The sequence below is a fragment of the Prionailurus viverrinus genome, chromosome C1, assembly GCF_022837055.1.
Source record: "Prionailurus viverrinus isolate Anna chromosome C1, UM_Priviv_1.0, whole genome shotgun sequence".
Taxonomy (NCBI): domain Eukaryota; kingdom Metazoa; phylum Chordata; class Mammalia; order Carnivora; family Felidae; genus Prionailurus; species Prionailurus viverrinus.
This window is the reverse complement of record NC_062568.1, coordinates 168,424,501-168,699,157: the sequence shown is the minus strand read 5'-3', so window position 1 is coordinate 168,699,157 and position 274,657 is coordinate 168,424,501. Positions and strand designations below refer to the sequence as shown.

The 274,657-nt window shown below is 41.3% G+C and overlaps 2 protein-coding genes across 3 annotated transcripts; one reads left to right on the top strand and one right to left on the bottom strand.

The window, feature by feature from the left end:
• Nucleotides 1-45,158: 45,158 nt before the first annotated feature.
• Nucleotides 45,159-133,568, top strand: PRKAA2 (protein kinase AMP-activated catalytic subunit alpha 2). 2 transcript variants are annotated; one of them, XM_047870742.1, is made up of 9 exons: nt 45,159-45,330; nt 79,789-79,930; nt 94,116-94,209; nt 94,904-95,048; nt 104,262-104,349; nt 106,354-106,578; nt 118,428-118,932; nt 120,614-120,740; nt 122,220-133,568. In XM_047870742.1, the coding sequence occupies exons 1-9, from the start codon at nt 45,237-45,239 to the stop codon at nt 122,456-122,458; spliced, it is 1,659 nt and encodes a 552-aa protein (XP_047726698.1). In that variant the 5' UTR covers nt 45,159-45,236; the 3' UTR covers nt 122,459-133,568. The 2 variants fall into 2 exon arrangements, with proteins under 2 accessions (XP_047726698.1, XP_047726699.1); XM_047870743.1 differs by lacking the exon at nt 79,789-79,930 and having other exon boundaries at nt 45,226-45,330.
• A 249-nt stretch (nt 133,569-133,817) lies between these two features.
• FYB2 (FYN binding protein 2) lies at nt 133,818-262,924 on the bottom strand. The gene is made up of 20 exons (XM_047870744.1): nt 262,592-262,924; nt 228,503-229,244; nt 224,979-225,140; nt 221,756-221,789; nt 190,030-190,130; nt 180,088-180,122; nt 176,637-176,668; nt 172,462-172,564; nt 169,597-169,759; nt 160,631-160,745; nt 160,500-160,540; nt 159,127-159,190; nt 158,001-158,099; nt 153,072-153,100; nt 151,564-151,624; nt 139,662-139,748; nt 137,316-137,397; nt 134,347-134,503; nt 134,208-134,241; nt 133,818-133,963 (listed from the first exon to the last, which is right to left on the bottom strand). Exons 1-20 carry the CDS (start codon nt 262,922-262,924, stop codon nt 133,942-133,944), a joined length of 2,496 nt encoding a protein of 831 aa, XP_047726700.1. The 3' UTR covers nt 133,818-133,941.
• Between the last annotated feature and the right edge of the window lie 11,733 nt (nt 262,925-274,657).

Genomic DNA, 274,657 nt, shown 5'->3' with positions numbered 1-274,657 from the left:
GCAGTATAAAATAGAGCCCTTTACAGTTTATAAATGTATTTACATTCACTGATCTCATTTCAAGTAGGTAAGGCAGACATTATTATCTTTGTTTTAGAAATAGAGGTACTGAATTTGGGAAAGATAGGAACTTTGTTTAACGTTTATTTATTTTTGAGACAGAGAGAGACAAAGCATGAACAGGGGAAGGGCAGAGAGAGAGGGAGACACAGAATCTGAAACAGGCTCCAGGCTCTGAGCTGTCAGCACAGAGCCCGACGCGGGGCTCGAACTCACAGACCGCAAGATCATGACCTGAGCTGAAGTTGGACGCCCAACCGACTGAGCCACCCAGGCGCCCCAGGAACTTTGTTTAAAGTTGGAGATAAGGAGATTCCTGAAGCACCACTAGAATCCCAGGTCTCTTAATTTCTAAACTAGGATTCTTTTTTTTACACCACAAGGTCTCACCTTCAAAGGTACCCGGAAATTTCTGCTTCTGCGCAGTGGTTTCACAGAATTAATTTAGAAGGACTGCAGAATCAGCCACATGTCTTTATTTAGAAAGCCGAGAACATTTGCTTTTGTTTTGTTTTTTCTTACAGACTTGAAAAGGAACAACATTGTTGCACCTTGTGTAGCAGAAAGGAAGGCTTGGGTTCATGATTTGTCAAGCAGTTATTTGTTACGGAAATGGACCTTTAGGAACAAAACAGTTACTGTAAAGCGGCCTGGATGATGTCAGTACTTCTTCATCTTTTTACCAGCGGTAATCTTTTCTTTAGCTAGAAATTAGGGCAGTTAAGAGCTCACCTTACAGTAATTCAAATAGTTAATGTTATTCAAAACAACAGAATCTAGAATGGATGGAGGAACTTGCGCATAAAGAGGCTGCGGGATTTCTCTCTAGAATAGTGAAACTAGTGCGGTTGGTCGCTCAAAAGGAGACTGATGCTGCCACCTTGTGTCACTGGTGAAAAATGCTATGATTCCCAAAGAGTGAAATTGTCATCATTGGGGACTGGGGGGTGGGGAACGGCTGCAACTGGAATTCAGCGCTTTTCTATCATGTATGAAATAATCACAGCCAACAATCATCGGGATTTTCCTGATCCACGTATTTCTCATTCACGCAACAGATGTGATTATCGAGTGTCTACAGCGTACCGGTCTCCTAGGAGCTAGGGATACAGCAATGAAGAAAGCAGACAAAAATTCCTGTCCTCATTGAGCTTTTAAGGTCTCTGGTCGTTTCATATGTATGCACTCATTTAATATTCTAAACAACCCTATGAGAGAGGTCTTCCCATTTTATGGATGAGGTTACTGGGGCACAGAAAGATTTAGCAACTGGTCTAAAATTACGCAGCCACTAGGTGTTAGAGCCTGGATTTGAATGGAGGCGGTCTGATACAGGAGCCACCAGGACTTTGATCATGAGGCTATACCACGTAAACTTTGTCCTCTGACCAAGGTACACAAAGGTTAGTTGCACAAGAGGTACTTTAGCTTGTGTGTCTGGGAGGAAGAGGTAGAAGGCTGTGTGTGTGTGTGTGTGTGTGTGTGTGTGTACATATTCACTGAAATCTTATATGTACATATGCACTGTATACACATATGTGCATATAATCACTGTGTATGTATGGGTATTTATCCACTCATTTACTCACGAAATTTTCACGAGCACCTCTTTTCTACCAGAATTCATGCAAAGTGCTAGAGATAATCGAATTAAAGCTTTTGCCCCTTTCTTCAAACGACTAATTTTTAGTAGGAGAAAAACATAAACAAATACCTGCAATACAATCATGGCACTTATCACATTTTATTGTAGAGACTTCGTTGTTATCTTCAAAAGGCTATAATCGCCTTGAGACTAAAGCCAAACCTTTGCGTCTAGCATGGTGCATAAAAAGCCTTTAAAAAGTAGTCGTTGGATGAATGATGAGCTGACAGTTGTAAGCTCCACATTCGGCCATCAGGGAATGTTTCAGGGCTGGTAAGTCACAGCTGCATAGGAGAGTTGGAAAAGGTGTATGATAATTTGAGTACATAGAAACAAAAGTGTAAAACCTCTGCTTTGCACCATACACAAAACTGAATCCTAGACGGGTCATTGACAAACGTTGAGTGATAAAATACAGCTTTTGGGGATAAAACAAAGGAGAACATATTCAAGAACCGTGATAGGCAAAGATTTCTTATATAGGAATAAAAAGCATTAATGACCAAAGAAGAGACATACATTGGAACTCATGAAAATTAAGACCTTCTGTGTATAAAATACATGTCGGGTCCACCAAACTATGGCCAATGTACTAAATTCATCCTGCTATATGTCTTTGTACAGCCTGTGAGCTCAAAATGGTTTTTATATTTTCACGTGGTTGAAAAAAGTCAGGGGAAGAATAATATGTAATGATATGTGAAATGCACATGAAATTCAAAATATCAGTGTCCATAAATAAAGTTTTATTGGAATACAGCCATGCTTATTCATTTAATGTATGGCTGTCTACAGCTGCTTTTTTTCTACAGTGGCAGAGTTGAGTAGCAGCAACAGAGATCACATGGCTTACAAAGTCTAAAATAATTACCATCTGGCCCTTTATAGAAAAAGTTTGCTGATGGCAAAAATACACAAGTGAGAAAATGAAAAGGCAATTAGGGCAGATCAGGAAAAGACATATATATACAAAGAGGATTCATATCCAGATTATATAAAGAACCAAAAATCAGTTGGAAAAATACAGACAACCCCAATTTTTTGGGGGGGGGGGGACAGAAAAAACCTTCAACAAGCACTTTGCAAGAGGATATACAAGTGGCCAGTAAGCATAGGACAAAGTACTCAACATCATAAGTCATTAGGGAAATGCGAATTAAGACCCAATTAAATCCCACTATATACCTATCAGAATAACTACAATGAAAAATCCTGACACTATCAAGTGTTGGTGAGGATGTGGGCCAACTGGAGTGAAAATTGGTATAGCTACTTTGGAAAAGTCTTTGGCAATATCTACTAACACTAACCATATGCCTATCCTATGGCCCAGCAGTTCCACTCCTGGGGATGTGCCCAACGAAGATAAGGGCATATGTCCACCAAAAGACCTGTGCAAGATGATTCATAGCAGCTTTATTCATGATAGCTCACAAATGGAAGCAACACAAGCACCCATCAAAACAGAATGACTATATAATACACAATGGAATACTATGGAGTGGTGAAAAAGAATGGACTCCATCTACACAGAGGAGCATGGATGAATCCCTCATACATAATGTCTAAACAAAGAAAGCGACACAAGAACGCATACTACATTACTTTATAAGAAGTGTGAAAACAGTTAACTAGTCTATGGTGATAGAACTCAGAATAGTGGTCGCTTTGGGAGGAGGGGTTATTAACTGGGCACAGGTATGTGAAAGCTTCCTGGGTGCTTGATTTAAATGGTGCTTACATAGATATACACATATGTAAAATTTAATAGTATGAAATCAATACGTGGGCATAAAGTTTTATGCTTCATTGCTTGTATGTTATACCACAAGTTTAAGAGATTTAAACTATAAAAAGGTAGCCAAAGTAGAAGTGAAATATGAATAAGGAAGGGAACAGTTCTGTATGGTATGGCTGGGAAAAGGGAGAAATGGAGGAATTTCTTCAATATGCCAGATTGTTATCATTGGATTACATTTATCTACTTGATGTTTGGCCAACAGGGAGTTAATAATTCTTCTGAAAATTTAACCTACCTAGTCATCCCAACTCCAAAACAGATGCCAGCCCCACCTTGCACTTGGACCACATTAACGGCCATGGCCATATGAACATCTCTTTCTCAGATAATTCGTGGTCGTCCACCTCGCCTAGTTCTGCATAGGCACTGCCTTCCCAAAAAGCATGTCTACAAGGCAACCTTTCAACCTGAAGAAAAAAAGATGGGGAATGTGAGGAAGTCCAGAGTGAGGGCAAAGTAAAACTAAGACAGCTTCACTGACTATAGTGGACTCACCCCCTTTGGAGGGGTAATTCACCCCTTTGGTGGGAGTGAATCCACTCACACCTTGGCATGGTCACCCCTCCAAAGATATGTTTATGTCCTAATTGTCAGAACCTGTGATTGTGACCTTATTTGGAAAAAGCGTCTTTGTAGATGTAATTAAGGTTCTTGAGATCATCCTGCATTACGAAGTTGGGACCGGAATCCAAAGACAAGTGTCCTTTTAAGACACAGAAGAGAAGACATGGGCACACACAAGAGAAGACCCTGTGACGGTGGAGAAAGAGGGGACCACGAAGCAGCCAGAAAACTCTGCGGCGGCCGCTGGGAGCTGGAAGAGGCAAGGAATGGGTTTTCTCCAAAAGCCCCCACAGAGAGCACGGTTCTGCTGGATTTTGGCTTTCTGGTCTCCAGAGCTGTGAGAGAACACATTTTTGTTGTTTTAAACCCCCGGTTAGTAGTAATTTGTTGAAGTAGCCCTTACAAAGTCATACATGGAGTTATCGAGTACATTATCTTCTTCAGTCCAAAAGAAACTTTTCACTTTTCTCTTTCAATGTTAGAAGTGGAGAAATGGGACACAACATGGCAGGCACAGACAGGATGATGCAGGGCCTTTGCACTGAACGCTCCCACTGTTGGGAAGTTCCCCTCCTCAGGCCTTTACTGTATTCGCCATATCCACGTCTCTCCTGACGCCACTGCTTGCTTTGTCCCCATAGAATTTACATATGTTTCTTGTTTCTTCCCTGTAGTCCTTGACCAGACTTCAAACTCCATCAGGATAAGAATTTTTGTCTTGATTTCCCTTCGGTTTCCTTAGTGCAAATATCTGTTGCCTAAATCAGTAAATAAATGAATGAATGAGCAGGTGAATGGATGAATACCTAGCTGGGATGGCAGACACAAAGGCCGCAGGAAGAGTTCATGATAATTTTAGGTATTGTCAAATCACTTGAAGAAGCCTGCTTCCCTGTTATTCATTAGAAAAGAGACATGATGTGGGGTTTCATCTCTTAGCAGCCAGTGTTTCAAGCCAACTCGACCTTTCCATATTACCGCATCTGCTTCACTAAGCTGGATTCCATATTTGCTGAGTGCATTCTGTCTCCTCAACCTGGATTGTGCCTCCTCTTTTCGAGATTCCTTTCTCCATTTTCCCCTCTTTGGTCACTGTTAACTGGCCTTTATCTCCCATCCTAAACTGTTGGGCAGGTAAGTAGGCTTTCCTATATTGAGTGCCTCAGGTTAATCCAGTCTGGATAAGGGTAAGCAGTTCTATTGAGGCAAAATTCAGGTGGAAAAATAAGGAAGGAAACTTTAGTAACACTCTTCGAACACCTACTACATACTGGTTCCCTTCATTTGTATCATCTCCTCTCTTCATGTTAACCCCGTGAGTTAATAATAATAGCAACTACCTACATCATGCTTGTCCACCAAGCCCAAAGCATTGTGTGTGTAATATCTAATGCATATATTATTTGATAACCCTATGGGATAGGTGCTTTATTATCCGTATTTGGGGGTGAAGAAAATGGGATTTGAAGAGGTAACTTGTCCCACGTGACACTGCTGTGGTCATGGATCCAAGTCAGGCAGTTGAGGCTCAACGTCTGTGTTCTTAACCAAAAAGCTGTGATAATCCAGTGGGTTATCATTTGGCTATTAAAGGGTATTGTAATCTTCACTACCAGATGAAGGAATCAGGGAAAAAAATAACTTTTCGCAGTGTCACATAGCTTGCAAATGGCGGAGCCAACATTGGAACCCAATCTGAACTGTATATCAAGCTACCTATGTACATCTCTACCTGGTGGTTCTCAAATGTAGCATATCCAGAACTCCCGGACCCCAAACCACTCTTCTTGTAGGGGTCTCCATCTAATGGAATGGAATCCTCCTCTACCCCTTGCCTTCATGCCCTACGTCAGTCTGTCACCAACTTTATCTACTTATCCCTCCAAAGTAGATCCTAAGATCCATATGTCGTCTCTGCCTCTACTTTGACAATCCTTTCTTCTGCATCTACTGCAATAACCTTTTAATTGCTCTATTTCTACATTTGTCCTGTTCTAATTCTCCCAGCCAGAATGTTTGTTTTTTTTTTAATGGAAATTTGATTATGTCACTTACCTGCTTGAAGCTCTTTAAAACTTCTTTCAGGCTTGTGATAAAATTTAAAATTCTCCATGATATAGTCTTTATCTAACACTCCAGCTTATTTCCCACTTTGCTCATACACTGGGGATTTTGGCTTTCCCCAAAATCTTTTAGATACTAAGTTCCTTTCTAATCTGGAGTCTTTACATATTCTGCTCCCATTTTATTATGTTCTGTCCTTCCCTCCTATTACCTTCTGTTGTGTTTATGTTTGTTTAGAGAGAGAAAGAGATGTAATTCGCCTATCATAAAACATACCCATTTATAGTGTACAATTCAGAGACACCTGGGTGGCTCAGTTGGTTCAGCGTCTGACTTCGGCTCAGGGCATGATCTCACAGTTCGAGAGTTCGAGTCCTGTGTCGGGCTCTGCACTATTAGCGGAGGATTGGGATTCTCTTGGGATTTGCTTGGGATTCTCTCTCTCCCTCTGTATCTGCCCCTCACCTACTCACACTTTCTCTCTCTCTCAAAATAAATAAATCAACTTAAAAAAAAATAAAGTGTTCGATTCAGTGGTTTTGGTATACTTACAGAGATGCGCAAATATAACCACAAGTCAATTTTAGAACATTTTTTTGTCATCCCCAAAAGAAACCTGTGCCCACTAGCAGTCACTTCCTGTCTCTTCCATCCCCTCCAGTCCTGGGTAGCCACTAGTCCATTTTTCCATCTCTATGGGTGTGCTTACTCTGGACATTTCATATAAATGGAGTCAATACAATATGCAACCTTGTGGCTGATTTCTTTCACTTAGGATAATACTTTCGAAGCTCATCTAAGCTGTCGCATATATTCGTACGTCACTTTTTTTTTTCTTACCAAGGATTTTGCATTCTGGACTCTACCACATTGTTGTTGATGTATCCATTTGGTGACATTTGGGCCGTTTCCACTTCTTGGTTTATTAGGAACGATGCTGCTATAAACATCTGTGCCATCGAAGGGACTGTAGCCGTTAGAAGACGCGAAATGAAAGTCTGTTTTAGAGCTAGGGTCAGAAAGAATCATTCTGGCTGGTTTTTTTGTTTTTTTTTTGTTTGTTTGTTTTGTTTTGTTTTTTTAGAGTAGACTGGTGTGGACAAAGGGAGAAGCAGAGTCTGGTTAGAAGACCATTGCAGTCACCCAAGAGAGAGATGGTTATGGACTGGTTTAAGGTGCTAGCAGTAGAGAATGTGGCAAGAGACGTCAGATTCTGGAGATGTTTGGAAGGTAGAACCAGTTGGATTTGTTGACAAAATGGTATGTGGCAGGAAAAAAAGAGAGACATCAGTAATGACTCCAAGGTTTTTAGCCTAAATAACTAGAAGGATAAAGTTGCCATCAATAGAGAGAAGGAAGACTGAGTAAAGCCTACCTGGGGTGGGGGGTGTAGAGCAGGAGCTCAGCGGGACATGAAAAATTCGAAATATCGATTAGTGATTCAGGATGTTAAGTAGACAGATAAGCATGTATTGTAAGTTTATTTGTCCTTATTACATTAAATAATATAGTACTAATTTAATTTTTTTTAATGTTTATTTATTATTGAGAGACAGAGAGAGACAGAGCATGAGCAGGAGAGGGGCAGAGAGAGGAGGAGACACAGAATCCGAAGTGGGCTCCAGGCTCCGAGCTGTCAGCACAGAGCCCGACGTGGGGCTCGAACCCACAAACCATGAGATAGTGACCTGAGCCGAAGTCACACGCTTAACTGACTGAGCCACCCAGGCGCCCCACTAATTTAATTTTTTTAATATATTCAGTAAATAATTAGTGAATGCCTATTATGTGTAAGGCACCACTGCGGATAGCCAATGAAGATAATCTGACTCTGTTTACGTCTCAGACAGTATTCTACATATTGCCAGTCATCAGTGAAAGCAGTGTGGAGTCTGGAGACACGAATATTAGTTCTGTCTCTATTCCAACTGGTTACCTGATCTTGGGCAACTATCTTCACTTATCTGTGCCTCAGTTTCTTCAACTTTAAAAAGGGGGGTCATGCAAGAAGATAGTCAAGATGCCCCCACCTGGCCCTAAAAATTCTTCAGTTTGCATATCTGAATTGAAGTCGATTTTTCCTCAGGTGATATCATTCCCTTGGAACTTAACCAGGGAAGACAGCTACTTTTCCTTCTCCCAGTAATTCATTGGACAAAGAAAAAGTTGTTCTATACACAGACAGTCCCGACCCACAATGGTTCAACTTACGACTTTGCAACTTTACGGTGGTGTGAAAGTGATACGCATTCGTTGGAAACCATGCTTCGGATTTTGAATTTTGATCTTCCCTCGGGCCAGCTGTACATGGTATGAGGTTCTCTTGTGCTGCTAAGCAGGAAGAGTGAGTCACAGCTCCTAATCAGCCCCATGATCACGAGGATGAATATCCAATACGCTTACAACCGATCTGTACCCGTACAACCATGCCGTGTTTTCTGTCTGTACAGTATTCAGTAAATTACATGATATTCAACAGTTTATTATAAACACTTTATAAAATACACTTTATGTTGGGTGATTCTGTTCAACCGTAGGCTACTGTAAGTGTCTGAGCATGTTTAAGGCAGGTCAGGCTAAGCTGTGATGTTTGATAGGTTCCGTGCATTTTTGACTTGCGATATTTTCATTTTACAATGAGTTAGCAGGGTGTAACCCCACCGTAGATTGTGGCAGACCTGTATCTGTGACTTTCCGTGGCCACTTCCATATTTGTGCTTCTCTTCCATAAACTTAATGATCTCTCTTCATTAAAAACTAGGGGCGCCTGGGTGGCTCAGTCAGTTGGGCGTCCAACTTCATCTCAGGTCACGATCTCGCAGTCCGTGAGTTCGAGCCCCGCATCGGGCTCTGGGCTGACAGCTCAGAGCCTGGAGCCTGCTTCTGATTCTGTGTCTCCCTCTCTCTCTGCCCCTCTCCCGTTCATGCTCTGTCTCTCTCTGTCTCAAAAATAAATAAACGTTAAAAAATATTAAAAAAAAAAACTAAATGAATCTTGGGGTGCCTGGGTGGCTTAGTTGGTTGAATGTCCGACCTTTCACTTTGGCTCAGGTCGTGATCTCAGTCATGAAATCGAGCCCCCTCTCAGGCTCCACACTGAGCGTGGAGCCTGCTTGGGATTCCCTCTCTCCCTCTCTTTCTCTGCCCCTCCCCTGCTCATGCACATTCTCTCTCTCAATAAATAAATAAACTTAAAAAAATATATAAATAAAAAATAAATGAATCTTTTAAAATTGGTATTCTAAGAGTAATATGTATTTAATGTAGACAAAATGAAAATTATGCTGCCTCTGCCAATTTCTCATAACCCTACACTCACATGGCTGCTATGGCATTTGTAACATTTTGCCCGTTATTACAGTTATTTGTGTGCTTAGAGATAATACATTTCATGAGGTCAGTAATTGTGTCCCATTCGTTTTTACAGCTCCCATAGTGTTCAGTTCAGGGCCTTGTCAATAACAGACATCCCCCAAATGTATACTGAATTAATGAGCAAGCCAACAGGCCATGTATGATAAATTTTTAAAATTCTAATATACAATAAAATAAAATTTCCCCTCTGATGTCTGTGGGTATTTTTCTGCTCTTTTGAGCTCCTATGTAATATTGTGATAGTTCTTTTGATTTTATACACAGCTATGAGGTCACTGAAGGGAGAGAGAAGAAGAGAGAGGAAGGAAGGAAGGAAGGAAGGAAGGAAGCTCATCCCTAATTTCATGGAGTAAAATCATCTTCAAGTAGGAAAGAATTAAGACACATGAGTCAATTTGGGGCTTAAGCTGATAGTCCCATAGTAACAAGAGGAAAAGGTTACATAAAGGAACTTTGTTGTCCCTCAATCTCTTACAAGAATGATAAGCCTATTTATCCTTAGCAAAATAAAAAGGCTTCCTTTCTTTATGATATTATTTAAAGTCGGTTTTTCCATTTTTTTTTACCCAGTTGGTATGATAATAATAAAGAAGGCATTATTTTGTGGTTGAATCTGGGCAAAGTATTTTGTCTGATACCCTAAACTGTGGGTTGGAGTGGAGATAACCGCCCCAAGGTAATCGCACATAAAAGTTTATGCATGCCCTTGAGCATTCTTTCTAGGTCATTCTCCTAGAATAGTTAGTAGTTATTCAGGTTCCAGGATTTGGAATAGATACCCTCTCTTAAAATAGGGAAAGAAACACAGGATAAAATAGCAGGGCTAATGTCTGTGGAAATTTTCTTAACCCTTAAGGGGCATGTCTCTGAATTTTTAATTTGGGATGTCTGCCTAAAAGACTCAGTTGAGTAAATTTGATATTGTGAGTGTGGAGTCAGATAGGCCATACTGCTTACTAGTGTGTGTGATCATGGACAGTTACCTCAGCTCCTTGTCCTTGAGTTTCCTGATCTGTAAAATAAGAGAGTTAGGTCTGCTTTGTAGTGTTCTGGAACAGATGAAGTAAAGAACATACACTTAAATAAACTCTTCCATCCATGGTAACTCTTATAATTCAGTGACAGAATAAGATTACTCCTTATAAACCACATTCTGTTATGGAAGATTAATGCTTCATGTTTGGTAACTAACTGAAATGCTCAAATTTCTAAAATTTGTAGACAAATGAGGAAAAGAAGTTTATTATTCTATATCAGGCAAATACATACACCGAAAGAGAAAGAGTGAAAGGCAAAAACACAAGACTGAGCGCTCATGGAAGCCAATAAAAACCTTTGCCTTAAAAAGCCTGCAAGGTCGTCTAAATTCTTCAGAGACTTTGTCATCAGACCTCTAGATCACTTGAGGGCATCTAGACAGGAGGAAGGGTGATAGAGTCTAAACTACTTCCCTCTGTAACGTATGCAAAACTGGTCTGAAGCCTGGGATTGGGAGGCCACAAATACAAGGACACTGGAATTGGCTATTTGCTATGAAATTGTATCTTACAGATCCTCTGTCTTACAGATGATAATGAAAAGCTGAGGGCAATTAACAACAGAAAATGAACTATGAAGCCCAGAGAGCCTCTTTGGTATCCTACAGGCCCCTTTTCTCTTGTAGTGAGAGGCAGAAGAAGCTAAAAACCAAACTCAGAATTAAATAGAGTTCCTAGCTTCAAAGACAATTGAATATATAACCCAAGAACGTCTATTATGCCAATGTCAGGGCCCTGCTTGGGAAGCCCAGGAATCTCGACACACAGGATAAGGACATCTGCGTATTTCTTGAAGATTTATGCACCACAGACTTATATAAATCCTCAGAGCCTGCAAAGATGACCTACCTCTCTTCGACAGTGCAACTGGGCCCAAACTACAAAGTTAATAGGTATGTGGAGTGACAGCCAGGTCCATGTTCAGCCTGATGAGGGAGGACAGAGTACTCCACAAGAGCCACGAGAGTTAGTCGGCATTTTCCACACGGAACCGAGGGTACCTGAGCACTGGATCTTGTGAAATTTTCTCAAAGGGCCTGGCACATAAGACTGAACGTGGTAGAGTTTCTTGAGTTGGGGTAACTCTCTTGAGATACTGGGTTTAGCATCCTTCCAAGAAACTCAGGTGACAATACAAACCCAATGCAAGGGAGGCCGAAGAAAGCAATGGTTTACGCTGAGCTAAGTTGAAATGCTTGAGTCTCTGTAACGTATGGTGAACAGGAAGAATATAAAAAGCTCAGGCAATGGGCACACTTGAGTAGATATACCACGGGAGGCTGAAGAACCCACCGGAGGGTTGTGTTCCACGAGGTTCCATAAGTCAGGCAATTTGCCAAGGCCATCAGGTTTATGCCAGTGAGAGAAGCATTGGCATCACGAACAAGTTTAGCGGTGGCTCCCGTCTGACAGTAGGGGAGGTAGGAGAACTTGGCTCATCGATGGCAGGGGACGAAGACACGTGGTAGTGCTTAACCGCCAATGCTTCACAATGGTTCACGATGATTGTAATGATGGACAAAGTTGATGTGGCATCCAAGAGAATGTGACCTGCAGGGCTGTAGAGATTATTAGCAGAACACAGTGTCCCTCAGGACAAAATAGAAGGGGCGGGGCGGGGGGGGGGGGGGGAGGGAAACTCTGTGCTGGTTTATGCCTCCAGCCAAAAGAAAGCAAGAATGGGATAAACAGGGGCGCCTGGGTGGCGCAGTCGGTTAAGTCCGACTTCAGCCAGGTCACGATCTCGCAGTCCGTGAGTTCGAGCCCCGCGTCGGGCTCTGGGCTGATGGCTCGGAGCCTGGAGCCTGTTTCCGATTCTGTGTCTCCCTCTCTCTCTGCCCCTCCCCCGTTCATGCTCTGTCTCTCTCTGTCCCAAAAATAAATAAACGTTGAAAAAAAAAAAAAAAGAATGGGATAAACAGACGGCTGCAGAAAGCTGTCTTAATAAAAGTTCACCATCCCTCGCTCAGTTTCTGGACCTGTGCCGGATACCAAACCTGGAGTCCATTTCAGTACAGGTCCAGTCAGAAGACAGAAACTACACTGTGATGTTTTAAATTAAAATTTTTTTAACGTTTATTTATTTTTGCAAGAGAGAGGGAGAGACAGAGCGCGAGCAGGGGAGGGGCAGAGAGAGAGGGAGACACAGAATCCCAAGCGGGCTCCAGGCTCGGAGCTGCCGGCACAGAGCCCAACGGAGGGCTCAGACTCACCAACTGTGAGATCATGACCTGAGCTGAAGTCAGATGCTTACCTGATTGAGCCACCCAGGCGCTGCTACACTGTGATTTAAACAAGGGAAGTTCAGTGCAAAGAATGATCAAGCTATGATAAAAGAGTCACTGTAAGATAACAAATAGATCTTGGGGCTGAGGGAGAGTAACCAAGGCAGGACAAACGTGTACAGGACTTTAGACCTCACTGGAGACAGTAGAGTTGCAGTCCACTGGGTGGTGAAACATTCTCCAACATCCCAGATCAGAGATGGCCCACAGTCATTGGGCAAGCAGGAAGCAGTCCTTGGGGTCACAGACAAGCCACAACCAGTGGACATGCACAGGGTACAGGAGAAAGCTACTTCCATAAGGGAGCTACACGTTACTGGGCTTCAGAGCGTCTTTTTGAATTTTTTTCCCGTAAGTTCTGAAGTGCTTTCAAAAGGGTCCATCTGTGGACTCTACCACAGTCCTTACGGACTGCCATAATGGTCAAACGCCGTAGCCACTTAAGTTTCTAAGGCACTTGCTTCATCTGGCACTCCATCACAATCCACGACAGTGATGCCATCACATGCACTGAGTTACTAGCATCCCGCTTCCCGTTAGCAATGGGTTCAGCGCTGCACTCAAGACCAGGGGATGACCCATCTGATTCCCAAATCCTAACTCTCTGGAGCCATTCCCAGTGTGTAGCAGTCTGGGTCCAATCGAGAGACAGCAACCACACCATGATTTTAAAAGGGCAGTTTCAAGAGTAAGAATAATTAGGCTATGATCAAAGAGTAAGTATAAGATGTAAGGGTACTCTAGGGCTGAGGGAAAAATACCCAGGACGGACAGACTTCTATGGAGGGAGTTCTCTGAAGGCTGGGGTTCAGATCTTGATGGCGAAGGTATGGTTGCAACCCATTAAATGACAGGGAAGTCTGCTGGTTTTCCTAGGCCAGAGCTGGTTAGTTTCCGGGCAAGCAGGGAGAGAATCACTGTGGGGGAAGGTTGGCCACAGTGGCCGGTGCAAATGGGATGCCTGGAGAGCACAGTGTCTATGTCAGGAAGGTCACACCATTGTCAGGGATACTCTATCTCTGGGGGAGAAGTAGAGGCCAGCAGAAGGAGGTGCTGGTGCAGGCAAGAGCCTTGGAGGGCACGGTATCTGTATTGAGAGGGCCATGGGAAGATTATCAGGCTAGGCTGGGCTGTGTATTCTGGGAGCAAGGCTGGATCGGCACCACTGACCATGTCACTGACAGCACAGCAGCCAGAATGAGTGGAAAAAGCTCCTTCCTTCTTCCTGTATTCTTCTAGCACCCGCCACCGAGAAAGTTTAGCATTTTGCTCACTGCAAAGGACAAATCCTTAAAAACATTTCATCCATGATCATAGAGTATGCACTGACGTGTAAATTTGGAGCTGAGAGGTAATCAATTGATAATTAGGACACCAGTGAATAACGAAGTCGTTTGTCTCCAGGAAGAAGGACCCTGAAGTACCACAGCAAAATACTCAAATTCTCTTTGTTCTTTCCCAAAGGATGAATGGCTGTTTGCTTGGGTGACTATACATTGGGGAGAGAGAAATACCAATACCTTTGGAAAATTATTGGAACAGGTTCTGCTATTTGATATTGATAGCACGATGGTTAATTTTATGTGTCAACTTGGCTAGGCTCTGATGCCCAGATGTTTGTCATAATACCAGACTAGATGTTACTGTGTAGGTATTTTTCAGGCGTGGCTAACATTTAAAATTAATAGACTTTGAGTAAAGCAGATTATTCGCCATCATTCCGAGTGGGCCTCATCCAATTGGTCGAAGGGGTTAAGAATGAAGACCGAGGTCCTCTTTAGGGAAAAGGAATTCTGCATCCAGACTGCCTCTGGACTTAAGCTACCATATCAACTCTTCCCTGGGTCTCCACACTGCCAGCCTTCCTTGCAGATATGCCTGTCCCTATAATCACACGAGCCAGTTCCTTAAAATCTCTTTCTTTACACAACACACACACACACACACACACACACACACACTTTTGATTTTGTTTCCCTGAAAAACCTTGACTAATACAGATACCTAGAAACCAGGTGTCATTATAACCCTCTGCAGAGTGGATGCAAAAGTGAACCAGGAATTAAGTGGATCCATGGCCACAAGATAGCTTAAAATCAATATACTATGTCTGTGCACTGACCCTGTGGTTATTTCCCCAATTCTTGAATATATCATGGAGACCGAATTACTTGGCATTTGAAGTAACGCTTGGCTTGTGGGGATAAGAAATACGATAGTAGGTCAAGTAAAAACCTCTGAAACTGCCCCATCCTCACCCCTAATCAAGGTAGAAACAGCATTGTATCCCAGGGAGGATGGAATGGATTAGTATCAGCCTTACGTATCTCAAGGATGCAGTGATGGTGGCCACCACCTTGTCTCCATGTGACCAGCCAGTCTTGCCTCTGCAGAAACCAGATGCTAGATTCTGGAGAACAACAGTAGGCCACTGCAGGCCCAACCAAGTAACATCCCCAATTGCAGCTAATATGCTAACCATGGTATCTTAACTACAGCAGATCAATTACGGCCTTAGGTACATGGTATCTGGCCATTAATATGAAAGATGAATTCTTTTCTATCCTGATCAAGAAAAAGGACCAGAATCGGTCCCTATGAAGTGGAGAACTATACACGTTCACGGTTTTGCCATTGTGCTATGTTAACTCTTCTGCTATCTGACATTAACACAGTCCAAAGAGATCTGAACTTTCCGGATGTCCCACAAAACATCACATTCATTCATTACAGTGACGACATCACTCTGATTTGACAGGGTGAGCAAGAATTGGCTAGCGCGCTGGAAGCCTTGATAAAGTACGTGCATGTACTCCAGCAGGTGGACCATACATCCTCGGATAATTCAGGGACCTGCCATTTCAGTGAAGTTCTTAAAACCCCAGTGGTCAGGCGGATCCCAGAACGTCTCCTCCAAAGCAAAAGACAAATTGAGGCATCTTGCACGTTTCCATAAAGAGGAAAGCACAAGGTCTGGTAGGCTTCTTTGGGTTCTGAAGGCGATAAATGCCGCATCTAGAAATACTGCCCTTTTACCGGTGTCCATCGTGAAAATTTGTCAGCTTTGCACGGGGTCTAGAATAGGGACGGACTCTGCAGCTGATCCAGGCAGTGGTACAAACAGCTATTCCACTTGGGCCATGTAATTTGGCAGATGCTATGGTGCTGGAACTATCAGCAGCGGGGACATTGTAGCATAGAGTCTGTGACAAGCTCTAGTGAAAGGGTCACCATGCAGGCCCTTGGGCTTCTAGAGCAAAGACCCTGATCCACAGTGAAGAATTATACACTTTCTGGAATACTGCTCCTGGTATGCTGCTGGGTCCTGGTAGATTAGAACGATGACCATAGGGTACTAAGTGACCAGGCATTCAGAACTGCCCATAATGACCTCGGAGCTCTGATAGACCCACCGGGTTATAAAGTTGGACAGTCTCAGTAACAATCCATCCTAAGATGAAAGTGTTACACCGGGGGTCAAACATAAACCGAACCGAAGGGCACAAGTACCTTGCATAATCAGGTATCTCAACCCCACCCCCACCCCCGCCGCAAAAAACCCGGCGGGAGATACTCCCAGGGCGGAAGTGGACAGCAGTGGCCACAGAGATGTACCGCTTAGCTCTCCCTTCAAGAGAGAACAGCTACAGTTGCAAAGATTAAAGTCATTTGACAGCTTCCATTTCAGTGCCTTCAGGATACACTTTGGTTTAACTGAAACCTTACTCTTCTTAGGCAACCCAAGCCAATGACTAAGCACAATGGAGATATGTTATGGACTGAGTGTTTGTGTCCCCCTCTCACTAATTTATATATTGAAGACCTAACCCCTAAGGTGATGGTGCTGTGATATGAGTCTCTGTGTTCCTACCAAATTCATATGTTAAAATAATAATGCCCAATGTGATGGCAGTAGGTGGGGCCTTTGGGCAGTGCTTACGTCACAAAGGGGAGGTCCTTTGGTCATGAGGGTGGAGCTCTCACGAATGGAATTAGTGTTCTTAGAGCACACACAGTTCCCTAGCCCTTTCTGCCACATGAGGACACAGCATGAAGCCTGTGACCCAGAAGAGAACCCCCCACCCGACCACGCTGGCATCCTGATCTCAGGCTTCCAGTCTCCAGAACTGTGAGAAAAAATAAATTTTTGTTGTTTATAAGCTATCCAGTCTGTGGCATTTTGTTATAGCAGCCAGAACAGCCTAAGACAGGAGGTATTTGGAGATGGGGACTTTGACGTTAATTAGGGTTAGATCAGGTCATGACCATGGGGCCCTGGTAATGTGATTAGTGGCCTTATAGAAGAGGAAGAGAGAGAGCTCTCTCTTTGTCCTCATGAACATGGAGGAAAGCCCACATGAGGACACAGACAGAAGGCAGCTATTTGCAAGCCAGGAAGGAGTTCTTACGAGGAAATGAACCCCGTCTAACTTTGATCTTGGACTCCTCAGCCTCTGGAACTATGAGAAAATAAATGTCTGTTTAAGCCCCCTCGTCTATGACAGTGTGTTAATGCAGCCCAAGCAGATGGAATCGGCATATGGCCATCAAGACCCAACCAGGACTCTTAGTCTTTGCTCCAGAGCTCCTCATCAGGCTGATTCAGACTTCGGCAGGTCTGCACTACAGTCCTCCCCTTACTGGTAACTCAAAGGATCTGGTAAGTCAAGGGATCTGTGGTTTGACTTTTTTTTAAATACAAGCAAACTAGCTTATATATTTGAATCTTCTCCTCCTTTTCCTGGATAAATGATAATGTTCTACGTATGCTTTCTCCTCCTCGCTGTTTACACTTAATATATTCTAAAGATAACTCTATTGTAATATATAGACAGTTTTATTCCTTTTTGTACATCTGCTTCATACTCTATTATATGAAGTTGTTATAGCTTGTTCATTGAATCCCCCATTGAGACTTCTGATTTGTTTTCAGTGTTTCGTTGTCACTTCACCTTTAGGAGGGAGCCTGAGAAGTGGGGCTGCTAAGTCAAAGAGCAAATAATATGTATTTTGCTAGATATTTATTTTTGTAATTTTTTTAACGTTTATTTATTTTTGAAAGAGAGAGACAGAGTGCGAGCAGGGGAAGGGCAGAGAGAGGCAGAGAGAGAGAGGGAGAGAGAGAAAGAATCCCAAGCAGGCTCCACGCTGCCAGCACAGATCCCAATGTTGGGCTTGAACCCACGAACTGTAAGGTTATGACCTGAGTCAAAACCAAGAGAGGGATGCTCGACTGACTGAGCCACCCAGGCGCCCCAGGTTCTGACTTCTAATCCCAAAATCCATGGCTTTAATTCAAACTCTTGTGACCTCCTTGGACATGCGCTCTTACACATCATATCAGGGTATGTTGAGGCACATGTACCTGGAGACTGAACAGACATTGACTAGAGAAAGGGCTTTCTAGGCAGAGCTAAAGCATATCCTAAGGTACTGTGGCAGGGAAAGCATTTCCTAAGAGTAGGAACTGAAAGAAAGCTAATAAATTAGAAGCACAAAGAGGAAAAGAAAATAAACTGGAGAGATAGGAGCCAGAACATGCAAGGTATGTAGACTACATTAAAAATATTTTTTTATTATTTAAAAAAAAAAGGATTCCCTACTTTATGTAAACAGGACGGGACCCGTGGGCAGTAAACGCTGCCAGAGGTTCATTTGAAATTCTAAGATAAGATAGTAAGCACTAAGTGGGAAATAAAATTCAGTGGGAAGGACTGGTTGATGGCGTACGTTTCTGAGTCATCTGCTAATGACATAATTTGGAATCACAGGTCTATAGGAGAATGTCCCAGTATTGTAATGAGGAGGGGACAGGACTAGATAAAGTCCTAAGGTCCGGTGACATTCACTGCCAGAAAGAGGAAGAGCAGCACACAAATGTATAATCAAGAAACAGCAGCACGTTGTGGGCATTAAAAGGAAGCCAGGAAAGGAATAGTTAAAGAAGAGAATGCTTGGTTGTGTTGATTGCTGCTTGAGGTTGGGTTTAATGAAGCCACAAAAAAATACGATCATTAGACTGAGCAACAGAGCCCTTAGTAACTTCTATAAGGTCACTGCCTGTGCAAGTGGAAGCCTCACTACAGTTTGTCGAGGAGAGAATAGAAGGTAAGAGAGTGGCGGGGCACCTGGGTGGCTCAGTCAGTTGAGCATCCCCTCAGCTCAGGTCATGATCTCGAAGTTTGTGAGTTTGAGACCCGCCTCCGGTTCACTGCTGTCAGCACAGAGCCCGCTTCACATCCTCTGTCTCCCTCTCTCTCTGCCCCTCCCCTACTTGTTCTCTCTCTTTCTCTCTCTCAAAAAAATGAACAAATGTTAAAAAAAAATAATAAGGTAAGAAAATTGAGACAGCCTTTGTTTTGCTTCAGCGAAGTTTGACTGGGAAAACAAATACAGAAGTGTAGAAATAGCTGGAGGCCTGGATGCAGTAAAAGGAGGTCTTTTAAAGGTGGGAAAAGTACAGTGAACGCAGATGGGAATAGAGGAAGAGGGGTTATGGCCACAAGAAGGAGGGGAATGAGGAATCAAGGCCCCGAGAAGGCCAGGGGCAATCAGATCCATACTGAGGAATTGGCTGGCCATAGGAGAAGAGACACTCCACCAGATGGAATAGGAGGAAAGGAGAGGAGGGCAGGCGCAGATGGGCTTATTGACCTAGCGATAAGATGACCCAAGAGTGCCCATCTGATGGTGTCTATTTTCCCAATTAAATGCGAAGAGAGGTTGTCAGATGAAGGCGATAGTGATGGGGATAGAAGTTTGAGGCTAGAGGGTCTACGAAGCAGACACCCGAGAATTTGAAAGCGAGCTTTTAAGAGGAATATGGCATGACGGTTGCCCAATGTGGACAGCTCATTTTAACTTGTCAGTTGGCATTACCATTCTCCTGTATTTAACATCCTGACTTGTAAATTAATCCAAATTGATCTCTGCAAGAGTTTGGTCTGAATTAACCAGATGATGGTTTCAATTCTCCCCTTACGTCTTAGTCTGGATCTCCCCAAAGCAGAGCCTGACGCAGAAGGTGTGTGTGCTCTTACTTTATTAAGGAGTACAATCCCAGGGAAGGAGCGTGAAGGGCTAAGAGAGCCAAGCAGGGAAGGTGAGAAAGCCCAAGTGCCGATGGTATATACCAGTTGCTGCAAAGTGCTATTGATTGCTGGATTCAAAGACTAGGCTCTTAAGAATCCGGACATGCTGTTTGTCAGGGCTTCCCACTTGGCAGGGAAGGGGGTAGAAAGGAGGAAGATTTTATCCATTGGCTGTGATCTATGAGATCGTAGTTTCATCCCCTACGCTTCCAGGTTGCATCTGTCCGGGTGCATGTGGACCCCCAGTAGGGATGTGCTGGGGTGGGAGGCAGGGCTGGAGGTGAAGTGCTTTCATCTTTGGCCTGTGTGAACTTTGTCAGAGCTCATACAGAGCTGGCCTGCCCATCTATGCCTAACGAGCTGGACTAAGAGATAGAAACATCCAAAGAAGTATCTCATATTACTTACACTTCACAATATGGCTTACTGATTTGACTCAAGTCAAGTAACGCTTTAGAAATCCAGACAACGATGGAAATGAACTAGCTGATTTTCGTTTTCGTTTTTTTTTTTTTTTTTTAATTTTTTTCAACGTTAATTTATTTGTGGGACAGAGAGAGACAGAGCACGAACGGGGGAGGGGCAGAGAGAGGGAGACACAGAATCGGAAACTGGCTCCAGGCTCCGAGCCATCAGCCCAGAGCCTGACGTGGGGCTCGAACTCCCGGACCGCGAGATCATGACCTGGCTGAAGTCGGACGCTTAACCGACTGCGCCACCCAGGCGCCCCTCGTTTTTGTTTTTTTTAATGCTTATTTATTTTTGAGAGAGACAGAGACAGAATGCGAGTGGGTTAGGGGCAGAGAGAGAGAGGGAGACACAGAAGCTGAAGCAGGCTCCAGGCTCTGAGCTGTCAGCACAGAGCCCCCCGCGGGGCTCGAACTCACGAGCTGTGAGATCATGACCTGAGCCAAAGAGGGACACTCAACCGACTGAGCCGCCCGGGCGCCCCTGAGCCAGCTGTTTTTAAAGTCATTAATAGAAGTCCTCTAACCTGGGTGGTAGGCTGATCTGAGATTTTAAGATGCTTTGTACATAGCAGGAGAAGTTCAGATTTGCTTTGGGCAGACTTACACAGGAAGCGATGTTAAAATTATTATTTCAACAGGGCAGAAGAATCTCATGGATTTTGAATGCTGACCTCCCCTACCCTTAATCAGAACGCTTCACTGTCCTGCCATCCAGTGTCCATCTCAGAGGGACGTTTGTAAGGAGTTGCTTTATCTGGTCCTCAGGGGCAGCCCTACCGACGTTTTGTGGCAGGGCAATTTCTAGTTATGGGGGACTACTCCCTGGCATTTGGGGATATTTATGTCCCCGTCCCCCACCTGCCTCCCTCCAGCCCTTGTGAGGACTGAAAACACTTGCACATTTTCAAATATGCTCCAGCACCCCAACCTTTGAAAACCAGTCCTGGAGGGGTTGATGGTGAGCCCCTACCTTATAGATGAGGGAACCAGGGCTTAGAGAAGCTGGATAGCAAGGTCACGCTAGACATGAGCAGGGGATTTGGTACTCCATAAACGTAAGTGCTTTCCTAACTTCCCTCTGCAGAGGGTGTTTAAGTGAGTAGCAAGTTATTTAAGTTAGTGCATGTATGATAGGACATAATTTATTAAATATTTTCACAGAGCTGCGTTTCACAGTGAGGTTCTCTTGTCAGATGGTCATGCTAACAAAGATAGAGTAAATGATAGAGAAGTCGATAGAAGAAACGATAGAGAAGTCACAAAGCACAAAGACCATGAGGCGTTTGAGGAAAGATTATAGGAAGAAATTATAAATAAACTGGGCGATTCAGCCTAGAAATTGGAATGAGGATTTGCTAGTGGCCTTCGAGCATATGAAAGATTTTTGCACAGAGAATGGTGTGAATATGTTGACATGCTATAAGGTCAGAGATGCTGTGAGTGAATGGTGTTTGCATCGGGATAGTGTTTGTAAAGAGCTTGAAAGCTTACCAAGCACTTTCATATACATTATCTCATCTAAATAATTTTTCTAGCATTGAGTTGAGTTTAAGGTGGTAGTGTTATATGTACTTGTTATGTACATGCATAAAAATGAGAGAAAACAAACATTACTGATAAAAACCAGAGAAATATAAATATAATATATATAAATATATATAAGTATATAAAAATATATATTTATATATATAAACATATATTTATTTATATATTATATATTTATTTATATATTATATATATAAATATAAAATATATAAATATAAAAATCAGAGAAATACTGAATATAAACATATATGATGATTTGGTTTTAATTAGATAGGAAGATGGGAGTTCATATAGGCAGGCCCGTGTCTGACCATCAGACCCTAGGAAATTCAGGCAACTGGCTAATTTTAATGGAAGGTCTATGCATGCATTACAAGACCTGCCTAACCGAACGCACCAACAGACAGACCATCAATCAAGGTGAAATCAAATTCAAAGAGAAAATACGTATCCGTGACATATTGCAGATGGTCACTGAAAACAAACCCCAAATTAGAAGGAGGTGGGAACCAGGATTATCAGGAACGCACGAGGCACAATGCAAAGACAGGATAAAAAAGATGATGTAAGAGAAAACTCTGGAAAAAAAAGAATTCTGAGAAGAACTCCTTATGTGAAAAAAAATTGCATGCAAGCCAGAACCATCTAATTCATTGTACCTGTGTGTGTAACCCCAAATAACCAAAAATGACATAAGACGTAAGAATAATTGACTATGTATACTGCATGAATATGTGTTTTCATAGTCACATTATCTGACTGAGTTTTAAATCCAAGAATTCTCTCCTGTGATGGCGCTTTTATCCCTTCCTCTTTGACATTATTTATTCAATAAATAGCATTCCCACTGTGTGCCAAGCCTTCTTTAGGCACTGGTGAGACAGTAGAGAACAGAATAAACATATTTTTGCTCTCATGGAGATCACTTTCTTGAATGTGTGTAGGGGGTGGGGAGGGGAGGAACAACAGGTGAACAAAATAAAGAAGTAACATTTGACATTGCAGCGTGTCAAGGGAGGTAGGTGTTACAGGGATGGTAAAACAGGCAAGGAGGGTAGGCACTGTTGGGGCATCCATAAAAAAATAGTATTTGTTGCTCAAGATAAAATATTCAGTGAAAAGAACAGGTCTGAAATTGCATATAAGTGTATTGCCCATTTTTATGTAAAAATACATTTAATACAATATGCACACAAAAGAGAATCCAAGGGAATATTCCTAAAATTAAAGCGATTATCTTTTCAGTTGGTGAAACCAGGAGTGATTTTTAAAGGGTTTTTCTTTGTATTTTACCATTTTGCTAGTTTTCTATGTTAGCACATATTACTTTTATAAATCAGAAGCAGTACAAAGTTATAATTATTTTTTAAATATGGTTTTCATTTCCACTACATAGAATGGCTCATACCCAGCATAATAGATTTGTGTTACACGTATGGAAGAATCATTTTTCTAGAGAAATAAAATAAAATCTTCTTGAAACCCCAATAATATCTCTTATCATTATCCAATGTTCTCTCTACTAAAGTGTTATCAATTTTTATGGGGCGCCTGGGTGGCGCAGTCGGTTAAGCGTCCGACTTCAGCCAGGTCACGATCTCGCGGTCCGTGAGTTCGAGCCCCGCGTCAGGCTCTGGGCTGATGGCTCAGAGCCTGGAGCCTGTTTCCGATTCTGTGTCTCCCTCTCTCTCTGCCCCTCCCCCGTTCATGCTCTGTCTCTCTCTGTCCCAAAAATAAATAAACGTTAAAAAAAAAATTAAAGTGTTATCAATTTTTAAAGATCTTGACCCTTTGCCCTGATTTCTCTCCCCTCATTCACTTACGGCTTAGACTACTCATAAGATGTTTACCAAATATTGTTTTGTATTAGTAACCTCCCTTCAAGAAGGAGTGGCTAAGACTCTGGAAAACAGGATGGAGGTTCCTCAAAAAATTAAAAAATAGAACTACCCTACAACCCTTTGGAAAGAGCCCAAATGTCCATCGACGGATGAATGGATAAAGAAGATGTGGTGTATATATACAATGGAGTATTATTCAGCAATCAAAAAGAATGGAATCTTGCCCTTTCCAACTAAGTGGTTGGAACTAGAGGGTATTATGCTAAGCGAAATTAGAGAAACACAAATATCATATGACTTCACTCATAAGAGGACTTTAAGATACAAAACAGCTGAACTTAAGGGAAGGGAACCAAAAATAATATAAAAACAGGGAAGGGGAGAAAACATAAGAGACTCTTAAATACAGAGAACAACCTGAGGGTTGCTGGAGGGGTTGTGGGTTGGGGCATGGGCTAAATGGTTAAGGGGCATTAGGGAGGACACTTGTTGGGATAGCACTGGGTGTTACATGTAGGGGATGAATCACTGGAATCTACTCCTGAAATCATTATAGCACTATATGCTAACTAACTTGGATGTAAACTAAAGAATAAAAAAATAAATTAAAAAGGAAAAAAGAGGCAGTGGCTAAGAACACAGATTCCAGAGACAGGCTGCTTGGGATTGAATTCCACCTTGCTACTCACTAGTTGTGTTACTATGGCCAAGTGGCCTAATCTTCCCTTGCTTCCTCACAGAAAACAGGATGTAGGGGCCCTGGGCTCAGTCGATTAAGGTTAAGCGTCTGACTCTTGGTTTTGGCTCAGGTCATGATCTCACGGTTGGTGAGTTCGAGCCCCTCGTGGGGCTGTGCACTGACAGCACAAAGCCTGCTTGGGATTCTTCTCTCTCTCTCTCTCTCTCTCTCTCTCTCTCTTTCTCCCTGCCCTTGCCCTGCTCTCTCTCTCTCTCCCAGAAGAAATAAAGTTAAAAAAAAAAAAAAAGACAGGATGTGCATAATTCCTATCTCATAGGTTGGTATGAAGAAGAGTGAGTTTATCCATCTAATGGTACTTAGGACAATGGTTGGTATATATTAAATGTTGCTCATTGTTATTTAATTTTCCAGGAGACGAGGACCACATTTGATAGTTCTCTATATCAGCTCCAACTAAGCACAGTGCTTAGGAAATGCGTCCTATCCATCTTGTATCCCTAGGGCCTAACATGTGGGGAACAGGTGAGCTTTGGCGTGGGGTAGGAGAAAATAAAATGTCAAGCAGTTTTATCTGTTATGTTTGTAATCCACTCTGTCATTCTTCAAGGTAAACAGCAGGTATGAAAGCTGAGGCTCTGAGAATTTAAACAACTTGCCCGAGATCACCCTGCTGTTAAGTGCAAATTAAATCCATGTTTGTTTGACTCTATTCGTTGCACTGTGTGTTGGAAATAAACGTGAATAAATGGATGAGTGAATCTGAGAAGGATCTGGAATTGTCTTTTGAGCTCCTCCTGTGTTTATTTATTTACCGCTGTATTCCCAGAACTTCGCACAGCACCTACTTCACAGGAAGCGCTCAATAAATATTTATTGTTAAGTGAATGAATAAATAAATGAAGAGAAGGACAAAGGAACAAATCAAGGAATGAATAGGCAAAACGCCCTTTCAAAATATTATTTTCAGCCTTCATATCCAGTCTCCTACATTCAGTATATGACAGGTTCATGATAAATGCATCTATTCAGCACCTAGAGAAAGTGGAGGAAGTAATTCATTACCTATTTGCTACATGCACAAATTCAGACCAACTGGTACACAATCACCCGTGGTTTTATTTTTATTAAATGAAGAAGTAATAAGTCTCCAGCTGTGCAACCATAAGCTTCATTTTTTTGGCTGTGGGTTCACATGGAATAGGCAAAGGGATTCTAGTAAATTTATATGGTGCATCCCCAACATATTTTCTCTTTCGATTCAAAGAACTTTGGGGAAACATTTTTGTTTATATTTTAGATTATTGTATTTCTTCCCCCCCCCCCCTAAAAAAATCAGTCTCAAGCTGGCAAAAATCTACAGGGACTCCTAGAGGGACTATTACAGATATTTCTTTCGATTCACACTAGTCCCCCACTTCCTCTTAATATAAGCATGGGAGAAACACCATAAGTTTAAGATAAAATGATTTATTTATAATAACATGTCAACATGATAAAAACACATTAATATAGCTGCAGGGTACAATGAAAACCTGCTCTAAAAATCAACTGTAAAAATAACTTTCATTTCGATGAATAATAGTAGATAGTTCTGGAATGAGCCAGTACGTGTTTTTGCGAAGAAAGTTTATATCCCACTGGTGCTTATAAAACATTTCTCAATTTATAAAAATATGCTTTTTTGCATGATTTTAGAGTTTATAAAAAAAGTCACGCTGGAAATGGCATAGTATCGTTATGTTTTATACATGTACATTCTCTCCATTCACACATACAAATCTTCAACATTAGAATTAATTTTGGAACAGGGAGGTTGCTTTCAGATAGTCAAATAACTATAATATGCAAATACTGCAGAGCATAAATATAAACAAGATGAGTGTTAGTCATAGATGACTTTAAAATTTTGAGAGCTACTCCTAATGCACAATATTGAACAAGAAATCTTTCTCAGTGGTCAAACTAGAACCCTCCAATAAATGAGAAAATACTAATGTTTGGTATTATTATTTCTATTACCATATGCATCTGGGTGTATAGTTATACAAAACACAGTTACAATCTTACAACGCAGTTTCTTTCCTTTATTTTGCTTCCCGTGGCCATTAGTGGAGAGTGAAAACTGTCTGAAGCATTTCGTAAGCCTAAAGTCCTATTTCATTAGGACAAAACTCGTCTTCATCATGTCATTTTCTTTACTGAATTAGATTGGTGGCAATGGATTTTATTGTGAAAATGATTTCTTTTCAATTTTATAATAAAAGGGGAATCATGACAGATACATTATTATTAATTATTCATACAAACACAGAGGCACGCAGGCATACCTGTAGGCTATCATATGGCAAGTATTTGCATCCTTTGCACGCACTTTGGTACAAAAAGGCAGACATTGTGTTAAGAGTGACACACGGCACATATTTGACAATCTATGTGTAACATTTGCTTCTTTGTTTTTAAAGTCACTTCAAAGTCCCCCCTTTTGTTTATATTGCTTATGGTTTTTCTCACAAGTACGCTATGATCAAAAAGTTAATTCTTTTTGGCTATAGTACCAGGCGACCCTAACACTCCAGTGGCTTACATTAATATAGATTTATTTCATGCTCATAGGCCTCTGAGCATCGCCTACAGCTTTGATGGGCTCTATATGGTTTTGTTTTTTTTTTTTTTCGGCTCAGGACTATCCGAGAAAGGCTATTCTTTTGGCAGAGATCAGAAGCTTAAGAGGACAGAGCAAACCATGCAAGCATGTTAGTACCTGTTCAAGGATGGGGTGTATGTCACATCCGCTCACATTCCATTGGTCAAAGCAAGTCACATGGCCAAGCCCCTCATCAATGTGGTGGGGAAGTATATGCCTCTCCTACACGGGAGGTGGGGGAGGAAAAATTGGGGGTTAAACGTAAAGTAGTATCATCTGTCTTGACTGCAGATTAAAGAGCCAAGTCATACCCCTGAGTTACAAAAACGAGTTAAATTCTAAAATATCCTTTCAGATTTAAGTAACATTTTAGTATTTCGTTGGAAAACCACTTACAAAGGACGTGATTGTTTGGAAGCCAGACTAGTAGTTTAGAGAAAGCGATCTGATACATTAATTAAATCTAAGAAAGTACAGAACAAAACATATCAATTTCTTTCTGGGGCTTCCGTAGCACCTGTGCTTATCTCTATCATTTTACATATTATTATGCCTTCTGATCGTTCATTTCTGAAGACAGAAGCAGTACGTATTATCTTTGCATACCCAAGTCCTAGTCAAAGCCCTGGCATCAAAAAAGCACTTAATAAATGTCTTTTGAATGACTAAATGAATCCATGCACACAGAAACCAGAATATGTTGTTCTTAATCTTTTTCAATTCTAAAATCATGGGAGAATTAATGTAGTTATTTTTCTCTCCCCTGTTTCCTATGTGGGACTTCTCACTTTTCCTTCTCTCGGTGAGGTGATTTTATTTTAAATAAAATAAGTTAAGCATGCTTCGTTTAATATACCTCAAGTATTTTCCTGCAGATAAGCTGTGTGCACATGAACATCTGTGCATGTGTGTGTGTGTGTGTGTGTGTGTGTGTGTGAGAGAGAGAGAGAGAGAGAGAAATCTGTACAAACAGATTGTATACATTTACCAAATATCTTTAGGGTATTCACTATTCATTTACTATACTATTGATAAAAATCAGTTCTTGAACCGACTTCTTTCCACATTTATTTCTTTTATGATTTGCTTACTGGGAAAACCTTCAGAGAGTCACATTATGTAGTTATGAGCCTGTCAGGAGGTCTATCACCATAACAACACAGTTAAAAAGATTTCAAATAGGTTGTATAATGCAGTCCCTTCACAGTAAACAGCAGACAACAATATACAGGAATGAGAAAGTGATGATAATTTGAAAAAAAAAATGAAAATGGAAACAGTAGAATGCAAACTGTTTCTATTACCATTCAGCACATAAAATAAACCTTTCAATTTCTATAAAATTATTGTTAGACTCACTTGGCTCAGTTGTATATTTTCCTGATGTAAACCTCACACTGAAGTCATGAAGTACTTTAAAAAATTTTTTTTTTTCAACGTTTATTTATTTTTTTTGGGACAGAGAGAGACAGAGCATGAATGGGGGAGGGGCAGAGAGAGAGGGAGACACAGAATCGGAAGCAGGCTCCAGGCTCTGAGCCATCATCCCAGAGCCCGACGCGGGGCTCGAACTCACGGACCGCAAGATCGTGACCTGGCTGAAGTCGGACGCTTAACCGACTGTGCCACCCAGGCGCCCCTAAATGAAGTTCATATGAAATTGCATCTTTGCAAGTTATTCAGAAATAATGGAGAGATACCATCTCTGCAATTCCCCCTGCTTCTCCACACCATGACTTTCCAATTCTGTAGCTGATATTAGAGAGATGAAGTATGTGACAAGAGTAGACAGTATTATTTTTATGTTGCTACACAAAAGGAAACAGAATTTGCTCGTGGTTTTTTTTTTCACATATGCATATCCTCTTCCTGCGGGAAACTTAATTGTTCCTGACAAAACTTTTGAGGACGCGAATGGGTGTGATTTCTTAGTACAAGTCACCTTGGCTTCTTTTTTTCTTATAGGTAAAAATGTGATGACAATTTATTTTATTTTATTTTATTTCATTTCATTTTATTTAACATTTATTTATTTTTCGAGACACAGAGAGAGAGCATGAATGGGGGAGGAGCAGAGAGAGGGAGACACAGAATCTGAAACAGGCTCCAGGCTCTGAGCTGTCAGCACAGAGCCCGACGCGGGGCCCGAACTCATGGACTGTGAGATCATGACCTGATCCAAAGTTGGCCGCTTAACCACCTGAGCCACCCAGGCACCCCATGTGATGACAATTTAAAGACTAAATGAGGGGTGCCTGGGTGGCTCAGTCTGTTAAGCGTCAGACTTCGGCTCAGGTCATGATCTCACGGTCCGTGAGTTCGAGCCCCACGTCGGGCTCTGTGCTGACAGCTCAGAGCCTGGAGCCTGCTTCAGATTCTGTGTCTCCCTCTCTCTGCCCCTCCCCTGTTCACGCTCTGTCTCTCTCTGTCTCAAAAATAAATAAACGTTAAAAAAAATTAAAAAAAAAAGACTAAATGAATTATCCAAAAATCACAACTTCATGAAATCTCAGATTTGTAATGAATATTCAGAAGATTTTCATTTAGAAACTCACACATATCAGGGCAGAAATAGCAAAGTGATTCAAAATAGTTAACACCCAAAATCTGAAGATTCTTGGCTTAATGCTGAGAAATATTTGGAATATAATAAGATCAAGCTGTTTTTATCTGATGCTTGACTCCATGCTAAGGATTCTATCAGATACAAATTCAGCTGAGACTTAATGACACGAAGCTATGACATAAAGCTCCCAGCAGCAAAGGAGTGAGAACATAAAATTCTTGTAGGGATTTATTTTTTAATGTACGTTTGAAAAATGTTCCTAACAGATGAGAAAAAGTAAGGAGCTATTCATAAAACCTTTGGCTTCTTTCCATGAAAATGTTCCATTTATTGAACAGGAAATAAGGTGTAGAATGTACTTTTAACCAAACTAAGAATTCATTTCTCCAATTTATAAAAGCTGTTCATTCCTTCTACTACCAATCCAAACATTTCCTCCTCTGTACCTCTCAAGAGGCTTGTGACTCTTTAAAAGAAGTTCAAGAATAAGTGTTTATGGCACCCTCTTTCCTGAAGAGGAGGAAAAAACAATTCCTTTTCAATGTTGCTAAACTCTGGTGGGTGACAAAGCTGGGGGTTACTTGGTGTGATGAGAAACTTGCCAGAGGGGCATGTTCCCAGTTTATTCGTTAACAAGGCAACCTTTTTTAGGGGGAAAGCCTAGAGTTTGCTAGGGTGCATCCATATTTTGTAGAATGAATTTTGCCCTGATGGGGGAGGAGCAGGATGTTGTTAAGACTGTCAGACTTTGGATGCAGCAGTCGTAGAAAAACAGGTAAATATAAAAATGCAGAGCAGACTCGGGGTGCCTGGGTGGCTCAGTCAGTTGAGCGGCCGACTTCCGCTCAGGTCTATAATCTCACAGCGCATGAGTTCGAGCCCCGCGTCGGGCTCTGTGCTGACAGCTCAGAGCCTGGAGCCTGTCTCTGTCTCTCTCAAAAATAAATAAACATTAAAAAATGCAGAGCAGACTTAACCAACAAACTGGTTACAGAGGCAAAAGACGCAAAGTATGGAACAACTGGTGAGAGTTAACCACAGACAGGTGTCTTTACAACTAATGCGGAAAGACTTTGCAGCAGGAATTCAGGGCTGAGGCCAAGTTTTGGATTCAAGAAACATAGTCAGTGCTGGTACTTAGAAATATGGGACTTATCAAAGACAGTTTTGATTCATTATCTCTCTAAAAAAATCTTCCTTGCCTTCAGGTTATTTTTTTTTAATGTGTATTTATTGATTTTTGTGTGAGAGGAAAGGGAGGGGCAGAGAGAGAGAGAGGGAGACAGAGAATCCCAAGCAGGCTCCGTGCTGTCAGCACAGAGACCCACACCAGACTCAAACCCACAAACCGTGAGATCATGACGTGAGCCAAAATCAAGAGTTGGACCTTTGACTGAGCCACCCACGTGCCCCCCAGGTTGTTTATTTTAAGCTATCACCACTTGATTCAGTGTTTTCTCTCTAGGCATCATAAAGATACATTAGATTTTCGAGTGAGGGAGTAAAGAAAAGGGCAGGAAGAGTGTATAATCAGACTGTTTTTTTACAAGCCCATGTTTCTGAGAGTATTTATGTCACAGGCAATGAAAAGTAACAAAAGTCCAGTGATTTCTTTCCTATGCAACTAAAGAGAGTTCGGCGGAAAAAAATAAGAGGTGCCATTTTAATTCATGAGTTAAAAAGGAATAAGTCAAAAAATAATGACTTACTTTTAAATTGTTTCATGGCGGGGCACCTGAGGGGCTCAGCTGGTTAAGCATTTGCCTCTTGATGTCAGCTCAGGTCATGATTTCACAGTTTGTGGGATTGAGCCCCGAGACAGGCTCTGCACTGACAGCATGAAGCCTGCTTGGGATTCTCTTTCTCCCTCTCTCTCTGCCCTCCCCCACTCTCTCTCTCTCTCAAAATAAATAAATAAACATGGAAAAAACAAATTGTTTCATTAGTACAAGTCTTCTTGAGAAGGTGAGCTTCAGGGCATTGTTCACGGGATACTTATTTTGTATGTAGCATGGTAGGCACTAGAAAATTCTTGAGGCTTGAATGACATTCTGAAAGATTAGCATTTAGCTTACCAAAAGAATTCCTCCAATGATTCACCTTTACAATAGACCTGATAACAGTTACCTGAAAAAAAGCTACATTAAAAATGATTGTACAGCAGCCAAATTATGCAAAGAGCCCAAAAGTCCATCAACTGCTGAATGGATAAAGATGTGGTCTACACATCCATTCACAAGGGAATATTACTAGGCGATCAAAAAGAATGAAATGTTGACATTTGCAACAACGTGGATGGAACTAGAGTGCATTATGCTAAGTGAAAGACAAATAACATATGACTTCACTCATATACAGAATTTAAGAAATAAAACAGATGAATATAGGGGAAGAGAAGGAAAAATAAAATAAGATAAAAACAGAGAGGGAGGTAAACCACAAGAGACTCTTAAATACAGAGAGCAAACTGAGAGTTGCTAGAGGGGAGGCAGGTGGGGGGATGGGTTAAATAGGTGATGGGCAATAAGGAGGGCACTTGTTGGGATGATCATTGGGTGTTGCGTGTAAATGATAAATCACTAAATTCTACTGAAACCCAACACTGCACTGTATGTTAACTAACTTGAATCTAAAAAAAAATGGTTGTAAGTTTTATTAAAGAGAATTAGAATCAGATTTAAAGCAAAACAAAAAGAATGCCTTCAAATTTATTTTTACTTTTTTCTTTGTTGTTCCCGAAACAAGACTTGAAAAAGATTATAAAAGGCTGGAAATATACATCTTAAAAAATAGAGGATGATACTTAAGGTGGTTTCTTTTTTTTCCTCCTGAGGAAAAATTTAAAGACCTATTTATTTCCAGGAATATAGTTGAAGATTGCTTTGAATTCTTTTTTTTTTTTTTTCCTGGAAAAACTCATGAGAGATGCTGTGATAAGTTTCTCATTATGCATTACGATTTTTAGCATATCCCTAATCTCTGTCTGCAGCCAAGTAAGCCCGACATTCCACACACTTTGTTACATGATCTATGTGAGATATCAAGAGGATCAAATCAGGAAAGCGCATGAGAGCAGGATCACGGTGGGGATGCCAACCACAGGCTCACTTTCTAAATTCTGGCAAGGGAACCCAAATGTCAACTTTGCACAGAGACGTCCTCCCTACGTGCCTTCTCCCTTTCTCCCAGCGTCAGGAGCAGCTTTCTGGGGCACTTGGATGATCAGACAAAGGGGAAAAACAAAGTGGGGGGAAATAAAAGCTGCCTCCAGTCTTTGAAAAAGTGCAGGTGTTCCCTGAGAAGGGGAGAATTACCCACGCAGGTGGAAGGAGCAGAGAGACAGGTGCTCCAGGGCTGGGCTACTATGGTTTGCAGGGATAACGGGTTGGGGCTGAGCGTGCATGATAACATCCTCCCGGTGCTCAGTCCTCCTGAGACATTTGTTTCAAGTTCTGCGTTGTATAATGGGGTCTAAACCAAAAGAACAAAATCGCCTTTCATTTTTTTTTTAACTTTTTAAAGTTTATGTATTTATTTTGAGAGAGAGCCCACGCATGTGTGAGAGGGGCAGAAAGAGAGGAGAGAATCCCAAGCAGCCTCCGTGTACTGTCAGTGCAAAGCCCGATGTGGGGCTCCAACTCACCAACTGTGAGATCATGACCTGAGCTGAAATTCAATGACCTGAGCTGAAATCAAGAGTCAGATGCTTAACTGAGCCACCCAGGCACCCCCAAGATCACCTTTTCAATTGTTAAAGAGTTGTAATCACTGGGAGGAAAAAAAAATCCCTCCTCCTCAATTTTGGGGATCAAGAAAGCAGCAGTGGGCGCCAGATGGAAAAGCAAGTGCTGGGGAACATGGGAAATGGGAAAGAGTAGCGGTTATTTGGGTTACACAGAGAATAGAGAGGTCAGAACATACTAACACCTCAGGGAAAACTCAGTTCCTGTAAACATTTCTATTTGGTTCCAAGGTTAGTATGGCCTGGAAAAAAGAAGCGTATTTCTTTTAAGTGAAACTATTATTTTATTTCAAATTTGGCTTATAAAGGACAATACTAACTTCCTCTAGCCCATACAAATAAATTATTTTTGGCTCTAAGCAGTGATAGATAAAATGAGCAGACTAATTTTGGACAAAAAGCAAAGTCTGAAATCCCTCTGAAGTTGGTAATGGAAATAGTATTCCTTCCTTCTTTTATTCATTCATCAAACATTCAAAGAAAGCCTTCTGGGGAGACAAGAGATTGGCATAACTAGTTATCAATAATAGTGTAAATGCAGTAGTTTATGATTGCTTATTTTAACAAAATAAATCATATCAGATTCAGAAGCATTGTTTTTACAGCTCTCTCCCATGGGAAGGGTAGAATTATGACAAGGGCTCTAGGAACTCGTGTGCTATTCAAGTATAAAAAAAGAAGAGAATTACAGCTGTATGGGAATATAATGAAAAATAAGATTTTTCTTGTTCTTAGGCTTTTGTAGTCACTCTGTACCAATTACTGTCCTAGAAAGTGGTAATTACACAAAAGAGATATAGGTACAGGTCAATAGAACGCTGAGCGAAAGATTCTGGGGGAGTTCTAGCCCAGAGTCATTAGAGAATCCTTAGTGAAGGTGGAAAAACATGGGCATGATTATGTGATATAAGACTTTAAAAGGCAAGATAGCTCTTTATTAAACAATACATTTTTATTTTATTTAAAAAATTTTTTTAAGTTTATTCATTTTTGAAAGAGAGAGACAAGAGTGTGAGCAGGGGAGGGGTAGAGAGAGAGGGAGACACAGAATCCGAAGTAGGCTCCAGGCTCCGAGCTGTCAGCACAGAGCCTGACGCGGGGCTCGAACTCACAAACTGTGAGATCATGACCTGAGCTGAAGTCGGACGCTCAACTGACTGCGCCACCCAGGCGCCCCATTAAACAATACATTTTTAAAGCATGTATTAAGAACCTAGGTGATTGGGATACAGAGATTAACAGGATAAAATCCTTGCACTTGAACACTGCAGGGAAGGGATATAAGCACCAAAAGAGGCAGAAGAAACAATGCTATAGAGGAAAACATGACATTAGAGCACAGTATGGTGCTAGAACAGAAGTGATACAGGACCTTACAGGAGTAAACAGGAAGAACCCTTTAGGGCTGCCTGGGAGGGGAGAGGTGAATCCAGATAACATTATGCCTGAAGTGAGATTTCATCTGTTACTCATTCATTCCACTGATATGTATTAAGTACATGTATCAACATATATTAAGTACCATTACCATGTACTGTGTATACAGCTTGCCCTCAAGGGATTAATAGTCAAACGGTAAACGAGACCTATAAATAGGTAAGTACAGTGAGGGATTTAATTGTATAAAGCACACGACATTATTAAAGACAGCATGGTCAACTGTATCTGGGACGTTGCAGAACGGCGGGACCGAGGAGGCGAATTTTGAAACCCGTGGAAGTATTTGTTAGGCAGACCGTGGTCAGGAGTACCAACGGCTAAAGGAGTTCTAGACAATGAGAACAAGGAACTTGTCTGCTATAGCTTCATGTGTACACAGAATGGAAAAGACCTACAGGTAAGAAAGATGAGAGAAAAAAATGCGATTAGTAAGGAGATTAGAGAGGGCCTTGAATGCAGACTGAAAGAGTTTGAATTTTACTCTTTAGACGAGTACTTTTCAAAGTAGAATTCACTAAGTCCTGGAGTTCCAACGAAGTCTCTAAGAAAGGTACTGGGCATGCCAAAAAAGCGGATTTCAGGGGTCCATGAATTCCAGACTATGGAGCTTTAAACATTAATCATTAGGCAATGTAAAGTCTTTGCACGTTTTTATTTTATGTATTTATTCAATTTTAATTTTTTTAAAAATTTGAGACAGAGAGTGCATGAGCAGGAAAGAGAGAGAGAGAGAGAGAGAGAGAGAGAGAGAGAGAGAATATTAAGCAGGCTCCATAGCTCAGCATGGAACCCAACGCAGGGCTCAATCCCACAGCCATTAGATCATGACCAGAGCTGAAATCAAGAGTTGGATGCTTAGTCGACTGAGCCCCGCAGGTGCCCTGTCTTTGAACATTTTTTAAAAATATTTTTTTATGTTTATTTATTGTTGAGAGAGAGAGAGACAGAGACAGAGAGACAGAGTGAGAGCAGGGGAGGGGCAGAGAGAGAGGGAGACACAGAGTCCGAAGCAGGCTCCAGGCCCTGAGCTGTCAGGACAGAGTCTGGCGTGGGGCTCGAACTCACAAACCGCGAGATCATGACCTGAGCCGAAGTCAGACGCTTAACCGACTGAGCCACCCAGGCACCCCTTTTTAAATATTTTTTTATGTTTATTTATTTTTGAGAGAGAGAGAGAGTGTGAGGAAAGAGCAGAGAGAGAGGGAGCCATCTTTGAACATTTTTAAGGAAGAAAGCGATAGGCTAAGAATTGTTTAAGGAAGATTCATCCACCTAGAGGTCATCCAAAATTGTTCCATTTCTCTCCTAATTCATAAATAAGCAGTCACTAAATCCTATTCATTCTTCCTCTTCAATATGACTCGAATCCACCCTTTCCTCTCCTTCCCTGTGGGAACTGCCAGTGGTTCGAGTCCTTAACCTTTTTTCCCCTGGTCAAATACAAGAGCCTTCTAGCCTACGGTTCCTTACTCTTCAGGCACTTCTATCCATGATTTTGTCCTACCCCTTCTCGCACCATTTTTGCAATCTATTAAAGTGTATATGATTTCCATTAGAGTGTAAGTCCAGGTATGAGAGGTCCTGCAGGACTGTCGAATCAGGATTCACTGCGAAACGTTCCACGGGTATTCATTCTGTCTTACACCATCATTCCCCGCCCCCCCCCCCCCCCCCCCGCTTCTACGGGTTCATACCAATCAGCACGCAAGCATGTGGCATTTTTCCTCATCCTAAACCATTCCCTCTTGTCTCCACATTCCCCAATTGCTACTTCCCCCTGCAAAGCAAACTTCATAAATGTCTCTGCTCCCTTTCGTAGCTGAGAATTGGAGGGAATCATCTTCTCCTAGGTCTTCGCTTCAATTTTCTCTTCAACTCACTCCATTCACACCACCATCATCATACCACTATCAAGTCCGTGATCAAATCCAATAGTCAACTCTTCAACTCCAACTCGCTTAACCTCTTGGTAGCATTAGGCGAGGCTGCCAATAGGGTCTTGAAACAGTTGATAATACTTTCTTACACTTCCTCCTACCTTAGTGGATATTCCTTCTTAGTATCTTTTTTTTTTTCCCCTAACTCCTCTTCCTTTTATAGTTCTCTAAGTCTGACCTACCTCAGTGTGAGAATTTCTTCCTTTTGCTCTTTCTATTGATTTCCCAAGGGATCGCCAGTCCCAGGGTATATAAACTGACGGTTTTGAAACTTGAATTTACTGTCTGGACCTGTCCCCTGAGGTTCCCATTCTTCTGGTTGACTACTTACTGGACGAATCCTTTTGAATTTGGTTAAACTTCTCACACTCACCATGGTCAAGACAGAATTGTGTCCCTCGTCCTTCCCTTCGTCCCAAATGATTTCTCATGAAGTCTTTTGCATGTCAGTCCGTGGCACCCCCGTCCATCTGGTTGTATGGGCCAAAAGAAATCAAAGTGTTTCATTCCTTTTTGTGATTCTTCTCACATCACTCATCCGACCACTGGCGAATCCTCTTGGATAAAGATTGTATCAAAATATATGCCGAATTTGGATGGTTGTCCCCATCCTCACTGCTATCACCCTAGTGTAAGCGCCTATTGGCCCTCAGCTGTTTCTACTACACAATGGCCTCTCAGTTTCTCTGCTTCAACTCTTGTCCCTTTCGACTCTTTTCCACACGGCCATCCAGAGAGGTCTTTAAGTTTATGATTCATATCATGCCAGTCTCCTGTTCCAAAATCCTCCAAAAACTGTGATCACACTGTTTAAAAAGTCCGGAGTTTTTACTATAGCCTAACGAATATGATCTGGCTGTAAACATTCTTTTCTTTTCTTTTTTTTTTTAAGTTTATTTATTTTGAGAGAGAGAACCAGTGGGGGAAGGGCAGAGAGAGAGGGGGGGACAGAGGATCTGAAGCTGGCTCTGCAGTGACAGCAGCGAGCCCAATGTGGGGCTCAAAACCCTTGAACGATGAGATCATGACGTGAGCCACATATGGACGCTTAACCAACTGAGCCACCCAGGTGTCCCTGGCTCTAAGCATTCTAATTGCAACGCCATCTATTCTCATTCTTGTACTCACCACTCTGGGCACGTTGGTTTTCTTGCTGTATCTTCTGTATGCTCTTTGTACTATCTCAGGGTCTTTGCTCTTGCCTCTGCGTGCAATGCTCTGATCTCAGACATTTCAATGGTTCCTTCCTTCATATAATTCTCAGCTGTCTGCTCAAATGCTACATTCTCAGAGAGACTTTCTCTGACAACCCGTATAAAATGCCTGTTCAACCCTTCCCCCTTCCCCACTTTCATCTGTGCATCCATTTACTCTGCTCGTTTTTCTTTACTGCACTTGTCTTACATTAGATTATATATTTGATTGCTTGTTTATTGTCTGGCTTTCCCCCTAGAATGCGACAAAGACCCTCTCCTTGACAGGATTGTTGTCAGACTCCTCTGAGCCCAATTAGGCCCCACCCTTGGGCACCCTTAGGCTCTCCCCTTGGGCATCCACCCTTGGGCAAGAATACTACTAAGTTAGGGGCGCCTGGGTGGCCCAGTCTGTTAAGCGTCCGACTTCGGCTCAGGTCATGATCTCACGGTCTGTGAGTTCGAGCCCCGCGTCGGGCTCTGTGCTGACAGCTCGGAGCCTGGAGCCTGCTTCAGATTCTGTGTCTCCCTCTCTCTCTCTGCCCCTCTCCTGCTCATGCTCTGTCTCTCTCTGTCTCAAAAATAAAAAAAATAAAAAGAATACTACTGAGTTAGTTCAGCCAGACTAATAACCCTCACTACTCAACAAAGTTCTTCATCTTTACCATCACCTTGTCCTGTTAAGTCACTTTAGCAAAGAATTACTTTTTTTTTTTTTTACTATTTTTTAAAAGTAATCTGTATGCTCAACATGGGGTTCACATTCACGAACCCATGATCAAGAGTCACATGCCCTAGCCTTTTAGTAATTTCCTACCCAATGACCCTCCCATCTTGCTCCTTGTCTATAAATCCCTACTTTTCATTATTGTATTTGGAATTGAGCCAAATCTCTCTCCTACTGTAAAACCCCAATGCAATAGCCCTTATCCTATAGGGATGGAGACACAGACACACACACAAATATATCAATAATATAAATAATATTATAATAATATAAATAATAAAATATACCTTACCTTCCTTAAAATTATATCCTAGAAGAGTGGGTGGCTCTCAGTAGGCATTCAAAACATCTTTGTTCAATAAATGAATATATTTAGAACAAGGAATGATATACTCAGAGAAGTTGGGAATCTTTAATAGATAAAGCTAATTTTATACCACTTCTAAAACATTTCAATATTTTAAGAACAAAGGGTGAAAGGTTTATTAATAAATACTTTAAAAGGTATTAATACGTTTAATTTCATAGAATCACAACTTCAGAGTTAAGAACGCTTCAAGGGCACCTACTGCCCCACATTCTAATTAAAAAAAAGAAAGAAAGAAAGAAAAGAAACTGAATTCTTTGGTTATTTTTTAAAGGTCTGTATTCTTAGAGGGTGAATTATTTTGTCATTTACAGACCATTTGGAAATTTTGAAATTACATAATTGATCTTAAGTTTGCACTAACTAATCATGTCAAAGCTTTGTAGTTAATGCTAACAGGATTGAGCCAACAAGCCAAAGCATTAACACCCACTTGAGGTCATTAAAAGTGGATTACAAAAGACTTCAAATAATATATATACTATATTGTTTTGTCAAGGGTTGTTTGAATTCCAAAGCACGGCCATAACAAAGTTGATAATCAATTCAAGGTGACATTGATATCTCATTCAACCTCACCAATTTAAAAGTATTTAGTATAGATAGGCACTGAATTCATGCCAGGAGGGAAATAATTGATTTAGCTGATCTAAAAGTGTGTTTGAGCTTTTTTCAGGCAAGCTGTCAACACACACATGAAAGCAAGATTCTAAAAATGCCGTCAGATCCATAATGTTTATACAGCAAAGCAAACAACCTTTGTTATTCCAATTAATGCATCTGCTCTTAGAAGAAATTTGATCCAAAATGTTTTATTTTTCTCAGCTACACTGAAAATTACAATGTTGACTCACATTGAAGCAATTTAGAAATGTACTCAGCCACAAAATGGAAATGGATTACATTAAGTTTAATATCTGTGACTAGGGTACCTGCTAAAAATTACATCTCAAAGTTACATATTATATTTCCTTGAAAGGGTTTCAAGTATTGTCACACATATTGCATCTACTTATCCTTTTGGAGAAGGTTGGGCCCAGTAATATTATTCTCTCAACCTTACAAACCAGTAATAACAAATGTCAAGAGGTAAATGTGTATAGGGAAAATAATATACCAAGAGCAGTTTGTTGATACCTTGGGCTATAGCCTACAGTACTTTCTTGTAATCTTATCTTTTTCCTTTGATAGTTTCATTTTAAAATGGGGAGTGGGGACTGGGAGTTGAATTTCCTAACAATTGAAAAGAACTTTCAGTATCATCTATTTCAACTCTACTAGTTTTACCAATGAGATATGAAATGATCTTTTTTTTTTTTTTTAAGTGTATTTATTTTGAGTGAGAGAGCTCATGTGCAGGGAAGGGACAGAGAGAGAGGGAGAGAGACCTAATCCCAGCAAGCTCCATGCCATCAGCACAGAACTTCACATGGGACTCGATCCCATCAACTGTGAGATCATGACCTGAGCTGAAATAAAGAGTTGGGCATTCAACTGACTGAGCCAGCCAGATGCCCCTAAAGTACCTTTTTTATCAGTGAAATATTTTATCTGGTTATTTGCTTTCAAATACCTTAGGAAACAAATTAAAAAGTGCCAAGATAGACTGGGAAATGTTAACACTGTTGATAATCATCAAGGGTAGGGGTTATTTCTACTACCTAATTTGGTGTATGTTTGGAATTTTTCATAATAAAAATTAGATGATTATTGGTCTTGTAATACATAAAACATACCATCAACGCAGTTCATTAATCACTGAATGTCCAACTCTTCTTATTTTATATATGTTTTAAGTTTATTTATTTAGAGAGAGAGAGAGAGAGAGCACATGCGAGTGTGTGCAGAAAAGGGGCAGAAAGTAATGGAGAGAGAGAATCCCAAGCAGGCTCCAGGCTACCAGCGCAGAACCTGATGCGGGGCTCAATCTCACGAACCGTGAGAACCATGAGATCATGACCCAAGCCAAAATCAAGAGTTGGACGCTTAACCAAGCGAGCCACCCAGGGGGCCCATCAACCCTTCTTATTTTAAACTTCAGGGCAATAACAGAAATGCCTTAGGATGAATCTATAAGGTCCTACATGTTCTCCCGTATGCCTATTTCCAATCTCACTAATAACTACTGCACTAAAGATAGAAAATTATGCTTTGTAGTCAATATGCATTTGCATAAAATAAAACTATTAATTTTGACTTTTTAATTTTATTATTTTTTATTAAACGTTTTCATTTAAGTAATCTCCACACTCTACATGGGGTTCGAACTCACGACCCCAAGATCAGGAGTCACATGCTTTTCGAACCGAGCCAGCTAGACACCCAACTTCTTTTTTTAAAGTGCTCTTCCCTATATTCTTGTTCCTTGATTCTATGGTTTAGTAACTATTTTGCTTATTTCAATTCAGCAAATATTTCTGGAATGATGTACCACTTTGTGTTAGGCCCTAGGAACAGCAGATGGGGTATGTAATTTTTATATGTATCTATCTATGAAATATTCACTTATATATAAGTATATATGAAAAATACATGAGATATTAATATATAATAGAATTGATAGATGCTCTATTAGCTGTATGAAGAAAGTCCTATGGGGACCCCAAAGAGAAATGTGTGATCAAAACTTGATGAATAATGTCAGAGGAAGGACAGAATTATCTTTCTATGTGCTCTATAAAGAATATTAGGGGCACCTGGGTGGCTTAGTTGGTTGAGGGTCTGACTCTTGATTTTGGCTCAGGCCACGATCCCAGGATTGTGGGATTGAGCCCTGCGCTGGGCTCAGTGCTGAGCATGGAGTCTGCTTGGGATTCTCTCTCCCTCTTCCTCGCTCCTCTACCTTGCTCACATGCCCCCCCCTTCTCTCCCTAAAAGAAAATAAAAAATGATAAAACATGAAGAGACAATCAAAGAATATGCTTCCAAAAACGTACACAAGTATTATAGAGGTGTGTGGGACAATTAATTTATAAAAATGTTATTTTTCTGGATTTAGGAATGTTTGTGTTGTCAGCTTCAAAGGATGTGTACCTAGTTGTGTTCTCTCTTTCAAATAAATACTCACTTTCATACACAAGTTTGTATTTTTTTTCCTTAAAGAGGTCCTGCACATTATATAAACTTCAGGTGCCACACAACGTGAATCCACTTGAGTGCCTGTAATTTGCTAGGCACTATTCTGTGAGCCAAGGATCCATCAGTGAACAAAATAGAGAGAAAAAAAAAACAAACCCTCTCTCTTTGAAGCTTACATTCTAGTTAGGAGTGACAAGCAAAATGAAAACATAACAAACGAGGAAATGAAATAGTATGTCAGAAAGTAAGTGCCATGGGGGAAAAAGAAACAGTTGAGAAGAGTAGGGGGAAGGAGAGCGCGCAGGGCAGAGAGTATGGGTGGGCTGGTACTTCCCATGTTAAAATAAGGTGGTCAAAGCAGGTAAGCCTCATGGGGAAGGTGACTGAGCAAAGACTTGAAGGAACTGGTTGTTGAGAATACCAGTGGAATCTAGTGTAGTATATTTGGCTAGTGGTAGTCCATTATTCTCTTATTCAGGCTCTGAGTATTTGAAGTAAAATAACCCCAAAGACCCAGTATCAGTGGGTAAAGCAGTTAATAGCTGGAGCAGGGTTGAGAACTGAATGGCTGTCTGGGGCACCAATCTAGAGATAGGTACTAAAGAACATAGGGACGCTATAGCACCACTGGAAAATAATCAAATGGGGAATATTGTTATTTACCAGAACATCTCTGTTGGTGGTGGGGGCTCAGTGGTGGTGAGACCTCCAAGGGGCATGGCACTTAAGGAGATTTGTTCTGATGAACAGTCAGGTTTGTTTGTACTCCTGGGGAGGGTGAGGCAGTTGGGAACCACATCCGAAATGCCCCAGGGCAACAGGAGGCTGCTCCCTGCCAATGAGAGAGTGGTGCTTTCCCAGCCTTCTCAGCTCTTAGGGTTCAATCTTGCTGCCAAACTGAGGTCAGGAAGACAGCTAAACGTATAAGCTTGAAGTATACATTGTTGGCCTGCCCTAGACATAACTATGAGAATGGGACTCCAATCGTGAACATTTTAAATGTTCTCAGAACAGCACATTTGGTTTTCTCTGGCAGCTGTGGTATGGTAGAGAGACCAAAGGACAAGTCGGAAGTGCATAGGGGTTCTGATGCGTCTGCCACTTAGCCGATTTAAGTTTTACTATCTACAAAATGGGGGAATAATAAGTTTCTTTTATGGCAGTCAAATGAGATCATTGTGTTCAAATGAACGTTTTAATCAGCGAAGTATATACTTGTCGGCATAATAATAAAGCTACAAGGTCGTTCACAGTTGCTGGGTAAGGATCATAGTTATGAAGTATATAATAACAAGTTGTAATTATCGAGGAGTAAAGATGGTGTGTAAAATGCTTTAAAATCTCCATTTATAATCTGCCTTCGTGGCGAATCAAGAAAACAATCTAACAGACTTTTCAATGTCTTTTACTGGTATATCAGAAGAAGAGACATACATCATCTGTCTCAAAAGCAAAATTAAGTATTCTGTTTTCTTACTTATTTGAACGAATACCCAAATGAAGGTTCAGCATTAAAAATAACTGGCTGTTTTCTCCCAATTGCCAGCTAGGTAGAGTGATTCTTAAATGATACTTCTTGTCAGCAAGAAAGATGATCCCAAGAATGAACGAAAATAGCCTCTGTTCAACAGCTGTGATATTTATAATTTATAAGCTGTGATCATCTCTCATTAGATTGCCTTGGTGTCTGAACAAGAAAGGATGCATGTTTGCCATTTGTGTATCTATCACTTCTCAGAAAATAAACTTTTATTACATTTTATTCCTTCTGATCAATACATTTCTCTCTTTACACATAAACAGTGTGATAAGAGGCTTCCTGTTTGAGGAGCATGACCTTGAAACTCTAGTGTTATGCACAATGTTAAGTATGTTCAACTACTCCGTAAACATTCCGTTCCAATCATCAAATCATTTTTAAGCACTAAAAGGCAACCCTGAAGACTCGGACCACATGGAAGGAAGAAAGGGAGGGAGGATGGGAGAGATCAATTCATAACGAAATTCTTGTCAGTCTTTAATACTGTGCCTGCGTGTCACGCTTCCAGTTTCCTCTCACCCTTCTCCCCTACTTCGATCTCTTATTTTTCTTTATGTCCTTATATCGCCCTTGCTCTTCACAATTCTCTAGGTCCTTTATGTATTTTACTTGCTTTGCTCATTACATTGTTTCCCTTTTCATTTCACTATTGCCCCCTTTGGGCAACTCTACGACCAGCTAAATCTACACTTTATATAAGCATGTGCTAAATTACAATCGAGCAAAAATCGTGACTGTGCGTTCCTGGAGAACTAAATGCAAATCAGAACTGAGAGCTCTTGGGGAGAGAGCTCTTGCACCACAGGGCAAGAGAACGGAGAATTACAAAACGCACAGTGGAGAACAACTGAAGAGAGCACAAGTATTGTGTCCTCTGTGTGCCAAGACCTGCATCAGAAACACCCCGCCCATGACTCGAAAAACTTCCCCCTAGCGCTCCGCAGACTGACCTTCGATCGAGGCCCTTCCCCACCGCCGCCTCCCCCTGACGTCCCTTACACCCGCACTTTAGACTTCACGTCCCTCTCTCCCCACACCTCAGGCCTGCCTCTCTTCAAATTCGATTCCCACGTCGCCGCACGCCGACGCTCGGCCCCTCTCGGCTCACACGTTAGCTCCCCTCGGTTTCTCCCACGGCGGGTTCCGAAGCCGGCTCCCGCGCTAGGCGCCCCCCACAGGTGGAGGGGTCACCCCCCCTCCCTGCCTCGCTCCCTCCCCCGCACACCTGGCTGCCCCCAGGCCCGCCCCGCCCCCCTCCGGCGCCCCGCCCAGCCCCCAGCCGCCGCCGCCGCCGCCGCTCGCGCCCGGACGCTCCCACGCTGCCGCCGCCGCCGCCGCCGCCGCCGCCGCCGCCTCCCGCGCGCCGCGCCCGCCCCGCGCCCCTCGGCGACTCGGGCCTCCCCCCACCCCCCCGCCGCGGGCCCGCTGCACTGTGGGTAGGCGGCGGCCACACTGAGGAGCCCGCGGCGGCGGCCGCACTCGCACGGAGGAGCCGGCGGCGGAGCGAGGCTGCGCGCGCCGAAGATGGCTGAGAAGCAGAAGCACGACGGGCGGGTGAAGATCGGACACTACGTGCTGGGTGACACGCTGGGCGTCGGCACCTTCGGCAAAGTGAAGAGTTGAGTACGCGCCGGAGGCCGCCGCGCGGGGCTGTCCGCTCGCAGGAGGCCGGGCCGGGCGGCGGGAGCCCGGCGCGCCCAGGGCCGCGGGCGGGCGCGGGCCTGGCGGCAGGTGGAGCGGGCCCGGGAGCCCCGCGAGGGCGGGCGTGGGGGCGGCGGCGGGGACGACGGCGGGCCCGGGGTGTGACCGGCGGTCCGTGCCCGGGTGGGTGACGCCGGAGGTCGGGCTGGGGGGCAGGGTGCCTTGCAGCGGAGTCGGTGTGGGCGGCGCCGGGGAGTAAGACCCGGTGCCGGTGAGCGAGTTTCCAGCGCCTCAGGTGCCTTGCTGGGTGCTTCGCGTGTGAGCTCATTTCATCCTTGCGGCGACTCGGCGCAGGTGTTGTCCTCACCTTGAAGGTGGGAAAACGGGGACCCCTAGAGGTTTGGGAACGAGCCCAAGGTCACACCGAAATTGGCAGAAGCAGGATGAGGTGCAAAATGTCTTCCAGTACTGGCCAGGCCGGGAGGTGCCTGCCGTCCGACGCTCGTGCTCCGGGACTCGGGTTGGTGGGGCGGACGCTTTCGGGCAGGTTCCCAGGGCCTGCAGGTGGGGGCGTGAACGCAGGGAGGCCGCTGCAGCGGGTCTGGGCCCGGTTAGATCTGGGGGTCTCAAGGGTGCTTGGCGTGTGGAAAGAAGTCTAGGAAGGCTTCTGGAATGGGGACAGATTAAAGGTTCCTTGGTGTTGGCCCTCGGAGCGTGCCGGGCTCAGGAGGCCAGAACTGCTAAGACCTGTCCAGCTGAGGTCTGTTTTCTTGGTGATGGGATCCCATTTTGGGTGTAGAAAAACAGGCTGCTTTTGAACGTCATTTTATTTTTTTTTTTACTTGTTACTAGTTAAGTATTGAACCTTTTTTTTTTTTTGATGTTAAGAGGAGTCACATGGGGTTTTATTAATCTGTCCTGTCTTCAGAATTAGAGCCAGCTTATTAGAAATACTTTCCGTTGGATTGTTGTAAATCCAGAATTACAAGTCAAACGTCAGCTTTTTTCTTTTGCTGTAGGCAGTCTGAGATTTTACTCTCAGGCCTTTAGTTCCCTGTAAACTTCATATTTTAAGCCTCCAGTCAAAGGTGTTAAATAGGTAGAAGGAACTCGTTCATTCCCGTGGCATAGATCATCTTATTTACTTGCACGTGTCTGATGCTGTTTTATTCGGAAGGCACTTGCCGAGCACCTGCTGTGTGCTAGGCATCATTCTAGGCGGTGGGGATACAATAAGGAACACAGCCACATTAAAATCTCTCCTTTGGGGCGCCTGGGTGGCTCAGTTGGTTAAGCGTCTGACTTCAGCTCAGGTCATGATCTCGCGGTCTGTGAGTTTGAGCCCCGCATCGGGCTCTGTGCTGACAGCTCAGACCCTGGAGCCTACTTTGGATTCTCTGTCTCCCCCTCTCTCTACCCCTCCCCTGCTCACGCTCTGTGTCTCTCTGTCTCTGGATGATAAATAAACGTTAAAAAAAATTAAATAAAATCTCTCCTTTTGTGGAGCTTATGTTCTAGTAGGAGGAGACAAAAGATCAGAATATATGTGTAAAATATGTAGTCAGTTTAGTGCTACTGAGAAAAATGAATCAGGGAGGAGAGAGTGAGTTTTGTGAGGTTAGCAGTTTTCAATAAGGTGGTCAGGCCAAGTCTCACAGGCAAGGTGGTATTTGTGTAAAGACCTGAAAAGTTTGTAAAAATCTTTGCAGTACTATGTGCGCCATAAAGTCCTGGGGTATTATAAAAGGCTTCCTAGAGCGGCTAGCCAAGAGGATATATTTAGGATGAAAATAGGAAGATCCAAGCATTAGATTCATGCCTGTAAGGTTACTTGCCATTCAGTGTCATTACGGAGGGCTACCATGTCATGACATGATCCATTTACTCAGGCAAGCTGTGCCTCTGCCATCTGGGCATGTATACCCTCAAAGTTATATAACTTACCCTGTATCCTTTCAAACTGTGTTAAAATGTTTGTCGTTTTGAATTCTTACATAATTTGAATGTAGACGAAAACACCCATCAGATCAACTGGCCCATTGTCAAAGGACAACTTAAATCTCTTTTGTATATACTCTTGAGCAGCTTCCAGGCACTGGCTTCTTAAAATATAAACCAGTGGAAGGTACGCTGATTTATGAGAAATCCTTTTCCTGGAGGGCCCAGTCTAATGAACAATCGGAGGAGTGTTTTTAACACCATGTTGGAGCCTCTCTAAAGTTAGACTCTGATTTCCCATCCCGGATTAGAAGTAGTACAGTTGCTCAATAAAAATGGTAGAAATTGCTGTAGTCAGTCTTATTTAATTCTTCAGGGGACCACAAACAAAAGTACACGTATTTTTAAAAACTTGTATTTTTGGGGGCGTCTGGGTTCAGTGTCCAGCTCAGTCAGTTCAGTGTCCAGCTCAGGTCATGATCTCACAGTTTGTGAGTTCAAAGCCCACATGAGGCTCTCTGCTGTCATCGTGGAGCCTGCTTGGGATCCTCTGTCTCCCTCTCCCCCTCCCCCACTCTCTCTCTCAAAAACAAACATTTAAAAAATGTATTTTTTAAAAAGAAAAATATACCTTTATTGAGGCATGTTTACGTATCATAAAATTCACCCATTTAAAATATATGATTCATTAATTTTTAGTAACTTTATTGATGATGCAGCCATCATCATAGATGGAACCAACATCAACTTTAAAACATTTTTATCGCCACAGTAAGATCCCTCATGTTCATTTACAGTTCATCTTTGTTCCCACCAGCAGCCTCAGGAAACCCCTAATCTGTTTTCTGTCTGAATAAACTTTATTTCTCTGGACACTTCTGATAAATAGGATCATTCAATATGGAGTCTTTCATATTTCCTTTAACGATGTGTTTAGGCTTATGCATGCGGTAACGTGTCAATAGTTTATTCCTTTTTATTGCTAAATAACGTTCCATTGTGTGGACCTGCCACTTTCTGCCTGTACATTGACCAGTTGATGGACACTGTTTTCAGTTTGGGGCTATTACAAATAATGCTACCACAGGGATGCCTCGGTGACTCAGTCAGTTAAGCGTCTGACTTCGGCTCAGGTCATGATCTCACGGTCTGTGAGTTCGAGCCCCACGTCAGGCTCTGTGCTGACAGCTCAGAGCCTGGAGCCTGCTTTGGATTCTGTGTCTCTCTCTCTCTCTGCCCCTCCCCTGTTTGCGCTCTCTGTCTCAAAGATAAAAATGTTAAAAAAAAAAATTTACGAATAATGCTACCACAAATAATTGGATGCAAATCTTTGGGCACATGTTTTCATATATCTTGGTCAGGTACCTAGGAGAAGAATTGTTGGGACATACCATAGTTTGTATGTTTAGCTTTTTGAAAAACTGCAAACTTTTCAAAAGTGGTTGTACCATTTTACTATCCTACCCACAATGTATGAAGGTTCTCCTTTCTCTACATCCTTACCAACATTTGTTGTTGTGTGTTTTAAAGGCATTTTGATGGGTGGAAATGGTGTCCATTGTGGCTTTAATTTGCATTTGTTAATGATTAATGATACTATCTTCAGATACTCATTAGCCATATATTTATTGTCTTGGGTGAGATATCTCTTCATATCTTTTGCTCATCTCATGAGCTGAATTAGAAGAATTCTTTACAAATTTTGGGTCCAAGTCCCTTATTGGATGCAGTCTGTAAATATTTTCTCCTAATCTGTTTGACTTTTCATTTTCTTAACGGTGTCTTTTGAAGTTTAAAAGTTTTGAATTTTCATGAGGTCCAATTTATTGATTCTTGTTTTTATGGACCTTGCTTTTGATGCTATATCCAAGAAATCTTTGCTTTAGATCTCAAGGATTTTCTCTTACGTTGTCTTCTAAATATTTTGTTTTAGCCCTCACATTTAAGTGTATGACCCATTTTGAGTTAATTTTTGAGTATAAGAGGAGGTTCTAAGATCAGCTTTTTGAATGAATACCCAGTTGTTCCAGTACAATTGAAATGTATTGAAAACATATTTTTAATTGTTATATAGATTTAGACCTTGTAAAGTTAATTTCTACTAAATAACTTAATGATAGATGATTTAGTTTTTTTTTTAAGTTTTTTATTTGAGAGAGACAGGTAGAGAATCTCAAGCAGGCTCCATGCCATCAGCACAGAGCCCGACGTGGGGTTCACCTCAGTAACTGTGAAATCATGACCTAAGCCCAAATCAAGAGTTGGACACTTAACTGACTGAGCCATTTAGGCGCCCCGGTGATTTGGTTTTACATGGTTTTAAAAACATGGAAATGGAAGAGTAAGTAGCATTATTTTTGTGTGTGCCTTTTCTCTTTAACTGTTAGGCTAATTACAGATTTTTAAGATTTAACTTGGTGTATCAACTTATAGGCCAACGTTAGGTACGATAAGCAAAAATTGAAAGTGGCATAATTTTCATTTGATAGCACTTGTTTCAAGTCATTTTTTAAAAGTATAAAGAACTTCTTTTTGCTGTTAAATAATGGAAGGTTTATTTAAAAAGTTCTAAACTGATTTTCTCCATTGTTTTGTTAGATTACCAGAGAAGTGCTATGGAAACAAGTGATGTAGGCTGACAGAATTTAAAAGTAATGCTTTTTATCTACTTAAATTTTTTCTCCACATTGATTTAGTTCATATTCTTTCCAGGGTAGGGTAGAACTGCTTGAGAACTGTTGAAGAGCTCTTGGATTTGGACTCGTTCAGCTCTTATCTCAATAGTAAAGATGATAGAAATACAAGAATAGATTTGTTGTTTGTGTTATACAAAGACTGAGTCAAGAATATATGTAATACAATGCTAATTATTTATTTGAAAAGCAGCCTGCGTTTTCAAGGTGAGTACTGATAGATTTGGTTTATGAAATATTTACTCTTTGTCCGAAGACACCACTGGATACTTTGCAATCACATTAGCCTTTTTCTAGCTAGTAGTTTCATCAAGGAATTACCTTCTCTGTTTTTCAGATAGTTCTGTGAATGGCCCACAGACTTGGCTTTCAGGATATTGTACTAATTCCCCACTTATTTATTTACTGTTTCCTCACTTAACAGGAAAGATAAGCAGATGGAATTTTTATTATATTTTTTAAGTAGGCTTCATGCCCAGTGTGGAGCTGAATGTGGGGCTTGAACTCATGACCCTGAGATCGAGACCTGAGCTGAGATCAAGAGTCCGAGGCTTAAGTGAGCTCTCCAGGTGCTCCTTCTTATTACATTTTTAAAAACAAGCAGTGTTACATTTTTTGAAATGTAACGAGTTCTAAATGATAAGTTGAATATTGGACAACTACCTGGTCAGTTGGTGGACCAGAATGTTGTACCTGTGGCATACTGGCCCCTGCTGGGATTGTTTTTGACTTCCTGGGCCTTGTTTTCTTTTTCTCCTAAAGGAGAGCGCTAGAACATGTAATCTATTGGATCCTTTCCAACTTTAAACTGATTTTTAAAAAGATTTAATTCCTCCAAATGGGTATTTTTAATTGTTCCTCCTCGATTAATGGAAATTTGAGTTACTGAAGACCAGAGCTGAAATGTAGATGTAATGGAGAACAAAAGAAAAGGGAAACACATCTGTAACAATTTAGTGATAAAAGCTACAACTCAAGGGGCACCTGGGTGGTTCAGTTGGTTAAGCCTCTGACTTCAGCTCAGGTCATGATCTCTCTGCTCATGAGTTTGAGCCTCATCCTGGGCTCTGTGCTGACAGCTTGAAGCTCGAAGCCGGGAGCCTGCTTCAGATTTTGTCTCCCTCTCTCTGTCCCTCCCCTGCTCAAGCTCTTGTCTGTCAGTCTGTCTGTCTGTCTGTCTGTCTCTCTCTCTCAAATATAAACATTTAAAAAAAAAAAGCTACAACTAGACTCAGTTTTTTAATATTTTAAGTACTATAAAATGCACTTGATTGTATTTATTCCCCAGAATAATCTTGAGTTTGTTATTATCTCCATTTTACAAATGACGAAATTGAGAATCCTATACCTTAAGTGACTTGCTCAAGGTCACAGTGCTAGGTAAGTGGCAGAATTGGCAATCATAAGCCAGATTTTCTGACTCCAGAGTCTGTGTTCCATGCAGTGTAAAGTCAAGATGCATAGTGTGTTGTTTTGAGTTTTAAATCTATAAGAATGTAATTTCACATATCTGTAGGTATTCATCAAGTATTAAAAAAGATTGATGTTTCATTTTAGTTCGCATTTAGAATAAAATTGTTCTTTGAAAATCCATCATATGCATGATTAAAATTTATTTTTTCATATTCCTAACTTTAATGCCTTAATCCATTCCTTATATGGATGAACATGCTGAATTCTGACAGTTTTAAACCAAATTTCTTGTAAATACCAGGTATTTCAGTTTTTTCTTATTATGAAAGTAACCCTGACTAAATATTACCAGTAACCTTTAGTAACCAAAGTAAAGAGAACTTACAAAAACGATTTGATGTCCTAGAAGGAACATAGGTCTAAGAAGGCTTTAGCCCTGGATTTTAATTCCATTTTACCACTAGTTATGTGGCTTTGGGAAAACTAGTAACCTTCTTTGAGCCTGTTTCCTCCTTTGTAAAATGGCAATAACAGCATTCGGCCTACTGCCTTCTAGAATTTTTATGAGGATTAAATGAGGTACATAAAATGGCTTTAAAGAATGATAAAGTGGCAGTGTTGAGAAGATGCCTGGGTGCATGGGTGTTGTGAATCAATTCTGCAGTCTCTGTGAAGTGTTAGTAAGTGTTTGCTGTGTTCAAATATGCCTTCAGTTCTGATAGAGACATGGAGACAGAGCTGTAACAATTTGCCCCTGTTTTTTGGATGCCTACATTGAAGGAAGTTCTAAATGACTAAATTGCTTGTGTTATGTGATAATTACTAATTTTTTTTTTATTGAAATGCAGTTGTTTTTGGGTAAGTCATGTAATTTTTTCCCCACAAACATGAAAAATGACTAAAATAAGAAAAAGGCAAGTAATAGTGGATGTTCATATAACTTACTAGCTGAACTGATTTTACTTTTAAAATTATTCAGATTCTAAGCAAGTGTTAAACAGTAGTTCCAAATAATAAAGATATATTTCTACTCAAGTACTAGAAGGTTAGTGTTTAGGGGCTCCTGGGTAGCTCAAGTCAGTTAAAACATCCAGCCTCAGCTCAGGTCATGATCTCATGGTTTGTGAGTTCGAGCCCCACGTCTGACTCTGTGTTGACAGCGTGGAGCCTGGTTGGGATTCTGTGTCTCCCTCTCTCTCTGCCCCTCCCCTGCTCTCTCTGTCTCTCTCTCAAAAATAAATAAATGTTAGAAGAAATTTTTTAGGAGGTTAGTGTTTGAATCAAAATCAATTCAGTGGTATCTCTCAAAAATTGGATAAAGGATGTGGTGTTTAGACTTTTTTTTCCCCCTGACTTCTGTATGGGGTAGATGATTTCAGCATTGATAATTTGGTCCTAAATTTCTGAATGGATTTTGTTCCTTTTGTGTAATCAGTTCATGGGACTCTCAGAAGATGTTTTTTTCCCCTTAAGAAACAATGTTAAAAATGGTGGATAGGTTCAAAGTAAGTGCACAAAGGCAACATGGTATATAGTACAAAGACCATTGGATTTGGAAGACCTAGGGTGGAACGTTTGCTATGTTGTAAGTCCGCTGCGTGGCCTTAAAGTCACTTGATCTGTAAAAAAAGGGAATAATACCACATGTTCTCTTACATTGTTGTGAGAAGAACATAGAAAAAATGTAGGTGAAGAGACCCTCATAAGTCCTTAACTCTTATGTAATTTTATGTAAGTAGGTCTTATGTATATAAACCCCATAATTAGTTGAATTCTGAGAATAACCTGTGATCTGGTTCTGAGACCAGAAGTTTATTTAATGAGGGGGAGGAAGACTTTACGATCTTCTGTTTAGTGTTTCCCAGCTCTCTTCTGATATTTTTTTCTGATGTGTTCAGAAAACTCTGAGTCTCTAGATGCTGCTCACTATCACCCTCTCCTATATACTACTCCCCGTGCATAGGTGTGAACGTGTAACTGACTTATATTCCAGATCCTGTGGCTGCAATCACAGATCTCTTGAGAAAAGGAGACAGAAGTTAGGAGAAGGAAAAGAATGTAAGCAGCAGCTGGCATCTTTTATTTATAAAGGGTCATTTTTAAGGCTCTACTTAGAGTAGAACCAAAATTAATACAGTTCATTTTTTTAAACTACAGAAAATGCACTTTGTGTTCAAAATGTCTTTGTACCAAACTTTCTCTCAGTATATGTGTGTAAATTCAGAGAGGATTTTGGAAGTTTGATCATAGACTGAAATAATTACTTCAGTTCTGTGGACTTTATCCCTTTCCCATGCTGACACAGCACTGCTTATAGTGTTTCTTTGTTTGTTTGTTTTGGTAAAAACATGACAAAATATTAATTTATCTTGTCATCCATGTTAGTTTTCCTTAAAACATTTGGTAGTATTTGTAATGGTGACACCCATTTATTCTTCTGGGATTCTTGTACTTTCCTTGATGATAGGGAAAATATTTTATAGAGAAAGTGATTTTTTTGAGTCAGGCTGATAATTTGACCTAGCAGAAGATCTAATCTCACATCCTTTAAGAGATAACGAGTAAGTGGGTAGCACAAGATTCCTAAAATACTCAATGTGTTATAAGTAGAGCAAATCTATCTAGTATATGTATCCGATAAAAACATAAGAGTACCTTGAATCAGGTTGAATGGGTTTTTATCTGTTAAATGGCTGAAATGCATATACAAAGCAATGTGTTTATTTTGAAATGTAGTGAGCCATTTTATTTTTAGTATAGTGTATTAAGGAAAGAATTTCAGGCAGCTCTTATCTCTGCTAATAATAGAAACCTTTTTCACCCCTTCAAGGGAACAGTATTCTTGCTTAAGTGCTGTCTTACGTTTAACCATGTTTGCCTCTGATAAATTTTACCATATTTTTTTAGGTGGTGCCTTTGTTTTTAAAGTGGTAATCTTTTTAAACCTGCCATTAGGTTTTTTTTTTTAAACAACTTTTTATATGGTTAAGGAAAATGGTCAAATCTTGCAATAAACATGTCTCAGTCTGAATGCCCGTGTATTAACTTACTAAGATACTTCTTTTCAGAAAATTTTCTTCATATTATTTATACAGTCTTATATAGTGTTAAATACATGACCAGTAGTATTAAATATATGTTCACATTTAACGTCTCTTAACTCCTAAATTATGAATTGGTTATAAGGTAGTTTATCTAGCTGTCATAAATGAAAATCATGGAATTAAAAAATTTGAATATACCATAATTTTTTTCCAAATTCTCATTTTACTTGATAAATACTATAAATATCAGTTAATTTCATTTTTCTTTTTAAAGGTGTTTGAATATAGATTGGCACTATATGGTATTCCATACTTCACTTCTCCCAGGCTTAGTTAATGAGATAATAAAACTGATATGTATTTAGCATTTACTGTGCTTAGTCATTTTGGATTTTACGCAGAATATTTTTACCCGTATTAAAAATGTGGCAATGATGCTGCTACAGCTGATTTACTAATTTAAAACAAAGTGGGAAATATTCATTGGGAATTTACCTAAATGAATCTTGTCTCACATTTGAATTCTAAGTCAAATATATGATGAATCCACCTTTTACTCAGATTGATATCAGCTTCTACCTAGTGCTCTACTAATTCACCGTTAGACAGTGTAACAGTTATACTATATGTTGTAAACTTGATTTCAGCAAGAATTTGACTTTGTGTCTTACAGTAACTTTGTGGATAAGATGAAGAAATGTGCTGTATGTGGTTTATTGCTGCTGAATAACTATTCCCGAAGAAACCAGGTGTCATCCTAAGGGGAAATCTTGGACCTTGACTCTATTTAATTAGTAATATTTCCTATTTGGGATGGTACAAAGCTAGATGAGGCGATTAATAGACAAATTACAAAAGCAGAATTTAAATTTATATTAACACTTAGACTGCTGTGCAAAAACCAAGAAGGTGAAATTGAATAGGGGCAAGTGTAAAATCTAGCACTTAAGTTAAAAACAAAGAAGAGGTGCATAAAAGACTAGAACAGTTTGACACTCGTTCTTGAAATGTTGGAGTTTTAGCTGACTATAACCTGAGGAAGTGTATGTTTTGAATGCTTTAAATGTAAAAATTGTTACCACATGGAAAATAGATGTATAGAGACCATATTAGCTGGTAGTTTTAGAGGGAGTGTAGTTCTGTACTTGGGCTTAATCTAAATTTTGAATATTGAATTCATTTTTTGGCACTACAATTTGCAAAACTTAGCCAATCATATTTCAGAGAATGACCCTTATAATTAGGAAGCCCCAAAAGAATGCCATGTGAAATACAGTAAAGGAAACATTTTTTATACTATAGAAAATGTATTTTCAGTGTGATAGATGTTCTTGAATAGCTGAAGTACCATCATCTAGCAAAAGGAGTCACCATGTTCAGTGATGTTTTGAAGGATATAGCTAGTACTATTGGGTGAATATTTTAAGAGGCAAATTATAATCCGGAATAATGAGGATCTTTCTATCAAGGAGCTTGTTTAGGAATGGTACAACTTATACTCTAAATCAGTTAGGTTTCTTTTTTTAAAAAATTTTTTTCTTAATGTTTATTTTTGAGAGAGAAAGCACAAGCGGGGGATAGGTAGAGAAAGAGGGAGACACAGAATCCGAGGCAGGCTCCAGGCTCTGAGTTGTCAGCACAGAGCCCGATGTGGGACTTGAACCCACAAAGTGCCAGTTCATGACCTGAGCTGAAGTCAGGCACTCAACCGACTGAGCCACCCACATGTCCCCAGATCAGTTAGATTTCTGTCATTGACACATTTACTTAGATCCTGTATGGTTAGCTATCAAAATTGTTGCCACAAAATTCCTATTTTGAATGGAAGGTTGGCATAAATAATTTATAAAGTTCTTTTTAACTTCAATATTCTATTAGTGCATGAACATTTTTTCTAATGTGATTAACTTCCACACCTGCTGTGACTTTAAACTTGTATCAAATCAACCTCCTCGTCAAGAACAATTAGAAAATTTGGAGGAAATGAAAAAAATCTGTTTGAAGTCAGCCAAGACTTGGGTGGTCAGTGTCCCAGTGAGAAGAAAAATGTATTGGAGTGAGTCTGATACTTTGGCTTTTCTCTTGGTCATTTGCTAATTTGTAATTATGGTACATGTGAAAAGCCAAACAGATAGCAGTGGCTAAAAGGCAGAAAAGATGAGCAGAACTTGAGTCTTGGTGAGAAGGCAGTTGACAACTTATCAAGAAGGAGAGCCCCTCGTAAACAGTTGGGTTTCTGGTTGCAGCTCTCTGAGGACCGAAATCCTTTTTAGAATCAGCTTAATTTCACACTTATTAAGATGATCTCCTTCCTATCTTTATTCTTTGGCGGAAATAAAATCATCTGGAGCTTGTACAGTTTTTTCATGTACGGTGTTCAACATTCTAGGAGACAAGGCCAAGATAACAGGAACAGACTCATGGGTGATTCAGATATTAAAGTTATCAGACATGGACTTTAAAATAACTTATATGTTAAAGGTGGAGAATTTTAGCAGAGATCTAGAATCTATAAAAATAGGGAATTCTGTAACTGGAAAATATAATAATTGAGTTAGGACTCCATGGATGCTTTAAAGCAAATTAGATTGTGTTGCAGAGAGAATTGTGAACTGCAAGAAAAGTCAGAAGAAACATCCAGACTGAACCATAGGGAGACAAAGTGATAGAAAGTGAAAGAGACCTATAGAAATAACAGTGAAAAGTCTAACATGTGTTAATGGAACCTGTAGAGAAAAAAGTCATTGTAGGCTTTTTTTTCCCCCTTGTAGAAAGGTGACCTCAGACGTACTTTCTTCTTCTTTTTTTTAATTTATTTTTTTTTAATGTTTATTTATTTTTGATGGGGAGTGAGACAGAATGTGAGGTGAGGGGGGGGGGGCAGAGAGAGAGGGAGACAAAGAAACCAAAACAGGCTCCAGGCTCCCAGCTGTCAGCACAGAACCCGACGTGGGGCTCAAACTCACAAACTGTGTGATCATGACCTGAGCTGAAATCAAGAGTTGGACACTGAACCAGTTGAGCCACCCAAGTGCTCCTACCTTCTTTTAATGTAGTTTCTTTTAACATATACCAAGATACCAAGATGTGATTTCTCAGTTCTGTTACCACACACCAGTATTTACTTTGAAAATGACCTGTGATTGTTGAATTACATGTGGACTGGGAGGTCTCTGAAGGGACGTGTAATACTCCAAGGAACTATATTACTACCTCACTGTTTCACCAGCATTAAACTTGTGTAGAAAAAGATACTCCAGCTCCCCTTTATGATGTCTCTCCTAATTCAATGCATCCCCTGTGGGAGGCTTAGAAGCTGCTTGAGGGGACAGTTATTTGATGTGGTTACTGTTTGAGGCTTACAAATGCTGGAGTAGATTTTATCCATTCATGTGAGTGTCATCCCCCACAACCTCTTCTGTCTGTGTGATATGGGCTCTGGGAAGCAGGGATTAGATATTTTAACTCCTGATGAAGATGTGTTTGTTTCTACCATACTGATAGGCTGTTTCTAGTCCTAATTCTTTCTAAAAAACTAAAACTGGTATTAGATTACTACCAGTTGTGTCCTGTGAGCATGGATGTTATTTTGAACATAAGACCACTGATGATCGTAAGACTGGGGCACTGTGCAGGTCCAGAAGGAGGGAGACAGGGAATTGGGGAAGTAGCAGTATTTGAAGAGACAATGGCAGACAGTTTTCCAAGTCTGATAAACACATCAAACCACAGATTCAAAGCTTATGAACCTCAAGCAGAATAAATGTAGGAAAATAATGCCTAGCTACATCATTGAAAAACTGCTTAAAACTGGTTCCCTTTGCTTCAGGCTTTCCTGTAATGGAGTGGACTGCATCTGTTTGTACAGAAATGGGAGAAAGTGTTGAGAAAAAATCTTAAAAGTAGTCAGGAGATACTGTCTTCAAAGGAACAATAAGCTAATTTTCTGAACAAAGCAAGGACACAGTAGAATAATATTCTGTTCCACCTATAATTTAAAAAAAATTTTTAATGTTTATTTTTGAGAGAGACAGCATGAACAGGGGAGGGACAGAGAGAGAGGCAGACACAGAATCTGAAGCAGGCTTCAGGCTCTAGGCTCTGAGCTGTCAGCACACAGCCCGACGCGGGGCTCCAACCCATGAGCTGTGAGATCATGACCTGAGCTGAAGTCGGACGCTTAACTGACTGAGCCACCCAGGCGCCCCCTGTTCAACCTATAATTTTGTAATACTTTGTAATATTTTATAATATTTTTCAAAATTGTAAAATTTTGTGATGTAATTTTGTAACATCTGTTCAGCCTATAATTTTGTACCCGACAAAAATATCCTTCAAAAATAAAGATGAGCATACATTTCAGATGAGCATAGTTTGAGGGAATTCACCTGCAGACCCATAGTAAAGGGAATACCAAAGGGAATTCTTTCAGGCAGAAAGAAAATGATACTTTCCCAAATGGAAGCAGGAGGAAATGAAGAGCATTGCAAAGGGTAAATATGTGGGTAACTAAACAGATAACTGATGATACAAAATAATAACATCTTTTGAGATTTAAAATATATGCAGGAATTAAATACACCAACAGCAAAAGTGGGAGAGGAAGCATAGAGCTAATGTGTTCTGAAATTCTTGATTGTCTAGGAAATGGTAAAGATATTAATACTAATTTATATTAGACTCTGGTAAGTCAGGGATGCATGTTATAATCTCTGGGGTAGCCACTGAAATGAAAACCTAAAGGCCTTAGGGGTAAAAAGTAGTTTGGTTCTCATTTTGTTTTGGAGAGAATGCTAAGTCATTCCACAGTTTTACTTTATTTTTTAAGTAAGCTCTACTTTCAGCGTGGGGCTTGAACTCCAGATCCCGAGATCAAGAGTCACCTGCTTTACTGACTGAGCCAGCCAGGCCACCCCCACAGTTTTACTTTAAAGAGAAATTTTATGGAACAGAAAGTTATGTTCAGTAAATATGTTAAACAAAAAACTATTCAGTTAGGGCCAGTTGATGGGCATAGAAAGGGAAGTGTTTGAAGATAGGAAAAGAAAGGAGGATAAATGAGGAGAAGAAAAAGCATGTAGAATAAGAGAAACACAGAGAGAAAATAGACACATTAAAGACCAGAGTTGGGGGGGGGGCACCTGGGTGGCTCAGTCAGTTGAGTGTCCAGCTTCGGCTCAGGTCATGATATCACGGTCCATGGGTTCCAGCCCCACATCCGGCTCTGTGCTGACAGCTCAGAGCCTGGAGCCTGCAGCCTGCTTCGGATTCTGTGTCTCTCGGTCTCTCCCCCTCTTCCATTCGCTCTCTCTCTTTCTCTCTCTCTCAAAAATAAGTAAACATTAAAAAAAAAAAAAAAAAGAAAGAAAAAAAGACCAGAGTTGGAAAGACAGAAGAGAGGGCATGGTTTAAGAAGCTTTGGGAGTGTTTCTGGAAGATTCTACTGTTCACATGGCATGAGGACATCTGTGCATGTTTTTATCTTTTCTCTGACCCGAATGTTAATACTCTCTCCAGCAGTTTTAAATATATACTGGAGAAATGTTTTTTTCTGACTCTGTAAATGATTCATCTTACATGATTATGTAAAAAGTAATTTGACTCTTGTGTGGAATTCTTGATTGACTTAAGTTTTAATGAAATACATTAAGGCATTTAGAGTGTAAAGCCAGTATAAACATAAGTTTTAAAAATGAAGCTGAACACAGCATATCACGTAATCACTTTCAAAGAAATTAGCTGAAGAACAAGTCTGCCAAATGTTCTCATCTCCAGGCTTTCCTGATCTGTTTAAAATAGCACGTTTTCCCACCTCTACCCTGTCACTCATAACTCTGCTTTATTTTCATTGTACTTCATTATAGTACCATTGCATGTTTATTGTTTATGTTCTCCACCTGAATGCAAGTTCCATTTGTACCTGTATTCTCAGCATTTGGAGCAATGCCTAGTACACATTAGACACTCAGAAAATATTTGTCAAATGAATGAATAAATGGATGCTAAGACCAACGGAGGGTAAAAACAACTAGGAGGAAAAGGTCTTCAAGGATATACGAGTTTGTTCTCTGAAATAAAATGGAGTGCATGTTACATATTGTATTATGGGACTGTGTTGTATTTTCTTGACATTTGGAGCTCTTGATGAATACCTTTAGTTTGATCCACAGCAAAGGCTACAGCCCTACCCCAGCCTGCATTTTAACAGCAATTTTTCTTACTTGATTATTCTCGTCCTTTGTCTCTCCTTTCTTAGCTTATCACCTACAATGAGGCTCCATCCCTTCATCACCCTAGTTTCTCAACTCAAGGGCTAGAGATAAAAGGATTAACATGTAGTAAGTGCTCTTGTTATGTTACAATCAAGAGACCCTGGTTACTGGGAGGTAAAATAGTGTGAATTTGGGGCTTGGGCAGATGTACCATCTTGCCGCTCACTGTTGTCTCATTCCTAATTGCTTCGTCTGTAAGCTGGGTGTAGTCATATTTACTTTATGGAATTCTGGGGATTAAATAAGACTTGTATATAAAGTGTTTAATAATTCTTGCTTAATCAGTGGTAGATAAAGAGGAATAAAGTTTTTTGCTTCCTGTTCAGAACTATCCTTGAGAGAACTGTAAAGGGCTTTCAGGGAAAGGAAATGTAGAGAAAAGCAGTGAGTGAGTCTGTGTTTTGTTTCACCAGGGGTGAGGAAGAAAGGAGCCTTGTGTTATTTTGGCAAAAGTCTGGTGATGGTAGGGGTCAGAACACATGTGCCTCAGATGACTTTCCTGACTCCCGGAGCGAAAGCTCTTGATACAGATGAGTAAGGGTGGCTGATGCCTGTCAGGGCCCCGCTTGCGAACACATACAGTGTCTCTCAGATCTGTCATAGCCTAAGTACGGATAGAGTGTCATCCAAACATTCCTTCTTAACTTTTTATTAGGCTGCACCGCATGTACAAAGAGGTACATGCATTGTAAGTGTTTTTTAACTAAATCCTCAGTGAATATTCACAAACTAAACGTATCCATATCACGGCTACTTAAACACACACAAAATAACCAGTATCCCACAAGCCCCCACTTTGTGTCCCATTTTGGTTACTGTTTCCATCGTCCACCCCCACCAAGGGTAACCACTATCCAGGGATTAGTTTCACCTATTTTTAAACTTTGTAGAAACAGTTCCATTTGCACCTGGCTTCTTTCACTTGAGATTATGTCTGTGAGATTCTCCATGTTGCTGCATGTAGTTGTAATTTGTTAATTCTCATTGCTGTATGCTGTTACGTTAAGACTACACCATTATTTATCCGTTCTGATACTGATGGGCATGTATGTGGCTGGTTTTTATATTTTGGTTATTATGAATAATGCTGCTTTAAACATTCTTCTAAGTCTTTTTTTCTATTTATAATATATTACTATATACATATGCATATTTAAAATCATCATATAAATGTTTTAGAAATGCCATTTTTTTCCTACTTTACATTTCAGAGTTTTGTCATTCCTGGGGCTACTTTTTGAATCATCTGCCGTAGTTTTCTAGAGTAACTATTCACTTTTGTTTAAGTTATTTTGAATTTGTGAACAATAGTATAACAAGTGGCCACTAATAAAACAAGAGAGCTTTGGGTTTTTTCATTTTCTTGTAGAGTTATGCTTAGGAACTTCACAATGTTGTAACCACACAGCATACTGCTTTTTAAAAAATCTTTTATCTTTAGAAGGATGATTTTATTTAGGATGATATTCTACATTTGTAAGTATGAAATCATTGTGCAGGAATAATGTCATATTACCAAATCATGACAGATATCTTTTTTGTTGTTGTGTACTGATTTGGTCAAATGTTTTTTCTCAGCTAGTGGTTGATACATATTTAGGCAAATGTGTCGTTTGTACAGAGTCTTTCATTCAAGATAATTTAGAAATAACCTTTGTAAATATGAAAGGTTTATGAGACCTTGAATTTGAAAAGACTCTCTTTTCTGGAGTATAACTTTTGGTTAAAAAAATCAGGTTATATTTGGAATATATGGTATATCTTTGAGAAAAGGATTTTGTTGTTGTTGTTTAGTTTAGTTTTTAGTCCAAGTGCTGTTTCCAGTCATTTTGCCAGTGGCCACAGAACTCTGTAGGGCTCAAAATATGAGAAAGGAGCAAACTCTGCCCTCCCCCTCCCCCCCCCCCCCCCCCCCGAGAATATCTTTGGAGATAGCAAGATCCTGGAATCACAGTTCTAGCATTAATTTCTTACATGAATTTTGAGTGTCTTAAGTTCTATGAGCCTCAGTTTTCTGCGCAAAAATCCGTGTAGCATTTAAATAGGAACATGTGTATAAAGTACTTAATATACATAGACACACACACACATAAGTACAAAGTGCCCAGTATGTTGTTGCAAGCACTTATTATTATTATTACATGCCTTTGAGAAATTCCTTTCTTCCTATTGATACCATAGCCACCTATCTCCAAATTGCTTTCCTTCCTGAGCCCCAGAATTGTCTGCTCCTTTCACCCTGCTTTTGGAGACCCACTCTGGTTCCTTTTCTACAGCACTCTGTACTTTTTCTTTTATTTCTTAGATCTTTGCTACTGAAAATGTAAATCCATGGACCAGCAGAATAGAGAACTCTTTTTTTTTTTTTTTTTTTTTTTTTTTTTTTTTTTTTTTTGAGAGAGTGTGCACGCTTGCACATGCAGGTGAGGGGAGGGGAGAAACCCCAAACAAGCTTGTTGCTGACTGTGTAGAGATCTACCTGGGGAGTGGGGCTCAGTCTCAAACTGGGAGATCATCACCTGAGCAAAATCAAAAGTCAGATACTTGACCAACTAAGCTACCCAGGGCCCCTTATATCGTGGTTTTAATTTACATTTCCCTGGTGAGTAAAAATATTGAGCACCTTTTCATGTATTTATTATCTACACCTTCTCTTTTCCAAATTTAGTTTCCTGGAAGACATTTGATTTCTTCTGGAATGCCTAGACTTTAAGTAAATTGCAGTCTTGTAGTTGATGGTTATTCTTTCTTCTATCAATACTTTTCCATATTTAGAAGCTCCTGGAATGTAATACCACAAGAGATTCCTTGGGATGTAGAATGTATAGATAATATTTTTTCTCTGACAGATAGTTGTTGTTTTTTCTCATATATGAGAGATTAGCACACCCAATTTGAATTCCCCTCTCAAATTCTAAAGCTGCAATAGTAGGAGTATATGAAACCTAAATTATATGTTCAAACAACCAAATATTAATGTCAGTCAGGCATTCAGTCCATACAGAAAATAGTTACTGAAGGCCAGTTATATGTCAGGCACTGTGCCAGATTCTGAGGATACAAAGATAAATGAGACACAGTCCCTGCTTTGAAGGATCTGATTGGTTTAAAGAAGAAGATCAATAACAGCAACAAAATAGGTAATTATAGCACTCGATGTTCAGTGCCATCATGGAGAGGAGCTATGGTTGTACACTGGAGGGTCATTTAATCCAGACTTTGAGTTGCTGGAATGAGTGAGGGAATAAGGATGGTGTTTAGGGAATGTTTGCTGGAATAGTACTTGAAGTGAACCTTAAAGACAAATGAAACTTGGACAGGTGAAACATTGGAGATTGGTGACTGGGGACACAAAGGGTTCACATGTTTCACTGCATTCATTTATTATACTCAATAAGATTCCACTGAAATTTACTAAATGCTTATCATGAGCTAAACATATGTTAGCCCTGGAAATGAGAGAAAGCACAGCTTGATGGGGAATTCAAAATAGCTCTAAATGACTAATTTATAACATTTGAGGTGAGGGAATGGTGAAAGATGATACTGGAAAGGTAGGTATATGCCAAAATATGTATGACATAAATACTGTATGGGTATCTATGAAACTAAGTGAAGCCTCTGCCATTATATAAGTCATTCAGATTGTCTCCTCATTCCAGTTTTCCAACTAAGTACAGATAGGTTCTAGCTTCCTAGTATCAGTGGAATGTTCATTTTGTGTGGTACCGTAATTTGATCTGTCTCCCAGAACTTCTGTCCAACACCATTGTTAAAAGTTCTTGAATCTTCCCTTTGCTTTTTATTTAAGTCATCTTGCTTTGTTTGCAACTGGAGAGTGTTCATAACTAATCTTTCTTGCTACGGAAGTATTTAATAATGTATTCCCAACTTTCCACCCTTGCTCCTTAAACCTAGGTCCAATTTCAAGGTCTCACCATGAATAATATTTGTTCTTCTGATCCATGAGCATGGGACATTTTCCATTTTTTTGTGTCGTCTTCAATTTCTTTAATAAGCTTTCTATAGTTTCATTGAATAGACTTTTCACCTCTTTGGTTAGGTTTATTCATAGGTTTTTGGTGTAATCGTAAATGGGATTGATTCCTTGATTTCTCTTTCTGCTGCTCCATTATTGGTGTACAGAAATGCAACCAGATTCTGTACGTTGATTTTATATCCTGTGACTTTGTTGAATTCATGTATTCGTTCTAGCAGCTTTTTGGTAGAGTCCTTTGGGTTTTACACATAGAGTGTCATGTCATCTGCGAAGAGTGAAATTTTGACTTTCTCCTTGCTGATTTGGATGCCTTTGTTTCTTTGTGCCTGATTGCTGAGGGTAGGACTTCTAACACTATGCTGAATAACAGTGGTGAGAGTGGACATCCCTGTTGTGTTCCTGACCTTAGGGGGCAAGCTCTCAGTTTTCCCCATTGAGGGTGATTTTAGCGGTGGGTCTTTCATATATGGCTTTTATGATCTTGAGGTATGGTCCTTTTGTCCCCACTTTCTTGAGGATCTTTATAAAAAAGGATGTTGTATTTTGTCAAATGCTCTCTCTGCATGTATTGAGAGGACCATATGGTTCTTATCCTTTCTTTTATTAATGTGATGTAACATTGATTGATTTGCAGATATTGAACCAGCCCTGTATCCCAAGAATAAATTCCACTTGATTGTGGTGAATAATTCTTTTAACGTAGTTGGATCTGGTTTGCTGGTATTTTGTTGAGAATTTTTGCATCCGTGTTCATCAGGGAAATTGGTCTATAGTTTTCCATTTTAGTGGGGTCTTTGGTTTTGGAATGAAGGTAATGCTGACCTTGTAGAATGAAAAATTGACAAAAATAAAATGTAAAAAATAAAAAATTGACAAAAGATTTCAACAGGCAAATTATTCAATAAGATACAGATGTCTGATAAACACATGAAAAGATGCTCAACATCACTAATCATTAGGGAAATGCAAATTAGGAGATGTCACTACATATCTAGTGAAATGGGTGAAATTAAAAAAGAAAATGCTGACAAACCAAATGCTGTAAAGAATGAACTAGAACTCTTTTTTAGTGAAAGAGAGAGTGTGAGCAGGGGGGTGATGGAGAGAAAGAAAAAAAAAATCTTAAAAAAAATTTTTTTAAGGTTGTTATTTTTGACAGAGCACGTGAGCACGCACAGGAGTAGCAGAGAGAGAGAGAGAAAGAGAGAGTGAGAGAGAGAGAGAATCAGAAGCAGGCTCTAGGTTCTGAGCTGTTAGCACAGAACCCATTGTGGGGCTCAAACTCAGGAGCCAAGAGATCATGACCTGAGCTGAAATTGGATGCTTAACCAACTGAGCCACCCAGCCACCCCAAGAGAGAAGATCTTAAGTAGGTTCAATGATCAGTGCAGAACCTGATAAAGGGCTTAATACCACGATCCTGGGATCGTGACCTGAGCCAAAATCAAGAGTCAGTGCTCATCCAGCTGAGTGAGGCACCTTATATACTACTGGTGAGAATACAAAATGGTATATAATGCTGGGAAACAGTTTAAATAAAATCTTACCATACAGCCCAGCAATCCAGTACCTAGAAATCTACCCCAAAGAAATGAAGACACATTGGCCCCACCCACCCATCCTCACCACAAACACACAAATAGCTGACTTATTTCATAATCTCCCCAAACTGGAAACTACCCATATGGCCATCACCTGGTGAATGGATAAACAAATTGTACAATATACATACAATGGAATATCACTCAACAATAAAATGGAATAAACTACTGGTATATGCAAAAGAAAAAATTTAAAAAAATGGATGAATCTCAAAAGCATTAGAGCATAAGAAGCCAGAGTTGAAAGACTACATACTGTATGGTTTTATTTATAGAATAGTGTGAAAAGTACTGTTGTAACAGAAAACAGATCAATAGTTAGGAGAGATCGGCGTGGAGAGAGGGACTGACTGCAAAAGGTTGTAGTGGAATTTTTACATGATGGTAGAAATGAGCTACATTTGATTTTAGTGATAGTTACATGACCATGTATGTGTAACTCGTAGTACTATAATGTATTTAAAATTCGTAGTACTATCTATAATTAAGAGGAGTAAATTTTAAACTTCAATAAAATGACTTTAAAAAGGAGATAAAGGTATACTTAGGGTATAGTTATATTAAATGGGAAATTTTCAGTATAGACTGGAGTGGTGAAAAAGGGAGGTGTGGAGAGGATTCCTAAAGCAGGTGACTGTTCATTGAAAGAATTTCTATCAGTTATTCCCAGTTCTGCTTCTCAAATGATATAAATCAGTTTCATTCTTCTGTATAACAGCTCTTCACCTTATCAAACGTAAAATCCTAGAAAGCATAGATAGTGTAAGTATGGTTTTTTTTCTCATAAAATTCCATAGCTTTACAAAATATTTTGTGTAGTTTGGCGATAATTTAGAAAAAGCAAAATAGAACACTAACGAGTGGTAAGTTTGTTGAACTCTTTAATCCGAGAAATTTTATGGGCTATAAAATAATTTATTTCCATTAGTTCATTGGTGGTAGTTTGGCAGAATTGGAAATTTGAAGTAATAGTGAAATAATAGTGAATTAAGTAGATTCACCTGTGAATGGCAGACATTTTCAAACCAAGAGTGACTTAAGATAGTATTTTGCTCTCTTGTAACAGTCTGAGCAGGTGGTTCAGACTGTTGTTGTGCCCAGTAGCATCAAAAGCATGAGCTTCTCTTTTCTGTTGCTCCCACCCGCCTAACTAACCCTGTCTTCAAGGTACAAGATGGTGACTTTGGAATTCCAGGCTTTATGACGGAGGAAGGGATGAAGAAGCTTGTTCGGGAGATTTCTTCTAATGCGTTGTTGATCAGAACGTAGTGATATGACCACATCTAGTAACAAAAGAGGCTAAGATGTGGTCTGTACTCTGGGTATCCATGTGCTCAAGTGTAATTTGGGAGTCTTTCTGTCTGGGATGGAAGGGTGGAATAAATACTGGGAGAGCTAGCGAGCTGTATGACAGAACTAGTTTGTTCACCGCTTACGTCTCAAGTGTTTAGTGCTTACCATAGTAGGGATTCATTGCATGGATAGACATCCCTTGCTTGTATTGATCTTGATATTTACTTTGTATACATGATACATTATGGCAAATCGTCCATCCCTGATGTTTTTTGATGTTTTTTCTTATCTGTGCTCTCCATTTACAAAGAAGGTATCCCTAACAGTCTGCAGACAGGTTTAATACCCTACAGAATTTATTTTAGCTCCTTTATTGCTGTTTTTTCCCTCTACTAAAATTGGAAGTCTTGTTACTCCTCTCTTTTCATGTCTCCTTTGATCAACATAGTCCTCGCATGTGGGAAGTAGTACATGTTTTTGGATTGAATAAATGCATGGAAATAAAACTGATGAACTCAATCTTTTCCTTTCAATTACTCCATAGCCCTAACACAGAAGAAATTCTTGGTCTTAAATCTGTTTTTCTTAAAAGATTTTTAGGAATATTCATTTGGCTTTCAGATGGAATATGATTATGAGATAACTTGGATTTAATTAGTTATTACTAAGTACTAATTCACTTGAGTTATTAGGCAATAGGGGCTGATTTAGTTCAGGAAAAAGAAGAGGCAATCTCAATGCATTTGCCTTTTTTTTTTTTTTTAGATTTTATTTTTAGCAATCTCCACACCCAAAGTGGGGCTTGAACTCATAACCCCAAGATCAAGAGTCTCATGCTCCACTGACTGAGCCTGCCAGGCACCCTCGATGAACTTGACTCTTTTTTCTTTTCTCTCTTTTTTTTATTATGAAATTTATTGTCAAATTGGTTTCTATACAACACCCAGTGCTCATCACAACAGGTGCCCTCAATACCCATCATCCCCCCCTCACCCCCCATAAACCCTCAGTTCTCAGTTTTTAGGAGTCTCTTATGGTTTGGCTCCCTCCCTCTCTAACCATTTTTTTTCTTCCCCTCCCCCATGGTCTTCTGTTAAGTTTCTCAGGATCCACACAGGGGTGAAAACATATGGAACCTGTCCTTCTCTGTATGACTTATTTCACTCAGCATAACACTCTCCAGTTCCATCCATGTTGCTACAAAAGGCCGTATTTCATTCTTTCTCATTGCCACGTAGTATTCCATTGTGTATATAAACCACAATTTCTTTATCCATTCATCAGTTGATGGACATTTAGGCTCTTTCCATAATTTAGCTATTGTTGAGAGTGCTGCTATAAACGTTGGGGTACAAGTGCCCCTATGCACCAATACTCCTGTATCCCTTGGGTAAATTCCTAGCAGTGCTATTGCTGGGTCATAGGGTAGGTCTATTTTTAATTTTTTGAGAAACCTCCACACTCTTTTCCAGAGCGGCAACACCAGTTTGCATTCCCACCAACAGTGCAAGAGGGTTCCCATTTCTCCACATCCTCTCCAGCATCTATAGTCTCCTGTTTTGTTCATTTTAGCCACTCTGACTGGTGTGAGGTGATATCTGAGTGTGGTTTTGATTTGTATTTCCCTGATGAGGAGCGACATTGAGCATCTTTTCATGTGCCTGTTGGCCATCTGGATGTCTCCTTTAGAGAAGTGTCTATTCATGTTTTCTGCCCATTTCTTCACTGGATTATTTGTTTCTCGGGTGTGGAGTTTGGTGAGCTCTTTATAGATTTTGGATACTAGCCCTTTGTCCGATATGTCATTTGCAGATGTCTTTTCCCATTGCTTTGGTTGCCTTTTAGTTTTGTTGATTGTTTCCTTTGATGTGCAGAAGGCTTTTATCTTCATGAGGTCCCAGTAGTTCATTTTTGCTTTTAATTCCTTTGCCTTTGGGGATGTGTCAAGTAAGAAATTGCTGTGGCCGAGGTCAGAGAGGTTTTTCCCTGCTTTCTCCTCTATGGTTTTGATGGTTTCCTGTCTCATATTCAGGTCCTTTATCCACTTTGAGTTTGTTTTTGTGAATGGTGTAAGAAAGTGGTCTAGTTTCATCCTTCTTCATGTTTCTGTCCACTTCTCCCAGCACCATTTGTTAAAGAGACTGTCTTTTTTCCATTGGATATTCTTTTCTGCTTTGTCAAAGATTAGTTGGTCATACTTTTGTGGGTCTAGTTCTGGGGTTTCTATTCTATTCCATTGGTCTATGTGTCTGTTTTTGTGCCAATACCATGCTGTCTTGATTACAGCTTTGTAGTAGAGGCTAAAGTCTGGGATTGTGATGCCTCCTGCTTTGGTCTTCTTCAAAATTACTTTGGCTATTCGGGGCCTTTTGTGGTTCCGTACAATTTTAGGATTGCTTGTTATAGCTTCAAGAAGAATGCTGGTGCAATTTTGATTGGGATTGCATTGAATGTGTAGATAGCTTTGGGTAGTATTTACATTTTAACAATATTTATTCTTCCAGTCCATGAGCATGGAATGTTTTTCCATTTCTTTATATCTTCTTCAATTTCCTTCATAAGCTTTCTATAGTTTTCAGCATACAGATTTTTTACATCTTTGGTCAGGTTTGTTCCTAGGTATTTTATGCTTTTTGGTGCAACTGTGAATGGGATCAGTTTCTTTAGTTGTCTTTCTGTTGCTTCATTTTTAGTGTATAAGAATGCAACTGATTTCTGTACATTGATTTTGTATCCTGCGACGTTGCAGAATTCATGGTGGAGTCTATTGGGTTTTCCATGTATAATATCGTGTCATCTGCAAAAAGTGAAAGCTTAACTTCGTCTTTGCCAATTTTGATGCCTTTGATTTCCTTTTGTTGTCTGATTGCTGATGCTAGGACCTCCAACGCTACGTTAAACAACAGCGGTGAGAGTGGACATCCCTGTCGTGTTCCTGATCTCAGGGAGAAAGCTCTCAGTTTTTCCCCATTGAGGATAATATTAGCTTGGGCTTTTCATAAATGGCTTTTATGATGTGTAAGTATGTTGTTTCTATCCCAACTTTCTCAAGGGTTTTTATTAAGAAAGGATGCTGAATTTTGTCAAATGCTTTTTCTGCATCGATTGACAGGATCATATGGTTCTTATCTTTTATTAATGTGATGTATCACATTGATTGATTTGCGAATGTTGAACCAGCCCTGCATTCCAGGAATGAATCCCACTTGAGCATGGTGAATAATTCTTTTTATATGCTTTTGAATTCGATTTGCTAGTATCTCATTGAGAATTTTTGCATCCATATTCATCAGGGATATTGGCCTGTAGTTCTCTTTTTTTACTGGGTCTCTGTCTGGTTTAGGAATCAAAGTAATGCTGGCTTCATAGAATGAGTCTGGAAGTTTTCCTTCCCTATTTTTTGGAATAGCTTGAGAAGGATAGGTATTATCTCTGCTTTAAATGTCTGGTAGAATTCCCCTGGGAAGCCATCTGGTCCTGGACTCTTATTTGTTGGGAGATTTTTGATAACTGATTCAATTTCTTCGCTGGTTGTGGGTCTGTTCAAGCTTTCTATTTCTTCCTGTTTGAGTTTTGGAAGTATGTGGGTGTTTAGGAATTTGTCCATTTCTTCCGGGTTGTCCAGTTTGTTGGCATATAATTTTTCATAGTATTCCCTGATAATTGCTTGTATTTCTGAGGTACTGGTTGTAATAATTCCGTTTTCATTCATGATTTTATCTATTTGGGTAATCTCCCTTTTCTTTTTGAGAAGCCTTGCTAGAGGTTTTTCAATTTTGTTTATTTTTTCAAAAAACCAACTCTTGGTTTCATTGATCTGCTCTACAGTTTTTTAGGTTCTATATTGTTTATTTCTGCTCTGATCTTTATTATTTCTCTTCTTCTGCTGGGTTTAGGCTGTCTTTGCTGTTCTGCTTCTAGTTCCTTTAGGTGTGCTGTTAGATTTTGTATTGGGGATTTTTCCTGTTTCTTGAGATAGGCCTGGATTGCAATGTATTTTCCTCTCAGGACTGCCTTCGCTGCATCCCAAAGCGTTTGGATTGTTGTATTTTCATTTTCGTTTGTTTCCATATATTTTTTAATTTCTTCTCTAATTGCCTGGTGACCCATTCATTCTTTAGTAGGGTGTTCTTTAACCTCCATGCTTTTGGAGGTTTTCCAGACTTTTTCCTGTGGTTGATTTCAAGCTTCATAGCATTGTGGTCTGAAAGTATGCATGGTATGATTTCAATTCTTGTATACTTATGAAGGGCTGTTTTATGACCCAGTATGTGATCTGTCTTGGAGAATGTTCCATGTGCACTTGAGAAGAAAGTATATTCTGTTGCTTTGGGATGCAGAGTTCTAAATGTATCTATCAAGTCCATCTGATCCAGTGTATCATTCAGGGCCCTTGTTTCTTTATTGATCCTGTGTCTAGATGATCTATCCAATGTTGTAAGTGGAGTATTAAAGTCCCCTGCAATTACCACATTCTTATCAATAAGGTTGCTTATGTTTGTGATTAATTGTTTTATATATTTGGGGGCGCCCGTATTCGGTGCATAGACATTTATAATTGTTAGCTCCTCCTGATGGATAGACCCTGTAATGATTATATAATGCCCTTCTTCATCTCTTGTTACAGCCTTTAATTTGAAATCTAGTTTGCCTGATATAAGTATGGCTACTCCAGCTTTCTTTTGACTTCCAGTAGCATGATAGATAGTTCTCCATTCCCTCCCTTTTAATCTGAAGGTGTCCTCAGGTCTAAAATGAGTCTCTTGTAGACAGCAAATAGATGGGTCTTGTTTTTTTATCCATTCTGATACCTTGTGTCTTTTGGTTGGGGCTTTCAGTCCATTTACATTCAGTGTTATTATTGAAAGATATGGGTTTAGAGTCATTGTGATGTCTGTAGATTTCATGCTTGCAGTGATGTCTCTGGTACTTTGTCTCACAGGATCTCCCTTAGGATCTCTTGTAGGGCTGGTTTAGTGGTGATGAATTCCTTCAGTTTTTGTATGTTTGGGAAGACCTTTATCTCTCCTCCTATTCTAAATGACAGATTTGCTGGATAAAGGATTCTCGGCTGCATATTTTTTCTGTTCATCACATTGAAGATTTCCTGCCATTCCTTTCTGGCCTGCCAAGTTTCAGTAGAGAGATCCGTCACGAGTCTTATCGGTCTCCCTTTATATGTTAGAGCATGTTTATCCCTAGCTGCTTTCAGAATTCTCTTTATCCTTGTATTTTTCCAGTTTCACTGGCACGATATGTCATGCAGAAGATCGATTCAAGTTACGTCTGAAGGGAGTTCTCTGTGCCTCCTGGATTTCAATGCCTTTTTCCTTCCCCAGTTCAGGAAGTTCTCAGCTATCATTTCTTCAAGTACACCCTCAGCACCTTTCCCTCTCTCTTCCTCCTCTGGAATCCCAATTATGCATATGTTATTGCATTTTATCGCATCACTTAGTTCTCTAATTCTCCCCTCATGCTCCTGGATTTTTTTCTCTCTCTTTTACTCAGCTTCCTCTTTTTCCATAATTTTATCTTCTAGTTCACCTATTCTCTCCTCTGCCTCTTCAGTCTGAGTTGTGTTAACCTCCCTTTTATTTTGCAGCTCATTTGTAACATTTTTTTGCTCCTCCTGACTGTTTCTTTGTCCCTTGATCTCTGTAGCAATAGATTCTCTGTTGTCCTCTATAGTTTTTTTCAAGCCCAGCAGTTATTTTATGACTACTATTCTAAATTCATTTTCTGTTATATTTAAATTGTTTTTGATCAGATCGTTAGCTGTCGCTAATTCCTGGAGTTTCCTTTGAGGAGAATTCCTCCTTTTTGTCATTTTGTATAGTCCCTGGAGTGGCGGGGAACTGCAGGGCTCTTCCTCTGTGCTGTCTGGAGTAACTTGCGTTGGTGGGGGGGGGGGGGCGCAGTCAGACCTAATGTCTGCCCCCAGCCCACCCTGGGACTACAGTCAGACTGGTGTGTACCTTATCTTCCCCTCTCCCAGGGGCAGGACTAACTGTGGAGTGGTGGCTGGGCAAGAGCCTGGGCTACTTGCACACTGCCAGGCTTGTGGTCCTGCTTCGATTGGATCTGGCGTATTATCGAGGGTGGATCCGCAAGGTGCACAGGGGCGGGAGGGGCAGACTCAGCTGGCTTTGGCTTCGGTGGTCTGCTTCGGGAGGGGCCCTACGCACCGGGAGGGAGGCAGACCCGTCGGAGGGATGGATCCACAGAAGCACAGCGTTGGGTGTTTGTGGGGTACAAACAAGTTCCGTGAGGGGAACTGGCTCCCTTTGGGATTTTGGCTGGGGGATGGGCGAGGGAGACGGCGCTTCCCAGAGCCTTTGTTCCCCGCCAAGCTGAGCTCTGTCCTCTGGGGCTCAACAACTCTCCCTCCCACTCTCCGAGTAGAGCTGTTGACTTAAAACGTTCCAGATGTTAAGTCCCACTGGCTGTCAGAACATGCTCTGTCTGGCCCCTCCGCTTTTGCAAGGCAGACTCGGGGACTCTGCCTTGCCAGGTGGGCTGGCTGCCCCTCCACTGCCCCGGCTCCCTCCTGCCAGTCCGTGTAGCACGCATCACCTCTCTGCCCTTCCTACCCTGTTCTGTGGGCCTCTCGTCTACACTTGGCTCCAGAGTCTGTTCTGCTAGTCTTCTGGTGGTTATCGGGGTAAATTAGGCAGATGTGGGTGGAATCTAAGTGCTCAGCAGGACGCGGTGAGCCCATCGTCCTCCTTCGCTGCCATCTTCCTCCCCACAATCTCAGACTCTTTTTTCTTTAAAGTTTATTTATTTTGAGAGTGAGTGAGAGAGAGCCTGGGCACAAGTGGGGGGAGGGGCAGAGAGAGAATCCCAAGCAGACTGGCACTATCAGTGCACAGCCGGATGTGGGGCTCGAACTCATGAACCAGGAGATCATGACTTGAGTCAAAAATCAAGAGTTGGACACTCAACTGACTGAACCACCCATGCACCTTTGTATTCATCTCGTAGGTGAAAGTTTGTACACTTTTATTAAGCTCTGTCTCCCAGCCCTTGGCAACCACTTTTCTACAAGTTTGACCTTTTTTTTTTTTTTTAGATTCTACAGATAAGTGATACAGTGCAATATTTGTCTTTAACTGGCCTAATTTACTTAGCATAATGCCTCAAAGTCCATCTATGTCACAAACAGGATTTACTTCTTTCTCATGGCTGAATGACTCATGTATGTGTGTATGTATCATCTTTATTCATTTGTTGAGAGATACCTAGGTGGTTTCCATGTCTTGGCTGTTGTGAATAATGCTGCAGTGAATGTGGAAGTGCAGATACATCTATAAATAAATAAATAAATAAATAAATAAATAAATAAATAAATAAATTTATATATTTTAGTATATATATAAATATATATACATCAATAAATAAATATATATATACGTCTATAAGTAAATAAATAAATATATATATTTTTTTTACTATATACTCAGAAATGGGATTGCTGGATCATATGGTAGTTCTATGAATTTTTTAAGGAAGCTACATACTGTTTTTTATAATAGCTGCACCAATTTATATTCCACCAACAGTGCACAGGGTTCCCTCTTTTCCCACATCCTTGGCAACATTTAACTCTTGTGTTTGTGGTGACAGCAGTTCAAGCAGGTGTGAGGTGATACACATGGTGTTTTTGATTTGCATTTCCCTGATGATTATTGATGTTGAGCACTTTTTCATGGATTTGTTGGCCATTTGTATGTCGTCTTTGGGAAAATGTTTATTCAGTTCTTCTGTCCACTTTTTAATCAAGTGTTTTTTGTTTTTGCCATTGAATTGAGTTCTTTATATATTTTGAATATCAATCCCTTGTCAGATGTATGATTTGTGGATATTTTCTCCCATTCTGTAGGTTGTCTTTTCATTTTGTTTCCTTTTCTGTTGAAAACCTTTTTAGTTTGATGTAGTCCCACTTGTTCATTTTTGTTTTTGTTGTCTTTGCTTTTTTTGTCAAATCCAAAAAATCATTATCAAGACTTATGTCGAGGAGCTTACCACCTGTGTTTTCTTCTAGAAGTTTTATGGTTTCAGGTATTAAATTTAAGTCTTTAATCTATTTTTAGTTGATTTGTACATAATGCGTAAGATAGGGTTCTAGTTTCATTCTTTTATATGTGGCTATCCAGTTTTCCTAGCACCATTTATTGAAGACACTATCCTTTCTCCATTGTATATTCTTGACTCCTGTGTTGTAAACTAATTGACCATATAAGCAAAGGTTTATTTCTGGGTTCTATATCCTATTCTATTGATCTATATGTTTGTTTTTATGCCAATATTAGACTGTTTTGATTACTGCAGCTTTGTAATATAGTTGGAATTGGGAAGTGTGATTTTTTAAGCTTTGTTCTTTCTCAAGATTGCTTTGGCTTTTTGGGGTCGTTTGTGGTTCCATATAAACTTTAGGATTGTTTTTTCTATTTCTGTGAAAAATGCCATTAGAGTTTTGATAGGGATTGCATTGAATCTGTAGGTTGCTTTGAGTAGTATAGACTTATTAACATTATCAGTTCTTCTAATCTGTGAGTGTGGTATATCTATTGTGTCTTCTTCCATTTCTTTTAATCAGTGTCTTAAAATTTTCAGTGTATAGATCTTTCTACCTCCTTGTCAAATTTATTCCTAGGTATTTTATTCTTTTGATGCAGTTGTACGTGGGCTTGTTTTCTTCTTTTCTCTTTCTGATAATTCATTGTTAGTATAGAAACACAAGTGATTTTTGTATATTGATTTTGTATACTGCAGCTTTATTGAATTCGTTGGCGAAGTAATACTTCATCATTAAATTGTTTTTTGAGTGATTTCACTCACTTTCTGGTTTCCTTGTTTTTCAGTTTAAGCATATGGTATTAAAAAACAAAAAACCCATCTGTTTGGCTGTTAGAGTCTTTGGTCTTACTTCTTTGATCTGGTAAGAGCCCATATGTTCTCAGTAGTCAGTAGTTTCAATTATCAAATGGGGAAGGAGTAATTGAACTCCTTTTTTCAATTGTATTGGCAAGGGATGCAGCTTTGGTTACTCTCACTGAGACTATCTGGGATGTGAGGGGAGAAACATATTTTTTAGGCCATGCAAGCAGATGTTTAGGTATCATGAAATTCTCAAAAGTGAATAATACTACCCTACCGAGGCATTAAGAAACCATTTAAGTTATTTTAATTGAGTAGAAGAAGCTCCCTGAAATTGACTTCACCATAAAGAAGAATGAAATCTTGCCCTTTGCAACAATAGGGATGGCTCTAGAGCACATAATGCTAAGTGAAGTCAGTCAGAGAAAGACAAATACCGTATGATTTCACTCATTTGTGGAATTTAAGAAACAAAACAAAGAAAACAAGACAAAAATGAACAAAGAAAAAAAAAGACAAAAAACTCTTAAATACAGAGAACAAACTGGTGGTTACCAGAGGAGAGACCCCGGGGGAATGAGTGAAATAGGTGAAGGGGATTAAGAGCACTGAGGAATCTATAGAATTGTTGAATCACTGTATTGTACACCTGAAATTAATGTAACATTATATGTTAATTATACTGGAATTTAAAAAATTAATAAAAGAAAGTCCCTGAAATTGATAATATTTTTCTGGGGTCCTGGAAGCAAATTTTAGAATGTTATATTAGGTTAGATTGCTTGAACTTGATTTGCTGTCTCCCAGTTTGTTTTATATGCCGGCACAGCATTTGAGATGATAATTTACTACCTGAGAAAGTTATAAAGGTAAAAATAATCTCCAGTGACAGGAAACTCAGTTCTTCCTAGGTCAGCCCATTTCATGTTTGGATTCTTCTGACTGGGGGCACTATGTGTAGTTAAACATGCTTCCTGTGAACTGAAGGGAGATGATGACCTGAGATGACATGTGCCACCTCACACTGCATCACTTTGGACGAGTTGTTTAACTTCTCTGTGCCTCAGGTTTCTCATCTCTACTCTGGAGGATATTGATACTTCATAGAGTTGTAGGGTTGAGTGAGCAGGTTAGTTAGCACTTAGAATAATGCTTAGTATATAATAAGGAGTAAATGTCATGGTTACTTTTACCATCATTATTAACGTATTTGTTTTAATGATTTGACTTGACTCCAAGAAATTCTTGGGAGATATTGTCGCCTGACTGTTTGATTTCTAGCATATAGTCTGTGTGCCATCAAGTGAAATAGAGGACATAGGTTTGGTAGAGGAAGTGGAGGAGAATGCTGAGTTTACTTCTGAACATGCTGAATTTGAGATGTTTGTGGAATACTAGTGTTGAGATACGGAAATTTGAAGAAGAGGGCAGAGTCCTTGGCGTATGGCTGGTAATTAAAATTATGAGAGATGGGTGAAATAACTTAAGGATCTACTTTGGTTATAGATGAGAAACCTGGGGACCCTAAACCTTAAAGAATAGGTGAGGCCATAAAGGAGACAATCTGAGAGTTAGAGATGGTCTGAGAACCAGGAGAGAGAAGTGACACCAAAAAAGGGAAAGGTATCAATGTTGTCTAATGCAACAGAGAGTACAGTAACCTGTGAACTGGAAAGTATACATGGCTTGATAGTTAACAGGTCTTTTGTGACTCTCTTGTATCAGTAGAGGAATAGAGGTAGAAGCCAGATAGCAGTGACTCCTGAAGGGTTAAAAGGGAGGAAGAACAGACAATAAATGTAGACTACTGTTTTGAGAAATTTTGATGAGGCAGATGTTAAAAACTAAAGGAAGATCCAGGGTAAATGGAAGATTTGGGGGCAGGATGGAATATTGATGGGCTAAGGAGAAGGGCTGTTAGAAAAGAAAAAGGCTGAGTGGGCCTGGGTGATCAGTTGGTTAAGGATCCGACTCTTGATTTCAGCTCAGGTCATGATGATCTCATGGTTTGTGAGTTTGAGCCCCACATCGGGTTCTGCGCTGACAATGGGGAGCCTGCTTGGAATTCTCTGTCTCCCTCCCTCTCTGCCCCTCCCCTCACTATCTCTCTCTCTCTCAAAAATGAATAAATAAGCATTAAAAATATATAAAAAAAAAAAAAAAGAAAAGAGAAAGGTTGAGTATAAGGAGAATGGAGAAAAGATGGGTTCAAGACCACAAGTTGATGATACTAGTCTTAAACAGGAGGAAGGTGAAAACATCTGAGACTGGAACAAAGAAAGATGTGGATATAATCAAGCCTTGAAGATAGAGGAAATTCTCCTAAAGACTTCATTTTCCCCAAAGAAAAGAAAGGGGAATTTGTTGGAAGGAGTCAAGGGTTGACTAAGTGTTTGGAGGAGAATGGTCAGTATTTAGAATAGTAATTGAAAGAAAAAGAGGGCAGGCAGATTTGTTCTCCAATGAAGGGATTTTTCATCTGAGCAGTATTTGGGTACTATGAATGTGTTATATGAAAGGGGAAGGATTATTGTTTAATTTAATGGAAGATGTATTTATTTAGCATGTATTTTGTACAAAATACTGTGTTATTTCTTCTGGGAGACTTGGATCAATTCTGACCGCCTTACTCAAGATGGGGGTGGGTGTGAACTATAATAGCTCATGTCATATGATATGTCAGAACCACAAATGTTTATAATAGCCTAAAATGATGATACATGAATTTTATAAACATACTGTGAGAGTTTGAAAGAAGAAGAGATCCCACTAAATATGGGGAAATAGGAAGGTTTTATGGAAAAGACAAAAAAATATATAAAATAAGGGCTACATGTGTATTTTCTGATGAAATAGTAATGAAATCAGTTGTAAGTTTTTCATCTATTACAGCAATTATTTATTCTTCTATAATACAATGACTGGCACTAACCAGAAATGAAGAAATAAAGAGATTAACAAAACATAATTCTGCTTTATCCAAAAGATGTTCCAAATTTGGCTTTTTTTTTTTTTTTTTTTTGGTAGGAATGTAGAATTCAGTAATCCTTTCCACAAATATTTAAAGGACATCTCCATGTTAGGTACTGAGGATACAAAGAAGACTAAGATACAGTTTCTTTCTTCAAGGAGTGCATACTCTAGTAGAAGAAATAGAAGTAAAGGAAACTGAAGATCTATGCAATAAAAGATATAAAAGTCGTATATATGAGTAAAGAAATTTGGGGTTACAGTGGAAGGAAACATGAATAAATGATTATGTTGCTATGACAGCAAGTTTTTCCCTTTTTCTTTTCTTTAGTTGGAGAACATCAATTGACAGGCCATAAAGTGGCAGTTAAAATCTTAAATAGACAGAAGATTCGCAGTTTAGATGTTGTTGGAAAAATAAAACGAGAAATTCAAAATCTAAAACTCTTTCGCCATCCTCATATTATCAAACTGTAAGTATTTTTGTACCTGATAATGCAAAAGAAACTGTCCTGAAATAATTCCTATGAATTTATAAATAATTGTTTATCTTTAGTTAACTTTTTATAAAAGTATAATTCTTTTTTTAATCTGTATTCAGCAAATATTAATTCATTTAACCTCTATTCTTTTTTTGTATACTTTTAGTTTATAATTAAGAGTCACTTTTCAAAATTGCTACTGTTTTCGGGTGGTGAATGCAGCCTTAGAAGTTGACTCTTCCCTAGTATTCACTTTAAAGGGCATTTAGGACTTTGGTATTCCTAGAGTCGTTTCATAATTTTTTTTCTAGTCTATTTTCGTTAACATAACAGTATTTTCTTTTTGGAAAAGGTAGAAAGTAACTGGTAGAGATTATGCACCCTAGTATATTATTTGCAAAACTGCAGTTATTACTGTGATTACTGATACCAAAGCTCTTGGGGAGGCAAATGGATTTTTTTTGATAGGATAAGTTACAAATTTAAAAGATAAGTAAGTATGAAGAGATTGATAAACCTGATTAATTATATTGAAAGATAAATAATTTAAAATTGATTATACTCATAGAAAATGTAGATAGTGAGTATGGAACAGTATTCTTTTAAATCATTTAAAGTTGCAGTTTTATATTAACTGAGAAAATTAATATAAACACTGATAATTGTCTCTATTTTTTATCTTAAAAAATTGTTTTAAAGTTTATTTTGAGAGAGAGAGGCGCAGAGGGAGTGGGGGAGGGGCAGAGAGAGAGGGAGACAGAATCTCAAGCAGACTAAGTAAGCACTGCCAGTGCAGAGCCTGACATGGGGCTTGATCCCATGAACTGTGAAATCATGCCCTGAGCTGAATCCAAGAGTCAGGTGCTTAACTGACCACCTAGGCACCCCTCTTTATTTTTTATCTTAAAGTTTGGATAGAGTTTTATAAAATAAATATTAATCTTGTTGAGTACCTGATAATGGCTAGGAACTATATTGAGAATTTTACATATATAATTTCACTGTATCCTCTTGATGAGCCTATAGGATAGGTATTCTTGTCTTCAGTTTATAAATAGGGAAATTACATATCTGAAGAGTATCATCAGTGTGTCCAAGGTCAAATAGCCAGTAAATTGCAGAGCTGATAGTTGATGCCATGCTGTTAATGCTTTACTCCAGTTTTTCTCAAAACAAAATGATATAAATCCCTTTTAAGGGAAAAATAAATTTGTGGATCCCTGGTCTTGACTTAATTATTTTTAGTGTATTGTTTTTTAAGTATATAGAAACAAAGAATTAAGTATAATAAACTCCATATGCCTATAGCTTCAACACAACTATGAAACTAAAATAAATTCACAATTTAAATATAAGACAATGAATGAAGTCATTGAAATTCATAGTATCTATAGTATAACGTGACAAATAATGGTGGTTTTCAAAAAACAAATCATTGTTAGTTTAATTGTAGAATTAATAGAATGAGGTCCAAGGCCATGTATATTTTTTCCTTCAAATAATATTGCAGAGAATGCCTGTTGATATGACTATACCATAAAAAATCATTTTTAATATCTTTGAGATTTTATTTGCTAGTTCATTATAATCAGGCATTATATTTAGCCTAAACTTTGTTAGTGAGTCATCTTTGGGTGTCAGTGTTAATGAGAAACATCTCACTAATCTATAGAGATATATTATTTGCCTGTGACAAAGCTAGCATAGTAGCTGTGGTAGGCTGAATAATCCCCCTGCCCCAGATATCCTATTTCCTAGATTCTTTGACTATGTTACATTACATGGCAAACGGGAATTAAAGTTAGAGATAGATTTAAGGTTGCTGATCAGCTGACTATCGGGAGGTTTTCCTTTATTTTCTGGGTGTGCCCATAGTAATCACAATGGCCTTTAAAAGTGAAAGAGGGGGGCGCCTGGGTGGCTCAGTCGGTTAAATGGCCGACTTCGGCTCAGGTCATGATCTCGTGGTCCGTGAGTTCGAGCCCTCGTTGGGCTCAGTGCTGACAGCTCAGAGCCTGGAGCCTGTTTCAGATTCTGTGTCTCCCTCTCTCTGACCCTCCCCCGTTCATGCTCTGTCTCTCTCTGTCTCAAAAATAAATAAACGTTAAAAAAAATTAAAAAAAAAATAAAAGTGAAAGAGGGAATCAGAAGACTAAGAGAAAGAGGTTTGAGGATGAAGCAAGGTCAGAGTGTTAAATGTGAGAAGGACTTAATTGGCTGTTGCTGACTTTGAAGATGGAGGAAGAGGGCCATGAACCAAGGAATGTAGGCAGGCTCTGAAAGTTAGAAAATAGAAAAGTTTCCCCCTAGAGCCTTCAGAAGGCAATACAGCCTTGCTGACAACCTTGATTTTAGCCCAGTGAGGTGTATTAGACTTATATAAAACTACAAGATAATACATTTTTGTTGTTGTAAGCCACCAAATTTGAAGTATGGCAGCAATAGGAAACTAATACAGTAGCATTCTTGAAATCCTTAAATGAGTGGCTAATCCACTTATTGCTAGGATTTGGAACATGTGTACATTTATTGTTGGTGAACTGTTGCAAATTGGTATGTTCCGTTCATCTTACTAACAACATGAATATGCAACTGTTTAGAGAAGGCTTTTTTTGGAGGGGCTTGGTGTGCTATTGGGTGACTGTGATGACTCAGTTCTCTCTCAAACCACTACCATGAAAACTTCCTTCATAACAGTAAGCTTCAGTGTCATTTGATCTTGACTTGAAGATCACTTGATCATACACATAAACAACAAATAAGGTCACTGAATTTGCACAGCAGTACATGATTGATTATAAGGTTATCATCTAAGACCTATATTCTAGAAGATCCAGAGTACATTTATACTGATTTTTTAAGATTATCTTAAGAATTAAAATACTACCTACTAGCTTGGTGACTCACCTCTCCTATTCTTTGTTTCCTTAACTTTAAAATGAGGATGTGTTTGCACTGGTATAATGCCTAGTATTTGATAAACATTGGTCTAAAGCAGGAATTGGCAACCCACATGCTGATTCCAGTCCACTTTCATGATTAACTGTTTTTGAAACAGTTCATAGCTGACTTCAACTCCATGTTAATAATGACTTTATTCTAGTTACTGAGTGACTTCTAAGCTAAATCTCTTTGCTCTTCCTTACTGAGTGGCCACCTTCTGTGAGAGGAGAAAGCTGAGAAGTCAGACTAAAAGTATCACATGCCAGAATGAGAGTGAAGGGAGATACCTCTGTATTTGCCTTGTTCCTTAACCTCATCCCTTTTAGAATGCCAACCCTGAAACAACCCAAGGAAACTTTGCCCATTTAAAGTATGACTCCTAGTTCCTGTTCTGTTCCTACAAACACAGATCGGATTTTGTCAGTAAGCAGTTGCAACTGTCATGAGGATTTAAAAGCTTATTATTGTTAATTTTTTACTGTTTATTTATTTTTGAGAGAGACAGTGTGAGCAAGGGAGGGGCAGAGAAAGACGGGGACAGAGGATCCGAAGTGGGCCCTACGCTGATAGCAGCGAGCTTGATGTGGGACTTGAATTCAGGAACCGTGAAATCATGACCTGAGCCGAGGACGGATGCTCAGTTGACTCAGACACCCAGCCTCCCTTAATTGTTTATTTTTGTTGTCCTATGTACCAGTGTTTTCTTGCCTTCATTTCTATAATTATTTGTAATTTTAAATTTACTTTGGCTAATTATCTCATTCTGGTTTAGGATTATTTAATTATTTGCTTATAATTATAATTATTTAATTATTTGTTTTGTGTAGGAGATATAGAATGTTCTTAGGGTTGATCGGAAAGTAATTAGTGGAGGTAAATTTAATGTTTAAAGCTCTGCTTTCTAGCCTTGGGCTTAATCCATTCAGCTTGATTGCCTCTTTAATTGTGGACTGAAATAAAAAAAGAAAAAGCACTCATGTATCCTTGGTTTAGAACAAGCTTATTGACATAGCCTCTAACAGTGTTAGTGATTTAAATAGAGAGAGAGACCTGATCCTTTCAGTGGTTTTGTTTGTTTTGTGTAGTCTTGGACTAGCTGCCAAGAATAGTTCCCTTGTTACAGAATGGGCCTCTAGTTTCTCTAGCAAGAAAGCTTGAAAACCAAAAACCAAGAATGGAGGGTATTTATTGGATGATATCTCTATTAACTCAAATTGAAAAAATATCACTGGGAGAAAACTGAAAGGAGTAAACAGGATTCAAAGGAAACTCCAGACTTACCCATGAACTAGAATTTGTTGATTTGATTTTTGTCTCCCCCCCGCCCCCCACCATAGTTCTTGGGGAACTTCATTTTACTAATCAAAAGATGAATACTTCCTAATTTGGTAGAGCTGGTTTCGCCTATTTTTTAATTTTTTAAATCTTATTCAGCCTATAGGCAGCTCTTTAACATTGTTCATCACCTTGAAATGTTGCAGTCCCTAGGTTTCTGTGACATCAAAGTCTTCTGATTTTCTTTCTTTTTTGCCACTTCTTAAGACTTTTCTTTATGGGCCTCTTTCTCTGCATGGCCATTAAATAATGATGCATTTCAGCAGTGTGAGCTACTGTAATCTTAGTGAACCGCCTTTGGGTGCCCCCAACTATTATGTTGGTTGTCATTTGTCATCTTTGTGCTCAAGACTTCTAGACCTGTATTTCTGGGCAGGTATTTCTCCTGAATTCTGAACACATGTACTCTTTATTGGATGATTCCATTCTGAAGTCCTAGAATCATCTGAAACTAAGTTGAACTTTTCTTTCTTTTCCACACTTCTCCGTTTTTTGTTTATTTAGTAAAAGTACCATTCATGCAATTTTCTGAGCCTAAAACTTGGACATAGTCTTTAATTCCTTTCCATCACATATAATTAATTGTTGAGTTCTGAAGCTACTTTTTCCTAAGTATCTCCTGAGTCTGTCCACTTTTTTTTTGTTTTTATTGTCACTAGGTCTTTTACTTGTCTTTTGTCTGTTGCTCCTGCTTAGAAAAGTTTTCCCACACCTCCCTTCCCCTAGGCTTCCAATTCCAACCTGCCATTTAGTTCTGAGGCTTTACTTGTGATTACCTCTAGAAAACCTGCTTTACTCCCTAAGACTGAGTTAGGTATCACCCTGTCTGTACCATAGCAGTCAGCTTTTCTGAAGTCCTGGGCATTGCATTGTACTCACTCTTTTTTTTTTTTTTTTTTTTTTTTTTTTTTTTTTTAGTTTCCCCCCACAAGACCGAGTTCTTTAGAAGCAGAAATTATGTTTTTTTCTTTAATTTAACAAATTTTTATTGAGCACCTGCTATATAATAGGAACTGTCCTATCATTGGGGATACGGTGGTGAAAGACATGGTTTCTGCCCTTGTGGAGTTTATGTTCTAGAGGTATCTAGCAGTTCTAGATAGGGAGTAATCAAATTAACAAGATTACTTTAGGCAGTGCTACGTGCTTTGAGGAGAATGAAACCATATGGTTCTGTTCCAGGGTGTGATTAGTGAGGCAGAAGTGTTAATTCAGATTAGGTTGTGGGGAAGACCTCCCTGAAGAGGTAAAGTTTGAACTAAGACCTGAAAGATTATTGGGGCACCTGGGTGGCTCAGTTGTTTGAGCATCTGACTTTGGCTCAGGTCATGATCTCACGGTTCGTGAGTTCGAGCCCTGTATTGGGCTCTCTGCTGTCGTCACAGAGCCTGCTTCGGATCCTCTGTCATCCTCTCTCTCTGCCTCTCCCCTGTTTGGTCTCTCTCTCAAAAATAAGGAAACATTAAAAAAATAAGTAAAAGATAAAGATCTAGCCATCTAGTGACATGATATGACTATAGTGTAGAATGGGTGTGGGGACAGAAGTGGAAGCAGACCAGGTAGGAAGCTGTTGCTATAGTCCAGCTGAGACATTGTGATTATGGTGACTTTACCCAAAGTGATAGTCTAGATTTGTGCTGTCTGGTATACTAGCCACTAGCCACATGTAGCATAAATTTAAATTAATTAAAATATTTAGTTCTCTGGTCACAGAAGCTGTTTTTCAGGTGTTTAATAGCAACATGTGGTTAGTGGCTATTGTATCGGACAGAGACTGCATAAAACATTTCTGTCAATGCAGAAAGTTCTATTTGACAATACTGGTCTAGGTAGGGAGAATTGATGGATTCAGTATGTAGTTTGGAGATAAAACGAATGAATTACTGAGGACAAGAGAGTGAATAAGAAATATTGTGTGTGTGTGTGTGTGCCTGAGCAACTGAGATTTTGGATTTCGGTTTGAGCAGCTAAGTGGTGATAATGATGCTGTTTTTCAAGATAGGAAGAATGGAGGAGAATCATGTTGGGGTACAGGTGAGCATTAAGGATAGTTGTTTTGGCCATGTTAAGTTGAGAATCCCATTGGACATCTAAATGGAGATGTTAGATACCATGTTTATCTCCCTAGCACCTCGCACAGTAGCAGGTGACATTTTGAATAAGGTCCTGATGGTTCTGGGAGGACAACAAGAGTCAAAGAATGAAAGTGTAAAGAACATGGTATACTGGGAACAACAGTCTTGCTCAGTCTGGTGCACAGAGTATGTGTAGGGAAATGGAGGAAAACAAGGCCAGAAAGTTAGTTTGTTCATCCATTCATTCAGCAAATGGCACCATTTAGGCCACTTGGAATGCGTCAGCAAACAAAAAGTTGGTAATAGCATCTCTGCTCATATGGGGCTTCTATTTGTGTGTGTACGTGTGTAGTGGGGGTTGGTGGGAAGATAGTAAACTTTATATTAGAAAACTATATTGTAAGATAGTGGAGAGGTGAGGTAATATACCATGCAGATTATCTGGGGAGGAAGATAACTGATGGAGGGAACAGTAAATACAAAGGCTCTGAGGTGGAAATACAGTCCAGAGATCAAGGGAGCAGAGTCATTCAGTCCTCTAGGCAGTGTGATTCAGGGGGAATTGGAGTAAGAGGTGAGGACAGAGACCTAAAGGGGAGCCAAACTGTGTAGGCCATTGTAAGGACTTTGGCTTTTACTCTGAGTGGGATGGGAAGCCATTAGAAAGTTTTCATCAGAGGTATGATATGACCTGACTTACGTTGAAGCAGGGAAGCTAGTTAGGAGTCCATTGCGGTATTCTTGGTGGCTTGGAATAGAGCATAGTTTGGAAGGTGTTGAGAAGTAAGCATCTTCTGTATATGCTTTCAAGGTAGGGTAAAGAGCATCTGCTGAGAGAGATTAGATGTGGATTGTGAGAGGAGAGAAGTCAGTGATTGACTCCAAGGTTATTTGGCTTTGGCAAATAAAAGAGTGAAATAGTTGCCAGTAAGTGAAATGGAGAAGATTGTAGGAGGAACAAGTTAGAGGTGGAGGGTGGAATCAAGAATTTGATTTTGGTTTTACGTTTGTTTTTTTTTTTTTTAAAGTTTTTTATTTTGAGAGTGCGAGTGAGCACGAGTGGGGAAGGGTCAGAGAGAGGAGGAGAGAGAATCTCTGCACTGTCAGTGCTGAGCCTGATGCAGGGCTCAAACCCACAAACCATGAACTCATGACCTGAGTCTAAACCAAGAGTTGGACCCTTAATTGACTGAGCCAACCAGTCATCCCTCGTTTTATGATATTGAGATGCTTATTAAGCATGTAAGTAGAGATAAAAGTAGGCTGCTGAATATGTGATTCTGGAGTTAAGGAACCGTGTAAGATAGAAATTTGGAAGTCCTCACCATATAACTAGTAGTTAAGATATTTAAAGCCCTAAGACTTGATGAGATCACCAAGGATGTGAGTACAGATAAACAAGAAGTTCATGAATTCATCTCTAGGGCACTATGATGTTAAGATGTCCAAGATGAGGAGGAACCAGCAGAAGAGAATGAAAATGAACAGTTACGAGGTTGGAGGAAAACGAGGAGAATCTGGTATCTTGAAGCCTAGTGAAGAACGTATTTGTGAGAGAGGTTATTAACTATTCCTTTCACTGCTAAATATTGAGTAAGATGGTGCTGAGAATTGATCATTAGATTTGGCAAGGTGGAGATTGCTGGTGTCTTCAAAAAGGACCTATTAATTGTAATGAGGGCATAACATAAATCCTGTTAGGAGGGGCTTAGGAGAGCATTTGAGATGAAGGAGGAGTTATTAACAATATACAACTCAGGAATTTTATTAAAAGGTAAGGAGATAAATAGGAGTGGTAACTAGAGGGGAATGTGGGGTCTACTTTTAAGATGGAAGATATTAATGCTTGTATATCAAAGGGGATGGTTCAGTCCAGGTGGAGAGAGTGATACAGGAGAAAGAAGAGCTAGTTGCAGAAAGCAAGCCCTTTAGTAGGTGGGAGGAAGGAATCCAGTGAGTAATTGAAGAGTTAGTCTTTGATAGTAAATGACCATGGAGAGCATGGCCGTGTGTGGTGGAGGATGAGGGGGTCCAGGAAATTAGAGGCCATGTATTGATTGGACAGATCTTCCATGTACACCCTAAATGATGACAACAGTAGCAGTGGGGAAAAAGACATTAAGGCAGAATGAAAGGGAGTGGGCAAGGAGATAGGTTGATGACTATAACAAGAAAAAGTATTGGGTATGTAATCTGATGATGGCCTGTACTTCAGAGACAATGGGGTTTTTGAGTAAGAAGGTTTTGAGTGAGGGTTTACTTAATTTTTTTTTATTAAAAAAATTGTTTTTAAGGTTTATTTATTTTTGAGAGAGAGAACGTGAGCAGGGGAGGAGACAGAGAGGGAGACACTGTTATTTGAAGCAGCCAGCACAGAGCCTGATGCGGAGCTTGAACTCACAAACCCCAAGATCATGACCTGAGCCAAAGCTGGACACTTAACCAACTGAGCCACCCAGGTGCCCTGAGTGAGGGTTCCCTTTAGATCATAATATATTATTAGATTGTGCAAATTGGCTAGCTTTTAAAATTTCCGTGTGAATTAATCTAGGATCTGATCAGCAATGGCTGCTAATTTCTCAAAAAAGAAAGACATACATTGTATGCCTTTGCCTGGAGGTACACAGCACCATCTAGTCCTTCAAAGGAAAATAAAAATCAAAATGAAATCTGATCTAGGGGCGCCTGGGTGGTTCAGTCAGTGAAGTGGTTAAGCGTCCGATTTTGGTTCAGGTCATGATCTTACGGTTCATGAGTTTGAGCCCCGTGTCTGGCTCTCTGCTGACAGCTCAGAGGCTGGAGCCTTCTTTGGATTCTGTGTCTCCCTGTGTCTCTGCCCCTCCCTGCTCACACTCTGTCTGTCTCTGTCTCTCAAAGTTAAACATTAAAAAATTTTTAAAAAATGCAATCTGATGCAATCTCTAGATCTAACAGGGTGCTATAGATTGTTCATTATGTTGCCATAAAGGATGGATCAGCCAAATAAGACCATGGAATCCTCTACAGGACAAGCCACTGGTTTCTTCAACAAAAGAATGCAAAAGAAAACAGAGGTAGAGGAGCGTATATAAATTAAAAGAAACATGAGAGACATTATTAATCATTTGCAGTGTACTGATTATATTTGGATCCTTAATTAAAATATTAAAACAAAAAGCAAAAAGATATTATAAGCTAATCAGGAAACCTATTTGGGTATTTAATGACATTTGTGATTTGTTAAATTATGCATTGATAACAGTATTGCATGGGTATATACACGTACATTTTTTACGGCTGTTAGTTTTTAGAAATACATATAGGTCTATTTACAGAGAAAAATGAGAGCCAAATCCAGTGGGAAATTATTAAAAATGTCTACTTTTATCAAGTTAATAACCAAGACATTAATAATCTTTTAGAATGTTAGAGAAGATACTGATTTTTTTCTGTATATCCATGTATAAATAAAGAAAGTATGATCAACCTAATAAAAATGGGCACAGGACAGGAGTGAGCATTTCATAAGAAATGTGTATGGTGTTTTCCAAGGTTGGAGAATATCTAAATCCACAGATTTTCTAAACATTTTAGTATTGCCAAGATGTTTTTGGAAAACAGTTGGCATTATTTCCTATAATTGGACATTCACATAAACTATGACTCAGCAATTTCATTCATAGGTGTATATGAAAGAGAAAATCTTGCCATATATAAGAATGTTCACAGCAGCGCAATTGATGGTAGCAAAATTGTGGAAAAAATTTACTCTCCAGTGGTAGATTGGATGAATAAATAGCTTCTCCATTAACAGGAGAGTAGATCAATAAATACAATGAAATATTATATAATGGTCACATCAAATAAGTATAGCAAACACAGCATTGTGGATGGATCAATAAAACAGGTCCCAAAATACTACATATAGCCTGATACCCTTTTTTTAAAGCTGAGAGCAATTAAAATAAAAATATATGTAAAAGTATGAATTTTACATATATATGAAGATAAAGGGGGACACACACACACACACACACACACACACACACACAAATGTATAAAAGAGAAAGCAAGGGAAGCAGGAATGGGATTCAGGATGATGGCTAACTTGTTTGGGGAGAAGCAGTAGGAGGGGGAAGAGAGAGGACTGCATTGTATAGTTAGCTGGAAGGTATTGTCCAGGTCCTAGGTTTTTGTTTGGGTGATGGGTTTGTAGGTGTTTATATTAAAAATAGTAATTAAAAGTAGGCCATTCATGGACCAATAAATGAACTAAGAATAATGATTACTAATTTCTTTAATAACTGACTTCTAAATAAAGAAAAATACGCTATATATGCAGCTATATAAATAATTTTAAATCTCTATGGATGTAACCATCAAGGAGGTTTACTCATGAATATTGATTTTTGTCTAACTTTAGACAGATTTTTTCCTGAGTTCTGTATGCTATTTAAATGGATAGTGCTTAAAAATGCATATAACTTGGTCAGCTGGAGAATGCTTGAGGTTTTGGGGGATACTGGAATTTTTTTGCCTAATTATACTTTTTCTGAAAAATGTTTCTAAAGCATGTTAGTTTACTTTTCTGTTGTATTAAGAAAATGATGATATGAATGAGTTTCATGATTGAATTTCTTATAATGCTTCAATGTGGTATTATTTTGGAAGGCACAAAAATTTAGCTTACTCTGGCTAGGTTTACGAACATAATCCTGGAATTTGCCTTTTTCCCTAAGTCCCACTATGAAACTGTTTTCTTAGGGGCACCTGGGTGGCTCAGTCAAGCGTCTGACTTTGGCTCAGGTCATGATCTCACGGTCCGTGAGGTCAAGCCCCGCGTCAGGCTCTGTGCTGACAGCTCAGAGCCTGGAGCCCGTTTCAGATTCTGTGTCTCCCTCTCTCTTTACCCCTCCCCTGTTCATGCTCTGTCTCTGTCTCAAAAATAAATAAACGTTAAAAAAAATTAAGGAAAAAAAAAGAAACTGTTTTCTTAGGATTTCTTTCTTTTAAAAATCATGTTTCTTCTTGTCTTGACTTCATTCTAGTTAACTGAAATTTTATTCATTGAATTTTTGTTGTAATGTTGCCCTAATTATTCTGGTTTTGGCTCCGAGCTGGTCACAATTATTATTATAAAAGTGCTAATTTATTTATTCACTTATTTAAATGACTGCTTTGTTACAGATACTTCACTAGGTGCACACTCAATCACATTATAGATCACCAGCTGAGGTACAAGCCCTGAAGGGAAGGGAGTGCTCTGTGAGAGCAGAAAGGGTGATCTGGGCTTACGGAGTGACCTTCTCTGCTTAAGCGGAGATATAAAGGCTGACTGGTGGCCAGTTACAGGTCCGGGTACAGGTCATGGTACAGGACTCACGTTAGTAGGCACTGCTTAGACAGATGCTGAGGCAGGAGCAAGTGCAGCACGAATGAACGAATGGAAGAAATAGTGCCCTCTAGTGGTGGGAATCAAAGATGAGACAGTGTAGACACAGGCGGGGGCCTGATTCACTCAGCACCTAAGAGCACTGGGAACTCCCTGAAGATTTTAATTAGGGGGCTACTGAAGAACAGATTCATGTTTTGAAAAGAGTACTTGTCTGATGTCTGTCTTCCTCAGTGAGTGTAGGCTCCACAACTAGAGACAGGAGTCGTTGATCTCACCGAGTGCAATACATGTAGATTTGTAACAAATAGTAAATGTCACAATTTAATAGCTCAGTGTCTGGCACACGGTATAAGTGCTTATTAGTAATGTTGGCCGTGGTTTCCATCGCTCTAGATTGGCCTTTAATGTGCACCATGGCTACTTTGCAGTTAGAGGTTTCATGAAATAGTTCAATCCAACAGTATCCACTGAAGACCTGTGATATACGTGGAAGAATCAGCAGCTAAGTTTATTAGAATTTCATCACTTTTTTTTCTGTTATGCCCCAAGGATGTAACAGAGCAGAAAAGTGATAGAGAATTCTGTTAATAAACCAGATTAACCGGCAATGAGTTGACTAGGTGCTCCTGCTTCACACTATTCATTTTATTCAATTAGAGTTTGGTGCCTGGTAAGATTGCTCTTACAGAACCATTTCTTCTGGAGTTCTCAGGTAAAATTCTCTTTTCATAGTTCATTTGAAGTAATCTTAACTTTATTCTTCAGTGGTGTTAGTTTATTTTATATAAAGTGGTTACTGTGTCATTTTTCATCCAAAAGACTAAAGATTGCTATTAGGAATATTTTTTTGAAGATCTATAATCATTTTTATACTGTAGCTTTAATATTTTACTTTTTTCAAATGTTTAATTTACACATGATGTATCTTTTCTTAAAATACATAGTATGTGGTTACATGACCAACTACCGGGCCATTTTCCTTTCCTTTTTAATGGAGAATAATAACCAGAACCACCATGTAGCACATACTTGCTTTCATGCACATTAGTAAAAAGTACTCTATCTGGGTGGATGAATTTACCGAAGGGGTCTCCTGCTTCTGACACATTGAACAGGGTAGCATCTGGGCTACTTTTCAACTCCTACTTGTGTCTTCTTTGGGTGCCTGGAAGCCATGCAAAAACTACACAGCTATACTTAGTGGCCCTAAATAGTAACTCAGTAGAAATCACATATTGCTCACAATCAGATTATAGATAATCCTTTATAAACAAAGTTAAAACTTTAATAATTGTATTTAACTTGTTTTCAAAACTTTGTTAAAATTGTGTATATGGGGAGAAGTCTTTCATGAAATTTTTTTCAAGTAGAGCTAAGGTTCTTATTTTTTTAATGTTCTCAGCTTTGCCAAGAAGTCAATTTAAGAAATATATATATAAACACACATTCATATATATGTCTATTTAATTTTTTACTATGGAACGTTTTTGGTGTATACAAAAGTAAAGTGATAAAGCCTCATGTAGCCATCATTTGGCTTCAGTGATTGCCAGTGTACTGTTTTATCTGCTTCTTTCCACTTCTCCCACCCCAAATTATTTTGAAGTAAATCCCAAAATATTATGTTTTTTAATCTCTAAACTTTTCACTATCTGCTCTGGAATATAGACTATTTAAAAAACACAAGCATAGATCATTATAACACCTAAAAAATTAAAGTGATTAACAATATTATCAACCACCCAGTCAGTATTCAGACTTTGTTTCATAAATTTTTTTTTAAAGTTTATTTATTTTGAGAGAGAGAGACGGAGGGAGGGAGATCAGGGCAGGGTGGGCAGAAAGAGAGAAAGAGAATTCCAAGCAGCCTCCGCTCTCTAAGTGCGGACCCAGTGTGGGGCTCAATCTCATGAACCGTGATAGATCATGACCTGAGCCGAAATCAGGAGTCAGATGCTTAACTGACTGAGCCGCTCAGGCGCCCCTTGATTTACTTTTAACCTATAGCTCCCCCCTCCCTTTTTCTTTTCTCACATTTTATTTGTTGAAGAAATGGTTATTTGTCCACTTTCTGCATTTTGCTGATTAAATCTCTTGTATCATTTAACCTTAACAAGAGTATTTTTAATTTATGTTTCAATATGATACTTGATCTCCAGACTATAAAAAAAATTGTTTAAATGGAGAAATTAATGCTTACTTTTTCAAGAATGACGGATTTCAAAGAATTTGTAAACACGAAAGGGAGGATCTGAAGAAAAGTCCTTAAGCCTCAGAAAGGAGAGAATTTTGTAAAGCTATGTTTATAGCTCTGTGATTGTTTTGATAATTTGTTGCCATCTTAAAATATTGTAAAGCACTGGAATATAAAATTGTAGCAATAATATACTAGCTTGATTTTTTAAATTAAACTAACATTTTTTTATGATTCTTTTTATTTACAAAAAAGATACCAGGTGATCAGCACTCCAACAGATTTTTTTATGGTAATGGAATATGTGTCTGGCGGTGAATTATTTGACTACATCTGTAAACATGGACGGGTGAGTAACTTATTATCTAGTACGATAAACCCCTAAGCTAAGAAAGAGGATAGTAGGAAATAGTAAACCACAAAGATACCTACAAAGTCAGGGTTGCTTCTGTAATAAAGCCCAGCTAAAGATACAGAATAGTAGACATATTTTCTTTCTTAAAAATATATATTTCAAGGGGCTCCTTCCTGGCTCAGTGAGTGCAGCATGTGACTTTTGATCTTGGGGTTGTACGTTCAAGCTCCACATTGGATGTAGAGATTACTTAAAAATAAGATCTTAAAAAAATACACCTTTTGAAATACTGATTTTGGGGAACATGTTCCACCTAGTTGCCAACATGATATTTGTGTTTTCAGAATGAAAAATCTGTTGTATAACATGTTGAAGCTTCAATTATTTTCTTTTCGGAGCACTTTCATAGAAGTTCTGTTTTACATTATGTTTGTTGATTGCCTAAAACATTGTGCACATTTAGTGATATTAATTGAAAATCAAATCTTCCTAGCAGCACAGAAAAACCTTGTTGATTAACACGTTGACCTTTAATGCAAGTTTTTGGTTTGTTTATCTGATTTGTTGAAAATTCTGACCCAGTTCTAATTAGCTTACACAGTTAACGTTTGGGTTGATTATAAAACTGAAACTCTTGCTATGAAGATGTCCTAAATATTCTTAGTGCAGCTTCTGTTATACTTGCTAGGTTGAAGAGGTGGAAGCAAGGCGCCTCTTTCAGCAGATTCTGTCAGCTGTGGATTACTGTCATAGGCATATGGTAGTTCATCGAGACCTGAAACCAGAGAATGTGCTGTTGGATGCTCACATGAATGCCAAGATAGCGGATTTTGGTATGTAACTCCAAGGTTGTTCAGACATGTACCGGTTGCCTTTTAAAAATGTGTCAGTAGCAAGTGTTAAGGTACGAATTTGCAGGTTCAACTTTGCAAATCCTGTACCATGAAAAGGGATTAGTTGCGCAGTCTCCAGGCTACCTTATTGTATTCATCTAAACAGTTTTTTAAAATGCAAATACTTCCAGAGAAGTTAGGGCTAGCTTCAAGGTAAATCCATTTAATCTGCATTTCCTTCTAAAGGAATTCTTAACTGCTATTTTTGTGGGGGTCACAAACTCCTTTGAAAATCTAATGAAAATATGGAAACTTCCTTTGATGAATGTACTTCAAGAGGGGTAGTGAAAATTTACATGCAGCTTTGGAGACGTAAAGTCTTTCTGAATTGATCAAGGGTAAAATCTAACAACTTGCTAAAAGAATAGGAGTTTTGGTCAAGAGTAAACAAAAAGGTGAAATGTAAATTTAAGGCACCGAACACTTTCTGGGGTAAACAAACCTGGGAAGAGTACCATAGTAGAGAGTTTGGCAAAAATATTAGGAGGTGAGAGATTATAGAAAGATAGAAAGGTACCAGAGTTCAGCAGTGCTTATTTATAATTTTTGTAATAATTTTGTATATATTTAATAGTAATAATTGTTATATAATAATTATTATATTATATATTAATGTATAATTATATTAATATATAATAATAACAATATTGTATAATCTTGTATAATCTTTAAAAACTAGGAAACTTGGGCAGGCCCCTTTTGGGGCACCTGAGTGGCTCAATTGGTTAAGTGTCCTACTTCAGTTCAGGTCATGATCTCACAGTTCATGAGTTCAAACCCCACGTCAGGCTGTGTGCTGTTGGCCCAGAGCTCATTTCAGATCCTCTGTCCCCCGCCCCTCTCTCTGCCCCTCCCCCCCAGAAATAAACAAACATTAAAAAATTTTTTTAAACAAGGAAACTAGTTTCCCTGTTTCACTTTCTTTTCTTTTTAAAATCAAAAAAATTTATTTCTTCATAATTTATTGTCAAGTTAGCTAACATACGGTGTATACAGTGTGCTCTTGGCTTCAGGAGTAGATTCCCGTGATTCATCGCTTACATACAACACCCAGTGCTCATCCCAACAGGTGCCCTCCTCAGTTTTCTTCACTCATTTTTCCCTCTCCTCCACCCCCCCCCCCCAGCAACCCCCAGTTTGTTCTCTGTATTTAGGGTCTCTTATAGTTTGCCTTTCTCTCTGTTTGAAACTTATTTTTTCCCCTTCCCCACGGTCCTCCGTTAAGCTTCTCAAATTCTACATATGAGTGAAAATATATGATACCTGTCTTTCTCTGACTGACTTATTTCACTTAGCATAATACCCTCTAGTTCCATTCATGTTGTTGCAAATGGAAAGATTTAATTCTTTCTCATTGCCAAGTAGTAGTCCATCTTCTTTATCCATTCATCAGTTAATGGACATGTGGGTTCTTTCTGTAATTTGTCTATTGTTCAAAACGCTGCTATAAACGTTCGGGTACATGTGCCCCTATGAATCAGCACTCCTGTATCCCTTGGCTAAATTCCTAGCAGTGCTATTGCTGGGTCATAGGGTAGATCTATTTTTAATTTTTTGAGGAACCTCCACACTGTTTTCCAGAGTGGCTGCACCAATTTGCATTCCCACCAACAGTGCAAGAGGGTTCCCATTTCTCCACATCCTTGCCAACATCTGTTGTTGATGGAGTTGTTAAGTTTAGTCACTCTGACCAGTGTGAGGTGGTATCTCAGTGTGGTTTTGATATGTATTTCCCCGATGGTGAGTGACATTGAGCATCTTTTCATGTGTCTGTTGTCCATCTGAGTGTCTTCTTTGGAAAATATCCATTCATGACTTCTGCCTGTTTCTTCACTGGATTATTTGTTTTTTGGGTGTTAAGTTTTGTAAGTTCTTTATAGGTTTTGGATACTAACCCTTTATCTGATATCTGATAAGTCATTTGCAAATAACTTTTCCCATTCCGTCAGTTGCCTTTTAGTTTTGTTGATTATTTCCTTTGCAGTGCAGAAGGTTTTTATCTTGATGAGGTCCCAGTAGTTCATTTTTGCTTTTATTTCCCTTGCCTTCAGAGACATGTTGAGTAAGAATTTGCTGCGGCTGAGGTCAAAGAGGTTGTTGCCTGTTTTCTCCTGTAGGGTTTGATGGTTTCCTGTCTCACATTTAGGTCTTTCGTTCATTTTGAGTTTATTTTTGTGCATAGTGTAAGAACGTGGTGCAGTTTCATTCTTCTGCATGTTGCTCTCTAGTTCTTCCACCACTGTTTGCTGGAGACGGTCTTTTTTCCATTGGATACTCTTCCCTGCTTTGTCAAAGATTAGTTGGCCATACGTTTGTGGGTCCACTTCTGGGTTCTCTATTCCATTGGTCTGTGTATCTGTTTTTGTGCCAAAACCATACTGTCTTGATGATTACAGCTTTGTGTTAGCGCTAGAGGCTAAAGTCTGGGATTGTGATGCTTCCTGCTTTGGTTTTCTTTTTCCACGTTACTTTGGCCATTCAGGGTCTTTTGTGGTTCTATACAAATTTTAGGATTATTTGTTCTAGTTCTGAGAAGAAATACCAGTGTAATTTTGATTAGGATTGCATTGAATGTGTAGATTGCTTTGGGTAGTATTGACATTTTAACAGTATTTGTTCTTCTATTTCGTGAGCATGGAATGTTTTTCCATTTCTTTGTGTCTTCTCGAATTTCTTTTGTAAGTTTTATATAGTTTTTAACATACAGATCTTTTACATCTTTGGTTAGATTTATTCCCAAGTATTTTATGGTTCTTGGTGCAATTGTAAATGGGATCAACTTCTTGATTTCTCTTTCTGTTATTTCATTATTGGTGTATAGAAATGCAACTGATTTCTGTACATTGATTTTGTATCCTGTGACTTTGCTGAATTCATGTATCAATTCTAGCAGCTTTTTGATGGAGTCTTCTGGATTTTCCATGTAGAGTATCATGTCATCTGTGAAAAGTGAAAGTTTGACTTCTTTGCCAATTCAGATGCCTTTTATTTCATTTTGTTGTCTGATTGCTAAGGCTAGGACTTCCAACACTATGTTAAATAACAGCGGTGAGAGTGGACATCCCTGTCATGTTTCTGATCTCAGGGGGAAAGCTCTCAGTTTTTCCCCCTTGAGGATACTAGCTGTGGACTTTTCATATATGGCTTTTATGATGTTAACGTATGTTACTTTTATCCTGACTTTCTTGAGAGTTTTTGGTATGAAAGGATGCTGTATTTTGTCAAATGTTTTTTCTGCATCTATTGAGATCATGTGGTTCTTCTCCTTTCTTCTATTAATGTGATGTATCACACTGATTTGCAAATATTGAACTAGCCCTGCAGCCCAGAAATGAATTCCACTTGATCATGGCAAATAATTCTTTTAATAGACTATTGAATTCGATTTGCTAGTATCTTGTTGAGAATTTTTACATCCATGTTCATCAGGGATATTGGCCTGTAATTCTCCTTTTTTGTGGGGTCTCTCTCTGGTTCGGGAATCAAAGTAATGCTGGCTTCGTAGAATGAGTCCAGAAGTTTTCCTTTTATTTCTATTTTTTGGAACAGCTTGAGAAGGATAGGTATTAACTCTGCTTTAAATGTCTGGTGGAATTCCCCAGGAAAGACATCTGGTCCAGGACTCTTATTTGTTGGGAGATTTTTTTTTTTTTTAAATGCTTTATTTGGTTTTGAGAGAGAGAAGCGCGCACAAGTGGGAGAGGGGCAGAAAGAGAGACACACACACACACACAGAATCTGAAACAGGCTCTAGGCTCTGAGCTGTCAGCACAGAGCCCAACCTGGGGCTCAAACTTGGGAACAACGAGATCATGACCTAGGCTGAAGTCAGATGCTTAACCAACTGAGCCACCCAGGCACCCCTGTTGGGAAATTTTTGATAACTGATTCAATTTCTTTGCGGATTTGGGTTTGTTCAAATTTTCTGTTTATTCACGTTTGAATTTTGGTAGTGTGGGGGTGTCTAGAAATTTGTCCATTTTTCCAGGTTGTCCAATTTGTTGGCATATAATTTTTAATAGTATTCTCTAATAATTGTATGTATTTCTGTGGTGTTGGTTGTGATCTGTCCTTTTTCATTCGTGATTTTATCTATTTGGGTCTTCTCTCTTTTTAAGAAGTCTGGCTAGGGGTTTATCAATTTGGTTTCTTTTTTCAAAAAACCAACTCTTAGATTCATTTATCTGTTCCCTTTTTTTTTGGATTCTGTATTGTTTATTTCTGCTCTAATCTTTATTATTTCTCTTCTTCTACTGGCTTTGGGGTATCTTTGCTCTTCTGCTTCTAGTTCCTTTAGGTGAGCGATTAGGTGTTTGTATTTGGAATTTTCTTGTTTCTTGAGATAGGCCAAATTGCAGTGTATTTTCCTCTTAATGACTGCCTTTGCTGCATCTCAGAAGGTTTGGACTGTTGTGTTTTCATTTTCATTTGCTTCCATATATTTTTTAATTTCTTCTTTAATTGTCTGGTCAACCCATTTATTCTTTTTTTTTTCCTATTACTTAAATTTTATTTTTTTAAATTTACATCCAAATTAGTTTATAGTGCAACAATGATCTCAGGAGTAGATTCCTTAATGCCCCTTACCCATTTAGCTCATCCCCCCTCCCACAACCCCTCCAGTAACCCTCTGTTTGTTCTCCATATTTAAGAGTCTCATGTTTTGTCCCCCTCCTTGCTTTTATATTATTTTTGCTTCCCTTCCCTTATGTTCATCTGTGTCTTAAAGTCCTCATATGAATGAGTCATATTATATTTGTCTTTCTCTGACTAATTTCACTTAGCATAATACCCTCCAGTTCCATCCACATAGTTGCAAATGGCAAGATTTCATTCTTTTTGATTACCGAGTAATACTCCATTATATATATACATATACATATACATATACATATACATATACATATACATATACATATACTGCATCTTCTTTATCCATTCATCCATCGATGGACATTTGGGCTCTTTCCATACTTTGGCTATTGTTGATAGTGTTGCTATAAACATTGGGGTGCATGTGTTCCTTTGAAACAGCACACTTGTATCCCTTGGATAAATATCTAGTGGTGCAATTGCTAGGTCATAGGGTAGTTCTATTTTTAATTTTTTGAGGGGCCTCCAAACTGTTTTCCAGAGTGGCTGCACCAGCTTGCATTCCCAGACCCATTTATTCTTCAGTAGGATGTTCTTTAACCTCCATGCCTTTGGAGGCTTTCCAAACTTTTTCTTGTTGTTGATTTCAAGTTTCATAGTGTTGTGATCTGAAAATATGCATGGTATGATCTCAGTTCTTTTATGTTTATTGAGGGCTGTTTTGTGACCCGGTAACTGTTCTGTCTTGGAGAGTTCCATGTGCACTTGAGAAGAATGTGTATTCTGCTGCTTTTGGATGAAAAATTCTGAATATATCTGTCAAGTCCATCTGGTCCAGTGTATCATTCAAGGCCATTGTTCATTTATTGATTTTCTGCCTTGATGATCTGTCCATTCCTATAAATGAAGTATTAAAGTCTCCTGCAATCACCATATTCTTACCAATAAGGTTGCTTACGTTTGTGATTAATTGATTGATATATTTGGGAACCTGTGTGTTGGGGGCATAACCATTTATAATTGTTAGCTCTTCTTGATGGATAGACCCCGTAATTACAATACAGTTTCCTTCTTCATCTCGTTACAGCTTTTAGTTTAAAATCTAGTTTGTTTGATGTAAGTATGACTACTGCAGCTTTCTTTTGACTTCCAGTAGCATGATAGAGGTTCTCCATTCCCTCACTTTCAATCTGAAGGTGTCTTCAGGTCTAAAATGAGTCTCTTTTAGACGGCATATAGATGGATCTTGTTTTTAATCCATTCTGATATCCTCTGTCTTTTGACTGGGGCATGTAGTCCATTTACATTCAGAGTTCTTACTGAAAGATATGAATTTAGTATCATTGTGTTATCTGTAGGTTTTATGCTTGTGGTGATATCTCTCTGCTTTCCACTCACAGTGTCCTCCTTAGGATCTCTTGCAGGGCTGGTTTAGTGGTTATGAACTCCTTCAGCTTTTGTCTGTCTGGGAAAACCTTTATCTCTCCTTCTATTCTGAATGACAGTCTTGCTGGATAAAGGATTCTTGGCTGCATATTTTTCCTGTTCAGCACATTGATTATTTCCTGCCATTCTCTTCTGGCCTGCCAAGTTTCAGGGAACAGGTCTGCCTCTACTGTTATGTGTCTACTCTTACAGGTTAAGGCCCATTTGTCCCTAGCCGCTTTCAGAATTCCCTCTTTATCTTTCTTTTTTGCCAGTTTCATTATGATATGCCATGGTGAAGACCTATTCTTGTTGAGTCTGAAGGGAGTTCTCTTTGCCTCTTGGATTTGGATGTCCACTTCCTTTCCCAGATTAGGGAAGTTCTCCACTATAATTTGTTCAAGTAAACCTTCTGCCCCTTTCTCTCTTCTTCTGCTAGAACTCCTAGGATACAGATATTATTATGTTTCATTGAATGACATAGTTCTCTAATTCTCCCCTCATGATCTAGCATTTTCTCATCTCTCTTTTTCTTGGCTTCATCGTTTTCCCTAATTTTATCTTCTATTGCTGTCACTGCATCTCGTTTAGTTTGCACCTCATTTGCAGCATTTCTTAATTCGTCGTGACTATTTCTTAGTTCTTTGGTCTCTAGCAGTAGATTCTCTGCTGTCTTCTATGCTGTTTTCAAGTCTAGCTATTAATCTTATGACTGTTATTCAAAATGCTTGATCAGATATATTGTTTATATCTGTTTTGATCAATTCTCTAGCTGTCATTTCTTCCTGGAATTTCTTTTGAGGAGAATTCTTCCATTTCATCATTTTGGCTAGTTTTCTGTCCTTTATGTGTTTTAATAGCTTGTTATATGACCTGCACCTGCAAGCACAATTATATTAAAAAGTGGTCGTACGCTGTCCAGAACCTGGCCCTTCAGGTGGTGTTTTTGGAGTGTGTTGCATGCTCTCTGTTGTGACTCTAGTTGCTTTATCTCGCTACCTGTAATTGTAGTTTGGACCTTCTACTAGGCGTGCCTTGATTTGTTCATTGAAGTAACTCTGAAAAAAATTTAAAAATGGGTGTGGTGGTGGAAGAAGCCTTATCCCATACAAAGAGAGAAATGACGGGTGGTTAAAAAGAAAAGAACAGCAACCAAAAAATTGACCAGGCAGAGAATCAGAGAAACTATATTGCTTAATCCAGAGAGAGAGAGAGGGAGAGAGAGAGAGGAAAATAGAGAAGGCGATACAGGGGCACCTGGGTGGCTCAATTGGTTAAGCGTCTGCCTTAGGCTCAGGTCATGATCTCACGGTTCATGGGTTTGAGCCCCACATTGGGCTCTGTGCTGACAGCTGTGGAGCCTACTTGGGATTCGCTGTCTCCCTCTCTCTCTCTGCCCCTCCCCTGCTCTTTTTCTGTCTCTCAGAATAAGTAAATAAATAAACATTTAAAAAAAAAAGAAAAAGGAGATACAGAAGAGATGTAAAAAGAATGGATTAAAAATTATCTGCTTAAATAAACCAATCAGAATTAGAAGTAATAAAAGGAATGAAGAAAAAAAAATTATATAAAATAAGAACTGACCAAGAGTCAAATCAGAAAATGCAAAACCACTGTACCGATACCTGATGGTGCCTTGGAACCTGTGACTGCGGTGCTGATCTGGAACACTGCTTCAGTGTCAGTCTCGTTTCCGTAGATATGCATTTACCAGGTACGAAGGGGCATGGTTTGGTGTAGGCAGGTCCTGCCTGCACTGTGGGTCCCTTGTCCCTTCCCTGAAGCCCAACCTTGTTGGTGATGGGGAGAAAAATGGGGCCACCCCTGTCTCTCCTCCCCAGACCAGATGTCTCCCACTGCTCCGTTCAGGCTGTCCACACAGTGCCGTGCAGACACAAGAGGGCCAGTTTGTCCCACTCCACCATCTCCTGCACCTCCCAGGCACTTGGCTAAATTCAGTGCCTGATGTCATAAAGGATCCTGCTCCATGCGCCCCAGTTCTGGGGTAGTGCCGCTCCGGGCCTGGGTGGCAGGTGTCCGCAGGGTCTTTTGTCTTTAGAGTGGATATATACCTTCTTCCCACAGCACTCAAGGGAGGGGGCTACTCTCTCCGACTGCACCCCTGAGCTCGCTACCAAGCCTGGGTCTGGCTCCCCTCCTCCCCAGGCGTGCATACAGGGCGGCAGGCTCCAGTCTGGAGAAAGACCTGCAACCCTGGATCGTGTTAGATATTGGTTCTTCCTCTATTTTTTCTATTCCCCGGTCTGTGGTTTTTCTCTTGTCCAAATACAGCCCTACACTTCCACAGCCTCTCTTTCTCTTCCTTTTGTCTCTCCAGAGAAAGGGATCCCTCTCCTCTGTGCCTATGCCACCCATTTTCTCTCTCCAAATTGACAGTCACACACCTATGGACCACCAAGTTGTCCCTGGGTGCCCCTAGAGATATTTCTGTCACTCTGTAGCCTGGGTTCTTGGAATTCCGTCTTCTGGCCTCAGTATTGCTGTGTTTGAAGGACGAGGGAACTTTGGGTCCCCCTACTTATAGCTCTGCTATGTTGACTCCTTCCCCCTACAAAAAAACTTTAAAAGGTGCCCCTTCTCTTTTGTAAATCAAAAAAACTCTTTAATATTATAGTCCAGTTAGATTTTTGGTTCAGTAGATTATTTTTTCTATGTTGAATATAAGCTTTCCAAATTAAAAGCTTTTGGAACATAATCTTTATAAATAAGAACCTGTCTGATTTCTACTTAGAGATTTTATTTTTAAAGGCTTTGAAAGCATAGGACAAAAAGTAATAGGCTCCATTTCATTCTTTCAACTGTGGAAATGGGCAAATAATATTTTGTTGCTTTTATGTTTAGAAGAGTTCATAGAATTTAGAACAACCTCATATTTGTCAGGTGAATCAAGATTTTTATTTAGAAAAAGGAATTCGAATCATACATGATGTGCTTTATCGTTTAGAGCTTAAGCATGCTGCAATGTTTTTTTCTAGTCTAACAAATACTTTCCACTACTTTTTTTCTAATAATTAAAAAATATGTATAGGACATTAAAGACTTGATATTTTCCCTCGTACTTATATCTACTTTTAAAAATATCTAGCATGAAGTAAACATTACTCTTATTTTCAGGATTGTCTAATATGATGTCGGATGGTGAGTTTCTGCGAACTAGTTGTGGATCTCCCAATTATGCAGCACCTGAAGTCATCTCAGGCAGGTAATAATAGATGGGTGGAGAGTAAACTTTTCATAATCTTTTGTTCATCTTAATAACATTTAATTATGATATATTCTGTTTAGAGGGTAAGATTAACACAGTAGGAACAAATTGTCCTTTTCATTTTTCCATTCTTTAAGAGAGAATAGTTTTATTAAACAATTTTTTAAACAGTTTAGATTTTGTTATGAGTATATTTAATGATTTTTTCTTTTTTCCAGGTGTAATTATTTTTATTCCTAATTATTTTTGATAGTATTACTGATATAGTAATAACAGAGAATAAGTGTTGTGTTTTTTGGAAACATTTACAAAAGAATTCAAGCATTAAGTTCTTGATAGGACAATATTAGTGTCCCTGGTCCTATATATGCTGGCAATATGTAAAACACCTAGGTTCCTGGTGCAGAGTGCAGAGGTGTAAAGTAAGTCACTGAGACATTGCAAGGAAAAGAAGAGAGTATAAAATAAAGATGTAAGCAAAGAGTAAAGTGTTGAAGGAACAGATAAGAAGTATATCGATGATCATAAAACCCTTAGGTGAGCTTTTGTTCTGTCTGTTCTCAAAGTTCCATGAGTCTGTGATGATGCTAAATTATTGAAAAAAATTTTAAGGGAGTTTTCCCATTAAAAAAATGACTGAAAGAAATATTGATTTTATTTTGATAAAGTACAGATAAGAGCATTTGCTATATTCAAGCATTCCTATCAGACAGTCCTTAAATAATAATTAACATATTTTTAATAAGGTACTATATAGACCATTATTTTATGTTTTGTTTTTAGAACAATGAGGTTTTGGGGGGACAGTATTGTCACTTCATGAAATTAAACTGTACAAGTAGAGATTGGAGCTTACCCATTGGTATATAGAAAAAATGTTCATACAGATTGCAGTGATAAACTGAAGACTTTCTACAGTGACCAGTGTCTGTTTAAAAACTTAACAGAATTCTCTGAGAGAAAATACAGAAAAGTTATTATTGCAAGGAACAGATATAGGAGTTTTGGACAGTACAGAAAATGATATACATGATGGGCAGCACCATTTTGAAGTGGATTATATTCTTTTAATTGGAATAACACAGATTTACTTTGTTACCTCACACCCAGCTTTGAGTTTGTCAGTGTGCTATCAGGAGCATTTTAATATTTTTTTATGTAGGTAAGAGAAGAAAGGACTAATATTCCAGGCATAGGTTATGTGTAACAAAGCTAACCTTAGTCCTGTGAGCTAACCTAACAAGTGATTGGAATGGAAGTCATACTCAGGATAATGTTATACAGGACAAGTACTGTCAAAGAGATGGCTGTAGGACTAGTTAGGCATTGTAATGTTTCAAATATTCTGTAAAATATGCATGTCAGGGATAAAAATTCTGTTATATATGCATTTTCTTTATTGTAGTTTTATGATAAAAGGATTTAACGTACACATTATAGTATTGTTCTTTTCAAGTTTATGGTTATCTACTTTGATGTTTCCATAAAAATTCAACCATAGTATGTTTTATTTAAAAAAAAAATTTTTTTTAATGTTTATTTATTTCTGAGACAGAGACAGAGCATGAGTGGAGGAGGGGCAGAGAGAGAGGGAGACACAGAATCAGAAGCAGGCTCCAGGCTCTGAGCTGTCAGCACAAAGCCCGACGTGGGGCTCGAACTCACAAACCGTGAGATCATGACCTGAGCCGAAGTTGGTCGCTCCACTGACTGAGCCACCCAGGCGCCCCTGTTTTATTTTTTTTTAATTAGTCAATTAGTAAGTTGAGTTTGTGACAAAGAAAAATATTGCTTTCTTTTGGAAAACTTGAATAGTAATTGCATAGACCAATTCTCTATGGGAACAAGTATTGACTGTTGGGAGTGTGGCCATGGTCCTCATTGAAGGCCTGCAAATCAGTATAGACTGAGTCTGTAATATGTATATGAAGAAACAGGGTATACATGCGGATGAGAAAAAGTGGTACTTGTATTTCAGGTTTTTGTCATCCTTTTTCTTAGATTGTATGCAGGTCCTGAAGTTGATATCTGGAGCTGTGGTGTTATCTTGTATGCTCTCCTTTGTGGCACCCTCCCATTTGACGATGAGCATGTACCTACGTTATTTAAGAAGATCCGAGGGGGTGTTTTTTATATCCCAGAATATCTCAATCGTTCTGTTGCCACTCTGTTGATGCATATGCTGCAGGTTGACCCCCTGAAACGGGCAACTATCAAAGATATAAGGTGATTATTCTTTTTGTGACTGTTACGTGCATTTTGTAGTATTAATAATAATAACAACACTAATTGAGTGCCTGCTTTATGTTAGTCTCTGTAACACTTAATAGCATAGGCATTTTGCTTTCCTTTTTACACAAACCTGATCAGGTCACTGATCTTTTTAAATATTTCAGATTGTTTTCTAAACTTTTTAGCTTAAGCAGCAAATCCTCAAAGGCCCTTCCTAATAAGGCTCCATTTCCTTCTCCTGAAGCCTCACTCCTGCACTTACCACTACACACTGGTAGCAGTGCCTCAGCTACCTTCAGCTTCTCCTTGTTCTTCAAAAAACATATTTTATGCCTTCATGTTTTAATTTATATTATTGTCTCTGATTTGTCTTCTGCCTTTTTTGACCCTGTAGATTTCCATCCATCCTTTATAATTCTTACTTATCATCTCCCTTGTGAAATTACTTCTGATTCCTCCAGGCAGTGTTAGTTGCTTCCACTTCTGTGATTTCCACATTTTGTTCATGGTTTTATTTTTTCCTTATCGCTTCGTATCTAGCTATTACTCAGTGCATCTTCCTCCAGTCCTAAATTATAACTCCATAAGGGTAGAGAGAGTGTTTTACTCATCTTAGTACACACAATGCTAGAAGGCCCACGAATGTAGTATATGTTGAGAAACTATTTGAATAAATTTCAGGAGTGCCTGGGTGGCTCAGTCGGTTAAGTGTCCAGCGCTTGCTTTGGGCCCAGGTCATGATCTCACTCACAGTTGTGGGATTTGAGCCCTGCTTCAGGCTCTGTGCTGACATTGTGGAGCCTGCTTGAGATTCTCTCTCTCTCCCTCTCTCTTTGCCCCTCCCCTGTGTACACATGCATATGTTCTCTCTCTCTTTCTGAAAATAAATAAACTTAAAAAAAAAAAGTGAATAAATTTCAAATGGAATACAGGGTGAGATTTATGTATTTTACATATGGTTGATGAAATAAAGCATTAAAAGTTTTGCTAAGATTTTGAATAAAAAAATAAGCTAGGGCTGTGAAGGATTTCTTGTCACGTGAGAAACTTTGGAACTTGCAGTGTTACTGTGAATAGGACCTTTATCTAGCATACACAAGCCATGGTAATTCTTTACCTTGTACTTTTTACTTACTGTGTTACATTTCCTAGGGGTTTTTTTTGTTTTTACCTAACATTTCATCAGTTATTTATTTACAAACACATTCTGTTACTGTCTCTCCAGAATCTCTCCTCTTACAAGCCAGAATGGCTGTGTAGAGACCTGTGACTCTTGGAATGTTTAAATGGAGTAGTTTTTTACGTGGTAGCTGCTGATCTCTTCTGCAAGCAGGGACTGATTGCTTTTCCATTTGTATACTGTTTTTTTCCCCTAGCCTTTCTTCAGTGTTCCAGGCCTCATACATAAAATAAACGTGTGATTGTAAATTAGCACCCACTTTAGTTATGGAAATGAAGTTAGTAGGAAAAAAACCTTTTGTGTTTACAGTTTTTGTTTTGTTTTGTTTTGTTTTTTAACATTAAGCTCTATGCCCAGCTTGGGGCTTAAACTCACAACCCTGAGATCAAGAGTCAACATGCTGTGTGGACTGAGCCAGCGAAGCACCTTGGTCACTTAATTGTCTTTTCCTTAGAAAGAAAATTAGAGACGCTGATACATATATTTGTACCTGTTTCTGTCAGCACATACATTTAGAATAGGAAAAGTACTGATTCCACTTGTGTTAAAACCGATACTTGTATAAGACGAAAAATGTAAATAAAAGTCTTAGGATGAAGTAATTTATGCATATGTAGTTGACATAAAATAGTATTCAGTACAAGTACAAACTCCCAGTTATAAAAAAATAATGGCGTTCATTTCTGTTCTCAAACTAATAACTTGAATTTATAGTTTCTATCATTTTTTATTTATCCAAATTCAGTTTTTTAATGTATGGGAATTCTTTTTTTTTGTTTTTGGTTTTTTTTTTAACGTTTATTTATTTTTGACAGAAAGCGTGAACGGGGTAGAGGCAGAGAGAGAGAAGGAGGGAGAGGGAAAGAGGGGGGGGGAGAGAGAGAGAGAGAATGAATGAATGAATGAATATGAAGCAGGCTCCAGGCTCTGAGCTGTCAGCACAGAGCCTGATGCGGGGCTCGAACTCACAAACCATGAGATCATGACTTAGCCAAAGTCGTATGCTTAACTGACTGAGGTGCCCCTGTTATGCTAGTGCATTCTTTTTTTTTTTTTTTTTTAAGGAAAGGAACTTTATTTCATGGAAAAAAAATCTGGGAGGGATTTTTCTGAACCAAAATCCACTGGAGAACAGCAAGAGATCAGAGTGATGACAGTTTCTCACTGGCTGCATCACAGTCGTGATCAGTACCCCGATGGGCTCTGTAAATGATACTGAGTGGTAGGGCTCCCCCTTCTAGTGTCCCTGCTCTCTTTTAGCTATGTTTCCCTTTATTCTCACACTTACTAGTGGTTTTGTGGCCCAGCTGAACTTAACACAAGCTCAGAGGTGCTTTATCTGATACTGTGGAAGGTATGGGGTGTGGATTGACCCACCAGGGTTTCAAATCTGACTGCACACAGGAGTTACCTGCCAACCTCCAAGAGCCAGGTTGTGCCCCTCTGTGGCATTCATTGTGGAGTTGGGCTGGCTGCAAAGAGGAGGTGTCCCACAGGGTCTCCCCTCCACAGTGCACCTTGGTCCCTGCGACACAGATGCATCTCCCAGGCTGATAGGTGGTGGGGGACCAGAAACACCCACACGTGGATGACTTAGCCCACCAGCTTATTGAGCACTTAGAGAAGAACTTCCCTCCTGCTGTGGTCCTGGTGGTGTGGGCCTTGGGGTTGGGGTGCCTGTGTCCCTGCACCCCGAGTTGTTATGCTACTATATTCTTATGGTTATTCCATGTAGGTTTTATTTTTCTTATAAGGTGGTAAGCGATTGGAGGTTAGAAAATGTATCTCAGTATTTATTCATTCATTTAATCATTTTTGCTTTTATTTATTCAGTAACTATTTATTTAGTATTTATTCTGTTCAAGGCCCTAGGCTAAGTTCTGGGAATATAGTGATAGACAAGACAGACATCGTCTTCATGAAATAACATTTTTGTATTCTCCCAAGTGCCTTAAGCTTAGTATTACTCTTATTACTAATAATTAATAATAACAGTTAATACAGCGTGATTAAAAGTGAAGGGTCTGAAGTTCAACTGTTTTAGTATTAATCCTAATTATTCTGGTTACTAACTACCAGCATACTACTTATTCTTTCTGTGCTTTTGTTACATCATATATAGTGGATTTGGTGGGAGGAAAGTCTTAGGTTGAGCCATGTGAATTTTTTCCATAGGTCTAAAAATAGCTGAATATCAGAAACTGCAGACATTCAACCCAATATAATTAAAGCTCTTAGAATGATGTCCAGCACACGGTCTTAATATGTAGGAACCTTTTAGCTGCAGTTGAAGAAATTTGGACACATTGTGAAATTTCTAAAATTTGATATTCTTTACAACTCATTTGGTCTCCTTTTAAAAAATGTTTTTGAGTATGGTTGACACACACTGTTACATTAGTCTTAGGTAAACAACATACTGATTCAGCTTCTCTATATGTTATGCTATGCTCACCACAAGCGTAGCTGCCGTATGTTATCACAGAATGCTATTACAGCATCATTGACTATATTCCCTGTGCTGTGCCTTTTATTGCTGTGATGTGTTCATTCCTTAACTGGAAGCCTGCGTCCCCCTCTTGCCTTTTCACTTTGCCCATACCCCCTACCACCACCCCCCCTTCCCTGGCAGCTGTCTCTTCTCTATTTATCAGTCTGATTCTGCTTTTTAAAATTTGTTTATTCATTTCCTTTTTTAGATTCCTCTTATGAGTGAAATCATGTATTTATTTTTCTCAGATTTATTTCACTTAGTCCATTCATTTTGCTGCAAATGGCACAATATCATCCTTTTTTAAGGCTGTGTAATACTCCATTGTACATGTATACCCCATGTTCTTTATCCATTTGTCTGTGATACTAGGATGGTTCCATATCTTGGCTATTGTAAATAATGCTGCAGTAAACATAGGAGTGCTTATATATTTTTTGAATTAGTGGTTTTGTTTTCTCTAGGCAAATACCCAGTACTGAAATTATTGGATCTTATGGTATTTCTATTTTAACTTTCTTTTAAAGTTTATTTGAGATAATAACCTCACATGCATGCGGGGAAAGAGAGAGACAGAAGAATCCCAAACAGGCTACACACTGACAGTGCAGAGCCCAATGTGGGGCTCAAACCCATGAACCATGAGATCATGACTTGAGCCAAAACCAAGAGTTGGACACTTAACTGACTAAGCCTCCCAGGTGCCCCTGTATTTTAAATTTTTTGAAGAACCTCTGTTCTGTTTTTCACAGTGGCTATACCAGTTTATATTCCCAGCAGCAGTGTATAAGGGTTCTTTTTTCTCTGAAGCCTTGCCAACATTTACTGTTTCTTATCTTTTGATTTTTGCTACTCTGTTGTAAGGTGATATCTCGTTGTGGTTTTGATTGTGGTTTTCCTGATTACAGAGGTTGAGCATCTTTTCATGTGTCTATTGGCCATCTCTATGTCTTCTTTGGTAAAATGTCTATTCAGGTCCTCTGCCTATTTTTTAATTGATTGGTTTTTGTTTTGTTTTGTTTTTGTTTTTTTTGTTTTGTTTTTCATTTTTTGTTTTTTGGTGTTGTGTAAGTTCTTTATAAAGTTTGAATATTAACCCTTTATTGGATATATAATTTGCAAGTATCTTCTCCCATTTGATAGGTTGCCTTCGTGTTTTGTTGATGGTTTCAACACTGTGCAAAAGCTTTTTATTTGATGTAGTCCCAATAGTTTATTTTTGCTTTTGTTTCCCTTGCCTTAGGAAACATATCTAGAAAAATGTTGTTTTGGCCAGTGCCAGAGACATTATTGCCTGTGTTTGCCTCTAGGAATTTCATGGTTTCAGATCTCACATTTAGGTTTTTAATCCATTCTGAGTTTATTTTTGTATATGGTGTTAGAAAGTGGTCCAGTTCCATTCTTTTACATGTAGGTGTCCAGTTTTCCCAGCACCATTTATTGAAGAGAATGTCTTTTCCTTGTTATATATTCTTGCCTCCTTTGTTATAGAGTAATAGACCATGTAAGCATAGGTTTGTTTCTGGGCTCTCTATTCTGTTCCATTGATATGTGTGCCTCTTTTTGTGCCAGTACCATACTGTTTTGATCACTCTTGCTTTATAGTATATCTTGAAATCTGGGATTGTGATACTTCCAGCTTTATTTTTCTTTCTCAATGTTGCTTTGGCTCTTTGAGGTCTTTTATAGTTGCACACAAATTTTAAGATTGTTCTAGTTCTGTGAGAAATGCTGTTGGTATTTTAATCTGTAGATTGCTTTGGGTAGTATGGACATTTTAACAATATTCATTCTGGGGCATCTGGGTGACTCAGGTAAGCATCTGACTCTTGATCTTGATTCAGGTCATGATCTCATGGATCATGAGATCTGCTGACAGTGCAGAGCCTGCTTGGGATTCTCTCTCTCTCCCTCTCTTTCTGCCCTTTCCTGCTCATGGGTGTGTGCACACGTTCTCTCTCTCTCTCAAAGCAAATAAATAAAAAAAAAAAATTTTTTTTCATTCTTCCAGTCTGTGAGCATGGTCTTTCACTTCCTTGCTTAAATTTATTCATAGGTATTTTATTATTTCTGGTGCAGTTGTAAATGGAATTGTTTTCTTAATTTATCTTTCTAGTACTTTATTATTAGTGTGTAGAAATGTGACTGATTTCTAGGTATCTGCAGTTTCACTGATTTATTCTAGTAGTTTTTTGTTGGAGTCTTTAGGATTTTTTAATGTTACTCCCATGTCATCTGCAAATAGTGACAGTTTGATATCTTCTTTACCATTATGGATCCCTTTTATTTCCATTTCTTGTCTGATTGCTATAGTTAGGATGTCCAGTACTATGTTGAATAAAAGTGGTAAGAGTAGACATCCTTGTCTTGTTCCTAATCTTAGGGGGGAAGCTCTTGGTTTTTCACCATGGAGTATGATGTTAGCAGTGGGTTTTTCATATATGGCTTTTTATCATGTTGAGATCTATTCCTTTTGAACCCACTTTGTTGGTTTTTGTTTTTTTTTCTTTAATCATGAACAGATACTGAATTTTGTCAAATGAGATGATCATTTGATTTTTATTCTTTGTTTTGTTGATGTCATGTATTTGGGTGATTGATTTACAAATAATGAAACATCCTTGCATCCCCCAGAATAAATCCCACTTGATTGTGATGAGTGATCCTTTTAATGTGTTGTTAAATGTGTTTATTAAGATTTATATGTCTGTGTTCATCAGGGATATTGGCTGGTAGTTTTCTGTTTTTGTAATGTCTGTGTGGTTTTGGTATCAGGGTAATGCTGGCCTTGTAGAATGTATTTGGAAGCTTTCCTTCCTCTTCTATTTTTTGGAATAGTTTGAAGAGAATAGGTATTAACTCTTCTTTAAATGTTTTATAGAATCCATCTGATACTGGACTTTTATTTTTTGGTAGTTTTTGATTATGAATTCAGTCTTATATATTTGTTTGGTTTGTTTAGGTTTTCTATTTCATCCTGATTTAGTTTTGGAAGATTGTATCTTTCTAGGAATTTATCCATTTTTTCTAGGTTATCCAATTTGTTGGCATATAAGTTGGTGTAATATTCTCTTATAATTCCTTATATTTCTGTGGTGTCAGTTGGTAGTCCTTCTCTTTTGTTTCTGATTTTATTTGGGCCTTTTCTTTTTTTTTTTCCTTATGAGTCTGGCTAAGGGTTTATCAATTTTATTTATCATTTCAAAGAACCAGCTCTTGATTTCATTTATTTTTTTTCTATTGTTTTGTAGTCCTTATGTCATTTATTTTTAATCTTATCTTTATTATATGCTCTGACTCACCTTAGACTTTGTTCTTCTTTTTCTGGTTCCTTTAGGAGGAACGTTAGATTGTTTATCTGAGTGTGTATTTATTTATTTATTTTCTTAGTTACTGAGGTAGGCCTGTGTTGCTATATATTTCCCTCTTAGAATTGCTTTCACTGCATCTCAGAGATTTTAGATGGTTGTGTTTTCATTTTCATGTGTCTCCATAACTCATTTAGTGTTAAGTCATGTATCAAAATTGGGTATCAGATAGTAGTGATAGAAAGACTTAATTTCTGATGGCTGTGCAGTAGTAACCCATGGGAAATGAACTGATTTTGTCTCCGGCGAACCCTCATAAACATTCTGGTTACTGGTTCCATTGATAGAGTTAATTCAGGAATTGACTCCTGAAAATCAAAAACTGGGAGTATGACTTTTTAACTGGCAGTTTTCTTATGGTAAAGAATTATGGTCCTTTGTCTAAATGAATGAATTAAAAAAAATGTGGGGACACCTGGGTGGCTCAGTCAGTTAAGCGTCTGACTTTAGCTGAGGTCATGATGTTGTGGTCCGTGGGTTTGAGCCCCGTGTCGGGCTCTGTGCTGACCACTCAGAGCCTAGAGCCTGCTTTGGATTCTGTGTCTCCCTCCCTCTCTCTGCCCCTCCCTGACCCATGATCTGTCTCTCAAAAATAAATGTGTCAAAAAAAATTAAAAATGTACATTATTTCTCTAGTTATTATTTTTAAGCATTTATTTTATTAGTGTAATTCATATAGCATAAGTTTGCTCCTTTAAATTCTGTAATTCAGTGGTTCTCAGTGTTTTTGCCAAGTTGTAGAGTCATCACCATTTTCTAATTCCCTAAAAGAAACTCTATACCCTTTAACAGTCATTACATGTTTTCCCCTCCTTTTATCCCTTGGAAGCCAGTAATCTACTTTCTGCCTTTATTTGCCTATTTTGGAAGTTTCATATACATAGAATCATAGAGCATGTAGCCTTTTGAGTCTTGCTACATTCACATAGCATAATGTTTTCAAGGTTCATTCATGATGTAGCATCTATCAGTTCTTCATTCCTTTTGTTCCTTGAACAATACTCCATTGTATAGATATACTACATTTTGTTTATCCATCCCTCAGTTAGTGGATACTTGAATTGTTTCCACTTTTTGGCTCTTAAGAATAACGTTGCCATGCACATCTGTGTACAAGTGTTTTATGGTCACACGTTTCCATTTCTTGTGGGTGTATGCCTAGAGTTTGTAATTCTTGTATGTTGTTGCACTTCTTCTTGAGTGATTTTATTGAACTAATTCCATAAATTTTTTATTCTTTGTCATGGTTGACCCCTGAAATCTCTGCTTGGTTAGCTTAATGGTCAGCTAATTATTAGAGCTTCCGTTGAATGTCTTGATCTAATAAGTCTCCCAGCCTTTGCTGAGAGACTCCATGTGCATGTCTTCATTGCTCCAACGAGAAGCTCGTTAACCCGGCTTTAGGCTTTACTCTCTGTCAGCATCGAGGCTCCAAGTGAGCCACTAATTAGAAATTAGGGTCTTTCTTGGGCATGCGTACAGCCCTGCATATGTACGTGGCCGTTAGTCCCAGGAATGTATTAAGAGTATTTCAAAGATCCCAGTGGAACCCTTACTCCTGAAGTTTTCATTTTAAGGTTTTTGGTTAGCTTCTTACTTGCTCCAACTCTTATTGCCTCTTTAGGCAGCAGGGATGTGAGACAGTTGCCATTGGTTGTTTTTGACAAGTGTCCTGGGGAGAAGGCTGTTTGCAGTGAGGGAGCTCTGAATCAGGTCGGATCAAGACAAGGCTTGCAAAGTGGAGATTTTCAGGGAACTGCACGACATGTCAAATAGTGACAGTTCTGTGGGGCTAGGACTTTGGAGAATTCTAAACCTATTCTGCTCTAATTCCAAACCTTTTTCCCCTTAGTGGTTGCTAGGCTGCCAGTTTTCTGGGCTACCATGATTGTGACACTGTTGGTTTTCAAGGCTACCATGGAAAATGGGGGAAAGGAAGATGGATATAGGGCAGTTTAAAATGTCCCACATCTCACTGTTTTTACTCAGCTGTTTTCCTGAGTAAATACTTCTAAGGTTTTTGCAGGCTTTTGGTTAATTTCCAGAGTACTGGAAAAGTCGACTTTGATAATTTTTGCTAGTAATCTTAATGCCTGTATGGAAGAGTGAATTTTTGGAGTTCATTCAAAAGTGCTCATCTTCCCTATTTGTCATTGATGTTTTAAAAATGTTAGACATATAATTTCTTATGTTCTCTTTCTTTTGAAAAAATTAACATCTCACATTTTTATTATTAAGCCTTGGGTACTTAGTCTGATACAGGAAACAAACACATTAATGAATTCATTTCGGTTTTCATACTTAATGTATTCATCATTTATTTATTTTGCATTTACTGAGCATTTGTTTACACTGTATTGGGTAATGGAATATAGCTAAATAAGGCATGATCCCTGTTTCAAGGAGCTCTGAGTTTAGTGGGTAAGATTCAGAAAAAAAATCAACACCTATAAGAAAGTGTGAGTGTTAAATACAAAGATCTACTAGAGGCTATAGAAGATTCATCTTTGGATCACCCTCGGGGCCTGGCACACCATCATCAACATCATCATTATTTTTGTCTTTTCAATTCAATTTCTATATCACAAGCAGAATGATCTTTATAGAATGCAAATTAGATCATGTCACTGTCATCCCTGTCTCTCTAAATTCTTTCAGTGATTTTCATCAGGCATAAGTTCTCGGCCCAAAATCTTTCTTACAGCCTACAGCTGTCAGAAATATCTGGTATGTTTTGACCCTCTAACCTGCAACTCATGTTTTCATGGCAGTGGCCTCAGTCCTCCTGCTCCTTGAACATGGCACAGCTGTTTCTTGTCTCAGTCTTTACATATATTGTTTCTTTTGCTGGGAATACCTGTTCGTAGCTCTTTGCTTAGCTGATTTCTAATCGTTCTGTTATCTGCTTAAATACCACTCAGAGTAGCTTCCCTAATTACACGCATCCCGTTGTGATTTTTACATTCTTATTTTACACTGTGCTTTCCACCTAGAATCTTTATCACAGGATTTTCATGTTTGTGTATTTGTAACTGTATATTTATTTTTGTGAATATTTTATCTGTATTCAGCTAGAATATAATCTCTGTGAGGGTGAGAGTCCTTTTGCCATAGGATAATCTTAAAACTTATTTTTATTATTTATTTATTAAAAAAAAATTTTAATGTTTATCTTAGAAGGAGAACGAGTGGGGGAGGGGCAGAGAGAGAGGGAGACACAGAAACCGAAGCAGGCTCCAGGCTCTGAGCTGTCAGCCCAGAGCCCGACACCGGGCTCAAGCTCACAAGCCGTGAGATTGTGGTCTAAGCTGAAGTCGGACGCCCAACCAACTAAGCCACCCGGGCACCCCTAAAATTTTTTTTAAATGTTTACTTATTTAGAGAGAGAGAGAGAGAGAGTGTGTTAGCAGGGGAGGGGCAGAGAAAGAGAGAGAGGGGGACAGAGAATCCCCAGTAAGCTCTGTTCTGTTAGCATGGAGCTCGAACCCACAAACTGTGAGACCGTGACCTAAGCCGAAATCAAGAGTCAGATGCTTGACCAACTGATCCACCCAGGTGCCCCATCATTGTATACCCTTAGTTAATATTCATAAATTAAACAGTCAATAGAAGGCATTCAAGTAAAATATGTATTGATCTGTATTTAGCTTAGGGGGTGCCTAGTTCTACCAATAGTAATGCTTGTGCAGTCTCGAAGGAATAGTACATGTTAGTTAGATGAAAAGGGATGGGATATTCTAGGATGGTTACAGTAACATTATGTACAAAGTCCCAGAAGTGTGAGAAAATAAAATTTAGGAGAGTGATTATCAAATTTTTTGGTTTTAGTATTCCTTTACAGTCTTAAAATTGAGAATTCTAAAGAGTTGTGTTTTTAATTCAGGTTATGTCAATATCTGAGAAACTTAAAAAAACATTTAATTGACTTAAAAATAACACTAAAGCTACTACATGTTAATCTAAATAAATATCTTTTCTGAAAAATAACCAAAAAGAAAATGGTAACAAGAGTGGCATTATTTTACATTTTCAGATTCTCTTAAGTGTTGGGCTTAATCAGAAACAGTGGCTAGGTTCTTCTGTCTCTGTCTTCATTCAGTCTGTTGCAATGTGTTGTATGTTAATTGCAGTCTATGAAGAAAATCTGACATCAAGTAAGTGGTTGGAAGGGGAAGCACATTTTTAATAGTCTTTTAGACGGTTGTGATATTCTTCTTGGTATTAAGCCAAAGCTTACCGTGTTAGTTACAATATCAGATGAGAAAAGGTATCAGCCTACTTTTGTCCTATATTACATTAAAATTAACAGGTTGCTTTTGTGTTCTGTGGATGTTTTATCCTTGTATGATTTTGTAACCTCATGTGTTGGTCATTTTGAAAATACTGGGTTATTGAGTTAGAAAGATTTTCCAAATGGTGACATGTTCCTTATACAATATTAGAAATCATTTTCATTGTTACCACTATAAAGTTACCAGCAAAGTCTTTCGTAGGAAGCTGTCAAACCAGTAGAGGCAGATACAAATTGTATAAAATTCTAAAATTTTGCTTTAAAGCTTGAACTTTATCATTGGCAACAAACACTGCCAGTTTCCTTTGAAGTGACAGGTTCTGAGAAAATTTCAGCCAAAGACCTAAGCCTGAATAGCCATAGCTATTCAAGGGTGGGGGTTAATTAACTTAGCCAGGGTCACACAGAGAACAGGTCTTCCTGATTCTGTTATATTGTATTGCCCCGTGTATAAATTACTTGGGACTTGCCAAAGCATGTTCTTACAATAGTGTATTGTGGTATTTTTCCTAGAGAGCATGAATGGTTTAAACAAGATTTGCCCAGTTACTTATTTCCTGAAGACCCCTCCTATGATGCTAACGTCATTGATGATGAGGCTGTGAAAGAAGTGTGTGAAAAATTTGAGTGTACAGAATCAGAAGTAATGAACAGTTTATATAGTGGTGACCCTCAAGACCAGCTTGCAGTGGCTTATCATCTTATCATTGACAATCGGAGAATAATGAACCAAGCCAGTGAGTTCTACCTCGCCTCTAGTCCCCCAACTGGTTCTTTTATGGATGATAGTGCCATGCATATTCCCCCAGGCCTGAAGCCTCATCCAGAAAGGATGCCACCTCTTATAGCAGACAGCCCTAAAGCAAGATGTCCATTGGATGCGCTGAATACAACTAAGCCCAAATCTTTAGCTGTGAAAAAAGCCAAGTGGCATCTTGGAATCAGAAGTCAAAGCAAACCATATGACATTATGGCCGAAGTCTACCGAGCTATGAAGCAGCTGGATTTTGAATGGAAGGTAGGAGATGGCAGTATATTAAGATCATTTGTAAAAGGTTTGTTTTTTTTGGTTTTTGTTTGCTTTTTATGTTTGTGTTTTTGTATAGTAAGCTGTTCTGAACTACTGAGTTCTTAGGGTCAATAGAAATTTTGATTTAGATACAAATTTTGTGGTCATCTTGTTTCTGGATGATAAACCCCATTTTCCTCATTAATGTACCATGTACATTCAAAACTAAAGTTTAAGGATGAAGAGTTGTCGATGCTGGGGACCTATGATATTTTTGAATTAGCGACTAGCATTCTTGGCCAAGAAAGAGAACGTCATCAACCTGAAATCGCCTGAGAAAACTGTCCATCTGTTTTCGCCTGCATCATAGCAATAAAAAGTCATGTGTCTTCAACGATGCTATGTTTAACTTTTTGTTCTCATTTCTTCTTTTTCCCACTAACTATAGCAGCTAGTGGTCAATACAGATGATACCATCAGGATAAATTTCTTCAGTCAACAAATATTTTTCTCTAGGTTGAGAAGATCTCTTTTATTTGTATAGTGCTTTTAATCCTTAGTTATGGTATGTTTTTCTTACTCTCAGCCCCCAGTTTTCCATTTTTCAAATTAGTGCTCAAATTCATTATAATTCTATTTGAGTATATGTGGAAGGAAAAGCATTTTTCCCCCATCTCAGATATCCTTTTTCACTCTTGTTCCTTTCTTGAAAGCTGTGAATGTATTTTTATTTTTTTTTTTTAATTTTTTTTTTTCAACGTTTATTTATTTTTGGGACAGAGAGAGACAGAGCATGAACGGGGGAGGGGCAGAGAGAGAGGGAGACACAGAATCGGAAACAGGCTCCAGGCTCTGAGCCATCAGCCCTGAGCCTGACGCGGGGCTCGAACTCACGGACCGTGAGATCGTGACCTGGCTGAAGTCGGACGCTTAACCAACTGCGCCACCCAGGCGCCCCTGTGAATGTATTTTTAAAGGAAGAAGAAAAACATTCAAATACACCATGCATATATTCATTTGACATGTTTGAAAAATCAGTCCTTTTCATTTTATTGGTACATGAAATGAATAAACAAAATAATATTTCCTTAAAATCATTTAAAAACATTTCTGAAGCAATTCCGTGAAAAGAATTAATGTCTTTAAAATTCCATACTGAAAAAAAGTTTGAACTAACTTGACAGATGTTTTGAAAACCCAGGATCATCTTTTTTCTGAGCTGCAGTTGTCTTATCTTCCAAAGGCAAATAATACTTCTTCACAGGATTATTGCAATACTTAAATTCTGTGACAGTACCTATTTATACTGCTGAATGCAAACCATTAACATATTGGTTCTTTTTTATTCCTTCTACTCCATATTAATAGGGAGCAGTATTCAAATTGAGGCTGGTAACCAGAATTACTGTTGATGTGTTAGAGTGGAGGCATATCTAGAATGAGGGCTAAGACACTCTATAATCCCTGCGTTCCCTTTAGGTTTCAGTTGCTCTGCACACACAGTACTATCAGTAGAGATTAAGTGAATATGAAGCTGTTATGTAATATATATTTTAAAAAAAAAGGTCATTCAGGAATTCCTTTTCTACCCCACCTCTGTCAGTCATGGCTATTTGCAATAAGAATAGGAAGATATTTTGTAGTTTGTTATTTTTAACATTTTTCCTTAAAAAAAGATTTCCCATTCTAGGTAGTGAATGCATACCATCTTCGTGTAAGAAGGAAAAATCCAGTGACTGGCAATTATGTGAAAATGAGCTTACAACTTTACCTGGTTGACAACAGAAGCTATCTTTTGGACTTTAAAAGCATTGATGGTAAGGAAGCTATGCAGGCATGAGCTCTGAGAAGATAAAACTTGGCGCTAGTTGACAAGATGTTAAAATCATCTCAAAGACATGGTGGGTAGGTCTTCTGTACTGGTATTTTAGTAATCTAGAGTTAACTAAAAATGTAAGTAAAATGAAAAGGATTGAAGACATGTGGAATATCTCTAATCCAGCACCTCTTCAAAAGAAGTGCCTCCTTAGCATAAAAAAGTCACTTAAAGTGCTGGCTGTGGGAGCAAAGTAAGGAATTATAGGGAAGTAATTTTTACCTAAACTTGGCTGACGTTGTCAGGTTCTTTGTCACATTTCTCCATTCATATGTTATTACCATTAGGGTTGTAATAGCTAAACTTGCCTATTTATCAACTTCCCTCATCCTGGTTGGCCAAATGGGCCTTTGCTTGGAGTCAGCCCATTTGGTCTGCCCCACATGTCCAGGAGACGAAGGAATTGGGAGGTGGTCTGGGTTGTGTCTAAGTACTTAATGTGACAGAAGTCAACCGAATGGGGTTGTTGAGTTCAGAGGGCCAAGTGGGATAAAAACAGTAAGCCATGGGTTAGGTGCCGAATGGACAAGAGTAGAACTGAGTTCAGAGTTGGGGAGGTTGTTTTCAACAGAATAGTTAAATTTCGTTCTTGAACTACCACCAACGAAAGCAGTATTTATTTGGTCCCTGACCACCATTATCAGAATTACCCAGCATTCTTACTACAATGCAAATACTTGGGAACTACCCCCGTATCTACCAAATCAGAATCTCTAGAGGGGAGTCCTGGGAAATTGGAAGTCTTCACTTTTAACAAGATTTTCCTTGCCCCTCCTCCAGGCAATCAATTGCAGTGTGCACTGAATGTGCAGAATGGCAACTTTTTTTTTTTTTTTTTTTTTTTTTTTTTTAACGTTTATTTATTTTTGGGACAGAGAGAGACAGAGCATGAACGGGGGAGGGGCAGAGAGAGAGGGAGACACAGAATCGGAAAGAGGCTCCAGGCTCTGAGCCATCAGCCCAGAGCCCGACGTGGGGCTCGAACTCACAGACCGTGAGATCGTGACCTGGCTGAAGTCGGACGCTCAACCGACTGCGCCACCCAGGCGCCCCTTTTTTTTTTTTTTTTTTTTTTAGTGATACCTTTTGTTGGTATGTTGCAAGAAAATAATCCTCCAAGGATGTGCTTCCTTCCTGTTGGTTATCAATTTGATGTCAAGGCTGATGCCAAATACTATACTGAGAAGGATTTAGGGGTGACATTTTGACCGTGTCAATGTTGTGATTGGTTAGTGATGTCTTGTGACAGTGGGAGGAAAGGGGTATTGCCACCCCTGCTCCCCGAACTCTGAAACATGACATCCATTAAGTTGCGCTTGTTCAGATGTGTTTACTCAATGTTCTGAATGTAGCATCTTCAGGGGAAGGTCTCAGACAAGTACACCTTTCATGTAATTTACTCTTCTTTGGTTCATTTCAGATGAGGTGGTGGAGCAGAGGTCTGGTTCGTCAACACCTCAGCGTTCCTGTTCCGCTGCTGGCTTACACAGACCCAGATCAAGTTTTGATTCTGTAACAGCAGAGAGTCATTCACTCTCTGGCTCTCTTACTGGCTCCTTGACAGGAAGCACACTGTCTTCTGTTTCACCTCGCCTAGGCAGTCACACCATGGATTTTTTTGAAATGTGTGCTAGTCTGATCACTACTTTGGCCCGTTGATGATGTTTCTCTAGTTTGTCTTTGTTATTGCACTGTGAAAATCAGATATATTCTTAAAATCATTATTTTACTTATGGGTATCACATCCTCTGGAATACTGATTGAGAGTCATGAATATTTCCAGGGGACACTCAATGCCATTGACATTACTGAAAACAAAAAACGTCTGATATTTTATTTACCTGTAGACATCTGTAATTCTGTTTTGCCTATGATGAATTCATAGGCAGTATCTTTAGTAGGTGAATGTCGGTGAAGATTGTTAATTTAAAATTGTGAGTTCACTACAGATGATTAATGCACCTTCACCAAGGATAGTTTGGCAACACCTCTTTGCTCTACTATTTAATGTAGGTAAATCCAGTTTACTTCCTAAAAAGTGAAGCAGGCTTTAAGTTGTGTTGATGCATCCCGTTCTCTTGCACAAGAAGATTAAAAAAAATAATACGGCCATTAGTAAGTTAGTATTTAAATGTTGAAATCTTAAAGGCTTGTCCCCCAAATTTCAGAAGCCAAGTTCTTCTAGTAGCTTTAGTGTTTGCAGATACTGCCTATTGTTTAACAGAAGGGCTGTGGTCCTGAAACAGGTAACTGGTTTTTCCAGGTTCCTTAAAAACAGCTATAATCAGCTACTGGCTGGGAGATTTCCTTGAATAATTATCTTAAGAGCCTTCAGTGTTCTACTCAGTATTGGAACATCCAGAATGGCAGCAACTTTTGTGTTTTTCATAAATGTTATATCATTTTTAGAAAAACCTTAACATCATTTTAAAACATGCCTTCAAAAGTACCTTTCTCAAATTATTTTTGGCTCTATTTATTTTTGTATTTCACTAAGCATGATAAAGTAGACAGTTAAATGAAACAAAGCAAAATATCAACAGTCCCTTAAAAGAGAACTCTTATCTTTGATTTAATGTATGTGGTGGAGAGTTTTGTGTCTGTCCTGTTGTATCCCACAATGCTCATTCTTCATTTGAAGTTCAAATTTGTCATAGCAGCTGTTCCCCTCCCTAACCTTCCCACCACCATTGTCTTCGTTGTTTGATCCTTAGTGGCTGATTGACTTAGCTTTTTTCTGGTTCCCTTTCTTTGTTCTCTATCTTGGTTCTAGTCATCCAGTTTGAAAACACTGTTCTGGCCCTAAGGGCTTTTGTGTACTTCCAAAGCTTAATAGTCTCTGACCTTGACTGTTGAGGCTGTTTGGGTAGGGAAGCCTTAAACGTTTAAAAAAAAAAAAAAAAAAAAAAGCTCTCGAATAAATGTGTGTTGTTTACATATATACAAATATGTATTCACACACCAGTGCTTTTAAAGGAAAACCAGTTTCTTTGTTTTGCCTTGTGCAGGTTTTATTTTTTAAAGTTTAAAAAGAAACCTATCTATATACAGCACAGTAGATAATAATAGCTCATTGCTTATATTGTTTTAGTGAAACTATTTAATTTTTAAATTATGTGTAATTTATCTAATTTGTATTTATCTATTCATTTAATGTGTTGTAATTAACACTCTCATTCACCTGACTTACCCCAGAACAGATTAAGCTCTTGAAAACCAAGTTTCTCTTTGCCAAAAATGATGTTTTCTACCAAGAAGCAAATGAAAATGTTAGGATAAGTTCCTCTTGTGTTTATGGAAGATCAGCAAGTCTGTCTTTAAGTAGTTTTGAGTCAGGAGTTTGTAGTGTGTCACATCATATTGGTTTATAGGAGTTTTTTAAAATGGTGTTAAGAACTTTTAAATATGACTTAATATTGAAAGGAATCTGTTCACCAGTTTAGGAAAGAGGGGTGGGTTTACATTAAACTGTTTTAAGTTTAAGCCTTTGAAAGACTGCCATCTAGTGGCATCAAAGGGTACTTTCTGTAGTTGTTTTTACAGGGAAAGCAGTCTGGCTGTGTATTTGGCTTAGGGCATCATTTTGGCCTCTCTAAATGTGTAAATACCTCTTTTGGGAAAAACAGGGCCGCCTCATAATATTTGCTTGACTATGAATGGGTGACCTTAGAAATAAGGAGTTAATCTGAGGAGTCCTATCCCCAGGGACAAAATCCCTAATAATTTTGAAGGTGGAAAAGCAGCAGCAAGGACTACAGTGGCATTTTAGCTCTGTAAGTCAGATATTAAAAACTTACATCAAAATTATTTTATATGGATGTTTACCATGTTTATTGAGAATTAAAAATATTTACTATTTTCACACTCTGATGGTTACCTGTTGAATTTTAGGAGAACCAGGGTTGCAGTTTGGGTTGTTGTATGCTTAAATTTTAAAGTACAGCTACTCTGTGAATCTAAAAGGTGTAGTAAATTGCTTTGTATAGAGAAGATTGCAGGGGGCTCAGTCCAGCTTCTATAAAAGGGGCTAGAACATTGTCCTAGGAAGCTTTTGTTGCAAATTAGAAGAGGGAAAGAATCAGTTGCTAAATTCCCACATTTCAGTCTTGTAAGCTGGTTAACTGTAGCTGTGGTATGTGGTAGTTAGATCTGGGATAGGAGGAATTTCCAGTTAAGATTCTGGAGGAGAGGGACGCCTGGGTGGCTCAGTCAGTTAAGCATCTGACTTCAGCGCAGGTCATGATCTCACAGTTCATGGGTTCAAGCCCTCGTCAGGCTCTATGCTGACAGCTCAGAGCCTGGAGCCTGCTTTGGATTCTGTGTCTCCCTCTCTCTCTGCCCCTCCCCCAAGTGCTCGCGCGCGCGCTCTCTCTCTCTCTCTCTCTCTCTCTCTCTCTCTCAAAAATAAACATTAAAAAAAAAAAGATTCTGGAGGAGAGCTTCTACTATTAGGTCATAAAGACTTAGTCACATCATGGAAATGGACTCCATAAGTTCTACAATAGCACTCCCAAACTGATTCCCTTGAGGTGGTCTGCTGAAAAACGAGTCCATTGAGCAAATTTGGAAAATGTTATATGCTCCTCTCTTGCTTGAGGATGACAAGAGATTATGAACATTAAAGACTCTGAAACGTCCTTCAGTGAAAAAAAAGAAAACCATTTAACTTTAACCCTGCTTTGCCCAAATTAACTATATTTTAAACTTAATATCCTTTGGGAAAAGGCAACTTGGGAAAATACTTTGTCCCAGGTTGCTATAATTAGAGTAGTTAAGAATAGAATTAAGATCTCTTTTCTCATCAGTTGTTGGAGAGAATATGGTTCAAAATCAGAAAAATTTCATTTTAACCTGTGGATAAATGCTGGACTACACAGAATTGTGTGTGTGTGTGGGGGATGTGTTTCATAGCACCTTGATCTTCTTAAATCAGGTTGTGGTAACTGTTTGGGAGCAGAATTTATTCTGTGTTGTGTTGAGCTGATAGCTAAAAAACCTTAAACAAGATTACTTGTAAAAGAAAAGGCCTAAGAGACTAGTGACTAAAGGCCTAAGAGACTAGAGCTTATGGCTCTGTGGGCGGTGAGTTCAAGACATTGATTCTCAATTTCCAAATGTGTAGTCAGTGAACATTTTGTAAATACTTTTATATAGCACATCATATTTGGATCTGATTGCTGTTATCTTTTGATGTAGGAACCAGATAACATCTTGGATTGAATAGGGAGGTAGGCAAACTATTTGAAGTTGGGTTTTTGTTTTGAACAACAGACTTTTGAGACACTTTTGTAACCTCAAGTGTTTGCGTTCCTTGATATTAGCCAAATATAAGAAGAATATAGGAGCCTAAATTAATCAGAAGTAATGGTATTTCTGTGTCAGGGAATTGGCTGTATGTAGTACAGACAATTCTCCATTTTCTGCAAATAGGGTTCCCGTAATAGTCACATAATTGTGGCTTGCTTTTTCTTATTCTCTAGCCAGTTTGTACTCAGGGAACATAAACTGGTTTTTTATAGATGAGACATAACTGAGAAAATAATCATAAAAAAAAGTTACAGGTTTTTTGACTGTTTGAATTTGTTGCTTCTAATGTGCAGTATGCTCAGTTAATATAAGCACTGTATCTTCCATTTATAAAGTAGAAAAGCTTAGAATGTGCCTACCATGGACACTGTATCTTTGTCTATTCACTGGTTAAGAATTTAAATCCTGGTAATGGCTGTGAAATCTCAATATCTAAATGCTAAACATCTTCACAGTTTTGTCCGTTTTCGTTTTTAAAGAACTCCACCTTTTCATTCTGGCATTTCGTTACCTGGTCATTCTGTCACTCTGTGACTTTTTAAATGGGGAATGTAATTTATTTTAATAATTCTCAGAGGCTCTATTAGAAACTCTGGCTGAGGGATATGTGCAATGTTAGTAAGTCACACCTATGTTGACCTCAGTTTGTAACCTCTAAAGTGGGAGGAAAAGACTAAAAGGCCTCTGAGGTACCTTTGAGCTTTAAAGTTCTGTCTTTGCCTTTTTTTTTATGTGATTTGTGTTAGTGTTCACTTTGTATATATTTAGGGGTTTTATAGTGTGAATGTTCTGTATTTGTTCCGTGAATCATTTTAAAGGTAAATACTTGAAAAAAAAATTAATATAACTGCCCTCTGGAATACAAATGGCAAAAATCATACAGAAAACCAAACACGCTAAAACATCATATGCACTTAGCATAAGCAAAATATGACTAATTTGAAGTGTTGGAAGTGTTCCAAACATTTTTACAGTGACTTTTAGATCCCCAGACCATATCTATTAACTTATTTAGTACATTACAGTAACCTTGCGAGGTAACCATTTTCCAGATGAGGAAGCAGGACCACAGAGCCCTTCAGAAAGCTTTAATGCCATACATGTATTCAGCGATGATCATGGCTCTGTGTATGCCACCTGCCTCCAGGGGAGACCCGGTGACTCACTGAAACATCTGAGTAGCTGAGTAATAAAGATAAATCAGATAGATTGCTTTCGAGTCTTAGAGTGACATAAAAGAGTCTTAATTGAATATTTCTTAGTTTAATTATTTGAACTGGTTGATTGTACTAAATTATCTGAAGTATTTATGATTAGCATATTGATATTTAAAATACTAGAAAAACTTTTAGGCATGAATCATTTTACTTAGATAATTCTAAGTAGCACAATCTTTTATAAAAAGGAAGACTGGCCCCAGCCCCTAACTTATCATAGTTTTTGACTGATATCTGAATTGGGCTTCCCTAAATTTCATATACAGATTGATAATTTTTCATTTTGTATGTGTATTTAGATGATTATTTTCATAGAGTATATTTCTATTCACAGACTACCTAATTATGGGCTTGATAGTCTCCCAGATCTTACAGAACTTTAAAATGTAATTTGTTTGGTGAGCTTTCAAAAAGATATGTTCCTTAAACAAGTTGCTGGCGTCCTTACTAGCTCTTCCACATATAGTCGTGATACATTTGATGCCACTGAACAGAAATAGCACGAATAATAGCACTCACGGTCTAGACTGGCTTGCGTTTGAATTGAACTTTTTCAGCCACGACCTGATAAGAATCGGGCCAGGTCTCAAAGTTAGCAAGCAGACTGTGGGCTTTTAGTATCGGTGGGAGCCAGTGTCCGTGTTTACCGCCAGCCGCGTACAGCAGTGCCAGCTTGTGGCCATGACTGTGATGTGACTTTCAGTAATTACCGTTTATATCTAAAGCAGTTTAGCTCTTAGGGAAGTAGCTTACGATGATTCGGACAAGCAAGGTAGGTAAATTACATTTAAAGTGCAATTAAGGAAACCCTAGAGTAGTGTGCTTTTTCCAGGACAAAAACTTAAGTATTTGTAGAATATCCTAGCATGGAAATTTTTCTGAATGTAGATAGAATTTTGAGGAGGTTCATACATGTGACTTTTTTGAAGGTTAACTACTGTGTGTTGATTTAAAATTTCAAGAAGGAATAGGAATGTTCTCTTCAAGGAGAACTGCATAGTTAATTTTTTGCTGCTAACTAAGCATTTATTTTTCACGGCCAAAAATGCCTTTTCAGTTAGTTTTGTTAAAAAGAAAGGCCATTCTTCAAGATCGATGACGTTTTCCGGGATGGAAAAAGAACTAGATCCATTGTTGTAAACAAATACACCTTAATTGTGCCTTCTCAAGTTAGAGGAATAGTCATAACGAGTCAAAAATTTGAACTATCTTTTTTCTAATTCCTCTCCTTTTTCCTTCCATCTGCCCTTCACAGATGGTTACTTTGCTTTTTTGCCTGTTTGTTTTCGGGCTCCTGTGGCCAGGCCTTCCCCTGTCAGAAGCTGTTCACTGGATGTATTTTTCTATTCCTTTTACATTGCTTTACTTTTTAAGTCACTTTGGCAAAACGTTGGCTGCTTTCTCATGTTTTTAAAATTAATAGCAATCTTTATATTTCAGCCCTTTAACATGTTTGTGAAGGCAAGAAATAGTGCAGAGCAAAGAACAAAAATCTAATTTGGAATCTGATTCTCGGTTTGGTTGTGTTTTCTCATCTACAAAATGTGGACAATAACCTACCTCACAGACGTGTGAGAAACTGAAGGCCCTCACTTAAATACAGGGTTTATCATCCTATTTAAGGTAGGATCCCTTCCTTTTTTTTATAGGTATCTTTGATACTGATGGGATGAGTATCTTGATTTTAGCTAAGTCTTATGTGGTAAGAAAAAATGTTTAAGACCACAGTTACACCAACATACCAAATTATGGTATTTTAAGTGACTTAAAATTTCCTGAAAATATCAAATATTCAAATGTCGAATTTGTCTTTTGTGGCAACATGTATTCAGAACTTCTTAAAATGTTGGCTGAATCTGCCTTAATGTACCAAAACACAGCTTTCTTTCAAGACTGTTCACAAATATGTATGGCTATATAATGTTTTGTGTGTTTAATGTAAAATTGTTAGAGAACTGTGACCTCTAAGCATAGTAATCTAAAAAATGTTTTAAGAAGAACTCCTGTGTTCTTTGTCATATATGCTGAAATATCATACAGTGGGTTTTAAGTGCAACAAATAAAACTGAAAGTTGATAGCCATTAGGTTATGACCATGACAATCAAGAAAATACAAGATTGGCTATTATTCCAAAAAATTTTAAGAGTATCCTGTGTTCATTCTTGCCTAGCCTATCTTTGAAAAAGACAAAAAAAAAAAAAAAATCCCATTGACTGACACATTGACCTGTTGAAGCACTTGGTAACCTATTAAAAAATCTTTTTAAAACTGTTGAAATTGGGATCATTTTTTACGATTTCAGGAAGAAAAAGAAAAAAGCCCTGACTTTGAGTGCTTTTGTGTTTTAATAACCAGAGATTCAAATTTCAGTTTTGTTTGTTAGGTATTTTTTGTGGGTGTCGAATGATCAGTGAGAAGGCTCTGTCTTCCAGTAACCACGTGGTGAAGCTGTCATCTTGAACTACATGGCACTTCATACTTCTGGGTTCTCCCTGATTCATATTTGCACTGTGCGTATTCACAGGTAACAAACACAAAAGAGAAAAGCAGCCCGATTGCTTATAAGCTTTTTTCACAAGATCAAATTAAAGTCTCTGGTTAATGTGAAAGCTGTTTTTGTTTCTGCTCAGTCATTAAGCTAATATTCTACCCATCAGTTAATAGTTAGAGAGAAAGCTGTTGAAGGAAAAGATTGCCTGTGATTCCTTGAAGATTTCGTACTACTTTTTGTTGTACATTGTAGTTTCTAACTTTAGCCACTGTATTTTCTATTGATGCCATAACAAATTATTATAAACCAGTGACTTAACACCACTTTAATATCTTACAGTTCTGTACGTCAGAAGTTTGGTGTTGCTTCTTCAGGTCACACAGGCTGTGACACAAGGTCACAAAAGCACTGGTAGGGTTGGGCTCTGGGGAATCGTCTGTTTCAAGGCTGCTTCAGATTTTTGGCAGAATTTCGGTGCATGCTGCTATGGGATTGAAATCCCATTTCTTGTGTGGCTATTGGCTAGGGATCATTCGCAGCTTCTAGAGGCCACCATCATTCCCTAGCCTGTGGCTCCCTTTAGCTTCAAGGCCCGCCACAGCGGGGTGGGGGGTGGTGGTTCGTGCTTGAATCTTCTCCTGCCTCTTCTGTCACTACCTTTCTCTGACTGGCTGGCTCTTCTGCTTTCCTCTTCTTATTTTAAGGGCCCCTGTGATGAAAAGTCAACTGGCTAGGGACCTTAATTTTACAGGAATAACACCAGTGCATACAAATCACAGAGGAAAAAAATCTGCTAACCCCAACCATAGGACAGGAAGGGAAAGGACCTCAGTGTAAAAACAACAGAATTTTACACTAAAGGCTTTGCAGACGTGAGCCTATGTACTTAAAATGGTCGCCACTCATACTTCTCTAAATGCAACTATCTGAAAAATACTGTATGGTAATCTGCTTGAAAAACATGTAAGATTTCGATTTGCCTTCTACAAACTTTAAAGAGATTTGCTTTTATTAGTTAAAATGTTTTTGTTTCTTCAATTGCATGGGTATGGATACTTATTGTAGGAAATTTGTAAAGTACAGGAAGTTTGAAGAAGGTGAAAAAAAAATAATCCCTACTCTTTTGTCCCCAAAGAAGCACTTCTTAGGAATTTGTTATTATATATTCATTTTTTTCTCTTCCTATTCTTTCAAAAGTTTTGAAGATGTACAGGAGAGGGCCTGGTCAAGAGAAAGCTCTGTCCTCTTGGAAGAGCAAGCGTTTCAGAGGTTCTCAAAAGGAGGAAGGGAAGGTCTTGTTGGGGCAGGCATACACGTTGCTGGAGGCCTGGCCCCTACGTGAAGTTGAGCGTGCCAATGTTAGCCTCCTTTAAGGTCAAGTACCTTTGGATGCTGTTGTCTTTATCTGTGTATATAAAATTAAAAAGTCCATCTTTCTATTGAAGTTTTATGCTAGGTTAGGGTTTGTAGGAGACAGATGGCATCTGCTTTGATAGCATTGAAGTATTAGTTACAGTGTTGACCTTAATAAACCTCATAGATAAATGAGATACTTGGTTTGAATGCTGTGATTTAAAGAATGGGAGAAATGTGGCTGAAATTAGTGAAATAGATACATAACATTATGGATAGAAGCAGTTATTCTTCCAAAAAACTATTTCATATCAATAAATAGTAATTAGGTAGTAGTTTATATTTTAAAAACAGAAAATATTCAATTTACCTAGAACATCCCAGCCATTCTTTCAAGTCTTAAGATTTGAATGTCAAAACCATATTTTTGTTTCTAACATCTTCTACCTACAGAAAACACCAGGTATCAAAATAATATGTACACAGTATTGCACATTAAGGATTTTAGAACACATTTATATTATTGTATTAATACGACAGCCTGATAACACTGTGAAGTACACAGGTTGAGTGTTATCAGCCTTTTTAAAATTTATTTCTGAGAGCGTGTGAGCCAGGGAGGGGCAGAGAGGGAGACAGAGTAGCCCTGTTTTACTGAGGAAAGTGAGGCTCAGAGCTGAGCTACTGAATCAGAACAAGTGACTGTGTGATGAGGTGGCAAGATGGGTACATGATTTCTGACTCTTCTGCACAGGATTGTTGGAGGAGAGGTCTCTGCTCAGCCTCTCACTCACCTCCTTGTCCACAGGCCATACGTAGCCTCATCTTCTACAATGCCCACGGCAATAGGTCTTTTCCCTGGAGTGTGTGAGAGGGCTGTGCTGGCCTCTCATGGAGTAGCTGTAATTCAGGGGGGTCCAAGCAGCAATGTATTCCCAGTCTATGGATTGAGCCCTTTATTTCTGCTGTGTTATTCCTTATCTCTGTGTTAAGGGTCTCATACCTTCCAGTCTTCTCTCAAGTCCCGTGAGTATGCTTATGATCATTGCTTCATCAGGCATGTGACTTGTATCTATTTTGGTTAGGTTTCCAGCTGTGGCTCGTCTCGGTTCTTTCATTTGGGAAAAATTCTTGCGACGTCTCCTGGTCTTCAGCCTAATAGCTTTGTGAAGAAGGGGGCCTCTCGTGCCCTTCCAGGAGGGTCACTGCTGTGTACTGTGTGTGCCCGGGCTGCTTTATCCTTCAGGCCAGTAGTCTGCAGAGGCTCTTTGCCTGTTGCGGGCAGTGTCCCAGGCCAGAATGTGGTGTGTTTTAACTAAGTCGTCTGCCACTGGAACCAAGGCCACACAAAACTCCCAGGTTGGAATGGGCTGGAGACGTGGTGTCGCCAGGGGTTTGGGCCCGGCTCCTGGGGGAGGGAGCCGGCCGCACGGCCTGAAGCAAGCTGACTGGGAAAGTAGTTCTTCTAGAACATGGGGAGGTGGGGCTCGGTGTTGTCAGCAAGTGAGGTAGTGAGTGTGGCACTGTGCTAATTCCTGCAGGTGGCCCTACCCACTGTAGCGACCGCGATCCATTTGTCTCTGGCCCTTCCCACCTTCTTTGACGTGGCCTCTTCTCCACCTTTAGTTGGGGAGTTTGTTCTGCCAGTCTTCAGAGTGATTTCTGGAGTATTTAGGATGATTTGATGGGAGGAGGTACGCCTAGAGTATTCCTACCCTGCCGCCACATTCCCCTTTCCTCTAATGGATACTTTTTATGCTTGGCCTTTGTTGGTGAGTGCCATTTGGAACATGAGAAAGAAGATAAAAGAACCTAGAAGCTTAAAAAAATAGTTTCACAGTATAAAGAATTAGGTCATGAGACAAATTCCATTACACCCTTGAAGACTAGACTCAGCCTGTCTAAACAATCGAGCAGAATTGTTCGGTTGTTCAGGGCTGAAGAAGCCACTTAAAACAGCTGTATGCCTATGTACAATTTATCTCATGGACAGGCAGTGCACATCATGTAAAAACAAAGAAAGTGGAACTGTAAATAACATTAATTCTATTTGAATAGGTATTTAGGCATAGAATTATTTTTCTTACTTGAATGACAGGATGTTTTAAACTGACAGCATATATATATATATATATATATAAAATTGTGTTAATTTAGGCTCTTCCTTTAGGAATAAATTGCTTTTTAGCATTCTGTTCCCAAAGGAAGCCAATATTGAATAGCATTTGTCTGATTTTGGTTTTCTGATAAAGCAGAAGGACACTTACTTTTACCTTGATTTTTTTTTTTTCTAAAGCCTGAGCCATAATTACATTCAAGATTATACCTTAAATCTAAGTATTTAAAAGACCTTGGTTACATTATTTATTTTTCAGAATTAAATTACATGCAATTTAAATGCACAACATTTCTAGAAATTATAAACACTCGTATACTAATATTAGAAGCAAACTAACCATCTGCACAACTGCCTAGGTGCCATAAGGCATGATTTCTAACTTTGGCTATGGCTCATTAAATAAGTGCTCAAATGCTAACGCACACAGTTTCACATTCTCTTGAGCCAGCAGTGAAATAGATACTGAAATAGACATTGAAGGATAACCATTTAGGAGTAAAACCAACATCTAAATATGGAGGATTTGTTTTTCTCTTCTCCAGTTCCACAGATCCCACCATCCTAATTGACCTGTGAACTGAAACAGGTGAGGCAGAACTAAGGTCTCAGATTAGTCCTTCCTAGTGGAGCCCCTGCCCCTGGAGCTTCATCTTCCTAAGGCGACCAACCTTGATGCCTGAGAAAACAGAAAGGTAGAGGCCCGTGGAATAGTGAGTGGTAGATTTCTTACCCAGTTTGCAAGAGACTATTATTGCGTTCCCTGTTATCAGACTTCTATACAGAGCATAAAAATACCAAAGTAATCCTTACAACTTTTCTGGAATTTAAATAAATTGGGTAGTCTTTCCTTGAGACTGACATACACAACACTGTCTTATATTTAGGATTCATGATTTGTAGTATAAAATCAAACCACTTACTTGAAATCTAGATGTTCAAGTAGTACATATCCATCTATAGAAACAAAAATCACTATTACTAGTCTCAGAGGTATAGAATGCTTTCAGATTTTTCTTAAACAGTGACTGAAATTTTATGGGTGATAAGCCAGTAACTTACATTTGCCTTTAGAATTGCGACAAATCACTAGATTTTCTTCAGTGGTGTCAATGACTTGCAGTTCTTCTCCAGGGGTTATTGGCAAATCAAACATTCCATTTCTTGAATTCCTGGAACATGCCACTGCTGTGTTGATGACAGTAATCTCTTTATCATACTGAAACAAGAAATTACTAGTCAGACTATGTGTGCCTAGTTTTTATTCTAACAAAATTGATGGAGGACATAATAGTAAAATGCCACAATCTCACATTTAATTTGGTATAATCATATTTTCAAAGTATTTTCATCCCTGTTATCTAATTGTACTAGAATAAATTTTGGTGGATGAGAGATCTCTAACATGGGTGTAAAGAAATAGGTATGTTAACCATTCCAGTAATAAAGTTACCCCCAAACTCAGGAATGGAGAAGTTTAAAAAATAAGAGGGAAAGAGAAAAATCTGTGTAGCGCTTTAGAGTTGATAATGTTCTTACATACCTAGCTTTGCTAGGTGGCACTCTTTCTACCCTTCCTCTCTGGGCTTATGTATAAAGTAGTAGGAATGGGGGCTAATTCCCACTCTCCTTCTGTGGTCAAAAGATAGGCGTTTGTGAAACAAACTGAGGAGGAATTCAATGTCTGACCTTAAGGTGTGTGATAAACTAGCCAGCCTATATATTTATAGGTGCATCACCTTCTAATGTATTGAAATCTGGTGACTCAGACATCTGCTTCACCAAATTAGAGTGGCCGGACAGCTCCCTCTGCTCAGGACAGTCTATACCTAATATCTCTACACATACTTACCTCCCACTCCCAGAAATGTAAATTTGGATGATAAATGATGGGATCTGATTCACAAGATTTTGCTTTTGTCCAACAAAGTAATAGTTTCCTCCCTGGTTTCTAGGCCATTGTTCACTATGAGTACAGTGATTTCTTAACATGAAAATCTGATCAGGTCACTTTCTTTCTGTCAAGTGCTAAAGATTCTTCATTACTTGCACACTAAGATGCACATTTCTCAGCTTGATATTCAGGGTCCTTTGCAGACTGTCATTTCTCATGCTTCCATTTCTGCCCTGTTAATGAAGCCACATCAAGCTATAGGATGATCCTGAATATACCATGCACCTTTTATATTTCCAGGCCGTTGCTCATGGGGTTTTCATACTGCAGTATCTTTTTCTCTTAACATGGAGACTTTCACGACTGCCATGTGTAATTTTGTTTAATTGCACCACTTTGTATGTACTCCTGTTACAGCATTTAATAAACATATTGTCTTATAAAATGGAGGACAGTTTTATTCATCCTTTGTACCCTCAGTCTATAGTACCAATGAGGCACTAATCTTACATGATTTTAGCTGAAAACAAATTACTGAAATGGCATAGTTTTTCTAATGATATAAGAAAACCCACCACAGGTAATAAGGAATAGAATCATACACACGGGACAATGGGAATTTCTGTCCCATATGAGACAGTCACAAATATAGTTAGAAAACTACTAGACGGAATGTAGGGTCTTTCCAAAAATTGTTACTTGCTAGAAACAATCGTTTTTCACCTAAACTACTAACATCACAGTTGCAGTAAATAATTTCATATCGGTTTCTAGATATAGTAACTCTAATCAGCTTTGGTACACAGCAGGAGTTACTGGGGCACCTGGGTGGCTCAGTCAGTTGAGCATCCCAACTCTTGATTTTGCTTCACCTCATGGGATTGAGCCCTGGGTCAGGCTCCACACTGAGGGTGAAGTCTGCTCAAGACTCTCTCTTCCCCACTCTGCCCCTCTTTCCCACTTGCGCACACTCTATTAAAAAAGCAGGAGTTATGAATGATTACGAGGGAGTCATGTATATTCCCTTTTTTATCCAGTCCAAAAACATTTTTGGACATTTATAAAGGTAATTTTATTCTGTTCCACACATGGATATAAAGATAACTCTGTCCTCTAAGAGCTCATCGGTTAATTGGTGAACACATAATTGCAATAATGTAATAAGCTCAAATACAGAGGTATATAGAGGAAGAGTAATTTCCTTAATGAGCAAGTGTGGGTCAGTCTTCCTGGAGGAGAGAAGATGAGTTAACTGGAGACTGATAAATGAGTAAGAGCTAGTCAGATGGCGAAAAGTAACAAGAATGTACCAGACAGTTGGAATGGAACAAGCAAATGCCTAGAGGAAGGGAACATTAGGACAGGTGATTGAGGACAGAACTATGCATAGTTTGTTGCCAAAGCATGAAGTACAAGGTAAATAAAGAATGGCAGGAAATAAAACCAGAAAGACAAGCAAAGGTATGACATGAAGAGCTTTCTATGCCATGATAAGAAGCCTCACCTTTATCCATTGGTAATGGGGATTAGTAGTGACTTGGACAAGTTTTATGAGCAGGATGCACACATTCTCAATCCAGGATCTGGGACCTAGGAGGCTATTCATATTTCTTAAAACAATCTCCTGGTGACAGTGTATGAAATCAGAAGGGAGAACCGTTTGAACCTTGGAATTCAGGAAATCCTCCATGGATTCTTAATGACAGAAAGAGTCAAGGAGCCTTAGATACTGCTTCCTTCATTCACTCATTCAGCTATTCATTTGTTTATCTAATCATTCAGTCATTCAGTGAACGCTGTATCCAGGTATGTGAGGACCTGGGAAGCAAGGAATGAGACAAAATCTCTCCTTCAGTGAGGACTTGAGTTCAGTTCAGAATACACACACATACACAGGCTGTTAGGCAGAGCGGGTAACATGTAAACAGAGCCTTAAAGAATAACTCAGGAGTTTTTCTGGGAGGCTAGCATGTACAAAGGCATGATCATATAGAAATGCATCAGGAAATAGCAGTATCAGTAGTGGATCGTATCTACCCCAGAGGCAGAGGTGCAAAACTCTTGTAGAATCTTTAACAATATTAAAGGCTAGGAATTTCTACTTTAAATTAATATTTACCTTCAGAGGAGAACATACCTCAAATTGTTCTCTAAAACGTTTTTCTTCTTTTTCCATTCTGATCTTTTCTAAGTTTTGCTTCTTGCTTCTAAAGAAATTTCTAGGAGATTAAGGGGCAAGAAATACGCAGATAGGGTTGAATGTACCATAATAAAACGCTTAAGTTTCCAAATCTATAAACTCATTCTACTTCAGGATAAATTCAGGTATAATTTTGTGTGTATATGTATACTTTTATATAAAATCATATAATCCTATATATCTAGGTGTGTATAGAAATTATATATATATATATATATATATATATATATATATATATATATGTTTCCCTTAGAGCAGGGTGTCAGAACAACTGAGCAGGGTGAGTAATACCAGTTGCTTTTTCCTGTAATTAAAAAGTTGTGGTTTCTTTTTGGATACCAAGATAATTTGGAATAAAATAAAATTGGTTAAACAAGAAACTTTTCTAAATCAGACTTCAAAGTATAACTTGTTTACAAAAATCATAAATCTATGTGTTTCAATCAGAGAACTGTCCTGTTTGCAGAATGGTTCTGGAGAAGAACTGAATTAAGAAAATAAAGCAAGTTGCCACAAAATAGGTGCAAAATTGTCAGCACATAAAAGGGGATAGATACAGCAGAGACTGATTACCCTCTTAACTCCTCCCATTTCCTCCTTCTGCTCTTCATGTGGGGATTGGTGCTTTTTTAGCCGTTTAACATATTGACAGAAGGAAAAAAGGCAGGTCATATTGGTTTTATTCAGGAGTGTCTCCTGCATCTGTTTCATTCTGTCCCAAGACTATAGCCACTGACACATTTCATTTCTTGCCTGAGATACCATCTTCTTTTTGCCTTTCCTTTCTCAAATCCATCTGCATACTGATCTCTAGAGTCATCTTTCTAAAATGTAATTGATCATGTCATCTTTTGCTTAAAATCTTTCATCTGTCTCTACTGCCTGTAAGATAAAGGCAAATTCCTTAGGGTGGTACACAGGGCATTTTCTAATCTGGCCCCAATCTACCTTTTCCATACACACACACACACCCATACACAAAGTCTACATCTTGGAACATCTTAGAAGGTGGGCTATTTCTATGCCTTTATAGCATGGCTTTATATCCTTCCCCAACTTCTCTGAAAACTTGTCATCATCGATTCAGAAAGAGATAATAGAGAATAATAAAAGGGTTGAACTAATATAGAAAACATTTCTTGTTGGTAGAGTAAGTTACGACAGAAATCACTTTAAAAGGAACAAAAAGGACATAGAAATTGATACATCAATCAATAGGAATATGGTAGCCCTAATAACTGCAATGTAAAATTTACTCAGTTGAAAATAAAAGTAAACTATAATATCAGCTTGTTGTAAGAACTTAATAAGCACTAGAAAATTGTTTTCCGAAAAGACTTATGTGTACATTAAAATACTAAACTTTTGCGGGGGGGGGGGGGGAGATGTCAACAATTTCACTGATACTCTCTCTTGTGGAATTCTATTTTATGCTAAGTAAAAGTATGAAGTTTAGGTGGAGAGATGCTTTTCTAGTCTCTGAATACATCTTTTGAACTTGGGAAAAGTTACATCAGCCTAAACCCAAAGATGGCCATTTTATGCCATCCTCTGAGTTTAAATTTGATACAGACATATGTCTGCTTCCTTTTGGGGTTCCCTTATAGTGCTTTTCTAGAGAGGTTTCCTAGAGCAGACAAATCACACAGTGTTCCCAGCTCAATGACTGTTTAATAGATGTCTTGGGGAAAGAGCCCTAGCCTAACAATTGAGAAGACCAGAGCACAGATCATATAGTAACCATCTGGGACAGTAAAAACATCACCTCCTCCATAGCCAACTCTGGGAACTCGAATCACATGAATGAAGGTTAGATCTTCAGTTGCAATATACTTTTTAAATTATAGCACTAATGTAGTCATAGCTAGAATTGTGTTCCAGGGAAATTAATCTGGTTATGTGATCACAGTTTCTCAAAGTTTAAGTTCTAATTGGTGTATTATTAATTTAAGTTCCATCTATAGAGGAAAAGTTCTTACAGCCTAAAAGAAGATGAAGGTTTTTCTTCATTTGATAAAGGCTAGCTTGAAAGTTTTCCTTACTCCCTATCCACCAAAAGTATGGACAACGATGATGAAGATAAATGTGTGTGGCACTTTACATTTTTATATTCTTTGTCTCTTTTAATCCTCTCAACTATACTATGATGTAGGTGCTATTGTTCTCACATGACCGATGTGGAATGTGAAAATCAAATTTAATGACTTGCCTAAGGTCACACAACTAGTAAGAGGTGTAAATTTCAGCAGATAAGCTATAATGTAAATGTACCTGTGTACCTACCTTTCAGATTCTTCAACACCTTTTTTCTCTTTCTTTTCCTTTGCCATAAAAAACTTGGGCTTCCAAGTTTTTAGCTTATCTTCATTTCTGAGGAGAAAAATATTTTGAGCAAGTAGATAAAGATTGAACTAAAACATTTATGGAAATGTCAGCATTTTCTGGACAATTGTTTTACAAAAAAATTAAAATATCATCTAGAAGTATATTTGGATAATCTGTGTCAAGGCCAGATTGTGAATATCTTAAGCTTTGAAAGCCATATCATCTCTATGGTAACTACTAAACTCTGCTGTTGTAACTGTATTTACAAAAACAAGTGGCCAGCTATTTTGGCCCACAGGCCATAGTTTGCTGACCTCTGATATGTGGTGATCCAAATTTGAAACCAGAAGCAAGAGATCAACCTGCTTATAATCACATTTCCCTTCCTGAGCCTCAGTTTCCTTGCCTCTAAAACATGAATAATATTAATCATTACCGTGAGATGAGACAAATCTAACTAGTGTTTAACATTAGTAGCAAAGGATGCGGGGAAGAGCCAGGGAAGATGGTGGAGTAGGAAGACCCTAAGCTTACCTGGTCCCATGGATACAACCAGGTAACACCCACATCAGTGTAAAAAATCCAGAAAATAATCTGGAGACTGGCAGAACAGATTCTGTACAGCTAAATGTAGAGAAGAGGCCATATGGAAGAGGCTCAGAAGGGCAGAGTCACTGTAGGAAGCTAAACAGACCCACCCTCAAGACTGTACAGAGGAAGGAGGGAGGGATGCTGTGGGCAAGGAGAAAGGAAAGAAACAGACACCCCAGGCATGGGGAAGATGAACCCCACCCCCCAATGACATTTAGCTTTGAAAACTAGAGGGGCCAAATTTCATGAGTTCTTACATTCAGTTGGGCTTAACACCTGTAAGTTTAAAAACCAGTGCGATCAAAAAAAAACCAAAACAAAACAAAACAAAACAACAACAACAAAAAAAAACAGTGCCATCAACTCTGGGAGAGCAAACCCAGCCTGTGAAGTTGCAGGTCCCCTCTCAGAGGGTGGACTTTGTTGGTACCACACCCACCCCTGCCTCCTCCTGTTGACTTCTTCAGCACTTGACTGGAGCTTGTCCAAAGCAGTGCCACAAGCCTGGTAGTGTGCAAGCAGACCCAACAGGGGCCAGCACACTGCAAACTGCTCCAGGAGAGGGGAAGATAATCATACATACCAGTCAGACTGTGGCCCCAGCAGCAGGCTGGGGGCAGACATCTGGTATGATTACAGGCCCTGCCCACCAACAAGCTTCTCAGAACAACACAGGGGAACTGTCCTGCAGTTCAGTGCTATTGCATCTCTAGCAAATGCCTGGTCTGAGCCAACTCAAACCCAAGGAAGCCCCAGTCTGGCCTAAAAACACAGGGACCAAATCTTGCCTACAACAGGTAGAGAGCCATTGCAGATGACTGGACTTGAGCCAAATGCACCTCAGCCATAGCAGCAAGGCTCATGTAACACACAAAGGAGAGACCCCAGCTGCACCAGGTTCTGGTGAACAGGGGACAATACCTTGCAGGGCACTGTAGGACCTTTTCTTAATAAACCCACTACTTTCAAAAGCAGGAGGTGTACGTGACTTCTTAACACATAGAAACAGACATGAAGAGTTAGACAAAATGAGGAGACAAGAATGTGTCCCAAATGAAAAAAAACACGACAAAACCAGTAGCAGATATAAGCAAAATGGAAGTAAGTAATATGCTTGATAGAGAATTTAAAGTAATGGTCATAAGGATACTGACTTGAGAAAAGAGTGGAGAACCCCAGTGAGACCCTCAACAGAGACAAAACATAAAAATGAACCAGAGATGAAGAACTCAATAACTGAAATTAAAAATATATTAGATGGAATAAAGGGTAGGTTAGAGGAAGCAGAATAACTGATCAGAGATCTGGAGGACAAAGTAATGTGAAGCAAGATGAATGGTGGGGGGTGGGGGGAAAACGAAGAGACTTAGGGAACATAGCAACAGCATCAAGTGCATTAACATTCACTTTATCAGGATCCCAGAAGGAGAAGACAAAGAAGAGGGGGCAGAAATTTATTTGATGAAATAATAGCTGAAAGTTTCCAGAAGGTAGGGAAAGAAACACATTCAGATCCAGGAAGCACAGAAAGTTCCCAACCAAATCAAACCAAGGAGGTCCACACCAAGACACATAGTGATTAAAATGGCAAAAAAAGAGTGATAAGGAGAGAATTTTAAAAGCAGCAAAAGAAAACAGTTACATGCAAGGGAAATTCCATTAAGCTATCGGCTGATTTTTTTTTAGCAGAAACTGCAGGCCAGAAAGGAGTGAGATGATACATTCAAAGTGCTGAAAGAAAAAAAACCCTGCAGCCAAGAATACTACTGTATCCAGCAAAGCTATCATTCAGAACAGAAGAAGAAATAAGGGATTTCCCAAATAAAAGGTAAAGGAATTCATGATCACTAAACCAACCCTATAAGAAATATTAAAGGGGACTCTTTGAATGGAAAGGAAAGACCATAGTGGGAGTAAAGTAGGAAGCACAAAAGTAGTAAAAATAAGTATATTTATAAAAATCAGTCAAGGGGCGCCTGGGTGGCTCAGTCGGTTAAGTGTCCGACTTCAGCTCAGGTCACGATTTCACGGTCCGTGAGTTCGAGCCCCGTGTCGGGCTCTGGGCTGATGGCTCAGAGCCTGGAGCCTGCTTCCGATTCTGTGTCTCCCTCTCTCTCTGCCCCTCCCCCATTCATGCTCTGTCTCTGTCTCAAAAATAAATAAACATTAAAAAAAATTAAAAAACAAATCAGTCAAGAGATTCACAAAATAAAAGGATGTAAAATATGACACATCTACATAAAATGGGAGGAGGGGAGTAAAGAATGGGTTCAAACTTAAGCAACCATAAATGAAGTATAGATTGCTATATGCAAAAGATGTTATATATAAACCTAACGGTAGCCACAAGTAAAAAACCAGTAATAGATATGCAAAGAATAAAGGAAAGGAATCCAACTGTATCTCTAAATAAAGCCAGCAAACTGTGGGAGAAGAGAGCAAGAGAAGAAAGGAACAGAGTAAAACAACCACAGAACAAATAAAATGGCAATGAATACATACTTATCAAAAATTACTTTGAATGTAAATGGACTAAGCACTTCAATCAAAAGACACAGGGTGACAGAATGGATTAAAAAAAAAAAAAAGCAAGACCCATCTATATGCTGCCAGCAAGAGACTCATGTTAGACCTAAAGACACCTGCAGATTGATAGTGAAGTGATAGAAAAGCATTTATCATGCAAATGGAAGTGAAAAGAAAGCCAGGGTAGCAAGGCTTATGTCAGACAAAATAGACTTTAAAATAAAGACTGTAACAAGAGACAAAGGATGCTGTATAATCATAAAGGGAACAATCCAACAAGAAAATATAATAATTGTAAATATTTATGCACCCAACATGAAAGCACCCAAATACATAGAGCAGATAATAACAATTGACAGTAATACAACAATAGGGGATTTTAACACCCCATTTATATCAATGGACAGATCATCTTAACAGAAGATCAACAAGGACACAGTGGCTTTGAATGACACATTGGGTCAGATATATCTAACAGATACATTCAGAACATTCCATCCTAGAACAGAATACACATTCTTTTCAAGTGCACATGGAACATTCTCCAGCACATATCACATATTAGGCCACAAAACAAGTCTCAACAAATTCAAGAAGATCAAAGTCATACAATGCACCTTTTCTGATCAAGACACTATGAAACTAGAAATCAACCACAAGAAAACATCTGGAAAGAATTCAAATACAGGGAGGTTAAATAACATGCTAGTAAACAATGAATGGGTCAAACAAGAAATCAAAGAGGAAATGAAAAATACATGGAGAGAAATGAACATGAAAACATAATGGTCCAAAATCTTTGGGATGCAGCAAAAGCTGTTCTAAGAGGGAAGCTTATAGCAACACAGGCCTACCCAAGCAGCAAGAAAAATATCAAAAAATAACCTCATTTTACACCCAAAGGAGTTAGGAAAAGAACAAAACCCCCAAACCAGTAGAAGGAAGGCAATAAAAACATTAGACCATAAATAAACAATATAGAAAATAAAAATAATAGAAAGGATCGATGAAACCAGGAGCTGCTTCTTTGAAAAGATAAATGAAATTGATAAAAATCTTTAGACTCCTAAAAAAGGAGAGAAGACTCAAAATCAGAAATTAAAGAGCAGAAACAACAGACACTGCAGAAATACAAGAATTGTAAGAGAATATTATGAAAAATTATATGCCAACAAATTGGAAAACCTAGAAGAAATGGAAAAACTCCCAGAAACATATAACCTACCAAAACTGAATCAAGAAGAAATAGAAAATTTGAACAAATTGATTACCAGCAAAGAAACTGAATCCATAATCAAAAAACAGAAGCCCAGGACCAGAGAGCTTCACAGGTGAATTCTACCAAACTTTCAAAGAAGAGTTAATATCCATTCTTCTGAAATTATTAAAAAAAAAGAAACAAAAACAGAAGAGTAAGGAAAGCTTCCAAATTCATTCTATGAGGCCAGCATTACCCTTATTCCAAAACCAAATAAAGACACTACAAAAAAAGAGAACTACAGGTCAGTATCTTCGATGAACATAGATGTAAAAATTCTCAATGAAATATTAGCAAACTGAATCCAACAATACATTAAAATCCATCACAATCAAGTGAGATTTACTTCTGGGATGCAAGGGTGATTCAGTATTCACAAATCAATCAACATGATATGTCACATCAACAAAAGAAAGGATAAAAACCACATGATCATTCCAATAGATGCAGAAAAAAAATCTGACAAAGTACAACATCGATGCACGCATTAACAAAGTAGGTTTAGAAAGAACATACCTCAACATAATTAAGGCCATAAATGAAAAACCCACAACTGACATCATCCTCAATGGTAAAAAACTGAGAACTTTACCCCTAAGATTAGGACCAAGACAAACATATCTACCCTCAATACACAGAAGTCTGTTACATTTCTACACACTAATAATGAAGAAGCAGAGAGATTGAGCAATCCCATGTATAACTGCACAAAAAATAAAACAGGAATAAACTTAACCAAGGAGATGAAAGACCTGTAATCTTTGACACAAATGGAAAGCTATTCCATGCTCAGTGATTGACATAACCAATATTGTTGGTTTAGAAATTTAATGCAATCCCTATCAAAATACTAACAGCAATTTTTCAAAGAACTAGAACAATCCTAAAATTTGTATGGAACCACAAAGGACCCCAAATAGCCAGAGCAATCTTGAAAAGATTAATAAAACTAGAGGTATCACAATCTCACATTCCAAAATATACTACAAAGGTATAGAAATCAAAACGATACGGTGGAGACACAAAACAGACACATACATCAATGGAACAGAAAAGGCTGAAGTAAAATCACAATTATATGGTCAATTAATCTTTGATACAGAAGGAAGAATATTCAATCGGAAAAAGTGTCTTCAACAAATAGTGATGGGAAAACTAGACAGCTATATGCAAAACAATGAGACTGGACCACTTTCTTATACTGCACACAAAAATAAACTCAAAGTGGATTAAAGACCTAAGTGTGAGACCTGAAACTATAAAAATTCTAGAAGAAAGCACAGGCAGTAATTTCTCAGACATAAGCTGTATCAACAGTTTTCTCCATCTGTCTCCTGAGGCAGAGGAAATAAAAGCAAAAATAAACTACTGGGACTACATCAAAATAAAAAGCTTCTTTATGCACAGCCAAGGAAACAACAAAACTAAAAGGCAACCTACTGAACGGGAGAAGCTATTTGCAAATGACATATCTGATAATGGGTTAGTATCCAAAATATATAAAGAACTCCTACATCCCAACACCAAAAAACAAACAAAAGAACCCAAACAATCCAAATAAAAATGAGAACATTTTTCCAAAGAAGACATACCGACACATGAAAAGATGCTCAACCTTACTCACCGTATGGGAAATGCAAACCAAAACCACAATGAAATACCACCTCACACCTGTTGGAATAGCTAAAATAAAAAACACAAGAAACAACAAGTGTTTGTGAGGATGTGGAAAAAAGGAACCCTCATGCACTGTTGTCGGGAATGCAAACTGGTGTAGCCACTGTGGCAAACGTTATAGAGATTCCTCAAAAAATTGAAAATATAATTACCACATGATCCAGTAATTCCACTACTGGGTATTTACCCAAAGAAATTAAAAACACTGATTGAAAAAAGACAGATCACCCCTATGTTTATTGCAGCATTATTTACAACAGCCAAGATACAGAAGCAGCCCAAGTGTCCGTCAATAGATGAATGGATCAAGAAGTAGTATGTAACAACCACAACAAAAGGTGGTATAAAAAACATGTATGTATGCATGCACGCACACACACACACACAGGTATATTTCTCAGCCATAAAAAAGAATAAAATTTTTCCATTTGCAACAGCATGGATGGATTTAGAGAATATAACGCTAAGTGAAATAAGCCAGAGAAAGACAAACACCCTATGATTTTACTCAGATGTGGAATTTAAGAAACAAAATAAATGAACAAAAAAGGACAAAGCAAAAAACAGACTCTTAACTGTAGAGAACTGATGGTTACCAGAGGAGAGGTGGGTGGGTGGTGCGGTGGGTGAAAAAGGTTAAGAGTAGACTTATCATGATAAGCACTGAGTAATGTATAGAATGGCTGAATCCCTATATTACACACATGAAAATGATATAATACTGTATGTTAATTAAAAAAATACTGGAGATTGGGAGGTAGGTGACAGTGTAAACAAGGTTGCCCATAAATTGGTAATTTTTAAAGCTGGGTAATGGGTACATGAGGGTTCATTATAACATTCTATTTTTCTACATTTGGAATTTTCAGTAAGAAATTCTTTTTAACGAAGACCATTCAAAGAAAAAATAAAAGGATGTAGGGAGGGGAGGGTATCATAGAAGGAACTAAAACTTTCTGAGCACTGGTGTGCCTGGGTGGCTCAGTCAGTTAAGGGTCCGACTTTGGCTCAGGTCATGGTCTCGTGGTTTGTGGGTTCGGGCCCCACGTTGAACTCTGTGCGACAGCTCGGAGCCTGGAGCCTGCTTCAGATTCTGTGTCTCCCTGTCTCTCTGCCCCTCCCCTGCTCATGCTGTCTCTGTCTCTCAAAAATAAATAAATGTTAAAAAAAATTAAAAAAAACTTTCTGAGCACCTATGTGTCAAGTTTTATGCTGTTAACCAATTTAGTTTTCACAGTGACAATTCTGAGTATTTAAAAAATTGGAAGATGTAGAAAAGAGACAAAATAAGCATAATCTGACCTCTCAAAGACCTCTAAGTTTCCTTTAAAACATCCTTCCTAGCACTTTTAAAAATTGAATTGAGATCATACTGTACATACAGTTTTGCATTCTATTTTTTAATTGTTATTATAGAGTAACACTTCTCCATGTCATTAGAAATTCTTTAGTATATATTTAGCATATATGTAACTGTCATATACTTGGCAGATTACTATATATTTCAGTATTTGGGTGGGTGGTTTTAAACATCTTTTTATAAATACTCTGAGATACACATTTTTATGCATTAAATTTTTTTATGTTTCCTTTTTCACCAGAGCTTATTGCTTGAAGTCAAATTACTGGGTAAAGTAAAGGGTGTGGGCATTTGGGATACATATGGCCAAATATTCTTTCAGAGAGGTCATACCAATTTCTATCCATGCTAGCCATGTGAATACTATGGTCCACTCTGCCCCTTTGTCAACTTATTTTAGCTTTCCTAGGGACCTAGTTAGAGAGCTTAAAGAATCTGGCAGGATGAGGATTTTTTATTACCATATCATGGGTAAGAAACAGAGGCTCAGAGAAGTAAGAGGATGTGCCACAGGTCTCACTGGTGCCATGTTCCAGTACCAGTGTCCTTTTCAAAATCCCCCTCTTCTTCTTTCCCTTGCTAATCCCCTAAGAGACCTTCTACTGAACAAAAGGAAATAAAAAGCAGAGGTCTGGAATACCTAGTGACAACTTAATCTAGAGCTGTTTAGGCTTCTCCTCAATCTAATACCTACCTACCAAGGTATGACAAGCAAACTAACCAAGTTTATAAGAATTCAGGTATCGGGGCACTGCGTGGCTCAGTCAGTTAAGTGTCCCACTTCGGCTCAGGTCATGATCTTCCGGTTTGTGGTTCGAGCCCCGTGTCGGGCTCTGTGCTGACCGCTCAGAGCCTGGAGCCTGCTTCAGATTCTGTGTCTCCCTCTCTATGCCCCTCCCCAGCTCATGCTCTCTCTTTCTCTCTCAAAAATAAACATTAAAAAACAAAAAAAGAAAAAAGGAATTGAGGTATCATCTTCCCTCTCCCTTCTACTTTCCACCAGTGTTCTATCTGCTACAAATGCCTTTAATAATTAGTTTATGTGAAGCCAAACTACAGATTTACTCTATCACATGAAGAAGGTCTTGTTCAGAATTTGACAGGGCTGATGTGGTAAACATCGTTCATGCACAAAATATTCCTTGGATACCTACCATCATCTAAGTGCTATATTAGGACCTGGATAATAGAGATGAGGAGGATGTGGTTTCTACCAGAGGATTTCACAGTTTAACAAAATCCACGTAAGTTCTCCCCTGAAATCTCTTCTCTCCTTCATTTCTTTCACCACCCAAGAACATTTGATCATCTTTCACCTGAGTGACCATAATGACATTCTAACATATGTATTACTTCATACTTTCTCTCCAAAGCATTCTGGAGAAGGATCCCTTTACTCTTCCTGAAGTGTAGCTCTGATTACATTGTCCTTTTGCTCAGAGTTTGGACTTCCTCATTTGGCTGTAGGGCAGAAGAGTATCCTGAAAGGGCGCTCCCAGTACAAAACTACTAGACTCAAGTGTCTTAAAAAATTGCTACACTTTACCCTTAGAGTAAGTACTGTGCACAGTACCTTAGTAGCCCCCGCTAACTAAGCTGAAACCAGACAGTAGCAAGCCGTATGCAAGCACAAATGGCCAGTTTGTCCCGTGGAAAATGCTAGCATCAGCACCACAGTATTTCAGGAGATTGAACCTTAGGCCAAGGTCAAGGTAGGAGTTAAGACAGATTGTTATATTGGCATTTTAAAAAGCCAAATGGGGGCGCCTGGGTGGCTCAGTCGGTTAGACGTCCGACTTCAGCCCAGGTCACGATCTCACGGTCCGTGAGTTCAAGCCCCGCGTCGGGCTCTGGGCTGATGGCTCAGAGCCTGGAGCCTGCTTCTGATTCTGTGTCTCCCTCTCTCTCTGCCCCTCCCCTGTTCATGCTCTGTCTCTCTCTGTCTCACAAATAAATAAACGTTAAAAAAAAAAAATTAAAAAAAAAAAGCCAAATGCAGCTCTATGGCTATTTATTCAAGACCCAATGAATGAGAATATGGAAAACAGAAAATTAAAGGATTAAAAATATAGTAGGGAAATCCTAACTAGGAAGTTCCAGTAGATATATATCAGGAAAATTAGACGTTAAGACAGACCATCACTAGGAGATACAACATTGTGTGGTAGTAACTCTTTACTACTGGATTGGGTTTGAATCCTGTTTCTACACTTTACTACCTCTGTGAACTTGGGCAAGTAACAACCTCTATGCCTGAGTCACTCTTCTGAAATGTTTGTATAATAATAGTATCTACTTCATGGGATGGTGGTGAAGATTGAATGAACTAATACATATTAAATGTATATAGCAGTTACTGACCCCAGTAAGAACTACTTATTATTTTTGTTATTAATAGTATTAGGGATAGAGACATCTACCATATGAGGAAGAAACATTAGGTTCACTATATTTTTAATTTTGTAAGCAACTAACAAAAGAGCCTCAGGATACATCAAACAAAACATGACAGAACTTTAGGAAGAGATTGGCAAGTCTGCCATGTTTGTGTGAGATTTGAAGCTGTTTCTTTCAAATATTGATGGCTCCAACATCTAAAAATTCATAAATCTACAGATTTTAACAAGAGAATGATTTGAAGAACCTAAGTGGATTGTTGTACCAAACAATTAGAGAAGGCATATTTTTCTAAAGTGCACATGGGACATTTATAGAACTTAACTGTACATTAGGCATGAATCATGTCTTAAAACATGTCAAGGCACTGATAGCAATTACTTTCTCAGGGTACTAATATCTTTTTTTAATGTTTACTTTTGAGAGGGGGAGGAAGGGGGAGGGAGGGGGAGAGAGGGAGAGGGGGAGGGGGGTAGAGAGAGAGAGAGAGAGGAGAGAGAACACAAGTGGGGGAAGAGTAGACAAAGACAGAGATTCCCAAGCAGGCTCCAAGCTGTCAGCACAGAGCCTGATGCAGGGCTGGAACTCATGAACCATGAGATCATGACCTGAGCCAAAGTTGGATGCTTAACTGACTGAGCCACACAGGTGCCCCTCTATGTACTAATATCTTACTAACCACTTTTTCAGAGCACCAGGCTATTAAGATGGAAAGGACACTGGAATAGAGAGCATGGGCACAGACCTTCAGACATGGAAGCTTGGCATGACAAAGATGGCATTGTATATCCATGGGGAAAGGTGGGACTATTCAATTAATCATGCAGGACATTTATCCACATGTAAGAAAATTTAATTAGATTGATACTTCATTATAGTACCAACACAAAAAACTCAGTTCCAGATACGTCTAAGGTTTAAATGTAAAAGGCAAAAAATTCAGCAGTTTTAGAAGAAAATATAGGAGGATGTCATATGATCTTGGGATAAAGATTTCTTCTAAAGATGCCAAAGGCAACACTCAATTGCTAAATTCAAGTACATTAAAATTAAAAATTTCTATTCATTAGAAGACTACGAAGAATGTTGCAAAGTCAAGCTACAATGGGGGAGAAGGTCTCTGCAACATATATAACTGACAAAGGGATGATATCTAGAATGCATTAAAAAATCTATAAATAAATAAGAAAAAGACCATCAATGCAATAAGAAAACAGAATAAAAAGGTATGAACCGGCCTTCGATAGAAGATATGAATGGTAGGTATTAAAAGGGGTTCAACACTTAGTATTTTATACCCCCAAAATTGGCAAAGTTAAGAATTCTCTCTGTGCTAAGTGTTGGTGAGAATGTGGATCAACATTCCCCTTACAAATAGCTGGGAAGAATGTAAATTGGTACAACCACTTTGGAAAATAAGTTGGCATTTTCTTATCAATTTGCATTCCCTTCAGCATTTCTCTTCCCTTCTGAGTATCTGCTAGGAAAATTCTAGGACATATTCACAGAAGACATAAGACTATTTATAGCAATAGTGTTTTTAAGTACAAAAAAAAAATTAGAACCCTAAATGAATCAAGGATAAGCAGAGGAGACCTTTCTTTTCAGTCATTTAGTTGAGGGGGAGAGGACAGAAAACAAGTAGCTAGAGAGGGGGGCATCGAGTTTCAGGATGGTTTCTTTCTGGTTAGATGGTTATTCTGTCTTTGAGGATAGAAGCTCCGTCAAACACTGCTCGCTATCCTCCGTGTTGCCTTGTACATAGGAGGTTATTAAATCAGGGTATGTTGCACTAAAATGAGTTTCAAGTCTCTAGATTCAAAGGCAAGAAACAGATTCCAAAGCTCCAGTGACTTCTGAATCACCTACTACCATTAGATCACCTACATTATTCACTGTTTTCCCTTCTTAGTGAGGGGAGGGACATCAGAATCTGACTTTTTATCCAGTTTCTAAGGCTCTGAAGAGGTGGCCCTCTGACCATATTTAACAAGCCATCAGGAAATGGATTAGGTATCAGTAGGGATGACCAATGAGGTAAAATGACTTACCTGGATTCTTTTTCATTTATATCGACGTTATCATAGATAATAACTTCCTGAGACCTAAGTTCTAGGGTCAAGACACGAACAAAATAGTACACTATTAGGTATGGCTCATACAAATTTCTGGGCTTTCCGAATCATCCACAATGTCCACCATTATCCTTAATACCCAATTATCCAGGTGTCTCCCCATGTCTGTTTTATCAAAATCTGATCATAGAACACAGGCTGGAAGGATCAAAGAGCAAAAAGAATCTCCATTTGGGGAGAAATTCAATTAAGAGATTAAAAAAATAGTGGCATGCCCTAGTATCTCAAATATACACATATATATTTATGTCTATTTAATTTCATGCATGTTTTCAGAAAATATGAGTTGCTGAAAGGGTCATCTTTAGAATAGCTCCCCATCATCCTGGAACTAGGCAAAGATGTTTTACTTCTAGAACAGTAAGACGGCTTTTCCAAAATCCTGGAAAAAGACCGTTTAAGTAAAATATTCATGTTTTTTTCCTCCTTAATTTTGATTTAAAACCAATGGTAACTGCTCTTCTATAATAGTCTTGCATAAAATTGAAACTTAGTGCATAATTGGACATTTTCAGTTTGGGATATTCACATTCCTTGGTGCTTTACATAGAATCCCATGTTTAAGTGATTCACCACTTGAATGAGTTTGAGACTTTCTAGTATAATAATTTCGTAATTCATATTTGATTATTCATAAATTTGGCTGCGAGTACAATGCATGTCTATTCTATGTTGGCTTTTTGGATTTTTACATGGACCAAGGAAACTTGGGGGGGACCTATGATTTTACCAGGCTTATTTATATAACCTTCACTTGTTATTTAGTACAGCAAACTCATATTTCTGAAATATAATATACATTTGAATTGCCTAATCAGAGTGAAATCAAAGTACCACCATGGCTAAGGCTTACAAACAAAAACCAGCAAACAACACATGGCCTTCTTACTGGCAGATTCAACTCACAGTACATGTATTGAGATCATACTATGGATCAGCCAATGTACTAATCTGTGCATTATTGTTTTTATAGCAAAGAATATTCCAGTGACCCATCCTTGATTCAGCTAGTCAGTGTACTGCAACTTGATCATGTCCAACTCATTAGGTCTTAATTAGGGTGATTTGGCTGTCAAATCCTACAAGAGCTGTGTGGTATAATGTAAAATGCACGAGCTTTGTAATCAGAGAAACTTGAGTACAAATCCCAGATCACTAAGGTATGGATATGGGTCCTAGAGCTTCCTAAAAAGATACTATTGTTCTGGAATTTTAAGAGGCCTGGTATATAATAGGTACTTGAGAAACGTTATCCATCTTCCCCAACATAAGTTATACTGTTGGATAAAATGTTGTCTTTGATCTTTATGTCTCAAACTTTCATTAACTATGGAATGAAGGAAGGATTACTACTTCTCTTTCTCTGCCTCTGAATATGCCAGTACTGAGTAGTTTTGTGCCAGTAATAAGTGAATGTCACTTACCTAAATCAGGCAGCGAAATGGAAAATGCACTGTTGATTGACAGGAGACACAAAAGGGTTAAGGAAAAAAGCCAGGTTCAGAAAGATTAGCTGATCCATCTCAAATAACATATTGATGACTAGGTTTCTTGCTGCAAGTGCATCTAGGCAAAGATGTGAAGCAAACCTCTCCTGTAGCTTTGTTCTGATCAACCGTCCCCCTGCTTCCACACCACCATTTAAAAATGAGCTGATGTACCCCTGGGACCACCCGTAGTTCCCTCCCCTAACTAGACAACTTCAGGCTCTGCCCTGTCCATTCACAAGATCCTGTTTCCACCTTCAAACCTTCCAAGATGCCCATCAAATACAGGCCTACCTTGTTTCATTGCAATTCACAGACACTGAGTTTTTGACAAATAGGTTTGTGACAACTTGCCATCAGCAAGCCTATCAACACTGTTTTTCTAAGAACATTTTCTTTTTTTTTTTTTTTTTTAATTTTTTTTTTCAACGTTTGTTTATTTTTGGGACAGAGAGAGACAGAGCATGAACGGGGGAGGGGCAGAGAGAGAGGGAGACACAGAATCGGAAACAGGCTCCAGGCTCTGAGCGGTCAGCCCAGACCCCGACGCGGGGCTCGAACTCACGGACTGCGAGATCGTGACCTGGCTGAAGTCGGACGCTTAACCGACTGCGCCACCCAGGCGCCCCGCTAAAAACATTTTCTTAATGTCTCTGGATCATATTTTGGTAATTCTCGAAGCATTTCAAGTTTTTTCATTATTATTCATTATGGTAATCAGTGATCAGTGATTAGGACTCACTAAAGCTCAGAAGATGGTTAGCATTTTTAGCAACAGATTTTTAAATTAAGGTACGTACATTTTTTTAGACATGTTTCACGCTTAGTAGACCACAGTATAAACACAACTTTTATATGAACTGGGAAACCAAAAAACTGGACTCACTTTATTGCTAACATTTGCTTTGTTGCGATGGTCTGGAACCCAACACACAATATCTCTGAGTTGCCTCTGGGCATCCACTGTGGTGAAAGAGAACCACCCTCTGCAGACATGGGACCCCGCCTACATGTATGGTTAAGCCAAAAGGATATCTTGAGGGCAGAATTCCAGGCCAGGGGGATGGGAGATAGCAAATTGCTAAGTGGGAGAGGGACATTTGGCCCGAGTAGATTGTTCGGTTACACAGTTAAGGAGATGGAAGGAAGCTGGGTGTGGTAGAAAAAAAATCCACGTATTTTAAGCAATGAGTTTCAGTGCAGTCCGACGGGGACACTCACCACGGGCCAGACCCCCTGTGCTGGGTATATAAAATGATCAGACACAGTTTCTACCCTGAAGTAGCCGGGTGTTTAGTGAGGGAGACCCAAAGTACAACACTATGTGGTAAGAACCTAAGAAAGGAATGTCCAAAGAAACAGCACTTCTGGGAAAATCAGCTAACCTTTATGCAAGCCTTAGGTTCTTCATTTCTAGAGCGAACACCAGCTCTATCACACGGGGGAGTATTAGAGCTGCATGGGCATACCTAAGTAGATGTGCTTGGGAAAGAGCTGAGGACGTTCAATGGTCCCTGCTGTCAGTGACTGTACTACCAGACCTGGTGCCATCAGAACAGAGGAGCAGCAGTCCCTGGGGTCAGAGGGAGCTGCATCTGACTCTGAGTTCTGCCACTTGTCCACTTACCTGTGCAAGTCACATAACTTTTCAAAACCCTAATTTTTCATCCGTGAAATGGAGAGAAGAGTTTCTATCTCATCGTGAGTATTGTGAGAACTGGAGAGACAACACACGTGAAGCCCTTCACCCTCCCTGTCCTCGATGCCTCATTAGCGTACTTCCTTGGCTTCTCCACTCAAGGGTTCCTAGCTCAGCAAAGCCTTTCTTAATGCCAACTCCGTTCCTCTATTTTTTTGGGTCAGGGTGATGGTAGCTCCTATTTAAACATAGAAACGGAGGCTACAAAAAGTCTAGAACAATATTGCCTTCCTCTAGGTCATTTAACTCATTCATCAGCTATTTACGGAGTACCTATCATGTCTCACGCACTGTTCTTTAAACTGGAGATACAGCAGGGGACAAAACCATGAGTGCCCTCATGGATTCTAGCAGGGTGAAGCAGATGCAACAAGGATTTTTATGTTCTGTCAACTAAGGAGAGAAGTGCAAATGAACAAAAGAGAGCAAGATGAGGGGCCAGGAGGGCTGCAGGTGAGGGCTGGTCTGCCGTTTTTCGGAAGATGGTCAGGGAAGGGTTCGCTGATAAGGCAACTTGAGTAGAATCTGAAGGAAGGGAGGGGGTGAGCCACACTGTTATCTGAATGAAAGCGTTCTGGGAAAGGGAACGGCCAATGCAGAGACCGACAGGCAGAGGTGTGCTAGGTCTCTTTAAAGAAAAACAAGGAAGTCGGTGCATCTGGAACAGAGGGTGTGAGAACAGGTTTAACATCTAGTTCCCATGTAAAACTCATAGCAGAGCTGAGACCAGTTGGCATTTAATTCTTGGCTTATTTCTACCTAAATCAGACCATTTAATGACTGTCCTAATAGACAGTGTGTGTATCCGAGAGAAAGAGAGGGTGGAGAGCCTTACTCTTTTTCCATGTCACATTCCCAGTGTTGCAAAACCTCTCTCTGAAGGTAAGGTAATCAAGTAGGAGTTGGTGTTCAATCAAAAAGCTCAATAAACACAGTAATAAATTCTATCTTGTCCTGTTATATCTACACGTTATTAATTGAAAAATTAAGGCTGAGGGGCAGATTTTGCCAAAATTTATGAGAAAAATATATCTTATTTTTATTTGAGAGAGATAGAGAGTGAGTTGGGAAGAGGGGCAGAGGGAGAGAGGGAGAGGGGGAGAGAGAGAGAGAGAGAGAGGGAGAGCGAGAGAGAGAGAATCCCAAGCAGGCTCCATACAGTGGGAAGCCGGATGCAGGGTTCCATCCCATGACCCTGGGATCATGATCTGAGCTGAAACCCAGGGCCGGTCACTCAACTGACTGAGCCATGCAGGTGCCCAAGGAAAAAATCTTATTAGACCTTCCTAAAGATGAAACCTCTTTCTCTGCAGGTAGTAAATTTCTCTTTTATAGAGGTGTGCAAGCACAGATATTTGGCTTGTTAGAAGTTTCCAGAAAAGCTTTTGTACTGCATTAGACTAGATAATATGGATTTCTCTTATAACCCTGTGATTCTCTAACTTTAAGAAAAAAGGTTTCTCAGGAGTATTAATAGATGTTAGAAGACATGCACAGGATGTTAGGGAGACACAGAGGAGACACAGGTAATCCAGGTCTGGGTAGAGAGGTTCAGGAAAGGTGTCCCAGAAGGGATACTGTTTGACCAAATGTTAAGGGAAGACCAGAACTCTGATAATCAAAGGAGGTTGGAGGAGGGTGGGTGCATTCCAGACCAAGGGAATGTCATGGTTAAAGCAAGGAGGCACCAATACCATGGCAGAATTACATCTGTCGGGTATTTATGTGGGATGGTAAAGGAAATCTGAGTGAGAGATGGAACTGGACAAAAAGGGAGCTTCCATAAAATATTCACTTGCCATAGAAAAAGCCTGGGTATTCTAAAAGTCATTAAGGAGTCACTGAATAGTTCTAAGAAAAAGGAAATGAGATTTGCATTAAAAAATATCAGCATTTTCACCTGGATCAATTTTTTTGTTAATGTTTATTTATTTTTGAGACAGAGACAGAGCATGAGCAGGGAAGGGGCAAAGAGAGATGGAGACACAGAATGTGAAGCAGGCTCCAGGCTCTGAGCTGTCAGCACAGAGCCCGATGCGGGGCTCGAACTCACAAACCGTGAGATCATGATCCGAGCCGAAGTCGGACGCTTAACTGACTGAGCCACCCAGGCGCCCCGCCTGGATCAATTTTTTAAGGGACCACAGGCATCATGCTAATCGTTTTTTGTCAGAAGCATCTAACCTGCCAGGGCACGAGTATGCCTTCAAGCGTAGGTCTAACTGACCACTGGAGCTCTACTTCCATGGTCAGGAGTGCAATCTGTGAACAAGACGGTCTGTTGGATCTCTTGGTAGATCTAGATCCAGCAGACAACTGGACTAAAAATCATGTAACTTTCAGCTTCTACGAAGGACGAGAAAGTCAAGGTAGAGTAGTAATTCCATGCCAATGTATCTGGTGACCTTAGGGAAATTATCTTATTGTCCCCTGCTCTTATAAAACATAGATCTCTGTCTATATCCATTTCTACATATTAGCGAAGTGCCTGCAGAAACTGCCCACCCTCTCTTGTAGGCAAGAGGAAACATGGGCTGGGGCATGATTTGCCCACAACTGCACACTGAGTAAACGACAAAGCTGTAACTAGCATCCAGAATCCAGGCCTCCCATACTGCTGGAGAACGTGTAACCTTCTCAACCACGGGTAATTAGCGCGGAGATCTTGGAGGGCCCTTTCCAGGTCTAACACCTTGAGATATATGAACCAGTCAGCTGCAAAGTTCCTCTCCCCTGTCTACACATCACTTCTCTCTAGAGATGCAAATTAGAATACAGAAGTGTAGACAGGTAAAACACTGAAACTCGCAGGGCCAAGAAAACATACAAGGACGTAATTAATAACACAATGGCCGGTGATAACAGGGATATATGGCAACAAAATTACTTTCTGGACTTTGCTTAGGCTTTCCTCTCTATCCTTGTTTACAACCCTGTTTCATCAAATTTTTTTTTTTTCCAAACGGATGTTGTCACCTTCTTATTACTAGCTGTGGGTGTGGTTCATTCACAAATTGGAAAGAAGAAGCAGGTGATAAGCAGGCCTTTGGCTTTGGTTTCTGATACCCCCTGCACCGTTTCTGAGACTAGGACGCAGAGCCACAAGGCTGACACTGCGAGTTCCCCCATGGAGGGGAAAACAAAAACAACCGCCAAAGACTTTTTACCTTACATTTTCTTTCAACTTGTTTTTCTTCATTTTAAATCTGTTCTTTTCTTTCTTCAAGAATTTCTGCAGTCTTTTAAGGGCTTCTTTTCCGTCTAAGCTAAGAGGAATCAGAGGATACAAACAACACGGCATTTGAGAGAGTACTAGAGAAGGAAGAGGCTCATTCCAGAACACGTCCCACTCCAGGAAGCGAGAGCAAATGCCTCATCAACCTCTGTGCTAGTCTTATTTGTTTAGATGCCAATATGAAGTAACACACACCAGTCAGCTACGAAGGGAATTATACTTCAGTACAAGCTTCATCCACCGCGAATGGTCCCTATTTCGTACATGTGAAGCAAGAGCTTCCTTTCAGAGAAGATGACTTAGGGAAAGAATAGTTTACAAACTATACTGGAAATACAGCAATTGTGGCTCCTGAAATCCATGTCACCAACTTTTAATTGACTGATATTACAACAACGGTGGTACATTTATTGCCCAGTTAATGATTAAAATTCTTCCAAATATGCTCTTGGGTTTTTTTAGGGGAGCTGGAGAAGGAATGATACATCCACACCATCCCACCCAGCATGGAACACTACTCCTCCCTCCAACCCTTGAACTTCTTGCTTTTGACCGTTGCTGTTTTCATTTCCACAATGTGCCCTCAGTAACTGAAGTTGATGAATAAGGCCCATTTGAACAAATATTCCCGATAACACTGAATTCTTAGATATTAAATTAAGTCTAAATCCCAGGGACAGTCTTCTTAACTTGCAAAGACACAAATTAAGTCATGACCAGTGATTTCTTTCCGCAAATGCTATGATAGGGCCGAAGCGAGTTTTATTACTATTTACTTCTCCCTTTGGACTTAATTCCTAACACGATATTAAAGTTCCCTACTTGGAGAGATGGGCGTTTTCTTAAGAGAGAAAAGCAATATGATTAAAGATTCTAGCATATGACTGTACACAATCCCAAGTCTCTTATTCATCACAATTGTAGGTTAAAGTAGCTTCTCTCTACTCATGATGCAAATCCTAAGCATGACACAGTCAAAGTAAGACTACTTCTTAAAGTCTGATTTTCCTACAGCATCAATACTATTAGCTACAATGCTAAGAAAGAGAGGAACTCACTCTATTTTTGGGTAGTTGCCTTTTGTTTTGTAGACCTCTTCATACACTTCTTGGCTATTTTCTTCTGGAATTAAAAGAACTGTTTTCATGTATTACAATGACAATAGCTCAAATTCATATTTCACCAGAAATTATTGGATACCGATCATGTGCTAGGTACACTTTCATGTCAGGCACGTTTTTAAAAATATTTTTTAATGTTTATTTATATTTGAGAGAGAGAGAGAGAGAGTGCAAGCAGGAGAGGGGCAGAGAGGGAGACAGAAATCTAAGCAGGCTCTAGGCTCTGAGCTGTCAGCACAGAGCCTGATGGGGGGCTCGAAGGGAGATCATGACCTGAGCTTATGTTGGATGCTCAACAGACTGAGCCACACTTTCTTTTTTTTTTTTTTTTTTTAATTTTTTTTTCAACGTTTATTTATTTTTGGGACAGAGAGAGACAGAGCATGAACGGGGGAGGGGCAGAGAGAGAGGGAGACACAGAATCGGAAACAGGCTCCAGGCTCTGAGCCATCAGCCCAGAGCCTGACGCGGGGCTCGAACTCACGGACCGCAAGATCGTGACCTGGCTGAAGTCGGACGCTTAACCGACTGCGCCACCCAGGCGCCCCGAGCCACATTTTCTTTTAAAGTTTATTTATTTGGAGAGAAAGGGACAGAGAACCCCAAGCAGACTCCGTGCTGTTAGCACAGAGCCCAACACAGGGCTTGATCTCATGAACCGTGAGATCATGACCTGAGCCAAAACCATGTGTCAGACGCTTAATCAACTGAGCCACCCAGGTCCCTCAGGCACATGGTAAAAATAATTAAACCCCTATAAAAGTAGGTACAAAATGAAAATTCATATTTGCTTCTCCCCTGATCCTAAGTCTGATCTGATACAGTCAAAAAAAGCAGGTTTATCAACAGATTCCATCCTTCTACCCTCTTCCTTTGCATATTTTGTAGATAACATTCAGAGTCTATAAACATCACCTGCTGTGTTGGATGTTGGGGCAATAAAGGGGAACCAAAGCATCCTGAATAATCTTCCCCTTCTTAGCATGGCTTTAACCTTAACCTACATCAGCTTAAGATACACAGATACAATTGAAGGCTACCCTGTATGGGAGGATTTTCAAGTTTAATTTTTTTAATGTTTATTTTTGAGAGAGACAGAGAGACAGTGTGTGAATGGGGGAGGGGCAGAGGAAGAGGGAGACAGAGAATCCAAGGCAGGCTCCAGGCTCTGAGCTGTCAGCACAGAGCCCCATGTGGGGCTTGAACCCACACACCGTGAGATCATGACCTGAGACGAAGTCGGGCTCTCAACCGACTGAGCCACCCAGGCGCCCCCCTACCCACATTTGCAAACGTCTTCTTATACTTACCATCATCTGAAGCAAATGAGCTAGAGAAATCTGACCTTGTCCTGTGGGGAGAAGTAACGCAGAGACCATTAACCTGTTGTGTTGTACCTTTAAAGTCTTACCACACTGCTGAAGGGCTGAGATGCACTTACCTCCCTCTGCTGGGGCACTCAACATCGTCGTATGTCTCCTCTGAGATGGAGCGAGGCTTCCAGGCCCCCTGGCCTGGCATTTCTTTAGTGACCTCCAAGGCCTCCACATACCCACCTATAAAGAAAACAGAGAAAGTCCTGGAAGAATAGCTCATCAAGTGCTACTAGCATAAATGCATTCGCACATGTCGTGGCAGTGGAGGCAAGAACAGGAAAGGCAGATTTCATCAACTAAAACCGGATTATAATTTTGATGTGTGCGTTTCTTTGGCAAACCATTTTGCCTTGCAGAGACTCAGTTATGGTTCTCTGAAGTTGGGATAATAAAAACACGGACTCTTAAGTGAGTGTGGCAAGGATGAATACGTATTCATGAAAAATGCTCGTTACCTAGTGACCAGTAACTCCTCCCTCTTCTCTGATGGCTCTTCTCTAATCTCAGACCTCAGATGGTGATATCCTCCAGGATACAGCCCTGGGGCTTCTCTCTCTTTATAAATTTTTTTTAATGTTTATTTTTTTAATTTTATTTTTAAAAATTTTTTTAAACGTTTATTTATCATTGAAAGACAGAGAGAGTCAGAGCGTGAGCAGGGAAGGGGCAGAGGGAGAGGGAGACACAGAACCCGAAGCAGGCTCCAGGCTCTGAACTGTCGGCACAAGCCCGACGCGGGGCTCAAACTCACAAACCGCGAGATCATGACCTGAGCTGAAGTCAGAGGCTTAACCAACTGAGCCACCCAGGCACCCCTTTAATGTTTATTTTTGAGAGGGAGAGCATGAGAGCGAGTGGGGGAAGGGCAGAGAGAGAGGGAGAGAGAGAGAGAGAGAGGGAAAGAGAGAGAGAGAGAGAGACAGAGAGAGAGAGAGACAGAGAGAGAGAGAGAGAGGGAGAGGGAGAGAGAGAGGGAGAGAGGGAGAGGAAGAGGGAGAGAGGGAGAGGGAGAGAGAGAGGGAGAGAGGGAGAGGAAGAGGGAGAGAGGGAGACAGACAGACAGACGGAGAATCCGAAGCAGGCTCCAAGCTCTGAGCTGTCAGCACTGAGCCTGATGCGGGTCTCAAACTCACCAACTATGAGATCATGACCTGAGCTGAAGTGGGATGTTTAACCGACTGAGCCACCCAGGTGCCCCACTCTCTCTTGAAATTTAGATGATCTTATCCAGTTGTGTGGCACTTTTCTCTTCAAATTTCTTAGACCAGTTGACTGAGCGAGCACATTAGCATTTCCTTACTCCTTAGTGATGGAATTAGCCAGAAGATGGGGTGCCAGGTTGAAAAATGTACGGGGATGGTGGGCGCAAGTAGCGAGCCCTGTTAACTGCAGGTGCTGGTTTATTTCACAGAGCTATACACTTGTCATAACCATAAAACTGTTGTATTTTTATCAGTTGGCATAGTTTGATATTTCGAGTACGGGTGATTCAGAACCATTTTCACACATGGACTGTTAATCAGAAAGAAGAAGTGATACATCTGAGAAATAAGCAAGAAGCAAACGGACTTGTGTCAATTAAACGAACCAAGTAACGAAATTTTAACCCCTGGTAAGAAGTCAGCATGTTCGAACCCCAAACTGTCTCAGGCACGTCAGCTCCTAGAGCCGTCACATGCTGCTTTTCCATAAGAGGTTAGCAGCAAGTTTCTCCCAGCACAAAACAAAGATGCTGCACGCACAGGTGCCTAACTCCTAGTTCAAGACCGCTTTTTTTCTTTTTTTATCCTTCCTTTTGGCTGCGGCAAATGTTAAAGTTTATGGCTTCCTCTTAAAAACACAGACAGCTCCCAAATTTACATCTCTCACTTAGACATCTTTCACAAATTCTAGATTCTCCCTTACCCTTCACGTCACTCCCATTTGGCTGTCTAAATACATTATGTTCCAAACCAAACTCAAGGTTTCTTCTCTGCAAATCTGCATTTCCTGAGGTCGGTCCCAGCTAAGTAAACAGTGGCAGCTCGTCCTTTCTGTCGTTCGGGTCCCAAACAGGAAGACGTCCTTGATTCTCTTCTCTACTTGCAAATTCTATCCTGAATCCAAGCACGGCTCAACAAGTCTACCCCGCACGCTCCTCCAAGCGCCCGTCCTTTCTCTCTCACGTTAGTACCACATGCTCCTAACAGGCCCCTGATTCATCCCTTCGCATTTCTTCTTTCACGACCGCAGCCAGGATAATTCTTTAAATGCAATCAGATCACTCTGTTCTTGTGCTCACAGCCTGTCATTTGTTCTTAAAAACCTGTCAACGTAAATGTCAAAGTTCTTGCAATGGTCTATAGAAGCCCCCACGCTATCCAGCCCCTTGTCACGTCTCTGACCTCATCTCCTACTACACTCTGCTCCAGCCACACACCTCCTGGCTGCTCTGCCCCCACACCCGGTAGGCTCCTGCCCCAGGATATTGGCACTCCTTCCCCCCTCTCCCCCGGAACATTCTTATCCTAGATACACATGGCTCTCCTCATCTCCGTTACAGCTTTGAAGTCACCTATGACTACTTGAAAAATCCCACTTCTACCTCTCCTTGGCTTTCCTGATTCTCTTTCCTTGCCTTATCTTTTTCCCTGTAACATTTACTGCCATTCCATATAGTGGATATTTTACTGTTTATATATTTATGATCTGTCTCCTCTGATCAGAATGCAACCTCTGTGAGGATAGGAATTTTTATCAGTTTTGTCTACTACTATACCCCCCAGCCCCTGGACCAGTGCCGGGCACATAAAAGGCACTCCAATATTTTTTAATATTAAATGATTTGAATAGATAGGTCTTCTAACATAAGTGTTTTCTGTACTGAATTTTTAGTTATAGTGTACTGTTTTTTTTTTTCAATGTTTATTTATTTTTGGGACAGAGAGAGACAGAGCATGAACGGGTGAGGGGCAGAGAGAGAGGGAGACACAGAATCGGAAACAGGCTCCAGGCTCTGAGCCATCAGCCCAGAGCCCGACGCGGGGCTCGGACTGCGAGATCGTGACCTGGCTGAAGTCGGACGCTTAACCGACTGCGCCACCCAGGCGCCCCAGTGTACTGATATTTTAAATTTTCTATCTAGTATCTCATTACATACTTGTTATTTGTTCTTTTTTCTTCCCCTTCATCCTCCTCTTTCTTGACTGAGATTTCTTCTCTTTATTCTTTTTTCTTTTCTATTTGTTTGGAAGTTTCCATTTGCTTAGAAGTTACCCGAGTATGTTTTCAATTTTACTTCTAACACACAGGAAAAAGCACACATCCTAAGAGTACAGCTCAATGGTTTTTCCCAAGTTGAACATAGTCATGCATGGAGCACGTATTTCAAAAACCTAACACTGCCAGTGCCCCTCCGAGCCCCTCCCACGCTCTGTTCTGGTCGTCATTCCTTCTCACAAGGGTAGCCACCATCGTTAACGCCTAACACGTGAAGTAAATTCTGCTTGTTTCTGAACTTTTATTAATGGAATCATTCAGAATGTTTTCTTTGGTGTCGCCTACTTCAATACTCCGTGACATTCATCTGTGTTGTTGCATACAGTTGTAATTTGTTCCTTCCCGTAACTATTCCATTGTGTGAATACACTACATTTATTCATTGTACTTTAGATGGACACGTGGACAGTTTCCAGTGTGAGGCTGTTATAAAAAGTTCTGCTATGAATGTCTTGTATCTGTCTTGGTAGACTGAAGGATGCATTTCTATTGGTACAAGAACAGGCATGGCGTTGCCTGTCATAGGCATACGCCGGACTTTAATAGATACTGCCAGACGGTTTTCCAAGGTGAGTACCCCAGTTCACAGTCCCAGCAAGTGTAGGAGAGTTCTAGCTGCTCCACAGCTTCATTAACACTTGGTATTTTTAGTCTTTTTTACTTTAACCATTTTGGGTGGGCAGGTAGTGATACCGCATTGTAGGTTTCATTTCCATTTCCCCACGACTTATTGAAGAGCTCTTTATTATGTATTTACTTTTTGAATATCTTCGAGTGAAGTACCTGTTCAAGCATTTTCCTAATTTCATTTTTCTGATTTCTATTCTTCTTAAGTTTATTTATTTATTTTGAGAGAGAGGGGACCATGAACGCATGTGCAAATGGGGGAAGGGGCAGAGAAAGAGGGAAAGAAAGAATCCCAAGCGGGCTGTGCGCTGTCAGCATGGGGCTGAAACTCATGAACTGTGAAATCACGACCTGAGCCAAAATCAAGAGTTGGATGCTTAACCGACTGAGTCACCCAGGTGCCCCTGATTTTTTTTTTTTTCTGGATACAGTGACGTTCACAGAAGCTTTATATATTCCATCTGAGTCCTTTTTCATATATCTATATGTACAGATCTCTCTCTCTCTCTAGATATCTGTATATCAAATAACCTCTTCCACTCTGTGTCTTGCCTTTTCACTCTGGTATCTTTTGATGAATATATCCTAGCTATGCTCTTCTAAGGCTAACGTAAATTAATACTACAATTAAAAACCTTATGGGGCGCCTGGGTGGTGCAGTTGGTTAAGCGTCCAACTTCAGCCAGGTCACGATCTCACGGTCCGTGAGTTCGAGCCCCGCGTCGGGCTCTGGGCTGATGGCTCAGAGCCTGGAGCCTGTTTCCGATTCTGTGTCTCCCTCTCTCTCTGCCCCTCCCCTGTTCATGCTCTGTCTCTCTCTGTCCCAAAAATAAATTAAAAAACGTTGAAAAAAAAAAACCTTAGACTGCTTTAATTGTGAGTTACCTTCTCGAAGTATGTGCTGTTAATGTTCAGTATTTTTTCCCCTCTCCCCAGTTTTATATTCTTGGTGTTTTTTTTTTTTTCAGTTGATATTTTTGGTCAGCTTTTTTCTTGCATCCAAAATTCTCTATCCAGGATTATCTTCCTTCTGCCTGAAGTATATGCTTTAGAATCTCCTTTAGAGATTTCATTTGGTGATAAAAGTCTCTTTTCGTCTGAAAATACCTTAATTTTTCTTCCACTGTTGACCTGCATTTGCACGGGCTGCACAATTCTAGACAGACACTCAGGATCCTTCGGCTGCACTGTATTCAAGTTACACACTCTTGTTGAGAACTCAGCAGTCAGCCTGCTTGTTTCTTTCTGGGTGACTGACCTTTTTCTTTGTTTGCTTTGAAGATATTGGAAGAGATTTTCTTATTCTTCAGTTTCTTTAAGATCTAACTAGGTGTGTTCTTTTATTTATCCTGCTTGAGAACTTTGGGGCTTCTTCATCTACAAACTGATTATCTTTCCACAATTCACGTGAATTCACAATTCACGTGATGAGACATTATTTTTACTTTTTCCTCTTCCAACTCTTTCTAGGGCACCTTTGTAGAACTCTGACTTGATGTTACTTTTAAGATTTTTTCTTTTATCCTTGAGGATTCTTATCCTCTGCTCATTCTTTCCTATCATTCCCTACGGACTATGTTGGGATAATTTCTCTGAATGTATCTCCTAGTTCCTTAATTTCCTTTTCACCGGTGTCTAATCTGATATCACTCCCTTTCTATATCACTTTATCAAATTACTGTTTACCTCTATCAATTCTGTTTGTTCCCTGTTCCTATTCTTTTTGCTTTTTAAAATCTACTATGATGTTTTGTATTTAACAACTCTCATATCTGTACTATCTTTCAGGTTGGTTCCTGTTGTCTGCTGTTCTGCTGGTCTCCAATCACCGTGACTTGTTTGCTTGTGTGTTTAGTAATTGTGGCCTATGAACTGTTAATTTTTAAAAGGATACATTGGGGAATTACTTGAAACCTAGGATGGAAGGAGGCTGCATCAAAGAGGATTTTGTGTGCTTCCAGCAGTGATCTGGGAGGGCTCACAAGTTGATACACATTAGACTAAATTGGGTTTCCTCTGGACCACACACATAGTAGTGGGGATTTGAACTGCAGGTGGGCAAGAAGATCAGCTCATGGGAATCTTTTCTTTTTTTTTTCCCTTCAGCCAGCACCAGGGTCAAAACGGACACGTTTCGGCTCCCTGGGGTTTAGGCTTTGTTAATTTTGTTTTCATCCCCAAGAAGCAATACTTTTTTTTAGTTTGTTCGTTTTTTACAAGAGGCCTATTTGCATAGGAGTATAGAAAAGACACGCCATTGTCTTTTTCTTCTCAAAATTTTCTGTTTTCCTGCCCACTCTCCTTGACTAAGCATTTTATGCTATTGAAACAAGTAATGCAAAGAGCCATTAATGGACCCAGCGACTCCCTTTGTGCTTTCGCGGCCTGCGCGTTATGTACAGATTACTCAGAATAATCTTCTTTGCACTGTTTTCTTCACGGCATAATCCTCAAATCTATAGTGACTCCTCGTGGGCAGTCCATAATTGCGTGAAAACAGCTTTCAGCCCCCTATTCAGGGCTCTCCTTTAACTCTTTTATTAACTTCAACTTGTCTTCCTCTCTTTTTTTTTTTTTTTGCTAGACTCCAAATTCAGTCTACCCACTTCTCAAGGCATGGTTTTGATTTTATGCCAACTCTGTGCTTTCTCATGTGTCATTAATATCACCAGAAATGTCTTTTTTTCCCCCCTGTTGTCACATTTATTTTTGAAAAAAAAATTTATCATGTTCGTAACATTTGAGATCTAGCCTTTTATAACACATTTATAAGAACACAATACAGCATTTTAAACTATGGGCAGAGTCTCATTCATTCTATGTGCACATAATCCTTTGAGGTCCTGACGTTATACAGGAGTCTCCTATTATAAGCTCACTCGGGGCAGGCCCCGGGATATAGCTCCTGTCCTCTGCGTAACACTCAGTCAAAACAGGGGCTCAAGGGATTCGGAGCTCAATAAAAACCCTCAGGCCAAGTGTAGCTCTGGCATTCACCTTCCAGGGCTCCCGGTTCCTGCAGATATGCGGATGCTTTCTTTTTATATCAGTTCTGTGATACTTTAATACATCTTCCAAAAATGTAACCTTTACTTGTCTTAGTCGAGACAATTATTCAGGTTGTCCAATCTACCACAGTCGCGCTAAAGTTGGATTTCTTCTTTTATTCCTTCCTTTCACAACATTTTGTCGGAGGTTCTCCAGTGTGCGAGACACTGTACCAGGTTGCAGAAATACAGAGAAAAATACCACATGGTCTCTGATCGCGTGGTGCCCACCGTGTACCATGGGAGACAGACACATAGCCCATGAATTGTAACGTAAGGGATGCTCTGCTTTTTTTAGATGAGGAAATAAACGAAGAGAACTAACACTAATTGAGCACGCTAACTAGATACTTTATGTGCATTGATAAGTGGGCCTTGGAAAATAAGGCATATTATTCCCATTTGCATATGAAAGTCCATAAACTTCCCAAGGTTATGGGATTAGCATATAGTGGTCCTGGGTCCTAGAACTGCTTCACTCTAAAAGCCTAATGTGGAAATGTTCGGTTGCTGTTTTCATGTGATGGAATCAGAGAGGAGTGAGGAATTATGTCCCTGGAGAGCAGGGAAGAGGAGGATGGACTGAAGTAAGGGAGACTTCAGAAGAAGTGACTTTTTAAAAAAATTTTTTTTCTTTAATGTTTATTATTTGAGAAAGAGACAGAGAGCATGCAGGGGAGGGGCAGAGAGAGAGGGAGACACAGAATCCGAAGCAGGCTCCAGGCTCTGAGCTGTCAGCACAGAGCCCGACCCGGGGCTCGAACCCACAGACCGCGAGATCACGACCTGAGCTGAAGTCAGCTGCCTAACCGACTGAGCCACCCAGGCGTCCCAAGAAGTGACTTTTAAGACAGATCTTGAAGGATGCCTAGGACATCAGGAGGTAGAGAATTAGGTAGAGAATTCCAGACAGAGACTGGGCAAAATTACAGGGGCATTTAAACACGTGACTTGGGAAATACAGAATAGAGCAGAGTATGCAGGGATGTGGCCAACTAGTCCAAAGGCAGATTTTAAGGGGCCCTGAGTCCATCTCGTGATCACTGTGTTTTTATTCTTCTCATAACTGATTTGTAACATGTGAAATGTCAGTGGTTTGCCATGGTTTATTGGGCTGGAGCAGACACCTGTTTTGTCTACCTGCTATCTTCTTTTTCTCCCCGGTAACAGCCCTTTCCTTTTGTTTGGGAAATCCTTCAATCTGAGTTACTCAGTTTTGGTAGAAGTGACTCTGCCCCCAGCTCCAGGGGTGAGTTTATGGCACAGGCTGGGCCAACCACAGCATCATAGCTCCCATTCGTGATGGCTGGATCAGTGATGACATGTGACCCAATCGGAGCCAGTAAACCCAGATCTGGGCCTTTTCTCCTAATGGCTGAGAAGGTTACAATTTCTAGTGTTCCCCTGGGGTTCCCAAGAGGATAGGGTATAAGCCTGTTAACGCTAGAAGCCATCTCGCCTCCGGAAGGGTAGGATTTGTCTGAAAATGGAGCCATGCCAGAGGGGGAAAAGCCAAGAGGAGAAGAAGTAATATTGAGTCTTTGTATTCTATCTGCGGACGCGGATCCCACCATGGCCAGACTTTCCTCAAAGTGAGCCTCCTCTTTTTTTTTTTGCTTAACACAATATGATGTGATCATTGTTACCTATAATCAAGAGTCTTGACTAACATGAAGTAAAACACAACCTAAATAAAGTCAGCTAATGATATCATACTGTGTCAATTATTTTGGCCCACAAAAAAACAACAGGAGCTGGCAGACACACAAAGAAAGTATTTGCTGAGCACCTATTATGTGACATACGGTCAGATCTGGCCCTGACAAAACCCCTGTGAGGTCCACAGTATGAGCCCTTTTTATGCATGAAGCAACACTGCAGGAATATGAAGTTATTTCTTACGTAGCCAGTGAGATTTGAACTCTGGTCTCCTTCTACATCCAGTGCTCTTTCCATGATCTGCATACCCGTGTCACTAGGGCGAGTTACCCGGTACATAACAGATGTTCAATATTTATAAACTAATCTACAATCGTGGACACGCACAACTTTAGAATCATGTGGTGACGGTGAAGAGAACCAGGAAGAACACAACTTACCGTGGCTTAAGGAGTGTCTGGCCAGCTTTGGGTCATGGGGGCGGGGCTTTGTCTGGACAGCGATGATGCTCCCAGTGTCCTGTTTCCCGGGCAGCGGGCTCCTGCTGCCTCCGTGGACCTTCATCACCTTGTTTCTTCCCAGCATCCCTCCAGAGGCAGCTCCCTAAACGCACGCAACGGGGAGAGTGCTGCTGAATTCGGATTTACCTGCTCTGTGTTTCACTGACTTGTGCTGTTCATTCATTCATTTCTCACGGATAGTAATGATCTCTTATGGTACTGAACGCAGTCTCCCTAGACTAAGTTTCACAAGGATGCATACAGTGTCTTTGGCTCGCCTCTGAATGGTCACCGAAGGCCCGGCACAGAGGCAGCCCCCACCCCCGCCTGGAGGCAACCAGCATGAAACACAGCACCGACAAAGCAGGCTCTTCCTATATTTAATCTCACCTCATCCCCATGACACCCCATTAGGAAAATATTAGTCCATGCGATAAAGAGTTTAGAAAGGTTAAATAACTGGCCTCTGGTCTCACAGCTAATAGTCAACCAGGGCAGGGCTTGAGCTCACAGCCCCGTTCTCTTGACCACCGAGGGATGCTGTGTTCCTTCGGCCTGACATTTCATCTTCCCACCTGCCATTTTTCTGTTCCTCCTCACTTCCTTTCACCCCTCCTCCCTCCAGGGTTTGTCAGACACCAACGCTGAGTTCTGGTGATTGATACAATGGGCAGGGTGGCCTCTACAGCGATCACGGAGACGATGCACAGGAACAATTAAGGTACCACGGGGCCAGTGCTATTTACAGTTGTATTGTTCACTGAGACGGAAGCAGAGGAGGGGAGGTCAGTTCTCTAGGCTGGAGACAGGGTGGGGGAAGACTTCCAAAGCAGGTCTCATTAAAGCGCATTTTAAAATGTAAGTAAGAGATCGACTGAGGGGATATAAGAAGACCCGATGTGCAAATCAGCACGAGCAAAGCCACGGGGGTCTGGTCAAGGGTTAGTGTCCTCAGACCAGAGTATGGAGGCTGACGCTGAGGGCGGAGTGAAAGGAAGAGGGGGAAAAAAGAGGTGAAAGATGGGACAGAATGAGGCTGAGTGATGCAGGGTCTTGTGGGCGAGGCCGCCTGTGGGCTCCACTGAGCCTCGGGCAGCAACCCGAGCGGATGTGCATTTCAGAAAGATCTGGATGGATTACCAGGAAGAGGCCCTGGAAGGACCAAGGGGAATTACAGCATTTCTGGCCATCTGTCAGACGACAGTGGGAGAGGAGATTACGGTCCTTCCGGTCCTTCCGGCTGCAAGTGGGCGGGAGGCTTGACCAGGACAATAACCTCTGAGAGTAACTGGGAAAAAGCTGACCTTTTTAACAGATATAAAGGATGGGGTCTCCCCAGGTCTTGGTGGGACGTGGGCCAACTCAAAGGCCAGTACAAGGAGGGGCATTCTTTTAAGTCACACAGCCAAGAGTGAAGTTTTTAATGGGGGAAAATGACAGGGAAGAAAGTCAGTTTCACACATGTGCCTTCCTTCGTGGAACTTCGTGGAACTGCCTTCCTTCGCTGTGGCCCCTAATAAAGTGGGGCAGGGCTCCCCTCGGGCTGTCCTTGGGAATGCTTCTGAGGAGGCTCGGTTTGAGCCACAAATTATGTTTTCACTGATTTACCATTTACATCTGACCCCGAACACCACTGCTACTCCACCCACCACGTTTATGTAACGGAATCCAAATACTTTTGATTCCCAAACTCAAATCCACTCTCGGAAAGCAGGAATATGTCCCTTTAGTGGTGGCCTGACCCATACCTGGCTCTCGTCAAACAGCCAGCACGGATGAAGAACAAATCCCTGCTTTTGCTCTTTCGCGGTCGGTATCCCTAACCTTGTTCCCCTTATTGCCTTTTGCATGCTCCTGATTAACCCCTTCCTGACCTCGGCCTCCTCGCCCACTTACGGGCTTGCCCTCTCTCCGGCCTCATGTGCAATGCCGCCCCCCTAACTCTGGTCCCTGCCTTTCATAATTTGTGACTTATTTCTTCCTTGAATTACGCTGCTTTGTGACACCCTATAAACATACAACCCGGCCAGCCTGGGTCTCCAGGCCCACGACACCGACAAGCTGTTGGATTCATCCAAGCCCTGCAGATGGAACTGAAACGATCTGAGGTCATAAGGTAGGCACATCTCAAATAGGTTCTTAGAATGTTCTGAGCGGTACAACTGCCGAGGTGGTAGCAACTGTCGAGGCCTCTGACCACTCCAGCTGTTCTGAAGGGGACAGTGTCAAATGGATACAGAGATATGCATATAGGTGATATTTGCGGACAGGTAATAACTAACAACACCTTTCATTTTTATGGTAGCCTAGGGTTTACCAAGCACTTTTACGCACATTACTTCTTTTTATCATCACTACCGAGACAGAATCAGGATGGGGCTGAAGACGATAACTGGGTACAGATTATTTCTTTTTCTTTTCCACATGAGATGGCCTAGCTGAGAAAGGAAGTTGTTTTAGGCTGGAGTACACGCCTGAAGGAGGCCCCTCCTCCAGGCTCCTTCTTTTGCAGGGCAGAGCACCCGAATGGCTGTCCCTTTACGTCTTGCCCCCAGGGCACTTGGCTGAATCCACCATAGTCCCAGCCCGTCTCCTAAGGCCTGCTTCAGGACTACTGAGTGGGAAATCCAAGGCTAGAGCTCTGTGTTACGGTCACGTTCATTTCTTTGGTAAAACACCCAACACCCACTGCGTCTTCTGACTCTGGGCAGCTGCTGTCACAGCCTCGGAAAGGTCCCTCCATGAACTGCTCCTACAACATGGCTGGACTGTTCTGTTTGGCCCGGAACCCTAGAACACGGATACCTCGAAAAGACGGCTTGAAGGTAGATCCCTTTCTGGTTTTCGAGGTTCCAATTCACACAGCTCCTTTTCCTTCTCTTTTTTACCTTCATCTTCATGTGTAGGGCTTAGAGGTGAAGAGATAGGAGGGAAAAAGTCAGGTTTAGAGTGTTTAGATCACAGTGTGCCCCCCCCCCCACTTCAATGAAATGAATGGAAAACATGAATTTAAACAGACATCAATAATCCCTCTTCTCTCCCCACCTTCTTCTAAGATGAGGATCAGGTCACCCATTAGATCATCTCGTTGAGTTTCTCTCTGCTCCAGTCAATGCCAGAACGAATCCCTGCTTAAAATCTCCCTAGGAACTCGCCATTGACTATAGGATAAAATATAAGCCCACTGTGATCTTACCGCAACCTTTCTTTCCAACCTCGTCTCCCTCTGCTCCTTCCCTCCACTTTTGCTCTAGACTCTCACATTCCCCAGACCTACCAGCCTAGTTGAAGCAGTTCTTCCTTTTATCTTTTTAAGTTTTTTCTTTTTTTTTTTTGGCGGGGGGCTGGGGGGAGGGACCCCAAGCAGGCTCCGTGAAGTCAACGCAGACCCTAACACGGGGCTCGATCTCACGACCATGAGATCATGACCCGAACTGAAGTCTAGAGTCCGATGCTTAACCGACAGTCACCCAGGTGCCCTGCAAATCTCCCTTTTTATTTACTATTTCCCTTATCAGACATGCCTTCCACGTCTTCTATTGCTGGAAAACATGGCGGCAATTTGTTCTCAATGTGTCTGAATTTCTCTGAATCTTACCTCCAAGAATCCTTTCCTGATTCTCCCAGTCCTACCTTCTTATCTGCTGCCCCAATAATGTGTCCTTCCATCTTGTACCTTAACCCATTGTCTATGGATCTGCCTCCAGTTCGTTCACTTTGCCTTATAAACTAACAAGTTACAAGGAGGCAGAGCTCTGTGATTTCTGTACCCCAGCACGAGTGCCGTGTAATCCATGGCGGCAATAGCACAATCCTGGCACAGAGCGGTACTTAGTACTCCCGAAGGAAACGAATGACCGCCGTGCACAAGAATACAGATGGCAGCTGCACCGGAGGGAGTGTAAGAGAGGCAGGGTGGACGGTGTCATGAAGAACCGGGACAGAGGACCAAGGGACAGAATGCTGGAGAACATCAACACCCATATGAGAACTTCTGCTTCTGGCATAGTGAACTAGATTTACAGCCACAATTATATGGAAGGCAGAAGGAGAGGAGCCCTCAAAGAAAATCAGAGAGGGGCCACCAAGGGAGGAAAAGCACCAGAGAGAGCGCTGTTCTGAACGACAACGGCAAGAGTTTTAAGGAGTTTCTTTCCTTCATGCATCTCATAACTGAGCACTCACGCCCACCATTAAGGCCATATGCTAGTTCTGTGATGATCAGGGGCTGTGAAGGAGGGCTGGGTTCTAATCCCCACCATCCCCCTTTCCGAAAGTCTAAGACTTACCTGTCTAAAAAATCAAATTGTATCATTTATAAATGAATGGTCACGGTGCCAATCTCCATGGTTACCATGAGAATGAAATGTGATAAAAATGTTGAAAGCCTAGCACTGTTCAGAGCACATAATGGGCCCTCAATAATTCTCGGTGTACTTTTCTTCATGGAAGCATTTGCTATGTCAGAAGTACCCGATTCTCATGTTCTCACCGCACACTGCTGGTATTTCTCCTGAAGCATTACCTGCCTTGTTGACATTATGTCCTTTGTAACCTATCTTCCTGTCCCTCAGGCCCTTGTCTGGTACTTTCTACACAACTGGACCTCCATAAATGGTTATCAAATCCAATTCGGTATTGTGACTTCTAGGGAGACTGTAAGGAAATGGGGTATGTTATCCCTGCTTTGAAACTTGTAATTCCCCCCGATCTATAGTATAAAGTCTAAATCTGTGCCAGCCAATAGTGACTACTATCCAGGTGTGGCTCTGGAGCACTTGAAATGTATCAGGTTCAAAATGAGCTGGAAGTATAAAACATATTTGGATCTTGAAGACTTGGCATGAATACAATACTATAAAATACCTCAGTATCGATTACATGTTGAAAGAATATTTTGGTGTACTGGGATCAATGAAATACATTAATTTCACCTGTTTCTTTTTACTTTTTATTTTTATTTTTTTTTCTTTTTTTTTTTTATGTGTCATGTATTCTTTTTTTTTTTTTTTTTTAACGTTTTTATTTATTTTTGGGACAGAGAGAGACAGAGCATGAACGGGGGAGGGGCAGAGAGAGAGGGAGACACAGAATCGGAAACAGGCTCCAGGCTCCGAGCCATCAGCCCAGAGCCCGACGCGGGGCTCGAACTCACGGACCGCGAGATCGTGACCTGGCTGAAGTCGGACGCTTAACCGACTGCGCCACCCAGGCGCCCCATTACTTTTTATTTTTAAAAAAATTTTTTTCAACGTTTTTTATTTATTTTTGGGACAGAGAGAGACAGAGCATGAACGGGGGAGGGGCAGAGAGAGAGGGAGACACAGAATCGGAAACAGGCTCCAGGCTCTGAGCCATCAGCCCAGAGCCCGACGCGGGGCGAACTCCCGGACCGCGAGATCGTGACCTGGCTGAAGTCGGACGCTTAACCGACTGCGCCACCCAGGCGCCCCTCTTTTTACTTTTTAACATACGGCTACTAGAAAACTCTTAAATGACATCTGTGGTTTGCCTTATAGTTCCATCGGATGGGGCTGGTCTAAATGGCAAATAGACAGCGTGGGCCCTCCTGGATCCCGCTCTGTACGTGCCCCTGGCTTCGTTCCTGCTGCTCCCACACTGCACCTTATGCTCGGGCCTGATCTTTGTTTGTGGATTCCTGGACCAGCCTCACTGTTGAACAGTATGTCTTTGCTCCTACTTTTCCTTGGGCCTGGAACATACATTCCGACATTTTCACCTGGCCAATTCCTACAGGTCTTTCAAGAATCAACTCAACTGTCAACTCTTCAAGAAAGGGGGCCCAGAGCCTCATCTCTGGGCTTCTATAACCTCGTAGCAGTGATTATAGTATATTGCAAAGTCCTACTTATGTGGTCATCTGCCTCCAAATAGCTCCTGACCCCCAACCATTCTGGCCTCCACTCCCGTCTTGAACCAAAGGCAGAGAATATATTCTATTCATTTTTGTACTTCAGAATCTAGCGGCATCTGAACAGAGGTAAAGCTCAATAAACATTGAATGAATCACTCGACATGTGCTTACCAAGTGCCCAGCACCAGGGTAATTATGGGGACCATGAATTGAGGCAGGCAGGCCAGAACTCAAGGAGAAACACGAAACAGGCTTCCCCTATGATCCGTTGCTTGCGTTCGTATCCTCGGTCAGAAAATTTTGATACTTCTCCAGAGTTCACTGACCGTGTTTACCCTAATGTATTAAAAATAACTTCAGGGGAAGAGTGACAGACACAGACTCTGAAGAGGCGGGTAAGAGGCCAGTAATGCCTTTGCCAAGACCGTGCTCTGAACCCACCAGTAAAAGAGGTTTTAGCAATACCAAGAACAAGACAACATGGGCCCTCCTCACAAGGAGCTCCGATGGGAAGGAGGTAGAGGAGAGTGAGGATGAACTGGCATGTTAGCAAATAAATGACATACAGCGATGTCAGCGCCAACTTGTGACCTTACAGGGAAGGGGCTAGGTACTTCTCTCTGAAGGAGGGGAATTGGGAAGGCTTCTTACAGGAGGGGTGTCTGATGGTCGATGTTTGCCAGATCATCAAGTTGGGGAGTAAAGGCACAGAGACTCGAAACAGCACGCTGGATTTTGGAAACTAAGGTCTTGGGGAGTCACGTGATCATTTTATGCCTATTTGTGTGACTCCCACAACCCAGGAGCCCCTGAGGGTAGTGGTCATATCGCACCACTGCTGCAGTCCCCGCAGTTAGAAAGTGACTGGCTAGTGACGTGGGGGTCTCAGTAAGTGTTTGCTGATGAGTTTGGCGTGGGCTAGAACAAGGCAGGAGGCAAAGGCCGTGCAGGAGCCCTGAGCACCTTCTCTGTACCAGGCACCTTGCGGGGCACGAGGGAGGCTGAACCAGGCCAGTTTGCCCAGCTGGCCATTGAGGAAAACTAGTTCAGTCATCAGAGGGTCAGTGGTTGGATAAATGTTTTTCCATTTGAAGGTAAAACTCACCTAAATTCTCCACGGAGACCACTCTTCCAAGGCTGAAAGTAAAGAGGAAACTGGTCATTTTCATAAATCAATCCAAACCATGCCTTTGTTGTTTGGTTACAGCCCATTAGAGACTTGAGCAAAAGATGAGGTGAGGCCCGAGGACACAGCAAAGGCAGACACGGACAACAGAAATTTCCAGGAACCATGAGAGGAAAACAAGCACCCCCAAAGCTACGGCACACGCCAGAAGAAATGTGTAATTTGCTTAGAAGAACTCATTGTCCTCTGCATGCTTTTTCCCGGAAGGCCTCTGTAGAGGAACGACTTTCTGGTCACTTGAGGAAATATGTGCTTGGGATATTGGGGCAATGTTTCAGTGGGCAGAAGTGGTTACTGAGTATGTAAGCCATGCTGGGGACTCTCCCTTGCTGGTCGTGCCCCACCTTGATCCAAAGTCAGCTGTCATATGATCTAGATTTGGCTCTGTTAAAATTACGTCCCAGTGACCACAACAGAGCTCCTCGTTTATTCAGTCGTCACACAGATCTGATTCATTCATTATTCTGAATCTAGACGAGAATACTGAAGCAAACAGAAAATATCTAAGCCTCGAAAATGCTGCCACCAAGACCAGCCTCATAGCTCATTTACCCTCCTTTGAGGGTAACCCCACAAGCCTTCATTCAGGACTACTGGTTTTTCTTTTCTTTTTTTTTTTTTTTCAACGTTTTTTATTTATTTTTGGGACAGAGAGAGACAGAGCATGAACGGGGGAGGGGCAGAGAGAGAGGGAGACACAGAATCGGAAACAGGCTCCAGGCTCTGAGCCATCAGCCCAGAGCCCGACGCAGGGCTCGAACCCACGGACCACGAGACCGTGACCTGGCTGAAGTCGGACGCTTAACCGACTGCGCCACCCAGGCACCCCAATTTTCCATAGAATTCTAACAAACTGGATGGCAGCACAGGTAAAATAACACGTCAGACGGACCTCTGCTGCGTTACTCACAGGTTGTTTTCTCTCTCTGAGCCTTGAGTTCTCACCTGGGAAATGAAGCAGAGATACTACCTCTGCGGGGAACACTGAGGATTAAGTGCTCCCACATTTGCACCAGTGCCTGACACACAGTAAGGACTCGGCACGTGCTTTTCCACGTGAAAGACTCCCTTCCAGACACAAAGGTATTGACAAAGAAATCCTAACTGTCCGACAGGAGACAGCAAACACCCTTGTGGTGGTCGGATGTGAAGGGATCTAGCTCCGAACACCTAACAAGGGCCCAAAAGCATTTCACCAAGAAAAGCGTGAACTATGCCCACTCAGTCCATTATGTTCCAGAGGATTCCATGTCATCAAGAAAAGGTGAAGTCAGATTCCACCCACCCAGTTAAGAATACTGAGATCAACAGGGGCGCCTGGGTGGTGCAGTGGGTTAAGCATCCGACTCTTGATCTTGGCTCACGGCACGATCTCACGGTTCATGAGTTCGAGCCCCACATCGGGCTCTGCACTGATGGTGTGGAGCCTGCCTGAGATTCTGTCTCTCCTTCTCTCTGGGCCTCTCCTGCTTGTGCTTTCTCTCCCTCTCCCGCCCTCCCTCCCTCTCTCACTCAAAATAAATAAAAACGAATACTGAGTGAACACAATTCATGTCTCTAAGTTAAGACTTCAAAGTTAAAAATACTTTCAAGCTTTTTAAATTTTGAATCGATTTAGCTATTTATGGATTTCACCTGTGCAGGAAAGTTTATCATTTGGTGATGCTGCCAGATAACTGACGCCAGTTTTTTTTTGGTTTGTTTCCGGAAGCTTTTTAAAATCAGGGGCGCCTGGGTGGCGCAGTCGGTTGAGCGTCCGACTTCAGCCAGGTCACGATCTCGCGGTCCGTGAGTTTGAGCCCCGCGTCGGGCTCTGGGCTGATGGCTCAGAGCCTGGAGCCTGTTTCCGATTCTGTGTCTCCCTCTCTCTCTGCCCCTCCCCCGTTCATGCTCTGTCTCTCTCTGTCCCCAAAATAAATAAACGTTGAAAAAAAAAAATTAAAATCAGAATGGTTCTACCCTGGTTAATAAGAACAACAATCATTTATAGTTTTCTAGCTATAAAGCGTACCCACTAACGAACAGTCCTTTGCAGCAAGTGTAAGAAAGCAAGCAGAAAGATGTAAGATTTGACTAAATGAAACCAATGAGAAAAGAGTAAACTTTAACTGACCCACAACATGAAGTCAGCACCTACTGTGTGCCAGGCACTTACCTACTCTGAGTTCTCCCAGCGATGATGAACTCCCTTATTTACTGAGCATCTACTACAGAAGATATGGTAACCACAAGGCATATGCTTCCTGTCCTTACAGAGAATACACATTTTACACAGACATAACTGGGGCTCATGACTGCAACAGAAGCCAGCACTTACTATTAAACTGTTCACCTGAATTTACCTTATTCTCATTCCTATAATGACCCCAGATGCTGGTACTTCTTTTTTATTTTTAAAAAAATTTTTAATATGATTATTTAAATTTTTTTTTAATGTTTATTTATTTTTGAGAGACAGAAACAGAGTGTGAGCGGGGGAGGGGCAGAGAGAGCGAGAGAGAGAGAGAAAGACACAGAATCTGAAGAGGCTCCAGGCTCTGACCTGTCAGCACAGAGCCCGATGCAGGACTTGAACTCACAGACTGTGAGATCATGACCTGAGCCAAAGTCGGATGCTTAACCAACCGAGCCACCCAGGCGCCCCATAAAATGATTATTTATTTTTGAGAGAGAGAGAGAGAGACAGAGTATGAGCAGGGGAGGGGCAGAGAGAGAGAGGGAGACACCCAATCCGCAGCCGGCTCCAGGCTCTGAACTGTCAGCACAGAGCCCTATGTGGGGCTCGAACTCACAAACTGTGAGATCATGACCTGAGCCAAAGTCGGATGCTTCACCCACTGAGCCACCCAGGCACCCATGGGTACTTCTATTATCTCTATTTTACAGGTGAGGAAATGGAGGTTCAAGATCACACAGCCAGGGGCTGGGATTGAGGCCAGCAGTGATTCTGCCTGAACCCTAATCAAGCTGTTCCAAGGTGGCACCTACACTGTGCCCACGAGGAGCCAGAAAACGTGCCTTCAAAGGGCTGGTCATTCTCGTGAAAACACAGATATGCACATTTGGCTTGTGCCACAGCAGTCCTCTCTCTGAAGGGACAGTTATTAAAGGCCGGTTGATGCTGGCCGCCATAGATAAGGGGCTTAGAATGGATTGGGACCAGATTCTCTCCCCCTTCCACATTTTCTATCTCTGTTATTATAGGCCTTAGGCTACAGAATCTTAACAGCTAGAGTCTTGGAAAACCCTCAGGAATCAGGGGAAAACCAAAAGCAAAGGCTTTTCTCCTTGTTCATAAAAACAAAATACTTTACAATCAATTCTGTATACCTGTTGTAGTTATAAAGTTGGTAAAAAGAGCAAACAATACCTTTCGCAGTTCTTCAATTTCGACTTCGTAAGTTGCTAAAATAAATACGAAAAACATTATATCAAAGGCAGTGTATTCACCCATTCCGTACAGCACCCAGGATTCAAGCGATTACGCAAGACTGCAGAGCTCAGTTTTCTCAGCCTTCAGAACGCGGATCTGTGTGAGGCTTTGTCTACACGGTTTGGGAAACTCTCGGGTCACTGATCAGGGCTTTAATCCATGTGGGGATTTCCAGGATGGAATAGAGAGTCAGTGAAAACACTTGAAACAATTTTCAGTGTCCTGTTTTGGTAAACAGATGTGCACCCAAAGCTTAGGAGAGAGCACTGAAATTTCGTGGTAGCCATAAGAAGGGGAACTTGGAAGGGAAAAAAGGACCCACCCCCCCCCAAAAAAAGCCTAAATCTAACTTCAACAAAATGAACTCCATAGCACAGTTATAAGTGTCTTACTCTATGACTGTTTTGTTTCCTTAGTATCTTTTTTTTTATTGTTTATTTTTGAGAGAGAGGGAGGGAGGGGAGGGAGGATGGACGGACACAGGCAGGGTAGGGGCAGAGAGAGAGGGAGACACAGAATCTGAAGCAGGCTCCAGTCAGAGCAGAGCCCCATGCAGGGCTCCATCTCACTAACTATGAGATCACGACCTGAGCTGAAGTAGGACACTTAACTGATTGCGCCACCCAGGCACCCCCTCCTTAGCACCTCTTGAAAAGAGGAGACTGGCCACCAGCTAAGGTTGGAATTCCTTTCGATTGTTTCTGAGAGTTCTGTGGAACGTATTGAGTGATGTGATCCCAACCTGAATGATTAGCAAACGCCAAGGAGTGGCAAGAATGTGGGTTCAGAGCCCAGTCCTGCCATTTGCCATCTATGGGACTGCAGACAAACTCCTTCATTTTCTTGAGTCTCAGTGTGCTCATTTGAGAAAGGTAGTCAATGGGAAACCTCCTTACACAGTTAATGGGGAGGTTAAAGGAGATGATGTAAGAAATGGAACATACCTAGCAGAGCACCAGACATTGTATAAAAAGTGATGGGTTTTTTTTTGATAAATTTGCTTATTTGAATGTTCTTTCTTGAAATGTCATCTATAAAAGTGTTTTCCCTACTGCTAATGAATATACGGGCATAATAGGTAGGGCTCTCCCTGTTTTTCTTTTCTTTCTTGCTGCTAGGGTCCTGAAGGTTTTGTTTAAAAAACTGACCAAACAATATGTTGCATTTCTCAGCCATCATCATTCTACACAGGTAGTCCATTGATAAAAGAAATGAAATCCTAGGCTTTCTTTAGGGATTGCCTACAAGTGACTACTGAACAAAGACCTAAGATTCTCTACGTATGATTAATACTATGTGCTTCAAAATAAGTAACTGTACACTTTTACTTTTTACTGATTTTTGAATCAAAAGGTATTACACCTTGCTATTGCTTGCTTTAAAACCTTTGTTTAGCCATTAATACATTACAATCATATTTGCTTATGATGCAATTTACTCCATGCCCATTCCAAGTATGGCTTTTCCAGTTTTAAAAATGATAATTTCCCTCCCCTAACTTATTTACTATTTTTTGCTTTTCAAAGAATTAATAAATCACGATCTTCTTGCTTCTCGTTGCCACCTGGGGAGAGGGGAGATATTAGTATCCTGTCTTAGAGATGGGGAAACCGAGGCTCAGAGGAATCTTACTTGCCAAGGCTAGGACACAAAAGTACACACGGAGTAAATGATGCGTTCATAACCTGACGATGCTCTTTACCAAAGTGGAGGTGCCCCAATGATAAGTTTTGCCATCACAACTTGCTCCTAAGGTAGGAATATAAAGGACAAAGGACTGTACCCCGAGGGGTTAGGAAGGGACTAGGACATAACAGGAAGATGCAGCCCACAGCACTGGAGCCCTCTCTCTCCACTGAAGATCTTTATCCCAGCTGGGGAAAAAGGAACCTATCAGAAGATGGTCTTTGGCACCCTCCAACGGCCCGTACCATAAAATGACCACAGCCTTTGGCTTTTTCTCCACGTGCTCTCTGTGTGGCCTTGGAAAACCAGGAGGTGAGAGCACTATTACTAGTATACAGAAACAAGAAGCAGCAGTGGCTAATAGTTTTTACACTTACAGATAGCAGGCACTAAGCTAACTGTGTAAATGCGTGATTTCACTTAATTCGTACAGTGATCACCAGTGATACATTTCACTAATGAGGAAGCAGATGCCCAGAGAGTGACATTACTTTCCCAAGGTCATTCAGTTAGCAAATGGCCTTCAAACTTCCTTCCGGCCATGATTCATTCACTTAAATCGAATAGCACCCACAATGATGGGTAGAACTCTTATTAATGTTATCCTCAAGGGTTTCTAGTACTCCTCAGGAAGCACAGTCTGAATGGCTGGTCTAAATAACCTCTGAGGACAATTCTGCAGAGCTTCTAGAAAAGCTTAAACCCTGCTTACCCCAGTTCTATACAAAAGGGCAAAGCCTCAGAAAGGCTTGGAGCTATGTGTTGAGCTATGCACCCCAGAGGGGATGGTCTTGTAACATCTTGTTAGATTTAAGTCTAAGTGTTTATCTTCCTTGAGAAATTGTAAATGTTATGAAATTTTCTGATTTTATTGTGTCCATTGCTAGGATATAGAAATAGGATTTTTTTAATGTCCATTTTGTATCCCGTTACCTTATTGAATTCATTTACCAGTTCTATGAATTTTTTTTTTTGGGGGGGGAAATTCCTTGGGATTTTCTACCTAGACAATCCTGTGATCTGCAAATAAGGACAGTTTAATTCTTTGATTTGTATACCATTCATTTCCTTTTCTTGACTTATTGCATTGGCTAGAACTTCTAGGAAATGTTGAATAGGTGCGGTTAAGAGTGGACATCCTTGCCTTGTTGCCAATCTCAGGGAGAAAGTATTCAGTACCTCTCCATTAAGCATCATGTTAGCGGTTGGCTTTTTTGCAAATGCTTTTTTTCAAGTTGAGGAAGTTCCTCTCTATTCCTGTTTTTCTGAGGAAAAAGTTATCATAATGGGTGTTGAATCAGTCAAATGCTTTTTTTGCACAGATTGAGATGATTGTGATTTTTCTTCTTTAGGCTGTCAATAAGGATTTCATTGATTAATTTTTGAATATTGAACCAGCTTTATCCCTGAAATAAACAACATTTGATTATGGTATAATTCTATTTTATATCTTGCTGAATTCTATTTTCTAATATTTTGCTAAGGATTTTTCTGACTATACTCACAAAAGATGTTAATCTGCAGTATTATTCTTGTGGTCTCTGTCTAGGTCTGGTATCGGTAACATCAGCTTCTTAAAATGAATCAGCAAGTGTTTCCTCCTCTTCCATTTTTCTTGGAAACACTGTGTAGAATTGGTGTTAATTCATTTTTAAACATTTGACAGAATTTTCCAGTGAAAAGTCCCTAGAATTTGAGGGGCGCCTGGGTGGCGCAGTCGGTTAAGCGTCCGACTTCAGCCAGGTCACGATCTCAAGGTCCATGAGCTCGAACCCCACGTCAGGCTCTGGGCTGATGGCTCGGAGCCTGGAGCCTGTTTCTGATTCTGTGTCTCCTTCTCTCTCTGCCCCTCCCCTGTTCATGCTCTGTCTCTCTCTGTCCCAAAAGTAAATAAACGTTGAAAAAAAAATTAAAAAAAAAAAAAAAAAAAAAAAAGAAAAGTCCCTAGAATTTGAGATAGCCTTTTTTGGGAATTTAGTTTTTTATTTACTTAAAAATTTTAATTCAAGTATCGTTGACACAGTGTTATAGCTTTTTGGGGGGAGTTTTAAAATCATGGATTCAATGTCCTTAGCAGTCATAGGGCTATTCAAATGATTTATACTAGGTTACTTGAGGTACTGTGAGCTTTTTGTAGAACTGTTCCTTCTTCAAGTTGTCAACTTTAGACGTGTAGAATTGTTCATAATATCCTTACTGCCCTTTTGATGTCTGCAGAGTTTGTAATGGTATCTCTGTTTCATTCTTGATATCGTTCATTTGTGTCTTCTCTCTTTGTTACTCTTGCTAGACATTTGTCAATTTTATTGATCTTTTCAAGGAACAAGCTTTTGCTTTCATTGATTTTCTCTATTGCTTTTCTGTTTTCAATTTCATTTATTTCTGTTCTTGATCTTTCTTTTGTTCATTCCCCTTGTTTTAGATTTATTTTTCTCTTTTTCTGTGTTGAGGTAAGATCTTAGATTTAAAGATTTTCCTATTTTTTATTGTAAACATTTAGTGCTATTAATTTCTCCTCTGCATTCCTTAGGCTATGTCCCACAGATTTTTATATATTTTCATTTTCATTAAGTTCAATATATATTTTGGTTACCCTTGAGACTTTCTGACCCATGGATTACTTAGAAAGGTGTGTTTTTGGTTCTAAGTGTTTAGAGAGTTTTCTGTTATCTTTTGGTTACTGATTTCCAGTTTGATTACATTGTGAAAATACACTATGATTTCAAGTTTTCCAAATGTGTTGAGATTTGTTTTATGGCCAGAATATAGTCTATCTTTGTATATGTTTATGGGTGCTTGAAAGTATATGTATTCTGCTCCTGTTGTGCATTCTATAGATATCAGTTAGATCTTGTTGCTTGATGGTGTGGCTGAATTCTTCTGTATCCTTAATGATTTTCTGAGTAGGTGTTCTGTCAATGTGGAGAGAGGGGTGTTAAAGTCTCAAACTATAAGCCTATTTGTCTATTTCTTCTTTCGGTTTCTGCTTCACATATATTACAGCTCTGGAGCTCGGTGAACACACATTTAGGATTGTTCTGTCTTCTTGATGGATTGACCCTTTTCTTATTACATAATGTCCTTCTGAATCTCTCATAATTTTCTGTGCTCTGAAGTTTACTTTATCTGTTATTAATATAGCCATACCTACATTCTTTGGATTAAATTTACATCTGCCAATCCCTTTCTTTTCATTGGCATATTTAGACAATTTACATTTAATGTAATTAATGCAATCATTGTTATGTTAGGGCTTAAGTCAGCCTTTTATTTTTTATTTTTTGTTTATTCTGTTTTTTGCTCTTCTGAGATTTCCTGTTTTCTTATGGGTTACTTGAGCATTTTTTTTTGAATTATTTTTTATCTGTAGTGGTTTTTTTAAATTATATCTCACTGTATACCTGTTTTAGTGGTTGTTCTATGGATTACACTATATGTACACATAACTTATCACAGTCTACTGGTGTGGACATTTTATCAGTTAATGTGAAGTATAGAAACCTTACTTCCTTTTACATCCCTTAACCCTTTCCTTATAATGGTCTTACATATTTCTTTTATATACATTTAGAACTACATCAGACAATGTTAACAGTTTTTGCTTCGACCAGCAAACATAATTTAGAAAATTCAAAAGAAGAAAAGTGTGTCACATTTACTCACATTTGTATTCTTTTCCATTGTTTTTTCTCCTGAACTGATGGTCCAAGATCCTTCCTTTTATCATTTCTTTTCTGTTTAGAAAGCTTCCTTTAGCCATTCTTTCAGGATAGGTCTGCTCTAACAAATTTTCTTAGTTTTCCTTCATTTGAGAATGTCTTGGTTTCCCCTTCAATCTTCAAGGATATTTTCACTGGTAATAGGATTCTGGATTGATAGTTCTTTTCTTCTTGCACTTGAAAAATGTTGTGCCACTTCCTTCTAGCTTTCAAGGTTTCTGAGGAGAAATTCAGTCATTCAAAATTGTTTTCCACCTATAGGTAATATATCATTTCTTTGCTACTTTCAAGAGGTTTACTTTTTATTTTTTAGAAGTTTGATTATGTTTTTGTGTAGATCAGGTTTATCTTCTTTGGGGTTTTCTTGGCTTCTTCAATCTTTTATGCCTTTTACCAAATTTGGGAAGTTTTCAGTTATCATTTCTTCAAGTACTTCTTCAGTAGCATCCTTTCCCCAATCTTTCCAGTACTACAATTTAAGTCATAGTCCCACAGGTCCTTGACTCTCTGTTCATCACCCCTCCCCCAGTCGCTTTTCTCCATGCTGTTCAGATTGGATACTTTCTATCATTTCTTTCAAGTTCATGGATTCTTCTCTTCTCATTCTGCTGCTGAGCCCATCCAGTAAGCTTTTTATTTTTTATTGTATTCTTCACTTCTAACATTTCTGTTTCTTTTTTTTACATCTTCCATTTCTTTGCAGAGACATTCCATTTCTTCCAAAAATAAAACTATTTTTTGTGTGTTTCAGTCATGTTCATAATTACTCAAGCATTTTTAAAATGTTTTTTATCTTGAGAGAGAGAGAAAGGGGGGCGCAGAGGAAGAGGGAGAGAGAGAGAATCCCAAGCAGGCTCCACACTGTCAGCACAGAGCCTGGAGTGGGGCTTGATCCCACAAACCATGAGATCATGACCCAAGCCAAAATCAGGACTGAGTCACTCAACAGACTGAGCCAGCCAGGCGCCCCAACACTGAACTATTTTTGTAACAACTGCTTTAAAGTCTCTGTCAGAATATTCTACTACTTCAGTCATCTCAATGTTGGCATCTACTGATCACCTCTTTTCATTCAAGTTTACACTCTCCTGGCTCTTGGTATGATGAGTACTTTTCTATTGACACCATGGGCATTTTAAGTATTATGTTAGGAGACTCTGGATATTATTGGAAGCTTCTATTTTAGCTGGTTTTTCCTGGTGGCAGAAATGGGGGTGACTCTTTTCTGTCGGGTGAGGGAACACATCCAGGTTCCCCACTTCCTGGCCTCCTGATAACGCAGATGAGGGCAAGTTTCTTCACGACTGCTGGGCAGGACTGGGCACTCCAGTTCCGCACTCAGCTTCTGCTGATAAGGCTGGGAGTGGTAGGAGTGCTTGCTATTATTCCCCATTTGGCATCCTTACTGCTGGGTAGTTGTCCAAGTCCTGACTCTCCACTAGGTTTTCTCTAACACCATCCCAAGAGGGAAAAGAAAGGGCACCTTGTTATTGCTTGATGGGCGGGAGACTGGAATACAAGCTCCCCACGTGGTCTTCACGGACGTCCACTGTAGGTGAAGGGTTTTTTACTCCTGGCAGGGATGGAAGTCCCAGCTTCTGACCTGACTTTCTCTGATACCACCTCAGCAGAGCTGTTGGGATGTGTACTGCAGCCTCATGAGGGTGTCTTAGGCTCCCCACTCAGCACTGGCTGGTAGGACGGAGCCACGGTTTTTTCTGTGACGTTTGGCGGGAGAGGAACAGTTATTGTCTTGAGGCGTTCTGTTTTTTCTAGGCTGCCCCTTTTCTGGTCCTTTGGCTAGACAGAACAGGCTCTTGCTGGACCTCTTTCTGTTTGTGCTCACTGGTGTTTCCGGACTGCCAACTTCTTCACCTCCAACTCTGAGATAAATGAGGCAAGAAGAAAACACAAGGAACTCACCACCTACTCGTCCTTGGGTCTTCAGGTCTCTAGCGGGTCCACCTTCTTGTTTCTACCTTCAGAGTCTTCTAGTTTTCTTATGCTTGTTTTACATATACTGTCTGACTGTTCTAGCTGTACTTAGCAGGGGCAATAGGGAAAAGTATATATGCTCCATCTTTCCAGAAGCACAATTCCACTTGACCTCAAATGTCTTGCTTTACCCAAGTCTCAGAACAACTCCACAAAGGAAATATTAGGCCCATTTTACAGGTGAAGACACTGAGGTTCAAATATCATTCATTAAGTGATATAAAGATAACGGAAAATAAATGGGGGAAGAGTCAAATGAGTAAGTACAAGTGGAGGTAAAAGAGCTCATCTCCTCCTCCCCTCTTCCTCCCCTCCCCCCCCCCCATAGGGTAACTTCACCTTGGTTGGCTCTTTAAAGACGAACAAGGAAAGGGGTGGGGACATGTAACAAGATCCTTTTGACCCTGGGCTATAGTTCCTCAGCTTCTTCAGCCCTGGTATGTCAACCCTACCTCCCAGCAGGATATTCTCTTTGGCAAGGGACACCCTCACCACCCTCACCTGTCTCCCACCTTCCTCCCTTTCTGCTATCCTATGCTCTGTTACTCTCCATTGAATCAGTGACTTATTTTCTGAGCCCTTTCTCTTTCAGTCATAAACACCTGTCTCTTTGGGAAGTACACAAAGAACCCTCAGGGAAAGACTGTATAGAGGCTTGACTTAGTGGTTCCTTCTGTGGGTACCTCAGGTGATGTCCCCTGGCAGGTTCACCTTGAACATGTGTCGCCTGAGGAGATCAAATGCAGGCCTCCAGCTTCTCATTTTCAATATGCACCTTCACCCTTCATGACAAGGGGCCTTGCACATGTCCAAACCACACCTACACCACCCCCCATGAGCTGCTCTCTCTGCAGCCCAGTCTGTCCTGGGACTTAGGGATGAGACCCAAGCAGGACCTCAGACAACCACTTGGGAGGGGGACATTCTGAAGGTCTTATGTATCCAGAGACAGAACGTATAGGCTCTGACTGCCGCATCTAAATGGCCCTGTGAGCCCTTGTAGAAAGGCGTGCAGTTGGAATTTAGTCCAAATGGAGCCCACGGCCTTTCTATTCAAAGCATGGTTTGTAGACCAGCAGCATCAGCACCACCAGGGAACTTGTTAGAAATGAAGACTTTCAGGTCCAACCCCAGAGGTACCAAACCAGAATATGTTAAGCAAGATCCTCAGGTGATTCACATTTTAAATGTTAGAATTTGAGAAGCCATATTCTGATGTTGGTGCCCAGACACCGCAAGAATGGAACAATCCTGCCTTATGGAGGTGAGAGGGGAAAGGAGTTGCTTTTCTTGAGGCTAGTATTTTACAAGCCATAGGGAAGAGTCCAAACGTTGCCCAGTCGAAGAGTCAGAAAGAGGTTCTCCAACCCTTTAGTTCCTGGGGGAGGAAAGCGAAATTTCAATGGGATCCCAACTCCTACTCCACAAACCTCTTCTGTCTGTATCCTCAGGCAAATGACTTCTCCCAGAGCCTTGGGTCTTTTCTCCATACAATAAAGAAGCTGAATCAGATGATCTCTCTTTAACCCTCTCTCCAGGGAAGCAAAAACATTCTTGAGCGAGAAGCAGAAAAATACTGCAAAGAGCAGGCATCTTAGAGGCAGCCTGAGCCCGTTTCACAGTAGAGCTTACCATATATTCCTTGTGTGACCCTGTACAACTCAATCTCTCTAGTACTCAGTTTCCGGTCTCAAAAAGTGGGCGAATAGAACTGCTGTAGCAGCAAGGATGTACACAGAGAGCCCAGAGAACACACAGAACCACAGAACTGTGGCCCACAGTATAGGTTCAGTAATATTAGTGTTCATTCTGACACAAATATTTGTGCCTTTTATAGAGAATCGGCTGGTCCTATAGGCAGAACAAAGACACAGAAACTTGTAGAAATGTTATGAGTTCCTGCTTGTTCATTTTCTTACCTGACAGGGTCTCTTTCTTCCTAGAGAGGTCTGAGCTTTGTTGGCAACACCAGAGGCTGGAAGACTTAGCTCTGAACCAGTGGTCAGATCCATCAAATGAATTCTCTGCTGCTATTCAGACTAAACACAGGGACCTAATTCTCATAGTCTGTTATCTCCCTCTCCACACACAGAGTTACCAGGGGAGTTCAAGAAAGACACCAGAAGAAGAGAGAGGAAGTTTCTATAGGAGGGGGAAGGAAGAAAAATGAATTGCCCTATCTTGATTTTCCCTCCCACATATCTATAGAAGGCAAGGCATCTAAGTAGATTGGTGAAGGAGAGAATAGAAAGGGTAGAGAGAAGGCAGCACTAGGAGTTGTGAGATAGCAGTGATGCCCAAATGGATTTATTTTTATTTTTAAGAGACCAGACAAGGGGGGGTGGGGGGGAAGAAATGAGATGGTGGACCAGCATGGCTGTGAATTTTTAAACTCATAGTTAGCTAGAGGGAAAATACCACTTTTGCTGCATTTTCATTCCACACAGGGTTACAGTATTAATTGGCTTAGCAGACTTACAATCAGCAATTTCTTTTGCGGTGCACAGGTTAATGGAGTTGCCAGAGTGTTTCAGATATGAAATTGTCGCCTCATAATTACGTGGTTCTTCAAATTCAGCACTGAGAAGCATGGAGGAAACAAAAAGGTTACTTAAAATAAAACATTGCTTTAAACATTTTAAAACTTTTTCTGTTTTTTTTCTTCATTAGAGAAGTAACATGCCTGACAAATACGGTGATTTAAACAGATATGGAAGGCGCACCACCCCTACTCTCAACCTACAGGAATTCTGAAAAAACGTAACAATACAGAGAATTATATGAAGAACACATAACTCATCTAGACATCAATAAAGTCTCCAGGGGCCAGATATAGAGAAAGAAAGTCACAACTAAAGATGTATTATATGCAAAGGGAAACTGAGACAGATAAGGAAAGATCTTAATGACTGGGTGGTCGAGGATTTACTTTCTGAGTCAGAAGTTAAGTCTCAGACACAGGCTTCCACTGAACGGGATGTTAGATCCAAGCTGTCAGCATAAAGTTCAGAGTCACAAGATGCCATTTCATCGGTAAAACAAATTGTAAAAAATATGTGTGCTGGTTCCCAGGGAACAGCAGGGAAGCTTGGTATCTGGCTCTGATCACAGGAGCTAAAAGAGTCCCCCATGAGAAACCGAAAACTTGAAAACCTAGCACTAAGTACAAGTGGGTTTCTGAATGCATGGTGTGTATTTCAGAGAGACACAGAGACACAATAGTGCTAGAAATCCAACCCTCTCTTGTAAGGCCAATCTGAAATCGTTTTGTAAAGATGTTTCCACAACCTAAGGCACCTATGGTCTCCAAAGGAAATAATCCCCACATAAAACAAGCTTATAGTATAAAAAAAATGCAAACCACACAAAGAGATGAGGTACCACAGATAGTCAGATATAACAGAACGACAGAAATAATAGAATGACATGCAAGTGATTTAAAAATAAGTGTTTTAAATGTTCAAAGAAATAAAGGAATAAAAGCCATTAGGCAAAAACAAAACAAAAGAGAACAAAAAAACAAAGATAAAAACAAAAAACAAGAGTGTGGGAAAAAAACCACGTAGATTTAGGGACAGGAGACAGGAGTTATAGAAATCATAAATACAGTTGTTGAAATAAATAATGTAGATGTTGAAAAGCAGACCAGACACAGCAGAAGAGAGAATGAGAATGAGTTAGATCTAAGGAAGTCATTCAGAATATAGCACTGAGAGAATGAAGAGATGGAAAATATTAAGAGAAGTTAACAGTGGGGAAGACAGAATGAGAAGGTTCAAAATATAAAGACGAGGAATTCTGAAAAGGAAAAAGAAAAAGGATGAAGAAAAGGAATCAGTATTCCCATGATAATAGCTAAGACTTCTAAAGTCAATAATGGACACAAATCCTTCTATTGAAACAGCTTCAACAATAAGAAATAATGATAAATCCACACTTAACACAGTTTGTAATAAGTTAGCGTAAGTCAAAGAAAAAAAGAAAAATGTAAAATCTGGGGGAGAGAAAATATAGATTACCAAGGAGCAGCAGACTTACGATGGACTTCTTTCTAGCAACAGTAAGTGGTGGAGACTGTGGATAATAAGTATACTGAGGAAAGATATCAGTACCAAATTATCTTCTAGCTAAATTGTCATTAAAAGTGAGGGAGTAACAAAGATCTTTTCAGAATACCAGTACACACGTTTACTGCTCGTAGATCCTTGCTGAAATACATCAACACATTCAAAGAAACTGAACTAGTAATGAAGTAGGCTATAGGAAACAATGGTGGGGGAGTATTTAGAAAAGATGGCAGAGTAGGATTATCTTTAGCTCACCTTGTCCCACAGACACAGTGATATAACAACTACATCTATGGAACTAACTCTGAAAATGATCTCAAGACTGGAAGAACACACCTTCCGTGGTTAATTGTACAGAAACCACATGGAAAACGATAAGGGGGTAGAGACACAGTTGGGAAGAAAATTCCAAGCAAAACTAACCAAAAATGAGAGAGACACCACAAGCACAGAGAAGTAGGCTCAGACCTGACCCCAGGCACCCCAGGCACTAGGGGTCTGCATTGGAAGAAAAGCTCTCCTACACATCTGGCTTTGAAAACCAACGGGGCTTAATTACCTACAGGAGCTTTTAAAACCAGCAGACTTAACTGTGGGAAAACAAGGCAGTGAAAGGAATCTGAGTCCTCTCAAAGAGCCAGCGTACTAAATAACTTGGCTGAGACACAACACAAAAGCAGCAGTATGAAAGGTGTCTGGAGTGTACATTAAGTTTTATTTACTAATCTCAGAACATGTGCTGTCAGGGCAGGAATCTTCAGGAGATTTCTCCAGGAACAAAAGCAGTAGTGGGCACCACTTCTCTTCCCCCAAACACTCCAGATGGCCAGATACTTGTGGGAACCAGCTCTAAAACTCTCCAACTTGCTAGCAACATGTGCCCCACCTCCATGTTCACCTGCAGACACCCCCCCACCCAGCCCACCCACTTCAGCAGGTGTCCCTTCAAAACAGCTCCTGCCTGGCCATACCCTGCATGTGGCCCCAGCAGAACCCAGTATCACTCCAAAGTGACTCCTGCCCTAGGGAGAAGGGGAGATAATCTTAAACACTAGCACACCCATAGTTCAAGCACTGGCTGTTGAGGAAGTGGGCCCTGCTTTTGGGTGAGCCTACAACTGTGGCAGAGAGGCTAATTGCAGACATATAGTCTGAAGGCTGACCCTGCCCACCTAGGAGCCCCCCCCACCCCAGCCTCAGACAGGCCTCACAATAGCTCAGGACCAACACTGCCCAGTGTGCTCACAACAGAGAAAACAGGTCACTGAAGCCAGCTGGTCTGAAGGCAATCACAACGCCGACACAGCAGTAAGGTGCACATAGTAAGCCCACAAAGGAGACATCCCTGGAGTGCCTGATTCTGGTAATTAGGAGGAATTGTGCTATAGGACACAATAGGACCTCTTCTATACAAGGCCGTTACTTTTAAGACCAGGAAAGGTAGCTGAACTCCCTAATGCAGAGAAACAAACACAGAGAGTTAGACAAAATGAAGAGACAGAGGACTATGTCCCAAATAAAAGAATAGAATAAAATTACAGCAAAAGAGCTAAATGAAACTGAAATAAACAATATGTCTGATAAAGAATTCAAAGTAATGGTCATAAAGACACTCACTAGACTTAAGAGAGGATAATCTCAATGAGAAGTTCAACAAAGAGAGAATAAATATTAAAAAAGAATCAGTCGGAGATGAAGAATTCAATAACTAAAAAAAAATACAAAAGAGGGAATCAACAGATTAGAAGATGCAGAAGAACAGATCAGCCATCTGGAAGGCAGAGCGATAGAAAGTACCCAAGCTGAACAGCAAAAAGTAAACAAATAGTTAAATAAAGGTTAAGGGAATTCAGGGACATAATCTAACACAGTAACAGTCACATTATAGGGATCCTAGGAGAAGAGAGAGAAAAGGAGGCAGAACACTTATTTGAAGAAATTATAGCTGAAAACTTCCTGAATCTGGAGAAGGAAACAGAAATCCAGATCCAGAAGGCAAAGAGAACCTCTAGTGAAATTAACCCAAGGAGGTTCACACCAAGATACATAATTAAAGTGGCAAAACATACTGATAAAAAGAAAGAATTTTAAGGGCAGCAAGAGAAAAGAGTTACATACAAGAAAAACCCCAAATGGCTATCCGCTGATTTTCTAGCAGAAATTTTGCAGGTCAAAGGGAATGGCATGATATATCAAAGTATTGAGGAGAAAACAACCTGCCACCAAGAACAGTCTACCTAGAAAGGCTACTATTCAGAATAGAGAAAAGAAAATATTTCTCAAACAAAAGTTAAAGGGAGTCCATCACCACTAAACCAGATTTATATGAAGTGCTAAAGGGATTATTTTGAGTGCAAAGGCCAAAACTAGAAGAAAATCATTAAAGAAAAAATTTCACAGGTAAAAGCCAACATTTAGTAAAAATAGATTAATCACTGATGAAGCTAATATGGAGGTTAAAACACAAAAGTAGTAAAATCACTTATATCTACAAGTATCAGTTGAGAAATACACAAAATAAAAAGCTGTAAAGTAAGATATCAAAAAACACGTAGAGGGAAGTAAAAATTTACTGCTTTTAGAATGTGTTCAAACTTAAGTGACCATCAAATTAAAAAGACTGCTACACACATAAGATGTTACATATGAACCTAATGGGAACCACAAATAAAAAACCTCTAATAAAGACAAAAAAATAAAAAGAAAGGAAGACAAGTGTAATACTAAAGGAGACATCAAACCACAAGGGAAAAGAGCAAGAGAAGAAAAAAGGAACAAAGAATTACACAAAATCATACAAAAAGTAATTAACAAAATGACAGTAAGTAAATACCTATCGACTGTAAATAGACTAAATGCTCCAATCAAAAGACACAGGCTGACTGAATGGATATAGAGACAAATCTACATACATCCACATCCACATACAAATCCACAACAATTCATATACATGCTGCCTATAAGAGACCCACTTCAGACCTAAAGATACACACAGACTGAAAGTGAAAGTTGGGAAAAACATATACTATTTAAATAAAAGTAAACAAAACAAAATTCAGGGCAGCTATCACTTTTATCAGACAAAACAGACCTTAAAACCAAGACTGTAGCAAAAGACAAAGAAGGGCACCACATAATGGTAAAGGGATCGATCAACCCAACAAGAAGATATAAAAATTCTAAGTATCTATGCACCCAACATTGGAGCAACTAAATAAATAAAGCAAATATTAACAGACTTAAAGGTAGGAATTGACAGTAATACAGTAATATAAGGGACTTTATTACCCACTCGCATCAATGGATAGATCATCCAGACAGAAGACGAACGAGGAAACAGTAGGTTTGAAGCACACATCCGACCAGATGGACCTAAAAGCATACAGACCATTCCTTCCGAAACAGCAGAATACACATTTTCTTCAAGTGCATGTGCAAAATTCCCCAGGATAGATCAGTTAAGGCCACAAAAGAAGTCTCAGTAAATTTAAGAAAGCTGCAATTATACCAAGGATCTTTTCCAACCACAACAATATGAAACTAGAAATCAGTTACAAGAAAAAATGTGGGAGGAACACAACTACGTGGAGGCTATACAACATGCTACTAAACAATGAATGAGTCAAACAAGACATCAAGGACAAAGTAAATACACGGAGACAAATAAAAATAAGACACAATAGTACAAAATCTTTGGGACGCAGCAGTACAGACCTACCTCAAGAAACAAGAAAAATCTCAAATAAACAACCTAACTTTATACCCAAAAGAGCTAGGAAAAAAAACCAAAGCACAAAGCTAGTAGAAGGAAGGAAATAATAAAGATGAGAGCAGAAATGAACAAAATTGAGACGAAAAAATTAGAAAAGATCAATGAAACCAGGAGTCAGTTCTTCAAAATGATGAACAAAATTGATAAACCATGAGCCAAATTCATCAAAAAAAAAAAAAAAAAACAAGAGAGAGGACTTAAATAAATACAAGCAGAAGTGGAGGAGAAAGAACTGAAAGTAATGAAATACAAAGGATAATAATATTATGAACAATTATATGCCAAAAAAATTGGACAACCCAGAAGAAATGGACAAATTCCTATAGATATACCATCTTCCAATACTAAATCAGAAAGAAATACAAAATTTGTATAGATTGATTGCTAGTAATCAGTAATCTAAATTAAATCAGTAAAAAAACCCAAAAAACCAAAAAAAAACCTCCCAACAAGCAAAACTCCAAGATCAAATAGTTTCAGGGTGAATTCTACCAAACACTTAGAATTAATATCTATTCTTCTTTGGGGGTGCCTGGGTGGCTCAGGGGCTGAGTGTCCGACTTCAGCTCGGGTCACGATCTCACAGTTTGTGAGTTCGAGCCCCACGATGGGCTCTGTGCTGACAGCTCAGAGCCTGGAGCCTGCTTCCGATTCTGTGTCTCCCTCTCTCTCTGCTCCTCCCCTGCTCACACGCTGTCTCTCAAAAATAAATAAAGATTAAGAATTAATATCTTTTCGTCTCAAATTGTTCCAAAAAATAGAAGAGGAAGTGAAACTTCCAAGTTATTTCTATGAGGTCAGCATGACCCTGATACCAAAACAAAACAAAGACCCTATAAAAAAAAGGAAACTACAGGCCAATATTCTTGATAAACATAGATGCCAAAATCTCCAAAAAAATACTAGCAAACCAAATTCAACAATACATTTAAAAAGTCAAGATCAGGGGCTCCTGGGTGGTTTGGTCGGTGGGGCGTCCAACTTTGGCTGAGGTCATGATCTCACAGTCTGAGTTTGAGCCCTGCTTTGGGGTCTGTGCTGACAACTTGGAGCCTGGAGCCTGCTTCAGATTCTATGCCTCCCTCTTTCTCTGCCCCTCCCCCAAGCTCACGCTCTGTCTCTCTCTCTCTCAAAAAATAAACAAGCATTAAAAAAAATAAAAATCATATAGGATTTGTTCCAGGGATGAAAGTGTGGTTCAAGATTTGCAAATCAATCAGTGTGATAGATCACCTTAATAAGAGAAAGGATAAAAACCTTATGATCATTTCAATAGATGCAAAAAAAAAAAGACACTTGAAAAAAATCTATCAATTTATGATACAAAAGTTCAACAAAGTGGGTTTAGAGGAAATACACCTGAACATATAAAAGTCACATAAGAAAAATTCACAGTTAACATTATACTCAAAGGTGAAAAGCTGTAAAAGCAGACAGGTAAAAGAAATAAAAGGCAATCCAAATTGGTAAGTAAGAAGTAAAAATGTGACTATTTTCAGATGACAAGATACCACATACAGAAAACCCTAAATACGCCACCAAAAAACTATTCAAACTGACAAATGATTCAAGAAAGCTGCAAGATACAAAATTAGTATACAGATATCTGTTGCATTTCTATACACTAACAGTGAAGTAGCAGAAAGAGAATTAACAATTCCATTTACAATTGCACCCAAAAGAATAAAATACCTAAGAATAAACTCAACCAAGGAGGTGAACTTGTACTCTGAAAACTATTAAAACACTGGTGAAAGAGACTGAAAGCTACATAAATAGATATACCATGTTCACGAACTGGCAGAATTAATATTATTAAAATGTCTGTAATACCCAAGGCAATCTACAGATTCAATGCAATCCCTAACAAAATACCAACAGCATTTTTCATGGAACTAGAACAAATAATAGTATGTATGTTAGTGTATGCATGTCAAATATTTATTGTATGTAAAGTATACAAATTATAAAATTTGCATGGAATAACAAAAGACCTCGAATAGCTAAAGCAATCTTGAGAAAAAAAAAGATCCAAGTTGGAGGGATCACAATCCCCAATTTCAAGATATACTACCAACTTTTAAGCAAAACAATAGGGTACTGGCACAAAAATAGACACATAGATCAACAGAACAGGATAGAAAGCCCATAAACAAACCCATGCTTATATGGTAAGTTAATTTATGACAAAGGAGGCAAGACTATAAAATGGGGAAGAGACAATCTATTTAACAAATGGTGCTAGGAAAACTGGACAGTTACATACAAAATAATGAAACTGGACAACGGTCTCAAGACATACACAAAAATAAACTCAAATGGATTAAAGACCTACATATGAGACCTGAAACCATAAAACTCTTAGAAGAAAACATGGGCAGTAATACCTTTGACATTGGCCTTAGCAACATATTTATGGGTATGTATCTTTGGGCAAGAGAAACAAAAGCAAAAATAAACCATTGGTACTGCATCAGAATAAAATGCTTTCACACAACAAAGGAAACCATCAACAAAACAAAAGGCAATCTACTGACTGGGAAAAGATATTTGCAAATGATGTATCTGATAAAGAGCTAATACCCAAAATATGTAGAAAGCTTACACGCCTCAACACTGAAAAAGCAAATAATCTAATTAAAAATGAGCAGAGGACCTGAAAAGGTATTTTTCCAAAGAAGACATACATATGGCCAACAGACACATGAAAGATGCTCAACATCACTAACCTTCAGGGAAATGCAAGTTAAAACCACAATGAGATATTACTTTACACATGTCAGAATGGCTAGAGCCAAAAATGCAAGAAGAAATGAGTGTTTGCAAGGATGTAGAGAAAAAGGAACCCTTATGCACTATTGGTGGAAGTGTAAATTGGTACGACTGTGGAAAACAGTATAGAAGTCCCTCAAAAAATTAAAAAAAGAATTACCATTCAATCAAATAATTCTTCTACTAGGTACTTACTCAAGGAAAATGAAAACACTAATTTGAAAAGGTATATGCACCCTTATATTTATTGCAGCATGATTAACAATAACCAAGGTATGGAAGTAATCCAAGTGTCCATCAATAGATGAATGGATAAAGAAGATGTGATATATATACACAATGGAATATTACTTATCCATAAAAAGGAATGCAATCTTGCCATTTGTGACAACATGGATGGACCCAGAAAGTATAATGCTGAACGAAGTAAGTCAAAGACAAAGATAAAATCCATATAATATCACTTACATGTGGAATCTAAAAAACAAGTCTACAAATAAATGTACAAACAGAAAATAGACTCTTAAATATAAAGAACAAACTTGTTCTCCAGAGGGGAGGTTGGTGGGGGGGGATGGGTAAATAGGTAAAGGGGATTAAGAGGTACAAACTTCCAGTTATAAATAAATAAGTCACAGAGATGACAAGTACAGCACTGGGAAAATAGTAATATTGTAACAACACTGTATGGTGACAGATGGTGACTACACTTACTGTGGTGAGTACTGAGTAATGTATAGAATTGTTGAATCACTATGTTATATATCTGAAACTAGTAAGACACTGTATGTTAATTATATTTCAATTTTAAAAAGAAATGGTGATCAAATAAATTAATAAAGCTATTGGTAAATCTAAATACAAATAGAATGTAAAAGCAACTAGTCTGTAGAAATTTAAGGTAATATGGAATTAAAAAATATTAAATAATAATATGAAAGAGAGTGGGTGAGGGCTATGAGAATCATCCTCACATCATTGTACCCTTTAGGAGCAAAAGAGAGGTTTTGATTAATGTTAGACTTAATCAGATATCAAGATTTAACGACTTCTTATCTGCTAGAAGGAGACTATGCAAGGAGAAAACTTAAATATTAAAGAAGAAGGCAGAAAAGGAAAAAACATACATGTAAAAAATGTCATACTGTATTTAAAACGTAAAACATGAGGAAAAGTCCAAATAGATCAAGAATCACAATAGAGATAAATTAATTTACTTAAATAAAAAAGTATCTAGATGTTATAAAAATCTAGCTAATGCTGCCAAAAGCACCAGGCAAGCCAAAGTTCCTATAGAAACAAATGGAATAAAGAGATGCAAACCAAATACCAACCAAAAGAAAGCTTAGGTAGGTTTATTAATATTAGACCATACTTTAGCATGACTGATCAAGAAAACAAGAGAAGGTACACACATGTGCGCACACACACACACACACACCCTGGATAAGACAGACAACAAATATAGAGATCATTTTAGGTTTTCAGAAATCTAAGAAAATGTTATCATAAGCTCACTAATAAACTTGGAAATTCACAGAAAATTGGCAGACTTTTAAATATAAAATTACCACAGCGACTGAAGAAGTACAAAGGCTGACAGGCCAATAAAACATCAATGAGCTTGAACCAAAAGTATATACACTCACTCTCTCTCTTATTTACCTTCACACTCAATCCACTCCTGTCTTTTTCCTCCACCAAATAGTTGCATGGGCAAGTTTGAATGAATAGTTTCAGGGAATAGAAAAAGAGAAAAGTGGGGGCGCCTGGGTGGCTCAGTTGATTAGGCGACTGACTTCGGCTCAGGTCATGATCTCGCAGTTTGTGAGTTTGAGCCTCGCATCGGGCTCTGTGCTGACAGTTCAGAGCCTGGAGCCTGCTTCCGATTCTGTGTCTCCCCCTCACTCTACCCGTCCCCTGCTCGCACTCTGTGTCTGTCTCTCAATAATAAATAAACGTTACAAATTCTTTTTTTTTTTAATTTTTTTTTCAACGTTTTTATTTATTTTTGGGACAGAGAGAGACAGAGCATGAACGGGGGAGGGGCAGAGAGAGAGGAAGACACAGAATCGGAAACAGGCTCCAGGCTCTGAGCCATCAGCCCAGAGCCCGACGCGGGGCTCGAACCCACGGACCGCGAGACCGTGACCTGGCTGAAGTCGGACGCTTAACCGACTGCGCCACCCAGGCGCCCCTACAAATTCTTTTTTAAGAGAAAGAGAAAAGTTACCCTACTCATTTGAAGTGGGCGCTATGATTTTGATATGAAAACCAGACTATGATCAAAATAACAAATATAGCCCCAATCTCACTTAAGAGATTTTAGCCCAAACTCACTAAATAAAATACCAGGAAAAATGAGTTAATCGGTATTAAAATTAACTCAAGAACAACTACAATTTATTCCAAGATGTCAAAGATGGATCAACATCAGAAAATCTACCACTGCAATTAATTACCTTGAAGAAATAAAAGAAACCAGAGTATTTTAATAGGTGCAAGAAAAAAAATTCCACACAAGCTCTCTAAACTAGATTAATCTCCAACAAATATACTAAATGGTGAAGTGTAACAGTTAAGTTGAGATCAATTCTACTGGAAACTCCTGCAATAGAAAAAAAGAGAAACTCATAGAAAACTAGACAAAAGGACATTGCAGACATCACAGAAGAGAAATACCGAATAGCTTATAACAATAAATGCACAGCCACATAGTAAACAAGGAAATGGAAGGAAGGCAATGAAGATTAGTTAACACCCACCATTTTAAGCAAGAATCCCAAAGTTTGAGAATAATATCTCATTTGGCAAGAATATGGAGAAACTGGAATTTTATATTAGTTTGAGAGTATAAAGTGGCACGACCATTTTGGAATATAAAACTGAAGTTGTTTACTTTTGTTTAGAAATTTTATTTCTAAGTAACTTAGGGAAACCTGGTTATATTCACCTGGAAATATATGACATGATTACTGCAGCATCATTTGAAAGGGTGAACATTCGAAAAAATTGGAATGTCCCTCCATAAGGGAACACATGAACAAACTGTGATATGTTCATATGATGGAGTAGCTATAATATGCAAATGATACTGAATAAACTAGACTCATATGCTTCAATATAGGTAGAATAGGAAAATATAGCTTCAAAAAAACATCACGTTGCAGAATAGTAAGATGCCATCCGTACAAAAATGTAAAATACTGTATCTTCAACAAATACAAATTTGCTCAAGTGTAAGACATACGCTAAATGGGGCGTCTGGGTGGCTCAGTCGGTTAAGCCCTGACTTCGGCTCAGGTCACGATCTTGAGGTTAGTGAGTTTGAGACCTACATTGGGCTCTGTGCTGACAGCTCAGAGCCTGGAGCCTGTTTCAGATTCTGTGTCACCCAATTTCTCTCTGTCCCTCCCCCACTCATGCTCTGTCTCTCTCAAAAACAATTTAAAAAGTGCAATATTCCTTACCCTGAGTGAAAGTTAAAAAAGAAAAAAAAGACATACACTAAATGGATACACTCCTGTATCCACAGTATCCCTGCCTCTGGGAGGGAGAAAAAGGAGACTGAGGAGTGAAATGAAGGGGACTTGTGCTGTATCTGTAACAAACGGAAAACCACTATTTCACTAAATGTGGACAGGAGAGGGAGGAGAAAGAATCACCCATGACATTCCCACCTTAACACAAGTGAGGTCTTAGTATTTTGGTATTCTTCCTAATTTTTTCCATTTATAGGTGTATTAGTATACCTGTTGCTACAGACAATGAAGAGGTTGGAATTCTCTCTTTTCTTGTTCCTCCTTCCCTATTGATTATTTGTATTGCAAGCACATTCCACCCAATTGTTTTCCCTCATTTGACCAGCTTGAGTATTTTCAGGGTTTTTTTTTTAAGTCATATTCTCTAAAGATGTATGAACAGTTCACTTTGCTGAAAAGGAAAAATTATGAACTCCAATGCATCAGTAATTTCTCCCCTATTTTGTTCCCCTCCCCTATCATAAAGTAATTGAGAGAAACTTTCTTAAATTATAGACTATGCCATGTATCTCATGCTCCAATGACCTAACAATCTCATCAGGTCTATGGTAAATTAACTTTATTAATAAGAAACAATTTGTGGAAAAATTGAAAGAAGAGTTCTAATCAATTTCTTGGACTACTTTTGTCAGAAATGAATAAATATCTGACTTTAGATGATCAAAAAGAATTTCAACTGAATATTTTTAAAAAAGTGTCTTTCAGATAAATTGTCTTTACAGAGAGGCAGTCTCAGTATTAATGTTAAAAATGAAAAAAGATATTGTAGATGTATTTAAACCTCTTTTTTTGCTACCTGAGAATATCTTTTCATCCTTTTCCTGGCCCATTAAAACGAGATCTGAAATCTGCCTTGATTTAATATAGTGTGGGTCAATATAAAGAACTTGGATAGCAGAGAAGAAATAAGTGTATGATTTAAATAAATCTACGTGTCAAGTTTTTTGTTTCCACATTTATTAAAATAACTGTCTATAGTCTGTCTCCGGACTGTAGACATCATTGGGAGACAAACACAGATTTATAGACAAACTTGGAGCTTGGGGTCAGACAGATATAAACTCAAATCCTAGCTCTTCTACTTTCTAATTATAAAGTACTGAATAAATACCTTAGTCTCAGTTTCCTACTCCTTAAAATAGTAATAACAAAATCTAATTTAAAGGTGTATTGTGGATATTGAATGAAATATTTACTCTCTGTACATAAGCATTCCACTCAAGTGTGCTAGTAATATTATTGTATTGGAGGAGAGAAGTTATAATAGTAAAAAAAAAAGTTTGACATACATCTAAGGGGCGACTGTGATCCCTTCCAGAGACCTTGGGGGAGTGGGTGCTATCTTCACACTCTCCCTCTGCTGTGCTCCAGCTCTCAGAGGGGAGCTCTTACACTTATCTGGTGCCCTGGTTTTTAGTCTACTGCCATGGTTTTTGTGGCTGCTATGCGGGAGATGCCCCTCGACCACCTGATTCTGATGGCCAGGGTGTTCCTGTGTTCCATAAGTCTGTAATAATAAAGAGACAGTCCTTGGCAGGCTGCCACCCCTAGGTCAATGCATAAATATCAGGCTGAAACACAAGAGCAGTCATTCTGTGAAAGAGGCCCATTTGCTTATCCTGGGGTTTTGGCCTGAGGGCCAGGCTTCAGGTGTGGTACACATCTAGAGGCCTATGGAAGGGCTCTCAGGGAATATAAACCAGTGGCCACGATCTTTATACAAGTCTACTTCTGCCTCACTACAACTCCCAGGCAACTCCTGGAAAGGAGCTTATACATTTGTCTGCAAGCCTGATTGTTCTGTTACCCAAGGGACGCCTTCAGATTGCCCAGCTCTGGTAGCCAGTGAGGCTTATGTTTGTAGACACACAAGACAGTATATATTTGAGGACTCTAAAAGCTGCTGCCAGAGGGTCTGGCTCCTCATCAGTGTGAAGCTGGGTGCTGACTGAAGTCCTCTCTTTGGCACACTGGCAGGTCTTAGCATACCCTCAACTCCTGGGAACTATTACAAATATAATAGGCTGCTTAGATGATCAAAAAGGTTTGAGATAACACCAAGAGCTAGGGAAAGACTGAATGATAAGCTTTACCTCCTACATGAGACCACTCCTTCAAGAGTGGACAGGTGGCTATTTCATCTATTGTACAGAAACCAAAAAAGAGAGACAAACAAAATGAAGAAACAGAGGAATATGTTACAAACAAACAAACAAAAAACCCCACAAGATAAACACACACACACACACACACACACACACAAACATTAATGAAATGGAGATAAGCAATTTACCTGATAAAGAATTCAAAGTAATGGTCATAAAGATGCTTACCGAACATGGTAGAAGAATGCATGAACGCAGTAAGAATTTCAATGAAGAGAAAATATAAGAAGTACCAAATCAAAGTTACAAAGCTGAAGAATACAATAACTGAGCTGAAAAATACAGTAAAGTCATTCAACAGCAGAATAGATGAAGCAGGGGAAAGGATCCGCAAATTCCAAGAATGGGCAGTGGAACTCATCAATCAGAGCAGTAAGAAGAAAACAGAATGAAAAAAAAAAAATGAAGATAGTTCAAAGGACTTCTAGGACAACATCAAGCAGAGTAACATTCACATTATAGGGTTCCCAGAAGGAGAAGAGAGAGAAAGGATAAGAAATAATTACTGAAAATTTCCCTAACCTGGAAGAAAAAAACCAAAAAACAAAAACAAAAAAAACACAATAACACATGTAGACCTAAGAAGACCAAAGAGTTCCAAATGAAATAAACCCAAAAAGACTCACACCAAGACACATTATAATCAATATATCAAAATTAAAGATAATGTTGAAAGCAGCAAGAAAAAAAAAACTTGTTACATACAAGAGAACACAGATAAAACTAACAGATTTTTTCAGTAGAAACTTTGCAGACCAGAAGGGAATGGCATGATTTATTCAAAGTGCTGGAAGAAAAACAACTTTAACAAGAATATTCCACCTGGCCAAACTAATGTTTAGAACTGAAGGACAGAGAGAATTTTCCAAACAAGCAAAAGTTAAGGAGTTCATCACTACCTAACCAACCTTACAAAAAATGTGAAAGGAATTTCATTATGCTGAAAACAAAGGGCACTAATTAGTAACAAGAAAATGTATGAAAATATCGGCAAAGGTTAAGTATATGGTAAAGGTAAATATATAATGAGGTAGTGGATTTATATCTATATTTCTATCATTTATAAAACTAGTATGAATGTTAAAAACAACAGTAGTAATAATAACTCTAACTACAATAATCAGTTAAGAAATACACAACATAAAAAGATGTAAAATGCAGGGCACCTGGGTGGCTCAGTTGGTTAAGCTTCCAACTTCAGCTCAGGTCATGATCTCACGGTCCGTGAGTTCAAGCCCCGCGTTGGGCTCTGTGCTGACAGCTCAGAGCCTGGAGCCTGTTTCAGTCTGTGTCTCCCTCTCTCTCTGACCCTCCCCCATTCATGCTCTGTCTCTCCCTGTCTCAAAAATAAATAAAATGTTAAAAAAAAAATTTTTAAAAAAGATGCAAAATGTGACATCAAAGATAATAAAACACGGGGATAGATTCGTGTTTGAATTTAATTATCAACTTCAGATAGACTGCTATAAGTATAAATTGTTATTTGTAAGCTTCACGGTAACCACAAAGCAAAAACCTATAGTATATACACAAAAGATAATGAGGAAGAAATCTAAGTGTGCTACTAAAGAAAGTCATCAAACCACAAAGGGAGAGACAAAGAGGAGAATAAAGGGACAAAGAGAGACTATAAAACACTCAGAAAACAATTAACAAAATGGCAATAAATACATACTTATAAAAAATTACTTAAATGTAAATCAGCTAATTTTTCCAATTAAAAGACACAGAGTAAATGAACGAAAATAAAAAAACAAAACAAGACCCACCTATATGCTACCTACAAGAGACTCATCTTCAGATTTAAGGACACACAGATTGAAGGGTTGAAAAACGGAGGTTCCACAGAAGTCCTCATTAGGTTAACTATCTGTGGTGACAGATGTTAATGAGACTTACTGTGATCACTTTACAACATATACAAATATCAAATCCTTAAGATGTACACCTGAAACTGATAGAATGTTATATGTCAATTATACCCAACTAAAAAAGGTTTCTTGAGGTTTGCATTTTCTTTTTATTGAAAGTTCTTTTTTTTTTTTTTTTTTTTTTTAAATTTTTTTTTTAACGTTTATTTATTTTTGAGACAGAGACAGAGCATGAACGGGGGAGGGTCAGAGAGAGGGAGACACAGAATCTGAAACAGGCTCCAGGCTCTGAGCCATCAGCCCAGAGCCTGATGCGGGGCTCGAACTCACGGACCGCGAGATCGTGACCTGGCTGAAGTCGGACGCTTAACCGACTGAGCCACCCAGGCGCCCCGAAAATTCTTTTTATTGCTGGCATAGCACCAACTTTCTTTTCTTTTTTACAGAAAACCTCTAGTAATTTAAATATATAATAAAACACTGTTTCTAAATGAGATCTTCAACATTATGTAAGTTCAAGAAGCAAGTCCTGTAAATGCAGGGCTAGTGTTACAGATGATTTACAAAGGAAATGTTCTTTCTTTTTTTTTCTTTTAGTGCTTTCTTTTTATATTTGAGAGAGAGAGAGTGTGAGCAGGGGAGGGGCATAGAGAGAGGGGGACAGAGGATCTGAAGCAGGCTCTGTGCTGACAGCAGTGAGCCCATAGTGGAGCTCAAACTCACAAACCGCGAGATCATGACCTGAGCCAAAGTCAGATGCTCAACCAACTGAGCCAGCCAGGTGCCCCAAAAAGAAATTTTCTAACTGTCCTTGGACCCTTGGAATTGTGTCTTCAAAATCAAGTTTGAATAGTTTGAGTCACGGACTTGGGACCTCCTGTCATGGTTGTTTCTACTTGCCGTGTCTACCCCTCGATGGCACCTCTCTTTTGGACAATAATGTAGTCAACCTCTGTATGAGGCTGTACATTCTAGAGAATTGGCTCACAGAGCTCACTCGACCTGCTCACTTGGTCCAACGGTGACACTGTCCATGGTATTAGCTACAGTTTGTTGAGGTTTGCCATGGGGTAGGCACTGTGCTTAGGTTCGTCATATCCATCTCTCGCTGGCTGTGTGGATGCGAGCAGTCACTTACGACCTCAGAGCTTTAATTCCTTCAGAGGCTCACTGAGGAAGGCTACACGAGGGGAAATTGAAAATTTTTACGGTAAGGTGGCTTTGGAAAATCTAAAGCAGAGCTTCCATTAGGTAGAAAGACCGAGACTTGAACAGCAAAACCTGTTAGCTCTACTTCGGTATTTAATTAGGGAGGTAGGGGCGCCTGGGTGGCGCAGTCGTTAAGCGTCTGACTTCAGCCAGGTCACGATCTCGCGGTACGTGAGTTCGAGCCCCGCGTCAGGCTCTGGGCTGATGGCTCAGAGCCTGGAGCCTGTTTCCCATTCTGTGTCTCCCTCTCTCTCTGCCCCTCCCCCGTTCATGCTCTGTCTCTCTGTCCCAAAAATAAATAAATGTTGAAAAAAAAATTAAAAAAAATAATTAGGGAGGTAGGTCTAAGTTGAAAGCCAAGCTTCTTTCACTTCTTAGTTCAGTGGGCCACCCGTTTTGGAGAGAAGAAGAACAGGAGTAGCTTAGCCAGGAGTCACTCTGTGTGACATTGCACAGGTTCCTGGTGACAAGGGAGCCCAGGCCATCTGATTTCTCAATTATCCAAAGTCCCAAACTGGGCAAATTCCATTTCCAACAAATACTTTTTGTAAGACTACTCTCCCCATAGGGCTTCACCTTAAGAAATCCCCCTCTCGAGGGGCACCCGGGTGGCGCAGTCGGTTAAGCATCTGACTCTTGATTTCAGCTCAGGTCACGATCTCATGCTTGTGAGATTGAGCTCTGCATGGGGCTCCACGCTGAGTGTGGAGCCTGCTTAAGATTCTCTCTCTGTTCCTGTCCTGCTCTTTCTCTCTCTCTCTAAAATAGAAATCAATCAATCCTCTTGAGTGAGAAGGGATTGGTGAGGAGACATGAAAAAAAGACTAGGACTTAAATGCTATTTACCATGGATCTCAGAAAGCATTTATGTAAAGGTTCACAAAAATACACGATACATTTTCAAGGAGGATTTCTTCCACAAGCTATTAAAATTCTGTCTTCTACCTATCACTGCTGAAGCGGAACCACCAACCAAGCCGCTGAGCATCATGGTTTACAGACGACACAGGCTTTGGAAAGACAGATACAGGGTGAAACGCGAGCTTTCCCTGGCCGTGACCCTGAGCGGGTATTTGGGCCTGAGTGTCTTCTTCCTGTAGTCCTGTTTTTCAGGAGAACGAGAGGATGTCAATTCCGCTGTCTGGGGTGGCACTCGGCACAGAGGGTTTGCTACCCCTGCTACCGCCACCTCCACTTTTCCTGCCCCTTCTACTTCTACTCCCTTCCACGAGCCCACGTTCCCGCCACCCGCACTTCAACTTCTACCACCTCGGCCATTAGTTCTTCCACTTCTTCCATTTTAACAGAACCCGCAATCACAGGTTTGTGCATATGTATCTCTAGATGTGATACATATGGTTTAAATGTCTGCAGAGGTATGTGTGTCTATATACACATGTTCATACACACACGCACACACACACACACACACACACACACACGTGCGTGGGGAGGTGTGTAAGCCCAACCTTACCAGCACATGTCATAACCTTACTAATTCGCCTTTGATCTCAACAACAACTCTAGCAAATACAACATCCCCAGCATCACTCAGCGCTGGGCACTAGATATTTCTGTGTTTTCCATCAATGGGTGTATAACCCAATTCTTCCTATAAAGGGCCACCAAACTACGATGACTGATGGTTAATTCTCTGCGTTAACTGGATTGGCCACCAGTTGGGCAAATGAAACGTTCTTTCTGGGAGCGTCCGTGAGGCTATTTCTGGATGAGATCAGCATTTGAATCCATGGAGTCGGTACCACAGATCACCCTCCCTCCTGTGAGGAGACATCATTTAATGCACTGAGGGTCTAAATAGGACAAAAGGTGGAGCAAGGAGGAATTCACCACCTTTTTTTCTCCTGCTGTGTTGATGGAGCTGGGACATCTCATTTCATCTTTTCCTGCCCTTGGACTGGGATTTTTACTACCAGCTCTCCTGGCTCTCAACCACAATACTGTAGTCGCAACCACAACACTGGCTAGGAGTCCTGGGTCTCTAGCCCACAGATGGCACATCACGGGACTTCTCAGCTTCCATTACCAGTGTGCGAACAAGTTGCTCATTATCAATCACTAAATATTATGTACACATTGATATTTATGCACATAATTATCTATGTACCAGATATTATGTGCCTCATTCTTTTAAGTTTATTTATTTGAGAGAGGCAGAGACAGCACGAGAGGGAGAGGGGCAGAGAGAGGGAGAGAGAGGCCCCCAAGCAGGCTCCGTGCTGTCAGCGCAGAGCCTAACGTGGGGCTTGAACACATGAACCGTGAGATCATGATCTAAGCCAAAATCAAGAATCAGACACTTAACTGGCTGAGCCACCCAGGTGCCCCAATGTGCATAATTCTAATATAGAATACACAAATATTCCGTAACTCCCGCTGGTCCTGTTTCTTCGGAGAACCCTGATACAATGACCAAGTAAATGCTATTGAAGTGCTGTGTAACCTCATACAATATGCTACGAGAGCCAGGCATAGTCCCTAGTTCATTGCTCTTTTCCTCTGGACTACAGGTCACTCTAGAATCAAGGAGAAATTGAAAAATGGGAATAATGAAGCATAGCACGATGGTGAAGGTCAAGGAGCTTATGAGTGGGTTTTGGAGAATATTTTTCAAAACTTTGTAGGCCGATCCAACAGTTTCACAGATTAATTCTTCTCCACGTCATTTCTATGGGGGAAAATGTGTTGGGAGTATCACTGTACTTTTCCGTGCCTGACATTATCACCCATAAAATAAGAACAGTATTCTATTACTTAACCTATGTTTTGAGGTGATGGTGCAATCGATGAAACCATTGTGAACTTGGGCATGGCTTTCTGAAAGCACGTTGCCTTCCAATGCCACCGCTAAAGCAGGTTCTTCCGTAACCAGCGGCAACTTCTGCAGCATGAAACAAAACGACCTGAAGCCCTCATTTTCATCAGCAAGGGCAACTTTTAAGGTATCTGCATTTCAAATTTCAGGGTGTCCCTTTCAGGTGGCCGGAACTTCCAACCCCAGCTGTTTTACAAAAAGCGAGAGTGGGCCATCCCCAGAGCTAGAGGCAGGCTTTCGGTAGCAACCCTGTTTCCCGACTCCAGCCCGTCGGCGGCACTAGACCCTGTTACAGAGCCCCCTCCTACCAACAAACAACAAATAGCTGCAATTTATCAAGTGTTTACAACATTGCCGGGCACCTCTGCAGAATTACAGATATTCATCTCAATCCTCGCAGCCACCCTAAGAGGGAGGATTTATTGATTTCACTGTCTCCCATGTGAGGAAATGGGAGGCCCAGAGATATTAAATTACTTTTCCAAGATCACACAGCTTGTGTGTGGGGCTCAAAATAGGAATCTGAGGTTATCCGACCCAAAGTCTGTGCTCTTAACCCTTCACAACATACTCCCTGGATCTTCTGATTTTCAAGACTGCAAAAGCACTCAATTTAAACAGACTTCAATTACGCGGCTGATGAGAAGTAGCAGATCTTCTTCCTGCTTTCAAATAATTTATAATTTAGACAGGAAGGTGAAAAACGCCCAAGAGTCTGGAAAACAACAAAAGTAGACTGTATATGATGAGTCTCAAAATGAACACCCTCTAAGTCCATTCTACGATTGAACTTCTGCCCAACATCTGCCCAACTATTGCATCCCTCACTGTGCCACACACACCCAGCCACCATACGTTCTAAAATGTCGGATTACCTGTGGTTCCTGCACACACAAGGACACTTCCTGCCTCAGTGTTTCTGCATATGTGGTCCTTCTGCTTGCCATATCCTTACCCCCAATGGCCGCTTCACAAACTCTGACTTATTCTTTAAAATATAAATTGTCGGGGCACCTGGGTGGCTCAGTCGGTTGAGCGTCCGACTTTGGCTCAGGTCACGATCTCGCGGTCCGTGAGTTCGAGCCCCGCGTCGGGCTCTGTGCTGACTGCTCAGAGCCTGGAGCCTGTTGCAGATTCTGTGTCTCCCTCTCTCTCTGACCCTCCCCCGTTCATGCTCTGTCTCTCTCTGTCTCAAAAATAAATAAATGTTAAAAAAAATGATTAAAATATGAATTGTCATGGTCTCTGTTCCTTCTGCATCTATTCTCCACAAAGTGGTCGGTATGATCTTCTAAAAAGAGGATTGGAACCTTGTCACAGACCTGCTTAAGACTTCTGAGGTTTCCTGTGACTCTTAATGAAAAACAGCGACAACGACAAACCATCAGCCGCCTCCCCTTTATGATCTCACTTCCAGCAACTTCTCCAACCTCCTGTTCAACCATTCTCCTGCTCTCCCATGACACTCTAAGCGCGCTGGCCTCCTTTTTGTTGTCCAAGGACGTCATGCTCTCCCCCAACTCAAGGGCTTTGCAAATGCCGTTCCTCCCACCTGGAATGCCTCTGTATGGCCAGCTCTTTCTCAAGTGTCAGGTCTCCCCTTACACACTGCCTTCAACAAAGTCCTTCTCCTTCCTTTTCCAAATAACCCTCTCCCCCCCACTTCTGTCTACACAACCTTCGGGTGTATACAATTCTCAGTAGTCGTCCTAATCTTTAAGTCATTTCATTACTTTTGTAAGTTTAATTTTTTTCTCTTTTGCTCTGTGATTGTATGTATCGCTCACTGCTGGGTCCCTAGTTACAAAGACAATGCCTGGCACATTTTTTTGGAAAAATGTTTGTTTGTTTATAGAAAGAGAGAGTATGAGCAGGGGAGGGGAAGAGAGAGAGGGACACAGAGAATCCCAAGCAGACTCCGTGCTCACCATGGAGACTGACTCGGGTCTCAATCCCAGGACTGTGAAATGGAGCCGAATATGGGGCACGATCTCACGACCATGACTTCATGACCTGAGCCTACATCAAGAGTTGGCCAACGTAACCAACTGAGCCGCCCGGGTGCCCCACAATGCCTGGCACGTTATAGGCTCCCAATGATCTGGATCCTCCTCCGATGCTCACAGAAATACTGAAAACTCCTACAAAGACAGACAGATGATGTCACATCATGAATATGTTCACTTAGCTCCCCCTCCGTGCCAAGCACTGTTCTATAATACAAAAGCCAACGACAGACAAGGTCCTTGAACTCAAGACTCTCATCGTCTAGAATAACAAAGAAAATAAACCAGAATAATTATTTGAGGCATTAATAAGTAATAACAGAATAATTTAGCAGGCCTCTGTATGGAACAGATGGCACATTGGGAGAGGAGACACAAGTCTGGTCCAGGAAGTGGGCGCGTATTTATCATTTTGTCTTACATTTCGTCATCATTTGCTTATCTGACTTTCTTCCCAAGTAAAACGTATACGTCTGAGAGCAGAGACTTTGTTTTGTTTTCTGTGACATTATCAGCATCTAGAACTATGTCTGGCACATACTTGGGGCTCAAAAAACGTTCACTGACTGACTGATGGACAGAAAGAATCCTGGACGATGAAAAGGAGCCATCTAAAGATCTTGGAGATCACTCCTTAACACAGGAAGAAGCAAACATGAGTGATCGGTGAGAACATGCTTGCTGTGTTTGGGGAGAGGCCAGAAGGCCAGTCAGTGGGCTGAAGACAGTGAACAAGGGAGAGAGGGAGTTAGGAGGGGAGTCTCCAGAGTACAGAGCAGCTAGAACATGTAGGACTTTCTTGGCCTTGGTAAGGAGTTTGAATTTCATTCAAAATGTCAACTGGAGGGAAAGTGCTCAGTGATTAGTTTGGTTAAATAACTATGGAATGCAAAGTGTAACAGGCCCACAGAAGGTAAAGAAGAAAGGACTGCCTTCCGGAAGGGCTAAAAATAACGACAAGCTTCTTGGTAGTGTCACTTGAAGCTGATGGCTAGAGTGAGAAGGAGCAGAGGACAGATTATTACATGTGAGTCCATATCTTCACATGGCAGGAGCCCGCCCATGATACACAAGGGCAAACAAAGAGCTCAGATTGTCTTAAATTATTCAGCTTTAATATTAGCAGGACATGATATTGGACATGCAGATCAATGCAAAATATACAGATGACAGAACCTGAGAATGCTTTGTTTATATAAAAGTTCACGGACGGTGAAAGTTTATCTGTCTATCCTTCTCCTTATCAACCTGTCATTCAATTAGCCCATCACTTACTCAGTTATTAAGTAATTATTACTTGCATGTCTACTTCCTGGGGAAACAAAAGCGAGAAAGACAGACAATCGTGGAATTTAGAATCTAACAGATATCTCCAAAAATCTCTCATGTTACAAAAATTCTGAGACAGGGTGGTGTAGTTGAAAATCCTTATAAATATCTAGTCCTCAGTTTGCATCCCAGATAAGCTCTGTATTATCATATACTTAAAGTTTTTTTTTAATGTTCATTTATTTTTGAGAGAGAGGGGGGAGAGAGAGACAGAGCAAGCACAAGCGGGGTAGGGGAAGACAGAGATGGAGTCCCAGAATCCAAAGCAGGCTCCAGGCTCCAAGCTGTCAGCACAGAGCCCAATGCGGGGCTCGAACTCACAAGCTGCAAGATCATGACCGGAGCTGAAGTCGGCTGCTTAACCGACTAAGCCACCCAGGTGCCCCTGTATTATCTTACACTTTAGAGCAAGTCATGAAATGTCTCTGAGCCCTTGGTTTCTCATCTACAAAATGAGAATATGAATTTTGCCCTCCTAAGATGATCATGGGACTGAGTCTAAAAGATACAAAGGGCTAAGGAATGCCCAGCACGTGGCCATAGTTTCCATTCAACCTTTTCGAATAAACCTATGTACAAAAATAGGCTCTAAGTCTGCGACTTTAGTGTCTAATTTCTTCTAAATCATGAATTTTTCCAGCTTATCATTCGAATGCCACTCAAGAGAGATGAGACTTGTTAACACTTCGATACTTTAGCTCTACCCTGGCCAGCCTCCCTCACACGGATCTTTCTACAGACAGAAAAAGAAATCTTAAGGCAGGAAAGGTATTCGAGAACACCTGTGTGGACAATGTCAAGGCTTAATGTGTAGAGCAGACCACGAGTCTTAAAAGTTTCCCTCTTTGGTCATAGGTTAAGGTCTAGTGTGAATCCTCTGTAAGGCAGCCTGGAGGGCTGGTTCATAGGTGGTACTCTGAAACATGCAGACAAGGTCAAATCCTGGTACTGATGATCCAGCTGTATCATCTCGAAATCCTTAACCTGATTCTATGGTCAGGGAGTCCACTAACCACCAATTTCACAGGGTAGTTATGGTTGGAAGCTTTAAAATGAGAGAGTAGACATTAAGTACAGGGCACAAACCTCCGTCCGTGACAAGTGCTCAATAAACAGAACCTACAGGTGAACTACTCTTTAAAGGAGGAACACTTGAAACTATGATAGAGAAAACCCCCAAACACGTGTTCTTGCCACCAACGCCCTTGGAAAGACAGGCCTAAACAGTGGCCTTGCTGTGTCCCTGAAATCCAATTAAAAAGGGATAAGAAGAAGTTCCTGAAGTGGCTTGAGCTGAAGCCACCTGAACATTCTAGGTCTATGACTTCATAAGGCACAGGCTTCAACAAATTCCCTCTCCTCATTCTTGCCCCGTGGTGATTGAATTAAGCACGCTGGGATGTCAGGGCCCACCTTCACCTCCCAGATACCATCAGGAGGAGCCCGTTTTGCTGTTGGTCAATCAGAGCAGGTCTATACCAGTCTGGACTACCTGAAACGCCGCCATTCGAGAAAGAGCACTGTAGTTGCAAACAACATAAAAACTAGTCCTAAGAAGTTCTGGTCTTACATGCACAAAGGCACAAGGACATGTTGTTTTGTTTAAGTAAAAAAACAATCCCAAATAGCTTTCAGGAAGGGTCAGTCTTGTACTGAACGCTGAGCATGTGCCAAGCACTCCACACGTGTTAATGCCAACAATGATGGAAACAGCAAAGCACCTAGAAACTCTCTCATATCCCTCTTTTGCCCTCTTATCTCCTTCTCTACAGCTGATCCTGCAGTCACTGCATTTCCTCCACAACACATCTGGAGTCCCTTCATTTTGTTAAATCTCCATTTCTACCACCCTGTCCATATCAAGCGATTTAATCTCCTTCTCAGTTTCCTCATCTATAAAACTGGATATCATCTACCTCTTCAGACTGTCATAAATGGAACCATACGTGTGAAGAACTTAGAACACGTAAAATATGAATGCTGATTGCTTGCATTTGTTGTTATCGTCACTCTTTTGTTGTTGCAATGGCTTCTGAAGCTGTCGTTCTGTTTCTACCGGTCTCCATACTAAGTTTATTATTTATACAGCATCCCAAGTGATCTTTACAAAATAAATGTCAGCACATGTCACTCCCTGGCATAAAACTCCCGTGGCTTCCCAGCATATTTAGAGCAAAATCCAAATTCACTCCATGGCTCTCAAGACCATCACTGCACCAGCCCACTGTGCTCCCTCCTTGCTGGTTCTCTCAATGTGCAGATGGAGTTCTCCCTTGAGACCCCATTCCCTCTCCTGGCATGTCCATCTCCTAGACCTTTCATGACTGCGTCCCTCATCATGCAGATCTTATCCTGAATGTCACCACGTCTGGCCTCTCCTGATCATCCTACACTTCCTATATCCTAGTTACTATTCAAATGCTCTCGTTAATTTGCTTTATGGCACTTACCACTATTCAAATAAAGACTACAGACGCATTTTGCTTGACCACCGTGGGCTTGTTCTGTTATTATCAGTATTTTACGTGAACGCCTTAGGTAAGGCATTTATTCCCATTTCCACAGGATCTATCCCTCCCCGTCATGTAACGCATGTCCTAGATGCAGCAACATAATCCGCTCAGCCCTAGAAGACATCTGTGTTTCTCACTCTACATGGGGTAGAAATACCAGAATGCAAATACAAAAGCATGTTCCAAAATATTAGGATGAAAGAGATCATCAGGAATATTCAAAACAAGCTTATGTTATCTTTTAAAGACTATCCTTAAAATGAAGACACAAAATCAAAAAGTTCAGGAGAGAAAATGGTGGACTCCTGGGACCCACCCACAGACCCTCACCTGCGAAACACCATACTGTATGAATCTTCTCTCCTGAAGTAAGCAGGCTCTCTCTTTTTTAGTGTTTGAGTCAGAGATTTCCTGAGTCAGGACTACCCCCTGACACTTCTTAATGGGAGCAAAGCCATATTTATAGCTAATGAATAAAATATTAGCCAACTCTGCTAAGTACTGACAGAGACCCAGTGCTAATTGCTGCCCTGGGAGTAACCTGCTTTGCTCACACAAATAGGGGCTGCTTAGTCAAGAGGGATGCCAGCCAGCTTGGCTCTCCTGAAAGAGTGATGACAAAGAACAACCTCCAACGAGTCATTCCGCTGTTGGGAACTAACGAGATATTTATTCCAGAGATAACAAGGAATGGAAAGGCCAAGGTTGAAAAAGCAAGACTCACTAAGCATCCTCTGTGTACTCCACGCTTCATATGTGTTATTTCATTTAGTCTCCGTGATAGTCAGTGAAGAAGTATTATTGTGTCCACCTTACAGATGCATATAGCAAAGCTCTGAGCTGTCACAGGTGGAGAGGAAGCACTTGACTCTAGGGAATGTGACAGCAGACTTGACCACGTTGCATTAAACAATGCTGCTTCTCATCTTTAACACACAACACAGAGGTTCAAAAGTCAGTGGCTACTGTAAATGCGCTGAGTTTCTAACAAGATGATTAAAACATATATCCATAAAAGTACAGCTACGGACTCCTGTTTTGTGAATAATGGTTGAAAACGATGAAAGTTTTATTTAACACAATGTATCCCTTAGAGGTCTTAAGAGCAGTCACGTAAGGAAGGGGTCAAGACCCTGTTTACAGTACCAGTGAGTAGATCTTGGACAGATGGCTAGGGGTAGGAAGGTCATTTGTGGTCCCAGCCCAACTCAGACTTTTGAACACAGAAGACAAATGTGTCACATGTGTGTATGTATATGTACCTGCATGTAGGAAACCTTTGTCTATACAATTCCATATTCTCAATGTATGTAAGAGGGCTTGGCATATAAATCAATAAACATAGGATGAATGAATAAAATGTGCCTCAACAAGAAAAATACGGGACTCTTCTGGTAATGAGCTCACCATCAAAGGATTTTTTAAGAGACTAAGTTTCTGAGCATGGATTCTTGCCTTTGGAGGGGGGTTCAACAATAGCCAAGCAAGCTTTATTGAACACTCTGTAGATGCTTGGCATTGCACTCAACACCCTACAATCGTTATTTAACATTTGCCATACCGGGCGCCTGGGTGGCGCAGTTGGTTAGGCGTCCGACTTCAGCCAGGTCACCATCTCGCGGTCCGTGAGTTCGAGCCCCGCGTCGGGCTCTGGGCTGACCGCTCAGAGCCTGGAGCCTGTTTCCGATTCTGTGTCTCCCTCTCTCTCTGCCCCTCCCCCGTTCATGCTCTCTCTCTGTCCCAAAAATAAATAAACGTTGAAAAAAAAAAATTTAACATTTGCCATACCTGTATGAGTTAGATCCTATCAGCCTCCCACTTTACGTGAGTAGAAACTAAGGTCTGCAGAGGTCAAGGCATTTGTCCAAGGTTATGCAGGTGTTAAGTGGTAGGCCTCGGACTAAAACCCCAGACTTGTTAATATTACGCTACGTGGCCTGCTACATCCAACAATTGCCAGGTCCACTCCCAGTAATGAGACCCAATGTATTGCTTTGAATCTATTATTTGTACTGAAGATCAATACCATGAACGTGGAAGACGTTCTTTCCAAACAAGTGCCAGTTTCCATGGAAGTTGTATCTAACGCTGTTCAGCATCATTGCATTTACGTGTTTGAGCTAACACATCACTGGGGCGCCTGCGTGGCTCAGTCGGCTAAGCGTCTGACTTTGGCTCAGGTCATGATCTCACGGTTCACTGTTCGAACCCCGTGTCGGGCTCTGTGCTGACAGCTCAGAGCCTGGAGCCCGCTTCCGATTCTGTGTCTCCCTCTCTCTCTGCCCCTCCCCTGCTTGCACTCTGTCTCTCTCTCAAAAATAAACATTAAAAAATTTTTTTAAATAAACTAACACATCACTGACCAGCTAAAGTCCCGACTTCTCAGCCCGGCACCTAATTAACTTTAGGATCCAATCTCAGCTCTTACTCTTCCACATCAGAATACTCTGTTTATCCCCCACTTTTGTACTACTGCCTTGTTTTCAGTCACATTCTGTCTCTTTCCTGAGCATCCCTGGGTCCATCCATCCATCCATCCAGTCAGGAATGTGGTGATTTCTGGAAACAGTACCCTGCTCTCACCCACTGTACAGTCTCACAAGAGGGAATAAGCATACCTGTTTAATCCTGACCCATCATGCAGTAGCCATCCCAAGAGCTTTCATCCTCCATGAAGCCGCCCCTAAGTATGCCCCTTTTGCTTTGTACTTGTACATCACCATGGCCCCTACTGTAACTGCGGTACAGTGAACCTCGTTTCTGATGATGGTCGGGTTCTGAAGTCAGTGTGAAAGGACCCAACGGTCCAACTGCCCTTCCAAGTCTCTCAGGAAGGAGGTGTCACATTAGAGACTCCCCACTGTTTCCCAATATGTGGCCAGCAAGCGAATTTAGCCTCCATATTGAAACAGACCGCTGCCTTTGATGAAAGTGCCAGAGAAGAACTCAGCTGAGGTCGGAGGCAGACCGTAGGAAGAATGCGTATCTGGTTACATACCTCCATCACAGCACACGTATCATCACGTTGAGATGCTCACAGAAGGTGATCACGAGGGAACCAAGATTGACTCAGTGCACAGCAAAGTTATATTGTCCCCTCAAACGGTCACCCTGGGGCCCGTGTTCATTGAGTAAACAGTACAACTCATTGCCTCAGCTGTCTAAATTGCTTTTTCTCTTTCACAAAAATGCTCCACTCACCTTCCCTGTGCTGTCATTTAACTCTTTCAACTGGGCAGCTAAACTAGGAGTTCCTGGAGCAGGTGGACCATATGCCCAACACCAGATGGTCAATTCCTTGGGGAACAAGACGGTCTCATCTTTCCAAGATTTGGCTCCTGTTTACCTCCACAATACCATTTCTTTTCATTCCAAACTACCCTTCCCACACCAACTCTACTAACCTATTTCTAGTTTTCACAGATAACACCCGTTTCCTCACAGCTCCTGCCTCTGCCTATAGTGCCCTTCCCCACATCATCCAGCCAATGTCTATCCTCAGTACTCCCGGTGAATGTTTCCTCTTCAGTGACAGGCTGATTGGATGTACACCCCTATTCTTCACTCCTTCTTGGATCCCTGCCCACCCCCCCTTTTTTTAGGTAAAGTTGTGGTGTCCTCCCACGCTGAAGCTGGGCCACGTGACTTGCTTTGACCAATAGGATGTGAGCAAATGTGATACAGCAGAGTCTGAAAAGTGTGTGCGCAACTGGGAGGGTCTTGCTTGTCTGCTGTGACTGTAGGTTGTTCCTCAGCCAGTTTGCTGGAGGGTGAGGCAGACGGTGTGAAGTCAGGTTGCCCCACTCATGCCAGCCAAGGCAATCCTACATCCGCCAGCTGCAGGCTGACCCCCAGACAAGGGTAGCAACCCCAGTCAGTATCAGGTAAACTGCCTAGGGAATCTGCAACATACTAACACCACCAGCTGAGCCCAGCCCAGATCAGCACCTACCCACACCTTTGCTGTATGCTGTTGATACTTTGTTGTGTATTATGGAGTATGACTGTAGCAATAGATCACTGATACGTTTTCTATAAAGGCTTCACTGACCCCTCCCAAGGACAAGTGAGCACTCCCGTATTTGTGCAACCTCTAAATCTTGTACATTCCTCTATTAGGAAAATTAACACATTCTAGTCTTATAAACGTTTGGTAAATAATGTGGGGATTGGTTTTTATGTTGGCCGCTTCTTCCAAGGCTGACCTTCTTGAGAAAAGGAACCTATTTGTGAGGGAGGTGAGGTTGATACAATCAAAAGAGTTTGGGCACACCTGTTCGTACAGCCATTATGGAAAAGAGGATAGGGGTTCAATTAAGAATTGACCTGTCATGGGGCACCTGGGTGGCGCAGTCGGTTAAGCGTCCGACTTCAGCCAGGTCACGATCTCGCGGTCCGTGAGTTCGAGCCCCGCGTCGGGCTCTGGGCTGATGGCTCAGAGCCTGGAGCCTGTTTCCGATTCGTGTCTCCCTTTCTCTCTGCCCTTCCCCCGTTCATGCTCTGTCTCTCTCTGTCCCAAAAATAAATAAACGTTGAAAAAAAAAATTAAAAAAAAAAAAAAAAAAGAATTGACCTGTCAGGAGCACCTGGGTGGCTCAGTCAGTTAAGCGTCCGACTTCAGCTCAGGTCACGATCTCGCGGTCCATGAGTTCAAGCCCCGCGTTGGGCTATGGGCTGATGGTTCAGAGCCTGGAGCCTGCTTCCAATTCTGTGTCTCCCTCTCTCTCTGCCCCTCCCCTGTTCATGCTCTGCCCTTGTCTCAAAAATAAATAAACGTTAAAAAAAAAAATTAAAAAAAAAAAAAAAAGAATTGACCTGTCATATGATCCAGCACTCCCACTCCTGGGTATGTATCTGAAGGAAATGACATTGCATCTTGAAGAGGTATCTCTACACTCCTGTTAATATTGCAATAGGCAAGATGTGGAAACAACCTAAGCGTCCATGAAAAGATGAATGGATAAAGATGTGCCCTCTATGTACGGCAGGATGTTATTCAGCCACAAGAAAGGAGACAATCCTGCCATCAGTGACAACATGGACGGACCTTGATGGCATTAGGAAAAGTGAGATAAATCAGACAGAGAAAAAACAATTATTGTATGGTATCACTTAGATGGGAAATCTAAAAAAACAAAAAAACAAAACGAAACTTGTAAAAACAGAGAGTAAAGAGTGGTTACCAGAGGCTGAGGGGTGGGTGAGGTGGGGAGATGCTATTTAAGGTACAAACTTATAACTAGTAGATAAGTTCCAGAGATATAATGTGCAAATAGTGACTACAGCAAAGAGTGTTTTATTGTAAATTTTAAAGTTGCCAAGAGATGAGATCGTAACTGTTTTCAACACAAAAGAGAAACGAGAATTACACGAGGTGAAAAAGGCACCAGCTAACTACTGAAGCAGTCATACTGCAATTTACAAATGTGTCATACTAACATCTTGCACACCTCAGACTTACACCATCTTCTATTTCCATTATATTCGAGAGGAAAAATAGTTTGGGCATCTACAGGTTAGAATCATGGTTCTGCAAATGGCCAAACTTTCTGAGCCCAAGTGTCTTCGGCTAGACAATGAGGACAGTGGCAGCCATTTTGCAGCCTTGAGAAAAAGAAGTGAGAAAATCTGCATAAAGTAGCCAGCTCAACGCACGACACCTCAAAGGGCTGAACAGATAGTATTTGGTCGAGTGAATTAATGAACTGACACTTCCATGGCAAAATTCTTAGAACAAGTACAACAAAAACAGAAGGTCCTCTGTCCCATTACCGATTCCTAACATCACGCCAGCTGCCCACAGCATTCTGTAGCCTCTAATTCAATTTATTACTATGGAAGCTGATGTTTCAATTTACTGAACCCAACTGTATCATAAATAAAAGTCCCTCAGAGGACCATCTTTGCAACTTCTTGTCAGCACAGCAGTTAAATGCAGTTTATTTAATCTCTCCTCTAAAACAAAAGCTGCAGCTTGTTGCTTATAAATCTGTTCTTCCTGCAACCCTTCGGAGAAATAGAGACACCTGGCGTGGACCTACTGCCTGCTCTCAGGCAGGTTAAGCAGCCTTGTCAATGGCGACATGCGCTGTGCTCCTGCCCAATTAAGAAGCAGGTACTCACCTCTCTGGAGGCAGGCAGCCCTCTTCCACAGCTGCTGTAAGAGCAAGACGTAGAGTGAGAAGGCGCATAGGTGGCAGCCTGATTAAAGCGAACTTTGTGCAAGGCCCTCACCCCAGAGACAAAGTGAGGAGCCGCAACTCACTGGTGCCCCAAACCGCCTCCCCCCTCCCCAGCACCCAGGGGACCCTGGGTCCTGCAGTCCAGCATTCACCTACACTTCATGGTAGTGTGTGTGTGTGTGTGTGTGTGTGTGTGTGTGTGTGTGAGAGAGAGAGAGAGAGAGAGAGAGAGAGAGAGAGAGAGAGACAGAGAGACAGAGAGAGACAGAGAGAATGACAGAGAGAGAGAGAGAGAGACAGAGAGAGAGAGATATGAGCAGGGGAGGGGCAGAAAGGAAGGGAGACACAGAATCCAAAGCAGGCTCCAGGCTCCAAGCTGTCAGCACAGAGAGCCTGACAAGGGGCTGGAACTCAGGAACCGCGAGATCATGACCTGAGCTGAAGCTGGATGCTTAACTGAGCCCCCCGGGCACACCTATGGTGCTTCTTTAGGAGTCTTCTCTTGGTCTTCTGTATTAGACTTTGACCTTCTAGAGTACCAGAACTTGTGTGTGGGGTTCTCTATCTCTTGCGTCTATCACAGGGCCCAGGGCAACGAGAGTGTAGCTGCTCAACACAAACTTGAAACAATGATAACATTGCATTTATGGAGCACATACTGGTGTGCCAAACATTGTTTCCACTCTTCCCATGACTCATCTCACTTATCCTCACAGACATCGGGCGAGGAGTGTTACTGTCATCCCCATTTTACAGATAAGGACAATGAGGCTCAGTGAATAACATGCCCAGGCCTAAATAGCTAGCGACTGGGGGAGCTGGGGTTCACAAAGCCCATTTTATTACAAAACACTTGGTGCTTTGTTCTATGTTCTCTGACAGACTTCTTCGCTTTGGGAGCGTTTGAGGTCTGAATGATTCTGTGCTTTAAAAAATCATACTTAGCTTTCTCTGTTATGGAGGTGGCCAAATTGTTATTAACGTCTACTTATAAAAGCTCTGTTTCTTTCTTCTTCTTCTTCTTTTTTTTTTTTCACTAGGCAAAGGTCTTTATTAACTTTGCTTCAAACTTCATTCCCGGGCTTCTTCAGCTTCATTAGTTGCCAAGAATATATTGTCTAAGCAAATACTGAACAGAGTTGCACTGTCCAAGGGGCTGGGGCGTAAAAACATTAGAGATCTAGATTTTATCAGATCCATGAACAGAATGTTAATTTTTTTAATGTTTATTCATTTTTTTTTGAGAGAAAGAAAGAGAAAGTGGGGGAGGGGCAGAGAGAGAGGGAGACACAGAGTCCGAAGCAGGCTCCAGGCTCTGAGCTGTCAGCACAGAGCCCGACCCGGGGCTCGAACTCACGGACCCATGAGATCGTGACCTGAGCCCAAGTCGGACGCTTAACCGACTGAGCCACCCAGGCGCCCCCATGAACAAAATTTTAAAAAGCACTCGTAATCTAAAACAGAGCAGCTCCTGGTAACTTCTTCAAGTCCTATCTCCTTCAGAAGTTGACTCCATTCAGTTTGCTTCCTTCTTGGAAGCTTCATCAAAACGCTCCACGCGACCTGCAACTTCCTCCTCCTCCTCCTCCTCCTGCTCTCCAGTAGTGGGTGGTAGACCATGGGCAGGAGCTGCTGCACCAAGCTGGTTTAAGCCGCTGGGTAGGCTTTCTGTCAGCTGCTTTACCTCCACTTGGCCCTTGATGGTGAAAGTGCTCGCTGCCCCGGGCGCCCGAACTCTAGGGTTCAAAAGCGGATCACCCTTCCTCGGTTTGCGAACACATTCACTTCTTCGACTCACCAGAGCTACTGTTTACCCCTCACTTCTTTAAGGAGAACTGACATTTTTTTATCATCTCCTGTAGCTGTTCTATGAACCATCTTCTTTCAGGGAGCAGTTCCTTTCCCACCAACGTGCACTTGTGCTTGCCAGTGTGCGTTCCTCCTGGGTGATGCTTTCTTTCATCTTGGTGGAGCAGAAATGGGACCGGGGGCTGCGGGGCTGGGGTCCGCACTCGGTGGGGCGGGGAGGGGGTGTGGGTGTCTCGGGCCGACCAGCTGAGATCAGGTCCACGCACCAGGGCTCTACATCCTCATAGAGAGTTTCCTCTCAGCTTCAGACGGAAGAGGATTGCAGCAGGGATTCTCAAAATGTGGTCACTGGACCCGAAGCATTAGCATCTCCTGGGGACCTCGTCACAAAGGCCAATTCTCGGGTACCCAATGCACACCAAATAAATCAGACGCTCTGGGAGTGGGGCCCTGTGATCGGTGTTTTGACAAGTCCCCTAGCTGATTCCGGCAGAGGCTGAAGTTTGAGAACCAATGCGTTCAAGAAATTTAACCGAGGGTGTTCCGAGCCGTCATGTGAACAAGGCGCAAGGTCTGCTGGCACTCGCGGCCACGGTAAAACCAAAGTTAGCACAGCACCAGGTGTCACCCCAAAGAGGGCGTACATCTCGTGTTTCATTACAGCAAACATAAACAAAGGCCTTTAAAGTGTCAACAGGGTCAGACCACCGGGCGGCCGCGAGGGGATGAGAAGGTATTCCTCTAAGCAGAGGAGGAAGACTCAGAACAGTACAGAAAAATGGCTTCCGAGGACTCCTCAGTTCCCGCAAAGGGCCAGCGGTGGGGGGGCAGGGGTGGGGCCCTTGGGCTAGTTACAGAAGGCCGATCACACAGGCCTGAGGGACCCACATTAGGATCACCCGTCAAGTTCACGCTGATTTTCTTCCCTTTTCATTCCCTCCTCCCTCCTACCGCCCTGATGGTGTTGACAACACAGGCTTTGTAGGAATCACAAAAGCTCCCCGCTCCCTGCTTGACTACTTTTCGTTTTCTTCCTCTTGGACAGCTTCCCGGTGACCAAATGCAATGCTCTCAGGGGACGCGGGCTGGCCCAGGAGCGATAAGGGGCCAATTCCTGCAGATCTGTCGTATTTCACGGGCAAGCTGCCACGGCCTCCACGTGAAAATAAGCAGCAATGGACGTCCGTCCGGCCCCATGGAAAAGCAGTTCGGCATTATCACCTGGGAGCTGACAGGAAGAGGGAGGCAATGGAGGCCAGTGGGGGGCTGGGGGTGGGGAGGGATGCGGGCATTGGAGCCATGACTCCCGCTGGCCCCTGGCTGGCTGCCTGCGGGGGACCTGTGCGTTTTCTTACCTTCTGTGTGGGTCTTAGCAATTACAGCTGCCTGCCTCTGGAAGGCCTGGAGGTTCACGGCTGGGGGCTTCGGAGGCTTTGGGGGAGGAGGACCCAGGGACTTGATGGAAGGCAGTGGCTTTGTTTTGAGAAGTTGGTGATGCCTGCCATCTGGCTGTTTCTCTGAGCAGAGATTGAAAAAAAAAAGTGAGTTATTTTATTACTATTTTCCATATCATGGCTTCTTGGGTGAAACTGGCCAGTCTCTCTCTCCCTTCTTGTCTAGATCTGTCCTACTGGCCAGGGTGCCCTGGTCAAAATGCAAACCGGATCATGTCACTAGCCTGCTGCCCAGAGGACGAAGCCTGGCTTCATCAGCATGACATCCATTTATGTACTCCATCTCTGGCATGTTCCTACGACATGGCCCCCCATCCACATTTCCAGATTCTTTTATTACACTTTAGCATCCTTTTCTGACCTCAGCCCAAATATCTTTCACTCATACCAGTGGCTTCTCAGTTGTCTGAATTTGATTTACAAAGTCATCCTGTATCCAAGACTTTGTTCATGCCATTCCTGGTTCTGGAATGCTGTTCCCTCACTTCCTTCTTGGCAAGCTCTGACTCGTTTAAGGCCCTGCTCCAATGACACCTCCTCTGGGAAGGTTTCATCGATTTCAAAATCGAGGTGAGAATTAACCACTCTGTTTTGTATCTCCACAACGTATCATTAACACCTCTCCGCCAGTGTGGTGGCATATTAGAGGGGCCGCCAGTCTATCTTACTATTGAGGGTCGGCTCCTCATGCACAGGGACAAGGCCATATTGCTCTCCTGCCAGCATCAGGCAGAGAACCTACTTCCAAGAAAATGCATGGTGACTACTCCCTGAAAGTTCCATCAAGCACTTATGACATGCAAATAACACGGGGGCTATAAAGAGGAGTAAGAATTGATCTCTGATTTCCAGGGCTCACAGTCTGGGACAAGCTTCAGGGCTAAGTTTATGATACGTGGGCACCTGTGGATTTTATGGTTTTGAGTCCTGGAATTTTCTGAGACAGTGTCAAATGCCTACATTTTGTCCTTCTGTACTCAGAAGCCAAACTCCAACAGAAATCCCAATATTATATGTGAAAACCATATCTGCCTCTAACGCTTCACAGCACAACATCTTGTATGATCCAAGAGCCTTGTTTTTGCTTCACATAATACAGTGGTTGAGTACATGGACTAGCCATGCTAAAACTAAATATGGCGGCCAGTGTACAAATCCCTCATTGCAACTGCCTCAGAGCCCTGCTGCCCACTCTGGGAGCTGGGAGGGGAGGGGAGGACAGCCCCTCGTGCCCCATGAGGAGGGGTTTTATCAGTCAGGACCAAGCTCCTCTCTTCCTAGGCTTTTTTAAAAAAAAAAAAAATTATTTATTTTGGGAGCGTGCGAGTGGGGGAGGGGCAGAGACAGGGGGGACAGAGGATCCAAAGCGGGCTCTGCACTGACAGGCTGACAGTAATGAGCCTGATATGGGGCCTGAACTCATGAACCGCGAGATCATGACCTGAGGTGAAGTCGGACACTCAACGGACTGAGCCACCCAGATACCCCTTCGTAGGCACCTATGGATTATAATTATAATTAAATTGTAATGATAAGTTGCAACATCAGAAATTTCAGTCTTTATTAAATTAAGGAGATGTAGCAAAAATGAATGATCACTTACCAACTGGGTTCCTAAGTTTCACCAGGTGCTGTGCTAAGCCAAGGGCATGGGTTCTCTCATTTAACCCCTCAACAGCTCAGTCAGGTAGACGAACCATCCGCCTGCCCCATCCCTTCACCAATAACTAATTATCTACTATATTCCAGGCACTGTTCTAACAGCTGGGTATGGAGTTAAGAACAAGAACAGATCAAGCCTTGCCCTCAGGAATTTTCATTCTAACAGGAGGAGACGGATGATAAACACGCAAACAAATAAAGGTAATCACAGAGACCTGCGGGTTCTATGAAAGAGATCCACCAGGCTGATAGGCAAGAGGGGGAACTGAACTAACTTCTTCAGATAAAGAGAAGGATTAGCTGTGAAAGTGTCATGTGAACTCAGACCTCAATGCAGCTATGGAAGGCTCTAACAAGAAGGAAGAGGAAGAGCTAATGTCAATGTCCTGAGCATAATAAAGTCTCTTCAAGGAACGGCAAGAAATCGAGTGTCTATTATGAGCCAGGGGGAGAGAAACAGGAGTACGTCAGATTCATCAGCAGGACCCAGAAGGTGCAGAGCCATGAAATCAGAGACCACGATTGAGAGATGATTTGGGCAAGCTTGGATTTGCCCTCGTAGCTCTGCTTCGTACAAGATGCATGAACTTGGACAGTCTGTATCCACCATATAGAGTCATATGCAGGAGATCCCTCCACCCACCCGTCTACCCATCCACCCATCCAAGCATCCAATAAATACTTTTGAAGGACCTACCAAACCTGGCCTTGCTCTTTTAGGTGCTGCGGATATGGTGGTAAAGAAGACAGTTTTTACCCTCATGTAACTCACATTTTATTGAGGTAAGCAAACAGGTATACAACAATATACCATGTAAGGATGGGATAGGAGGAAAACCAAATCAAGGTAAGAAGACAGAGGCTTATGGGGGTAGGGTAGTCATTTTAGATGGTGATTCACAAATTCTACTCACAACAGGTGACCCTGAGCAGAGACCATGGTGGAGGGGAGGGAGTGGGACATCAAAGACCTGGGGGAAGCATGTTCCAGGCAGAGTGCTCAGCAAGTGCAAAGGCCCTGGGGTGGAGCTAGCTTAGTATATCTAAGGAAAAGCAAGAAGGCCAATGTGGTAAAAGCAGAGGGAAGGGAGGTAGGAAGGGCCAAATCACATCAGCCACTTTAAGACTGCTGGAACTGAATTTGAGCAGGGGAGTGATGTGATCTAATTGATGTGTTAGAACTTCACTGTGCCCGCTAGGAGAATAGGATAAAAGGAGGCGAGAGTATGGAAGCAGGGAACCCAGCCGGAACACTGCGAGATGGTGTGAATAAGAAAAGAAGGCAGAAATGGATAGAAGTGGAGGGATTCAGAACATATTTTCATGGTGGAACCAAGAGTCTGCTGATGGAGTGGATGCAGAGAATGAGAGAGAGAGAGAGAGGACTAGAGCACAGTTCCTAGGTTTTTGGCCTGAGCAACTAGGAGGATGGTTGTGCTGTTTACCAAGCTGGGGCAGATTGGTGATGGATCTGATTTACAGGAGAGCAGACCGGGCTCTAAGAGGTTGAGTCGACTGTCCAAGTTCATGCATCTTGTAAGAAGTCGAGCTAGGAAGGTAAATCCAAACTTGACCAAATCATCTCTAAATAGGATTCCCGGAGATTAGGCACTTTACCCAAACCTGAAATTACAAGTTAGCAGATGGGCCTCGCATACCTGCTCTAGAGTTCGGAGCAAACCTCACCCAGGTCACATATGACCACTAGGAGGCTCTAAATTAGAAAGACACAGTGGCCCCTCCCTCAGGCATTACTTTCTCACCGGGGACCTGGATGGCAAGTTCACTCTCATAGACAGGCTGGCAGGTGTTCCCCACGGGGCTCCTCTCAGGATAGGGGCTTTCTAGGCTCTTCCTGCCACATTGAAAAAGTAGACAAGTAGGATCTTGAAAGGAGGCAAGTGAATTTTGGGGGGTCATCAAGTGCTTCTGGGAAGGAAGGGTCTGGGCTCCTCCTGTTTCTAGCTTCCCCCTGGGCTCCTCTGGAGCAAGCCCTATGCTTTTCTCCTCCTCCAGATGGAAGGCCCTTCTTCCACGACTGGCAAGGACAAAGGCTGAAGACATCCCACTTTTCTGAGATGAAACCTTCTCCCAATTCCAGAGCTTGTCTTTGAAGCTGTCAGTTACCATGACACTCCTCTCATGGGTTATGTCAGCATTTGACTGATTCACGTCTAACAGCAGAGACGTCTTCTGTGGCTTTACTGCAGAATCAGTAGACCCTTCTGGAGGTTCTGAGGAATCAGAACATCTCTGAATCTTGCTCCTCTGGGAGGACTTCGTTTCCTGGGGTTGAAGAGGCTGGGGTTCACCGCTAGAACAATACAGTGGGAGCTGACTGTGGTTGGAGGAGAGGGGTTTCTCATTGGCCAAAACACCTGTTGACTGTGTGTTTCCAATATCGCTCTTTTGACAAATTCTTGCTGGGAATATAGGTCTTGGAAGAGAGGGCACATCAAACTTTTGAAATTTGGCTCGAAGTTCCTTGAAGTTTCTTAACCCTTCCTAAAGCACAAAAGAAAACAATGTCTTATCATTCCAGGAAAAAAACAGTGTGATTAGCTGATTTCACTGTGCATGCAAAGCGTTCTAAGTGCTGATACAACACCACTCCTTACCTAGGGGGCCATGTCGGCTGGTAATGTGATTGTCTACATAAGACGCAATGAAAACAAATGTCTCCTCTTTGAAACACTTCAGATATGTTTAATTTCTTCACAACACGTAAAGCATACTTATAAAGGAGAATACTAACAGTTGCTGTTAAGTCCCTTGATACAAATTTTGGGGAGGCTCCTTGCTGCCTATACAAGTTAAGTTCTAAACCCTTTAGTACAGCATTCAAAGTTCTTCATGATGTGGTGGAATTATGGTCTCCAGCCACAACCCAACACAACTACCCTTAAACCAAACAGGAATATTTATAATTTTCTAGAATCTGTAATGTCCATCACCCCCGGCTCTGCTTGTGTGTTCTTGCTTCACAAAATGCACCCTCTATCTGTCCAATTTTTGGTTTTGTTTTGTTTTGTTTTGTTTTGTTTGCAACTCCAATGCCTACCTTTCTCCGTTACAATTCTCCCTGGGGCTGATAGCAAGAGCTAACTTCTTCCCTGTCTCCTAGTGCTTGCAGACTCTGTACAACTTGGCTGTTGAACTTAACTTTGGAACTACACAGGTTATGTTCAAATTCTCTGCTCTTGAGAAAGACAGATACCATATGTTTTCACCCTTATGTGGATCCTGAGAAACTTAACAGAAGCCCATGGGGGAGGGGAAGGAAAAAAAAAAGAGGTTAGAGTGGGAGAGATCAAAGCATAAGAGACTCTTAAAAACTGAAAACAAACTGAGGGTTGATGGGGGGTGGGAGGGAGGGGAGGGTGGGGGGTGGGTATTGAGGAGGGCACCTTTTGGGATCAGCACTGGATGTTGTATGGAAACCCATTTCACAATACATTTCATATATTAAAAAAATAAAAAATAAAAATCATATTGGAAACGATATCAGACAAAAAACCCATAAATTCTCTGTTCTTTATCATCTAGGCAAATACTCTGGGAAGTGGGATATTACCTATCGGTGTAGTCTCATCAGAAAAACAAGTTGTCAAGTGCGAGACAGGTTAGGGCTGCTGTATGTAAAGCGTCCCCCACAATTCTCGTAAGTCCGTGACAAATAAAAGCTACTTCGAAGAGGCTAGCTGATCCTTTTGTATTTTTGACTCCCCCTGGGACAGTGTGCTCTACCTTCTCAATTCAGTTTAAATTCAGTATATGAAAATGATGGTATTAATAGCAGCCCGACCCTTGGGGCTGAGGAAGGCTGTGCCCAGCATTACACAGGGAGCTGGTCTAGGCAGGTAGGATTGGGCTGGACTCCTGCTCAGTGCTGTTCCCAGCGGTCCCCCCTTCCTCTCACTGGATCTAATTGACTTTTGTAAGGGCGTATTGTCATCCTTCGTCTTCCCAGGAGGTAGTAAGGGGTGGGAGATGGAGTTCCAGAACAGCTAACAGAGCCATTTCAAAAAGAGCCACTGTCTTCTCCTGATCATTTTAAAGGGCGGAGCCGCACGGACGCAGACAATCCCATCACCAGCCACTTTCAATTTTGCCATCTGAGGGAATGCCGGCTGACCTTTTTCTCTGTGTTTACAGTTGACTCACACCTGCTTTCCAAAGATTCAGGGAGGGAAGGAAGTTGAGGAAGGGTAAAGCAGGTGTCTGGGAGCTTGCTTGCATGCTCTCCCCTTGGGCCTTCCCTCCCTCCTATTCTCTCCCCTCCCCCACCTGTCCGTCCCTCCATCTCCCCCCTTCCCCCCCCTTGTGTGTGTGTGTGTGTGTGCGCGCGCACGCGCACGCACACACACACACACACACACACACACACACACACACACAAAGCTTTCTCCACAAACTGCTAACTGTTGATTTCCTATCTCTATTTCAACCAGCACTGAAATTAATTCGACTACACTTCCTCTCCCTGATGTAGGAGCAGCCAGCACTGGGCATGGAACCAGGAGATCTGAGTATGAGGCTCCGCTTCATCATTTTCTAGTTATGTGCCTTGGGCAATTCACTCCACTTCCTTGAGCCCTATTTTCCTCACTATAAAATGGGACGGTTCTACTAACAGTTCAAGGTTATTGTAAGGATCAAAGGAGATAGCTTCACATACCTCAGTGGTTAATGTTTAAAGAAATTAAAAAAAAAATTTATGTTTATTTTTGAGAGAGAGAGAGAGAGAGAGAGAGAGAGAGAGAGAGAGAGTGTGAGCAGGTGAGGGGCAGAGAGAGGGAGACACAGAATCGGAAGCAGGCTCCAGGCTCTGAGCTGTCAGCACAGAGCCCGATGCAGGGCTTGAACCCACCAACCACAAGATCGTGACCTGAGCCGAAGTCGGACACTTAACCGACTGAGCCACCCAGGCGCCCCTCAGTGGTTAATATTTTTTTAAATTATGGTAAAATACACATAACTTAAAATTTACCATCTTAAACATTTTCAAGTGTACAATTCAGTGGTATTAAGGGCACTCGCATTGCTGTGAATGTCCAGAACCCCTTGAATCGTGCAGAAGTGGAAATCCGTAGCCATTACACAATAATTCTCCACTCTCCCTACCCCGGGCCCCCGGCAACCACCACGCTACTTGGTCTCTGGTTCTGACAACTCCACGTAGCTCACGTAAGTGGAACCATAGTATTTATCTTTTTGTGACCAGCTCATTGCACTTAGCACACTGTCCTCCAGGTTCATTCGTGCTGTAGCATGTGACAAAACGTTCTCCTTTTTAAGGCTGAATAATATATCATTGTATTTATGTACCACTTATTGTCTATCCACTCATCTATTGGGTAGACACCTGGGTTCCTTCCACCTTTTAGATATTTTAAATAACTCTCCTAAGAAGATGGATATGTAAATATCTGAAACCGTGCTTCCAATTCTTTTGGGTGTTTGACCCCAGGTGGACTTGCTGAATCAGAGAGTAATTCTATTTTTCATTTTTTTATATTAAAAAAAATTTTATTTCTTTATTTTGAGAGAGAGAGAGAGAGTGTGTGTGTGTGTGTGTGTGTGTGTGTGTAAGTGGGGAAGGAGCAGAGACAGAGAGGGAGGGAGAGAATCCCAAGCAGGCTCTGTGCTGTCAGCCCAGAGCCTGACGTGGGGCTCGAACTCATGACTGTGAGATTATGACCTGAGCCCAAGTCGGACATTTAACCGACTGAGCCACCCGGGTGCCCTCGGGTTTTGATTTTTTGAGCAACCACCATGCTGTTTTCCATAACAGTGATACCATTTTATATTCCTCCTAACAGTATGTAGGATTCCAGTTTCTCCACATTCTTGTAATACATATTATTTTTATAGTAGCTATCACAATAGGTGTGAGGCAGTCAGTGGTTGATATTTTCAACCGAATGTCATGATGACTATTTTTGGCTCTTTACTATCTGAAGCCACATGAACTACAGTATACTGGTTGGTAGATTTTAGTTTCCTCAGGAACGATTAGGATAAACCCTAGCAGGAAATAAAATTATGGACCGATAACCTCCAGACCAGAGTCCTGTGTAAAGATCGTTGGTTCAGGAGGAAGCAAGCCTTCTTAAACCTGGTTCACTCCTTCGTAAACAAATGGTCATTCAAGGTCTATGATGTGGGCAAAACACTGTGTTAGACACGGCTCAGCTCTTAAATATTACATTCTAATGTCAGGGAGGGGCAGAAAATAAGTGGATACACATGAAAATATTAGAGACCAATGCCATGTGGAGAATTAAATAGCTGGTTTAGTGAAGAGTGGCTCGGTTCCCACCAGCGACTTCCCGAGCCACCATAGGGAAGTCATTCCCTTCTCTGGGCTTAGTCATCTATCACATGTAGCAGTTGACCCTAGTGATCTCCAAGGTCCCTTCCAGCACTAACATTTGGACTTCACTTTCCTTGTTATGGGAAAGAGACGTGACACATTCCGTTGCTGATTATTCATCACCCATAGAGGGGGCGTCAGGGCAGAGCGCATGAGGCAAGGTGCATGAAGATGGGAGGGGAGGTGCCCAAGGGGCCATGCCATGCCTCATTTTCCTGGGCCCACAGCAGGTCAGTGTCCACATCCTGTCAATGTCAAGTCTTAAGAAGCCCACAAGCCTGTCCCTTCTTTGTGCCACGGCCACTGCCTCTGAGTCCTCCTCGCGTGTGGCCATGACTTCCTCTGTCTGCTTCTACTCCAAGCCCCTCTAATCCACCACTTACCTGGCTGTTCGACCAATCTGATGACAAACACACATGTGATCACATATGTCCCCTGTTTGGAATTCTTCAGCGTGGCTTCCCCAAAGCTTGCAAATAAGCTCGAACTCTTTTGCTTAGCAAAAAGGCCCTCCCCAATTCCAACTCTTCATATTTCGACCTGATAGTGGGCCCTTCCCCAACACGCCTTCTTCCCTCTGGCCTCGATAAATTACTGACGTCTTCCCAAACCTGTTTTGCTTTTTCATGCTTCTGCGCCTTTGAGTGTGCTTTTTCCTCTGCCTGCAACACCCATGTTTCTCCCAATTTCCTGAACTAGCAAATTCCTGTTTGCTCACAATTCAACTCACGTCGCCTCAAAATAGTCATTGGTTTCTTGCCATGTGCTAGGCATGAGGGTTGCAACGATGAGGGAGAATTCCTGACCTTTCATATGTACATACACAATGGAGTATTGCTTGGCAATCAAAAAGAATAAAATCCTGCCATTTGTAACAACATGAATGGAGTTAGAGTGTATTATGCGAAGCAAAATTAGTCAGAGAAAGACAAGTATCGTATGACTTCCTTCACAGGTGGAATTTAAGAAACAAAACAGATGAACGTAAGGGAAGGAAAGTAAAAATAATATAGAAACAGAGAGGGGGACAAAATCTAAGAGACTCTTAAATACAGAGAACTAACTGAGGGCTGCTGGAAGGGTTTTGGGTGGGGGGATGGCTTAAATGGGTAATGGGCATTAAGGAGTCTACTCCTGAAATCATTATTGCACCATATGCTAACTAACTTGGATGTTAGTTAAAAAAAAAAATTCCTGACCTTTCAGAGCTGGTGGAATGAGGGAACACACACAAACTGATCATTTTAGTATAAGAGAGACAATTTCTAGACACATGGCATGATGTCTATCAGAACATAGAGAAAGGGTCATGACGACAGCCGGGGTGCAGAGAGGGCTCCCTAAAGATGACTCAGCTGGGAGAGGCAGGCACATGAAGGTGGCAGGACAGGTGGCTCCGACAAGACCAGGAACAAAGAAGGCATGGCAGGGGGGAGCTGCATGGTGTAGACAGGAATAAGCAATTCCATGTTACTGAAGCCCCAGTGTGTCAGTATGGCAGTCTGCAGAAGAGAGTGGAGGGCAAGTCTCCTTAAAGTAGTTGGGCTTAATCTTCAGAGGAAATGGGGAGCTACTGATGAGTTTTATACACGGCTAGAACAGGCTGAGATTTCCACCTCATGCAGGGTAGAGAGCAGGAACCAATTAGGAGGCTACTAGAATTGGCCAAGTAAAAAGGACGAAAGGCAGGATCGGGCAGTGTTACGGGAACGGAAGACAGAAAAGTGCAGGGGTGGTATGGACCAGATCTAGAGAGGGGAGGGAGGGCTCCAGGATGACATCTGGGTTTCTAAATTGGGCAAGAGGATGGACATTGGTCCTTGCAACTAAGACTGAGGACAGGAAATAAAAGTACTGAGGAAAGATCATGGGCCCGGTTTTGGATGTGATGCTTTACCTTCTTAGGGGAGCCATCAAATAGGCCGTTAGGTATGGGAACCTTTGGGGGGTTATACATTTAATTAGGGAGTTATTAGTTTCTTGGTGAGCACAGAGCTTAAGAATATGAACCCTGGAGTGTAGCTGCCTACATTCAAATTCCAGCCCCTCCATTTTTGGCTTTATGACCCTGAGCAAATTACTTAACTTCTCTGTATTTGTTGCCTGGTCTGGGTGATAACTGTACTGTACCTCATAGGGTTGTTGTGGTGGGTAGAATAATGGCTCCTCAAAATCTCTACATCTTCATCCCTGAAATCTGTTCATAGCAGCTTGCACGCCAAAAGGGACTCTGTGGTGTAATCAAGTTAAGGATCTTCAGATGGGGAGATCACCCTGGATTAGCTTGGTGGGCCCAATGTAATCACAAGGGTCCTTATAAGTGGGATGCAAGAGAAAAGGGGATGCAATCATGTAACAAAGATGACGGATATGGGGGCTCAAGATGCTACATGCTGGTTTCGAAGATGGAAAAAGGGTCCCGAGCCAAGGCAGGAAGGTAGCCTCCAGAAGCTGGAAGAGGCAGGGAAATGGATTCTTCCCTAGAGCCTCCAGAAGGAATGCTGTCCTATCAACAGCTTGGTTTTAGACATCTGACCTCCTTGACTGTAAGATAATAACTGTGTGCTGTTTTAAGCTCCTCAAATTGTGGTCATCTGGTGCAACAGAACGCGAAAATGAACAGTTGTTATGAGGATTCAATCAATAAGTACACGTAAAGCATTTAGAAGGCAATGAGAGATGCCCACTAAATTGGAGCTCTCGCGATTACTGGTTGGTTGTCGAGACCATAGGGCTGGATGGGATCACTTAGGAGAGCGTGTGTTGGCATCAGAGCCCATGGGACAAGAGCAGAGGGCAAAAAATGTCATCACAGAAGCAAAACTGTGGTGGGCCCCAGAGTGAATGCGAGGGGAGAGAGAAAGAAAGGACTCGCTTTTTGTTTCTGTTTGTTTTGTTTGTTTGAGGAAGCTGGCCATGACAAAGGAAGGAGGAAGGGCAATTAGAATGGGATTTAGGGGCAACAGAAGACTTTAATTATTTGTTCTGTCTAGTGAATCTTCCCTTACCCCAGATCCTGGAAAGCTCAGAACTACACTTCCCAGGAACTCTTTCAGCTCGAACTCTGCCAAGCAGAGGCAACCAGGGAGGCATGGGGAATGAGCTCAGGAGGGTGTCACTGCTCAGTGGGGAACAGAGCTCTGGGGAGCAGCCGTAGTAGATGCTCCCGCGCTGTGCAGAGGCCAGCAGCATGAATGCCTTCCCACTGCAACAATCCCGTGTGGATGCAGGATTTCTCCCTAATCTGTAGCATACAAGCTCAACTCCAGCCCCTCTGGAAATTCCTCAAATAATGTTATAAGTCCCTTCCTGCTCAAACTGGCAACAAGAGATCTGGTTGTCCACAACCACAGACACAATACATTCTGGTTTCCTTTTCTTCCTCTCACCCATGAGCACGCCCCCCCCCCCCCCAGTACCTCTCTCCCTGCATCAGGATATAAACTCCCTGAGGACAGGGGCTCTGTCAGGATTGGTTACTGCCTTAACCTCAGTACCTGGAAGCATATTCGGCCCAGAGTAGATGCTCAATAAAAATTTGGAGGGTGAATGAACCCTTGACTTAGAAGTCTTTCAGTATCCCTTCAAGATAGCACAGGGACGCCTTGGGGGCTCAGTCGGTTAAGCGTCTGACTGTTGGTTTCAGCTCAGGTCATGATCTCACAGCTTTGTGTGTTTGAGACCTGTGCTGGAGCATGCTGCAGCCTGCTTGGGATTCTCTCTTTCTTTCTCTCTCTCTCTCTCTCTGCCCCTGCCCCACTCAAGCAGTCTCAGTCTCTCTCACAATAAATGAACTTAAAAATTTTTTTAAAAAGAAAAAGATACGGACAGTGTCTTATTTATCTTGGTACCCTCATTAACAGCTGGGGCTTCCAAAGTGTTTGGAGGATGACTTGGTGAAGGAACATTTAGAAAAATTAGCAGGTTCACATAATTCACGAACTGTAACTGTACAGAATTTTGTTTTTTTGTTTTTTCCGAAGGGCAGCTTAGAATGCACACAGAAACAAATTATCTAATTGCTGTAGTGTCAGAAGATAACCCTGAAAATAGCCCTGGGAGAGGACCTTGGCACTTCTGATGTGGACTGGGGCGCTTCAGATGCTTCAGCTGGGAAGCAAAGGCCAAAACAATTTCAGAGATGTTGTGGGAACAACCTAAGATAAAAGAAAGTGGTGTCCTCTAAACACTAACGGTGTATCTCTTTGATATGGAAATTGACCAAGGGGGCAGCAACCAGCGAAGAGAAACAAAGACTTTGCTGTTTTAGAGCTCAGGGAGACCAGCGTGAGTGACTCAGTTATAAGACCCAACGTCAGTTCTATAAATGCAGTATTATTATATTTACATGAATATATTCAGCCCAACTAGGGAACAAGACTCCATCAGATACACATCTCTCATTCAAAATTTTACAGGAATCTAAAAATGATAATGACAACAAAAGTAGGCATTACATATTATTTGCGCGCATGCGCGCGCGCGCGCGCGCACACACACACACACACACACACACACACACACACACACACACCTTTACATGACATGACTATGTGCCAGGCTCTATTCTAAGCACTTAACTCATTTAAGCCTTGTGCCTAACCCGGTGTTTTCCCAAGATATAGACCAGAATATTGAGGCATTGAGAGTCTAAGTAGCCTATTCAAGGTCACAGCAAGGAATGGTCAAAACCAGGATTCAAACTCACACAATCTGGAGCGCTCTATCCTGCCCTCCTTAAACCCAAGAATTTACTGGTGGGTTTAGAATTTTTTAGTTTTGCTAAAATTTTTTTAGGAACGAGTTAACATTTGGGGCACCTGGGTGGCTTAGTCGATAAAGTGTCGGACTTCAACTCAGGTTATGATACCATGGTTTGTGGGTACGAGCCCCATGTCAGGCTCTGTGTTGACAGCTCAGAGCCTGGAGCCTGCTTTGGATCCTGTGTCTCCCTCTCTCTCTGCCCCTCCCCTGCTTGTGCTCTGTCTCTCAAAAAATAGACATTAAAAAAAAAAAAAAAGAAACAAGCTAATACTTGACCAAAACAACATGAATACTGTACTATTAGCTTCCTGGGGAGTCTTTGTATACTTTGCTAGTTTCAGAGAATTGATAACTATGTTTTTGTATTGTTACAGGTAGGTGTAACATTTTATAGGTAGGTGAATACACAGATACTGAGTAACTTTCCCCAGTTTCCACAGTTAGAAATTAGGAATTTGAATCCAAGTCTGTTTAACTTTAGGATTGATTTTACCTATTCTGCTAAAATGCCTTCCTTATAAATTTAGCTCTAATTTACAATTCTTCTGTTATCTCTTAGACATTTCATCATCAGTTTTGCATATGTCACACTTACTTTAGAAACTATGTGACAAATCTATCTCTAATCATATTTCTTAACAAACAAATAATAATTCCAGGAACCAATTTGCATTTGCCTTTAAAACACTCTCTGAGACTTTGTTATTTAAACAGATGAGCAAACTATTGGATCTAATGTAATTGGGTTTTTAAAAATGCCTTAATAAATTACATGGCTTTTGTGACTGTGTCTCTTGGATTTTCAAGGTAGTTCTGATCTCTGACTTGATGTAATTTAAAGATGATATGAAAATGCAGAACCAGACCACAAAATACAATTCAGTGTACCCCTTCTGCAAGTGAGAATCAGTCCTGTGTCAAATCACATGCGCGGATTTCTGGTTTATAAAATATGATATAGAGAGCTGCTGCACCCTTGCCGGAGTTCTCCCTGTCTCCCGGTCTGCTCGGGAACCCTCTCCCAGGTCACAGCTGCCTGGGCTCCCATCTATGACAGCAAGGTTCACACCACACTGTAAGCTGCAGTGAACGAGGATCCCTGCCAGGGATCATAAATTAGTAGTGACTCAGAAGTGAAAGCCATCATAAAAATAGACATAAAATAAATTCCACAAGGAGAAGACACTGTGTTGATGCCTATTTTCTTGATTTAAGGGAAAAAAGGTAACGCATTTCTGAATCTCTACAAATTGCTGACTACTGCCTTCCGGGAGGGAGGGACAATGGCAACATCAACGGCAATGGTTTATCACACATTTCACATTCTTCCCCGATAAGCAAATGTGAGAGCCTTAAGGAAAATGCAAACTCAAAATCCAATGCACAGAGGAAGGCAGCAGAAGCTAAGAAATTATGAGCCCAGAAAAAGAGGCAGTAATAGCTGTCAAACCCTTCCAAAGATGGAAAGAAAGAAAAGTCAATTAAAAATAGCATCTGAGTCATCCTTCATGAATAAAAGAGCTTCGATCCAACCTTCACTACTACAAGAACCGTAACGATGGCAAAGTGCCCTATGTTCTGGTACCAGTGATTAATTCCAATGGAAAAAAGGCAGTCTCTTTAACAAATGGTGCTGGGAGAACTGGACAGCAACATGCAGAAGAATGAAACTAGACCACTTTCTTACACCTTTCACAAAAATTACCTCAAAATGGATAAAGGACCTGCATGTGAGACAGGAAACCATCAAAACACTAGAGGAGAAAGCAGGAAAAGACCTCTCTGACCTCAGCCGCAGCAATTTCTTACTTGGCACATCCCCAAAGGCAAGGGCATTAAAAGCAAAAATGAACTATTGGGATCTCATGAAGATAAAAAGCTTCTGCACTGCAAAGGAAACAATCAACAAAACTAAAAGGCAACCAACGAAATGGGAAAAGATATTTGCAAACGACGTATCAGACAAAGGGCTAGTATCCAAAATCTATAAAGAACTCACCAAACTCCATACCTGAAAAACAAAACCCAGTGAAGAAATGGGCAGAAGACATGAATAGACACTTCTCTAAAGACATCCAGATGGCCAACAGGCACATGAAATGATGCTCAATGTCACTCCTCATCACAGAAATACAAATCAAAACCACACTGAGATATCACCTCATGCCAGAGTGCTTAAAATAAACAAATCAGGAGACTACAGATGCTGGAGAGGATGTGGAGAAATGGGAACCCTCTTGCACTGTTGGTGGGAATGCAAACTGGTGCAGCCACTCTGGAAAACAGTGTGAAGGTTCCTCAAAAAATTAAAAAGAGACCTACCCTATGACCCAGCAATAGCACTGCTAGGAATTGACCCAAGGGATACAGGAGTGCTGAGGCATAGGGGCACTTGTACCCAAATGTTTATAGCAGCACTTTCAACAATAGCCAAATTACGGAAAGAGCCTAAATGTCCATCAACTGATGAATGGATAAATAAGTTGTGGTTTACATATACAATGGAATATTACTTGGCTATGAGAAAGAATGAAATATGGCCTTTTGTAGCAATGTGGATGGAACTGGAGAGTGTAATGCTAAGTGAAATAAGTCATACAGAGAGAAAGATAGATAGCATATGTTTTCACTCTTGTGTGGAGCCTGAGAAACTTAACACAAGACCATGGGGGAGGGGAAGGGAAAAAAAAGAAAGAGAGGGAGGGAGCCAAACCATAAGAGACTCTTAAAACTGAGAATAAACTGAGGGTTGATGGGGGATTGGAGGGAGGGGAGGGTGGGTGATGGGCATTGAGGAGGGCACCTGTTGGGATGAGCACTGGGTGTTGTATGGAAACCAATTTGACAATAAATTTCATAATAAAAAAAAATTTAGAATCCCTATCGATAGCCCTTCCAACATCATTCCCGATGATCTCTTCCACCCTATCTCAGCCACCACTCTCCATGGATGGATACACTCTAGACTTTGTCTTTACCAATAGCTGGACTATCTCCAGCACATTAGTTTCAAGGATCTTCCTCTTAGATCACCATCTCTCCTCTCACCCATTTGTCTGTTCTGGTACCCCAGCTCTAGCAGATTGCTGGTTCCACCATATGAGTCCCTGGGCCCCAGGACTTCTTCCCTGTCTACTCTCCCCTGTAGCCCAAAATGTCTCCTTCCTCAGACCTTGGTTGGCAATGTTTTTAGATCTGGCCATGCATGGGAATGTCCTGAGGACTTCTGAACCTGCCCCACTGACACAGACTCTATGGGGGAGGGGGTGCCCATATTTTATGAATCACTTGTTTACTGTATAGTCAGCTCGGCATCTGGGCCAAGGAGTAGATTGGGAAACATGTCTTGTAGCATCTCATCTGCATATCTCTTACAGTCTCATGCCTCTCACTACTTTCCATGTCCTACTGCAATTACCCGAGTAGATGCCCCACCTTCCCAAAGAGTCTGTGAACTCTCTGAAAGAAGACAGAAAAACAAACTTATCTTGGTAGAGCTGACAGGCTTGAGTATGATGCTTTACTCTTAATAAGTCCACAGGATTTGCCAAACTAGTACTGAATTTAAAAAAAAAAATGAATGGATTTCTGGGGTAATGACCTAGAGGAAATGTTCTTTAAAAGGGCTCTCTTAGAGACCTACAAATTAAATCCATGCTAACGATGCATCTTCACTGCAGCTTAAATCACATCCTCCTCTGTTAAAAATCTTTCAATGGCCCCCATTTTCCTGATGATAAATTACACATTCCATCCATACACACAGGCCCCCTGATCTTCTCCTGTCTCCAACCCCAGCTTCATTTTCCACTACTTCCTGCCTCTAACTCACCCCGTCAGTAAAACTGGACTTGCCTCCCGTGCATTTGCTCATGCTGTTCCCTCAGCCTGGAATGGCATTTCCATACTTAAGTGCCCAGGTAAACTATTCATCTTCTGAGATTCAGATGAGCAATCAACCCATCCCAGAAGCCTTTTCCAGCGCTTAGGCTGGGCTAATACCTGCTCCCTGCTTTATAGCACTCTCTGTTTACCTCTGTCTTTCCATTTATTTAATTTTATTAAAAAGCATCCATCTATGTGTCTGATTTACCTGAACCCCACTCATACTGATGTCCTCGGGGCATGGACCAGACTGTACTCTCTTCCACTTGTTTCTGTCACTACACCTAGGTCCACAGAGTGTAGATGACAATATTTTTAAAAAAAGAATTTTGTTTAACGTTTATTTATTTTTGAGACAGAGAGAGACAGAGCATGAAAGGGGGAGGGTCAGAGAGAGGGAGACACAGAATCTGAAACAGGCTCCAGGCTCTGAGCCATCAGCCCAGAGCCCAACGCGGGGCTCGAACTCACTGTCTGTGAGATCATGACCTGAGCTGAAGTCGGACGCTGAACCGACTGAGCCACCCAGGTGCCCCAGATGACAATATTTTTTAACTGAACTGATTAGGAAGCATTTATGGACAGAGGGACTGTGGAAAAATTAGGAGGAATTCTAGGTAAGAGAATATGAAAAGTGCATTGAATTCTGTGTATGTTACATCTTATTATGTTAGTATGGTTCTAAGCACTGAGCATAGCAATATGTGCATTTTGTCTCAATTACTGTAATCCTTACAACGGGCTTCCCAGCTGTGCCCCAGAGGAGGAAAAACCAAGGATCAGAGTTTCTGAACCTTGGTTAGGTCTGATACAGTAGAGGAAATTTTTAACTTTTCTTGTTTATGGGCCCTGCTCCAAGGGCTCCTAGGGAAGCTCTACGTTTACCTAGGTCAAAATGACCCAGCAAAACCTCAAAGCATGGACTCTATTTCTGCCCTGAACACACATTGTACATCTACTCTGTTAAAAAAAAAATAACAAAAAAAGGAGCATTCCAAACATAAACATAAGAAAAAACCCATAAGATTAAAGTCATACAGCCTTGCACAAGCTAAAAGCATAAGATAAAGTCCATAACTTTCTGGAATGTCTTTGCTCAGGATGATTTGTAACTCTTTATGTAAAAAGAAAAACATATATATAACCCTGCACCAAATGTTCCTTTTTCTGAGCACTCTCTTGTGTGTGAGGATTGTGTATCCCAGGCTATCTTAATTTGGGCTCAAACTTTTTTACCTTTAACATTTTTTAAAAAAATGTTTAGATGTTTATTTTTGAGAGGGCGCAAGCACAAGCAGGGGAGAGGCAGAGCGAGAGGGACACACAGAACCAGAAGCAGGCTCCAGGCTCTGAGCTGTCAGCACAGAGCCCGACACGGGGATCGTACCCACAAACCACGAGATCGTGACCTGAGCCAAAGTTGGACGCTTAACTGACTGAGCCACGCAGGTGCCCCTCTTGTTACATCTTGAAAAAGATCTGTTCGTTTTGCATCCACGTTTCATGTGGCTAATGAGTGTGTGAGCCAAGCATAAGGAACTCAGCCCTGATGCCAAAGCTTGTGGGGTGTGTGTGTGTGTGTGTGTGTGTGTGTGAGAGAGAGAGAGAGAAAGAGAGAGAGAGAGACAGACAGAGACAGAGACAGAGAGACAGAGACAGAGAAAGAGAGACAGAGAGACAGAGAGAGAGAATAGACTTTTTACTTTGGAGTGAATTTACATTTATAGAAAAGTGGCAGAGAGGAGCGTGCACGGCCTCATCCTGGTAGCTAGCATGATGCACAAGCTGCTCGGTGTGGCTCCGAGGACGGGGGTCAGTGATGTTAAAATTAACTCTGCTCTAGCACACCTTTTCTGCAGTGACAGGTTTTCATTGGTCTGCTCCCAAATTTATCCAACAATTCTCTGTTGCATGCCTACGATGGGTCACATAAGTGAAGAAGACAGACACAGGTCTTGCCGTCATGGAGCCCACAGTCTCACGGAAAAGACGGACAAGGAAACAGACAACGGGTCCCCACAGCCACGGCTGTGACAAGGCAGCACCAGGTGTGGGAAGAGGGACACTTAACTGGGTTTGGGGAGCACAAAGACCTTCCTGGAGAAAGTCACTGGTGGAGAACAGGCTGGGGGGCACTTGGGACAGAGGAGACATTTGTGGGACCGGAGGCCTGAGAGAGCCTGCCAAGTGTGGGGTCCACAGTTGGTTGAAATGTGAGATGGGGAAGGAGAAAAACCAGCCTGAGTCTGCTGAAAGGCCCTGCAAGCCATTAAAAACAAACTTAACACACATTTGCCTTTTATGGTTCAAAATACTTTCGCAGACCATACAGGCACAGGGTGAATTAGAAATTGGTATTTTGCAGTCTCGAAATCCCCTCAATCAAGACATGAAACCCTCAGGCATGGGAGGGTGGGGGGTGGTGGATCATGACTCGTTTGAAACCAACAAGGTTCATAATGCCTTTTAGGAAATCACAAAACAAAACCTCCCTCAACAACAAAAGACCACTTGGGTTCCAGATATTGCTCCAAGATACTGAAATGTGGTACAGGTGAGGGTCTCAGAGGACAAATTAGGTTACACATTCTCAGATGCTAAGTTCAAAGGGGCGCCAGGTAGACATAGCAGCCTGAGGAGAAGGTCCCAGAGTCAGCCCCGACGATCTGTATGCACAGGAAAGTCTCCAAACTACCCCCCCATCCAGCCTCCCCATTACACTCCCCCCGCTCGTTCAGCACTGCAATTTGGGGCAGGAACAGGGAGGCTTCCCTAGAAACTTGTTACCAGCAAGTTGGAAACATCAGGGCGTCCTTATTTGAAGAGGCTTCCTGCCCTCCCCGCTGCCCTCTTGAGCCCTAAACAGAACAGTCGCTCAGTGTCCTTTGGGTTCATGACAGTTTTATTTCAAGTGTGATTTACTGAAATTTGAAAAGCGAAGGGCTGAATAACTCCTTTCAGCACCTCACTGCCTTCACCCTCCAGCTTATGATGTAAACTCCTGAGCCAGCACGGCCACGTTCATTTCTTAGGTTCACTCTTCACGTTTGAGTCCCAGTTGCAGGAAGAAACCATCAAAGAACTCAAAGACACCACTCCAAAGGCAACTGGGACAGATTTTACAGGTGATAGATGTTTTTGTTTCACTTTGTTTTTTAAATAAGAGAAAGCAGCTTCCGTCTGGTCTTCTGTCTGGTCAGTACCTTCCTTCTCCAGTCACGGAAATGGGCATCATCTCTAAGACCTGGCGTGCCACTGTCACTCTTGTCACGTAGTGCCATCCTCCCCCACCCCCCCCACCTGCACCCCATTCACTGAGATTGTACCACTGCAACGGGTGCTTTGCACATCGAAGCACAGATTCTCCTGACAACCCGGCAGGGCAGGTGTTATTATCCTCATTGTAGAGCTAAGCAAACAGGCTCGGAGAGCAAGCAGCTTAGCTTAGAGATTAAAAACCATGCCGTAGACTTCAGAGTCAGCGTTCCGATCCTGGCCTTTTCACTGTCAGCCAGGGGGGCTGAACCTTACTTCCATTCCCTGGCTCTTGTCAATAACATGGCAACACTAACAAACACTAACACGTTTACACTGTTGTTGCCTGTTAATTTGGGCAAACCACAGCGCTTGCTACACAGATTTTATACAAATGCTAGATAACTATTATCATTAGTTGCTAGTCGAAGTTGCCTCATTATGAAGTGGTAAATCTGGATTTAAAAACGAAGCCTGGGGCACCAGGGTGTCTCCGTTTCGGCTCAGGTCATGATCTCACAGTTCGTAAGTTTGGGCTCCACATGGGGCTCTGCACGGATAGTGCAGAATCTGCTTGGGATTCTCTCTCTCTCTGTCCCTCCCCGGCTGGCACACTCTCTCTAATAAATAAAAATAAACTTTAAAAAAAAATAAAAAATGAGGTCTGACTGCAAAACTCAAGCTCTTCCCATTCTCCCACGTTGGGTTAGTCCCTTTTCAGACATCGTCTTGCTTCCTCTTTCACTATGGGCAACGGAGAAGTGATGGGCTTTGTCTTACGGATGAAGACACTACAGCTGCAGGGGCCAAGTCACTGGTCCACAACTGGAGAGCCGATAAACTTCCAACGAGGCCTTCTGCCCTCCCTCCCCCAGCTCCAACACACCACCACAGCCTCAATTGGTGCCTGGAAACAGTCCAAGAATGCAAAGGAAGAGCCTTCCCAAGTCCTTATATCTGAGGCGAAACTTCTTCAGCCAAAATTGATGCCTGACAGTCTGTGCTTTCTACATGTGCATTCTGTTAATCCCCTAACCAAAGCTCGGAATCTTCTTCACTCAAAGAGCTAGAGAAGGGGTGCCTGGGTGGCGCAGTCAGTTAAGCGTCAGACTTCAGCCAGGTCACGATCTCGCGGTCCGTGAGTTCGAGCCCCGCGTCACGCTCTGGGCTGATGGCTCGGAGCCTGGAGCCTGTTTCCGATTCTGTGTCTCTCTCTCTCTCTGCCCCTCCCCTGTTCATGCTCTGTCTCTCTCTGTCCCAAAAATAAATAAATGTTGAAAAAAAATTTTTTAAGAAAAAGAGCTAGAGAAGCCAGAGCCACTCGTGAGGGACACTTACAGCAGCAATTACTTGCAGGCCATCCCTGGGAAAGGCATCGCACCAGCTCCCAGTTTCCTTACCTTGGGAGGGCAGCAGCCGTGCGGGGCTAGTGCCGCATTTGGCAGCCCGACTGTCTCCTAGGAAAGAAGCACCCTTGGCCTCTTGGCGGGGGGGAACCTTGAACTGATGGAAATTACAGAGAAACTGTGTGCTGTGGTAGAAAAGCATTGACCAGAAGGGTCCCAGGATCCACTTTTGGCTCTTTCACTCACTAGATGGGTGTTGAGGCAGGCAGGCACTATAGATATCTTCCCTGTGGAAGGGATAACGGATCCCAGACTTACCGGATGCTTCCTGCAAGAGTAACTGTCATCTCTGTCTAGCCTTCCCCCCTTTCTTCTTCATTCATTACCTTATTCGGTCAACAAATGTTAATCCCCTAAATCAGACACGAACCCACCCCACCATGTTGCACATCTGGAGGGACACGAGCCACACATTGTGTGATCACACAGATCACTCTCACAGATTGCCACGTGAACTGCTCCCCCAGGATTTGTGTGACTCAGGGGCCCCACTGCAGATACAGGCAGGAAGAGTGGTGACCAAGTATTCTCTGCCCTCATGGAGCTTACCAGCAAATGGGTTGTTTTAAAGGTCAACAAATTATTCAGTCAGTCATTCATTAATCGAGTGCCTATTATGTACTAGGTCACGATCCAGGCATGTGAAGATACATTGTAAAGTACAATACAGGTATATTACTAACAGTTTATTTTCCTCTCACCTTCCCCTCTAAATACTAATGGTTCTAGAAGCTTTCCTTCTTATCTCCCCTAGGTTCATCTACTGCACTGAATGCACTCTTCTGTCTCCTATTCACCTTTGGGTTTCCTAACATAGTGCCTGGATCAGGGAAGACACTAAGTATTTGTTGGAGGACTGCATGCCTCCATGCCTTTGCACACATTTCACTCTCTGCCTCAAATGCTCTTCTTCCTTTTTATGGACCAAAAAAATATTTGTCTTGCTTCACTCAGCTCCGTTGCAAGTCTCTGTGGAAGCCTTCCATCAAGTATGCAGCAAGAGGTGGTGATTTCCATGTGTTCCAGGAGCCCGGGTGCTCTCTCAACTGGAGTGTTTGTAACAATGTTACTGTCTCTCACATTTTTCCCCTTCTTCCCTATGCTAAGAGCTACTTCACCGGCAGCAATAAAGAATGTGGGCTTTGGGGTTGAAAGATTTTAGATTAGAATCCTAGCTCTATGAATTCAGGCTCTGTCTCTACAAAGCTATTTCAGTTCACTGTCCCCTATTTCCTGATAAATAAAATGGGCATACAACTATTCCTATCATAGAACTGCCATAGACATCAATGCCGGCCAGTGCCTAGCACAAAGGAGGCCCCCAGCAATGATATTTTGATAAGGACAGTTGGCATATTGATAATGAGACAGATGAGGAGGAGGAGAGGGATAACGATGTTGATGAGGATCACGGTGATTTTGAATATGATGAAATGATTATCTGTGACAATGAGTACACACTTAGGAAACATGCACAGAATTGGCCTGATGGTCTCAGATAGAAAAAATTCCACCTGTTCTGACAGGTGGCCATTTGAGTTGCCAATAATAGAAATGCTTCCATGTTGGCCTCCCTCTTCTTCTGAGGTGCAGTATCCATGGGTTTTCTTGGAGCTTTCATTCTAGTCTACTGCTTGGTCCTACTCACTTTGTGAAATGACCCTATGAAATTGCCCTCTCTCCCTCATTGCTCTCTCCATTCTCCCACCTTGTACCCAGCCAAGCCAACAATACTAGTTCAGAACAATGGACAGCAACACAGGCCCTTCCCTTCGAGCATTTAGCGCTGGTTTCCTTGAACTCCATCCATGAGCCCATTTTTACTCACTCCTGGAGGCTGAGGTTTCTCTTAGCATACGGTCAGCTAAATATGGAAAACACATTGGGGTACCTAGCAAGGAAAAAAAAACCTGAGACATCAACTACATGGATATAGTCTTGAGTTGATCTTATGGGTGCCGGGTCAGACTTTTTTTACTCAGCTCAAAGATACCAGCTTGTGGTAAACAGCCAAAATAGTTGAAGGGCAGATTGAGTCAGGCTCTGCTGACTAGAATGCATGGCTGCATGGAACATTAAATGAGATTTTGTGTGTGTGCGAACTGACAAGAAGAAATAATAAGGCTTTAATATCAGATGATGCTGGGAGAAAGAAAACAATCATAGGCAATTACTTAGCTTTGAGAGCAGAAAGATGAAAAGGAGGAGGTACTCTTGCTTTCTGATTTTTACGATGTATAACCTTGGGTACTCAAGAAGAATAAGCTTCTGACTCATTGAGGCTAAAATGAAAATAGAAATAATACTGGAACCAATCCAGGGTTGGAGTACTTATATGTCACTCTGATCTTGAAGAAGTCACTCAGCTTCGTAGAGCCTCAGTTTGCTCATCTATAAGATAGGATCCCTTATGGTTTTACAAGTTTGTGGTAAGGATAGGAAATCCGCGAGTCTGGCTTGGTACTGGTCAGAGCAAACAGTCAACAAAATCACGTTGACCAAGTTAACATGCATACATGAAATTTGTTAACCACAATCTTATACAACCGTATAGAAATTATTTCTTGCAGAACTTATCATGACCCGAGAAAACAAATTCTTGACCAACTGAAGATATAAAATCCCATTTTTGGTAATACTTGAAATACTAATAATTGTATTTGTCCTGTCTACTTCATGAGGTTCTTCTTATGAGTATCAAATAAAATGAAATATGACAATACTCTGAATACAAATAAAAAAAAAACAGAGGCTCTTAAATACAGAGAACAAACTGAGGGCTGCTGGAGGGTGTTTGGTGGGGGGATGGGCTAAATGGGTGATGGGCATTAAGGAGGACACTTCTTGGGATGAGCACTGGCTGTTATATGGAAGTTATGAATTACTGGATTCTACTCCTGAGACCAAGTCTACACCGTATGGTAACTAACTTGAATTTAAATAAATTTTTAAAAGAATAGTGTCTTGGGATAAGACACTGTTTGAGGCAGTTGGAATATTCAACATTAAGTCTAATTTTTAGAAAAAATGAAAAAAAAAACCCACCAGAATCCAACAAAGACTCAAGATATTATCTTTGAGTATGTATAAATGCTGTGGAGCTGACAGGGAAGAATTTTCCAGATGGAAAAGCTCAGTTAACCCTTGGAACTGGCTTACCAAAGAGAAGGAGTTGGGATGTCAGTGTCTCACACAGCACCTACCACATGGAGAGTACTCAAAAAACATACACTAAATTAATGAGTGGATGAATAAACCTCATGGCGAGTGTGTGGGGGATAGAGGGGGATGGCTTAAAGCAAGACTTTGTAATGATTCTATGACCCTCTATCTCAAACGTTGAAATGAAGCAATTCTCTAACTACATACCCTCTGGCTCATAAGCAACATGAGGAGAAGGGCTTAGTTAACTCAGCCCCCAGGGAATCTTTCCTACCAGCCACCATGCACTCTTGACCCTTGTACTTCTCCAGTGCTGTGTGGAGGACACAGTCCTCAGCAGGGACATGAGGGTCTCCACGTTCCTCTTCTGCCACTGTCCCTTTATCCGCAGACATGCCATGCTGTTTCCTGCCTCAGTTCCTTCGCATACACTGTTCTGTATGCCTGGAATGCCTTTCCCACTCTACCCCTTGTTGTCTGGTGAACACTTTTCATCTTTCAAAACTAGAATAAAAAATTATCTCCCTTGGGAAAGCCTTCTCTGATTCATCCAACTTGAGTGAAGACATTCTTAAAAAAATTTAATGTTTATTTATTTTTGAAGGAGAGAGAGAGTGTGAGTGGGGGAGAGGCAGAGAGAGAAAGAGAGCAAGACAGACAGACACACACACACACACACACACACACACACAGAATCTGAAGCAGACTCCAGGCTCCGAGCTGTCAGCACAGAGTCCGACGCGGGGGCTCAAACTCACAAACTGCAAGATCATGACCTGAGCCGAAGTCAGACGCTCAACCGACTGAGCCACCCGGGTGTCCCAGGTGAAGACATTCTTAAAACATTCTTCCTGTCTGCTCCCTCAGTCAGTTGAACATACGGTACTGTCCATATTACATAATAATTGTCCCATGGCATTTATTATAGTACTTTTGTACATCTTTCCTATTAAACTCTTAGCAGTTTGAGGGAGGTCTAAATTAGGTTTTATTTCATAGGCTCTTGGTACAACGTCTGTTAACTAAGAGATCTCTGGGGTCAGATAGGCTTGGGTAGAGCTACTGGACCCATCACTTAGTTGGGTGGCCCCACCCACCCAACTAAGTTTAGTCTCTCTGCCTGAAAACAGGAACAGTAATGTTACATATTCTTGCCAGGCTGTTGTACAGATTAAAGTATATTATTCACAGGAAGGGCTAAGCATATTGCCTAGCCCCAAAAACATCATCTATTGTCATCATTGTGTTTAACCATTTAAGCCATCAGGAGAGAGAACAGTGAGTAAGAAATAGGCACTTTCTCTTCTGTGGAATTTATGATCCAGAGTGGGAGAAATTAAATAGCTACTTACACACTTTTCCTTTTCTTTTTTAAACAACTAGGACACATGCTCTGAAAAACAAGACAGCACTGGGGCGAATAATGGTCATGGTAGTCTAGGACTGTGGGAGGCTAAACAATGCCCCCTTCCAAAGTTGTCCCTGCCCCAATCCTCAGAACTTGGGGACAGGTTACCTTACGTGGTCAAAGGGGATCTAGGAATGTGATGGAGTTAAAGTTCTTGACATGAAGAGATTCTCCTGGAGCATGTAGGTGGGTGCAATATAACTCTAAGGGTCCTTATAGGAGGAAGGGAGGAAAGTCAGAGTCTTAGAAGAAATAAGGACAGAAGCAGAAGTCAGAGAGAAAGGAAGGTGCTACGCTGCTGGCTTTGAAGCTGGAGGAAGGGGCCATAGCCCAATGACTGTGGATGGCTTCTGAACTGAAAAAGTTGAGGAAACCCGTTCTTCCCTACAGCCTCTAGAAGAACGCAACCCTGCAGACTGACGTGAGACTCCTGACCTCCAGACCCGTGGGAGAATGATATTGCAGTGCTTTGGGCTGCCAACTTTGTGGTAATTTCCTACAGCAACAATAGGAAATGAACATACGTGCTCTGCAAAAAAACACTCTGGGGTATATAGTGGCTAGATATACCAGAATCTCAGTGATTTCACGTAACGGTCTCTCACGCGCATACACACACGCTACATGCCCAACAGGAGTGGGAGGAGCTCTGCACCCAGTGACTCAACACGTAACCCGCAAGTCATGGAGTCAGAATGTGAACCAAACGTTTGACTTGAGGGTGTTAGTCACGCAGTACTATCCTACCACAGTTTGAGCCAGAGAAGCATCAAGAAACACGGAGACAAGCCATGAGTGGTTTCAAATTCCACTTGGAGTAAAGCCGTGGGTTTACCAATAAATAAAACAAACATCACTCATCTTATTGACTTCCCCGTGAGCCAGACATCTCCTTTGCTGCCAGGGATAAAGTTTTTCAGTGCACGCACTCAGAGTGGTAATTAACGGATAACCTTTGACTCAACACACCGTCTTATAGGTGAAGACTCTGAAGACTTGCCCCAAGTCACACAGACATACTGCCAAGGCCAAGACTGGTTCTCGAAACAGAACTTCTTCCACCTGCCTCAGAGGAAGAAGTGAATGAGAAAAAGGCATTTCATGTAAATCTTTGGACGACCTTGATAAGTTATCCCCCCATGCTATTACTCTACGATTTCAGACCAGAGACTTGATGTTTAGAGTTAATGCCCTGAAGGGGGTGGAGTTTGAACTTGAATTTCTGGAAGCCTCATCCACGCACCTAACCTATACTACGCAGCTTCCTGTGTGGATATGGCTCTCTCTCACCCCATGCTGGTGGCCAAGAAAGGCAGTAACTGAGATTTCTTCTCAGCCCTCACAGCCCCCAGGTCCACACTGTATTCCTGGGTTGCAGTGGATCACAGGGTTTTACCCGTAAACCTTCCTAACAGGGAGTCTAGAATTTGAATATGCTTGCCCACTCCAGTCTTGCAAAGTTAGAAGTCAACAGAAAGGTCTTCAGCACTACTAAAGCTATGGGAGGTTTATACCCGCCCCTGAGGTAAGGAGAAACACCTTGACCTGTAGGTAGTTTAAGGAGTTAACTGGGAAGTATTCTAACAGTTGTAGCTATACTCTGGAACAACCTTTTAGATGAAGGATGTTACCAGGCTCTGCTTTTCTGCTGGGAGAGTTATCACTGGTTTTCATCGTGAATGCACGCCTTGAAGGGAGGTCTTTTCTGAAGGAGAGGCTTGAGGGACAGTACGAACGTTCTATGTCACTCCACCTGTGTTTCCAAGCAGAAACTCAGGGAAATGGTGTCCTTGCATTTCATGGCTTTGGTGTGTAAGAAGGCATCTCCTTTTTATGCCAACTCTGTGCCTTCTGTAGGAGGATACCACTATCCAGGAGTTTCTAGGGGAAGACAAACTCTTGCAGAGAGTGCCCTTGAACACTTCAGCTCTGGGTTTGACTCCTAACATCACCACCAACTGGCTGTGTGTCCTTCAGCAAGTTACACAACCTCTCTGTCTCTCTCAAAGGCAGTGCTTTCTCTAGAGCAGCTGTGAAGTTGATACATATAAAAAACTTAGGATCATGCCCAACATACATAGGTGCTCAGTGTTTGCTGTTAATAACAATGAGGAAAGCATGCAACCTTAAAGAACTTCTTTCTTTGTCTAAAACGGGGATAATTTCTCTTGCAGGTCACTTGTGAGGTTTAAATGAAACAACACATCTAGGTGCAGGGACTGGAAGAGTGGGTCCTTCACGGATACTTTCTTCCTTTTAGGGACCTTAGTTCAACAAAGCAGTCACTCAGCATGACACTGCGGTGGGCATCAAGGGGAATTAAGAGCACAGAGTTGGTGAACATGTCTACGAGCAATTTATTTTTGTTTTTTGTTTGTTTGTTTCATTTTAATGAAATCCAAGCTAGTTAACATAGAGCGTAATAATGGTTTCAGGAGAACCCAGTGATTCATCATTTCCGTATACCCCCCAGTGCTCATCCCACCAAGTGCCCTCCTTCATGCCTATTACCCATTTAGCCCATCTACCCTCTCCCCACCCCCACCCAACCCAACACCCTTCCAGCAACCCTGTGTGTTTTCTTTGTTTTGGAGAATTACAGAACCAGGGATTAAAGTCCTTTGCTCATGACACAGAGTCAGAATGAGGCAGAAACATCCCAAATGCTTTCAAGGTCTCCACTGTTGAGCTCACAAGGGACTACCTGGCACACGAGAGCAAGGTTGCATGGACACGTTTTTTTGTTTTTTTGTTTTTTTTTTAATTTTTTTTTTCAACGTTTATTTATTTTTGGGACAGAGAGAGACAGAGCATGAACGGGGGAGGGGCAGAGAGAGAGGGAGACACAGAATCGGAAACAGGCTCCAGGCTCTGAGCCATCAGCCCAGAGCCCGACGCGGGGCTCGAACTCACGGACCGTGAGATCGTGACCTGGCTGAAGTCGGACGCTTAACCGACTGCGCCACCCAGGCGCCCCTTTTTTTTTTAAATTTTTTTTTTCAACGTTTATTTATTTTTGGGACAGAGAGAGACAGAGCATGAACGGGGGAGGGGCAGAGAGAGAGGGAGACACAGAATCGGAAACAGGCTCCAGGCTCTGAGCCATCAGCCCTGCATGGACACGTTTGATGCTAGGTGTTTTTCCCGATCGGTCATCTCATTCATTACTTCCTAATTGCCAAGTGAGATAGAGACCCAGTCTCAGAGATGGAATATTTGCCTAAGGGCACACAGGCATGAGTGGCAGGGACTAAATGTAGGCGGAGGTCTGCAGACTCCCGAGGCAGTGCTCCCTCTTGCGTAGCATAACCTGGAGACAAGGCTCCTGTGCGTGTGCTCGGAAACAGCACCGTGAGAAAGACAGGAGACCCATGGGCACCTTTTTCGGGGTGTGGAATACGGCACTTCTGTGTTGATCCTTTAAACGTTTAAGTAATGCTGCTCTGTTTTTACATATGGACTTCGAATTGTTAAAGAAAAAAACCAAAAACCCCTCAACTATGATTTTCTTAAGATCACATGCTGATCTTTGAGACGAGCTAATGGCTGGTTCACAAAAGGTGGGGGAGGCAGGACTCCAAAGGTGGTCTGAATTCTCAGGTCCTCTCTGCTCGAACTTTGGGTTGGGAAATTTTGCTGGAATCAACAGCTATGAATACCTGTACAGGATTTTATTTTCAATGGTACTAGCAAATATTTTATTCTATGTCATTCTCATGGACAAAATATCAAATAAATATTACTGGACACATTTAGAAACAGGAATGCTGAACCCTAGAGAAGATCAGGGACTTGTTCAAGGCCACCTAACAAGGGGACGGAAGGACCAGACTTCAATTCAAGTCTTCTCGTTAAAAAATCTTTAAAAAAACCTCTGATACACCACTCACTGTGATCACGACAAACTGGAACCAGGTTAAGAATGGTCAAATAGGGGTTTGATTTCTGATTCTGCCTTTTCTGTGACACAGAGAAGATGAAAATAGTGATAGTGAAGCACAGGCAATAAGACTGACTTTTTCCAGTATCAGGGTCCAAAATTGCTTAATTATCGTTTCTGAAGCACCTTACTTTGTCACTTCTTTGTATTTGGTATGTGCCAAAAGAATGTTAGGATCTATCTTTATAAATCACCCCAAGAGACTGCTCTTTGAGATTTCTACAGGTGAGAAAAACCAAATCCACAAAGTCAGTGGTCAGGGAGGAACAGGGACTGTGGTCCCCGGGTCACTTTCGTCCATTTCCCATGCCCGGTGGTAAAAAGGACTTCTCAGAATGCTTCTCAGAAGAGCTAGGCACAGCTGTGTTTAGAGGGGTCAGAATAACAACACGGTGAAAGACACCGCCCAGACCGATGGGGGCGGGTCACCCAGTATCCACATTAATTCTCTTAATTTATTGGTAAGGTCCATGGAGGAGCTTGGTGGGGCTGCCATACAAGGCACACCAGACCACGCGGCTGGAACAACAGAAACTGATTGCTTCACAGTGTTGGGAGACTGAAGGCTGAGATCCAGGGGTCCTTGTAAGGGTTCCTTGTAAGGGCTGAGGGAAGGGCCCGTCCCAGGCCTCTCTCCATGGCTTCCCTTCACTCTGCCTTCACTCCGGGTCTCTGTCTCCACTCCTCCTATGTATCAGGACACCGGCTGTATTGGATGAGGCCTCGCCCTAACAACCTGACCTCTGTAAAGACCCTACCTCCAAAATAAGGTCACCTTCTGAGGTAGTAGGGGTTAGGCCTTCCACATACGGCTTTGAGAGGATCGCACACAATTCAAGGCAGAGCAGTTCGTGTATTATTACAGCTTGTTGCTACTTTAGTGTGTAGAATTACCTGCCTTTTGAGCTGTTCAAGCTCTTTATGTGTATTCACTTATTTAAACCCCGCCTGGAGGCCAAGAAGTAAGTGGGACCATGATGTCCCTTTACAAATGAGGTAACTGGGGGCACAAAGAGATTAAGTGACTGGTTCAAGGCTGAACAGTTAGGAAATGATACAGCGCGGAGTGGAACCAGTCAGGCTGCCTCAGAGTCCCTGCTTTCAGGCACCAGGCTGTGTCACCCCTGTGAGCAGCACCTAGTCCCCGCTCTCCAGGATCTCCCAGTCCGGGCCTGGGTCTGTTCAAAGGGCTGAGGTCTTGCAAGGTGAGGAGAGACCATTTGTGACTAAGGGGCTAGGAAGCCTTCTCGGGGAGGTGGCAGCTGAGCTGAGTCTTTTGGTTTGCTTTGTTTTTAATTTTATTTCTTTTGAGGGAGGGGGAGGGGCAGAGAGAAAGGGAGAGAGAGAAAAGCACGAGCAGACGCCATGCTGTCAGCACAGAGCCCAACATGAAAGAAATCATGACCTGAACCAAAATCAAGAGTCGGACACTCAACAGACCACGCCACCCAGGCACCCCTGAGCTGGGTCTTAGAGGAAGTGGCCATGAGCATTCTGGAAGGAAGAGTGTGCACGTGGAAGACACCAGACTGGAGCCCCAGGAGGCTGGAATGGAGCTCACAGGGCAGGTACCGGAACACCCCAGCTTTGTCAGCCAGGCTCAAGGTCTCGGGCTCTACTTCACAGAGAGTGGGGAAGCCCGGAGGAGGACTCAGCAGGGGAGGGATGTGATCGGATTCGCCTGTTAGAACTATCTCCAGCGGAGAACTAAGGGTACACACGCTGGAGCAGGGAGGACTGGACTCGATGTGAGGGTCACGAACTCCTGGGGTCTGGGACATGGGATCACACCGGCCGGCACAAGGTCAGCCCTGCAGGTGAGCCGGTCACTCAGCTCCTTACCATCGAGGACTAGACAACACAGTTCAAGGCAACTAGTTCTTTGCAAAGACAGGAGAGATGTGGCCAGTCTTTCAGAACTGTCAATACCTGAGTCATCTTCCCTTTCCCCCTCCTCAGAAATTCTTCTGGGACTCGTAAGAAACCTCACCCCAGCAATCAGATCTTAATCAGCTCACACTGCTCTCCCAGGAACAAGCTCTCAACAGCCGGTCCTTTCCAACACCATCCTCCTCCATTGGCTGGTCCGCTTTTTTTTTTTTTTTTTTTTTAAACGTGTACCCTGTCTTGTGAGTTACTACTCATTAAAAATCGTATCGTTCAGGAAAAAAACATCAAAAAAATAAAAACCCTTTGGAATTGTCCTTGAGGGCTTGCTAAGTGGTTTCAAAGGCATTCAGAACCTGGGTTCTAGACTCAGTTCAGTCAAAAATAAGCCACTGGTAGGGGCACCTGGGTGGCTCAGTTGCTGAAGCATCCAACTTCAGCTCAGATCATGATCTCAGGGTTCACGAGTTAGAGCCCCACATCAGGCTCTGCACTGGCAGCTCAGAGCCTGGAGCCTGCTTTGGATTCTGTGTGTCCCTCTCTCTCTCACCCTCTCCCACTCGTGCACGGTTTCTCTCTCTCTCTCTATGGCTCTCAAAAAATCAATAAACATTAAAAAAATTTAAAAAAAAAATAAGCCACCTGTGACTTTGGGAAAGTCCTGCAGTCTAAGAGTATCAAAGCATGACAAGACTTTGGGGGACATTCAGTTCACTTTCCCCATTTTGGAGGTGAAGTCCTATGCAGTGCTCTTGGCTTAACAGGATCAAGTGCATATGCTAGTCAGTCCTTCAATATCTGAACCTCTTGGAATTTGGCCATGTTCTTTCTCTGTCTCCCTGTCTCTTTCTCCCTCCCCTTCTCCACCCAACCCCTCTCCCACTAGTTCTTCTAAGGAGCCAGGGATGGACCCCAACCTGGGTTAGGCACCCATTCTCAGTGCTTCCCATCAAAACTTAGAGCTTTCTTCATCCCTCTGTTTTTCATTTAATACTCAAATTGTTTTCTTGACATTCTCCCCTGCAAGACCGAGTAACTAGATGGCATCTAGAATAGACAGGCGAGAAATTCTATGAGAGGACCTGGCTCACAGAAGAGGTTTGATAACCACCTATCAGATAATCAAAGAGTAGGGCCTAGTGATCTGCTGTCTCCAGGTTTACTATCAAAATTAACAAGAACAGTCACGGAGCATCCACTGTATGTGTTGCACGGTAAGGAAGTCGCTACAAAACGTGTTGCCAAACAGACCCATGAAAGGATGCTCAACATCACTCATCATCAGGGAAATACAAATCAAAACCACGATGAGATACCACATCACACCTTATCAGAGTGGCTAAAATTAACAACTCAGGAAACAACAGATGTCGGCGAGGATGCGGAGAAAGGGGAACCCTTTTGCACTGTTGGTAAGAATGCAAACTGGTGCAGCCACTCTGGAAAACAGTATGGAGGTTCCTCAAAAAAATTAAAAATAGAACTGCCCTATGATCCAGCAATAACACTACTAGCAATTTATTCAAAGGATATAAAAATGCTGATTCCAAGGGGCACATGCACCCCAATGCTTATAGCACTATAAGTAAAAACCCTTTGAAATTGTTAGCCAAATTATGGAAAAAGCCCAAATGTCAACCAATGAATGGATAAAGAAGATGTGTGTGTATACACACACACACACACACACACACACACACACACACACACACACGAATACTACCCTGCGATGAAAAAGAATGAAATCTTGCCATTTGCAACAACGTGGATAGAACTGGAAGGGATTATGTTAAACAAGATACGTCAGTCAGAGAAAGGCAAATCCCATATGACTTCACTCATATGTATAGTTTGAGAAACTTAACGGATGATCATAGGGGAAGGGAAGGAAAAATAAGATAAAAACAGAGAGGGAGGCAAACCATAAGAAACTCTTAAACACAGAGAATGGGTGACGGGCATTGAAGAAGGCACTTGTTGGGATGAGCACTGGATGTTATTGGTTAGTGGTGAATCACAGGAATCTACTCCTGAAGCCAAGACTATACTGTATGTTAGCTAACTTGAGAATTAAAAATGTCTTGCCACTTTTCCCCAGTGGGCCCCAAGTTTCCCCATCTTTAAAATGGGAGTTGTTTGACCTCTTGGTCTTTGAGCAATCTCCCAACTCCTACATTTTGTTTCAAGAACTTGCTCAAATCACTTGACTATTAAGAAGCAGAAGTAAACATCAATACTGGTCTGTCAATTACAACTCCAATGCTCATTCATCAAAACTCAAATACTATTTTGTAAGCATCCCGACTGAAAAGCATTCCCAGCTCAAAAATGCTAGGATTCTCTTTTGCCAAAACTGTGTGACTAAGTGCAAACTTACCTGGTTGAGGGAGTACACTGAGGTATAACCTCACTATAGGTTTGGAAAAAGACTCCTCAACCTTTCTGTCTGGGTGCCTAAACTATGTAACAAAATATATTCTTATAGAATTCCCTTGAGCCTTCTTTGGGGTGGGGTGGGGGCGGATACATTTAGTACAGCCAAAACACCGAAGGATATCTAATTGTTCAGGTATCTATTTTTTAAAAATATTTACTTATTTTGAGAGAGAGTGCAGAAGCAGGGGGAGGGGCAGAGAGAGGGGGAGAGAGAGAATCCCAAGAGGGTTCCCTGCTGTCAGCATGATGTCCATTGCGGGCTCAATCCCACAAACTGTGGGATAACCTGAGATCCAGAGTCAGACGCTTAACCAACTGAGCCACTCAGGCACCTCCACTTGTTCAGGTATCTATTGATGCAGAAGAAACCACTCCAAAACTGAGTGCCCTAAAACAATAAATTATTTCTCTGCATCCTACAATCTTCTGAAAGATTAAAACTGATGCCTGATCTCCTTGAAAACCTGTTTAATCTTAAATCACCTCATTCAAGTTCTCCCAGGTGCTCAGGCTTCACACCTTGGAGTCACAGATGATTCATTCCCACCCCCCACCCTCCACAAATCCTTCGGACTCGACTCTCATGATGTATCCAGAATCTGACCATTTCTAGCCACCATTACTAACACCCTGGCCTGAGGCACCATGCCCTCTTGCTTGGTGAGCCAGAGTCTATGCTTGCACTCTTGATCCATCATCTATTTTCAAAACAGTAGCCAGGTGATCTTTTTAAAATGTAGGCTGGGGGCACCTGGGTGGCTCAGTCGGTTGAGCCTCCTACTCTTGTTCAAGGCTCAGTTATAATCCCAGGGCCATAGGACTGAACCCCATGTTGGAGCCTGCTTGGGATTCTCTCTCTCTCCCTCCCTCCCTCTCTCTCAACATAAACAAACATTTAAAAAAACAAAACAAAACTTAAGCTGGATCATTCTATTATGCCACTCAGATCTCCCTCCCTCTGAGAGGAAAATCTGAAGTTCCAGGGACCTGCAATGATCTGACCACGCTCGGCTTTCTCGACACCAGCCATTCTGAACAGTTTGCTACTCCTGAACACACCAGAAAAGCTTCTGCCGCAGGGCCTTTGCATTCACTATTCTCTCTCTCTGGAATATTTTCCCCTAAGATATCCACATGGCCAACTTCCTCACTTCCTTCAAGTTTCTGTTCAAGTATTACCTGTGGAAGCTGCTCTTAAAACTATCCCATTTAAAATAGGCTCACCTGCTGCCTCGACATCCCTACACTCTTCCCCGCTTTGTGTTTCTACATTGGAACCACTGTGATCCAACCTAATATATGCGTATAACATATCTATGTATATTATAGATGTTATTACATAGTATTTATTATACATTCTATATAAGGTATAGTATTATATATAATATATATTGTATAATGTCATAAACATACAGTATATGTTTTCTCCACTAGAGTAGGTTTTATAAAGGCAGCATTTTTGGCTGGCTCATTGCTGCACCTGCAACAGCTTAAATGGGCCCTGGAAACACAGCACAGGTGCCCAGGACAAACAGACTGAAGTGACGAATATTGTGTTGACTTGTTAAAAATAAAACAAAGTCCTTTTTTTTTTTTTTAATGTTTATTTTTGAGACAGAGAGAGACAGAGTATGAACAGGGGAGGGTCAGATAGAGAGGGAGACACAGAATCTGAAACAGGCTCCAGGCTCTCAGCTGGCAGCACAGAGCCCGACGTGGGGCCCGAACTCACGGACCACGAGATCATGACCTGAGCCGAAGTCGGAGGCCTAACCGACTGAGCCACCCAGGCGCCCCCAAAATCCTCTAAGAGGAGAAGGGACCCATATTTCTCTGATTTTTCCCCCTTACATGAACAGAAAAAGTTGCATAACCACATTAGCTAAAGTGCCCTTTGTGTTTGCTTTTTTTTTTTTTTCCTAAATTGCCTAACGTTCTGCTTGTTTTCTTGTTATCCTTGCTAGCGATACCTGGCTTACAGCTGGCACTTAGTATTTGTATCCGTGCTCCAGCTCTGCTACTGACCAGATGTAGGATACTGAGCAAGTGACATTCTGACCATCAGTTTCATCCCCCCCCCCTCCATATATATACATGTATGGATATAAACATGTATATGTATAAACAAAGGGGTAAAAGGCATCGACCTCACGGTGTTGTCCATGTAGATAAATTCAAACAGTGGGTGCCATGCAACGTCTTGGTAGATGAGGGAGGGCAAAAGAGACAAGCGTTTCTTTTTCTTACGACCACAGTACATGTATTCAGCCTGACTTTCTTCCATCGGGGAAGAGCTTCTGGAAAGTTGCTGGGCCACAGGTTAGAGGGAGAGAGAATTCAGAAGGGAGATGGAGTACCAGCGTGCCCTTGCTCACTCTGTTCCAAACTCAGCTAGCTGGACTGCTCAGCCAGAGAGACAAGTCTCATGCCAGGGCGGGACAAAAGGGAGCTTTTTCTGACAGGTGACAGCTTTGAAAAGGGTCCTCTCTCCCCATTTAAAACCAAACCCGTGGGAGGGAAGCCACAGGATTCACAGGAGGAAACGGCTGGACTCCAAATGTATATTAAGGAACATCTATAGCAAAACAGCTCCCTGTCCCCCTTGGAAAGAAGCTGACTTTGAAGAGGGGAAAGAAGGGAGTCGAGAACGGGAGAAGGAAAGACAGGTCAGGGAGCTGAGCGATTCTGCAGGCCTGCAAACAGCACCTGCGAGGAGAGGAAGTCCACCTGGGCTGTGGGCTCGCCACTCGCCCACAGGTCGTCTCTAGTTTAATAAATACCTCCAACCATCTCACAACCCAGTGATTCTCCTAGTAATCCTATTTTATGAGCGAGGAACCCGGGGGGCTCAGGAGGATGAACTCACTTGCCCCAGACCACAGAGCTAATAAGGAGCAGAGCCCACAATGACGCCACAAGCCACAGCAGTGCACCGGGCAGTCCTGCCCTCTGACCAGGAAGCCCACTAATCATCAAGGGACCGGCCGGGTCCACAAGGGCAAACAAACAGAGAAAGGCCAACAGGCAGGTACACCCAGGCTGGGGGAAGAGGTGAGAAACCCAGCTGGCGGGGTGTGAGCCAGGACCCCTTGTGCCACCATCCGGAGAGCCTCTGGTCCCCTCACCCTCGGAGAGTCGGGGAGGCGATGCAGAGCACCCAGTACACGCCCTCCTTTTGTCCCCCCTGCTCGGGGGAGCAGGGCCCCTGTGAGTCTTCTGGAACCGCACTAGCCCCACACGTTTACTTCTCCCCGGGAGGCAGAAACAGCCCTTTGCCACCGCTGTCTGTTGGCGGGCACTAGAAAGAACACAGAGAAAGCCGGCAAGCCTTACCCCTTCCATGGCCTTCCTCCGAAGAACCGACGGATCCTTTGGGAGACGAACGCGGCTTCCCAGAGCGGTATCCTGGGGCCAAGACTGCTTTAATTTGCCTGCGTCCGCCAGGGAGCAATCACTTCCCAGAGCCCCGGACACACCTGGGCCCAGGCTCCCCCCACCTGCCCCACCAGGGCAGCAGCTCCTCCCTCTCCGGGGGATGGAGCTTCCCGGCCCCAGGCTGGGCGCAGACCCGCCTCCATCCGCCGCCGCCGAACTTTGCAGGGCACCCCGCACCTGCAGCAGGGAAGGGGTCCTCCCTGTCCAAAGACCCACCAACTGGCCCTTCATAGCTAGTGGCTCTCCCCCAGGCTGGCCCAACAGTCACTCTACAGAGGAGTTCACTTTGTGTCCCAGGCAGGAGGCACGGGGGAGCGGCTGAGGAACAGGGAGGGGGAGGGAGGGGAGGTGGTGGCAGGGCGCCTGTGAGTACCTAGCGCTCCGGCTGGGCTGGAGGAGGTAATCTCCCTTAGTAAGTTACTAACAGCCTTGGCCCAACCCCGCCCCTGAGATGGTTACTTAACTTCACCTCAGGCTCCCAAAGAGGACAGAGAGTACCAAAGCTTGCAGGGAGGGGTGGTGGGGGCCAGAAAGGGAGCTGCTATCGTGGAGCACCTGTTGCTGGGCTGACATTATCGCATATGGATACATTCTTACTTTAAATCCTACCACACCCTTGGGAAGGGCAATTATTCTCACCTAAATGGCCAGGAAACTGAGGCTTAGAGAAATCCCATAACCTGCCCTGTAACCGTGGTCACATAGGCAGTAAGTTGAAGGATCAGGGTTTGAACCTGGGCCTGGCTGTCGCCAAAGTGGTTTTGTTTTTCTGGTGTGTGTGTCAGGGGTGGAGTAGGAGGGTGGAGGAAGGGGTTTTTGCTTTTGTTGTTTTGACTACTGGTGCTGGAAACCCAACCCTCATTTCACAGTTCTCAAGAGCTCAGGGCTGCCCGGGGTGGGGGTGGGGGGGGGGTTGCTGCTTGAAGCAGGTCTCTGTGATTTCTCTTTTGTTAGGGCTCAGCTGGAGCATGAAGCTGAGGGGGAGAGAGGGGGGAGGGGGGAGGGGGAGAGAGGGAGGGGGGTGGGGGAGAGGAGGGAGAGGGCAGGTGAGGAACGCCCACCTGCATGGTTCTCATACCTGGCTGATCGTCACAGCTGCCAGGGCATCTGTTAAAAATACAGGGTCCAAGTTCCCAAGGCGGACACGAATCGTCTCTAATCTAGGGTCTGGGAATATGGGTTTTAGGTAAGCTTTTTAGGTGTGTTTTAATAACTAATGACTTGCCGTAAGATCTGTCCTCTACATCATGAGCCTCCACGCCGACACACACGCATACCCACGTACTAAAATAAACACTTCTCAAGATGATAATCACTCTTCTATGGGCGTGATCATGCTGTTACTTTCTATTCTTCTCTGAGCCATGATGTGCCGTTCAATTTAAAAAATCAGTGGTCAGCACACCTCACTGCATTGATTTCTTAACTCCCTTTGATCCACGCTGCAACTCTGCTCACAACCAGCTTGGAGGTCCGTTCCTCCAACGAAACAGGGCGCAGGCCAAAAACCGTAACTTTCCCTCTCACCCTGTCCTCCCTTCTGTTCAAGGCGATGAAGTCTTGTATACATTTGTAAATGATAAGACGGAAGGAGCTCTTTGGAGAATGAGGAGCCCTCCTCCCAACAACAGCTGGCAGTGGGGTTGTCAAATTCCCTTTGCTGTTAACGCAAGCACTCCCCCGGGGGGGGGGGGGGGGGGGGGGCTTCAGACCCGCTTGCAATGGTGGAGGCAGCAGGGGAGGAGGTCGAAGTGGGCGGGGCTGAAGGGGGCGGGGTTGAAGGGGCGGGGAGTGGGTCTCGAGGGTCTCCCTTCCCCGCCCTTGGAAGGACTTGGAGCTCTGTGGTTTTCAGTCTGGTTCAGGACAAGTTTCAATGGAAGGCCATAGGACGTAGTAGGCATCAATCATTGGTAGCTGTTAGGAGTGTTTTGCAAGTAGGCAGGCCTAAGGACCTGCGGAACCCCATAGGATCTCTTATTACCTTATGATCCTCTAGGCCCTAGACCCAGTTTACCCCTAGCTGTTGGCCTCGGGAATGTCCACGATGCAGCCTCTCTGAGATGTGTGTTCCTTTTCTATAAAACTAGGTGAGAGGACCGGCAGTGCTGGCCCAAGGGTTTACGTGCCATGTGAACATCTCTACCGTGCTGAGCATTACATAAGCACCAAAGATATCCTTCCCCTTTTACCACCCTCTCTCTGCCTCAATTCATGGTGGCCGTGTCAGTGTCGACATGCATATGCTATACGTGGGTGTACAAATGATGTGACTTTGTTTGATTTCCCTGTAATGATCCCATTTTGCTTATACGCCCCCATCCCATGGCGGCAGATCCTTCAGAACTCATATGTGCTTACGCTGGGAGGAGGGGGGGAGGCGGTAGAGACAGAAAAGGGAGATACAAGGTACAGACGTGGTGGGGAGGGTTCTGGCTGTGAAATCAGGGGGTTGATCGAAGTTTAGCCAGATCTCATTACACTTAGGAATGAATAACTCAATCGAAAAAGAAGAATGAGATCCTCTTACACATACAAGGTGCTTGGGTGGCCTGCCTCGAGCTTCAGACCAGGACTCTCCCCATGATCTCCACTTCATCATGGACAAGGAAATAACTGACAGACTGGTTTACTGCCGGCTGGGAACAGTGCCCCAGCCCTTAAAAACGTCACTTCATTTAGTCCTTATCATGACCCTGGTTTTTCCAGCTGAGGAAACTGAGGCACGTGGGAGTTAAACACCAATCTGGGGAAATGCAGTTGGCAAGTGGAAGGACAGACATTCCAACCCAGGCAGTCCACACTTACCACCACTCTGGTTTTTTACCATTTAAATTTTAGAGAAACACAGAATCTGAAATAAACACAGAATATGAAAGCTTAAAGGTTTCTTCAGAGCGATTTTTTCCAAACCCAAGTCTGAAAGAAGTCAGCAGAAAGCTTAGCAGAGACTTGGGCAAATTCTTGGCAGATATTTCTAGACATTTCTGTCTCTCAAGGCTCTAGTTTCAGTTTGCTCCTCTTGATAACTGGGGATGATGTGCCAAACTCTCCAACGAGGTCCATTTTTTAGTACACTGAGCAGTAGAAATCTGTACTTACATCACATTCCTTTTTGGAAAAAAGTTTTATTTATTTTGGAGAGAGACAGAAAGTGGGGGGAGGAGCAGAGAGAGAGGGAGAGACAGAGAATTCCAAGCAGGCTCCAAGCCTCGATCCTGACATCATGACCTGAGCTGAAATCAAGAGTCAGGCCCCCTGAGCCACCCAGGCTCCATCACATTCCTGATGCTTGCTTTCGGTCTCACATACTGCCTGTAGCTTTGCAGCGTTTCCATTCACGTCTGTTTTTCATTTCTCCGCAAACACACAGCCTATACTTTGTGCCATAAGTAATGGTTTGTAGCTGAGTACTCTGATATAAAAAAAAAGGATTTAAAAATATCTGAAAATGGGAAATCGTGTACATCCAGCTCTTTCTAGGGTGAACTTTGAGCACTCTATGTTAGTACGATGACAAAGCCAGAGCACGTAGATTGATTGTCAGAATTAGGATGATACCGCCGAAGCAACCTATTATTAATATTAAAATTATTATTGGTTCCATGAATCATTCCTGAGGATTTCCAGTGTAAGTGTAATTTATTTATGTATAATTTATATCCCGACTATTTTCAAAAGGGAGAGAAGGAGGAAGAAAGGAACTTAAATTTATTGAGAGTCTGTCGTGCCACACGCTACAGAGTCCGCATATATTTTCTGCCATTCCTCATGACAATGTGGTGAGATCATTGGTGTTATCTGAGTTGATGAGTAAAGAAAACGAAGCTTAGGCAGGTGAAGGCAAATGCCCTGGCTATGTGGAGTACGGGTCTGCTTCTCTGTTTGGATCCACCCAGCCCTCTGGCTCTGTCCCCCACTCCATGCTGCCCCCAGAAGGCGGTGAGGGAGTGAGCAACACAGAGCCCAGTAAAACAGGATGTTTATGAGGGAAGATGGTAGCCGTGCAGAGGACAGAAGGGATGGAAAGGTACGAAGGGATGGGTAAACGGTGCAGAAATGGGGGATGATAACTGCAAAGTGCATAATGATTGGAAGGTACGTTATTTCAGGATAAAATGCCTAAAGTTAGCTTGGGAGGTACGTGGGCTCATGAAAGGGTCTGCTTCCTTTTCACCAGTGTGAGAGCTGGGGATGTAGCGACCTTTTATTTTTAAAAAAAATTTTTTTTCAACATTTATTTATTTTTGGGACAGAGAGAGACAGAGCAAGAACAGGGGAGGGGCAGAGAGAGAGGGAGACACAGAATCGGAAACAGGCTCCAGGCTCCGAGCCATCAGCCCAGAGCCCGACGCGGGGCTCGAACTCACGGACCGCGAGATCGTGACCTGGCTGAAGTCGGACGCTTAACTGACTGCGCCACCCAGGCGCCCCTGTAGCGACCTTTTAGATTCTTGAAAGGAAACTGACTTCCTCCACTAATGCCGTTACGTTATGTATGCATCACTCAGATGAATTATTAACATGTTTTCGGATATGCTTACTTTGTTGAGATAGAAGGAAGGCCACTCCCCTGTGGGAAGGACATGGGGCTTGCCTGGAAGTATGGAATCATTCCCAATATCAACTGCTTTCACGTCGCATCATTCAGAAAAGTGGGTCCTCAGATGGAAAACTCAGGCAGGGAACCCCCTCTCTCTCTCTCTGGGTCTTGTTTTCTTGGTCTGGACTTGAGAGCACAGAAATACTACATGACTGCAATGCTTGAGGGCTCAGAGTACTAGGAAAGAGGAGACGTAGGTCTCCCCAAGAAGCCAACTGGCACATGAACTGTGAATCATAATTTGGGGAGCTGCTTTTCACAAGTGTTTGAAAACTTTATTTAAGAATGAGAAATGCTTTCCTTGCAAGGACGTAGGGAGGCATAGCTTCTCTCCTGCACCCATGTACACATCCCGTTCTCTAACCGCTCCCTCTTAAACACCGTGCCTATGTTCTGTGGACTTAAGACATGTGTGGGCATTCTCGGATAGTAGAGATCAGAGGCCTCTGACCTGTGGCTGAAGGACAGGTGTGTGGCAGACAGGTGGTCTCAGGGAAGACCGAGGCTGAGGACGCATAAACCCAGTTAAAAAAAAAATAAGCAAACTATCAACTCTCGCTTACTCTCTGTTTATTCCTCATGTATCATTTCCCCAATCTTTGGTAAAATCTAGGATAGTTGGATATTTAACCTCAGCTCTAGCATAGTGGAAAAGGAAGCAGCGTGGTCCGCATTTGGGGTGGAATGTTACACAGAGGGATAGGGACAGCAGGGTCCTCTGAGGTCAGCCTGTCCATGGCACTGGTTCCTGAGAGACTCCACAGGGCTGATGAGATAGATGAGAGCTGATGAGCAAGCCATGTGGCTGAGATATAGCTACCTCTCCTCACCCGTTGGGGCTTATGGAGGCCACTTTATCAAGGGATGGGCAGAGACAATGCTTTGTGTTCACCAAGTCCCAGTTCTTGGGTACATGCTCACACTGTACTTTCCAACCTCCCTCGTGATTAGATTTGGCTGTGTGACCAGGTTCTGGCCAATGGGCTGTGGAAGAAGGAATGAATGCTACTCCCAGGCTCGACTGTCCACTTGCCCTCTTCTCCTTCGGCAGCAGTCTCAGAAGCCACATGATTAAGACAGCAGAATCACACAGCAGAGGGGGCCTGACTCCGAGTCCATACTTCTAAGAGAGCGATGGTCTGTCCAACAGTCATCAGATTGTATTGCTACGAATACATTTCTTGCTCTGTCAAGCTATTCACATCTCGGGGCTATTTGTTACTACAGAGTGGCCTGTTTTGCTCTAACTAATACAGTTTTCTTACAATGCACTTATGGGCTCTAGTAAACCATTAGCAGTGGGTTCATAGGAAAAGGAGAGGAAATAGGAAGGGATGGGCTTGGAGATAAGGAAACTAATCTTGAACTTCTTGACTGACTTGAAGGCCAGATTGCTGTGCCTGAGTGCTGCTGGGCATAATAACAGGCATCCTTTATTTACTGAGTGCTTATTTTGTATCAGGCATGATGGTCATTACATATGTCAAATATATATGCCATTCAATCTTCTCAGTAATCTTAGGAGGCGTGCATCATCACTCCCATGTTATAGATGAAGAAACTGAGGCGTAAAGAGATGAAGGGTTTCTTCCTCAGACACACAGCCCGTATGAGGCAGAACACAGTTCAATCTCAGGTCTGTCTGACTTGAGGCGCAGTCAAGTGCTGGTAACCGCAGTGGTACAGGTGGCAGCCAGGCTGAAGATCGTAGGGGCTCCATTTTAGGAGATGGATGGTGTCAGCTAGAGAAGGATTATCGGCAGCACCTGCAGCATGGATTTCAACACCCAAGGAAGGACCTGCAATGCCTAGTCCAAGCATAAGGGCATTATGCAAACGGACTAGGATTGAAGGCCACACAGGGAAAGAAGAGGTTGGCCACTGGAGCCGGGCACACACAGCCAGGGCTGGTGGACAGGTGAGGCACAGTGGCGCTGATAAAAACTTCATCCCAGGGGCGACCGGGTGGCTCAGTCGGTCATGTGTCCAATTTTTGGTTTGGGGTCAGGTTCATGATCTCACAGTTTCGTGAGATCAAGCCCCAGGTTGGGGTTTGCTGGCAGCACAGAGCCTGGCTGGGATCCTCTCTCTTGCCCTCTCTCTGCCCCTCCCCCACTTGCATTGTCTCTATCTTTCTCAAAAATAAATAAACTAACTAACTAACTAACTAACTAAATAGAACTTTCGCCCCAGAGAGCAGTGGAACCCAGACCAGGGTAGCAAGATCAACACTAGCCTGTTCCTGAGGGGGTGTCTGCCCCCCTACTATCCCTCCTACTTGCTTAGGAAGTGCTCAGGGTCTGAGCAGATCTGGGCCTCTAGACCTGCTCCGTATATGGCTGGGAGAGGAGTTAGAGAGGATCTTTGCCCTGGAGATACTCGCTAAGCCACACCATTAGCACCCTATTAGAAATATGGAGAAAGAGCTGTGTAAACGCTGTGTATATGATTTTTGGCCAATCCTGCTTCAGTCATTTACCAGCTGTAGTTCTGACCCAGTGACTTGTGTCTTTGACCCTCGGCTTTCTGCTCTGCAAAATGGGGCTAACAAACTCAATCCCTCAGCCCCTGAATCTGTGTGATTCTTCATACACTTTCTACCATTTCCTACTCAATCCCTCAGCTGGTTCTGAGTAGGAAACGGTAGAAAGTGTATGAAGAATCACACAGAGTAGTCAACACATAACCAGCGCTCCGTAAAGGCTGGATCTCTCCCCTCTTTCTTGCCCACAGAGGAGGAGGTTATGTCTGCCCACAGGGTGAAGAGACGCTTCACCACGGGAACAAGGCTTGTCCTCAGGCCTAAAGTCCTCAGGGATTGGGTAGTCCAGAGGGAGAGAACATCTTGTGCAAAGACCTGCCTTCAACAATAAAGTCCAAGTGGGCCCTTCAGGGAGATAAAATTTGTAAAAACCATAATCTCTGTTTGCAGGAGTCTGTTCCCGATCCTTCGTCATCGTGAAAGCTGCCGTAGGGAGTGTGCATCCTTTTCTGCTTTTAATGTCTATTTTCCCCTGCTCACTACCTCCGTTACCAGACTGGCCGGCAGCTCAGCCTCCAAGCGGCCACGAGCTGAGGCGACAGCTTGCAGGGAGGCAGGATGTAGCATGGTCTCTGTGTGCCACATCTCAGTCAGCTCTGAATGTGGGCGTTGGACTGGACAGGCCATTTGGCCCTTGTTCAGGCTGCCAGATAAGAGACTTTTGTATTGAATGAAGGGCTTCCTGTGCAGGGAGGCGGTGTGCTCCAAAGGGATCTTATTTCCCACTGCCCCCCCCCCCCCCCCCAAGCAGACAATGCTGTTCCAAGCCACGCGGAACTGAGCGTGGAGCTCAGTGTCTTCACTCGAAGGTACTTCCCACTGTGGCATTTAACCACCTACATAAACAACATGAACTGAGTGAGCTCATGAATGCTCCCGGCCACCTAGAAGGGCGGGCAGGGCACATCATAAACCCCTATTTTGCAGATAAAAGAACGGCAGCTCGGAGAGGGACTGGAGAGAATTGCATCGAGGCTGGATTCTGGGGTTGCTGCCCGTGGAGGGGGTGGAGGGAAGTGGAAAATGCGAAGACCAGTGTTACAAACAAGAACTTGGGACGTGGAAGCTCCATGCTGGATCTAGTTGCCAGCTTGCCATGACCCATAGTTTCTCTTGGCTTCCACCTACATCCTGTCCACGTCCACATCTACTTCCCTAGCCCTTCATTCATTCCGCAAATAGTTACCTAATCCCTACCATGGGCTAGGTTAGGCCAAGACATAGCTAACTGTACTCTAGTCAGGGAGTCAGGCATTAAACAGGTGCATCACTATATGATGACTCATACCTGTAAGTGCTATGAAGGAAAATAAGGGGGAGTAAAGTAACAAGGGGGCCTGCTTTGCAGAAGGTGGTCAAGGAGTCGAGGTCATTCCTGGATTTCAGACCAATTCACTCATTCGCTCGGCCAACAATATTTACTGAGTCCCTACCCAGGGCTTGAAGCTGGGGATTGTTCTCAGTGGTGAGGACTCGGAGGGTGTTTGCATATACACCACCGGCTGGACTGCTCACCAGGGTGCTCCACAGAGACTTCAAACTTAACCAAAGGCATAACCGAACCAATGACTTGATCCCCTAAACCCACTCAAGGGTCATCAAGCTCATCCACTTTCCCAAACAGAAACCTTGGACATTCCTGACTCCCATCGATCCTTCGCCTCCGAAATGCAGTTGGTTGTGCTTTCAGTCAATGACCCTCAGAGAATATTTGCTCTGTGCCCATTCTCGTTAGGCACTTGATATTCTCGGGCACGGAAGAGGTACAGCCCTCGCCATCAAGGGGGCTTATAGTCTAGTTTCACCTCAGGAAAGGACTAGACTATTCAGAACCCTCTCTCTGATCAGTTGGCTCCTCTCCATCACCTCTATGGGGGGTTGTAAGTTTAGGATTGTGGTGCCCTTGCCTCCAATCTCTCACCTCACACCAAATCAGCCTTCTCAGTGTTACCTGAGTGATCTTCCCCAAGACGAATCTGACCATGTTCTCCACCATTAAATACCTCACTTTTCCAGCTCACCAGGCTGGAAAGTGGGCAAGTTGGGATTAGCCTCCCTCAGAACATAATTCTTATGTGGGCCACACGCAGAGCATTGTGGGCTTTGGCTCAGCCCATCAACCTGCCTTTGTCCGTCTGTCCGTGTTAGTCTCTCCCCTATAGACAGTAGGGCTTTGGCGACAGGAATTGGCTCTTACTTATCCCAATCCTCTGTATCCAACTCAGTGTAAAGCCCACAATAAATAGGTCCTCACTACACATGTTACTCTCAGGTGAGATTTCATTAAGTTGTGTTATTTTCCTTTTCTCGTTTTAGTGCTAGACATCTCAACAGCTGGTCAACCTCATTCATGGCCAAGCCCAAGTGGGGTCAAGGTGATTTGAGAGAGACATGGGCCAGGAGTCGGCAGAAAGGTGGGCTGCACCACCCTCTTCACTGTAGCAGAAACTTTAACCCCCAGCCATTCCCAGATCCCTTCCAAATGCCTGGTTTGTATTCACTTGGCTTCCACGTTGTGGAAATAAAGTAATGCTCTGGGCAGCACTGAGGCCAGCAGCCAGCCATGGACTGGCCTCAGGCACAAGGGAGCACTTTTAGCAGCCGGCCCAATACCCAAATCTTCCACTTTGGCCACAAATGTGCATCTTCCTTTTATCTGCAAATTGCACTGGGCTCTGGGAGCAACTGTAAATTGGCCTGGCTCTGGTTTGAGTCATATATCAGACCTGAAGAGTGGAAAGATAATGAATCCTTCACCATTGTCCTATCGGTTGCAGCCAACAGCCTTGGTTTATGGATTCTGCAACTGTTCTAATCTTGATGATCTTACTCTGTACCCAATATCTTCACCATCTGTCAGCAATGTAGATGCCATGCAGGACCTGAGTATGGGTAAACGTGGACAAGGGGTTTGGGATTGGGAAAGCCAGCTAGGAAAAGTGGCTAGAGCTTGAAAAAAGATAGTTTTGGCCATGGAAGGAAAACGAGATTGACAGGAAGAGCCAAGAAAATAGCTTACAAGTGGACATACAAAAACTGTGTAGAACAAAAAAAAACATGGTTGTCTACTCATTCACGGACATCATTCATTAAACCGACCATTTTCCACTGCTAGATGGGGAGATGAGCTGATGCATCAGTCAGGGTCCAGTTAGGACCACCGATGTCTCTCTAAACATTTAAGGGGCACCTGGGTGGCTCAGTTCGTTAAGCGCCCGACTTCAGCTCAGGTCACGATCTCACAGTCCGTGAGGTCCAGCCCCGTGTCAGGTTCTATGCTGGCAGCTCAGAGCCTGGAGCCTGCTTCGGATTCTGTGTCTCCCTCTCTCTCTGCGCCGATCATGCTCTGTCTCTCGCTGTCTCAAAAATAAATAAAAACATTAAAAAAAAGTTTTAAACATTTGAAACAGAGGGGATTTAGTACAGAGGCTTGGTGACAGCAGGGATGGAGAGTATGAGATGGAAGTTGGATTGTGAGGAAATCCAGAGATTAGCAGCAACTGAAAGCCACTAGGGACAAAGCAGAGGTGGTGTTAGCCCTCAGAGTCCACAGGCTGGGATCACCCAGAGGAGACGGGAACCAGTGGGGGAGATCAATGGCCACTGGCATATACAGCTCCCGAGGCTTCCAAAGAGGGGACAAGATATTCAGGTTTCTCCCTTCCTCCTGTCCTTCAGCCTCCTGTCAATTCCTCCCGTTGGCCAAACCCAGGCACAACCAGCTGACAGAGGAGTCTAAGGCTCGAGGCGTGCAGGGGTCAGATGCTCTGCCACACAGAAGAGAGCCGGCCTGGGGTAAACAACAGATCTGTGGGCAATCTGTCCTCCGCCAAGCACATAATGAAAATGGTACAAGAGAAAAAGTAAGTTCTGTAACAGATTATTTTTTTTAAGCTACAAGATAAAAAAAAGAAAGCAACAAAGTCCTCTTTTTTTTTTTGTGGTGGGAAAAGATTAGAAAAAATTTGGGAGATGAGAGATGAGCTGGGTCTTGAGGGAGGTGCAAAAGTCTGACACGGAAGCAGGGAGAAGGGCATGTCAGGGGACACAAACAATGGCCTGAGCAGAACCACAGCTTCTGGGGAGAGCCCGGCAGCCCCAGCGAGCGGAGAGAGCTCTGGCCTGGCAGGAGTGCAGGGTGCGTGTGCAGGAGAGCAGCCAAAGAGAGGCAATGGGAGAATGGAGGGGGCAGCTCAAGGCCAGAATGACATGCTGAGGAGTTCAGATTTAGCCTGTAGTCTGGGAAAATGCTGCCATAGGGTGACTGAAAGGGTGATGAAGAGATCATCCTCCTTGTGAAGGAAAAGGAGACTAGCCTGTGACCTTCTCTTCCCTGGAGCACATGTAAATCTCATGTGCCCTCCTCAGTATTCACTCTTTAATGCCCATTCAGGCCATTTTGGAATGCTCCAGCGGCAATGATCTTCCGATCCCGAGCTCTGCTATTTGAAAAGACAAATCTTTGCTTCGGCAGATAGATTCATTTTGTTGAAGACCTTACAAGGGGTTGGGAATCAAATCAGATATGTAGGATGGTTGATCAAGCTGCTGCGCTTTTTTGGTTAAAATTGAGGTGTAATCAATACAATTTGAACTATGGCTACATCACCGAAACATGAACAGCACCTCTTTACACGCGACTGCTGAGAGAAACAGCACACATTCAGGTAGCTGCATAGTTGAAAAGTCAGTTTCATTATTTTATGATTATGTATCATATGATTTACTTTAATATGAAGAGTCCATGAAAAGAACAATTCCTCCCAATTCTATAGCATCTTAGGCTTTCTAAAACACTTGCACACAGTGAAAGGATGATACA

What these genes read in the sequence shown, in the direction of transcription:
- PRKAA2 (XM_047870742.1), top strand. Translation starts at nt 45,237, where the DNA reads ATGGCTGAGAAGCAGAAGCACGACGGGCGGGTGAAGATCGGACACTAC. An exon ending in TGCCAAGATAGCGGATTTTG is followed by an intron (nt 95,049 to 104,261) that starts GTATGTAACTCC and finishes TCTTATTTTCAG; the next exon opens with GATTGTCTAATATGATGTCG. An exon ending in CCTGAAGTCATCTCAGGCAG is followed by an intron (nt 104,350 to 106,353) that starts GTAATAATAGAT and finishes CCTTTTTCTTAG; the next exon opens with ATTGTATGCAGGTCCTGAAG.
- FYB2 (XM_047870744.1), bottom strand. Translation starts at nt 262,924, where the DNA reads ATGAAGGGCCAGTTGGTGGGTCTTTGGACAGGGAGGACCCCTTCCCTG. An exon ending in TGCTAAGACCCACACAGAAG is followed by an intron (nt 221,790 to 224,978) that starts GTAAGAAAACGC and finishes TTGCTCTTACAG; the next exon opens with CAGCTGTGGAAGAGGGCTGC. An exon ending in GGTCTCCGTGGAGAATTTAG is followed by an intron (nt 172,565 to 176,636) that starts GTGAGTTTTACC and finishes TTCACCTCTAAG; the next exon opens with CCCTACACATGAAGATGAAG.